Source organism: Tenrec ecaudatus, chromosome 9 (assembly GCF_050624435.1).
Source record: "Tenrec ecaudatus isolate mTenEca1 chromosome 9, mTenEca1.hap1, whole genome shotgun sequence".
In the NCBI taxonomy this organism is placed as follows: Eukaryota; Metazoa; Chordata; class Mammalia; order Afrosoricida; family Tenrecidae; genus Tenrec; species Tenrec ecaudatus.
The window spans coordinates 80,800,656-81,083,009 of record NC_134538.1 but is presented as its reverse complement, the minus strand read 5'-3'; the positions used below and the strand labels follow the sequence as shown (position 1 = coordinate 81,083,009).

At 49.3% G+C, this 282,354-nt stretch overlaps 12 protein-coding genes and 2 long non-coding RNA genes across 17 annotated transcripts; 3 read left to right on the top strand and 11 right to left on the bottom strand.

Annotated features, from left to right (window-relative positions):
* Positions 1 to 118,295: 118,295 nt before the first annotated feature.
* Positions 118,296 to 120,493, bottom strand: HOXA1 (homeobox A1). The gene is made up of 2 exons (XM_075558252.1): positions 119,462 to 120,493; positions 118,296 to 118,992 (listed from the first exon to the last, which is right to left on the bottom strand). Exons 1-2 carry the CDS (start codon positions 120,114 to 120,116, stop codon positions 118,634 to 118,636), a joined length of 1,014 nt encoding a protein of 337 aa, XP_075414367.1. The 5' UTR covers positions 120,117 to 120,493; the 3' UTR covers positions 118,296 to 118,633.
* Positions 120,494 to 123,718: 3,225 nt separating this feature from the next.
* HOXA2 (homeobox A2) lies at positions 123,719 to 127,643 on the bottom strand. The gene is made up of 2 exons (XM_075558258.1): positions 126,279 to 127,643; positions 123,719 to 125,649 (listed from the first exon to the last, which is right to left on the bottom strand). The coding sequence occupies exons 1-2, from the start codon at positions 126,664 to 126,666 to the stop codon at positions 124,910 to 124,912; spliced, it is 1,128 nt and encodes a 375-aa protein (XP_075414373.1). The 5' UTR covers positions 126,667 to 127,643; the 3' UTR covers positions 123,719 to 124,909.
* Positions 126,499 to 131,188, top strand: LOC142456914 (uncharacterized). Its single transcript, XR_012786114.1, has 3 exons — positions 126,499 to 128,321; positions 129,643 to 130,566; positions 130,715 to 131,188. It is a non-coding gene; the product is annotated as an uncharacterized LOC142456914 (long non-coding RNA).
* On the bottom strand, positions 131,184 to 175,980 carry HOXA3 (homeobox A3). 3 transcript variants are annotated; one of them, XM_075558249.1, is made up of 6 exons: positions 175,850 to 175,980; positions 163,524 to 163,627; positions 150,342 to 150,521; positions 146,020 to 146,113; positions 134,321 to 134,966; positions 131,184 to 132,926 (listed from the first exon to the last, which is right to left on the bottom strand). In XM_075558249.1, exons 5-6 carry the CDS (start codon positions 134,844 to 134,846, stop codon positions 132,127 to 132,129), a joined length of 1,326 nt encoding a protein of 441 aa, XP_075414364.1. In that variant the 5' UTR covers positions 134,847 to 134,966; positions 146,020 to 146,113; positions 150,342 to 150,521; positions 163,524 to 163,627; positions 175,850 to 175,980; the 3' UTR covers positions 131,184 to 132,126. The 3 variants fall into 3 exon arrangements, with proteins under 3 accessions (XP_075414364.1, XP_075414365.1, XP_075414366.1); XM_075558250.1 differs by lacking the exons at positions 150,342 to 150,521; positions 163,524 to 163,627; positions 175,850 to 175,980 and having other exon boundaries at positions 146,020 to 147,113; XM_075558251.1 differs by lacking the exons at positions 146,020 to 146,113; positions 150,342 to 150,521; positions 163,524 to 163,627; positions 175,850 to 175,980 and having other exon boundaries at positions 134,321 to 138,038.
* Positions 151,981 to 154,182, bottom strand: HOXA4 (homeobox A4). Its single transcript, XM_075557569.1, has 2 exons — positions 153,521 to 154,182; positions 151,981 to 152,985 (listed from the first exon to the last, which is right to left on the bottom strand). Exons 1-2 carry the CDS (start codon positions 154,140 to 154,142, stop codon positions 152,642 to 152,644), a joined length of 966 nt encoding a protein of 321 aa, XP_075413684.1. The 5' UTR covers positions 154,143 to 154,182; the 3' UTR covers positions 151,981 to 152,641.
* Positions 164,540 to 167,130, bottom strand: HOXA5 (homeobox A5). The gene is made up of 2 exons (XM_075558253.1): positions 166,568 to 167,130; positions 164,540 to 165,564 (listed from the first exon to the last, which is right to left on the bottom strand). Exons 1-2 carry the CDS (start codon positions 167,127 to 167,129, stop codon positions 165,314 to 165,316), a joined length of 813 nt encoding a protein of 270 aa, XP_075414368.1. The 5' UTR covers position 167,130; the 3' UTR covers positions 164,540 to 165,313.
* Positions 169,236 to 176,088, bottom strand: HOXA6 (homeobox A6). Of its 2 annotated transcripts, XM_075558257.1 has the most exons (3): positions 175,850 to 176,088; positions 170,980 to 171,241; positions 169,236 to 169,498 (listed from the first exon to the last, which is right to left on the bottom strand). In XM_075558257.1, exons 1-3 carry the CDS (start codon positions 175,964 to 175,966, stop codon positions 169,239 to 169,241), a joined length of 639 nt encoding a protein of 212 aa, XP_075414372.1. In that variant the 5' UTR covers positions 175,967 to 176,088; the 3' UTR covers positions 169,236 to 169,238. The 2 variants fall into 2 exon arrangements, with proteins under 2 accessions (XP_075414372.1, XP_075414371.1); XM_075558256.1 differs by lacking the exon at positions 175,850 to 176,088 and having other exon boundaries at positions 170,980 to 171,618.
* A 1,378-nt stretch (positions 176,089 to 177,466) lies between these two features.
* HOXA7 (homeobox A7) lies at positions 177,467 to 183,583 on the bottom strand. Its single transcript, XM_075558255.1, has 3 exons — positions 183,434 to 183,583; positions 179,938 to 180,524; positions 177,467 to 179,008 (listed from the first exon to the last, which is right to left on the bottom strand). Exons 2-3 carry the CDS (start codon positions 180,314 to 180,316, stop codon positions 178,680 to 178,682), a joined length of 708 nt encoding a protein of 235 aa, XP_075414370.1. The 5' UTR covers positions 180,317 to 180,524; positions 183,434 to 183,583; the 3' UTR covers positions 177,467 to 178,679.
* A 2,525-nt stretch (positions 183,584 to 186,108) lies between these two features.
* Positions 186,109 to 192,880, bottom strand: HOXA9 (homeobox A9). The gene is made up of 2 exons (XM_075558248.1): positions 188,606 to 192,880; positions 186,109 to 187,541 (listed from the first exon to the last, which is right to left on the bottom strand). The coding sequence occupies exons 1-2, from the start codon at positions 189,174 to 189,176 to the stop codon at positions 187,303 to 187,305; spliced, it is 810 nt and encodes a 269-aa protein (XP_075414363.1). The 5' UTR covers positions 189,177 to 192,880; the 3' UTR covers positions 186,109 to 187,302.
* A 1,553-nt stretch (positions 192,881 to 194,433) lies between these two features.
* On the bottom strand, positions 194,434 to 198,449 carry HOXA10 (homeobox A10). The gene is made up of 2 exons (XM_075558247.1): positions 197,034 to 198,449; positions 194,434 to 195,882 (listed from the first exon to the last, which is right to left on the bottom strand). Exons 1-2 carry the CDS (start codon positions 197,986 to 197,988, stop codon positions 195,608 to 195,610), a joined length of 1,230 nt encoding a protein of 409 aa, XP_075414362.1. The 5' UTR covers positions 197,989 to 198,449; the 3' UTR covers positions 194,434 to 195,607.
* A 6,568-nt stretch (positions 198,450 to 205,017) lies between these two features.
* On the bottom strand, positions 205,018 to 208,774 carry HOXA11 (homeobox A11). The gene is made up of 2 exons (XM_075558245.1): positions 207,902 to 208,774; positions 205,018 to 206,513 (listed from the first exon to the last, which is right to left on the bottom strand). Exons 1-2 carry the CDS (start codon positions 208,614 to 208,616, stop codon positions 206,281 to 206,283), a joined length of 948 nt encoding a protein of 315 aa, XP_075414360.1. The 5' UTR covers positions 208,617 to 208,774; the 3' UTR covers positions 205,018 to 206,280.
* Positions 207,892 to 212,808, top strand: LOC142456905 (uncharacterized). The gene is made up of 3 exons (XR_012786111.1): positions 207,892 to 209,704; positions 211,012 to 211,502; positions 212,074 to 212,808. It is a non-coding gene; the product is annotated as an uncharacterized LOC142456905 (long non-coding RNA).
* A 6,451-nt stretch (positions 212,809 to 219,259) lies between these two features.
* Positions 219,260 to 223,381, bottom strand: HOXA13 (homeobox A13). The gene is made up of 2 exons (XM_075558244.1): positions 222,368 to 223,381; positions 219,260 to 221,736 (listed from the first exon to the last, which is right to left on the bottom strand). The coding sequence occupies exons 1-2, from the start codon at positions 223,281 to 223,283 to the stop codon at positions 221,492 to 221,494; spliced, it is 1,161 nt and encodes a 386-aa protein (XP_075414359.1). The 5' UTR covers positions 223,284 to 223,381; the 3' UTR covers positions 219,260 to 221,491.
* A 47,091-nt stretch (positions 223,382 to 270,472) lies between these two features.
* On the top strand, positions 270,473 to 273,900 carry EVX1 (even-skipped homeobox 1). The gene is made up of 3 exons (XM_075557568.1): positions 270,473 to 270,899; positions 272,472 to 272,731; positions 273,358 to 273,900. The coding sequence occupies exons 1-3, from the start codon at positions 270,473 to 270,475 to the stop codon at positions 273,898 to 273,900; spliced, it is 1,230 nt and encodes a 409-aa protein (XP_075413683.1).
* The last annotated feature ends 8,454 nt before the right edge of the window (positions 273,901 to 282,354 follow it).

Below are 282,354 nucleotides of genomic sequence, written 5' to 3'. Positions count from 1 at the left end.
TGGACTGCTTCTTCCTTCTTCCTAGTCTGTGTTAGTCTGGAAGCTCCACTGAAACCTGTCCAACATGAGTGACCCTGCTGGCATTTGAAATACTGAGGACATAGCTTCCAGCATCAGAGAACACGCAAGCCACCCAGCACCACAAACTGACAGTGGTAGCAATGGGCTACGAGTATGTTGAAAATAAAAGAAATAAAACCCATGAGAATTACTGAAATAAATTATTAGTAAAAGGGAGGAAAGGGAGGGAAAATCTGATACTTCATAATACTGAATATTAAAATTACTAAAATTACAACATAGTTGTATTGGGAAAAGTAGGCAAGAATGAGAATTCTGGTGACAATAAGAGTTTTTAAAACATAAATTCTTATTCCTTATTCTATGTTGAGAAACATCAAAAGATAAGGCCTAAAAATTTTTTTAAGAAGGAGTTGCCTTAGACTGTCTAGTGGCGGTAAATGCCAAGTATGAAAAGTCATTTCCTCCAGGGACTGGGTAATGGGACAGGAGCAAAGGGAAGGGAAGAGTCTATTGGTTGTTAAAATGTATGGAACAACTGGATTTTCTAAACTCTGTGTATGTATAATCTTGATAGAAATAAAAACGAAATCTGGTTTGGTTTGGTTTTTTTAATTCTCACCTGGATCTCTCATCTTTGGTCATATTTTTCAAATCATGTTTATTTATAAACACACTGAAACCAACTGGATGGCGCCTAACAACCTAACAACAAGAAATAAAGACCCTTTTTCCAAGGCTGCCGCTTAGGTTCTGAACGCCCCTTCGAAAGCGGAAGCTGTCCTACCCCATGTCTCGCCATTACTGATCAATAGAGACTCCGAGCCACACACACTAAAAAGATATAAAGACCTTGTCTATTTACCAGCACCTGGGGGAGAAGTAAGAGAGAAGGGATTTTTTTTAAATGATTCTTTTTGTTTTTTTTAAACTGATTCTTTTTAAAGTGCCCAAAATTCCTTTATTTTGTTCTACTATGTTTACTGAGAACTTATCTAAATACTAACCACTTCACCTAATCACATAAAACTACTCCAAAGATTTAATAGAAGAGTGTTTACATTTGATAAGATAACATGGTAAGATAGTCAGTATGAGAGCAAGCTACCTTATTACCTTGTTCATTCAAAGGATATGCAGCTAACAAATATAAATAAACAAATGTAACATGAACACACAAATGTTACAATTTTAAATAAATGTAATTACTGAAATATTGCTGGCAGTGGGCCACTGAGTAGTGTATTGGAGCTCATCTTCTGAGGTTTGCAGAAGACGACAGATGACAGGGGGAGCCCTAAACCTATTCTGAGGTCCCACTAGTGTCAACCTCCATTAAGTTCTTTCTCATCATTAACTAGAAAGGAAAAAAAAAAGCCTTGCCTTCAGGTAGCGTGAGTTTGCTGGGACACCCCTGGCCAGCACAGGAAGGGGCAATCTCACCCACAGGAGCTTGCTTGGGCATGCCCTTGATGGCAATCGGGTTCTAGAGCCCAAAGGTCATGAGTCATACCCTGACCCACGTGGTCAAAGGGCCCTGAACCAATCATCTAAGCTTTTCAAATCCGCAATAGGGCACATCTCCCAAACCTGGCTTCCTTTCCCTCTTCTGTAGTCTTGCCTTCCATGGTGATGAAGAGGTCTGCTGCCAGCCCTGAGTTGGTCACCGTATCCAGTGTTCTCCATGCCCTACTCCACTGGCTGTGGGGCTGGGACACCATGGGACACCATCGTGGCCTCGTCATCATCTCCTGCATGGTGATTTGCCTTCATCTTTTTCTTGTCTTTGTCCTGTTTAAAATGTAATAGATGGGTTTCTCTAAATTAAATTTGAACGTGGGGTCTCTTCTTGCCCTAGAATAGTACATCTCCAAATTTGTTGTATTCTATTTAAGTCCCTCAAAATGGTACACATTTTTAAAGTGGTCTAGACTTTGTATGAAACATACGATTGTTATGGTTAGCTTGGAATATCCTGTTTTCTAGTTTTAACATTCAGATGTTAAATGTTTAAGTGATAATCAGTTTGTGACAACTCGCATCTTCGCTGGGCTTGCAAACGCCTCACTCGTCCATTTACTTGCTAAGGAGCAGGAAAGTGTGCTGCCCCCTTTCCTACTTGCTGCATTTTGAAGTAGTACATTGGATTCATTAGAAAATTGTAAGCATCAGACTGCGTGTTTACCTCCATCTCTAATTAGGCTATAATGGCTTCTTTGTAAGAAGACTGCAGGCACTCTCCCTCCCCCACCCCCATTTTCATGAAATGTAACTATTGCTTCTCAGATCACCACCAAGAGAGCATGGTGCAATTTCATCTGCCTGTTTCCTTCCACTGCTTCTGTGCGCTTATATTGGAGCTATGCAGAAGTGTGTTTTCTATCAAGGATCAGATAAAATAGTTTTAACTACTATATCAGATTGGGTAATTATACTCATACATATAAATTGTTTACTGTCTATAGAGTATGTTTTAAAAGATAAAAGCATTTTTCTTCCTTTTAAAGGAAACACCTTCTTCGCCTCACAGATAAATGATCTTTAAAGGCACCAGGTGCATTGGGCAGAGTTGGCTGACTTCCCAAGCCAGCTTTGAGTTTTGATTTCTAAATGTACTTGTCGAGTTAGGAATCACAGAAATGTGCCGTTTAGAGTTTAAAGATGCCAAGCCAAGAACTGTTTTCCTGCATTCTGTGCCTTAGGGGAAAGAATGCGGGTGGGGATGCTATGGGGTAGTCATCTTCACTGAAGTGAACTTAATTGCTTTTCCTGTGGATCTCCCTGCCTGGACAGGCGAGAGTCCCCTTTGTCCCCACCCATCCATGTCAATCCAAATATAAGAACCAAACCCAAAATCCACTGCCGTCAAGTCAATTCTGACCCACATTGACCAAATAGGACAGAAGTGAACTGCCCCTTTTAGATTTCCAAGGATGTAAATCTTACAGAAGCAGAAAGCCTCATCTTACTCCGGAGGAGGCTGGTGTGTTCGAACAGCTGACTTTATGGTTAGCAGTCCAAGCGTAATCCACCATAGGCCTCGCTGCCATGGAGTCTGTTCTGACTCATCGCAGCCCTATGGGGCAGAATACAATTGTCCTCGTAGGTGTCTAGGGCTGAACATTTTCACAGGGACGGAAAGCCTCATCTTGCTCCCCCAGAGCAACTGGGAGGTGCAAACAACTGGTGTTGCAGGGAGAAGCCCAACATGGACCCACTGTGCCACGAGCTTGGACGTCACGTTAGATAGCCAGACAATTTTCCAGTTGCGGTCCAGATGCCGGATAAGCACAATTCAATTGGAAGCATTTGGGTGACAGTGTCAGGTAATTCACAACCAGCAGAACATCCGAGCAACAGTGGCCCTCTCTTCTCAGACCTGGTCAAGAACAACCCCTAAAAGGACACATTAGAATGGAACCTTTAGGTAGAGTTGACATTCCATAGCTGTTTCTTCTTTGATGTGATCTGGGGTTCTAGAGAAGCCTACCCAGGTACTCTAGGGGGGTCCGAAATGCCTAACTAACTGGAAGGGAGACAGTCTCAGTATAACCAGACAAATCATAAAACCACTCTTCGTGCAGATGTGTGCGTTGACCCCACTCTCCCCTCTACCTCAGACTTCCATCATGACATCACTGCATGGGATGATGCCTTCTGGCTTCTGCTGACAGAAGGAAGGCAGTGCAGACCGCCCATTGCTGACGGACTGAGCTCAGGTCTAACACCTGGCATGATCTACAGCAGCAGCTTTCAGAATACTCTTTTTTTTTTCCTTTTTTTTTTTTTTCAGAATACTCTTATTGGTATCTTTTCACGCTGGTCACGTTGGAATTGGCAGACTCAGAGTCTTTGCATTTGCTGTTCCCTGGCCTGGAATCGTCTTTCTTTGGCCAGCTTCTCATTCTTATCTTTGTTTAAAGCTAGATCTTCTCGATGATCAATCATACTACCCTTGATAAAGCAGACTTCCCCAGCCCTATCTCTAATCATTGTCCATCACCTGATTATCCTCTGTCTGGATTATCATATGCCATGATTTTCATCGTAAGCTGCTGCTGTTGGTTATTGTTTGTCTCTCTCTTCAAGTAGAATGAAAGCTTCATGTTGTATTTGATTTCCAGCACCTCGAAAGTGTGCGTAACTGTGTTATAGGTACTGCACCACCTCCCCCCTCACTCAGGGCGACTACCATCACATCAGAATGAAACGCTGTCTTGTCCTGTGTCAGTCCCATCATGGCTGTGAGCTATAGGCCTTTCATTGCTTGACGGTAGGAAGTAGCCAGGCAGGCCTATCTTCCTAGTCCATCTTAGTCTGGAAGCTCTGTGGAACCCTGTTCAATAACTTCACAACACCCCCACCTCCATCAATGATTGGTGATGGTACTTTGGCTGGAAATGAAGCCCAGGTCTCCTGCACAGAGGTGAGAAATCTACCAATGGAGTACCCGCCATCACACAGGAAGCACTCCCTCAGTGTTGCTGACGGACTGAGCACTGAAGATTACTGAAACTTTATGTTAAGCATTTAAAAACGGGTTAACTGTGGTAAGTATACATTTCAGAGTTTATTCGACAATAACCAACAACTCCACACATCTCAGGACCTTTACTTCCTTCCTGCCCACTTTTTATGTGAGCTGCAACTTGACTGCGAATTTGCACCACTGACCATCATTCCAAGGCACAGGGTGAGGGGCTGGCCTCTGTTTGGGACAGACCCTGGGTCAGGCCATTGTTATGGCCAAGAGGGAGAATCAAGAGCTCTCGGAAACAGACTGTCTTAAGCTAGCACTCTACTCTCGTCTGAACAAAGCACCGCACACTGCCAAGATCGATAATGAAACGAAAGATGTTTTCTTACAAAATAAAAAGTCTCTGAGGTGAATATGTGTGTGTGTGAATGTATGTATCTATATACACATTATACGTGCTTGTGTGAATATAGATGTATGAAACCACAACAGGACATTACTCACACATTGCAGCGTACTAATCATTTGTAGCCTGGACTTATTGACATTGGAATTCGTTCACTCTTTCGTCAATGGACAGCTTCCATTACAAAGAGTCAGAGATTCCTCATAGGTTACAAATTAAGACTTAGAAATGCACGATAACTGCTCCTTTACCTAGCTCTGCCTTTGCAATCCCTGGGATTTTCCCCGAGTGTTTATGTAGGTCCTTGAGTGTCTGCAAATGACCAAGAGCAGCCAAAGACACTCAAACTTCTGAATTTGTTCCGTTCTTCAAGTACCAAAGGAAGCTGACATAGGACGCACCTGATCCCCAAAACGTTCTCAAAGCATTTAACAGGAATGAAGAGAGGTTATATCTCACCTAATCTTTAGGCTACATTTAAGAATCAAACCTCTTTTATAATGTTGTTCTTGTTAAAAAAAAAAAAAAAACTCACTGCTGTTGAGTCAATGGTGACCCGCTGTGACTGTCCGAGACTGTGGCTATTTATAGAAGTAAAAAGCCCAGCGTTTCTCCCTCGGAGTGGCTAGTAGTTTTGAACTGCCCACCATGTGAATTGCAGCCCTGTAGGTAGGTGTCAAGTCGGTTTCAACTCATAGTCACTCTATGCACGAGAGAAAGAAATAGCACGCGGTCTTGACCATCCTCACAATTGTTATGTTTGAGTCCATTGTTGCAGCCATTGTGTCCGTCTATCTCCTTGGGGGGGCTTCCTCGTTTTTGACATCCTGCCACTTTACCAAGCATGATGTCCTTCTCCAAAGAAGGTCTCTCCTGATCATGTGCCCAAAATAATGAGACAGTCTCACCATCCTCACTTCCAAGGAGCATTCTGCCTGTACTTCTTCCAAGATAGATTTGTTTGATCTTCTGGCCATCCATGGTTCCTTCAATCGTCTTTGCCATCCCATCACTCAAATGCATCCGTTCTTCTTGGGTCATCCTTATTCAATAGCCCCTTCCACATGTGAAAAACAAGGTCCCAGGAATTGACAGGATACCGTTTGAGAAATTTCAACTATATGATGAAGCACTGGAAGCACTCGGTAGCTTATGCTAAAAAATCTGGAAGATTTCTGGCCACCTGACTGAAAGAAACCCAGTTGGGTATGCATTTCAAAGTAGGGTGACCCAATAGACTGAAGAAACGATAAACCAGTATCATTAATCTCACATGCAAGTAAAGTTTGCTGAAGACCCTTCAACAATGGTTACAGTACTACATTGACGGGAGTTTGGGCCAGAAATCCAAGCTAGATTCACAAGGTGTCATTGAACAAAGTATGCCATTGCTGACATCAGATGGAATTTGGCTCAAAGCAGAAAATATTAGAAAGATACTTACTTGTATTTTATTGGCTATGCAAAGGCACTCAACTGTGTGAATCAGGTTAAGATTTACAGAGCAAATAGTATGTTTTACATCCAACAATTTACACACGTTTTTATTCAACTCCATTCCAGTCCCCTCAATGTACCAGTGCTTGTCTCACATCCTCCCTGTGCTTCCTATTTTTATTCCTCCTTCTTTCTTAACCCTCCATCGGTGGGTAAATGATGTTCTTTTGATAGTTGATGGTTGACCATTCTAACATGGGTAGCAGTTCAAATCCAGACCTCAAGGGTGGTTAAGGGTCATAGTCTTGGAGTCCCACCTGTTTCTAGCCCATCAGTAAGCCTGGTCTCTTTCATGATTTTGAGTTTTGTTCCACATTTTTCTCCCACTCTATCCAGGACCTTCTAATGGGATTCTTTTTCAGAGCAGTTGCTAGTGGTTGGCAAACACCCTCTAGTTCTCTAGAGGCTGGTGGAGACGGATGTTTGCCTGGTCAGCTTTTCAGTTGGATTTGTTGTTGCCATGTGTCCTTTGAATTTCCTCCAGGCAGGGAGAGACCAATGAATAGACCTTAGATGGCTCCTTGGGAGCTTCTGGGACCCCAGTCACTACTCACCGTAATAGGTTGTAGAACAATGTCACAGGTTATGCCCAGAGTTCTTGGTGTCCTCAGGTCCGGTGACTCATTCCCTCAAGGTGTTTAGTTATCTCTAAGAAGTAGTCATAATTTTTTTCAGTATTCATACTTTGGTTTCCTGTGTAGTCCACCTCATTTGTGCCCATTCCAAATAAAGGCGACCCAACAGAGCGCTCAAACTACAGAACAATATCAATGATATCGTGCGCAAGTAAAATTTTCCTTAAAATCACCAACAACAGTTGCAGCAGGACACTGACAGATCAATGCCAGAGGCTCGGGCTGGATTTAGAAGAGGACATGGAACACGGGCTATCATTCTGATGTCGGATGGAGAGTACAAGAAAGATGTCCATTTGTCTAAGGCATTCGGTGTGTGGATCATGGTAAGCTATGCATTGCCTGGAGAACAACAGGAATGCCAGAACATTTCATTGTGTTCCTGGGGGATTTGTACATGGACCCAGAGGTGGTTGTCGAACAGACAAGGGAATACTTTCCTGGTTTAAAATCAGGAAAGGTGTGTGTCAGAGTTGTATTACCTCATCACCCTTATTCAATCTATATGTTGAGCAAATACTCAGGGAAGCTGGACTATACGAAGAAGCATGTGGCGTCAGGATGGGGAAAAGGCTTGTGAACAACCTGCAGTGTGTAGATGACACAATCTTGGTTGCTGAAAGTGAGGGTCTTTAATAAGGATCAAGGATTGCAGCCTTCAGTTTGGATTATTACTCCATGTAAAGAAAGCCCAAATCCTCGCAACAGGTCACATCAAGATGACCAGAGAAAAGGTTGACGTCAAGGATTTTGTCCTACGTGGATCCACAATCATTGCTCATGGAAACAACAGTCAAGAGATCAAAAGATGTGTTGCATCGGGTAAATCTGCTGCACAGAACCTCTTTAGAGCACTGAAAAGCAAGGATGTTACTTTGAGGACTCAAGTGCACCTGACTCAGGCCATGGGACTTTCCATTGCCTCAGAGGCATGTGAAAACTGGACACTGACTAAGGAAGACCAGAGAAGAATCGATGCATTTGAACGGTAATGGGGAAGAAGAATAGTGAAAGTGCCGTGGACTACTAAAAGGACAAAGTGATCTAACTCGGAAGAAGTACAGCCAGAGTGCTCCTTAGAAGCAAGATTTTACCTTAGATGTTTTGGATATATTGTCAGGAGAGCCCAGTTCTTGGAGAAGGACTTAATGCTTGGTACAGTGAGCGGGGAGCAAAAGAGAGGAAGGCCCTCAATGAGGTGGATTGACACCGTGGCTGCAACAGTGGACACGGGAACAGCTGTGAGTGTGGCACAGGACAGCTGTGCCTGGGGTCTGTTCTGTTGTGCACAGAGTCACCACAGGGCAAAACTGGATGACACCTAACAACGACAATAACGGGATTCCATTGTATGGATATGCCAAACGTTATTTATCTGTTCTTCCACAAATGGGCATGGTGAGAGTTGGGTTTTGTGTTAACTTGGCTAGCCCAGTGCTTTGGTAATTGGGGCCTAACATTCCCCCATGATGAGACTAACCCAGTATAATCAACTCCATGGTGGGCCTGCTATGAGCAGTCAGGGGCTGTAGGATTAGGGTGGCATGAAACTCCCTTTCTCAGATCACAGCCCTGTTGAGGTTAAAAGGAGGTTTCTTGGAGGAGTGTGTGTCGGGGGATGGGGGGGTGAGGGGCATGAAACGACTCTACTTCCTGTATATAAGTAGATGCTGTGGGAAAGCTTGCTTGCTTTTTGTTGGGTCTGGATCCTGCATCTGGCTCATCAACCTCCAGTTCTTTGCCTTCCATTTCTAGGAGCCATTCGCAGCCTACCATGGTGCTGTCAATCCAGGCATCATCAGCCCCCCCCCCCCCTTCTACACAGGTCAGGAGAAGTCTCCAACTGAACACATCTGAGCTATGGGTTTGAAATTGAACTGGACTAACTTCCACAGCTGTGTGAGTCATTTTCCTGATATAAATTGCTTTCTACAGACACACATGCATAAACATTATTGGTTTTGCTTCTCTGGAGAAGCCAGTAAACCCAGGTGCTAAGTTGTTTTCATCTGTTCACTGTTGTGAATAGTGCTCTAATGAGCATAGGTGTGGGCATGTATCTGTTAGTACTATGGTCCTCAGGCCTTTAAGCTAGTTATACCAATCAAAGGGATTACAGGTCTGAGGGACCAATTTTGGCTCTGTTCCCAATTTTTTTTAGGAAGCACACCCTGCTTTCCAGAGAAAGTACCAGCAGCAACCGACGAGGGGGCTTGTTTCTCCACACCTGCACCAGAATTTGTTGTTTTCTGGGATTTTTTTTTAACTTTACTATGAATGCTGGGATTGAGATGGTATCTTAGTGTTATTTGATTTGCCTCTCTCCAATGGCTAATGATAGCGAGCATTTCTTCACCTGCACGTTGGCCACCTGACTTTCTTCGTGGGTGAACTACCTGTTCGTATCCTCTGCCAATTTTTAATGGGATAGTTTGTGGTTTTCTTGTTGAAAGTTTAAGTTGTCTGTTCATTTGTTTGATTGATCTTGTGTCCAATATGTCATTGCCAATTTTTTTCTAAGTCCATGAGTTTTCTTTTTATCTTTTGGTGAAATCTTTTGATACATATTAGATATTTAATTTTTAGGAGGTCCCAGCCATTTAGTTTATCTTCTGATATTTGTATGTTTTTCATTATATTTGACAGTGTTTGTTTTGCCTGTGCTAAGCCCTAAGTTTGTTTCAATTTTTTTATTGATGATCTTTTACATTTAGACCATCTGGAGTTTGTTTTTGTATATACTGTGAAATATGAGGCCTGGTTCATTCTTCAACAAATGAAAATAAAGTTTTGCCATTATCATCTGATTAAAAGACCATTTCTTCTCCATGTCATGTGTTTTGGCCTTCTGTCATGACCTTCAGTGCCCAGGACTGCCTTCTCCTGATTCCATAGTCAAAGCATAAAGAATATTTATAATAGATGCCTCAAATGTTTTCAGCATTATCTTGGTGGAAATGTCCATTTGAGAGTAAAGGGTTGTTTTTGTTTTTAAGTTAACCTAAAAACATTTCTCAAATGAGAAATATGTTGAAAGCTTTTTTTCTCTTATATCCTTTCTCCCATTTAGTGCCATGTGGATTAGGGTAGATGGTCTTTTTATGATTGACAAGAAATTTATTTTAGAAAATATTTGCAGTATAAATCAGCAGTGTTTCAAATTGAGGATCAATATATGGGTGGGCAAATTTTTGAAATGTTAGAATGTTATCCTTCACATCATATCCAGAAGATTAGATACAAATCGTAAGATAAAAGTCTCTCAAATTTCAAAGACATCTTCTATGGGCCCAAGCAAAGAGTATGATTACATCTCCTTCAGAGTTTCCTTCTGTGCCCTTGAAGAAAGTTCTATAGCTCCCTAACCTCCACCCAGCAGTCATAAATTCTCAGCAGACTAACATTGTCTTGTAAATTTCATCTTCCAAATCTTCAGGTGCACATACCACTGAGAGCAGGCAAGACTAAATTTCAATTTAGACATTACAGCCTACAGAAGTCAACAAAAGTATGTTTCCAGTGTATAAACAAAAAATATACTAGATGTCACAAGGTTTTACATGGAAATTAAAGAAATTTATCAAATTTCACATATATGGGCTATATAAATTTCATGGGGAGCACAAAAGAGGGACTATCACATCACTAAATTTAATCATTCTCAATATTTAAAACATGCAAGGAAGGGAGCAAAAATTTAACCCCCCTAGATGAAAGCAATAAAAAACTCAGACTAGATAGGAATGGATAAATAAACTCCGGTACATTCATACAGTGGAATATTCTGCATCATTAAAAACCAGTGATGAGTCTGTTATACACCTTAAGTCCTGGCCAAAATTAGAGAACATTTCACTGAGCAAAGTCAGTCCATCTTTAAAGTTAAGGATTCTATGACATCATTATTATAAAGAAAAAGAAAATTGTGTTTTACACTCCAAATGAAGACTTTACGGACTAGGAGGAGGCCAGGGGAGGGGTTGGGGGTGGGGAGAGCAAAGGGACAAGAAACTCCACAGGGAGGGAGGGAAGGTGGAAGAAACAAAAAGGCCACATCTGCATGTTGGGTAGATGTGTTGGGTATTGCCATGATTTAAGGAGATGCGGGGTGCCTCTACACAGTATGTGCTTTTCTTCTCACTGTCATATTCCACACAAAAGAGGACATGCCCATGTGTGGAAAGAAAAACCAAAATGAATACAGTTAATTTTTTTAAGAGAGAAAAGGGCCACAGCCTAAAACCCACTCCAGGTTCCTTGCCCATCCGATCTGAACCTCAATCTGAGGGGCTCCAAGGAGGACAAGTAAAACTGAAGCAGACTTGGGCTTCTGGTGACACACAAATTCATTTCTAACCAAAACAAAAGACAAAAGAAAAACACCCTTAACCCTCTTGTAGAAAAGAAAAAAAGGAGCTCTGTTGGTGCACTGCGTTAAGCACCACACTGCTAACCTCAAGACGTGTGGTTCAAAACCACCATCAGCTCAATGGAAGAAAGATGAGGCAAAGATAGTCTCAGAAACCCACGAAAGCAGTTCTACTCTGCCTTGTAGGGTTGTTCTGAGTTGAAATCAACTTGACAGCAGTGGGTTTGGTTGTACTTTTTAGAAACAGCATTTGGTTCATTTTCTGTTTCTTTTCTTTAAACTCAACTGCATCCATTCTTGATCCTTTTATTCCCTGCTATGGGTCAGTGAATTTATTTAATAGTTGTGAAATGTGAAATGTCTACCTAAGATGGTGGTAGATCCGTTCGTTTGTTTTGTTGTTGTTTTTTTCTTTCTTTCTGCTTTGAATCACTCCCAGATGCAAACACGGTGCCCTGTCTCTGCGCGCTACTCCTGCTGCACAGGGAGTAAAGTGAAAGAACAGAATGGCTGGCGCCTGTTGAGTGAAATGTCAAGTAGATTCACGTCTTGCCTTGTCCATCATCAGCCAATCAGTGACACTTGAACCTGGGATGACCAGGTCAACTTGCCACCGCTGCTACCCAGCGGAAAGGGGAATGCATAGATCACCTATCAGAATGACAATGGCTACGTGGTGCTATGGAGATTCCGCAAGTGCTGGTCTTTGTCCTGCTTAGTCAGAGGCTCCCGACGCCCCCACTGCTAAAGGGCAGCTCCCTCAGATCTTCACACATGGAAACAAAAAAGGCCTTTGGAATATCAACTCCCTGGTGATCCAGGTCTGATCAGAATTGAATTTCATTCCGCCTAAAACAAGGTTTTGGAGGACGGTTTGTTTGTGCTTTTTAAGGATTAAAGTCAATGAAGCCCTGACTGAGCAGTGTTCTTTGTTTTGCATATAAATGAATCTGAATACAGTCAATGGACAGACTTCTATACCGGCTTCCTCAACCCCCGCTGATCTCAGTGACGTGTTTTGTTTTTTTTAGAACTCAGACTAGGATGTCGTCATAAGAACTAAATCCATCATATTCCTGTTTGAGATCAAACTGCACACTTCCTGCTCATCTGTCACGCTTTTGTAGGGGAACTCGTTGTCACCTGTAATCCTTAAATTTGCTCTGGAGATTTTTAAATTTCCCCAAATCCCTTTGATTAAAAGCCTTACATTTTCTGTTTGTATTTACATGCAAAGCTTACAAGGTTCTCCTGGGGAAATGGTCAGATGAGCCTTCTTCTAACCCTTGTTAACTGCTAACTAACTGTCAGAGCCTGGGGGTGAAACTTGGGGGTTTGTTTTATCAGGTGGGGAAAAAACACATAACCTTAATGTTAAGTTTTCTTAAAATTCAAGAGTAAGCATGGATAATATTTTTTTCTCATCAGCTCACTTAAAATGTAAATGTAATTTTCAGTCAAATCTAAAAGGGGATATGAAAAAAGCACTTGTTTTCTCTCTCTGAAAGACAGATGTGGATTCTGTCTGACAGGCTAGTGGGAAACTGGCTTGGATTTTAGGCACCTGATTTAAAATCATTCAAATCCTCAAAGAAACTTTCATTAGCAGCTGCTGTGTTGCTCATCGCAACACCATTGAAAAATGATATCTTTGTTCCCCAAGTGAGCTGAAATTCAATGAAGAGATCTAGTATTTCAGTATTCAAAATCATAAGTTTAAGTAGTACATCATTTTATACATACCGCATGCTGATAAAATTAATGTAATTATTTACAAAATAACTACCAATAATAAAAGAATTGGAATGCATTTTAACTGGCTGATTTGCAAGGTAATTAATTTTGTAAAAAGCTATCTTCATGATAAAAGATGAAAATTATCACAGCGCATGGTTCCGTGAACGCTTCTTAAAAGCACTCGGATTTTGCAATGAACCCAGTGTTAACTTTCACACGAGGAGGTTGGACACTTTAATCTTTTTCTCTCTTTTCTGATCCGACACTCTCCTAGAGTCTTCATCCTCACTCGTGATCCTAAACTTCCATGCAATTTGCCACTCACACACCTCAGAATTGGTAGGATTTTCACAGAAACGATCTTCTGCCTTAAAATAACCTATCGGGAATGACAGCTGGACCTTTTTTTTAAAAAACAGCAACAAAACCTCCAGATCGAGCTGTTTCAAAAATTCACTGATACGAGAGCGTAAAAGCATAAAGATGGCAAACATGCGCACAAGTCCTTTCATTTTGTAAGTAGTAGTATACCCAGAAAGTGTCCTGGTGCCACGGTGGGTAAATCACTGGGCTGCTGACCCAAAGTCCCTAAATTCTAACACCCACCCCACCCCATGTTTCTGTAGGATGAAGACAGCCCCAGGCTTCGCACAGACTGCAGCCTGATAACTGGGCAGTTCTACTCTGTCCTCTGGGGTCGATTTCAGTGGGAATGGACCCCCGACACAGGTTGCTTTTGTTGTCTTGTTCTGTTATACCTGGAAATATGTACTCCCCGCCAGGAGGTAATAAAACATGACAGAAGATAGACTTTACCTGGATAGTTTACTTTCTGTCATTTCCCGTGTATTACACGGGCCGCGTATGCTCAGAGTCCCCACCTCGCAATTTCTGAACAGATTGAATCAGTGCAATTTCATGCCTCCAGGTTTTCAGCTTCTAACCTCAATGACTAAATGAGCAGGGACTGAATGAGTCTAAATTGGGCTTTTAGGAGGAATAATTGTCCAAACGGCACCCATCTAGCCGCTCACGTTCTGTGTGAACATTTGTCATTTCCTCTCTCTTATGTTTCCCTTAAATGTTTATTGCAAATAGTAGAAATACTTTTACCATTTCCGCTTGTTTTTCTCTGATTGGCCAGAGCTGTTAACATTATTCTTGGAAATGCCAGTCGAGGGAATGAGAGCGCTTCCAGGAATATGAGCACAATGAAGTGATTTGGCCTAAGCACAACCGTTTTAATTGAGCATGTGTAGGCACAGAACATTTCTTAAGAGCTGTGTTAATATCATTCTTCTCAAACTGCAATTTCAAATTAAGATGCTATTGAAAAAAAAAAAAAAAAAAAAAAAAAAAAAGATGCTATTGAAAATTTTACAAGCCTATTTCCTTAGCTCAATTTTTACTAATTTAATCCTCTAAAAGGGGATGGGAAGGAGTTATACACAGACTCAGAAAAGACTAATAATTTTATTCTAATTGCTCTTTTCTTTTGGAATTTCCTAAAGCCCCCATAGCTCGTCTCTGCAGGAAGACATTTGCACAGATTTAACTTTATCGCACAAATGACAGGGAAATACTTCGGTGCCATTTGGATTCTTTGGGGTCAATAAAGCATTAAAAAGAAAAGACCTGCATCTCTAGAGTTCAATGGAATTTTAAGTGCATGACACAATCCTCAATAGAACCTGAATCACCACCAAAGTTCAAATACATTATGGGCACCTTGATTTCAGCATCACCTGGATTGTAATGTGTTATATTCCTTAGAAATGAATGATTGATAGAGAACTACTCTGAACCATGGAAAACCACTTGTTGCCACTGGTTCTATTTTGACACGTGATGCCCCCACACGTCAGAATCAAACTGTGCTCCCCAAGGATCCCAGGAAGGTTGAAGGTCAAGGCCACCTGGAATGCCTCCAAAGCAAGGTTTGATGACATATTTCCCCAAAGCCAGCCGCTGCAAACCCTGTAGGGCAGTATAGTCTGACCACCTGCGCTGGCCATGAGTTGGAATCCACTCAGTGGCAACTGATGGGACCGTGATCCCTAAGACTCTGCTCTGACTCGCCTGGAGAATGGACCACAATCCTCTAGGCAGTGCCTAATTGCTGAGGCCACAGGATGTATTAAGTAGCAAGCACTCCAATTTGGCTCATTAAAAAAAGGCTTCAAAAGGCAAACAAAGTAATCGCTTTTGCTATCCTGGGTTTGATCAGTTAAAGAAAAGAAATTAGAGGGGAAAGAATTTTTAGGTAATTAAGCATTGGGTCAAAATTGTCTGCTATAAAGACGTTACTATCCAAATCCTGGGCATATGAACCAGTTACAATATGCCTGCCTGTAACATACACTATACCTGTCAACTGCATCACAGGTTACAAAGCAGATTCACTTTCCTTATTTCACCTTGTCCTCATCCCAAACCAGTGAGAAAGGCAGGTTGTATCACGAAAAAAAATTCCAATGCGGCTCTGAAGGATAAAGCTCATCAGAGAGAATTCCAGAGCCAGTCATCTATTTCCAAAGGCCTAACCATTTCCATGGTATTGTTGTTGTCAGGTGTCACTGAGTCGGTTCCAACCCATAGCGACCCCTGCACCACAGAACAAAACACTGCCGGGTCCTGCGCCCTCCTCACAATTGTCCCTGTGCTGGAGCCCATTATGCAGCCACTGGGGCCATCCGTCTTGTTGAGGGCCTTCCTCTTTCCTCCTTTTCCACAGCCCCTCTACCAAGCAGGACGTCCTTCTCCAGGCACTGGTCTCTCCTGATATGGGCAAAGTATGGAAGACCAAGTCTCGCCATTCTTGCCTGTAAGGAGCACTCTGGCCATACTTCTCCCAAGACCGATTGGCTTTCCCTTTTAGCAGTCCATGGTACTTTCCGTTTTATCATGTGCCTTCCTTCGCTTGAAGTACATGGCTGGAACATGGCATGACTTTCAGAATCAGCAGACTGAAAAGAGGGATTCTGGGTATAAAGTGGGCACCTGAGCACCTGGGGGAAGCTCTCACCCACTGCCATCGCGAGTCGATGCTGACTCATAGAGACCCCCTGTGGGTTTCTGAGACTGTAACTCTTTGTGGGAATAGAAGTTCCAGCCTTTCTCCTGTGGAGCTGCAGGTGGTCTCAAACTGTGGACCACAAGGATGGCAGCTCAACTCATAAGCACTACACCACCAGGGACCCTCCACCTGAGGGAAGAGAGGGACCAAAATGGGAGCCTACCCGATAACTTTGAAAATATTCTACTTTTCTTCCCCACTTACAGGAACTTTCTGTTTTATAAAGAACTCTCTCGCCCACTGCCATTGAGTTAATTTCAACTCATAATAACCCTATAAGATGGGTTGGACTGCCCTTGGGCATTTCTGAGATGTTAAGAGATGGTGGTTAACTCTACACAAGGAGAAAGCTTCATCTTTCTCTCAAACTGCTGCCCGTGGGGTTAGCAGCCCACTACGCCAAAAGGGCTCCTAGATATAAAGAACCAGGCTTATCTTTATCTTGACTGTCTCTAGTACCAAAATTACCCTTATCTGACAGCCGCTGGAATCTCCAGTCTGCTAATGTTTTGTAGTCCCTGTTGCTCTTCAAGAATTACTCTATTCAGAGGTCAGGCCAGGGAACTCCCTGTACCATTCTTATCCCCAAATACTTTTACTGGTCAAGTATTAAGGTGGCGGAAGGACCTTGGACCTCTACTCAAACACTCCCTCAATGCATGAATACCTTCTTTTATTAAATTGGAACTCTATGATGCTCACTCTCCCGACACAACGGCTGGAGCCAAAGTGGGTGAACAAGTAAATGTGGTGAAGAAAGCTGATGGTGCCCGGCTATCAAAAGAGATAGTGACTGGGGTCTTAAAGGCTTGAAGATAAACAAGCGGCCATCTAGCTCAGAAGCAACAAAGTCCACATGGAAGAACACACCAGCCTGTGTGATCGAGTGGTCCCAAAGGGATCAGTTACCAGGCATCGAAGAACAAAAAATCATATCATTGACTGCACACCTCCATGATAGGATCGCTGAAGACAAATGGGTGCATAAGCAAATGTGGTGAAGAAAGCTGATGGTGCCTGGCTATCAAAAGAGATAGTGTCTGGGGTCTTAAAGGCTTGAAGGTGAACAAGCGGCCATCTAGCTCAGAAGCAAAAAGCCCACATGGAAGAAGCACACCGGCCAGTGTGATCACGAGGTGCCAAGGGATCAGGTATAAGGCATCATGCAAAAAAAAAAAGATATAAGTGTGTGTATGTATGTGTATATGTATATGTATATATGTATATATATATACCATATTAAATGAAGGGGGAAGTGCAGAGTGGAGACCCAAGGCCCAAGTGTCGGCCAATGGAGATCCCCTCATAGAGGGGTTTAGGAGAGGAGATGGGCTAATTAGGGTGCGAGGTAGTACCGATAAAGAACACAGCTTTCCCCCAGATCCTGGATGCTTCCTCCCCCCAACTACCATGATCCAAATTCTACCTTGCAGGGCTGGATAGGACAGAGGCTGTACACTGGTACATATGAGGGCTGGAGGTACAGGGAATCCAGGGTAGATGATACCTTCAGGACCAAGGGTGTGAGGGATGATGCTGGGAGAGTGGAGGGTGAGTGGGTTGGAAAGGGGGAACTGATTACAAGGATCCACATGTGACCTCTTCCCTGGGAGAGGGACGGCAGAGAAGGGGGGAAGGGAGACTCCGGATAGGGCAAGATATGACAAAATAACGATGTATAAATTACCAAGGGCACATGAGGGAAGGGGGAAAGGGGAGGGAGGGGAAAAAAAAAAGAGGACCTGATGCAAGGGGCTTAAGTGGAGAGCAAATGCCTTGAGAATGATTGGGGCAGGGAATGTATGGATGTGCTTTATACAATTGATGTATGTATATGTATGGATTGTGATAAGAGTTGTATGAGTCCCTAATAAAATGTAAAAAAAGAAAAGAGGAGAAAAAATGATTAGGGCAAAGACTGTACAGATGTGCTTTATACAATTGATGTATGTATATGTATGAACTGTGATAAGAATTGTATGAGCCCCAATAAATTGTTAAAAAAAAAAAGACACAATGCATCTATTAAATCTGCCGCATAAGATCTTTTTAGAATATTGAAAAGTAAAGATGGTACTTTGAGGACTTAAAAAAAAAAACTTTTACTGGGGGCTCTTACATCTCTCATCACAATCCATACATTCATCCAGTGTGTCAAGCACATTTGCCGCCATCATCATTTTCAGAGCATTCTCTTCCCACTTGAGCCCCTGATATAAGCTCCCCATTTCCTCACCCTCCCTCACGAATCCTTAATAGATTATTATTTCCATATCTTACATAATCTTCCATCACTCCTCATCCTCTTTTCTGTTATTCGTCCCCCTGTGAGGGGGTTCTAATCCTTGCAATCAATTACCCTTTCTCCCTCTCTACCCTCCCTTAATCCTCCTGGTATCTCTACTCTCATTGTTGACCCTGAGGGGTTTATCTATTCTGGATTCCCTGTGTTTCGGGCTCTTATCTGTAGCAGTGTGCATGCTTTGGTCTGATCAATTTGTAAGTAGAATTGAGGTCATGATAGTGGGGGGAAGGAAGCACCAAAGAGCTAGAGGAAAGTTGTATGTTTCATCCGGGCTGTACTGCACCCTGATGGGCTCATCTCTTCCCTGTGAGCCCTCTGTGAGGGGATGTCCAATTGTCTACAGATGGGCATTGGGTCTCCACTCCATGCCCTCCACCCCCCTTCACATTGGGTATGGTTTTGTTCTGGGTCTTAGATGCCTGATACCTGATCCTACTGACACCTCACGATCACACAGGCTGGTATGCTTCTTCCATGTGGGCTTTGTAGCTTCTTGGCTAGATGGCCACTTGTTTATCTTTAAGCCTTTAAGATGCTCTATCTTCTGATAGCCGGATACTATCAGCTTTCTTCCCCCATTTGCTTATGCACCCATTTTGACTTCAGCGATCGTGTTGGGAAGGTGAGTATCATAGAATACCAGATTGTTAGAACAAAGTGTTCTTGTTGAGTACTTGAGTCAAGACCCAATGTCCATCTGCAACCTTAATTCTTTTTTTTTATATTGTGAAAAATTTATTTCTAATGACAAATCAACGAAATTTTGTCTTGAAGCATGGTGTAGCGTGGGTAACAGTCTTAATATCACAACAGTAAACTACATTGCTACATTTTGCGACAGTGCATAAAAAGCCAACATCAGTGCAATGGTTGAGAGATAGCTTCTTTCTCAGCAGATCAGAAATTCTCGGGCAGTCTTTGCAAGAGCACAGTGAAGGTCGTCTTCCACAACAAGTGTACTTCTGTATTTAGACTTGATAACCAACTAGCTGGAAAACCCTGTTTCACAAAGATACCTTGTTGGAAGAAGGCACAGCACAGTCTCAGACAGAACAGGATATAACTGCAAACACTTGATCCAGGATTTTGTAACTGGCCTTGTAGAGAAATCAGCTCTCGCTGCATCGCTGCTAATAAGTTCAATGAACTCCTCGTGTGCTGTCTCAGGAGCAACCTTAATTCTTAACATATAGATATGAGTACATAGTTCTATTCCCCTCTCATTTTATATATTTTTTTACATATGTACATGCCTGTATTTAGGCCTCTATAAATGTCCTTTACCTCCTGATTCTTTCCTCTATTTCCTTTTACTTTCCTCTTGTCCCACCATCATGTTCAGCCTTCATTCAGGTTTAGTAATTCCTGGCTGCTACATTGCCCTTGATTAAGCCCCACTAGGCATCCTATGACCTTCACTAGTTGTTCCCTTGTCCCTGGGTTGGTTCCCCACCCACTTCCTTTCTCCCACCTCCCCTTCTCCTGTGTCCTCCCGGAACCATCAGTCCCATTCTTTTCATCTCTGAATTATTTATCCTGCCTATCTTGTCTAGATAGACATGCAGCTACATTAATAAGTGCAAAAACCAGGCAAAGCCAAATAAAACAACAAAGGAAGTCAAAACCAACAAAACAATAACAAAAAGAAAGCCACTGACAAAAAAGGAAAAGCCTGTAAATAGTTCAAGGTCTGTTTGTTGGCCTTTAAGAGTGTTTTCCAGTCAAATCTGATGGGGTGCCAAAGTCTATTTTTGGCATTTCCCGGGGGTTTCATCACTCTGCTCCCCCTGCTGCTCTTCTGCATGCCCTCAGTGGCTCGCCCCAGCGTGACGGGGCCAGACCGTGCACTATTCCCGCACTGTGTCTGCAGTGCTGCCTGTCCCATTTTTATATGTCGTTCACAAGTAAAGTCAAAAGACTTGCACCCAAGGGGTCTAAAGTTCAATCAGAAAAATCAGAGGAAACAAAGAGCGAGTTTTTTGGAAACATTTCATTGTAGTCGTGGTGGAATGTTGCAGAGCACACTAGGTTCCCACTCAATATTTATACACATTTTGTTTAATTAGTTGTAATTCCCTCAGTGGAACAGCACGTTTCCCACTTCCTCCCCTGGGCTCTCCAATGCACGGCTCCGTCTTTCCTGGCCTGGCTCCCTTCTGCTGTGGGTTGGAGCAAATACTGACATTGTGGAGCTAGATTACCCTTTCTGTTCAACCGTGGAATTCTCTTTGGTGAATGACAATTGCTCAATACATCACAAGTGTGAATATTACAGGCAGAAATTATGAGCGAAGAACTGTTCAGATTAAATCAAAGAGCTTTTCTCTCTTAAAAACTATGTAAACAAACAATACGAAATATTCTTGTTCTGGGAATGATGATTAATCACCCATAGAAATGCTTTTAAAAAAAACATTGGCATATAATTCACATATCATACTATTCAATTATTCAATCATATTAAGAAGAGTTGTACAATCATCACAACTAATTTTAGAACATTTTGTTTCTTATAGTTGTTAGTAGACTTCCCCCTCCTTCCCCCTCAAGCTTCCCTGTCGTATCCCTAGTTAGATTAATCCAGTTATTGTCTCTAGATTTACCTATCCTGAATTGCACATACAGAAAAACATACAAAACAAAATCAGGAAATAACAACAAATGAACTAGAGAAAACCCTCACGTGAAAAGAAAGCATAAGATGTTAAAAACTGGAACCAATTTAAATGGGTCAAAAGGCAGATCAGATGGTTGGGTGTTACATCTAACTGCATCTGTCATAGTTGACTAAAATGATTCCTGTCTAATAAAAAGGCTGTTTGCATCCTTGCACTATGGTCATAGGGATCCATCAGAGATTGATTCATGTATGTGGGGACCCTGTACATTTTAAACAAAATCCAAGTGGATATCTTCTTAACTAATGTAAGTCTTGTTTACGCAAGTTTACAGGAATGGCGCACCACATACAATAATAATTTTTAGAAGGAGCTAGCACACTAAGGAAGGCCCAGAAAACATCAAAAATGAGCCAAGAAAGGGAAGATAGTCAATCTACATGAAGGAAGAAGCTCGATGCCTGAAGTCCAGAAAGTGGACGCAGCAGCCTGTGGAATTAGCGCGGAAGCAGTAGCTACTGCAGCTGGGCTCTCACGCGGGTGGCGTTGCCCATGGCTTTCAGCTTGCTGAGCGCCGAAAGCCTTGGTCAAAGATCCGCTCACTCAAAGAGCTCACCTCTCCATCAGTCTTTTTGTGAGCTTGAAGCTAATGAAGACAACTTGATGGAACAAATTATCACTGGGGACGAGTCTCTGATTTGCCAATACGACACAAGAGCAAGATCCAATCAAAACGGGGATTCCCAAGGGGAGTTGCTAGGCCAGTTAAAGTTCAAGAGAGAGAAGACAGTTCAGAAGGTTATGGTGGCTGCTTTGGGGATTCCGACAGGGTTGTCTTGATAAGTTTTATTAAAGGACACAGAACAATCATGGAGACTTATTAAGAAAATACTTCAGAAAACTGCTCTGGTAGGAAAAAGCCAGGACAAGAGTGCTGAGGAATTTTTCCATCACGACACTCTAGCTCCTCATTCGTCCAGGTAACAAGGGCTGTTCTAGGTGAGTTTCCTTGGGGAACCTTATTCCGTCCACCCTCCAGATCCACCTTGAGCTTGCCCTTCACACTTCTTCCTGTTTCCCAAACGCAAAGTCCATGTCAAAGGGATATGATGTGGCTCCCTCCAAGATGCCAAAACGATCATTTTGACGTGGTATAAATTGAAGAGCACGGAACTCATTGGGTAAGGGTTATAAAGTTCAGCTCACTGCCATCGAGTCGGTGCCAACTCATAGCAACTCTCCAGAAAAAAGTAGAACTGCCCCAGAAAGCCTCAGCACTCTCCCATGGAGGAGCTGCTGGGTCGAAACTGCTGGCCTTGTGGCCAGCAGCCCAATGCAGCCTGGCGCATTATGCCAGCTGGAAACACCACTTTCAGAAACGCAGAGACCTGGATGGGATCTATACTGGAAAGCAGAGGCTTCACATATTTTTATTTAATCATTTTTCCCCACGATTTTTAGCAATGCTTTTTTTTTAACATACTCTTATACATTGCCGTGACTGCAGAAGGAGCAGATCCTAGAACGAGATTTCTATCTTCATAATTCGTGGTTAAAAAAAAAAAAAAAAAGAAAGAAAATGGGCTAAGAAGAGCCATACTTGAGTCTACATAAAGCTTGGGCCAGAGATGGAAGATGTTATAATGAACACAAGTGTAATTAGTAGAGGACAGAGACATGATGTGATTTTAAGTCACTAGTGTTTTGATCGCAACGTCTAATAGAGGAAGAAGCTAATTTGAAGAAAGAAATGAGCTGTGCTTCTGATGCAGAGTAATGTCTTGAGAATAAAAAGAGACTATTTGCATAAGACACTTAGCATCATGCCTAACATTTAGGAAGTGCTCAAAAATGATCATTATTTTGATCTATGCTAAAAACTCTGTGCTAAAAACCATTTTCTCTTCCCTTGCTTGCAATGACAAATCCGTACATCGGCCACTCTCTATCAGATAAGAACTTGCATCTCCACCTCAAACCTACTCAAAAAGGATGCAGACCCGAAGGTGGAGGGACCTCGGAAGACGACCTTCCCCAGCAAGTCACCAGCACGGCCTTCCCATGAGGACCCTGGCTCCGGGTTAAAGCTGAGGAGCTGGGCCGTAGTTGCTACTTGGAAAAGCGCCGAGCAGCTGCTGTGTGCTGTCAGCGGTGTCCGCAGCCAGCCAGGGCCCCTTCCGCTCCACTCGCAGTTGGCAAACGTACAGCGTGATGCTTTGAGAGGTGGGAAGGATGAAAGTGCAGAGTTCTTCCCAGCCATCTTATACACCATCAAAAGACCATCGTCCCCATCATCGCGGAACTAGTGACAACAATAGTTAAAGTGAGTATGGGCTGAAAAGAAGCGATCCGCAGCAGGGAAAGCTAGTTCTTACAACCGACCTTAAGCAACAAACACTTTGTTGCCTCTTCTCCTACCAAGTGGCCAGGTACTCAGCTAACTGGCATTTTCCCCATCTATAAGAAAGAGGGTGATAATACTTATTAAATGTGAAATGTATCCAACGTGCATCTCCATCAATAGGGTAAATCATAGGTGATTTACCTTTGGCAATCCCATCTCTGCCCTGCCCTCGCATGGTTTCCGTTGTTTGTCATTGGACTTGATTTTTCTGCTTTTTCCTCACTGTTGTGAATAAGGGGTCCAAACATCAAAGCAACATATGTTTGCTATCAGAAATATCTGTTGCTCTTTCTTCCAAAATTACATTTCTTCTCTCCGTAATCATCGCTGCTTCTTTATGACCCTGATCGGCATGCCCTTCTTTGGTATCTAGCTGCCTCCAGAGAAATAACCTCTTTCCCTTGGCTTTAATCCGATTTTCTATTTTATGTGAGATATGATACAGACAGAATAAGGTTTGTTTGTTTGTTTGCTTGCTTCCTTGTTTGTTTATAAAGCCCACTGTGAAATCTTCCTAACATATTTGATACATGAGACCATCCTTGTTATAATAATTATCCTATAAGTGATATTGAGTGAAATATCTAAGTTTCCACAATTCAGCAAGCCGCAATAACAGAGTGAAGCAAAAAACTAAGATTTTGTCCTCTCGGTGAAAGGAATGAATCTGTTTTTATGATCCGATGCTCAACACAAATGTTTAGATGTAAGGGTTAGTTGAAGATCATTAACCACAAAGCTAAGGAAAATCTGGTCATAAAACTACTCACGAATTAGACAATTGAAAATAAGAATTACTTCTTCAAGGTTATCATCTCTTCTAAAGTCAAATCAATTCAATGGAGGTTTGGGGCAAGGTATGCTGTCTCTGTATGAATTATTATTATCCTTTCCAAGGGTGATCACTCATTAACCGTTGAACCCAAACCCAGATGCAGAGGATATGAGAAACCAAGGAAAGGGCATATGCAGGCGTGCATATTTGTGTGTGTCAAAGCTCACAGTACAAGGGGACAGGAATTAATAACTAATGCCAACTCCAAAGCAGGATATTTATTATACCAGCTTAAAGACTAAGACCTGGTAATAGTTTCTGCCCAGGGCTTCCAAACGACTCTCGCTTCCCTGCAATCGTCCAGCCTCAGACAGTGAGATTATATGTACACACGCAATCGTCGAGGGAGACAATTGGGTTATGTATACCATTTTTCTACTTCCTCTAGGGCTTCCAAGCATTGCTTGAAGTCTAATCGGAACAGAATGTTATGAAGGAAGACAAGTTTGTACAGTCCACTGCAGACTTAATTTCGGACAGTGTATTTAAAATGTGCCTATAATTTCCTTGAATAGCTGTGTCCACTAGGTGATAAAGAGCAGGAGCTGAGTGCGACAACTGGGAAGCAAAGGGGGACTGGCCGCCAAGTCCTGAGCCTGGAGGAGCCAGCAAGCGGTGTGGCCAATCATTCACATTTCCCTGCTCCTGCACGGCCACCCGCCAAACGGAATCACCTTTTTAAACTGAGTATTAGAAACATTGAAAATGCAAGCCTGCTTTCTAAAATAAAATGTCCCCTATTACCTGTCGAACGGAATCCCAAACTTCTTTTCTTTTAAATAATTAAGTCATTTTATTGGGGGCTTGTACAACTCTTATCACAACCCACACATCCATCCATTGTGTGAAGCACGTTTGTACATGTTTCCCTCATCATTCTCAAAACAGTTGCTTTCTACTTGAGCCCTTGGTATCAGCTCCTCCCAAACTTCTTTTCCAACCACATCTCCTGGCAATTTGCTTACAAAGACTCTCCACTCTAGCTAGACTAGGGCGGTCACTATTCCCATGCAAATCTCCCTTTCTCTTACCTCAGGCCACCTGGGAAAGAAATGGAATGCCATTCTGCATCCAGCTCTGAGAATAAAATAGGTAACTGTGGTACTATGTGCCACCTCAGAGACCATTTCCCTACTGTCTTAATCTGTACTGGTCCCAAAGGTAATCAACTTACCTAGGCCTGAACACCCATCTCTGCTGCTTTTTCATGGAAATTCTCCCGAGGGGTAAAAAAAGCAAAAGGAACTTAGAGCCTCGTGGTGAAGAATTATTTGTTAACACTGATAATAAATGGAATTAAAGAGGAATGGGAGTCACCCAGTTGTAAGGAGCATACCTGGAACCCAGATCTTGGTTTCTAATACCATTTTCCAATACAAAGCAGCAAGGTTTCTTAGAGAACGGATTGACTTACAATTTGACTTAGAAAAATTTGACCTTCAAAGGATTGCATAAACTCCAGATGGTACAAGTTTATATTTAATATCAGACTTACGTGAAGAATAATATATCAATACTATACACTCTAAATAATTGAGTTGCAATGATATAAATTTTGGGGCTCAAACTATATTCTAAAAATCACCTTTTTCTCCATGAAGTAAAGATATATAGAAACTAAAAGTAGCTATTTCCAACATGTTAAGCATATTTAAATGCTCCTGGGCTTGTCTGAGATATTCAAGAAGCATTGTCTCTTCACCCCTATTATCATCCTTGCTTTAAAAAATATTGTGAATTCCTTTAGTCTTGGCTTCATGTTATAAACTGAGTTTCAGTCACAAAACGTGGAACACTCTTTCTAAGTAAAAGATAAAAATAATTGCTAGCTCGAAGGGCTTTAAATTTGGAACATTCAGGATACATCAGTGCAGCTTCCTCTCAGCCAGGCTGGCAGGCACAACCCTCAGTAGCCCGGGGCCCACAGCCTGACTCTTGGCCTGCTTGGGAAAATGCTACAAGTCTCTCTTGGCTCTGGGCCTCTCCGCCCGGCAGCTAGCTTGGCCTGATCGCTGTCCTGCTCCAGCAAGTGTTACGAAACTCTTTTCGTTTTGCTGATGATGTGCTCAAAGGCATTCTCCTCCCCCAGGGAGCCACGGCCTAAAGGCACTCGGATCCAACTCTGTGGGCCCAAACTCCTAGCTCCCCAGAGTAAGTGCCTGAGAGGCCCCCCACGCCACCAGCAAGCCTGCTGCCCCAACTCAACTCCAGGAGAAGCCGATTGCTCTGTCTGCCAGGCTCTGATTCTGTTGCCTTGGCTGCCACTGCCTCCAGCAGTATCTCGCCATCTCTGGTGCTACAGCTCTTTGTCTCATGGATGGAGGGTGTTCAGTGTGCGGATTTCAGGCCCAAAGGACATGCTGCATGCTTAGCTCTTTCTTGATGATAGTAAGATTGTCCTCCTTCTCCAACCCTCATCCCCCTCTCTCTAGCAGGATGGCAACATTCTGCTAAGAAGCCTCTCATCAGAGTTCGCTAGACCTTATTTGCATGGCCTCACCCCACAAGACTATGCCCCTTATTTACACTATTAGTGAGCTGACCGGTTCTCTGGGTGGGCCATAAGCACCTCGCATTTGCATAGTCGTGTACAGCCATTGATTTCACATCCAAGCAAAATGTTACTGGCGATCATTTCTTTTAAATGGTTGCTCAGGAAATCATCAGGGAACTTCCAGAGATTCAAACCAGATTCAGATTTGTAACCCCTTCTTTCCCCAGGAAAGCCCATCTCGCTGAGTGTGCTCTGTGAGTCCCGTGTGGTCACTTTATTAACAAATGATCAAACCCAGCAGAGAAGCAGAGAGGTCAGTGGGAGGGTCAGCCGGTGTCAGAATTGTCAAAAGGGTGGAGGCATGTCTGACCTCCACCAAACAGGAATCAGCCCAGAGCGGATACTGCTGGGAATTCTGGCCCCATCCCCTGTACAGTTAAGAGACCGAATACCACCTTCATATCAGCGTGGCAGTCTTTCCCAGCCAGGATTTGATGTGAGCAAAGCTCTAGGTTCACATGTTCCAACAAAGAAACCCAACCCAATTACAAACAGAGGAACCAAGCTATTCCGGTTTGTGCTTGTGTTCAGTCACTTCTTCAGGCAGCCAAGACCCAAGGGGAAACGTGTCAGAAGTAAGCGCGTAGGAGAAAAAAAACAAGATTTAGCAACTTTTGAGACACTGTGGTATGTTCTGGAGACATGTAGCACCTGAACGAGTATTTCATACTACCCCAGAAAGTAGTAGATCGCAGGTAAGCAGCTCAGCTTCACGTGCTACGTCACTGCGTTCAGTTGACTCGGCTTGTCTCCCAGCCACTCGGGGTCCAGACCAGTTTAGGAGATCGCTTGGGGCGGGGCGGAACAGCAGGTCTCGGACAGCACGTCTTGTCAGCAGCCATCCGCGTGAGTGTACAGGAGCTACTCCTCTGCTGATCCTGGGACTCGGGGCAGGGGGACAACAAGTGTCTTTGGCTGCTCTCAGGACGCTGTGCATTAGGGTTCACCATTACACAGCTAGTAGCTTCCAGGAGAGCTCCACAAGGCAACAGGGACGACCGAAGACAGCCTCTGGGAAGGCAGAGAGCACTTCCTAAATGCTCTCTCCTGATGAAAACATAGCCCTTCCGAAAGCAACTGAACGAAACGACCGCCACGGAGGCCGTCCCGATCCACAAGAAGAAAGCTCCGCTATTGGAAATTCAGCCTTCTCAAAACACTGATCTCAACAGATATAGTTAAGAAAAAAATACTGATGAAAACACAGACGTGTGAATACACTTTATGCCTCTTAAAACATCCTTTTCCGATTTAACTTCCAAAGCACTTTGCCCAACAAAGTACTGAAAGACTTCATTTCCATCGAGGCAAGTAATGACTCTGATAAGGGCCAGCCTCCATGCAAATGATACAGATTTTCCACTTACTGTGCACAGAGAAGGATTCATTTTCACCCAGCCAAGGGAAATTTATTTATGCTTATCGGCGCTATCATTATTATATTTAGAAAATGCACCCAATTGTCCATCAATCACTAACAAGCAGTTAAATTACTTTCTGAATTAAACGTATGCCAAAAGTCACACTGCCTCTGAACTTGAAATAAAAGCTCTATTAATAGAAGCTTTGAGGGAATGCTTATAAAACATCAGCTCAACCTCACTGTCCCCACACCACTCTCAGTGTCCTGAAATGAATAACAACCTCATTTGCATTTTCAAAAGGAAAGTGTGCAAGCTACACCCAGAGTGAAGCTTAGTTATTAGGTCAGTTGCTTAAAAGTATTTTAGAGCAGGCATTACTTCAGCATTTCAGTATCGGCTAAAAGAGCTTTAATATGCAAGACAGGATGTAAGATGCTTAGCGGATCCAAATGCCAGTCTATGGATTTGAAAGACTAAAGATCACATCACTAGAAGGTTGACAGAACTGACACTTTGCAAAGTGCCAATGATTTATGCCAATGTCTTTCCTGATGATACTGTTATAGACAGCACTGTCATTAAAAAGTCCCTGCTGACTTCCTTCCACATTTATGGTGCACAAATTATAGGTGAGCCCAAAGATCGAACCTCCCTGCCTTTTAGAGTGCAATGACCATGTATTTCTCATTTAGGTTAGTTATCGCGTGTCCCCGCCTTCTTTCCACCTGCTTCTTTATTTGTTCTATAGACACAGTACCGAGAGGGCAAGGAATGAAATTTATCCTGCTAAGAGACGCAAAAGTTACAAACACATTCCCTGGAAGCTCCCCCAACCATCAACTGGAAGAGATATTTTTTTAACAATTTATTGGGGCTCATACAATTCTTTTCACAGTTCATACATATACATACATCAATTGTATAAAGCACATCTGTACAGTCTTTGCCCTAATCATTTTTTTCTCTTTTCTTCTTTTACATTTTATTAGGGACTCATACAACTCTTACCACAATCCATACATATACATACATCAATTGTATAAAGCACATCCATACATTCCCTGCCCCAATCATTCTCAAGGCATTTGCTCTCCACTTAAGCCCCTTGCATCAGGTCTTCTTTTTTTTTTTCCCCCCTCCCTCCCCAGGAAGAGATATTTTTCCAATCATAATTGCCTCTCTTAATCTGCTCTTGCTATGAAAAAAGATATCAAAGAGTTTCTAAAGAGCATATTTGGAAGCAAAGCTGGGGATCTCCTGGGAAGATGACTGTGGATTACCCTTCAGCTGTGTGCACAAAATCCCTTCACTGTGCAGCAATGTGAGCATTTCCAGAGCAACTCAAAATAGTGAGCAGGTGATGAGATTATTCCCTTAAATATTTAATTGTAAAATCAGTCTGCTAGATCTGTCTCCAACGTGCAAACAGATACTGTGTCAAACAGAACTGAGTTTTTAGTAGTCTGAGAGTGTCTTTTAAATGACATTATTCTAAATTTCCATTTAGAGCTAGCAATTATTTTATCCTGTCCTTGGAAAGCACACTCCACATATTGTGAACTAACTTCAATTTATAAAACGAAGCCAAGACTCAAGAAATTCACTATTTTCTCCTTAAACAAGGATGATAAGAGGTGTGAAGATATATTTTTTCTTGAAAAGTCACAGACAAGTCCAGAAGCACTTCAATGTGTCTAACATGTTGGCAATAACTACTTTTAGTTTCTATCCATCTTTACCTAAAAGAAAAATAAGTGACTTTTAAAATACAGAAAAGAGATGGGCTCAAAAGATTTACTTCATTGCAACTCAATTATTTAGAATTTATAGTACTGATATGGTATTCTTCATGTAAGTCTGATATTAAATATTAAACTTATAATGACTAGAGTTTATGCAGTACTTTAAAGGCCAATTTTTCTAAGTGAAAAAGATCAAAGACAAAATTCATATTGAAGATTGAAATCTTCAAACAAGAATTACCTTTAAATGAAAAAAAATTTTAAGAATATAAAATAGCTTCATCTAAAATAACCACATGATAGATTACACTAAGATTTGCTGTTGAGAAGGCTGGCCACATTGAGAAGTAACAGATACAGAATCTTCTGTTCACAGGAAGCAACAGAGGCTGACAGCACCGAAGAAGAGAAACGAAGCTTGGGTCAAACAAGCTGGGACTGAGGGTCCGCTCAGTCCCTCAGTGGAAGTCAGAGCCCTGTGAAAAGCTGAGCCGGTTGTCTGTAATGGTTGCTGGGCTCCGCATAGCCCACATAAGGGCAGGTAGACCAGCATGCTGTATCGCCATGCGCTATAGCAGCCCTAAGATAACACTCTTAAAAGGTTTGTTTTAATTACACATATGCAAAAATAAAACCAAGTTGCCAACCAAAATTGCCACCAAGTCGGTTTCTATGCACAGCAACCCCAGAGAATAGAGTTGCGCAATTCCATCGGGTTCCCAGCGCTGTGAACGTTTCCGGAGGCAGAGCGCCACCTCCCTCACCCCTGGGAGTGCAAAGCCCCGTCTTCCTGTTAGCAGCTGTGCACGGAGCCATGGTGCCTCCAGGGATCCCTAACTACACAGATTGGGCGGTAACATCTCCTCTTTATTTAAAAAAAGAAGCAGGTAAGCAGAGCAGAGAAAGCTAAACCTCATCTTTGGATGCTCGAGAACTTCCAACCATCTCAATGTTGGCAAGAGTGTGCCCAGGCAGACCGTGGTATACGCCTGCCACGGAACGCTGTGTCACTGTTAGGACGACGTGGGGCTTCTAACGCGGACCGGTCTCTAAGACCTCTTGCTGCGGGGAAACACACACGCACAGGATGGCCTGTATGTTATGGTGCCATTCATGCAAAGGATTTCTTTAGGGTGACATACTGACACGCTCCCTGGGGAGTTGGGGGGCATTAATACCCACCGTAGGAATCTTCTGATGGACCCCAGCACCTCCTTGTGTTCCATATCCCTGGCACATCCTCTCCAATGACCTGATGGCCTCTTTGCTCATGCTTACACGATGACGTGGTTGGGTTTTTTTGGGGTGTGCTTTGCACAACCACCCGTGGCACACTGATACTTTTCTGCCTGAGAGGACTGGTGATAAAGGATTCTGTAATGATTCTTTCAAGGTGATTATCGGTGCTGGGCTCACGGTAATGTGCGACTCCGTGGGACTGCTGTCTCACCTGCTTCTAATATGAGAAAAGCCAGATCATTTTTGCCTTACAATGAGGTGGGCTCTCAGGCACGTAGAAGAGACTGCTGGCCCATTTCCTACCAGCTGACCATTATTCACCTTGGACAATACTTAGTAAAAATGATTTTTATGTGTCTATTTTAAAAATCATTTTATTGGGGCTCTTATAGCTCTCATAACAATCCACACATCAATTGTATCAAGCACGTTTATGCATATGCTGCCATCGTTATTTTCTAAACATTTTCTTTCTACTTGAGACCTGGGATCAGCTCCTCTTTTTACCCTCCCTCCCCATTCTCATGACCCCTTGAAAATTATAATTTTCATATCTTATACCATCTGCTTTCTCCCTTCATCCATGTTTCTGTTGCCCGTCCCCCTGGAGGGGGATAAAAATGATTTTTTTGTTGGTTTGTTTCTTGAATTCTCTATGTTGTTCTCAGATGGGAAATATGCACTCCCTCTATATATTTTTGAATAGGAAGGTTTAAAAGAAATCAAACACTTCACTCTGTTCAAGCCAAGGTATGATTCCACTATTTATCAATCAGTACATGCCCCTGATTAATTTAGAATTAGAATTAAGCCACACCAGGAGGTTTTACCTTTAAAAAAATCTGGCTGCCTTTTCAAAACACTCCAGCTTGCTCCTTGTTACTGTAATTACCTATATTTGTAATATTCTTACCTAATGGAAGATAAGATAAATGTTTTCTCTCTAAAGTCTACAAGGACTGAAGTTACTGTTTCACACTCTAATGATCGTAGATGATCTAAAGAGCATGCAATATAATTATTGCTTTTAACTGACAACTTCCTAAAAGGTATTAACTAAATCTTTATAGGATTAATACATTTCTCTTTGCATTTTGTTTTTGTTCTTGTGTTTCTACCCTCCGAACAGAGCGCCACAGAGCTGTTCCAGGCTTCCTGTGTCTGAATAGGAGGCAGAGGCCACTTTACAGGCAGTAGAATAATCCTTCCAGTCAACGGGACCTAAATTGTCCACTACAGGGAGGTCTGTCCTGACCAGTGAGCAGGAAGTGGAGGAAAATAATTTGTTTCTTTCAAAATGCAACATTTCTCTTTAGCACAAAGGGTCTCTGTCGGTTGCTATTCTGGAAGAAAGATGTCCTTTATTCCACATTACATAAACGGCGTGGAAGGAAAATGACCTTGGAATCTCATTCTAAAAACTGTAAGTTTTCCTTTGATTAGAAAGAAAATAATGGAGCAAACTAAACCAAGGAAAGGAGCCAAAAACAAGAATTCCAAGTAATCTTGGAATGAAACCATCTATTTCAACCGCTCAGACCGCCTAAGAAAAGCAAAAGGCAGGGGACTAGGAGATCAGACCCAGCTCCTCTCTCCAACAGCCCCCTCTTCATTAGGAAGACCGTAAGTCAGTCACCTTCCACACTGGTTCAAATCAAACCCCCACACAAAAGAGCGTGAGGACCAACGGGCGAGGAGGGGGCTGCCCGCTTCCATCCTCACAAAAGCCCAGGCTCCGATGCTGCGCCCACAGAGCGCTCTAGGATGGTCAGAACGCTCAGTGTTTAGCGAGCATGTCTGGATAAAGCACTTTACACGTTTATAGAGAGGAGGCCATAGAGAGAAGTGACGTTTGAGCTTCATGGCCCATCTCTTGCACAGGCCCTCCGAGGGGGCCTGGCCATGTGGCCACGTGGTTGTTTGTTTTTGTAAACCTTCTGAAAGTAAGATCTGAAGAGAAAAACAACAAACTCCCTGTCGTTGAGGGAATTCCAACTTATAGCAACCCTACCGGACAAGGTAGGCCTGCCACGGGGGGTTCTGCTTCTGTCACTCAACGGGAGCAGAAATTCCCATCTTTATCCTCGTGGTTTCCAACGGCTAACCTCACCGCTAGCAGCCCAATTCGTTGGTACACCAAGAGAGAGTGGATGGGAACTTAATTTTCTGAAATGGTCTTGTCTTTTGTTAATGGGGGGCATTTATTTTCTTTGTCTCCTGTTTCTACTGCTAGAACTGAGCTCCCTCAGAAAGATATATATATATATATATATATATATATATATATATATATATATATATATATATATATATATATATAGAGAGAGAGAGAGAGAGAGAGAGAGAGAGAGAGAGAGAGAGAGACAGAGAGAGAGAGAGAGACAGAGAGACAGAGAGAGAGACAGAGAGAGAGACAGAGAGAACCAAAAACCAAACTCACTGTCATTGAGTCAATGCCAACTGATAGGGACCCTAGAGAACAGGGTAGAACTGCCACTGATGAGTTGCAATAGTGTAACTCTTCACGGGAATAGAAAGCCCTGTCTTTCTCCCATGAAGCCATTTTCAACTGCTGACCTTGCGGTCACAGCACAGCACAGAGCCACTGTGCTACTGGGGCTACTCCCGAATAGAGACACACAGAGATGTATTCTGGCTGAGTGCCCTGGAGTTGATTTTCAACCCATATGACAGAACAAAATTTCACGTAGAGTTTTCTGAACTGCAACCTTTCCTGAAGCAGGTTGCCTGGTCTTTCTCCCGCACAGCCGCTGGGAGGGTTCAAACCACCAGGCCTTCAATTAGCAGCCAAGGCTATACTTACTGCTGCGTCACCAGGGATACATTTATATGTTATACATATATCACCGATAGATACACAGTTTAAAATCTAGGCATTTCAATCCTACTGGCTTCATAAAATGAAGTTCTAGGTAGTAAATTAATCTTTGCAAGACTAAAGGCTTAAAAGAAGACAGAAAAGACCATTGAAGGTCACAATTTACATATTGATCTAACTGCATGCTCATTCTCTTACAAACACGTAATTAACTTTGCTTTTATTGAATTTTTGTTCCAAACCAATTTTATTAGTCATAGTTCCACTGGTAATTTCAATGAAGTATGAGAGACAGATGTTAGTTAAGAAGAGAGCATGTATACCAATCTATCTGGATAACAGATTTAATACATACTGAATGTATTGCTTTGTAGGCATTGGATTGGATCGATAGCTCTGTTTCCCTTCGTACGGTTTTCCTTGGGACATGAACTACTTCCCAGCTAAGACTACATTTAGTCTGAAAGTTATCATACAGAGAAGCTACACAAATAAGCTGTGATTAGAAGTATCATCAAGTCCTTATCTGGTGCGAAGAGAGGAAGATTAACTACAGTAGCAGACTCTTCTTTCCCGAATAACTGGATTTAGAAAAAGTCTCCATGGTCGAATACTGGCTTGAGAGTTAGAAGACCTCAGACTTGGTCCTACTTATGTCATTTATGAGGTTTATGACTCAGAATAAGATGGTTTAATTCAATATGTTTCTGTCTTCTCAACTGTGAAATGCCAATAATGATTCCTAATATTAACCTTTGTTCTACCTACCTTACCGGCTGTTCTGAGAATTCACCAAGAATGTGTGTAATACAATATCTACTAGGTCCTAAACCAAACTGTAGATGTTATGGAGAATTCAAAGCCATATAAAAATATAAGGGAGTATTTAATTCATGAAAACATTTGACGTAATGCTAGAGCTAAGAAACATAAATGTGGAACTCGGTGTACTACATAGAAAAAAGACTATTGTTCTATTGGAAAAAAAACTTTTTGTTCATGACTTAGGCAAAAATATGTATTTCAGTATCTTCTCTTCAACTTTCAACATATATGTGTGTTATTACATAATACATTTTGTGCACATATGTGAGCATGTGCATTAAATATGTACACATACACACCACTACAAGGAGGAATCAAAAGTATTGTTGCTAAGGTTCCAGCTCATACACGTATGGGTTCGTTCCAAGGACAAAAACGGGTTCAAGCATGTCCCTGAGATCAGTGATGACTGCAGACAAGTCCTCCCAGTAATTTACTTGTCTCCTCCTTAGAGTGCTTGTAAAACACAAGGTTTTCCAAAAGACAATGGTTTCCAAGGCTGGGCTGGATAAATTCAAGGCAGAGAGGTCAGCGCAGAAGCTTATGGCAACTGTCTGGATGGACTTCGGAGAGTTCATCTTGATAGCTGTCCTCAAAGGGCACAGGATGATCACTAAGGTTTAGGAGGAAGGAAGAACTTTTCACAAAACTGAAAACCGCCTTGGTAAGAAAAAGGCCCGGAAAGTACAGCACAGAAATTTCCCCATCACAACAATGCGCCTCCTGATTCACCCGTGTTACCAAGGGCTGCCCTACAAGTATTTCCTTGGGAACCTTACCCCACCCACCCTACAACCTTAACCTTCCCCTTCCAACTTACCTTGGTTCCCTCAACTCAAAAGAACACTGAAGGAACGCAATTTGAGCCCCTGGAGACTGCCCACGCTGCCATTGTGACACGGTAGAAACAGAAGAGAGCAGAAGTCTTTGGGGGAAGACTAGAGGGAAAGAATACAACCTTCAGGAGTGGATAGAACTAGATGGTCAGAAATCATCATTTCCCATTTTATTATTTTTTCCTTCCCTCCTTTCTCTTTTTAAAATTTTTGTTTAATAAAGGTTTCTGTGATTGTGTAACAATGTTTTCACACACATATATATACATATACATTGTGTGTGTGTGTGAGTGTGTGCAACTGCCACGCTCCAGGCCTTAGACAAAGTTAAGTTCTAAGGAAGCTGCCAGGCGATTAAGTCTGAACCAGAAAGACTGGGGAGAGAGCAAAGGTCAGCGTCCCATCCAGGGCCTTTCTGGGGTGTCAACCAGTCAAAGGGATCTATGGCTCACCCTTTACATAGTCGGTCCTAACTGCTATAGAGAAGGAGAAGGGAAAATAGTCCCTGACCTTGAATTGTTCAAGGTCAGGTGAAAATCGGAAACTAATCAGGAAAGGCTCTCCAGAGAACTGTGCAAGGGGAGCCCAAGAGCAAACGAGCATCATGGCGAGCTGCTTCTGTTATCCTTCGCGTCTCACTTCGATCCCGACAGAATAGACCAGAAAAAAAACCATTTTCCCCAAAGGGTTCATGTGTGCATATTTTTACAGCGTGCCAGTCACTAGAGGCAATGCTTTACTTGAAGAACTAGGAACTCGGTGAGTTTAAATTAAGTTCTCCAAAGAAGGCCCGCCACCTAGTAAGGAACATAAGCAGGTGTGAAATCAAAATGGGTCTGATGCCAATGCTCATAAGGATTACAACATATGGTAACTTTTAAGGACATTGAATATTGTGATAATATTGGACGTAATTGGGTGGGAGGGGGAATCTTTAGTCATTATGGGAGCACTGGTGGCATGGTGGGTTATGTGTTGGGCTGCTAACTGCAAGGTCAACAGTTTGAGACCACCAACTGCTCCTCTGGAGGAAGACGAGGCTTTCTACTCCCATAAAGAGTTAAACTCTCGGAAACCCACAGGGGCAGTTCCCCTCTGTCCTATGGAGTGGCTATGAGTTGGAACCAACTTGGTGGCAGTGATAGGGTTTGGGGAGTTTTGTTTTTTCTTTTGTAATTATTAAGTAAACTCTATTTTTCCTGGGTGCTGCAAATATTTAACATACTCAGCTGCTTGCCAAACGTGTGTAGCTTTACTCCGTGACATCTCAGCAGAAAGACACGGTGATCTATTTCTAACCTGTCAACCACGGGACACCTGGGGGAGCATAGTTCTACTCTGGCAATACACAAACAGCGCCCCCAGGAGTCCAACTTAACTCAACAGCAATTGGGTTTTTTAGCTCCTCCCCTAATGGTGCTGGAGAATGCTGACAGCACCACAAACTGCTAAAAGGACAGACACAGCTATCTTGGAAGAAGCCCAGCTTCTTCAGAGGCAAGGATGGGAGACTTCCTCTTCCATACTCTGGACATGCTGTCAGGAGAGAAAAGTCCCAGGCAAAGGACATCATGCTTGGAAAACTGAAGGGGCGGCAAAAAAAAAAAAAGGAAAGCCTTCATCGAGATGGATTGACACCATGCCTGTGACGTTGGCTCGGGTGTGGGACCCACTGTGCGGACGGCGTGGGACTGTGCAGTGCTTCGTCTGTCACGCAGAGGAAGGGACTCAATGTCACTGAATGACACCAGAGCTGCAGATTTGGTGCAAACGCTAGACAAGGAAGAAAGATCTGAATAGAATCTAGCTGGCCTTGAATAAACACCAAGAGCTTACGTTAGTAAAGAGTTGCCCAGGAGGGATGCTGAACAAAAAAAGGATACAGCAAGGAGGAGGAGTCTTGGTGACAGCCACACCCTGGAACAGACCCCACTTCAGGAGGGACCCAAACCGACTGAGGTGCTGAGGGTCAAAGAATTCTCTCCTTTCTAAACAAAACATGTCTCCATGTCTTTGCACGTATTATTTTCTCTCCCTGGAATATGCTTCCGAGCCTGTCCCTAGCAAAATATTTAAGACTCAGCACAAATACCCCCTCCTATGCAAGAAGGTGACTTCTCTGTCTCCCTCAGGCAGTGAGGTAGTTCATTATGCCAACCTGGCCAATGAACACATATGGGGTTAATTCAAGAGCGGGGGAATAAATGTCTCGGTGAGCCTCGCCTTTCTAGTTCTCAGGTCTCTTGCTTTCTGATGGTTGGACCAGGGTGCAGCTGCCTTAGCCAGTTCCGATTCAGCTTGCAAGGCTCGCTTCCTGCAAGACATCCCTGAGGAGAAGCCGCATGGACCTACCCCGAAGCAGCCCTGGGTGCTGGAGCAGCCATGTGGAGACCCCTGCCCACGCTGAGATGCTTACACGTTCACTGATTCAGCTTTCCTCCTGCTGTTGGCGTCTTTGCGTGTGTTTTGTGAGATGGACGAGGACTTTGTGGGTTGGTGTCAGACATATGGGTTAATGTTGGGCAGCGCTAGGTTGGGATGTTTTCTTGATGCACACTTACCCTTTACATAAAACTCTCTTTTATGCATGAGTTTCTGTGGATGGTGTTTCTCTAAAGTTCCCAGACTAACACAGACAGAATCACTGGCCGTCAACCCCTGCTCTTTCTCCCATGACTATTTAGATCATAGCTATAATGTTGCCTATTCATTCATTATTCAGGAAAGATTTATTAAAATCCTACTCCTCTCCAGGCATTAGTCTAATGCTGAGATACAGCCTTCAAACACAAACAGTACTGCCCTCATGAACCCTAGCTCCTAGGCAGTGTCTGTTCACACCTGTATCTACCCTAGGCCCCACCTCCACTGCTCACCTGTGCTTACAGAGTACTGGGTTGGTGTCTAGGACAATGGTCTGGCACACAGTAAGCTAAGCAGATATTTGTTGAAGCCGTGCTTTGTGTCCCTTGTCGACCTGTGGGCCAACAATGACTATTGTCAGGGCACAGGCTGCAGAGGAAGCTGTTGGGCAGGTTTTAAGGATGCAAGTCATTGAAGTGACTATCCTCCTCCATGCAAATGGTCTCCTCTCTGCTAATCCAAGTGGCTGTCAAAATAAAAGCACTTAAAGTGCTCTGCCTTCCTTGGTGGTTCACTCTCCTGCTCATGAAGGGGAATGGGTCTAATCTTTTCTTTCTTTTTTAACTACAAACTTTGTTCCATGAAATGTGGGTCCCTTTAAAGGGCCACATCAGCTACTAATGATGCGTAGCTCACTTTGGATAGCTGATATGTGTGTGTGTCCCGTCATGCTGATTAGCTGAATCCACTCATGAATCGCCTGGCCCATGCAACAATCAGTGGTGCAAAAGAGTGAAGGCTGTGTATGTCACTGGCAGGGAAGCCAAGTATCCATCCTTACAACAAGGCTGGTTCCCTTCCATTCTCATGATAATGGATTTGTATCAACCAATCGTAAAGACATTACTAGTGCAAGTGAACGTTTGCTTGAAATAATGGCATGACCTGCGGCTCAAACAGACAAAGAAAGCCTTCACTTTACTTACCCTGGGGTGATCTTCTCAAAGAACACCTTTATGTACTCAGAGCCTAGGGCATTCTTTCCTAACCAGCAGACTGAGCCATCTTGGTACATAAAGCAACCTCATAGACAGAGGCTACCAGGTGACTGGTGGCCTAAAAGACCACTTTAGCAATCCAGGAAATCTGAGCTATATTCCTAAAGCCTCAGGACTTGAAACATTTCCTGACAAAGACCAAAGTCTCCATGATGGATTACACTTCAACTTAAAGAAAACAATTTTTTTTTACAATTGGACCAATAAGCCACACCATGAGAAGCAGAGAAAATACTGAAGTTATCAAGGATTTCATTTTACTTGGACCCACAAGCAACGCTCCTCGAATCAGCAGTCAAGCAATCAAAAGAGATACAGAATTAGGCAAATCTGCCGCAAAAGACCTCTTTAAAGTGTTTTTTTTTTAAGATGTTATTCTTAGGAGTCAAGTGCACCTGACTCAAGCCGTGACACTTTCAATTACCTCCCATGCATGCAATCGCTGGGAACAAATAATTAAGGAAGTCCTGGGAAGAATGGGTACATTTGAATTACCGTGTTGAGGCCTAATATTGTCTATGCCGCGTGGATTGGCAGAAGAGTGAGCAAATCCATCTTTGAAGAAGTACAGCCAAAACGTTCCTCCGAAGTGCAGATGGCAAGACTTCCCCTTGGGTGCTTTGGACAGGTGATCCGTCAGGAGGGGCCAGGCCCCGGGGAAGGACACCATGCTCAGTAAAGGAAAGGTCAGTGAAAAGGGCGACGGATTGACACCATGGCTGCAACAATGGGCTCAAACCTACTGACCATTGTGTGACAACTGGCAAACGCCTTCTTCTGACTGACAGACTCAGCGGCACCGGCAACAGCAAACCCTGATGCTTTTGGACTTTCTACCTGACTTCACGGTGGAATACTTTGTTACATGAATCCCGGTCCATGATAAAGTACTACCGCTTGATTTAAATCTTTTAAATGTGATACCCTATCTCTGGTCAAATGTATTTTAGAGATCCCAACTTCAAAATCTTACAAACACACCTCAAATACATACTGAAGTTTTTACATGTAAAATATCGTCAGGTGTGAGATTTGCCTTAAAACGTTCCAACACCACTTCTCTCTAAAAGTAAAAAAAGACAGATGGAATGAGATAGGCAAAAGTGTTACAAACTGCTGACATTGAACGGTGAGCACTCAGGGGTCCATTGTGCCACTGTGGATGTTTGGATTTTTTCACAGTAAAAGGCTTCTTTAAGTAAAAATTTAATGCTTCTACACAGTGTTTGGCATTCACAGAAAATGCATGTGAATGGCATATACAAATATGCCGAATAAGGTATACTAAGAAGTAGTCATGCTTGCAAATTTGCATCTAGATTACTGAGACAGTGGGAAGACTATTATCTTCATGACTCACACTAGTGTTCACATTATATATTTGTTCAGGTGTAGTATGAGTACGTAAGACAATAGTCTACTGTTATCTATTGAGAAGCATCTTTGAGAAAACAAAACCAAAAACCAGACTCCCTGCCATTGAATTGAATCCAACTCACAGCTACCCTGGAGAACAGACTGGCGCTGCCCCTGTGGGTTTCTGAGACGGTAACTGTTTATGGGGGTGGAAAGCCTCGTCTCTCGCCCACAGAGCAGCTGGTGGTTTAGAACTGCTGCCCTTGTGTTTAGCAGCCTAACAAGTGTCCCTGGAGCTCCTATGAGGCCACAGGGAAGTGGGAAAAATAAAAGTCATTCCCATGGATTGAAAATGGATGTAACGGTATTTTGTGTTTATTACTACATTTTCATTTGCCTGATCTTGTTGCCAATTGCTTACTGCACTCATCAGATGAGCCTGCAATCCTCTACATGCCAACTTTTAGAACTGAGAGTTACTTTTGAGATGGTCAGCCATTCACAGTGATGCTGCTTCCTCATATTTGCCATGTATCCCATGTTCCGGTGTGACCATTCGACTTTCTTTGACCACTTGAATTGAAAATCTGACCACGGAACACGTAAATGTCCGTGCCGTGTAAACGGCTGTGTAAGGAAAACTTTCAAAGTTGTACTTCTTGTTACCGCGCGCAGATTGAAGAGCTTTGTAAAACAAGAAAGAACGCTGTCTTCTGAAAGGAGCAGCTGGAAAGCCCTCCTCCAGCATTTAAAATGGTGAGACTGTGTCAACTGGACTCCAAACTGCTTAGATTTTAAAGGAGGGGGGAGGGCGTTTGAGCGGAACACGTCATCTGTTTTCCCTGTCATATAGGCGCCTGAGCTCACATACGGTGCGCTTCACTCTGGCCAAACGTGTTGAAAATTAAAATGGAGTTTTTTTAAATTAGGAGATGTAGCAATCAGTTGCACGTTATGAACCTTGCACGGACCCTGCTCTGAAAAGAGAAAGAAAAAATGCCACCATAGACATTTGGGGACAAGTGGAGGACTTTGAAGATAATTAGATGATATTTGAAAATCATTGTTAATTTTCTCAGGTATAATAATGATATTATAGGTAAATAGGAACAGGCCTGTATTTTCAGGAATGGTTCGCTGACGAGCTTTGGCGTGACTGTTATCTGCAAGTCTATTTGAAATCGTTCAGATAGATAGAAAAAGATAACAAAGCAAAATGGTCACAATTGTTAAAATTAGGTGGTAGGTAGAACTTCCTCGCTGTTTGAAAGTTTTCATGACAGAGAAGTCAAAAGCAGCTCTCTTTTGTGCCTGATTCGCCCGAGTTAAATGCATGACCTACGAGAATAATACTGATGAACCCTTTTGACCTCGAAGTGCACTTTTGAAACCAGGTTACCCCCTGCCCAAGGGTTCCGTAGCTGGGCAAGACACAATGAGGAATCCAGCCCATCACAAAGGTATCCGTGATGCTTATCGCCACCTCTGCAAACTGCCCGACCGTCAGTCCACAGTGCCCTCACCCCATCTCCACATCAGTCCGGCTATCAGTGACAGATGAGCAAGGAATCTCTCTCCACTCGGGTCAGCCCCAGTTCACACAGTCCGACAGGATTTCGGAGTCTTAGGCCATGAGACCATCTTTAGAAAACAACTAGTCATTCATTAAGGGCTGAAACAAAGCAATGTTGCATGTCAGGAGCTCACCGCTGCCTGCTCAAGTACGCTCAGAAAGCTGGACACGTGTTGACTTTCTGTGCGCTGCCATTACAGTTTGACGAGCTTGATGCACCAGTAAAACGTAAATGCGCGCTGAAAAGGCGCCCTGTAAAAAGACTTCCTGCCACAGACCATTTCTAAACACACTGTAGTCAGGCAGGAAAAGCAATATTGTCAGCTCTGATTTGATCGAAGTGTAGTTCCTGTGGCAAGGAGAAGCGACTCTTGGTCCAAATATAACTTTTAACATGGTTTCTACATCCCAGAATCTGATTTGAGGTCCGTTTCACTGGGCGACAGTCAGCACATGGCCAGGACCTTGTCAGTCCTCTGACAGGGGCACAGAGTCCAACCGCCTTATCGGATTCCCACGGCTGTGAGTCTTACGGAAACAGACGGCCACCTCTCCCTCCCGCGGAGTGGCTGGGGAGCTCAACCCGGTGGCCTTTGGGTCCACAGTGAAGTGCTTCAAACACGGCGCCACCAGGGCTCCTCGAGAACGTCTGCTCTATAGTGTTTAGGACCAAGATGAACAACAGTCCCGTGACGAGTCTCCACATTGGCTATGGGTGGACGCGAAGCCCACTGAAGGCATCTGCAGCAAGGCCGTGCAGTCCATTCACTCGGTATGTCTACGGCACACAAACACGAGATGAATGTTGTTGTGAAGCACAGTCCTCCTTGCACACACACTCCTGGCTTCAATCTGGGGCTTGGACTGGGAGCCCTAGTTATTGCTTGCCTCCCAGGATTTTCCTTCAGGGCAGGATTTCCCAGAAAGGGTTCTTCAAGTGGAAGGAGTCAGGGTCCTTGCAGGAGATGCAGGAGATGGGAGGGGGCGCCGAGGACGGCTCAGCGTTGGTGAGGGCATACATGACCCAGTAGGAAAGTGCCCCAGTCAGCAGCAGAACTTAAAATATTTTTTCAGAAGGGGGTAACGAATGTCTTTGGGGAGAAACCTCTGAAATAAATGGCAACGTGTAGAGAGGAGTGGCTATGATGCCTCCTCGCCAACAGGAGCGCGTTCACAAAGAAAAGGATGTGGGCCTCTGGAAAAAGCGGTGAGAACCCTCTGACCTCCGTTTCATTTCTTCCAGCGAGACCAGGAAAAGTTCTCGAAAACCACGTGTCTTTCGCACCTCCCTTCTCAACCAGGCAGGGCACTAGACACAGCTGTGCAAACAGCAGGACTGGGGGTCCCGTGGTCAGACACACGGCCTGCCCTCTCAGGGGGATGTTCTTTCAGACGTTCACAGCCTGAGTCAGCAGGCTCAAGGGGAGCTGAGGAGAAAGGAGCTTGGGCAAAGGGAACTTCCAACATGGATTAGTCAGAGAAGACCCAAGGCGGTATGTGGGGGATCCCTGGGCAAGGCAGAGGGGAAGTCATGACAGCTGCCGGGGACAGCAGAGGCTTAGAGCCAGGCAACCTGAGCAGCTGGAACAGGAGAAGGAGAAGGGGCCTGATACTGCGCTCTCCCTCTTGGCTGTTTGTTAGTTTATTCTTGTTTGCATCCTCCACTCTCTCCCTTTTTTTGCTGGTGTGGAAATGGGCTTTGGAGCCGGATTGTGACTCTTGGTCTAGCTAGGATTGGTTGCATGAGCTTGGTACTTTATCGAGTGCCTCTGAACCTCAGCTTCCTCGTCTATAAAATGATATTTAGCCCTAGGAATTGTTTTAAGAATGGAATCGTGGTGGGTGTTTTAAGACGTGTTAGCACCTGGCACCCTCTTCCTGTCATCCTTTGAGGCGACTTCTTAACTTTCTTTCACATCTGCTAGAACTTTGGGCCCCTTTCCCATTACTCATTGTCTACGGTTCATTGACTTGGATAGAAAGAATTCCCAATCCCTGGAGTAAGGAGGGTGTTCAATCACGGGGGCTTCATGGTTGTATGGATCCCAAAAGATGGAGTTTCCTGCTGATCTGATGAAGAAGGAAAAAATCATAACAGGAAGTTTCAGAAACCCTGGGAATTAAAGAAAGATGAATTCCTGGTTCCTCTGAACCAGTGAGTGTCGCACCTGGACTCTCTCAGACACTGACGCAGCGCTGAGGCAGACACTGTAAGACCCAGGACAGACCTGGGTTGAGCTGAATCCCAGTCCTCCAAAGCAATGGAGCCTGGCGACCGGCTTAGGAAAACAGCAGGTTTTGAGAGCAAAGATTCACAGAGAAGAATAAATTCTGTGTTCAGAGTGAAGTGAATCATAACCCAAATTCCAGGACTCGTCGATTTTTGAACTATGAATGGAAGTGAAATGTGAGACGTTGTTTCTTTATTGGTTTAAAGAAGGTGTGGAAGGAACCCAGCATCCTTCTGAGGAAAGCACTGTGGGTGTATGAAAATACATGCTGGAAGAGAGGAGTGGGGAAGGGGTCCTGGTGGTGCTGAGAGTTCAGTGCTGGGGTGCTGACCACAAGGCTGGCGGTTCAAGCCCCCAGCACTCTGGGAGGAAGAGAAAACCGGCTGCACCCGGGAGGCATTACAGCCTCAGACACACTACATGGCTCACGATGACTTGGGAGCAACTGAGTGGCAGCAGCTCTGAGGTGGGGCCCGGGGTGGGGATGGGGTGGGGGTGGGGGGTGGGGTGGGGGTGGGGTGGGGGTGGTTAAAGGGCGGGTAAGAAACAGGAGAAGGGAGAAAGAACGAGAAGGAAGCATTTTCCCAACTCCGCAGTGGGCAGCCCGAAGGAAAAGCGCTTCCAGAGTGTTTGACCTCAGAGGACACCTCCCTCCTTCTCAGGACGTCGCAGGGGCTTGGCTTCTAGGCCTCCACCGCCTGCCCTGTTGGGATGGATTATGATCTCAGAAGAATACTCCTCTTCATTCTACGAGGTGCTCCCTGGGAGCTCTCACTTCTACACCAGAAGCTCTACCGGAATAGTTGTTACTTCGACAGGTTCCCTCCCTCCTTAAATAGTGAGACTCCAGTTATACATCCTCAAATCCGCCCTATTTCCTACGTAGGAAACAGGCCCTCACCACCCCACGGATGCCCCGTCTGACATCAAAGTGATCATCTCCATTCCTCCTGGCCACGGCTCCCCAACTCAGGCCCTGCCTCCAAATCCCCACAAGGACAAATAGTGCGGAAGCCACTCCGGATTCGGTCACCTTCTTCAACTTCCAAATCCATTCTGCCACCAAGTGCTATTGATTCTCCTTCCTGGATCCTTTCCCCATCCACATCATACTCCCTCCGAGACTGCCACGCTCTTCGAGAATGCTCTCCTTACCTCCCTCCCTGGACTTGTCGTTCGGGATGGACCGGGTGGCAGTGAGTGAGAGTGAGAACATCTGACTCGCTCTTCTGACTCGCTCCTCCATTTCTGGTCTCTCCGCCGGGTGGGTCTTGCTATCCACCTGATCTTTCTAAAGCACAACTCGACTGTCTTCTCTTGCCTGCTTAACAGGTGACCGCTGATGACCCCCCTCTGCTAGCCACGGAAGATCTAAACCCAACAAGGTCCTTAATAACCTCACTCCCGTTTTACTTAACATGCCTATCTTTGGAAAACCCTCCCTCAGCACCCTCCCACACCCCTGATTTCAAGCCCTGCAAGTTTGGCCACACCAAGCTGCTTGTCACTCCCCCAACACACATGGTCTTGGATGATACTTTGGGCAGGTTCTGAATCCTCTCTACGATAGCTCCTTCCCAGGCTGGTGAGCCCCTCCACACTCTTTATGATGAAGTCCAAATGTCACTCCTCTGTCAGCAGGTCCTCCGATGCCCAATGCATTACTCGTGGCTTCCTGCAGCATCCTCGGACTTTATTTCTACTGGGACGCAGAAGGGCTGCGTTGCCTATTTGTCTTCCTGAGCAAATGAGAATGTGAGCTTCTCAAAGGCAGCCATTAGGGCTTATTCTTTTTGGGTGTCCCCAGCTGTTCACTAAACACTCAATAAATGCTAATGCTTAGGAAGAGAATCAGCTCTTCACACAAAGGAATCGCTAAAGGAACCCGGCATGCTCCAAAGGGTGCCCTTTTTCCCAGACTGAAAGTGGCTAGCTGCAGAGGCAGGAGCCGGGAGGAAGGGAGGCACGTTGCTAGATTACTCTTCTCTGATAAGTCAGTATAAGTAGCCTTTTCCCCTATAGAGAAAAGGCTTGATCTTTAACCTTCCCACAATGCTCTGTGTGTAGTATGTACTTTTAAAACACTTGAATAAATTAATCTAGATGCAAACACTATAGAGTTGGTAAGAAATTTGCACTGAAAGAAAAAGCTCAGCATCTCTTCAATCTGGCTCCCCCCCCCCCCCCCGCCCCAGTGCTTCTTTCTCTCGCTGTCTCAGCCCCTGGGCCCCTCTCTCTCTTTTTTTCTTGCTTAACTGAGTTCATTTCCAATAAACAGAAGAAAAGTGAAAGTCACCACCAGGAAATTTTTCCAGCCCCTATGTATCCAAATACTCGGGGGCGGGGGGGGGGGGGAGGGGACCCACTTGATTTACAACCACACCATATGTAGCTGGGTATCTTAATTGTAAATCTAATGTAACAATTGTTCCTTTAGATATTTCCTTAATTTTATGTGAGTAATAAATACACCCTTTAACGACTCTGGGTTCTAATCATTTCCAAATGACTGATTTTCACTGCATCGCTACTGCGCATTTCTTTTATGTAAATAACTAAATATTCCTAAATTGCTTCCATTAGCGTGTAGAAAAGCATTTTCTTATTTGTCTTTAAATGACTGGGGCTGGGAGGGGGTATCATATGTGTATTGCCCCAAAACAACCTTTATAACATAGCTTTAAATATACGGTGCTTGAAAATGTGGGATTTATTCAGGAGAAGCTATAATACGAAAAACCAATGTGTTTCTATAAATTTGCCTTTTTAAAATTGCAGCCAGTGGAGTATTTAAGATACACAAGGAGCCATTTCCTCATGCCAATTCCATATCAAAGTTGCAGGGATTTTACATTTACACAGAGCAGAGTTCATGAACTCCTGCTAACCATGTTAACAATCTACCAGGTTTCTAAAGACTCAGCAGGGGTTCGAATTAGAAGGCTCTGCCATGGAGATCAATAACAGGAGCAGCGATACCAGAGGAGCTGTCTCTGGGCTCCCCGAGGAGGGCTCAGCACACTGGGAGGGCTGTCAGTAATGGGAAGAGTTCTGTAGGCAGTCATTCTGAATCTAATCTAGAGGGGCCATCATTTCAGATTTTGCTTTTTAAACAAGAAGAACTTAAAAAAAATGTTTTACGTGTGTGTGTGCATGCATGTGTATGCATCGTGTGTGTGTGTGTGTGTAATTGCAGTAGGCATGCCTCTGCTTGTAAAAAGCCTTCCCACTCAAAAGAAATTTTGAGTTTAGGTTTGATCCATGGAGAAAAATGTGAAGAAAATTATCAATGGTTCTGTGGGAGGCAGAAAAAAGCGACTTGACTCCTAATGCAAAATTGAAACCAGTTGGACAAAGAATGACCCAAGTGCTTTGGTGGGCCCAGCGCCCACGGGAGGCAGCGGGTCAGCCCACGACACGGAAAAGCACAGGGAATACAGCTGAGCTGATTTTGACGCTGTGAAAAAAATAGAAAATAGACTTATGCAGTTCATGACAGTACTGTCATAGACAGGAAAATATTTTTTTTAAGTCTCGTCCAACCCTTTTCTCCTTGTCCTATTCCATAAAAGTCTAATTTTTAAAACTGGATTATTGGAGTTGGATAGAAAAAAATGTCTCAGAGTGGGGAAATATTCAAATCCTAAGGAGGCCCAGATGACCATTCATCCTTTGGTATTTTTTTCTGTTTTCATTTTGGAGGTTCAAGTAATACAAAACATGTGTATTCCCTGTTGCTTCCTGTGGCCCGGAGACAGTGTATGGCATTCCACCCAACTGCTGTAAACTGAAAGAAACACGAGCGTGCTCCTTCAAGTGGTGTTGGACTCTTGCACGGAGTCAGCATTCAGACCATCTCTCCATACGCTTTGCATTCCCATCTTCTGGTCTTTGATTTTCAGAGACCGGCAGCAGTCTACCCGTCTCCACATTTCATAATGCCCAGTGTTGTTTCCTTTAAGCTCATCGCCATCGCACCATTTATTGCACACCAAATAAGACTTGGGGGAGATGTCATGGGGTCCTGGTTAACTATCTCCAATTAGGCTAATAAACCCAATTTGGGGTCCTTTCAGAGAAAGCTAATTCAAAGAGACCTTCGCTAGTGAATTCATAATCATCTCAGTCTTTATCTGCCCTCAGCTCTGGGAAGCAGAACCATAACGGGGGCAATTGACACGAGGAGCTAAATTGTCTCTTTTCTAAATCACCATATGCACAAATTCTGCCTTTGGGGAAATTGCTGTGTTCTTTGAGATCCATGGACAAGCTATTTATATCTCAAGGCATTCGAATTGACACAAAAGGAAGTAACACTGAGAGGGGGTCGTTACTGGGAAGAGAGAGAAAGGTCCCCAGCGTCAGTCCCCCCCCCCCCCCCCCCCCGCATCAGTTGCTTGACAAGTCTATTTCTGCTGCACCGTCTTCCTCCTAGAGAAAACATTGTATTTTCTCCTTTAATTCGCTTTAAAACTTGGGAGGTTTTCTCCCTTCTAAGGCAAAGCAGTTAACTTTTCTCAATTGTGAATGTTTGAGTCAACTGTGAGGGACTCACATGGACCCTGGGGGCACAGCTGGATCTGCCTCCCTCTGGTTTCTGAGACTGGATAGCCTTACGGGAACAGAAAGCTTTGTCTTCCTCCTGAGGAGCCACTGGTGGAGTTGAACTGCTGACCTTGTGGTTAGCAGCTCCACATAGAACCCACTGTCACAGAGGTTCCTTTAACTGTAAAAAAAAATTCAAATTTTTGCAAATGATTCGAATAAGTGGTATTTCTCCAGATAAACTTCAGCCCAGAGCTTTTTAAATACTAAAATCTGTGTCAGAAGTCAACATGCTCAAGTGAAATGTCCTCTTCCCTGTTTCTTTGCATCTCCCGTTACTGCATTCAGTGCTGGATCATGAATCTTCCACCAGCTCTGAGACTGCTGGCAGTTGATACACATTAATCCCACTTGCTGCTGTATTACTGGTGATTCAATCTTGCTGTACCTTGATGTTCCCATCTGGGGGAAAGCGGGTGGGGGAACATTAACAGTACCAACATTCTAGGGTTGTAGTAGGAATTTGATGAAAATGTATGCAAGGTATTTAGAACATTATCTGACACATGAAAAGCACTAGATACTCATTCACAGATTCTTATTCAATATTCAAACCTAGGTTTGGGTCTTAGAACCTTCACCCCTCTCTCCCCAAGCGATCCAACAAAGCTCAACAAGACGCTGTCCTGCCCCAAGCCAGTACTTAACCTGGAAAGTGTGGCTACAATAAGACAATTATGCTCACCAACATTCCTGAGCTTTGCCAGGAGCGCCATGAGCCTTCAAAGGACTCTCAGACGCCTGTGCATAGCACACGCCAACAAGCAAAATGAAAATTAGAGGCATCGTAGCCAATGATGTATTTCCCAGCTGAATGTGGACCACCGAAGGCACGGTAGAGTTGCTGTCGGCATTCAGGGCCCCTCGTTTCTCCATGGGAGATCACAGCATCCAGGGCCTGCCGGCTGTTTGCTACCACCAGTTCTAAAAGCTTTACTTGAATTTACTTTCATCTTTACCACCACCAAGTATGAGCCGAGTACTATTGTTACCCTCACGTGGGGAACAAGTATGCAAGGTCACACAATAAAATCCTGGGAGGAAATAGCAGGGATAAGTTTCAAATCTCTCTCCAGATCCTACTATGCCTTTATCACCGCACTAGCTGAAGGCCCTACCGCTTGCGGGTTTCTCAGACGTCATCTCGCCCAAAATACCCCAAATGGAACCGTTTTAAATTCTTGTGTGCGTTTCATTTTACTCTTCAAATACAAAGAAGCTGATGCCACTGCTGTTTCCCAGGATACAGGGAGACCGTGAGTAGCACAAAGGAGTAAGAGCTCAGCTACGAGCCCAAAGGTGGGCCATCAGAACTCACTCACTGGGTGCCCGCTGATCTGCGCCCAAAGGTCACGACCTTGAAAACCCGATGGAGCAGGTCTGCTCCACGCGCATCAGCTGAACAAAGAGATATCATTGGAGACTCATAAAAATGTCCTGGAACCTCAAGATGATTTTGACCTTAGAATCCCAACCTTAAAATCATACTGCAGAATGGTCATTTCAGTACTTCAGTCACAAAACCTGATTATATGAGGAGGCTTCAAAAAGCTCATGAAAAAGTGGAATGAAAAAAGCAAGGCCTTTTCCTACGAACTTTTTAAAGGCCCCCGCATCTGGGGCATCTGGGGATGGAAAGCTGTCTATCTTCCACTGAAGAACATGCTGTGTATAATTCAGAAGCAATGTCTTAGAATTACTTGGAGATGTCAATAACAAAAAAGAAAGAAACATGGGCAGAGATTAGTTTAGACAACACAAAAACCATTATATAAAATTACATTGTCATTAGATGATGAGATTATCACACTGCTGGCATGAATGTAAAGGAATTTCATTGCACGTCACAGCATTGTGACAATATGTAGTAAATTGACAATCTGAAAACCTTAAAAGCGAGTAATTCTATTAAATATACACCCTTAAAAAATGTGCATACATTGGTGTACAAAGAGACATGTTAAGTAATGGTCATGCAGTATTTGGAGGGTGAGGCAAAGGGAGGGGGGTGGTTCTCAGTAGCATTTTGCTTAATAGAAAAATTTTGTAAACAGCCTAAATATTCAACAGGATGAGAGGGTTAAGTAAATGTGATAGAGTCATAAGACAGAATAACAAGTCAATAAATCAGAGCCATATTATCAGTACGGATCTAATTTAAAAACAATGCCCAATAAACAAAGCAAGTGACTCTAGGCTACATAGACTGTGCTATCATTTAGAGAATTTGAGGAATCTACAAAATGCCCTATCGAGAGATAAGAATATGTACTGATTAAAAGGATCCACATGTGACCTCCTTCCTGGGAGATGGACAGCAGAGAAGGGGAGGAAGGGAGAATACGGATAGGGCAAGATATGACAAAATAGCAATCTATAAATTATCAAGGGCTCATGAGGAAGGGGGGAGTGGGGAGGGAGGGGGAAAAATAAAAAGAGGACCTGATGCAGAGGGCTTAAGTAGAAAGCAAATACTTTGACAGTGATTAGGGCAAAGAATGTACGGATGTGCTTTATACAATTGATGTATGTATATGTGTGGATTGTGATAAGAGTTGTATGAGCCCCTAATAAAATGTAAAAACAGAAAAAAAAAGACTATGTACCATATATATTCAAGTATAAGCCAACCCAAATATCAGCCGAGGCACCTAATTTTACCACAAAAACTACATTAAAAAATGTGCTGAAAAAACTCGGCCTATACATGAGTATAAATGGTAATGTATGGTGTATATATGTGGTATAATATATGGTATAAAATAGTACATATATAAATATTATATAATCACATAAACATATGCAGGTGGGTACCCTCCCAAAAAAGCAGAGAAGATCTCTGCTGGGCAGAGCTTTCCTAGTACTCACTTTTCCCACAAGACAAGCATCAAACAACCTGCACTGAGTTAGTGCACCCAGTGGCATCGCCTGGCAAAGTTCTTTCTGGTCACAGTGAATTTTTTTGTAAAAGCAGTTCACTCAAACCTCATGTGGCTGTGAAATTTTGTTTCCTGCTCTGGAAAGATGCGGCAGAAACTGCTATGATATTGAGCACAGTTTACAAGAATAGCACTATGGGAAAATTCAAGTGTAGCAGAGCTTTTCTTATTTCAAAAAAGGTGAAATGCCCATTGATGACAAATCTCATTCTGGACGTCCATCAACTTCCCATTCAGATGAAAATATGGACTCCTGGTGCATTCAGAGTTCGTTCCACCAAGTCAAACTATTAATCAAGATTTCTATTTAGTGGGTACATAAGCAAATGTGGGGAAGAAAGCTGATGGTGCCCGGCTATCAAAAGATATAGCATCTGGGGTCTTAAAGCTTGAAGGGAAACAAATGGCCATCTAGCTCAGAAGCAACAAAGCCCACATGGAAGAAGCATACCAGCCTGTGCGATCACAAGGTGTCAAAGGGATCAGGTATCAGGCATCATCAGAACAAAAAAACATATCATAGTGAATGAGGGGGAGCGTGCCAAGTGGAGACCCAAAGCCCATTTGTAGGACACTGGACATCCCCTTACAGAAGGGTCTTGGGGAGAAGACGAGCCAATCAGGGTGCGATGTAGCAACGATGAAACATACAACTTTCCTCTAGTTCCTAAATGCTTCCTCCTCCCCACTATCATGATCCCAATTCTACCTTGCAAGTCTGGCTAGACCAGAGGATGTACACTGGTACAGATAGGAACTAGAAATACAGGGAATCCAGGACGGATGTTCCCTTCAGGACCAGTGGTGTGAGTAACGATACTGGAAGGGTGGAGGAAGGGTGGGTTGAAAAGGGGGAGCCGATTACAAGGATCTACATGTGACCTCCTCCCTGGGGGATGGACACAGAAAAGTTGGTGACGGGAGACGTCAGACAGGGCAAGATATGACAAAATAATAATTTATAAATTATCAAGGGTTCATGAGGGAGGGGGGAGGGGGGAGCGGGGAGGGAAGGGAAAAATGAGGAGCTGATGCCAGGGGCTTAGATATGGAGCAGATGTTTTGAGAATGATGAGGGCAATGAATGTGCAAATGTGCTTTATATAATTGATGCATGTATGGATTGCGATAAGAGTTATATGAGCCCCTAATAAAATTATTAAAACATAAATAAAAGTCAACAAATTAAAAAAAAAGATTTCTATTTAGAGGTTCTGAAAAGACAGTGTAACAGTGTGCAACCAAGAGACCTGATTGTGGTGGATGGGGTCTGGTTTTGCCACCAGAAAATTTACCTGTGCACGCAACCATCTCAGTTTGCCATTTTTTGGCAAAGAAAAGCATGCCTCTCTTTCCCCACACACCTTACTCACCTGTCCTTGCTCCATGAGACTTCTTTTTGTTTCCTCGAATGCAGAGGGACATGAAAGGACAGCTATTTTAGGATATAAGGGGAAAAAACGAGGGAGGTGCTTTCAGCCGTCCAAACAGATGAGTTTGAAAAATGTTCCTGAGACAGGAATCGCAGATTTGACAAGTATATTAAGTGTAATGGAGAATGCTTTGAAGGTGATAAGGTTGTTTTGTAAAATAAATTTAAATACATAGCTTTGGGGGGGGAAATTCAGGTGTGGGGAGTACCCCCTTGTGCATATAGTAAAAATATGAAAATATGGACTTCATACAAACCAAATTTAATATTCAGAGTGGCAGTCTCTGGAGGAAGGAAGGAGAATAATAAACCTGTTGAAGAGGACTTTTGAGACTTCAATTTTATATTTAAAATGTATTTATTAATATTAAAAATTCTGAACATGGACCTGGCACTATTAAGATTCAGAAAAGCTGGATGGCAAGAATGTAGGTTTATATTTTAATATACTTTATCTTTTTCTATGTGCTTAAATATGTAATAACAAAATATAATTGACATTAATGTATCTCTTTTGGTGACAAATATATTTTTGCTCTTTAAATTTTTAAAGATTATTTGCAACTTGGAAAAAATGCTTTTGATTTGCTATTAGGGAGAAAGCAAACTATACATGTAGCATAATTAAGACTCAAAAATATGAATAATAGAAAAATTCTTGAAAGAATATGACAGGTGATAAAGGCTTTAAATGACTGGGTTTGATGTATTCTTTCCTAAAATTTAAGGTTTATGTATTTTTAAATTTTTTTCTTAAAATTTATTGTAATAGTAAAGTTAATTTCAATGTAGTTTAAATTCACTGCAAAATTCAAAATCATAAAGACTTGAAAATATTTTGCTTCCCACAAATTGATCATTTCTTTCTCTTTATTTATAATAGAATGTTTATGTTGTTTTGTTAGGTGCCCTGGAGTTAGTTCCAAATCACAGCAACCAAATATACAATAGAATTAAACACTGCCCAGTCCTATGCCATCCTGACACCTCTTGTTATCTTTGCGCCCATTGTTGCAGCCACTGTATCAGTCCAGCTCCGTGAGGATCTTCCTCTTTTCTGCTACCCCTCCGCTTTACCAAGCATGATGTCCTTCTCCAGGGAGTGGTCTTTCCTGATAACATGGCCAAAGTCGGTGAGACAAGGTCTCACTATCCCCTCTTCTAAGGAACATTCTGATTGTACATCTTCCAAGACAGATTTGTTTGTTCTTTTGGCCATCCATGATACTTTCAATAATTTTCATCAGTACCATAACTCAAATACATTAATTTTTCTTCAGTCTTCCTTATTCAATGTCCAATTTTGACATGCATATGAGGCAAATGAAAATGCCATGGCTTGCCTCAGGTGCGCCCCAGTCCTCAGAGTAATCATGTAGTTCTTAGAAAGAGAAGACATCATCCTGTCTAGATTTAAGTTTCCTTGTTGTTTGTATTATGTGCCAGGGCGTCAGCGCCACCTCCGAATGACTATACTTACAACTGGACAAAATGCCGTCTGGACTTGTGACAGTCTCACAATTGTTGTTAGGTTCCAGCCTATTGTTGCAGCCATGATGTCAGTCCATCTCATCGAGTTTCTATTTTCTTCTTCACTGACTTCTATTGACTAAGCGTGATATCCTCGTCTCCCCCAGAGAATATGTCCAAAACATGTGCTATCCCTGCTGCTAAGGAGCATTCTGGCTGTACTTCTTCCAAGACAGATGTGTTTGTACTTTCGGTATTTGTCATCCACATCCTAATTCCAGTGCGTCAGTTCTTCCTTCAATACCATCATCTCCTATAATTATATTATACCTCTTGACACATCTGGATGCCAACTCTGCATTCTTTCCATCCTGTGTTGGTTTTCTGCATCACTCAATAATTTGCTCAAAGAATCCTTCAATATTGAAATTGAAGGTTTGAACTTCTTTTCTTCGGTTCTTTCAGCTTGAGAGAGGTGAGCATGTCCTTCTGACCCCACATTTTCCAACTCCAGGTCATTGCACATTTCATTACAAAAGCTTTGCTCTGTTTCCTTGAGGGCATTTTGAAATGTTCTGTTCGGCCCTTTTACTTCATCATTTCCTCAATTAGCTTCAGTGACTGCATGTTCAAGAGCAAGCTTTAGAGCAGGGGTTCTCCACCTTCCTCACGCCGCGAACCTTTCATACAGTTCCTTATGTTGTGCGACCCCCCAACCAAAAAAATCGCTTTGTTGCTTCTTCATAATTTTGCTACTGTTATGAATCAGGCGATCCTTGTGAAAGGGTCATTCGACCCCAAGGGGGTCGCGCCCCCCAGGTTGAGAACCACTGTTTAGAGTCTCCTGCCATCAGCTTTAGTCTTTTCTCTTGTAGCTGTCTTCTTAGTGACTTTTTGATTGCTTCATGTGCTTTACGCAGCCCACGATTGGTCTGGTCTTGGCCATCCATGTTCGAGGCATCAAATCTCTCCCTGAGATGGTCTCAAAATTCAGGTGGGATAGACTCAAGCTTGCATTTTGGTTTTTGTGGGCTTGTTTTCATTTTCCTTAGCTTTAGTCTGAACCTACGTAAGAGTAATTGATGGTCTATTCCATGGTTTGGCAAACTGTGACTCTCATGTAAAACTGTCCTTCCTTAAAGGCTATTAATTCAGATCATGGTGATTTCATTTGTTTGTAAAAATATATTGATGTCTCTCGCTTAATTTTTAAATTGCGGGGAGGGGCAAAATTGACTCTTCCATCCCCAAAGTTTGGGAGCCCCTGGTCCTTTCATAGTCAATCGCCGGTCTTATTTTGGCTGCAAATTCTGAGCTCCTCCCCATTTCTTCACATAGATTTGGTCAGTTTGATTCCTGTACATTTCTTCTGTGAGGTTCACATGGAAACCCACAGAGTATGTTGCTGATAAAAGCTATTTGCAATGAATAGGCTGTTGCTCTTGAAAAATTCTATCTTGCAATGCCCAGCTCCACTTCCATCATCCTGGCCATATTTTCCAACTACTGATCCTTCATGTTTGCTTCTAACTTTCCAATTCCAACAGCCAGGAATTATCAATGCATCCTGTTTGCATGCTTGATCAATTTCAGTGGTGGGTGTATAAATATGAATAATAGCTGTATTAATTGCTCTTCCCTGTAGATATGATTCTATTACATACAGTATTGCACTTCAAGACAGACCTTAGGTGATGATTGTCCAACTCTTCTTAATATTATTGATTAAACTCTTGAATTGTAGATGTGTGAATTATATGCCAATAAAACTACTAAAATAATTTTTAAAAGATAAAGCTTCAAAATTAGATCTTGCAATATTCTTTTTGATAAGTAGTGTCACCCCATTCCTCCTGAATTTTTTCATTTTTAGCATAGTGAACCATTTGAATGTCCAACTCAAAAGGGCTATTCCCAGCCCCATTTCAGTTCAGTAATGCGAATGTGTCCCATTTAATTTTTTAGGACTTCCAATTTTCCTAGTTATATATGAGAATTGGTAGCAGCCTGTTGAAAGCACATTACTTGTGGATAAGAGCCCTAGCTCACCTCAATCTATCATATATTTCGGATGTGCTCAGCTGTTTCATTTTGAGTCACCTCCCACCGGCAAATAGAAATCCTGAAAGCTTTGCTTCCTCCACATCATTGACGTCTGCTCTGCTCTGAGGAGGCAGCTCTTCCCCAGTTGTTCTTGAGTGTCTCCCAAACTGAGGCTCATCTTCCAGTCCTAGACCTGACAGTGTTCTGTTGCTCTTCAGAAGGCTTCAACCCAGTGGTTCTCAATCTGTGGGTCGCGACCACTTTTGGGGTCAAAGGACCCTTTCACAGGGGTTGCCTAAGACCATCGGAAACACATAAATATATAATTACATATTGTTTTGGGATTAATCACTATGCTTCAATTATGTTCAATGTGTAACAATGAAAATGCATCATGCATATAAGTTATTTACATTATGGTTCGTAACAGTAGCAAAATGACAGTGATGAAGTAGCAATGAAAATAATGTTATGGTTGGGGTCAGCACAACATGAGGAACTGCATGAAAGGGTGGCGGCATTAGGAAGGTTGAGAACCCCTGCCCTAAACCCTCCTAACTGGACTGCCTAGTCCTTCTTCCTAGTCTACAAACGCCAATGCGAACTAGTCACAGTGGGTGACCCTGCTAGAATGTGAAAGACCAGCAGCACAGCTTCCAGCGTCGTAGCCGCATGCTGGACAGATCCATGCCACTACGTGCTGCGTACAAGCCGCGACAGTGCGACAGGCTGACAGCCAAATGGAATACATTTCCTTAGAAGAGGTAAAATACCTTGCACATGGTGAAGATAAGTCAGCGGGTCATGCTAGACAACTGCCACTCCTGAACTAAGGAATCCACAAAGAGACTGCATCTCATTGACCCAAATAAGGTTGGGATTGGTATAGGAGACGCAGTCTGTGTGACATGAGGTAAGTGAAAGAATTCCCTGACGTCAAGGAGCGCAGCTAGGCTTGGACTGACGTGGAAGAAAATGGAGGTAGGAGTGTGGAAGGGCACCTGCTTCCTTCCCTCACTAGTGTCCTGCCGGCCCTCTGGAGCGGAAATGAAAGGGTCCACTGCTACAAGCTGCTGTGGCCCCAGCCCCCAAGGCAGAAAGGAACAGGAGTGATCAGGTGGGATTGTGTACTCGGGGTCCGATGCCATCAACCACTCCTGTGGATGAAAGCCCTAAATTCTCGAATTTCCCTTTCAGACTTCTCTTTGCTGCTGAATGCTGTGCGGTGACTGTGCGTCCTGCCGCTCTGCCAGATTCCTCCTCCAGCTGTTCTGCAGATGCTTGGAGATTTCCTAGAAGCAGGATTACATCATCCATAATGCGACTTCTTATTTCTTTTCTTCCTTGTCTTATTTCCCTGGCTAGACCTTCTGACATAATATTGAATAGAAGTGGGGAGAGCAAGCTCCCCTGTCTCGGTCCTGGTTTCAAAAGGCAAGCTCAGTCTTTCCCCAGGAAGTGCACTGTTGGCTGTTGGCTTTTCCTACAGAGTCTGAATCATATTGGGAACATTTCCTTCTAGCATCGCTGGCTTATTTGAAACACAATCCCAGCTATCTTACCATGTCACCATTAATACTTTGAACATGGATCTCTAAAAGAAAAGAACCCTTTTTCTAATATGACTACAATACAATTATTGCACCTAAATACCCCAAATCATTCTAATGTAACTGGTCCATATTTCCAGAAAAGCAACTGTTAGTCTATGGGATATGGGGTATTTCTGAGGACTGTATGGGAAAAGTTAACTTTCTTTCATTCATTATGAACTCAAACATTTTTGGTTAAAAATTAATATTTGGTTAAAATATTCAGTGATACTTCTGAATTTACTTAGCACCTAAAATCCTCAAAGAATTATTACCCAATAGCACAAAATTTTCAAACTGAAGTGTGGTTGTTTTAATCATTTTATTAGGGGCTCATACAACTTATCATAATCCATACATACATCCATTGTGTGTCAAGCACCTTTGTACATTTGTTGCCCTGAAGTGTTTTTTAATGCATTGGGAGTTATTGCTGTAAAATTGAAATGTTTAAAGTTACTTTCACTAGAGAAAAGTACACTCTCACGATTCCCAGGGAAACATGGTGTTCAATTTGCTTTCTGATTCTGTTTGTTGGACTTAGCTATTTTTAGAATTTTAAGATCTTTTCTCAACCTCAGAAAATCACCCCAAAGCAACAAAGTATATAAAATGGGCCTCAGATAACTGCCTTATTATTTCACTAACCCCAAACACTAAACTTTATGATTTCTAAGAATTCTAACCACAGACTATACCATAGAAAAAGACCGAAAGTCTAGGTTAGAGAAAGCAGATTGTGTTTTGGCCACCCCTCTGCCTCTTTCTTTCATTTTTAAAAATCATTTTATTTATTTGTTTTTAATCATTTTATTAGGGGCTCATACAACTCTTATCACAATCCATACATACATCAATTGTGTAAAGCACATCTGTGCATTCATTGCCCTCATCATTCTCCAAACATTTGCTCTCCACTTAAGCCCCTGGCATCAGCTCCTCATTTTTCCCCTCCCTCCCTGCTCCCTGCTCCCTCATGAACCCTTGATAATTTATAAATTATTATTTTGTCATATCTTGCCCTGGCTGACGTCTCCCTTCACCCACTTTTCTGTTGTCTGTCCCCCAGGGAGGAGGTCACATGTAGATCCTTGTAGTCGGTTCTCCCTTTCCAAACCCCTCTCCCTCTACCCTCCCAGTATCGCCACTCACACCCTAGGTCCTGAAGGAATCATCCGCCCTAGATTCCCTGTGTTTCCAGTTCCTATCTGCACCAATGCACATCCTCTGGTCTAGCCAGATTTGTAAGGTAGCATTGGGATCATGATAGTGGGCATGGAGGAAGCATTTAAGAACTAGAGGAAAGTTGTATGTTTCATTGTTGATACCTGCACTCTGACTGGCTTATCTCTTCCCCACAACCCTTCAGTAAGGGGGTGTCCGGTTGCCTACAGATGGGCTTTGGGTCTCCACTCTGCACCCACTCTCATTTACAATGATATGAATTTTTGTTCTTTGATGCCTGATTCCTTTGACATCTCATGTTCACACAGGCTGGTATGCTTCTTCCATGTGGGCTTTGTTGCTTCTGAGCTAGATGGCTGCTTGTTTACCTTCAAGCCTTTAAGACCCCAGACACTCTATCTTTTGATAGCTGGGCACCATCTGCTTTCTTCACCACATTTGCTTATGCACCCATTTGTCCTCAGCGATCGCGTCGGGAAGATGAGCGTCATGGCATGCCAGTTTATTAAAACAAAATGTTCTTGCATTGAGGGAGTACTTGAGTTAGAGGCCTAATATCCATCTGCTACCTTAATACTAAACCTACAAATATATGCACATAGATCTATTTCCCCATCATCATATATAAATTATTTACATATGTACAGGCCTGTATTTAGACCTCTATAAATGCTCTTTACCTCTTAATTATTTCCTCTAATTCCTTTTACTTTCCTCTTGTCCCACGATCATGCTCAGCCTTCATCTGGGTTTCAGTAATTCCTCTCAGTTACATTGCCCTTGGTCAAGCACTACCATCTGCCTCTTTCTTTTATCTGCCTTATCATTTTCATTCAAGACCAATTTTTTTATTCAAGGCAGTATAACCTTCACATTTTAAATCTCTTTTCATTTAGTTCTTTATGAACAAAATTGAACAAAAACAAATTTTTCTTTTCTTTAACCATGCATATCAGGAAATTCCTGCAATGACAGTAAGTTAGGAACATCTTTCATTTCCCTGTCAAACCATAAAATAGGGTTTGAGTAACACTGATGCAAATTATACCTTTGTATTACTCAGGCATATTCCATTTTTGTAAGTACAGTGATATTCTGTGCTATCAGCTTACATGTTACGGCTTATTTATGAATGACAGAAAACCACAGATCAGACCAAAACTGTGTCACAAAATCCTACAAATACAATTATTAACCTTAGAGACCCTCAAATTACTTCTTTGAAACTGTCATCAAAATAAGTATTTAATAAACCGTCAGATGTTATGGGTTTGAGATACGCCATTTCTATTTTAAATACTTCACCCTTTGGGGCGGAGGGGCATCCTATTTGACATATGTCTAAGGTACAAAGGCAAATCTTCCGTGCCCTTTCATAAGGTGTCAGAGATTACTTAAAAGTTTAAGACTAGAGCTGCTGGACTATTTTTTTTCCTATTGCAAGTTATATATGAGGATTGGTAGCAGCCTGTTGAAAGAGCTTTACCTGTGGATAAGAGCCCTTATCTCAGCTCTATCTACCACGCTATTAATTTCTTTATTACAAGCATTTACCTTTGGGCAGCTCATAGACCAGCTGTCAATCTGTTCTCACTATGAGACTTTGTAGCAAACCAAGCTCAGGTGTGTTACAGCTTCCCCAGAAGAAATTGTTTTCCTTCCTTCGCTAGCTAGCACAGGTGGAGTCAGTTGCAAGCCTCTGGCACTCCAGATGTGCTCCATCACAGGCGAGTGCCAGAACTTTTTCAGGTTACTGGGTCATCCCTGGAGCGTTTCTAGATTTTGCTCCTTGTCCTACTTTTTCATTAGTCTCCTCCACTCCTCCCTGAAACATCCACAATGCACCTCACTTAGGACGCCAGCTCAGCCAAGAATGAATCCCTTACAAGTCCAGTAATAGTAACCTCAAGGGCAGATTCCCCAGAAAGGAAAGTAAGCATGGGTTCACTGGTGCTTAGTGGGCAGTGTCACGGGGGCGATGCTGTGAAAAACATGTGGAACTGCGCAGATCAGCAAGGCACTAGTGAAGCGATGCTTCACCCGTTTCGTGGGCAGCCTGACTGTGAGGGAAGTGATTAAAGAAAGCACAACAACTCCATAAAATGAGCTCCGAAGCCTGTAGAGAGGGCGGGGTGGGGGTGGAGGAGGCTATGGAGATGCAATCTAAATGCTGATACGGCAAGGTTTCCAGCAGGCTGTGTGAAGTAAAGAAAAGAAAGATGCATACCAGTATTGCCTTTTGTGCTAAAAAAAAAAAAAGATTAAAAACATTCATTCATAATTGCTTCTCTATTCGTGATGAAAGACTGGACAGATGCATTAGAAACGAATAAAAGCGGGCTGGGGATGGCTGCCAGGAGCTCTGGTGGTGCAATGGTTACCTGATGGACTGCTAAACATGAGATCAGCAGCTCAAAACCACCTGGGGGAAGAAAGATGAGGCTTTCTGCCCCTGAGAAAAGTACAGTATTGGAAACGCAGAGGCAATTCTACCCTGTCCTGTAGGGTCACTGAATGGCAATCGATTGGATGGCAGACAGAATTAGGGGGGACAATGTTTGTAATGTAACTTTTCATACTTCTTTGTTTCTTTTTAAACGGTAGGAATCTATTGCCCATTCAAGATTCATCTTAAAAAAAAATAGCCACTTGACTCAATTCAAGGAAATGCAACTAAGTACATCCTAACCCCCTACTGAGACTACGGGCACTATAATTTGGTGAAGAGAATAAAGTATCCGGATTTAACATAGCAATTTCAGTAAAAGCATCAATGAAGGAAGCTAGAAGTGATTTCTCGTGAGGAGGCAGGCTAACTGGCCTCTAAAATTATTCCCTGGCAATCCTGGGGTTTTTGATGTTTTGCATGCAGGTTTTTAAAATGAGCAAAAGGAACGTGGCAGAAAAATCATCGATGGCAGGATCAAATGCTCTCTCCTGAAGCATCTCCGTAAACTGTCGAAATGGCATCCTCTGGGCTGCCTCTCCCACCTCTGATCCCAAAGGCAGCCTAGGGACTGGGGAAGTCCCTGAGAACAAATCCCAGCAGCCTCAGGCCAGTCTAGTGCTTGAGGGCAGCACGGACCGGGAAGAGGTGCTGCCTCCGGAAGCCCCTCATTCTTTCAGCATTGCACTCTAGGCTGGAAGTGTCTCTTCTGTCCTTTCCATTTTAAGATATGCTGAGCAAGTTCTTCGCTAACTCTAGACGTCTGCACATTTCATGAAAATATTGTACTTTGTCTTCTCTAGCTGTCCCTTGAAGTGTTCTTTTTAGCTCCTGACGTGATCATTGCTGCCATTCGCCCTGGCTGTTGTATGATTCAGAGCAAGGTTCCGGGTCTCTTCAGACATCCACGCTGACCTTTCTTTCCTATGACCTTTCTCTTTCTTCACGAATGACGTTCTGGACGTCATCCCACAGCTCGCCCGGTCTCCTGTCACTAGTGCTTAATGCATCCAATGTGGTCCTGAGATGTTCTCAAAATTCAAGTGGGAAATCCTGTTAGTTTGGTTTAATATTTTTTTAACTTGAATTGCCTTTAGAGTGTTCAAAAGGAAGGATGATGCTTTGAAGGCGAAGGTACACACCTGACTCTAGCCTCGGTATTTTCAATTGCCTCATTTGCATGTAAAAGAAGGACATGGATGAAGGAAGACCAAAGGAAAATCCATGGATTTGAACGATGGTGTCAGTGAGGAATCTTGAACGTACGAAGGGCCGCCGAAAGAACAAATAAGTGTGTCTTGATAAAGGAAGTACAGCCAGAAGGCTCTTTAGGGGCAAGGATGGCGAGACTTCATCTCACCTAGCTTGGACACCTGGAGAAGGGCACCGTGCTTGGCAGAGGCAGAGAGGAAGACCCACAGGGAGATGGGTGGACACAGTGGCTGCAGCAATGGGCTCCAACCTGCAAAGTGTTTGAGGATGGCGCGGGCCCACCTGTGTTTTGCATTGTGGTACCCCGAGTCCCCATGAGCTGGCACCAACTCCAAGGCACTTAACAACAGCAAAGGCCGCGCTGAGCATTCGATCCGTTCACGCACACAAAGCACTTAGCACGGGGCCTGGCTCACAGTAAGAACTTCGTCAATCTTGGCGATTTTACTTGCTTTTCAACTGTTTCTGTTTGATTTCTCCCCAGTCCAACTTACCCTTCCCATTAAGCCTCGTTAAATTTTCCCCTCCTTTGCACCTTCTTTAATAATATAATACAATTTTAGGCACCAAATTAGAGTCTAAAACACTCCTACAGAGTTTCTGAGAAAGCTCATCCCAAACAACGATATTAATAAAGGCAGTAGGTGTGTGAGCATGAGGTGTCAAAGGGGTGAGTTACCAGGCATCAAAGAACAAAAAATCATATCATTGTGTGCTCACCTCCCTGATACGATCGTTGAAGACAAATGGGTGCATAAGCAAATGTGGCAAAGAAAGCTGATGGTGCCCAGCTATCAAAAGATAACGTCTGGGGTCTTAAAGGCTTGAAGGTAAATAAGCGGCCATCTAGCCCACATGGAAGAAGCACACCAGCCTGTGCAATCATGGGTGTTGAAGGGATCAGGTATCAGGCATCATCAGAACAAAAAATCATATCATTGTGAATGAGGAGGGGAGTGCAGAGCGGAGACCCAAAGCCCATTTGTAAGTCACTGGACAGTCCCTTACAGAAGGGTCTCTCAGGGAGGAGACGAGCCAACTAGGGTATGATGTACCAATGATGAGACATACAACTTTCCTCTAGTTCCTAAATGCTTCCTCTTCTCCCCCCCACCCCCCACTATCATGATCCCAATTCTACCTTACAAATCTGGCTAGACCAGAGGATGGACACTGGTACAGATAGGAACTGGAAACGCAGGGAATCCAGGGTGGATGATCCCTTCAGGACCAGTGGTGTGAGTGACGGTACTGGGAGGGTAGAGGGAGGGTGGGTTGGAAAAGGGGAACTGATTACTAGGATCTACATGTGACCTCCTCCCTGTGGGGCGGACAACAGAAAAGTTGGTGAAGGGAGATGTCAGACAGAGCAAGATATGACAAAATAATAATTTATAAATTATCAAGGGTTCATGAGGGAGGGGGCAACAGGGAGGGAGGGGAAAAAAATGAGGAGCTGATGCCAGGGGCTTAGGTGGAGAGCAAATGTTTTGAGAATGATGAGGGCAATGAATGTACAAATGTGCTTTACACAATTGATGTATGTATGGATTGTGATAAGAGTTGTATGAGCCCCTAATAAAATTATTATTATTATTATTTTTAATCTTTTTATTGGGGCTCATAAGGCTCTTATCACAATCTGTGCATACATCAAATGAGCAAAGCACCCTTATACATTCGTTGCACTCGTCACTCTCATAATTCACCTTCCACTTGGGTTCCCGGAATCAGCTCGGTTTCCCTTTTTTTCCCCCATCCCCCTCCCTCCCCGATCCCACCCCTAAAATTATTTTTTTAAAATAAATTAATTTTTTTAAAAAATAATTAATTAATTAATAAAGGCAGTAGAAAGTGTGGGGTCTATAAAGGACATTCACGTTAAATACAGTGCAAAAAAGGTCACGTCATCTCATTTGATTCTTACAAAAGCCCTCTGACACCACCAGGGCAGATCTTATATTACAGATTAAGAATATAAGGCAGGTGAGGTTAAATGGGTTCCCTGAGGCTAAAATGGGCATTGCCTGTTAGGGACAATGTCCGCCTCCCTCTCCCTCCTATCAAATCGATGCTGACTCACAGCGACCCTATAGGACAGAGGAGAACAGCCCCTGTGGGTCTCCAAGACCGTAACACTTTATGGAAGTAGAAAGCTTTTGCTTTCTCCCTCGGAGCAGCTAGTGATTTCGAACTGCTGACGTTGTAGCCATCAGTCCAACACCTCACCACTAGACCACCAGACCTCCTGGTCGACCTTACAACAACTTTTTGAACACTGAACCGCCACTGTCCAAAACACTTCCTGCTGTAATCGTGCGAAGGATTTCTATGGTATCAAACACCATCCACTGTCCCTCCCCATGAAGAGCATGCTGCTTAAATGTCCTAACATCATCAAGTCAAATGACCAGTTTCCCTGGCAAGAGGTCTCAGACTTGCAATCTCAGCAAACAACTTAACCTCTAAGTCTAGAGTCTAAGAGCAAGTTTTCACCGATGTGTCTGAGTCCGACTACTTATCACCTGTGGTTGAGAGGGTTAAGTGAGAGGATGAATATAAAAGTTGTTTGTAAATCTTGTAAATGGAAAAGCCCTATCACAAGCAGGAGTCACGTTGTTATCTGATCTACCAGGGGTATGCTAGGTTTAAAAAAAAAAAAACCTGATAGAGTAGCATCCCTATGTCCCCAGCCCTTAAAAGACCTCCCGGGGATTGCAAACCACTCCTGCCATCTCCCCTGTGGGGAGCACCCACTGAGCCCACAGGCTGCCTGGGTCAGTCCCATTCTAGCAAATGTACTCTTCTCCATTTGCTCCAGTTGGCAGGGGGAGGGGAAAGGGGCAACTCAGACAGCAGGCAAGACATGCACAGAAAGATCTGTGTTTTACCTTCAGCAATAACAATACACACACACACACACACACACACACACACACACACTCCTGTGGGAAGAACAAGAAGAAGCCAGCAAGTGCTTGGGGCATTTCAGCTGGTGAGAGAACAGAGCAACCCCAAGACAGATGCACTCCACACCCTCCACGGGTAAGCAGGTTCAGATGTCAGGAAAAAGTTAGGCCTCCCTGGGGGGATCTTGAAGGCTGTCAATGTTCTGCCGTGAGAAAACAAGAAGTCTGTACAGAACAGCCAACATGTGGAGGCCTGAGAGAGCTCCGAGCCGGGTGCCATGGGAGGCCGATTCTTCGCCTTTTCCCTCGTGGACTGGGACAAACTTCAGGGCGGTGGGGGGTGGGGTGGGGGGGCGGCAGGGAGAGTGGTGTCTGGACCTGCTCAGAAACAGCCCTGCTGGTGATTCTGATGTCAGAAAGCAGTTGAACAAGGAGGTGAAGTCAGCCAACTCAGTCATATAGGTTCAGACCCCAAGTCCACTGTTTCTGAACTCAACGTAGGCAGTTTGGGGCAAGTGGCTTCTACCTTGGTTAAGTGTCTGATCTACAAAATGGGAGTCAGCAATAGGACCGAAGGATGTAGCAATGATTGGATGAGATGATATTGATAAAGCAATTAGAAAATGCCGAGCATATCATAAGCACTTACAATAATACATATTGCCTGTCCCACATTGCTTGTGTTGTTTCAAAAGCCATGGTAACCAGCTTCCCGCGGTTCCTAAGGCCTAAACAATATGAAGTCGGAGGGGAAGAAACAAAACACTTTCCTATAGCAACCAACCTAAGAATCGGCCTTGTCGCGTTCACTGGTAACTGGGGAAGATCTCAAGCACTTCTGCTTCATGAACAATTTTTTACAGCAATTTGAATATACGGATAGGGAAGCAGCAGCGCTGGAGACTGACTAAATTCCTATATCAGACGGAACTGGGTTTTGAGCCGGGCTCGGTGTCTTTCTACCTCGGTGATCCCAGATAAGTCACTTGGTAGTTGGTTTCTGTTTCCATGTTTGCCAAATCAGAATGGGAACAATAGCATCTATTCAGAATGTTGCTGGGCTGATGAAGCGATGCACTCACGGAAGCCCTTAGCACACAATCCCTCACACACAGAACGTGCTCAATATTTATTAGATAGTACTGTTTCCTGCACTGCAAAATAAATAATCACAGAATGGTTTGTAGTTCAATGGAAAGCCCATCTTGTTGAATAAGGAAAGCAAAATATATTATCATCATTTGGGAATCAGTTCTTGCTCTCAATAGAAGTAACTATTACTCTTTGGAAACAATGAATCATCCTTCCCTAGCGAGGAGTTCTTTGTCCAGCTGTCCTTTCTGCCACGGCCACTTTAGATTGGTCCGCCACGGGATCTGGTTCTCACTACTACATTTGACAAAAACTAAGCTGGAGAATATCTATCTGGAATCGTTGAAAACTGTGAATGTCCCTGAGACCTTTGAGGGATGCCCTGCTTATATCTATGTACCTTATTATATAATTAATTCATAAAAGCAACAAGGCAAACATCTCAACTAGAGCAAAAATCAAACAAAGCCTCTTTGCCTAGACGTTATCAGCATTGGGATAATTCATTCATCCTGTATATTTTTAAAAGCTGGCCAGTTCCAAGAATTTCAGCAGTAGCAAAATAAGATGCCTCTTTTTAAGCACATTCGAAAATACATGGGGGCTTCAAAAAGTTTATGGAGACACTCCATTATCTTTTTTAAAAATCATTTTATTGGGGGCTCATACAACTCTTATCGCAATCCATCCATCTATCCATTGTGTCGAGCACATTTGTACATTCGTTGCCCTCATCATTCTCCAAGCATTTGCTCTCCACTTAAGCCCTTGGTTTTCCTCTCCCTCCCCACTCCGCTTCCCTCATGAACCCTTGATAATTTATAAATTATTTTCTCATGTCTTACACTGTCCAATGTCTCCCTCCCTTTACCCACTTTTCTGTTGTCCATCCCCCAGGGAGAAGGTTATATGTAGATCCCTGTAATCGGTTACCCCTATCTACCGCACCTTCCCTCCGGTATTGCCACTCTCACCACTGGTCCTGTTGGGATCATCTGTCCTGGATTTCCTGTGTTTCCAGTTCCTGTCTGTACCAGTGTATATCCTCTGGTCTAGACAGATTTGTAAGGTAGAATTGGGATCATAATAGTGCGGGGAAGGAAGCATTTAAGAATTAGAGGAAAATTGTATGTTTCATTGTTGCTACACTGCACCCTGATTGGCTCGTCTCCTCCCCACAACCCTTCTGTAAGGGGATGTCCCGTTACCTACAGATGGGCTTTGGGTCCCCAATCTTCACTCACCCTCATTTACAATAGGATGATTTTTTGTTCTTTGATGCTTGATACCTGATCCCTTCGACACTTCATGGTCACACAGGCTGGTGTGCTTCTTCCATGTGGGCTTTGTTGCTTCTGAGCTAGATGGCTGCTTGTTTACTATCAAGTCTTTAAGACCCCAGATGCTATGTCTTTTGATAGCTGAGCACCATCAGCTTTCTTCACCACATTTGTCCATTATCTTCTAATTCTGCTTTTTTTCCCACAAACCTTTCAGAGCCCCCTCCTATATGCACACTCATTCATACATTCAATAAGCATTTTCTGAACGCCTGCTGCAGGCGTGGCATGTCCTCTGTTTTAAATCAAATATATGTGTTCATGCTTACAGAGTTCCTTTGTTTATCCATTTATCATATGTCATTCAAATTTCAACATGACCCTCTAATATTGGAACCTGATGAAACCAGTTCAGTAAAAAAAAAAATCCTGTCACTTTAAGAATTTGTGACGTCTCCCCATTAACATCCCTCTCTGGTTTTCTGTGCTTCCTCTGTGCCGCGCAGGACGCAGCATAAATTATCTGCCTGCTGCAAAATGAGCCGCTGAAATGCAGGGCTGCCTGACTGCTTGTCAGGCCATTAGCTGGTGTAGCACACACTTTACGAGCGATTGTCTGCCTTGTACTTGACTTGTGCCACGGTGCAAAACGTGAATGTGGGAATCCAGCACCTGAAACAGTAGCTGTAATAAGCACCCCGCGTGGCGATAAATAACGGATGTGATGAGAGCACACCTGAAAGGCGCAAATCACCACAAGCGGCTGGTGTGGGCTGCGCATGGGCTCACGCCTCCCTGCGATGGTGAGGCTGGCTCAGGCTGGAGGGCAGTCTGTCCAGTTGGACACAGGGTCGTTGTGCGTGGGAGCACTCAACCACCGCACAGAGTAAAAGCAAAAGGGAAGCTGGAGCATAAGCAAGCTCCTTTCTTTTCTCTCTGAGCTTCGGTGGGTACTATAAAGGACCGATTTCATTATGGAATAGGGGGAGGAACATTATCGATTCGCCAGAGACAGAATGTGTGTTCTGTTGTACATACGACTGCTACCATCGGAACCTTTGCTATGAGACACGGCAGCTCCCAGCTACCAGAACAGCCACGCCTCCCTAAGGGAATGCTTGGTGTTTCACCAACAGGTGATGGCAGGCTAGAAATATTTTCACAAAATCTGTGTAAGGTGCCTACGAAAGAATGACTGCTTTTGTAAGACAGAAGAATGTCTGGTTTACTTAGCTGCCCTTTATTCTGGTGATGACACTCTTCATTGGCTTGCTCTGTCTGGACTACCCCCTTGCTGCCGGCTCCCCATAGCCTTGCTCGTCTGTTCCAGCCACCACCACCACTCCCCAGCACCTCAGGGTGTTGTCAGTTGGCCCTCTCAACAAACAACACCAAACCATCATGTCGAATCCCGTTCTCAGCGACCCTACAGGACAGTGTAGAACTGCCCCCGAGGGTTTCCAAGATTTTAACTCTTTATGGGAGCAGAAAGCCTCATCTGTCTCCTTCAACATGGCTGGTGGTTTCAAACTGCTGACCTTGAAGTTAGGAGACCCAGGGCTCCTGTTCAGCTGGCCCTAGCGGGAAGTTATGTGCGCACACTCGGGGGGGTGGGGGCATCCCTTCCATTGCCCTCCTAACCTCTTTTGCGGCTTTCCGCAGCTGGATTTGTTTTAGAGTTCTATGTCTGATCAATCTCTCCCACTAGCCCTGTGAGTTCATCCTTTGTATTTCCCATGACGCCTAGTCCAAATCCTGTTAATGCTCAGGAGGAGAGTAAGTTTGGGTAAAACATTCACACTTTCAAATATTCTTTGGGAAAGAGTATAACCCTCTCTGGCCTGTCTCAAACGCACAAATGTTCACGTGCTTTGGAAAATGTTGCACATCCTCTGGAAAGCAATTTGATATTATTTATCAAGAGTCTTAATTTTTTTAATTTCTTTCTTATTCACTAGCTGTACATTCAGTTATCAATCCTCAGGGGAAACTGCAACCATGGAAAATTTTTAGAAACTATCAACTATGGAATAATTGAGCAAGGTTCCCAGAGCGAGTGGTCAGCTTCACATTCAGTGATTCCTACACATCGTTTCATCGTATTCTTTGCCACATCCAAATGTTGCAGAACTGCAGTTAGACCCATGACTGTGGTGGAGCGCACAGGGCACAGAGCTATGAACCCCACATGCAAGCAAGCGCCTTGAGGGAGGGGTCGGTGGGCCGGGGAGGTCAGGAGCATAGTCTCAGGACCACCAAGGTCAATGGGCATCACATAAACCCTGAAGTCTACATGCTGCCTTGGTGAACAGTGACAGAGTGAAGTCATCAGAGGTGCAACTGTCAGTCTCTCTCCCTGTCTGGAGGAAATGGTGACAAAATTCTAAGACACATGGAGACAACGAGTCCAGGGCATTAATGGAGTGATCGAACACCGGTCTCCATGACCCCAAGACCAGAAAACTAGACATACCCAGAAAGCACCCCCAATTGTTCTGAAAGGGATTGAATTCAAAGGTCCTAGATGGAGTGGAAGAAATAGGTGGGGCAAAACAGAAAGAAGACCAGTAGAGACAGGAGAGCCCCAGAGACCAGTGGGCCCTTGGTCACCCTCTGGGTGTGAAACTGAACTGTGGCTTAAGCTCTGTGACTTCTTATTCAGCCAAACAATAAGCAAGTCTATAAGTCAAACAATAAACAAGTCTATAAGTCAAACAATAAACAAGTCTATAAGTCAAACAATAAACAAGTCTATAAGTGTCCACCTGAGGATAATTCGGGATCCAGTTGGCAACAGGTGCCTCCAGACAACTTGTGTTCCGAAGGGTATGGTCAGAGAGGGGACGGGAGATGGAGAACACTGGGAGCAAGTGCCGGGACTTTGATGAGATGGCAGTTTTAAAAATTTTTTTAATGTAAAATAATATAAACAACCCAGTAAAGGAAAATAGTTAAGCAAACTAATGCATGTTGCCTTGATACAGCATTATACAACCATTGTTAATCATAAGACAATTTTGGAAGATCATACAATAAAAAGTATCATGATTCATGTTTAAGATGTCACTTTAAAAGAGAAATATAGTATCAAAGTTATACAGCTAAGTTGGCAATGTACCCAAAAAAGAAACACCTATTATTTAATAGCATTGATAGAAAGAAAATATGTTGAGATGCTAATAAAAGTTGGAGGCAGGAAGATACTGATCATTTTTTTCTTCTATTAATTTTGTATTTTCCAAATATTATATATGGTAATAAGTACTTATTACTTTGAAAATAAATATTAAAACAATCTTTTTAAAGTGGTGTTAAAACTATGTGAATACAGCCAAAGTCTAAGGCTCTTAGGTGCCTTTCAAGTTTAGAATTGAATCGACCCTAGGGTCATGTTCCAACCAACAATAGAGCTATAAGGTGAATTATCATGCCTAGGAGAAGCATGCTTCAGAGGAATCAACCAGACCAGACCCCAAGGGCATCATTTGCCAAAAGCAAATTTCAGAAGGCAGGGGGAGCAGGAAAGATGAGAGATTAAAAATGGGTGACCCCAAGGAAGAGATGAGCCAGCCAGGGCACAGTATAGCACTGATGAAACATAACTTTCCTCTAGTTCTGTAGTGCTTGATCTCCCCCCCTATCAAACTTTCCTCTTCTTTAATACTTCCTTTACCCACTGTCAGGAGCTCAATTCCACCTTACAAATCTGACTAGACCAGAGCATGTACACAGGTACAGATAAGAGGCAGCAACACAGGGAATCCAGGACAGATAAACCCCTCAGGACTAATAATGAGAATAGAGATACCAGGAGGGGAAGGGGCAAGTGAGGGGAGAAAGGGGGAACCGATCACAATGATCTATTTATAGCTCCCTCCCAGAGGGATGGACAGCAGAAAATGTAAGATATGAAAATAATAGTGTATATACTTTATCAAGAGTTCATGAAGGAGGAAGGGAGGGTGGAAGAGAGAGCAGGGAAACGAGGAGCTGTTATCAAAGACTCAAAGAAAATACTTTGAAAGTGATGATGGAAACATGTACAAATGTGCTCGACACAATGGATGGATGGATGGATGGATGGATTGTGATAAGAACTGTAAGAGCCCCCCAAAAAAATTATTTAATAAAAAAAAGAAAGAAAAGCAGTGACCAAGGAGGAAGGGAAGGAGTCCTGGTGGTGCTGTGTCTTGAGTGGGCTGTGATTGTTAAGCAGTTCAAAACCCCCAGCCGCCCCAGGGAGAAAGACCAGACTTTCTACTCTCGTTAAACAGAGGCTCAGAACCGCACAGGGGCAGTTCTACACTATCGTGTAGGGTCCCTGTGAGTCTGCTTCAAGCCAGCAGCATTGAGTTTGGTTGTTTGAGGGAGGAAGTGAGTGAAAAGGGTGCTTCCAAATTGATGGAATTGAAACCATTGTATGAAATAAAAGGTGCCAATTGGTGAATGGAAAACTAATGCGCTCTGTAAACCTGCACCTAAAGCACTATACGTTCAAAACAACAACAAAACTAAGTAACTGCAAGCGATTCCTAGCCTGTTCTAGGTTACTTCGTTATCGGATGCAGACTCTGGCTCTCGCTCATTTTCTTAAACAAAATAAGCTAATTCAATTAGACACTGTCTTTCAAGCGGCACTTGTTAGACAGCCAAAGGGAAATGTCCATGAGATTTCTTTTATCTGCACTCAGAAGAAATCGCAATAATATTATTCAGTTTTATTTTTTTATAAATCATTCTATTGGAGGCTCTTACAACTCTTATAACAATCCACACATCCATTGTATCAAGCACATTTGTACATTTGTTGCCGTCATTATTTTCTAAACATTTCCCTTCTACTCGAGCCCTTGGTACCAGCTCCTCCTTATTCCCTCCCCCCCCACCCTCCCTCAATCATTTTAGCTAGTGAAGGTAAAAAGTCCCTCTCTCCTTTGCATTATTCCAATACGTTGTCACCTGATGTGAGGCCCTGTCTTCTAGCTCTAAACGTGAGTCACCAATGCTAATGTTATCTTTAAGGTGATGTAGAACTGACAGCGACTTTTCTCTTTCACTCCTGAACTTGAAATCTTTCTCTCTTTTCCCATTCATTAAGCAAACGAAAGCATTTTTTCTAGTTCATCATCAAGCACTAAGGTGACCACATTTTTCAGATGTTCCAGATACTAAAAAGCTCGGCATATTAAATGAAAAAGGACGATGAAACGGTGGAGGAGCATGAGAGAAAGAGGAACCAAAGCTATGTCTCTACCATTGATGAGAAATATTAGCACATACAATCACCTTTAGAATGTAAGGGATTTTATGTGACCTTAAGTATACGATATTCGCTTCTCGTTTCCAGGTGCTTCCTTTGTAAGCACATCTCTTGTGAGAGGTTTCAGTCCGATTCTCCTTCTAGTGATTGCTGTATGAAATGAACTGACAGAGAGATTAGGTCTTATTGGGGTGAAAAGAAATCTTAATATTGAATCCATTCCAAGCCTAGAAAAATACATTTCATTGGTCTTGCACAAGATAATTTTACTAATTTGCTTTATCACTGAATTTTGCCCACACACCGCTAAGTGGCCCAAATGCCTTTATCAGGTGCCCAAATCAGGTCAAGGACAAGCAGAAACTCCTAGGGATGCTATTTTAGGAGGCAACAAAATGCACTGAAGCGAAAGCAGCTCCTATTCTGTCAAAATGCATCTTTTCTTTGGCTCACACATGCTACGGCCCACCAACAGGAGAAATACTGACAAGATGACAAGTTCACTCATTCCTAGGAATGGCTTGGCTATTTTGTCTGTGGATAGGCAACGAAACCTTCATAAACAAAAACATGATTAATTCATATGTTTTGACCCACTAGGAGGAAAACTTAGTAATGATATGCTAGCTACAGTTAAGTTCTCATGCTGGAAATTTTCTTAAAAGGACAAAGAGTATTTCTCTTTACCTCCATAGCCCTGGTATCTAGCACTTTGCCCACACCTATCTGTGCTCAATGAACGTTAGTTAAGCTACTACACCAGCGATGCTTACAGGAGATTGCAAGTTGTATCACGCTGCCCTGGGCCCCGTGGTTAAGTCACTCCGTTTGTGAAAGCAAGGTGCTGAGGTTGAGGACTCACCCCCATGAGTCCAGTCCCAAATACACATCACCTTCCAACAAACCATCCTTCCCATGTGTGCAAAGAAAATCAAACAGAAAGAGAAGTCATCTGATACAATTCATCACCATTCTGAAACAAATAATTTAGAAATGAGACTAGAACTGGGCGTTATTCGGGTGGGGAAAATTCCAGGATTTTACTATGTGAGACGTGGTTATCAGAGTAAATGGCAGTATTAAGCCCTGGTGCCTTGTCTGTTTTACTGTCACCAGAGCATGTTGTCACCGAGAAGAGCCACTTCGGAAGATCCTAAATCTTGTGCTTGCTATGACAGGTCACTTATCAAAACATGTGGCAAATAAGTGGATATTTTTATTATTCTATGTTTTATTTTTATAAAGGGGTTTCAAAAAATGCTTTGCAAAATTAAAAAATGAAGAGATTTAAAATGTATAACCTAAAAGTATACTTCTTCTAAGGACTCCCAAAGACTCTTCTAGCAGGAGTGGACGCTTTTTCAGTAGTTTGAACACAGGAAATTTTAAATTTATAGTCAAGATCACAGTAGCTCTGATCTCTAGTCAACGAGCTGTTTTTGGTCTGTTTTCTCACTGTGAACATTGTGATAACGCTACTTACTGCTTCCCAGGGGTGCGGTGGGAATTAACTGGTGAATGTGCTTAGAGTACTGCGTGCGTGCTAAATGCTATCATTCCTGCGCCTTGCAGATCTCTTTGCAATGATCTGCCACCTTCAATTGCCTTGGCTGGTGAGGGTGCCTCACTTCTGCAATACTTACAGAGGTTAAAGAAAGTTCAAGAAGTGAAAAAGCCTCCGAGTCTAAATTGGGGTTGAAATTTTGAATTTGGTGCACTTTATTAAGTTATATGCTACTTAAAAGTGTGGATCATTATGTTGGAAACAAAATTTTATCGGCACACATCTTGAACTCAAAATATGCCATGTATGTACGTAGGTACATATATTTATCAGTTTATAATATAGCAAAGCAATTAAATTATTCATCAGCATAAAGGCATAATTCAATTTTATAATCATTATCTATTCAATCCGACTGATTGGTGTCTCTCTGACACCCATGAGAACAGACATACTAATGCTTATCGATGCTGGAAAATTCTATTGGAGCTAAATTCTTAAATGCACAGAGTAACATTTCAATTGAATTAATAATAATCATACCTGAAGTTTATCTACTGATATTTTAATTGTACTAGGTCAGAAGAAAGGGGTCCCGGTAGTTTTGTGGGTTGCACACATTGGGCTAACCACATTGGGCAGTTCAAAAACCACCAGGTGTTCATTGGGCGAAAGACAAGACTTTCTACTCCAGTACAAAGTTACAGTGTCAGAACACTACAGCAGCAGTTCTACCTGTGCCACCGGGTCGCTCTGAGTTGGCGTTGGCCCGATGACAGTGAGAGGCAGGAAGAACTCGATTTAGGCTTTAGACTTCACCTAACTTGAAAGCGAACCAGTTCGTCTGCACATTTCCCGAATGCTGGCAGAAGACACCAGCCTCCCAGGTCAAAGACAAAGGACCGTGGATCCTTCGTTGCAATAGGAGTTCTCGTGCCAGCTCTCTGAGCCCAGGTCCCTCCGAGTGATGCGCTGAGGGACAGGAGGTGCTTGGACACAAAGTCAAAGGAGAGGAACCGCCAACATAGAAAACATAAATCCTGTCCCTCTGCTCCAGAGGGAGGTGGTCTCTCGTTTAAAGTCGCTCGGTGAACCGTTTCTTTGTTCGTCCAGAAGAAAAGGCTGTCAGTGCCTCTCCTCAGGACACGCAGAGACCCTAGACCCCTACTGAAGACTTGTGCCCCACACGAGGGCGTCCTTATCTCCTGGTTTGCTTGAGATAGTTTGCTTAGAAAATTGTCATACTTGATTTATGAATAATTCTCACATATTGGGCAAGAAATTATACTAGGTGGCTGCAAAATGTCCACAGAAGTTCTCTTTTCGTTCCATTTTACCGTGAACTGGTATGACCTCCTAGTATAGCCATCATACAGATAACTTAAGAAATGTCTCACTGCTCAGAGAGCCACGACTGATCTCGGCAGTTAGGGGTCACTCCCTCACGGCCATCAGATTCATTCCAAGGCCCGATGCCCCTTATGGGGCAGAGCAGACCCCAGTGGGTTTATAAAGCTGCAAAGATTTATGGGAGCAGAAAGCCTCATCTTTCTTCCATGGATTTGGGTTTGAACTCCCGACCAACCTTTCTGTTAGCAATCCAACGAGGAACGCACCAGGCTGCCAGGGCTCTACAGAGTTGGTATCACACCACATTTTGCATAAAATCTTGTCCACCCTTACCAAAAAAACTCAAGAAATTTTTCCCCTCAAGGACCCCTGAAGCTACAGTATCATTTTTGACTTTCCCCTTTGAAATGGAAAGAACATTTTAAATATCCATCGCATCTAAGGCAGCAGCAGACCATCAGTGTCTTCCACGTTCTCCATCCTCTCTTCCTCCCCACAGAGTTCAAGGGTTAGACTTCAAAGCCCATCCGCACCCCCTTCTCCTTGTCCTCTACTCGGGGGCTGAACTTTAACTCAGTCTTTTACAATCAATTCTCACCTTAGACAAACATGATCAGTAAGCTTTAACGCAATACTACGAAACCACGCTCAATTGACCAACTGCTCTTAACCTTCTTGCCCAGTGTGGCCAGTGCTCTGTGGTCCAATCCTCCATTGTGAAGTAAGAGCACCCTGCCTTCATCCTCGCCTTCCTCCAACCTGCATGGATAGGTCCCTGGGATGTGAGGTCCTCTTGTGCTCTTCTCTGCTCTCTCCTAGGAAATCGATCCTGCAATAGATCCTAAGTTTTAAGGCAAGGATTTTGTGATGCCAACGTGACCATGTTGATTTCCAAATACCACTTGATCTTAGATCCAGCGTAACAACGCTTTGCCTGCTTGTTTGGAAGCACCGTTATCTTCACATAGGACTTTCAATATGCATACCATTGCCCTAGCATGCCTTTTACTTTCTATACCATGGGCATTCATCAGCCTCAAGTTGCTGTCTAGAGTCTAGACCTATGTGTCCGCGTGTCCTGTAATGACCCTTCTACTGGCTTCGTTCTTAGTCCCTCCCATCCCGCCAGCTCTACTCCAGCTGCCCTGCTCATGTCTCGAACTGAGAATTTCTGCTTTAATTGCATGAATTAATTACATGATTCTAGCAGGCTCTCAGTAGGAAGGCAAGGAAGCTTAATCATGTTGTAAAAGTCTCAGAATGAGACGGATAATTAGAATACCTGGACTTTATGAGTTTTCTATATGTACAGGACCTCGGGGCATTACTTGAACCTCAATACAAAGTAAGGTTTTATAATCCATTGTAAAAATTGCATGTGGATTACAATTACAATTATGCAAAAATAAGAGTGTAAGCAAAGTCTGAAGAGTAATTCACAAATAGCAACGAGCTTCGTATAAGTGGTAAATGAATTAAGGGTGATGGAGTTATAAAGTTCTTATTTTTAACATCATTTTTTATATTTTGTAAAGGAAAATAGAATATTTATCAGGAGATCATATTTTGCAGGCTGGATGAGATAATAACAAATCTTGTAGTTATCAATGCTTCATTTTTAATGAGCTCTTCCTTACTCAAATCTTGGTTTAGCTGTGTATTGATTTTAGCACATGCCCCTTTCATTTGCACATGTGTGTTTTCCAGAGACTCCAAAAGGTTAACAACTGTTATATATCATTACATACTAACAGGATGGTCTAATGGATAAGGACTGAATCAGCAATCTTGATATCTTCCGATTAGCCCGGTGACCCTGACAAGCCACTTAACATCCATCACCTCTGCTTCTCTTTCACACACATATGTAATAATAATTGTTGAAACAGGAAAATACCCAGGAAGTATATGAAGAGTCTTCAATTAAAAAAATGGAAATTTAATGTAAACTAAAGTAGTACAAAGGTCCAGGTGAGCTATTTTAATATGGTACAGGACATTTTTATTCAAGAAAATATGTTCTTGGATTATAACAACAATTATGAACTAACCATGGCATGTGAATTAAACTATCAATATAAAAATACTTTTCTAACTATCAGAATAATTTTTGTACCAGGATTTTCTTTGAGAACCCTAGTAGAGCACTTACAATCTCTCATTATTTTTCATGACCAAAAGTTTGGATTTGCATAGTAAAGAAAAGCAAGCGTTAATTGGCAAATAAGACTGCAAATTTGAAAATGATCATCTCTCATCATTTAAAATGCCTCTAAGGTGTGTGGTGGTCACTTTACAGATTCACCAGCTGGAATCGTCTACGTGTTAAAATCCTGCCTTCTCACAAGTCATTTGAAATATAACGGCCGAGATTAATTAGCATTCTGCTGCTGGAAAAGTACACCTTCAAGCTGTTAAATGGGTGAATCAAGAGCTCTTCTGACTTTAACAAGAACGCTATTCTCCATGGGGATTGCTGCTATTAACAGTAGGAAATGCATCATTTTAAGACATTAAAATTGAATGGAAATGTTTTCACATGTTTAAATAAAAGCCCTCATTCTTTACAGTAGAACTTGTCTTCCCTGTAAGAATTTTTGTTAGATGCTCCTGGTTGTGCTGTCTGAGGTGGATTTTGTTTTCAAATCTCTATGTTCCAACTTCTGTTCCATAGAGATAGTGCTGGAGAGTTCTTAAGTTAGTAACGGTGGATAATGTTTGCCATCTGACATTTGAAGGCGATTGTAATTGTGAACACTTATGCCTAATACAGTAATAATAGCTACTTATTTCTATTTTTAAAAATTATTAAAATTCAGGTGCTGAATTTGTTGATTTTTTTCCCTGTGAATGTACTAGAGTTCATATAGACAACTTGATAAAATATAAACTTAGCAGGCCTTTGAAATATGAAAATGTGGAAGAAGAGAAGAATTTCTATATTGGAAAATATTTTTAAATAATACAATGCAATTTCCAACATTCAAATTGGTAAAGCTCTAGACTTATTTTCACTTCCAATGCTGTGAAAGAGACAGTAAAATGTGTACCTTGGAAAGTAGATTGGTCCATTCTGGAAAACAATGTGATTATCTGAATCAAGAGCCTTTTACAAAATGTCATCCTTTAACCCAGAAACACCCTGCTGAAAGTCCATCCTTAGGAAGTAATGCAAAATATCACTGGCTGCCCCAAGATATGCCATCATCTTTTATAACAGCAAAGCTACTGCGATAGACACTTAGTTTTCTAAAGAAGGCCTTGGGGTATCTAACACATTCATGGCGAGGTACTCACAATCACAAACCATTAGCGAGGGGCTGAGGAAAACTACATTGAGATACCACCTCACCCTGGCATTAACGGCATTGATTCTAAAAAACAGAAAATAACATCTATTGGCAAGGATATGGGCAGATTGGAATTCATTTTTTAATGTGAATTAGGTGTAGGTTTACATTTCAGATCATCATTTTTGTGTTCAACAACTTATCCATCCTCCCAATAGCCTGCCCATGCTGGTGAGACTGTCAAATGGCACTGCCACTGTGGAAATAGAGGAAATAGCAGTATGGCATTTCCTTAAAGAGCTAGAAGTGGAAATACGCAATTCAGAAGTATCATTCACAGGTACATATCCTGGAGAATTAAGAGCTGTGACATGAATAAACATAGCACGTCCGTGTTCATTGCAGCATTTTCACAAGAGCAAAAAAATGGAAACAACCTAGGTGCCCATCGATGGCTGAGTGGATAAATGAACTGTAGTGAAGCACACATTCAATGGCATACAATTCAGCGATAAAGAATGACAACTCCATGAAACATCTCACAACATGGATGAATCGGAGTGAAACCAGTCCATCACAAAGGGCCAAATATTGTATGAGATCACTATTATAAAAAGTCAAGAATCAGTTATCACCCACAAAGAAACCATTTTGATGGTTACCAGGGATAGGAAGAAGAGGGAGGGGTGGGGAAGAGATTCACTAACTATATAGTAGACACAATATGGGCAGTACACAATATGGAAAAGTCAGTACAGCCCAACCAAGGCCAAGACATAAAGAGTTCCACAGACCAAAGGACAAATACAAAAAATTCTACAATACAAAGAATCTTGCAAGAACCATAGAAAGCTGCCCAAACAGCTGCTTGTTGCACAAGACAGGGTTTTCAAGAGCAGGGTGTCAAACTGGCAATTCCCTCGTTACAATAAAACATAATGAGGGAAATGTGCATACAGTATTGCCTCGATCTCCCTTAAGCGCTATTTTCTTCATAACAATGTTTTTCTATTTTCATTTTATTTCAGAGCATCGAGGACCACAAAAAATTACCTTGGGGGCTGCATGCAGCCCGCAGGCTGCCAGTTTGACACCCCAGCTCTAGGGAAACAAATCCAGGGAGACTCATATGTGCATAAGAAAGAGGTTTATATACAAGAGCAATTAAATATTGAGAAAACATCCTAACCCAGTCCAGATCAAGTCCATAAGTCCACAAGTCCGATATTAGCCCATATGTCCGATACCAATCTATAAAGTCCTCTTCAGACTCATGAAACATATACAATGACACCAAATACAGGAGGATCACAGGCCAGTGGGTGGGAAGTCTTGTAGATCCAGTGGTGTTGCAAGCATCTCAGAGCTGGCAGGGGTCTCCATGTTGCTTCTCTGGCTCCAGAGGCGTGCTTGCATCAGGGTAGATCCATGTGACTTCTCCAGTTCCCAGGGTGTAACACCATGTGTCTTGTCAGTAGAGCATCTCCCAAGGAGTGAGCAAAGTGAGATAAGTATCTCCTGCCTCCAAGGAGGGAAAAACAGGAATTTCCAAAACCTCAGGAGAAGATCATGCCCACACAGAGACCTCATTGGCTACACAAGATTGACAGACTAGACTCCACCCCTTCACTCTTAATCCTCTCAAGTCCCAAATTGACACCAGATTATGCAAATACCACACTTGTAAATGGAGACAAAGGCAGGTATGCATGCTAAAAAGGTGTGGGACACTTACCTGAAAATGGGAGCACATATGTATACATAGAGAGGTACCTTTATGGGTATTTCTACATAATTATCTATAAGTGCTGCATATATGTGTGTGTGTGTGTGTGTGTGTCCTCAAAAAGTTGGTGGAAAGTGGAATTAGAAGATAATGGAATTACCCCCACAAACTTTTTGAAGTCTCCTTTATAATAAAGCATACTGGTTGTACAAGTTATAGAAGTTTCTCAGACATCAGCACCTCACGAGATTGCATGACTGGGTTTGAAAGTGAAGGATGTCAGCCCCAGGGAACATGTAGGCAACCGGGGTAACCTACTTCATGAGATAACGCTCTACATACATCCTCGTGTGATGAGGAGGATCTGGGGCCTTCCAAGCTGGAGAGCAACCAGGAAAGACACAACTCTTGGTCTGTACTCATCGGAAGCAAAGGAAAATGAAGGAAACAAAGACTTCAGGAAGCAATTGATCCAAAGGACTAAGAACCCACATGAACCACAGCCTCCTCTACCCTGGTCAGGGAACAGAGAACCTAGACAGCACTCTGCCACCACTGCCAAGCACTCTGACCAGGGAAACAATAGAAGGCCCTGACTAAAATGGAGAGCAAAACTCAAATTCATTTAAAAGACCAGACCACTGGTCTAAATGGGATTAGAGGAACCCCCCAGGACCACTGGCCTAAGACAGACAAGCTTCTAACTTGGAACTGAAGACACTCTCAGGGGTCACCTTGGAGCCAACTCATAGACGGGCCTATAAAATAAACAAAAATACTTCGGTTCATGTGCTTCCTAGAACATGAGGTGCAAAGGGCAACACTGGGCCCAAAACAAAGATGAGAAAGTAGCGAGAGTGAAGAAAACAGGAGGAACGGAAATAGGGCGCCCAGGTGGAAATGGGGACAGTGCTCACACAGTGATGACTAATTGTAACCAATGCTGAACCAAACAAGCAAACAAGAAACAATCTGAAAGTCCAAGTGAGGGAATGGCTAAAGGTAAATTGTGATGATGAAAGGATGGGAAACTTTTTCATCCCTATAGTTTTTCAATTATTTAAGATTTTTTTATTTAAATCATTTTATTGGAAGCTCATACAACTCTTATCACAATCCATGCATTCATACATTGTGTCAAACACATTTGTATATTTGTTGCCATCATCATTCTCAAAACATTTGATTTCCACTTGAACTCTTGGTATCAGGTCCTCATTTTCCCCTCCCTCCCCACCCGCCTCCCTCACGGACTCTTGATAATTTATAAATTATTATTTGGTCCTATCTGGCCCTATCTGAGGTCTCCCTTCACCCACTTTACTGTTGTCCATCCCCCAGGGAGGAGGTGATATGTAGATTCCTGTAATCAGTTCCCCCTTTACCCCACCCTCCCTCCATAATGTTGAGTGAAAAGACAGGGCTCAAACCTGTATGTGCTCTATGATGTAAACAGAGGTAGGGTCAGAGGAGGTGAGGAAAGCAAGATAAAAGGAAGACGATGTACCAAAATAGCAATGGTTGTAGCTTCTCAGTAGAAGAGATTGTGAATGATTTTTTTTCTGGTTCTTAAGAACACATTGGAGTACCTTCTACGCATTATAGAATGAGAAGGTGGTATTCTCAGAGTCATTAAACATTGATGGAGTGGAAACTGAATGTGAGTAAATTGATCTTCTTTGAAAAGTAAGGAAAACCCACTGCCAGTGAGTGGATGCCAGCCCTGTCACCTCAGAGGGTGGAGTAGAACTGCCCCATCTTTCTTGAGTGAAGCAGTTGGTTGATCGAATCCGCGGGGACTTAATGTACTGTGTGCATGCCATCAAAAGCAGGAATGTGCAAAAAACACCAGGATAAAAGGTACCACCGCTAGATGAGAACACTTTCACTTGTCAAGGGACATTTTTTACATTCTTTTAAAAAACAACCAAAAAAGAATTTTTATATAATTTAAATCTTTTAAATGTGCCAGTATTTTAAATTTTGAAGTGAAACCTGATTTCATTTGTTGCTTCCTGGCTCTAATTGGTATAACTTTCAACGAAAGAGAAATGAGCAAAGGCACTTGTACCCAGTTTAGGAATCAATAGGCGCATGCAGTCTACAGGGCAAAGCAGCATGGGGAAACACTTAAATACAAGTATCAGTTCCCTAAGAAGTTACCCTGCCTTTTTTAATCAACTTTTCAATGTCAAAGTGTTGGGTAGAGAAAAGATGATCGTGTTTAAGGGATAGAAGGGATGAAAGACAATGAAATCTGCTTCCAAAATGATTATTGATCACTTTGATCACTCAAACCGAATAAAAATTAAGTTGGAAAATGTCTAAGTACTTGTTCAAAATTGCCTACATAAAAGGACCTATCAATATCAGAGGAACAACCATTTGTAGTCAACATGTGTATTTCCACCAACTGCAGGCATCTCGTTTCCAGCAACGCAATGACCAGCTTAGAGAAGAATCCGGGCATCAGACTCTGGTGACCATCAAACTCTCTGTTCCCAGAGCTCGCGATTCTCACAAATACCATTCACTCACTTATTCATTGACTCATCTAATCAGGCTTTTTTGAGCAGCAGCTGCTACGTGTCAGATATCATGCAAGCCTGAAATTACAGCTACTTGAAGGAACCCTGGAGGTACAGCCATTCAAGCACTTGGCTTTGAACCTCTAGGTCAGTGATCCAACCCCACAGCTGCTTCCTCCTCAGGGGGAAGACGTAGCCTCAGCAGATTTACCACCTCGGGAACCCTCTGGGCCAGTTCTACTCTGTCCTGTTGGGTCACTAGGAGTTAGAAGCACTGGCTTTGGGGTTTGGCAAGCTCAGGAAGTTTCTCTTTCAGTCTTCAGTCAGTCATTGAGCAATAATTTACTGCACACCTGCTACACTGCACTAGAATTCCAAGTTGCGCATCTTGAGGACTTTTGTCACTGTGGGCTGGATGGTTCTTTGCTGTGAGATGCTGTTCTGGGAGATGCAGGATGTTTAGAAGTGCGGATGAGCACTGCTCAGTAGATGCTGTAGCACACTCCTGCCCCACGGGACTGCTGGCAAGCATGCATTACACACAGACCGGGTGCTCTCCGTGTCTGCTGTATACACAACAAATGAGGTCATTAAGCACAGAATTTTCTCAACGTGATTTTCTTTTTCATTTAATGTCCTGTGGACATATTTCTGGACACAGGGCTCTGCTGTAAATGAATAAATTACTGAGTTGCTGGGAATATAGAATTCCCAAAGTCTATATCAAAATATTTACTATCAAGTAACAGCATTTGTTTGTGTGGCTGTTTTGTTTTTCACATTGGAAGTGCTCTTGGAACTATGGTCATTAAATTTGCATCTTCAAATAAAAAAAAACAGAATATCAATTTGCAAATATTTTCTTGGCACTACTGTGTACTTGGCACCGTGCTAAGTAAGTGGTCATTACTGTAGAGGAATGTGGAGAGGCAGGTATCACTTCTAGTATTTAAATAGAACTTTAGAATTAGAAGGAATAATAAGTCAATGGGTCTTTTACTTTTTTGTTTTGTTTTGCTTTCTGCTCCTTACTTTTTGGATTTGATGTTCGTTTTCATGAACTACCGATTCTGGTAGATGACGTTTGTTTCTGTCCATGACTGTAACACTTGGGAAAGTTAAACATTTGCAGTCATATGAGAGTTCCCCAAATTTATCTTAAAATTTTACAAGTACATTAAATCCAAATGTTTAAAACTCATGGTCCTGGAAGTTACCTAGAGAAGAATGTATATTTAATCCTATAGGCAATCAGAATCATCTCTGAGTAGTATAATAAGATTGCAGTACCATAATGGTAATCGATCAGACAGTCATTATTTGCTGACCTGTCCTTTAATAGATTTTGAGCCTAGGTGTTTAGCAAAATGTAAAGAGTATTTAAAATTCATAAAAAGAAGAATTTATCACAGAATGGCCTACTATAGAAATCATAAAATACAAATATAATAAAATCAAACTTGCTGCCTCCCAGGTAATTCCAATTTACAGTGATCTGAAAGGACAGAGTAGAACAGCTCCCTAGGATTTTGAAGACTTTTAAATCTCTTTTAAGTATTTAAGACTGCTAGAGATTTTTCATTTTTCCAAGTCACTAAAATGCATTGCTACTCATTTAACATTGTTGTCAATGGACTCAGTAGTATTCTGATTTGATTTGGGAGCATCCATATCACTGCCTGGATGTTTTTCAGAGGGTATAATAAGAGAAAAAATAAAGACTAATCAGCCTTGCATTTAGTTCATTGAATACACCAAGAACAGTCTTACAAATTATAGGGTGAATCACAAGATTGCAGAAGATATAACTTGCCAGAGTTTCATTTTAAAATACAAAAAAAAAAAAACACCAGTATTCTGGCTTTGTTCCTCCCTTGCTGTAGGGCAAATATCACACACTCTTTAGATAGAACATCAAATAGTAGCTAATCATCAGGGCTCAAGAACTTTACTGTCAAGTTGATTGTTTCACTTTGAGTTCTCTGCTAAAATAATGTCTGCTAACTTGGATTTTCTACTTGTGCCTTTTAAAAAACTATTATTTTCATATTATTTTCTTTATACACGAGTCATCAAACCACCTGCTCTGGGCTTTGTGGTTATATTCTGAAAACATTTCTATATGAACATGAACTTGCGGGCATTAGACACGCGATTAGATTCCAGCTCTGATCTCCGGGGAAACTTACCAGGGTCTTTTGCTTCTGGTTCCATGAATGGAGCTGCCTGGAAACAGCCAGCATCCGCCCAGGGCCATCAAGCCTTTGTCTGCAGCGTAATCCACAGCCTCAGAGGCATTAACACTGCTTGTGGGGCTTCTACAACCACAGAGGCCAGACCCCAGCCCAGTTCAGTTAAAATCAGAAACTGGGGGGATGGCACCCAAACATTCTATTTCTTACTTTTCTCTGCTTACAACCTCTGACCAAAAGCAAACAAACAAGTTTACTGGAGTCGATGCTCACTCACAGTGACCCTGTAGGACGGGGTAGAGCTGCCCGGATGGGTTTCTGAGATGGCCCCTCTTTACAGGAGTAGAAAGCCTCATCTTTCTCCAGAGAACACCAGACAGGTGGTGGAAATGAAACATCCCCAAATGTATCGTGCTGACTGGCTAGTAGGTCTTTATAGGTTTGTTTCCTCAACTAGACTGTGAACTCCTTGAAATGGTGTTTGGCATAGTAGGTGTTCAGTAATTGCACTTAAAATAAGAATCCAGATGCCTATGTGACTTACGTGGCCCAATGTGATCTTGTCTCTCCCTTCTGGTCCCCTCATATCTCCTCCTTGCCCTCAAATATCTTACAAATGTGCCAAAGTTATTCTGCATTTGCAGTAACTATTCCCTCAACCAGAAACACTCTTGCCCCAGTGGCCACTGCAGGCTGGCACTTTCTCAGCATAGTGGTCTCTGTCCTGCCCTGAGAAAGTCCTTTCCTGAGCCCCTTAGGTAAAACACGCAGGCGCCTGGTGGTGACTCTCACCTGCTGGTCTCTTCATGGCACTGATGTCTATCTGAAATTGACTTCTTTGCTACCTGTCACTAACCCCCACCCACCCGCCCCCACACCCTAGACCCTCAATGCTGAACGTGTCAGAGCCACAGCTGGTCCACCATTTCATTCCTAGGGCTCAGAGCTATGCCTGGCATGGAAATGCTCCTCAATGAATAATTTTGAATGAATATGAGAAATAATTAATTCATAAAAATATTACCTTAGCAAGCTGTTCAAAAGGTTCAAGACATCTTGGCCTACGTTCTAGTGACACCATTCTCATGACTCTTCTTTTGAAGCATTCACCAATAAATGTGCTATCCCATTAGAAAAAGTCACTTTTTAAATTCTAAATCGCTACGCTAGCTTTTGTCCATTTGTTTGTTTGTTTTCTGTACCCCACTCCCGCTTCTGCCCAGTTCAAGCTGCTTTTCCTAAAGTCAGCGCCACGAAACAGATTTTTGAGACTCTCATGTTGCCTTGATTCCATACTTTGATGGACATGTATTACATTATATGAACACTAGAAAGAATCCTAAGTTTTCAGATTTAGATACTAAGATTTATCTTTTGGGTTAAATTAATATATTTTCACTTTTTGCAATGCATGGTATTTACAACTTGACTTTTACTTTTACCTTCATCCTAACAGAGGAAAGCGCTGGTGAAAAAGCTCTGCTTCCATTACAACTACAGCCGAGAACGCACCAAGGAGTCGTTTCACTCTCACACGTGGGTCGCCCTGAGTCCGATGGGGATTAAATTTAGATACTCTGGCATGACACAAATCGACTGGAATAACATGGTTCTTAAAATCAAATAATGGAATTCAAATTTTATCTTAAGAGTAATGCCTTTTGCTTGAAGGTGAACAAGCAGCCATCTAGCTCAGAAGCAATAAAGCTGACATGGAAGAAGCACACCAGCCTGTGCGATCACGAGGTGCCAAAGGGACCAGGTATAAGGCATAATGCAAAAAATATATGTATATGTGTGTATGTATGTAAGTATATAGATATAGATATACCACAGTAAATGAAGGGGGAAGTGCAGAGTGGAGACCCAAGGCCCATTTGTCGGCCACTGGAGATCCCCTCATAGAGGGGTTTAGGAGAGGAGATGGGTCAGTCAGGGTGTGATGTAGTACCGATGCAGAACACAGCTTTCCCCCAGATCCTGGATGCTTCCTCCCCCAACTACCATGATCCGAATTCTACCTTGCAGGACTGGATAGGGCAGAGGTTGTACACTGGTGCATATGGGAGCTGGAAGCACAGGGAATCCAGGGTGGAGGATACCTTCAGGACCAGGGGTGTGAGGGGCGATGCTGGGAGAGTAGAGGGTGAGTGGGTTGGAAAGGGGGAACTGATTACAAGGATCCACATGTGACCTCCTCCCTGGGAGAGGGACAGCAGAGAAGGGGGGAAAGGGAGACTCCGGATAGGGCAAGATATGACAAAATAACAATCTATAAATTATCAAGGGCTCATGAGGGAGGAGGGAGCGGGAAGGGAGGGGGAAAAAAAGAGGACCTGATGCAAAGGGCTTAAGTGGAGAGCAAATGCTTTGAAAATGATTAGGGACAAGAATGTATGGATGTGCTTTACACAATTGATGTATGTACATGTGTGGATTGTGATAAGAGTTGCATGAGCCCCTAATAAAATGTAAAAACAAAAAGAGTAATGCCTTTTGGTGTGCTGGGGGTGTTAAGTAAGGACCACTCTATCAGGCTGGTGCTTTAGAAATTTCACTCTGCAGGGTGGAAACAGAATGGAAAGAGAGAGAGACTGGGTAAACTCCAAGCCAAACTCCCTGTCAGAGTCGACTCTGACTCCGGCAGACCTGCGTGAGAAGTGCCGCGTGGACTGGCTAGTGGCAGTGAGCAGGAAGACACACAAAGTCATGGGAAACTTACGGCAGGAACCAGACAGAACTGAATCACTGGTGTTCACTATAGTCTGTCTCCTTTTCGTTATGTTGTATGCCTTTTACAAATGTAAAAGGGGCTTAAAGGCTATGAATTAAATCTATTTCATATTAAAGACTGCTGGGGGAACAAAATCTTGTTCCCTATGGATCCCAGAATCTTGGAAGAAAAGCTCCAATAGATTCACAGACAACTAATAGGAGATTCAGAGCATTGGCCTTCCCATGTCTTCTGCCTTGTGGAGAATTAGTCAGAGAAGGATACATCGGCAAAGCGAACATCAATCCCACTTGCTTGACAGGCCTGAAGCACAGTGGCAGCAGCTTCCCAGTAGCTGTTTCCTAAAAGATTACAAAGCCTTGTGGTGACCTAACAGGCCCCCCTATGTTTTCCATCTCCACGTGTCTGAATTCAATATGCCAAGGGCCTCCAAAAAGTTCCCGGAGAAAGATCATTATCTTTTCATTTCATTTTCCCACAAAATTTCTGCAACTCCAGTTTATTTCACCTGCCATATCTCCATGCAGCCTTCTCTAATCCCAGAATCTGGAAGCTGCAAACCATGCCCTCTTCAGAAATGCCCACTGCCATCCTTGTTTGACTTTCTATAAAATAGAGCGTAAGCTCCTGGAAGCCAGGATCTTTGTCCTTCCTTCTCTGAATCCCCCACAGCCCTTACCACAGTTTTCTGGAACAAAGAGGAAGCTCCATAAATATTTTCAAATGAACAAATCAATAGCTATTTCCAACTGCTCATCCTCCCTCTCCTGCCTTGTTTCAGCTCGATCAATGTCAGCAGCGATGCTGTCAGAGAGCAAAGCCTCCTGGGAGCTGTCAAATTATAGGTCCAGGGAACAAGGTTCACTGGCAACGTTGTAGAAACTATACCAGATATGTTACTTGACAAGATACTGCTAAACTTGGGCTTATAATCTCTCTGACCACAGTTTCAATTGAATATTTTAGCATGGACAGTCAAACCTTTGGAAGCTGTATATCAAACTACGTGCACACACACACACACAAAACTGGTTCTAACTAACCAAACAGGGGTTCCTCTGCTGAAACCCAAAACAGTATTAAAACCACTCAGATAAGCTTGGAGGTTCACACTCATTTTATAGATCATTTCCTAAAGAGATCAAGTTCCAGAAAAGGAAATGATCTAGTTGAAAGCCCAGAGGAAGAAGTCTCAATTCACTGATTAAAACAAACAAACAAACAACAACCAAAAAAAACTGTTAAAGATGATCAGATTCACGAAGCTAAGAATTGAAGCACCTTTCAGATTTCCAAAAACTATTTCAACAAGAAACCAAATTCCTGATCATGGAAGCGTACAGCATGCCTGTCCTTTGACTAACTCAACCCCAGTATGCCAGTAGCAAAACAAGGTGATTCAAAAGGAGGATTTGACACTGAGGCAGGGAGGAATAACGTGGTAGGGGATCTGGGAGTTGGTCAACATGCTTCTGCAGAGGAGGACAAGGAGGCAGATGAAGAAAAAGGATAAAGTCAGGGTAGCGATTTAATTTGGGCAATGAGTAGATGGAGATTTACTTCACTATCTTCCTATGGGTGTATATTTGAAATTGTTTATAATAAGAAATCTTAAGGACGTTTCAGTAACCTTCCTGGGACTGGCCCAGTTCCTCCAGATGACTGGGGTCCAGGTGGTATGCCCAAGCTGGAGCTCCAAGGACAAGGATGGGCATCTGAGTCATGCTTTCCAGCTGCTGCGCCCGGCTTCAAAGCAGAGACTCCAGAAAGCAAGTTGAGCCCAAGCAACCCCGTCCCCAAAGCAGTGATGTGAGTGAGGCTTTGTGCAGAGTGACATAGACCCAGGCGGCGGCCGATGGGGCAATCGGGGCTGAAACAGATCGTGGAAGGGGATGGAATCTCTTCATGGGGAAGGGTTATACAGATGCCAAGCTTTTTCAAATCAATGGCAGCAAAGTACCTGAGACTATCTGTCCTGTTGCCACTTTGGTGAAGAAAAAAAAATTTTTTTTTTACAAAGTCCACATGGAAGAAGCCCACCAGCCTGTGATCATGAGGTGTCAATGGGATCAGGTATCAGGCATCAAAGACCCAGAACAAAAAATCCTACCATTGTAAATGAGTAGGAGTGATGAGTGGAGACCCAAAGCCCATCTGTAGGCAACTGGACATCCCCTTACAGAAGGGTCACAAGGAAGAGACGAGCCAGTCAGGGTGCAGTATAGCACTGATGAAACACACAACTTTCCTCTAGTTCTTTAATGCTTCCTCCTCTCATACCCACCACACACACACACACACACACACACACACACACACACACTCATGACTCCAATTCTACCTTACAAAAAAGGCTAGACTAGAGCATGTACATGGGTACAGATAAGAGCTGGAAACACAGGGAACCCAGGACAGATAAACCCCTCAGGACTGATATTGAGAGTAGCAATACCAGGAGGGGAAGGAGAAGGGGAAGGTAGGGAGAGAAAGGAGAAACTGATCCCAATGATCTACATACAACCCCCTTCCAGGGAGATGGGTGAAAGGAGACATCCATCAATGTAAGTCATGAAAAAATAATTTATAAATTATCAAGGGTTCGTGAGAGAGGGAGGCTGGCAGAGGGAGGGGAAAACATGAGCTGATACCAAGGGTTCACGTAGAAAGAAAATGTTTTGAAAATGATGATGGCAACAAATGTACAAACGTGCTTGACACCATGGGTGTATATATGGATTGTGATAAGAGTTGTATGAGCCCCCAATAAAATGACTTTTTTTACTTATATAAATAAAAGAAAGAGCCTCCATAAGAAAACAAGGCCCGGGCTGCCCTGTCCTATTACTTACTTTTGCATCAGTAGGCCTGTGAGACGGCTAATCTACAGCCTTCCAGCTTCCGTCACGGGTGCCTTCCAGTGCGGCAGATTGTCCCTCCACGCCCCACAGCGCAGAGTGCTGGCAGTGGGTGCAGTCATGGGAGACCTAGAAGGTGGACGACAGGGACTCTGACCCTGCTGGCAGGTGGCTCTGGGAGGCCCTGGGGTGCTCTGTAGAGCAGGTCCGGTGTGGGCGCTGGTGTTTTGCAGAGCCGTCCACATCTCCTGGGTGCCCACCTTCTGATGAAAGAGGCCTTCGACTCTCAGGCTAGTTCAGCAGGGCTGTTCTGGCCCCACTTTGAGCTCAGGACAACCGTTTCGAAGGCCCCGATTCTCTACCTTTAGCTCTCGCTCATCTTGAAAGGAAGGGAGACAAACTCACCACTGAGGCATTTCCAGCTCACAGTGACCCCCCCAGGACAGAGGCAGGGGCTGCCCCTGTGCGTTTTGTTACCGGAGGAGGCCTCCTCTCAGAGGAGTGACTGCTTGACAACGGCCCAACTGGGAACCCCTGTGCCACCAGGCGCCCAATCAAACAGAAAGAAGAAGCTAAAATGGTTTCTGCTTCCTGATACTACAACCCGTGACGGACAATAAATACATCTCAAATGAATTTCAAACTCTTTGTTTAAAAGTGCAACGTCCCTTGGACACTGACTTCCTACAGCCCTCTCTGTGATGGTGAAATAGTCAAGCCCAAGAGGAGTCCCGTTGACCGGAAGGTGTCCTTTGGGTACAGAGCACAGTATCTGCCAAGAACGAGCACTGGGTCGTATGCAAGTGAGCACAGCAACAGCATTTATAAATTTCTGTAGCAGTCGATGGCAAGATGGCGTTAATGTCCGCAGGTAACATGACAGACGGGTGTCCCCAGGCAGGCCCCACCATGGCAGGCCATCCGTTGAGCAGTGTTAGCCAAGTGAATGAGGTCGCTTGTACTCACTTGTTGTCATTTGCCTGTTGTAGGCACTTAGGCCCAACGTGAACCATTAATAAATTGAATGGGTCACCAAATCCAGGGGCCTGGTCAAGCTGAAGCTGTTTGTAAAAGGTTATGAATCAGATTAAAACCCTCATTTGTCAGAGCGAGGAAGGCGGTACTTTCCCTTATACACAGATCGCTCCAAACATTTCAGAGAAGAAATATTGTTAGGAAGGATTACCCAGTAGAGGCCCAGCAAGGAAGGAGAAGCATGCCACGCTACCCTGGGAGAAGCCGGAGCTTAAGGAATAATAGAGGAACTGACCTTGGTATCTAGAGCAGGCCTGGAGGGCAGGCATCCAGCTCGACCTTACTGTTTGTGAGGATCTGATTCAAGGTGGTACCTTTCTCAGCACTGCCGCGGTGAGCCAGGAGATTAGCTCTGCCTCAGAGTTACTATGTGTTGGTTCCTCCTCATAGCAATCCGCCAGGATGGAGACCAACTGCCAATGTTGTAAGCTCTACTGAAACAGACTGCCGCGTCCTTCTCCCAAGGAGAAACTTCAGTGAGCAGCTTGTGCTTAATAACCAGGGCTCCTGGAAGGTCACAGACGCCCCCCAAAAACTGAGGAGTTCACTTCCCAAGGCAGAACCATGGAGCGTCCAGAGCAGCTCTGGATCTCCCTGAAAGCTGCAAATCTTCAAACGTCTAAATATCAGAGACACTTGGGAAATGGGAATATCATAACTATTTCTTATTTGTGCATCATTTTTAAATCCATTTTACATTTGTAGGAGATTATAGGGGGAAAATCCTGTTGGTGTTTTCATTAATTTATAGGCAAGCATTTTAAGCAGAGAAAGATCAACTGATAGCATAAATAAATTTGTATGCTTTTTTAAAAGATTAGTGCTCCACTCTTTTTCATTTATGAAAAATTCTAGGAAACACGTTACAAGAGAGAAAACAATCCAAAAATATTTCACTTTAGTCACTGAAAGTTAATAAGTGGAAGCCCAAAATCCATTTACAGGGTCTGCATGTGGTTAAGTCTCCAATGAATCCGCTGACTACAAGGGGATTGAGTGATGTAAACAGCCTCATTATGAGAGAGAGAGTTGAGTGTGGCAGACATAGTTAGGTTAAAATGTAATGCCTTATCATTTGATCTCCCCTTTGACCTATTTTAAATTCATTCTACTTTTTAATATTTTCTGCTTTTTTTGGGGGGGAGAGACTGACGCTTTTCTGTTTTTCTTTGTTGTTGTTGTTGTTGTTGTTGCTGCTATATGTATAGTTTTCTGTATATGAAATTCATGATAGGTAAATCTGTAGAATCAGTAACTGGATTAATGGTTTCTTAATTAATCCAGGGGAGGTTGGGGGAAAATGGGGTGCAAATAACAATAAGTACATAAAAGAGGAAAACGTTCTAAAATTGCCTACGGTGATGATTGTACAACTCTCAATATGATTGATCTACTGAATTCTATGCTACGTGAATTATAAACCAATGAAACGGTTTGTGTGTTTGTTTGCTTAATGGCAGTTAATGAGGTCGCTGTACTCCTATAGCTCAACTCCTACAACTGTCTATCTCCTTGTAACAAGTCTGCTTTATTAAAATAACTGCTTCACAGACACGTTACCAGGAAACGACATTTAAGTGGCCCAGAGCACATGGCAAGGTGTTCAATGCCATCACTCACTAAAGAGGTGCCACTGCACGCCCCACTGAGACCCTCCTTCCCTTCCAAAAAGTTCATTCAAATAAAGTGTAAAAACAGAAGAGAGCAAATGCTGGTGAGAACCACCCTGAGAAAGCGGAACCCTTCCACGTTACTGGGGAGACTGCAACAATGCACAGCTGCTGTAGGAAACAGCTTGGCAATTCCTCACAAAGTGAAACACCGTGCTGCCGTAAACACAAGAAAAGGCACTGCTGCGGATACTCCGGAGGGGCTTGGAAGCAGCACATGCAGACAGACTCATGCATACGAATGTGCACTGCGGCACCACTTACAACAGCCTGAAGGTGGGAGCAACTTAATGTCCACCAACAGAGTAATGGATATACCCAAGGTGGTCCATGCACGTGAAGAGATACTACTCTGCCATAAAAAGAAAGTAGGCCTGCCCCAGGCCTGTTTATGCATAAACCCTGAAATATGACCGTGAGTATAAAATGTCAATCAGGAAAGGCCAAATATTGAACAATCACAAATGGATGACATCGCAGGAGTAGACAGATGGATAGAGGCCAAAGTTTATTAGTGATGATTGGAGACTAGGTGGGCAGGGAAAGGACATCATTGTTTAGGAAGCTGTCAGTGCCTGTTCATGTGGTGGAACCTTGGCAGCTACTGTGGGTGATGACAATACAATGTGATGAATGTATGCGGTTTCACTAGGTTGTCTATCTGGAAAAAAGTTGAATTGTCAAAAAATTGTGTTATAAGTATTTTTACAACAATTGAAAAAAATAACTTCTTACAGAGCATGTCTACCACAAGTTAGCATGGCAACCAGCAATTCTAAATTCACACTGGGCAGCTCTGCATGTGCGTCTCCCCTCGGCTACATTACAACCCACTGCCATTGAGTTGATGCCAGCTCACAGCGACCCTCCAGGACAGGATAGAACTCCCCATAGGTTTCTGAGATTATAACTCTTTGTGAGAATAGAGCGCCTCATCTTTCTCCCAGTTACAAAAAAAAAAAAGAGCTAAGAACAACAAAATGAAGGGTAATTTTTATCATAAAACACCTCAGGTGACTTGAAGCATTTTATAATATGATCTTGATGTGTGCAACATGTATTTACACACAGTACCAATATTTGAAGAATTTCCAAGTCATACTTTGTTGTTGAGAATATACACAGCAGAACATTACACCGATTCAGTGATTTCCACACATACAATTCAGTGACACTGTTTACACCCTTTGACTTATGCAATCAGTCTTACACACCTTTTCTAAATTGTCCTTCTGCCATTAACGTAAACTCACTACCTCCCTTAAGGTTCCTATCAAATCTTTTGAGTTGCTGTCGTGACTTTGATCCTCCAGAGACCGTTTTTAAAGAGCACAATGCTTAGCAAAGACATTCTTTGCTTAGCCCCTTGCCATCAAGGTGACATCAACTCACTGTAACCCTTTAGGACATCTACAACAGCTCCTTCGAGTTTCCGAGGTGGTCACTTATTACAGAAGCAGGCAGCCTCGTCATTCTCCTAGGAGCCACTAGTAGATTAGAACCACTGACTTTTTTTTAAGCAGCTCAATGCTTAACCCACTGCACCACCAGGACCTCTTATCTTCTTTACTAGTTAAGCTAGCATTTGGGTTGGGTTGCCATTGCTTTTTTAAATAATACTTTATTATGTTTGGGGGGGATGCTTATACAACAAATGACTCATTAGTGATATTGTTGACCAACTTGATGATTTAACCTGTAATTTAGCTGAGTGGTGACCTACAAGAGCAGTTTCAGTTCCAAGCTTAAAGGGTACCTCAGGACAATAATCTCAAGGGTTCCTCCTGCCTCTACTTCCAGTGAGTCTGACCCATTTTTAAGACTAAGTTTTATCCTGCATTCTTCTATTCTATTCGGGGCTATCTAATATGTCCCTGGGGTGCTCTGGTGATGCTGTGGAATCATTATTGGGCTGTTAATCTCAAGGTCAGTATTTCAAAACCACTAGCTGCTCCTTGGAAGAAAGATGAGGCTATATGATCCTATAAAGATTGACAGCCTCTGAAACCTTATATAGGGTCCCTCTGAGGAAAAATCAGTTCAATGGCAACAAGTTTGGGGGGTATTATGTCTCTGGTCAGAAAGATTGGTCCCATAATTTCTTCCTTGGGTTTCTGATTTCCTTGTTTTAATTTTTGTTAAAGATGAGTAGAGAACAACAGGTACACCTTAGATGGTTTGTTATAGATGAATAGAGAACAACAGGTGCGCCTTAGATGCCGAATGCAGGAAGATTGCAGACCAGTGGGTGAAAAGTCTTGTGGATCCAGTGGCGATAGCAGTATCTCAGTGCTGGCATGGGTCTCCACATGGCTTCTCCAGCTCCAGGGCTCTGACTCCATCAGGATAGCTCCATGTGGCTTATCAACAGGAATCTCTCAAAGGAAAAGTGTGTGTCCTTCCTCCGGGGAGGAAAACAAGGGTCCCCAGAATCCTCAGGAGAAAGCCATGCCCACACAGAGACACCATTGGCTATAACCTGACTGACAGGCTAGACTGCACCCCTTCATTCAAGTTGATAGATTATGTAACTGCCACAGATGGTCACTCACAAGCTTTATAGACCCCAGACACTATTGGACAAACTAGGCTCTGGAGAACATAATCTTTATAAATTGTGTTGTACTGTTTGGTTTTAAGATGCCTTTAAGGAGTATTTTTTGGTTAAAGGCTTAAAGGGTGTCCCTGGGCAATAGCCAACAGTCATTCAATCCCCCTTGCTCTACAAAGTCTGTGAGAATTTAAAATTCTGCTCTGCACTTTACCCCCCCCCCTTGATCAGGATTTGTCTATGGACACCTTGGTCTAAATATTCAGGTAATGGTAGACGGGCAACAACCCATTCATCCGGCCTCGTGTTAAGGAGGCACTTGCTCATAAAGTCAATTAGACGCACATTCCCATTTTCTCTACCTATTCCTGAGTCTTCTTCCTCCTCTCTTGCTCCAGGCAAATAGAGACCTGATCCTGTCTCCTGAATGGCTGCTTCCTAGCTTTGAAGCCCCAGGGCACTGTATCAGGCCAGTAAAACGAGGCTGAGCCAGGAAACCATAACCCTAAACCTGCAAACCAGAGAAGTACCTCTAACGCTTGTTTGTACACAAACAGCCTCAGAAGTAACTCTTTTCTTTTTGGGTCTCACTCTTGTAAATGTATCTGTCAGACATCTTTTGCCAACTCAACTTGTTACAGATGTACAGCTTATTGACAGCAGTTACAGTAATCGTCTCTGCACCACTGCCCTCAATCAATGAGCGTTTTCCATCCCCATTAGCTCTCTTGCCCCCCCCCCCCCCCCCCCCCGCCTAACCCACCCTACCTCCGGCCATCCCTCCTCTCCCAAAGGAACCACTAATCAGCTTTGGTCTCTATACACTTGCCTTGTCTTGTGTTCTTATATGTGAGGTCATATACAATGTTGGGCAGATTGTAATGGACTTAGGATGTTTAGCATCATGTCTCCAAAGTCCATCTGTGTGTGCAGCACAAGACTTCCTCTCTCTGTCTGGCTAAGTCGTCTTGCACCGTATGAAGGAAGACGCCACACCCCATTTACCCACCTCATCTGTGGGTGGGTGTGCCTATGTTCCTACTGAGCCTGGGTGTCGGAAAGCCTGTCCACGCCATTGCTCTCTTGGGCCTGTTCCCAGCGGTGGAGTGCGGGGCATTTGGGAGTTCTGGTTTTAGTGCTTTCAGACGCCATCACGCTGGCTGCCACCAGCCGAGCTGCCACCGTGCATTCCTACCAGAAAGGACACTGAAAGCTTCACAGGGGCTTTGACAAAGCAAAAGCAAACATTAAACGTAGCTCTATTTATTTCTAAATACATAATAAAGAACTCTGCCCCTCCCCGTTTGCCTCGTCTTTGTCACCTAGGTGTCTGTCAGACCTTCTAAGTGACTCTGCCCTCTCGGCCCAGTGGGAGCCTCAGGCCTGTTAGGTATCTGATTCCTGTGCTTGGCGACAGATCTGACTTCTGCAGCCAGCAGAGCTCAGGGTCATCCTTAGGTCATGGCGGTTAAAGATGGCTGTCAGTTCACTGCTTGGGCTAGGTTTCAAGTCATCTTTCTGCCTGTTATATTGATGATGTCTAGTGATGGCTTTGGAAATTAATCGCTCTGTTCCTATGCATCTTAATCGGGTGCATTGGAGCACCGGAGTGGCTGTCTTTAAAACCGCAGTGCATTTGAAACAGTCTAAAGCTAAGAACTGGAACGATTACACTGTTATCTGAATAAGTAAACAGGATCCAATGCTGCCTTGCAAATTTCTAAAAGGTACAGAGGGGGAGGATGGGGTAATAAAACAGATTGAAACTAGCTGCTCCTGCCTTTTCTCCGGGCACAGGTAATTATTATCCCATCCAAAATATGCAGCAAAAAAAAGAGTAATTGCATAAGAAGGCATTATAATCCTGAGCGTATCCACCTGGTATTTTTATTTGGGTGAATATATCCTTTTGGATCCCCATGCCAGTGCAGCTTAATGTTTGTCACAATACTCTATGGCACAGAAGAAAGACAAGCCTTCATTGTAAATTTGCACATGCTTTATTGCCAATGCGATGGCATGAACACGCTTAACGGGATTGTCATCCCATTTAATTACTCTGATTTTGACATGGACCTATCACAGATAAAATTGATGGCATGAGTTACGAGCGCCATAAAAAATCACTGCTCTCGCTACATGCGGTACGTCCTACGGTGATCCTCGGTATGCCTTTTGGCTATCTGCACTGGTTGACGAAATAAATTAATTCATTAAGCATGATAGCCATCCTCAAATTACTTCTTTCCAAACTGCGTTATGCTGGTGACATGAAAATGATACATGGTCATGTTCTTAGCTTACCTGCATAGGAACTGTGATGTTCCCAGCAAAACAAACAAACACACAATGTCACAGGAGGGTGGACAAAAATACAGAAAAGGCATCTCCAAAACGCATCCTATGTCTATGAGGCAGAGGTGACTGGCTGGTCATAAATTTGGTTTGGGGTGGGTGTGCGTTCCCATTTCTGTGCCGTCTGTTCTTTCCCTGCGTCTTCTTCTCAGAGACACTAGAATCTCCTCTTGAGACTCTTGCTTGAGGCAGACGACAGGTTCAGGATCTGGACACTGGACGAAAGGTTGGTGCCTTCGAGCAGGAGGTCTCAGGCAGAGAGCTGTGGCCGTGACCCCTGCCAGAAATTGGAAACTGGCACCTGGAGCATGTCAATAGCTCTATTCGAATGAGAGAGCAGTGGTTTTTGAAATGATGATGGCAACAGATGTACAAATGTGCTTAACACACTGGATGGATGGCTGCATTGTGATAAGAGCCGCATGAGCCTCCAATAAAATGATGGGGTTTTTTTGTTTTTTTTTAATGATGTTTTTTAAAAGAGAAAGAACAGTGGTGTGGTGTCTTGCATGTGGGCATGTGTGGCCAAATGGAAAAGTCCTAGTTGTGCCTGCTGACTCTCTCCTCCACAAGGGGAGGAAAGGATTGAGCTACACAGAATCAATGTTTTATGGAGTCACATTAAACTGTCTGCCACTGGAGTTCATTTCCCCCTCTCTATTTTATGACTCCCTAAAAAAGGAAAAAGAAGGAGAAGCTAGTGTCTTCTTAAAATGCCTCCATAAAACTCTTCACCCTTCCTATTGGGAACAAACAAAAAATCCAAATTTCTAAATGCATCTATAAATCAAATACCCAAATCCAGCAGATGAACAAAGGTTATCTTCTTTTTGGTCTTTTAAATGTGAAACTGATGTTGAAAATAAACTCAGACTGATCTGGCTGCGGATCAAGTGGAAATCTTAAATAAAAACATCTTACCATGCGGTTTCACCAGACGCTTCCTTTGTCTTTCAATTACGAGAGGGTTTTATGCTGCATCAATAGGGTGAGATATTCAAAGGATTCAATCAATAGACTATAAATTATATGTAAAAGAAAACATCAGGTCACTGCTCTGACACAACAGATTTATTGTTAAAGTAGGTACCTTCTCAGCAATTTGCTACATTAGTTTTTATAAAGTACAAGCCAGGGAGAGATCAATGATAACTTTGGCTTACTGTTGCTTTTAATGTTTCATTTATAATAGCTACTTATCTCCTATTATTTTAACTTGCTATTATAATGTCAAGCCCAGGGGGGGGGAAAAGCTAATCACTATTATGGGAATAGATATTTAATTCAAGTCTGACTGACTATTCTTTAATCTGATTCATGCATTAGCAGAGTGGCCAGAAATAGTCTAAAATGCATGGTGAGTCTTATCAAAACCCCACAGTAGAGTCCACAGGCGGGACAGAGGACCAAACAATCTAGCTGCATCTTCACAGGAGTGGTACCAAGAGCACAACCACGTGGACAACCCACCCACTGCTCACCAGCTCACCCTGACTGGTGCTATCCACCTCATGGATAATGGCTGGATCTTCTACTACAGCCTCTTTCCTTTCACTACGTTTTCGGGTGAATACCATCTTAGCCAATAAAAAACACATTTTGAGTCCACACATCCACATGGACCCCAACTGCATCCCGTGGATTCTCTGTGGCCATTTTGTCATTCTTCGATCATTATTATCCGACAGCTACTGAAGGATTAAGACAGATTTCCAAAAGCCCTTTCAAGTGAAAGAGGAACAAACTTGCCAATTTTTGACAAGACTAAGAACAGAGTGCACAAGACCTCTTTAGAGTATTGAGAAGCGAGGATGGGACTTGGAGGAGGAAGCTGCACCTGACCCAAGCTGTGGCGCTTTTCAGTGCTTCCATGGGCATTTGAAAGCTGGGCCTTGAATGAGGAAGACTGAAGAAGAACCCATGCATGTTCTTTGTGGTGCCGGAGAGAATAGTGAAAGTGCCATGCAGAGCCAGAAGATTTTAAAAGTCTGGCTTGGAAGAAGGATGGCCGAAGTGCTCTCCAGAAGCAAGGATGGCGAGGGTTGGTCTTTCATGCTTTGGACACGTCAGGAGAGGCCCTGGAGAGGGCTGTGTGTTTGGTAAAGTGGGAGGGGGCGGCTAAGGAGAGGGAGGCCCAGGAGATGGGTTGACACTGGAGCTGCAACACTGGGCTAAGACCCAGGAACCATTATGAGGATGACGCAGGCCCTGGCAGTGTTTGGTTCTGGTGCGCAGAGGGTCACTATGGGTTGGAACCAACTCAATGGCACCTAGAAACAATAACAAGGAGAGATTTTTACCAACCCGACTGGGATTAGATAAATACTGAGAGAAGGAATGATGAGGGGTGGGGGATAGGCTCCCCCATACCACCCCTATTTCTTACTGGTTCAGGGATAGTAAATAAAAATAAAAATCATGTCTTTCTAATGCTTTGCCCCTGTTAGTTGCCCCCATTGAGTCTCTGCCCAGACACTGGGAATTTGGCTGGTCACACAGATTCCCCACAGCTCTAAATTGTAATATTTTGACCCGTGTCGAAAGACGAGTTTCACTTTTATTAATAAATCATTTTATTGGGGGCTCATACAACTCTTATCACAATCCATACATACATCAATTGAGTAAAGCACCCTTATACATTCGTTGCCCTCATCATTCTCAAAATTCGCCTTCCACTTGGGTTCCTGGAATCAGCTTGGTTTCCTTTTTTCCCCTCCCCGTCCCTCCCTGCTCCCCCCACTTACTTTTTTTAAAAAGTTGTAGTTACCATGTACTCTCCAGAATTACTAAAATTGATAAAACTGACAATGCCAAGTTTGGCAAGGCTGTGGATGGAGTACCTGGAACTCTCTCTCCCACGTGGAAGGTAAGAGCCCAGATTTGTTACAGCCGCTTTGCAAAACTGTCTGGCAACATCTATTAAAGCCTCACTATGAGGATATATTCTCATTCAACGACACCAACAAGAATGTTCATAACGGTTTTCCTCAAAAGAGCCAAATTGGAAACAACCCAAATGCTCTCACTGTAGAATGGATCAATGAAATGTGGTAGAGTCATACAATGGGATTCTGCAGAATGATTTTTAAAACAAACAAATACTATCAACTGGACCATAATAAATCTTAGATACCAGATTAAGCTATAAAAAAGCCATACAGTACTGACTCTATGGTTCATTTATGTGAAATACAAAATCGGGCACAACTAATCCTGTTGTAAAAGTCAGAATAGTGGTTGGAGGTAAAGTGCTATTGACAGGTAGAGGACATGAGAAAAAACCTCTCCGTAGTAGAAAAGTTTCATATCTTGATGAAGCTGATTTTTAGACAGGTATATGATGAATTTTAAAAGCATTATAGAAAAAATCAGACACAAAGGCTACAAACAGCCGGATTTCCTTCACACAACATTCTGAGAAAGGCAAAAACTAGAGGGCTAGGAAACAGACCGTTGGTTGCCAGGATCTAGGGATAGACTGCAAAGGGCCATGGGGAAACTTTTGAATTGGTCAATGTCTTGAATTAGACATCTTTGAATGTTGACTTTTATGATCTCTAAATTGTAATTCAATAAGCCTGACTTCAAAAATTGTCAACGAGACTTTTTTTTTAAAGAATTATTTCTTGTGCTTTAGATGAAGGCTTACAGATCAGAGGTTCGCCTTCAACAATTCATACATATTGTGATTCAACTCATCCATGGCGATCCTCACTGCTTAGCCCACATCCCCCGTTTCCCGTTTCCATTCTTCCTCCTTTTCTAACTTCTGAAGTCGGTCTTTGGATAAATGCTACCCTTTGGTCTTGAATATTTCATTATTCCTTTTTTAAAAAAAAATTGATTATTCTAATGTGGAGGTGAGTTCAATGCCAGACCTGAAAGGAAAAGACATGGTCCGTCCACCATTCACTCTGCAGTCAGGAAGCCTGATCTCTTCTAGGATTTCGAGGGCTGTTCCCCATTTTTCTCCTGGTCGACCCAAGACTTTCTATTTCGATCCTTTTCAGAGCAGTGGTTAGGGATGACAGGCATCCTCTAGTTCGTCTGGTCTCGGGAATAAGGCGACAGATGTTTTCATGGTCCTCTATCTGGTCCATTGGACTAACTGTATCTGGATGTTTTTCCATTGTCATCACTCGTCCTTCCTCTGGACAAGGAGGAACAAAGAATTGCACCTTTGGTGACTGCTCATGAGCTTTTAAGACCCCAGTCGGCTCTCACCCAAGATGGATGTGGAACACTGTCTTGGTGACCTATGCGATGTCACTAGAGCTTGGTGTCCTCCTGGTGCCCCAGGCCCAGCAACGCGTCCCCGCGAAGCTTTTCATTACGTCTAAGAAGTTTCATAACGTACACCCATACTCTTCACCACAGCCCTGGACGTGTCGCAACCAAAGTACTCAGATACAAACGACCTGCCCCAATGTCTGACTACCCATGGGTATATGCTGACTCTTTTAAAAAATTATTTAACCATGCTTTCTGTAACTTTTCTTAATAATTAGAATTTGCTATAATTGAGGTAGATTAGAATCATGTTTACTGAAATATGGATCTACTTTTTTTTAATCGTTTTATTAGGGGCTCATACAACTCTTTTTACAATCCGTACATACATCCTTTGTGTCCAGCACATTCGTACATATGTTGCCATCATCATTCTCAAAACACCTGCTTTCTGCTTGAGCCCTTGGTATCAGCTCCTCATTTTCCCCTCCCTCCCTGCTCCCACCTCCTCCCTATGCTGACTCTTTTTTTCCCACCCGATGGGTTTGGGATCAGGCTGCTGTGACTCAGAAGGTTTCCACTGCTTGTTTTCAGAAGCAGGTCTGCAAGCCTCCTTCCTGTCCTGTAATGAATGAAGTCAGACAGGCACAGACACCCCAGGTCCCACAAATCCTATCAAAGCAGGGCTCCTCACTTGAAATGATGTTCTCAAAAAAGACTGCCTATGTGAGCAGTAGCCCCGAACTTCGCTCTTTCTTTGAATGAAGACACTCAGAGGAAGTTCTTGTTCAGTGACCTCTAGTTGTCCTTTCTGTGCCCTTTACTACCTGGGTGACCCTTTGACCTCCCATCCCCCCATCCTCCAATGGCCCAAGCACTCCCTTTTCTCTAACCGCCTCCCCCACTGTCAAAATAGAAAAGACTGTCCTGTCGTATCAGTTCTTCACATTTTTTGATTGACGGATTGTGACACTTTTGTTTCAATAAGCTTCTGTCAGTCAGTGTGTTCATGCAAGCAACATTTACATTTCCAGTCTTTGTATAATAAAATCCTATAAATCTATTAAGGAATTTTTAACTTCAGGAAAGCCCTGACGTTAAAACGATTTTAGAAACAGGGAAGAACCTGAAGTCACACCTTGTGTCCTGTGAATCCAAGCGCGTGGCTGAGCGACTCCAGAAGGAATGCCAACAACTGTCGTGCTCACTCACCCGCTCGTTGACGCAGTCAGCAACCTCTTACCGAAGTGGCGAGGAGGAGCGAATCCATGAGTGCCACCAGACAGCCTCTGTCCTGAGTGGTTTACCGCCAAGGGTCCCAAACAGGTTGAAATCATTGACAGCTCGATGAGGAAATGCCCGGCAAGGTCAGTTGCTGTGCTAGTGTGGTGGTTGGGGTTGTTAGTGGCCAGTCGGCTTGGATTCATAGCGACCCCATACATCACAGAAGGAAACACCCCATCCTCACCATTGTGGCTGCGATTGGACCCTCGAAAAGACAGCCAGGCAGATTGGTCTTCCTAGGGAGGGTGCCCGGGTTTCACACAGGACCCACTTCCTGGGCTCATTTTGACAAAAACAAAAAACAGAGTCTGAAAGGAATAGAAAGGGTCTCCTGTAAACGAGATTTTAAAAATGGGTTCCCCAACCTTCCAGGTGAAAACCAGAACGGGAGGAAAGCTGGGAAAGAGGCCGGTTCTTTTTTGCGGCGGAGCTATTTAAAGCGGAGATGCTAATGGCAGGCCCAGAGTCGTTGGCTGGGGAGGGGCTGGGCTGTCCTCTCCCGGCAGTCACTCATAAAAGCCAGGTGATGACAGTCTCTGCCCAGATGCCCTTGGCCACTTATCAGGCTTCCAGAAGGGGCATGCCAGGTGCAGGTCCTGTTGCACAGAACTCCACAGACAGGCAACCTTCACTCGCTCAACTGCTGCTTGGTATCGGGATAGGGCAGTGGAACGTCATTCTTATCCATGCCTCCTAAAATACGATAGCTTTCATCTGTCGTCTCCCTGCTTGTGGCCTTAAAACGTCAAAGCCTTTGTTACTGTTGAATTTAGAATAGCAAAAAGAGAAGTTTGGTGGGGGGGATGTAATATATATTTTAGACTCACTGCCACTGAGTCAGTGCTGACTGATAGCAACCCCTGCAAGATTGTAACTCTTCACAGGCATAGAAAACCCAGTCTCTGTCTCTCTCTCTCTCTCTCTCTCTCTCTCTCTCTCTCTCTCTCTCTCTCTCTCTCTCTCTCTCTCTCTCTGAGTTGGTAGTGGTTTCGAACTGCTGACCATGCAGATCGTTGCCAAACATGTAACCACTCCACCCCCAGGGCTCCTAAATCATAGATAAGTACTTCTATTTGTTTATATACATATAAACAAATGAATCGTTAAGGTTAAAATTGTAAAGAGAGAGCGAGGAGGGTCACAATCTTCATCCCCCACCGGATTCCCTACCCAGCAGATCTAGCACTGGTCTGAGCAGCCATAAAAGGTGGAAAAGTAAAACTGAAATGGACTTGGATTCTTTTGTGACAAGTTGATTTCAAACAAAAGGGGGGGTGTTATTTAGTCAAATAATGTCCTTGCATCAAAATAATTCCCTCTGGTCTCTGAAGGATAGAGGGAGATTTAACCGAACTGGAGCAGCTAGTGACTTATTACTGGAAGATTGCCGAAGGCAAACAAGCTCCCATTTTATTGTTCCTGAATTGTAATAAAATCAGGTGTGTTCCCAATACCCAGCTGTAGAGTCTCCTGTAACCCCTTTCCCAATTTCTTAACCTAAATAGCTTACTTAGATCTTTAATTGTCTCTGCCCCCAAATTTGCAGGTGAATAGGTTTTGTCAGTAAGTATGTTTGTTAATTCAGCCATCACACCCATATATCCTGGATCTCTAAAACAGCCTACACAGTCCTGTTATTATTCCACCCTCTGATGATATATGCATTTATTCATTCTTTGAACAAACATTTATCCAACATTGAAGCAGGTGGTTACTCACCCCTCAGTGCCAAGTCTCTCCTGTTTCCACTTTAGTTGGGCTTGTGACGGGCCAGCTGTGACTGCCTCGCCTCCTTTGCAGCCAGACAGCCTTGGAAGTAGGTTTATCATACCAGAAGGTGAACTAGGGTTCTCATACCAGAAGGTGAGTGATGTGCGGTGTTCCACGTAGAAGCCAACTGCTTGATAGGAAGTGACTTGTCCTCCTCTTCACTCTATCCCTTGTCCTGAAAGCTAGAGTGGAGATATGAAGGGGAGGCAACTTCAGCCACGTAGGTAACACTGGCCAAGTCATGGGAACAGCCAGACTTCTTGGTACTAAGACACATCACCAGCTTGGACTCTTCCGTCGCCATGAAAGAAAATTAAGGTCCATCTACGTGAAAGGCACTCTAGTTCTAAAATTGATTGTGGTGATTGCGGTTCAACTCTTCTTGAGATGAGTGAACTATTGACTTGTATGGTGTTTGGATTGTGTCCCAATAAAACTGTTTCTAAAAATAACATTTAAAAGCTACTGTATATGTAAGATTCTTTGCTACAGCAGTCTAGCTGGATTCTAGCTAACATAAACATGCATTTAGTGCCTAAGAAGCATTTATCATGAACCTGGAACTATAGAGGGAGCTGGGGATACATACAAAGGGTAACAGAGAGAAACGCTCCCTAGACACAGGTTGCTTAGAGTCCAGAAAAGAAGACTGAAAACAATTTTAAAAATTAAGCTGCATCCGCAAGGTGTGATTGATGTTGTACACAAGAGACAAAAGAGAACGCTTCCACAGACACAGAGGCACCCTCTCTGAGCAGCAGCGTCAAGCAAGGTCTCTCTGAGTACATCCTACAGAAGTCACACCCATGTTTAGTTCAGCCTACTGGATATAAGCCGAGGTACCTAATTATTACTTGGGAAACCAGAATAACTGATTCACTCAAGGAAAAGCCTAGGGTGGAAAATGCAGAAGCAATTGGTGAGTTTCAATAATCAAAACAAATGAAAATAAAATTACTAAAAATTGAGACATCAGTGGGGTAATGTATTTAAATATTTATTTTAAATAAAAAACATAAATAAAAGGACAACAAGTCATTTAACATTAGTAAACCAGCACAGTAAGTGGAAAATAGGTTCAAAATAGTAAGAGTACTCTTCCCTGAGCTCAATCAGCAACCAAGCTAAAATGTAAAGAGTTAAATCCTTCAAAACTGGATTCCTCATCATCATCCGTATCCCAATGCAGAGCTTCAGCTGGTGTGAGGTCATCATAGACGCTGTCCTCACTGAGATGGCCGTCATCACCATCACTGCTGTCATTTTCATACAAAGCGCAGTCTTCACTGTCATCCATAGCATTACTAGTACTACGTTTCTGGAAGGCACGTGACACCATGTCTTCTGGAATGTCTTCCCATGCATCTCGAACCCACTTTGCTATGAACTCTATGTCAGGCTTCATGAGGTTTCCTCCTTTCTACCCACTGACTGTGATCTTCCTGCATTCAGCATCATTGCATGGCTGCATGAGTCTAAGAGGAACTTATGGAATAGTATCGACATAGGGGGTAATGTCTAACTTATGGACTTGATCTGGACTGGGCTGGGATGATTTCTTAATGTACAATTGCTCTTTGATATCAAATTCTCTCTTACACACATATGAAGTTCTATGAATTGGTTTCTCTAGTCAACCTGAACTAAGGCATCTACCCTGAGACCAGAAGAATGACATGGTACCTGGCTCCCACTCCCAGTGATACTGATTAGGTCACAATGGATGGACCCTGATAGAAAGGGAGAAAAACCAAGTGGGAAGAGAATGCTTTGAAAATGATGATGGCAAAAATAAATAAATAAATAGATTTTTAAAAAGAAAATGATGATGGCAGCAAATGTGCTTGACACACTGGAAGAATGTATGGATTGTGATAAAAGAAGTAAGATCCCCCAATAAAATTACTTAATAAAAATTTTTAAAAGGAAGGGAGAAAAATATGAAACAGGACTCAAATTCTTAAAAAGGACAGACTTATTGGGCCATTGAGACCAAATGACTCTCTGACAGTATCACCTGGCGATAGTTTTTAAACCTTGAACCTGAACTCTCCCCTGAGATGAAACAACAGGTTGGCAGATAAAATAAACATATTAACTGAGTATGATGCTTCCTTTAAAAACCATCTATATGAGACTCTAGTCAAAAGCAAAGCTGTGAAGATATGGGTTGAGGAAAGTAGAGTACTGGAAACGGTGCAACTCGCATACATTTAGAGAGGACATTAATGCATTGTGGACAACATAACCAGTGTCACTGAGCAATTTGGGTAGGAATTATCCAAGAAGAACCTACTTTGCTGTGCAAACTTTCACAGAAAACACGAGAGTATTAATTTTTAAACAAGGTCTTGCTACATAAGTGCCCTCTATGCTGTATGAAGATACATATCATTCCGGTGATCCTGTAATGGACATTCTGCTTACGTTGCTTCTGCCTGTTCCTACTAGGGCGCATCGCAGAGGTGCATCACCAATGGGGCCGCCCTCTTGAAGCTGTGTTGTTCGTTTCTCCGTTTTTCAGTAAATGAACCCAGGGACGTTGAGTTTGCAGGGAAAGCAAATCAAACAAGGGTTTCCAGTGGAGGGTGGGGGAGGTAAGAGAGGGGTGGAAAAATAAGAGGGAGATGATTTCAAGGAGTCCAGGAAGGAAAAGTATGTTTGAAAACTGATCATGGAAGCAATTGTACAATTATGTCTGATGTGATTAAACTATGGAATGATATGACATGTATTAAGTGCCAAGGTACAGCAAATTAATTTTTTTAAAAAAGCATAGATCCAGGAATGGATTTGGACTCACATGAAATCCTAGCTCCAACTTAAGAACATTTAGTTCTTACATCATGGCCCTGCTCAATACTCACCCTCAGGAAGGGAACACAAAAGATTTTGACACTATAGCAAAATGTGACCAAAATTTAGATGATGTCAGGCTATCATATAAAATAGTACCTGGGGTCTTAAAAGCTTGTCTCCAAACAAGAAGTCAACTAAGTCCACACGGAAGAAGCATTCCATCATCATTCACCGAAGGATTGAAATCAATATAATCCAAAGTCAAAGTCAGTATAAGAGCCTAAAATTCTGAGAATCCGGTGTGCCAAGGGTGATGACCAAGAGTCATTGGTGGAGCTACCCAGGAAATAAGCCTCCGGAGAACTCCTCCTATGTAAAATGGAGAGATGGGAGGAAAGTGGTCACTAAACAGCGTGCTTGGGAGAGAAGAGTATAGAAGGTCAAAGGCATAAATCTGACCTGAGCAGTTATAACCTTGTCAGTAGATCTCCCCTGATGCGACTGGACCTGATCTGGTTTCCAAATTTTTCTGTATTTTTGGTTTGTATTGTTTTGTTCAGTTTTTGTTTGTTCATATTAGAGGGTATCTCAGAGGTAATATGTCAATGGAGGTCACCCTCCTGAAGCTGGGTTATATGTTTTTCCATTTTTCAGTACATAAAGCCCAGGATTGATGAACCTATAGAGATAGCAAGTAAAGTAAGGGGTCTGAGGGGAGGGAGAAGGGAAGAAATAATGTCAAGGAGTTCATGGAGGAAAAAATGGTTTGGAAACAGATTGTGGTAGCAATTCCACTGGACATGATTCAAATATGGAATGATATGATATATGGATTAAATCCCAACTAATAAAAATATTTTAAGCAGATTATTGAATTCCATAATTGTCTCTTTTTTTTTCAAATTAAGAAAGATTAAGTATCCTCCCCCTGCCACTCTGGAAGAGAACACAAAAAAAGATATGGGAGCTATTGCAAAGTGTGGTGAAGGAATTAGATGGTGCCAACTTCTCAGATCAAGTAGCGTCTGGGGTCTTAAAGGATTGTTTCCAAACAAGAAGCCATCTAAGTGAGATGTCAACTAACTCCACATGGTAGAAGCACTCCATCATCAGTCACCAACGGATTGTCATATACTCTGAAATGGAAGGAGGGAATAGCATCAGAGCTTAAATTGTGAGAGTCTGGCTTGCAGAAGGCCATGGGTGGCAGTGGGAGCCCCAGATGCATTTGTGGGATCCATAATAGAGGGGTGGGCAGAAAGTGGTCACCAAGTAGAGTGGATTGGCGAGATGGCTATAGCAGATTAAAATGACAAATCTGACTTAAGTGGTTAAAACCTTGTTAGTTGATCCTCCCTCTGATGTACATTAGACATGATGTGCTTTTTCAATATTTTATGTATTTTTATTTGTTTATATTGGGATTTATCTCAGATGTGTTTTGTCCTTGGGGGCCACCCTCTTGCAGTTTTGTTATATGTTTTTTCTATTTTTCAGTATATGAAACCTATGATTAATGAACCTTTGGGGGGTGTATGTATGTGTGTAAAAGGGAGCTGATGTCAAGGAGTTCAAGGAAAAGAATGTGTGAAACTGATTGTAGCAGCAGTTGTACCATGCTGCTTGATGTGATCGGACTATGGAATGATATGACATCTGTATTAACTCCCAGTAAAAGGGTTTTGAGAAAAAAAAAAAAGATGAACTAACCCACTAAAGCTCACACAGTGAATGAGATTCAACACATGGCTCCTGAATCCCAGGCGTGGGCTCTTGTCCAGGCTCTCCCTTCAAGTTATTGGAAGTCAGGGACCTTGCCATGGGGCAGCTGGAGTCGGTGGATAGTTCACAAGGCCAGTACAGAGGGTGCGACTCCAGGAGACAGCACAGCAAAGAGAGTGCGAAATGTTCAAGGACTAAGTGAGACTTGAGGCAAGACCTCAGGGCAGGAGTTGACTTTGCCACTTGAGAAGGACAAGGGAGAAGTCAGGTGAGGATGGCTGGGGACTGGAGAAGTGTGGGAGTCTCCACACCCACGATTTGGAAACCGCATACCTGGAAGCCTCACTCCTGCTATTTAAAAATAGCTATGCTGAACTAGACAAGGGATGACTACGCTACTCCCATAGGTACATTTTGAAGGGACCTGGGAGAAGGGAGCAGGAGGAAAATGAATTAGAAGGTCACACCTGCCACCTGGGCTGCGGCTGAGAGAAAAAATGTTGGGTGCTAGCCAGGGTGGGAGGGTAACCTGGAGGCTCTCACCAGAAGACCGAGCCTGGGCCAGCTAGGAAACCTAGCAGTCCTTTGAGACAAAGTGGGGCGAATGGGGCCCTACTCTCCCTCGGGGGCGGGGGTTGGGGACGTGCCCATACACAGTTCCCAGGCACCCCACCACCACCCCTGACCCAACCCACGTAAGCATCCAGTGCTGTGAGGCCCGGATGTTGCTCCTTTCGTGCGCTGTGCAATCCCCAGGCCGACCCTGGAGCTGCCACGCTTGCGCACCCGGGGTGGAACAGAGGGCTCCCTGCCCGCCCGGCGCGGGCGCCCAGGGTGAGCGCCCCAGAGAGCGGGAGGGGGCGTTGGGTCAAGAGAGAAGGCAAGGCGGGCAGCCGAGGAGGAAAGCTGTCTTCACCTTGACGTCGGCGTTAGCCGGGGCGCGCGCTCCCCTCCGGCAGCTGCACCGGCGCGGCGGCCCGAGTTCCCCAGCCCCGCGCTCCCCCGGCCGCTGCAGCTGCCCGCAGGCGGGCCCTTCCATGCCGTCTCAAGCGGGGGCTGGAGGTGGTGGTGGGGGGACATCATCTTAAATAATTGTTTTTGGCATTTACATTATGCTTCCCTACGGCCTTTTTTCTTTTCAAAACTAAAACAGGTCCTAATTTATAAATGGGCCGTACAGCTGAAAAATATCCCAATTTTCTTAAGTCATTCCTTTTTTAAAAAAAATGTTTTTGGTGCAAGCAGTTTTGCATCCCCCCCCCCAAAAAAAAAACACAAAAAACTAATGAACCGCGCAGGCTTAAAGTGAAAACGCAAACCAATCTGGTTTCTCTAGATGAGCCTTGTGAGTCGAGTTTTACAAAACCAAACCCCATAGGAGCCAGCAGACTTGACCCATCATGTTTCCCAGGCTGTAAATCGTTTCGCGATCCCTCCCATCGGTTCCACTCGCCAAGCTTTCTGCTAACAGCTCAGGGCTCCTTGGAGTTTTACACACACGTGGTTAATAAGGGAAAATATTAATGAGCTGCTTTTAAAATGGAGACATGTAGTTTATTTGTGTCTGGGAATGTTGGGAAAGAAACCTTAGTCATTTCATTTATTTTCCGTAAACTCAAAATGCAATCTTTCCAGAATACAGGAGGTAATTGCACTTTAGCATTGCACACGCACACAAACAAGGCGTTTATAGGCTGGCGCCTACTGGATAGGATTGCTTGCTTGATATTTGGCTTGCCTTTCTGTGATGGAAGGTCAGCTAAATTAGATGGCTGGTGGTATTGAAAATAAGGCTGCAAAACTCTGGGGATTCCAGCTTAGCTCTTCAAACACTGACAGCCACAGACAAAGATGTCCCTTTTGGACAGCCAGTTCCACTGAGATTGGGGGCTAGAGAGCAGGGGAGGGACAGAGAGGAAGTTGCCTTACAACTTTCCATGAAAGGTTTGAGCTTGCTTTGTGAGTATGTGTGTATGCGTCTGCCTAGGTACATTCTTGAGCCCTGGACACAAATAACAAATATGAACCCAAACAAGTAAGGCGACTATGCCGTGCTACAAACCAGACAGAAAAAGATTCAGGATGGGGACCCCTCCTGGAATGTTCCTTGCACCTCTAAGGCCTTCCAAGTTGACATCTTTGACAATTTAATGGAGGTTGAACTTGGGTGCTGGCATTTCTCTTTCATTCAGTCTTCCTTACTCTAGGTTTAAAGTACAAAATATGTGTATTGGATTTTAAGAACAAACGTCTTTAAAGAAAAGGAGCCCCACATGTGTTTTTTTTACTATACACAAAAGAAATCTTCAACTGGGGGAAGGGGTGTTGTTTCAAGGACTCTCTAATCCTGATGGCCTTAAAATCAAGAACTGGACTGAGCAGGTGGCTGGTTGGTCAGTCAACCAGAGTGCAAAAAACTCAACACTATCCGAACCGTGTCGGACACAAAGAGAGCAGAAAGTCCACTCCGGTTTTAGAATTGGGAACTGCATTCGACTGAGCCACCCAGGCTTTATTTTTAAAATAACCACCCTGGTGCCAGCTATGTCCTCGGTGGCAAACCAGTCCAGCTTGAGCGCCTGTCTCCCTGAGCCACAGAATCAGAGGATGGGGACCCGGGTTCCTTCTAGTTCTACGCATCCAGGTATTGGGCGTCCCAGGGTGAAACTTCCGTGCACCCTCAGAAATACAGGCACAGAGTAGGCTCTACAACAGGGACAGGGACAGTCACCCAGTGAGTCATCCAGTGAGTGTTGAAAAAGCGCTAACATTTCTAAGAATGGGAACTCTTTTTTTTTTACAGTCTCATCCTTTGTGAAGAAAGATGCAATGCATGCGCCCATGTTGAAAGAAAGGTGTTGCTTGTTTTCCGTAAGCCTATAATGCAGACTCAAATGCTTCTAGTTCAAGAATGATTCTTCTTAAGGAAGAAACACAAACAATAGAGACCGTATCTGGGGGGGACTCCCCCCCACAGACGTGCTCAGTCATCAGAAAAGCTTAATAAATCCCTATTTAGTATGCATTTATGCAGTGATTACATGAACTTTGACCTCTGGAGAGCTGTAGCAATTAGCTTCAGCGTCCAGCATCTTCTCCTGTCCACTCCCCACTGGCTTCCTTGGGTCTTCCTTTTCATCTTTCAGAACCTCAGGCCCTAGCAGGATGTACATGTTTGAAGTTGGCTTTCCATCGGAGGTATTTGCTTCTGCAGCTGCTAACCCCACCCCTTCCCTCCCCTCCATTCCTGCCTGAACAGCCCTCGCAGATGGCTATTGGGGCTCTCATTGTCGATATTACTCAAACGCAAATGGATTGCAATTCAATCTTGCCCTGTACTTTCAAAAAGAAGATAAACTCTAATGGCCCAACGAGCTTCATTTCATAGCTCATGGTATCTGAAATAAATCGGATCTCTTCTGTCAGATTAATGTAACACTTTTTAAAATAGTCAACGTAATTTCTTTTAAGTCAAATGAAACCTCAGGGGTTGGCAGAAAGCTAAGGGGGCAGGGGAAGAGCAGCTGGAAGCTTGGGGGGGTGGGGGGGGAAGAAGAAGAAAAAGCCAGGAGGGGAGAGGAAAGTGTTTTAAGTTTCTAGTAAACACTGTTTAGCAAAAGAATAATAGGAAAGTTGCCCCTTCCCCAAAGAAGAATGGAACTGTAATTGTTGCCTTCAGCAGCGAGCTCAGATAAACCGCTGGGACTCATTCCAAAGTGACCCATCACTGCATTCATCTCTTCTTGAACTTTCGGTGAACCTGAGATTAAACAGGGGTGAGCAGCTAAGCAGTTTGTTGTTAGCAGCCTTTTCAACAACCCTTTCAGACTGAGTAAATATTGATTGGTTTGAATCTGATTGCCCCAGAGGAAACCACCGAGGCATCTGAACAGCCTGCAAAAGTAAACTTTCAAAAGTGAAGCCCGAGCCGTCCTAACTTCAGGACCACAGCGAGCCCTCAGCTCAGTTTGGGGGCCCTTGAATTTCAGGAATACTTCGGATGGATGCAAATGAAGTGAGGGAAAAGACTGGAATTTTCTATTGCACTTATCCTAGGTCCCTAATTGAGATCTTTGTTACCTTTATTCAAATTATCAAGGAAATCATATTTGCTGGGGTCCCTCTCTGTCCTTTCAGTTACTATTGTCATGTTTTTGTTTTTGTGTTTGCCAAGGATGTCTCTGTGCCCCTCAGAGATAAAACCAGCAGGGAGAGAGACCTTGAAAGAGGATGTGTTAAGCGCCTTTGATTTAATCGCTTGGGACAGCTAAAAAGATACAAATGTTTTCCTTGTTGAAAAGTGTATTAATGTTTCCTAAATGCATTGCTTGTTAGCTGATTTATTCCACGAGCCAGAGAAGGCTCCGGATGTTTCGCCATAATTTATTGTTCTCCTCTCTCAGCTACATTAAAACCAGCACCTAAGAGATTGGAATCTCTGGGATTCCTGCTGTCCGGGCCCTGCTTTTAGATATTGAAATCACGACAGTGACTTGCAAATGACACTTTAGCACATTAAAGTATTTGGAGACTGGCCATCTGTTTTGCTTTGTGATCTTACACTAATAAACAAAAGATACAGTATAAGGCCAAGCAGGGGAAAGGGGGGGGGGGGAGAAAGGAAGAGGTGGCTGTCTTTGAAGTTCTCATATCCACTGGAGTGGTTTAGAGGCAGCCCCCACCCACCCCCAGCCCAGAACCCAAGGGGAGGACACCCTGTGCCCTTGATATGGCCGCGGTAACTGTGCCTACAGACTCCAGGCCAACCTCTTTGACTGGGAAATACAGGAAATCTCATGCCTGTTCTAGAAGACCTGCAAACCCCGGTTTTTATGGGCTTTCCGTCCTAGCCTGCCATTCATAAAACACCATCCTATGCCTGCATTTGCTTGTGATGCTTTGAATTTTGAGGTTTCTGCTCCTGGGACTAAATTAAAACTTCAAAAAAATGTGTGAAAGTGAAAGTGGCCAGAGGTCTAGGAAGACAGCTCTTTAGCTCTTTGAAATGCTGGCTTCTTCCGATACAGACAGATGCATTGGTTGGAAGCACATTGGATATGGAACTGCTGGGGGGACAGGCGGAAATTCCTCTTCCAAAAAGAAATTTAATTTTTCCCCTGGGTTAAGTGGCATGGTGGCAATGAAATCAAATTTGAATCTGAAGGGACTGAGATGTATCACCCGGCCATGGGGGGAGGGGCGGGGCGTGGGAAGGGGTGGATGTTGACAGGATGGACTGCAGGGAGGGGTACAAGGGTTTACTGAAAACAGACCCCAGTGGATCTAAAGGGTGGCATGTATTGGAGCAGCCAGCCTAACAATCCAGAAAGAAGGAAGAGGGGCTGGGGCTGGGGGAGGGGGAGGGGGGCTGTATCCTCACAACTGCTTTATACTGGAGCTAATTAAATGTGCATCTCTTAACTCTTGGTTCACTGATGTGAGGAAAGACTGGCTGATGACCATTTCAGCTTTTGAAGGGAGTTCTGTTTATATATACACGTCAACATTCAGCTAGGGGTGAAAAGGTTAGCACTTGACCCAGGAAGTACCCCTGTTTGTTTCAAAAATAGATCTGCTTTGTAAATGTCTTCACCATTCTTTTTTTCCCCATTATAAACTTTGATTCCAATAAGGAAGCTGCTGTTCAAGGATATCAACCTCTGAAGTAGACTTCGCTTAACTGCAGTCCAAGGCTCCTGGGGAGTCACTTTTAGTCCAGAAATGGACCACCTCTTTGGAAACGCAAACCACCCTTCCCTCTCTCCCCCCATGAAATGAATCACCTCTGTGGGAATCAACAAATGCACAGCCCAGTCAAATGCACTGACACAGAAGCATACCTGAAACTTGAATAGATTTATTACAGACATCTTCAGACCCGTAACTCTGCTCTGAGCATATCACTCCAGGGGCTCAGAGCTGCTCGTGATTGTACAGAAGATGAGGAATACCATAGACTCACAAAGAATAACTGATAGAACTCAGTGTGGTACTTCAGGGAAACCAAAACATTGTGCGACATGCAAAAGACTATTCACGAATCACACAAAATATACATTTGTTGCGCCAGCCATCACATTAACAACTGAACTGAAAATACATCCGGCCCAGCTGAGATAACTTCAAGAAGAAGAAGCTGCTTTGAATAACACCTTGAGGTTCAGAAGACTCCAGCACACATTTTAAATGGAGATGAATGGCCAGAGAATGCAGGAGGAAGGGTCAGGATTTGGAGAGACTTCGCCCGGGAAGCCAGGCTTCTGAACCTAGTGCTCTATCACAGGCCTTCCTCACTCAGGGCCACCCTCTGAAGCATCTGAGTGCAAAGGAGAGCGGGTCCTTTCACCTTATGTCACATATAAAATTGTACCAGCTCTGAGAGTTTGCCCACCCTGTTTTAGTCACTTCATCCAAACGCTTCATCTAGAAAATCTGTATAAAGATATATCTCTCGGGACAAAGTATTTACAACTAGCAAACTCACACACATGAACTCGATTTAAATTAAAGGATGGATTGTGTAAACACCCTCATAGTGCAGCTCTTCTTCATGAGCTCCTCTCTCTCTCTCTCTCTCTCTCCATATATATATATATATATATATATATATATATATATATATATATATAAACTTTTAAGGTTGAGGAGGGACTGTAAATACACAGCAGGTAGGTCCGAGCTGACCTCTGTCTGATGTGTTTCTGCTAGCAAAGTGAGTTCCAAAGAATAGTAGGTTCTGTGGAAATATTTCAATGGGAGGGCCCTTGGGGTACCTCAAATTTGGTACTAAATTCAGGAGTTACCACACACACACACATACTCCCCTACCCACAAAGCCTCTTGTCCAGAGAGCTCTGGAAATCCATGAACCTAGCCAGGAGCTCCTGGGGTAGGAGCAGAAAAGAAGAGAGAGACAACACGTAAAGGACGCTAAGCTAAGAATGTGCTTGGTTGGCAACGCAGCCCGAGGAGCAGGCTGGCGGGGCGGCCTCAGTGGGAGGTAGGCAGAGTGTCTGAGGTAGAAGAAGACCCTGGGGAGGGAACACAGGGCGAGGAGCCGGACTTCTCCGAGGATTCCTCAGCCTTCTCCTCGCTTCCCGGCGGGGTGGCGGGCGAGATGGGCAAGAGGCCCTCCTTCTCGCGTTTCTTCTGCTTCATTCGACGGTTCTGGAACCAGATCTTCACTTGGGTCTCGTTGAGCTGCAAGGACGCGGCGATCTCCACTCTCCGGGCGCGCGTCAGGTACTTGTTGAAGTGGAATTCCTTCTCGAGCTCCGTGAGCTGCTTCGTGGTGAAATTGGTGCGCACCGCATTGGGTTGGCCCACGTAGCCGTACTCGCCAACTTTCCCTGGAGGAGGAGGGAGGAACGCGAGCAGAGAAAACAGGTTAAAAATCATTAAATTGACATTTATCCCCTAAACGCTGCGGGCAACCTTCAGGGAAAGGGGCCATGGGGAATTGCTCAGCAGGAGAGGCTGAGGGATGAGGTGTAAGGCGGTAACCTGAAGTCCACCATTAGCTGGGTGGGACCCGTGATGAGTAGAGAGCCTGGAGGGACCCACAGAACACCCACGCATTCACTTGCTCCCTTTGGAATCTCAAACTCAGCCCCTTTGGGAAAAAAACCAAAACCATGGGGCCCAGGGCCAACTTGGTCCCTGCACACCTACCGGGGCCATCTCCAGGACAGCCAGCACTCGTTTATGGTTATCATTTGAAAGATCATGGTTAAAACAAACTCCTCGTGCGAAGCACACCCAGCTCTTCGCAGGATCATCACGGAGCCCCCTCTGGGTTGGCAGTAGATGGAGACTGACCTGTTTTGGGAGGGTTTCTTTTGACTTTCATCCAGTCAAAGGTCTGCGCAGGAGAGGATGTCTCCGACGCAGGGGAGCGACCGGCTTCTTGGTGGCTGGCGTGGAGAGGGGACAGGGAGTTATTATAGGTGGCCAAGGCCAGGCTCTGGTGCTCTTGTCCGTATGAGTGGTGAATGTACTGAGGCGAGCCCACCGCGCCCCCAGCATAACCCTGGTGGTGGTGGTGATGCTGGACCATGGGAGATGAGAGGTTTCCAGAGTAAACAGCGGGCGCGCACGGGGGGTACCCACCACTTACATCTGCTTCCTGGTTTAGCGCATAGGGGCTGTAGGGTGCGCCGAAGTTTGGCGCGCCATAGCTCGTGCCACAACTCGAATGGGAGTAGGACACTCCCAGGTTCCCAGGACTCTGGTAGCTGGCCGCCTGGGGGTGGTGGTGGTGGTGGTGGTGGTGGTGGTGGGGGGGTGGACTGATCTGCACCCCCCTGCCCACTAGGAAGCGGTCGTCGCCGCCGCAGCTGTTGGCACTGACCGCGCACGACTGGAAAGTTGTAATCCCATGGTCCGGGGGGTAGGTTCGCGCGGAGCAGGTCCCCGAGTCGCCTCCGCTGAGGATGGGGTATTCCAGGAAGGAGCTCATTCTTGCATTGTCCATCTGTCACTGAGTGACCGGGTCCTGCGACTCCCTGGGTGACCGTGCCAACTTTCTCACTTCCTCCATGGGACCGGAGAAGAAAAATGATATGAATGTACAGTGAGCAGGGGCGGATGGGGGGGGGGCGGTGAGGAGGGCGGAGGGCGCCAAGGGAGGGCCACGTGACTGTGGCAGCCAATGGCTGAGCCTCCTGCGAAAGTTTGCCGGCTCCGGCGGTGATGGATCGCCGTTTCAGTGGCATTTAAATCCCCGGCGCTCCTCCATCTAGGTGTCGCGCAATCGCCCCCCCAGGCAGCCCAGGCGGCGGCAGCCCCGGCGGCCGCCGCGGACGGCAGATTCGCAGCGCTGAGCGAAGGGGCGCGGGCGGCCCGCGCGCACGCAGGACTCCGCCGACCTCCCCCGCCCCCGGCCGGAGGTGGGGGCTGGGAGACATGCCCCCCCGCCCCGTCGCGCCCACGAAGGTGAACAGGCCGGAGGTGAGGAGGGGAGCGGGCGCGCGCGCTCGGGCCGGGCGCTGGTGGGCGGCCGCCGGGACCAGGCCGAGCGGGCAGCGCGGATTGGCGGGGGTAGGCCCGGCTCCCCCGGAGTTTCACTGTCTGGTCCCTTGCTGGGGGACCAGGATCCCGGGGGCGGTGGGCCGAGGAGGAGGGAGGGAGGGCGCGCGACTACTCTGGCGGAGGCGCAGCTGGAGCCCCCGGCTCTCCTAGCCCAGAGCGGAGGGCGAAGGAACCCGCGCGGCGCAGAGAGGATGGGGCTGGAAAAGAAGCCCTGGGCTCTGAAGAGGGTCGCCTACAGCGGCTCGCGGCCCCCCGCACCCGCGCTATTAGCATGGCAATGAGGAGCCTCTGTAATATGATGCGGGGGGAGGGGACGGGCGGGGGGCGGGGGTGTCCGTGCGTTCGAGGTGGCCGGAAAAGGCCCGCCGCGGCCGGCCTGCTCTCCGCCCTCTCTCCGCTCTGGCTCTCCGCCCCTTGCTCCTCCCCACTCGGCTCGGCTCCGGGCGCCCTCCGGGAGCCCGAGCCCGCGACTCCGCCGCTGGATTTTGAGGGGTAGGAGGCGGGGGAGAGCGATGACGCCAGCGGACGTGGCCAGCGTGGGGGCCAGGCCGCGCTGCAGGCCATCTGCCGGCTCCCCGGGACCCGGGAGCCTGCGGGTCCCGGCAGAGCCCTGGAAGGGTCGGACCACCACCCGCACTGAGGACGCTGAGCTCCCCTCCCCCACCACTTTCTGCTTGGGGCGGGGAGTGTTAGGAGTGTGGGTGGGAGCGCCTCCTTCCCCCACCCACCCACCCCCACATTCTGCACGTCCGGAGTGGGGGCTGGCAGGTGGGAGGGGCAGTGGACAGATGGCTGGTGGTGACCACCGGGACACTCACCTCTTCCCCAGCAACACCCCCTCCCCTTTCCAACGGACTGTGTGGCCGCTGGCATTAGCCTTCGGGTCTTTCCCTGGAGACGCGGGCAGAGCTGTGCGCCATCCCAGGCCAGGGGTCCTGTGCTCGGTCGCCCTCATCCCGCTCTGAGGCTGATGGGGTCGTTAATTGCTGTTTACTATTAGGTTTGGCGTCACCCCTGGACTTGGAGAGAGAAAAGGCCACAGGGAGGCTGAGAACTGGCGCAGCATTTTTAGGTAGAAACAGCCCAGAGACCATCCCTGCTGCGCTATCCATTTACTCGGGGTTGTCAGCAGCAAATCTAACAAATGAGAAGTTTCGTGTGGATTGCATGTAGGCTTGGGGTTCTCACCTCCACCTCTTGCTTCCCCGCCCCTCGTGGTTGAAAAAAAAAACCTCAGTTTTATTGAGGCGAGTACATTTCACTAGTGTTCCTCGCCTTTTGGATCTTCTGTGTTGTTCTTTTAGAGATTCACTCTGAAGTCGCTCCTGCTCCCCCTCCCCCAATCAGGGAACCCCCTTGGAGACCTTTGGCTCCGAACTCCCTTGGTAAAGAGGAGTCTTCCCCCAACCCCAGTCACTTCCTTTTGAAATGGTATTGCTGTGACCTTTGGCCCCTCCCCACGCACAGTTGTGGGGAGGGGGCTTAGGCATGAAAGGTAAGATTCCGGTAGAAGGGAGAAGGTATGGCGGCCCTCCTGGAAGTGGCTTCCCTGGCAGGACAGACCTGCAGCAGAGTGGGGAGAGGGCAGGGGCTGCTATGGACGGGTGGGGGGAACCCGAGCTGGCAACGCGGGCTGTCTGCTTTCCAGGCCTAAACTCGGGGTGGGTACAGTAGGTCCTCGTCTCTGGCCTCATTCTACACCCTTGTTGGCCTCCTCGAAGGAATCTGCTAGACCCCAAGCTGCCCCAGGGCACCCGTCCCGTCCCGAAGCCGGTCCGGGCCACAGCCGCGCGCCCACCTCGGCTAGCAACCGGGCCTTCCTTCCCGCTGCCTTCGCTCCACCCCTCTTTCTCTCCCCTGGCCTTTTTACACCCCCACCCCGTATCCACCTCCCCCACTTCTGCTTAGGGTCACAGGCGTGCCCTTGCACACAGGCCTGCAGACACAGGGCCCAGAGCGACCCTTCCCGCGCCCCGCTCCGGTGGGCCGGTCTCTCTCTCCCCGCCCAGCCGGCTCCTCCTCGGCCGGCCGCCCGGAGCGCGTTTCTCCGCTGGTGGCTCACAAAGGCAGCCTCCCCTGGCCTCGAGCCGGCTGGCTGCCCTAACTCAGACCCTCCCCCACCTCCCCACCCCCTCCAAGAAATCCTGGGACCCATTCCACGCGCCTGAAAACGCTTGGCCTTCTGGCCACCCAGGCCAGCGGGCGCCCCAGACTCGAGCTAAGGTCTTTTGAAAGGCCGGGAAGGAGTGGGTGAAAGGAAAGCTGGATCATGATTACAGTAATCGCCCCCCAGCGCTTCCCTGGGCTCAGGTTCCTCCACCAGAAAGGGCAAGCCGCGAGGAGGCCAAACGCCGCCGCGAGGCTCGACGCTGTGCCAGGCATCCGCGGCTCAGCTAAGCTGTTGTTTTAAAAGAGCAATAAAAATGAATTATGACTAAACGCCTTCTAACTTAATGCTTTCGGACGGGGATCCCCGGCAAATACGTAAGAGGATTTTTATTTGTGCATGTGTTCCTGCAATTGATCTCTTTGATGACATTCTCATTCATAGAAAGCGTTTGATTTATGAGCGGAGGACGAATCGCATCCAGCAGCCGCGCAGCAGCGCGAGCGGGGCTGGGCCGCCTGGCTCCGCGCGGCTCCCGGGGCCAGAAACCGGCCTCCGCCCCCACTCAGCTCCGCGACTGCCACTACTTGGGGGATGACGGGGCGGGCGGGGGAAAGTGGGGCGCAAACGCATGAAGGAAGACCGGGATTTCATTGTCGTTTCCCAGCCTTTGCAGTTAAAAGCTGGGTTCCTAGATCAACCCGCCCCCACACATGTTGCTTAGCCTTGCATTTTCTCACGGTAAGTATAGCCTTCAGGTCAGGGCTGGCTCTGCAAGAGGGAAATCAGCTTGGGGGCACGTAAGAAATGTGGAAAAAGACACAGCACAGCCCAAGAACACCCTCGATCATATTTTATTGATATTCCATTTAAAGTGCTTTTCCCCCCTTTCTCTAGAAATTGGGTTATTTATAACCTAGGGTGCAGAAACACGCTCTATTTTAAATCTCAACTTGCTAACCTGACCAGAGCTTTAATGATCCATTATTTTCCATGTAAACAAGTTTAAGAATGAAATATTGATTTTTCTGACCCTTAAAGGAGGGGGGATCCTAGAATGACTGAAGGAGAGGCATGAAGAAAAGCCATTCTGCAGTGCACTTTCTAGCTAGTAACCATTGTTTTGTTTTATTTTTGTTTCTCTCTCTCTCTTTTTTAGGTCTGTTTGCCTGGACCCATCAACAGTTGAGAGACTAATCAACCAGTCTGAAACTGTGCAGGAGGTGGGGTGGGGGAGGGGTTGGAATGTAGATGTTTGAAACAAACGTGTATAAATAAATGGATTGCTGAGAACTTAGCTATTGACCTGGAGACTAGTGGTTTGCTAAAGAAACCCCACATCCCTGGTTCCTGGAGTGGGCAGTTTCTATAGGCACTTTTTCCCCTCCACTTTCAAAAGCGTCAGTTTGGCCCTGCTCCCTGTCCCATCCTGTATCGGTACCATCCATCTACACCTATGGCTTGACCCTCCACACTAAGACCCAACAAAGCTATTCCCGTCCAAACCAAAGCAAAACAAAACAAACAAAAAACATTTCTCGGAAGCCCCAGCCATTTTCTGGCTTTCTTTTTTTGTTGTTGTTTCTGTCTAAAGAAGACTTTAAACATGCCCCTTAATAAATATATTAGAATTGAAAAGAAGATAAACCGTGAGCAGAATTTTATTTACCAAGTTAAGTTAGACTAAAAGAAGAAAAACCATTATGAGCCATGAGCAAGAAGGGGGAGAAAAAAAATAAGGAAGCTACTTGTAGCAAAGGAGAATTTATTCTACCAAAAATACGCATGACAATGCATCCTACTGTAATACAAAAATAAGAAGAAAGTGAAGTTACAATTATGTGATCACTTTCTTGCAGGCTTCATATAGTGCTTCCAGGAAATCACATGGAGGGTGGCTGGGTTGGGTTTAAAATCAGGACAACTCCAAACTAATCTGGAAAAGATGGCTCTGAAACTGAGCCAAGGGGAAATCACTCAACAGAAAATGCTCAACATTTCAAGGAAGGAGGCAATGGGTCAAGGAGGAAAGAAAGAAAGAAATCAACTCCCAGAATGAAAGAAGGCCAAACCACCTGGCCAAAAGGGGGTTTTGTTTTTTTGTGATGCTTTGTTTTGCTTTCATGTTTTTAGTAATTCAGATGTTGCAGGTCTATTGTGGTGAGTGTGTCGGTGAAAAAGTCAAAGCTGTCAGCTGAAATATCTACGGGGCTGTCGAGGGAACCTGGCAAACTGGGCGAGACAGCATCTGAAAGCTGCAGGCAGGAATCTGTGGAGAAAACGTTAAAGTCCTGCAAAGAGGGGACCCCCAGGGCCTCGGGGCTGTCATTGTTTAGGCCAGCGCCACAGTTCTGGGCCATTGTTGACAAGCAGTTAGGAACAGTGGGTGACTGGTGCTGAAAATGTTTCAGATTTTTCTCATTGCTGGTTAAAGGCGAAACTGGGAAACTTTGGGAGTCGCCATTGTGTCCATTGGGAGCCTGCTGCTGAGAGAGGGCATTTTGCTGAAAAGTGTAACCGTCCCTCTCCAGAAGGGCCCCGGAGACGCCGAGGGCTTGCTCAAAGAGCGACTTCTCCTCCTCGTCCTCGTCGACTTTCTCCGAGTCCTCTAGGCTTTTGAATTTGCCCTCGCTGTTTTGGTTCTCCTTGCACTGGGTCTGCCTCTTGTGCTTCATCCTCCGGTTCTGAAACCACACTTTCACTTGTCTCTCAGTCAAATCCAGCAGGGCTGCGATCTCCACCCTGCGGGGTCTGCAGAGGTACTTGTTGAAATGAAATTCTTTCTCCAGCTCCAGGAGCTGCGTGTTGGTGTAAGCAGTTCTCAGGCGCCTGGAGCCCCCGCCGCTGCCATCGGCGATTTCCAGGGATTCTGCGGAAAGGGAAACCAACCAGAGACACGCGCACAGTTGGAGGTGGAAGGGTTCGAGCAGGGTTATTCCACTGGAGAATAAATATAGCAGAAAAAAATCAACTGCAACAAAATGGCCGCCCCTGGATGCAGCAGAGCTATTGTGTTGGGAGCCCAGCCCGGGGAGACCCCAGCTCCTCCACCTCCATCAAATCGCTGCCTGCAGCCCTCCCCCCACCCCCAAACTCTCCACCCGGGAGCAAACTTTATATTAGCCACACCACAATTTATAATTAATGCATCAGCTGCTTAGCTGAGCAAGAGCGATCTATCACTCTTCATTACTGTCAAAAAGGCAAACTCCAGGACAAGGAGACAAGAGGAGGTCAGTCCCAACTCAAATAAATCATCCCACGTTACACAACTTCGAGAAAGTTTTTTCCCCCCTCTCCGTCAAAAAATATCCGTGTCTCATGGTGGAGTGCTGAAGTCCTGCTCTGGCCAGCAGACCCACAGGGGAAGGGACAAGGCAGCGCAGCATCTCTCTCCCTTCGCTCCCAGCCCACGCTCCCCTCCCCCAGGGCCGCTCCCGGGCCAGGCCGAGGTTGAAGGGGGTCCCGGGGACTTGGGGGCCAAGTCTCTGCACTGACCTTTGTGGTTGAGGCAGGCAGGGCCGGTGGCGGCGGCGGCGGCGGCGGCCGAGGCGGGCGGCAGCACTGTCTTCTTGGCCGCCTTCTTCTCCTTCATCCAGGGGTACTCGGGCGGCTGCAGGGCGCCAGCGGGCACCGGGCTGCCGCGGCTGCCCGCGGGGCTCGGCTTGGGGCGGCCGCCAGCGCCGTGGCGAGGGTGACTGCCCGGGTTCAGGCTGGGAATGGTGTGCTCAAAAGGAGGAGGAATCAGTGTCGAGTGTGAAAGCGTCGAGGTCTTGATTGATGAACTTTGAAATGTATCAGCGACAGGGGGAAAAGATGTCAGGCACTCCGCGAGCGACGGCTGGCTATTGATAAAACCAATCTCTCGCTCAAATTCGTAATTCATGGCCTTCTCCTTGGAGCCCCCTCGGAGAAAAAGTTCCCTCTTCTGGAGGGGCTTTGGGGGGGCGAGGCCCAGGAAAAAGGCAAGCGCGGAGGGAAAAAAAATCTATCATAGAAGATCGCTGCTGGGGTGTTTTTTTTCTAATTCACTGATTACAGCCGTATGGGGACCGCGCTACTATTAAACTATTGAATTCACGGAGACAAGGTTGAAATTGGACCGAATTGGCTGTCACATGATTGCTTCTGCCCAATGACAATTTGGGCTTTAATCAAAAGAAGCCACTGTCTGTTTGATTGATCCAAAAAAGTCAGGAAGGAACGCCTCATTGGGGGCCAGCGAGGCTTTATTTACACTTTTTCAGGGCAAAAATACATATATGTGGGTGTGGGTGGGGATGCCCCAGAGTGCGTGGGGGCCAGGGGGCCTGCCCGCCCTCGGATGGGGCGAGGATCCGCTGCGAGCGCCCGTGCGTGCGTGTGTGTGTGTGTGTGTGTGTGTGTGTGTGAGCGGCGGAGTGGGAGCGAGTGGGCGCCCTGCGGCTGGTCCCGCCGCCGCCGGCTGCCCTCTGCCTCCCCCGCACACTCCGCGCATTGTTTGGGACTGTCGGGAAGACGCCTCGCACCTCACAAATCATTTAAGCACCTCCGCCTGACGCCTGCAGTCATTAACAAAGTAATCCATTAATCTTCAAAGTTTTGACACCTGAGGGCCCGCATCCCAGTCACATAAGTTCTGCTAAAGCAAGAGTCAGGAGCAGAGGGACGAGAGGGGAGAAGAAAGGGAGGTGGGAGAGAGAGATGGAGACAGAAGAAGAAGGAAGAAAGGGGACCAAAGACAGAGAAGAAAGGTTTTCTTCCAGGTTGTTTCTTTTTCCTCCCTGTTCTCCTTTCTTCCCTTTTCCTCTCCCACCCTTTCTCCACCAGTTCCTGGATAGCTCAGAACTGGTCTCTCTCTCTCTCTCTCTCTCTCTCTCTCTCTCTCTCTCTCTCTCTCTCTCTCTCTCTCTCTCTCTCTCTCTCTCCACCTTCTCTCCTCCTTCTCTCTTTCTCAGCCCCCTCCTTCCCCGCAGCCCCTCGCCCCCTCCCTGTGCCCAGCGCGGAGTCCGCGCCCCCGGCCCCGGCCCGGGCCTATTGTTAGTTTCCCAGGCTGCTCCGCATCTGGCTCCAGCGGGAAGCGGAAGACGGGAAGCGATTCTCCTCCTAGCTTCCCGACCTTCCTGCGCCATCAACTTCTCAGGAGTGGCTCGAGAAAGATAGATGCTTGTGCCAAGAGAGACAACAGCCCTAGGTCCATGTGTCCAAATCCCCGTAGCCAGGGCGGCGGCCAGCCAAAGAAATGCCAACTCGAGCAGGCGCGTGCGGCTCCTGGCATTCTGGGTTTCATACCCCTAGGGCTCGGGCTTGGTAAGTAGTTCCGATTTCCAGGAAGTCTGGTGGAAGTTAACAGCAGGGAGGGAGAAGGCGCTGGTTCCTCTTTCTTCTCCCTTTCTGGTCCTTGTCGCTTTGGTTGGGGGCTGGTCGGCTGAGATGCAGCGAATGCACCCTGGCTGGCGGACTGCCTGCGCACCTTGCTGCTCCTTGGACACCGGGAGATGTTTGCAACCTGCGAGACGCATCTCGGCCGCGAAAGAAGCAATCCGTGGAGGAATTAAGAAGGTTCTCTTGCTTCTTCACTCTCTTTTCCATTTCCGAGACTTGAGGCAGCGCATTCTTGGACTGGAGGGTTCAAGAGATAACACCTTTAGGTACCATACAACATTGTGGGTTTTTTTAATCCACCAAGGTAGAAAGAAGGGGAGGAGGCTGAGAGAAAGACACACAGAAAGAGATGGAAGGTTCACCAGAAACCTTGAGGATGGCGATTCGATTCGGGTTTTTTTTTTTTTTTTTTTTTTTGCTTCCTTTGAAATGGACCAAGTGATCAGACTCCCCCAGGCCAGGAGGCAGGCATTCTGGCAGGAAAATAAATCATTCTGATGACCAGAGAGAGGGGTTGGTGGTGGAGGAAAATCTACGTAGAAAACAAGAAAAGCTGACCAAGGAGTGAAGGCAAAACTCCATCCAGGAAGCATCAAAGGGGGTTGGGGTTGTAAATTAGAGATAACGGAGCCTCTACTGGTTACTAGCCCAGAGCATGCCTTACAGATAGAGATGCTATTTTGGAAAATGTGAGGGATTTTTCCCCCCCCAGTTTTCTTGCTTTTATTCCAAACAAAGCTCTGAAGGAAGTCTGGGCGCGATCAATCTTGCTCACGAAAAGCCTTGACAGCTTCTGGCCCTTAAGAACACATTTCAGCTTCGAGCTCTTTCCAAGATCAAATGTGGCCGAGCAGAGGCAAGCAGGAAACGCAAGTAAACAAGGAAAACTGGTCCTTTTAACGATATTTTTTTGCCAGTGGAGAGGGTTTGCGGGGTACTTTTAGGAAAGGGGCTTTTCCAGGCTCTGTGGTGGTGACTTTTGGTGTTTGCTTATACCAAAAATTACCCACGGGTTAAAAAGAAAGTAGGCTGTGGAGAGGGAGCGGCTGCCCCCGCATCCCCAGGCTTTGTCAGGAGCTGCGTGGGCGAGAGCTTTCTGCCCCATCCAGCAGCCTTAATTCAAATCCCATCTGGAGGAAAATCTTTTTCTAGTCCACTCTACACTGAAATCTCTCCTCCCCAAACCTATTACTTTAACTTAGAAGATATTTTCATAAGGATTTTTTTTTAATATTGGGGATGCTGGAAGTGAGATCAATATTTTTTCTTTGATAGCCAAAATGAATTTCTTGATTGGCAAGAGACAGAAAAATCATGATTAGAATTTAATTTTCAAATCTTACCCTGAGGGAAGGAGGAAGCCCCCAAACCATGTCTTTCTATAATGTTTAAACATGGGTTCAAAGAGTGGTGTCCCTGAAAGATTTCTTCCCGATGATGATGTCTCTCTCTCTCTTTCTCTCTCTCTCTCTCCCTCTCACTGTCCATGTTTTCCCAGGTAATTTTATACACGATTCTAAAATGATTACTGAAAAGATTCTGTGTCTGCTCAGTGTGAACAACCAAAGAGGTGGAAGCTCCGATTCTCATAGAGACTGGTTACCAGCCTCTGCATCTCTGAGGTGCGCCAGATTTCAGGAGGACGGTGGAGGGTGGGGAGGAATCATCTATTACACAGCCCAAGCTCTACTCTTTGTACACACATGAAGCAGAAGCATATGTATGAGGATGTGAGGACGCTCTCTGCAGCTGCCTGGTTTTGCATCTTCCAAGTCTTCTTCTTTCTCCTAAAACTCCAGGAGGGCCCCTAAAGCAGCTCAGCAGGCCCAGCAGGTACCTAGAAGCGGCTCCGGTGCCTCTTAGAAGCAGCAGCATCTAAGGGAGCTTCTGGGGGAAGATAGAGGCCATGGTGATGGATATTTTGGATTGCAAACAAAATGGCGACATTTTTCACCTCTGTCTCTGAAAGATACAATCCAGGGAGAAAGGGAGGGGGTGTTTGATGCTCCTGATTCCCAGATGCAAGAAGCCCTTCCCTTCCAGTTCTGAGGGGGCTGCTGATGGGGGTGGGGGTGGCAGATCTGAGGTTTGCATTTCCTGCATTTGGCGGCTTTGCTGAGCAATTCCTCAATCTGAAGGTGAAAATATCTCCCTCTATTCTGTCTGCCTTTGCCTCTGCCAGCCTGCTGTCTGCAGGCAACCCTATCTTAAATCCAGGAGTGCAAATGTAATGTTTAGCTCCTGTAGCATCAAATGAAAGAAGTACTTATAAAATCGCGTTTTTATTAGAAAGATACCAATCTCCTTTCTCTTTCCTCCTCCCTCTGGGGCCATAAAAGGGAAGCAGAGAGGGAAGGAGAAGGTATAAATCCACTAGATGCCAAATACTGAATTGTGAGAGGAAGCCCATGCTGGAGTTCTGGTAGGCCGGGATGCTACCGAGCTTAGCGGGGAGTCCCCCCCACCCCACCCCCGCCCCTCGCCCTTTTTGTTAGTGACCTGGGTGAGCCCGTCCCTTCCCAACTGCTTTGCTTCCGGTGATGATTTTTTGACCGATTCCTTCATCCTAGGACGATCGTGGACTTCAAGAAGTCTTCTTTGATTGCTCGCAGAAAATGCTCAGCACCCCTTGGCTCACTCTCTCGCCTGGATATTTCCCAGATGAAGGCGTGGACAGGTTGTCTCTGAGCCGAGAAAGAACGTAGAGAAGATGGACCTTTCTTGTCGCCGGCGGGCACCTGTGCGTCCCCCCCCCCCCCGCCGCGCCTGAGGCCTGCCGCCTTTTGTCTCTCCCCAACCAGCTTTCACTCTGCATGCCCTACGCCTTTGGCGGCAGCTGCGAACCAGACAGCCCAGCAGGGCCGGGCGCACGCCACTGGCTTGTGCCGCCTTTCCGAGACTGCGTGGCTCTCTGGACCAGCTTGCCGGCTGCCTGGCCAGGCCCCACGGCAGACCCACTCGGAACCGGCCTGCTCGCATCTGCCTGAATTCCACGCAGACCCCCATCTTAGGCCAAAGAACCCTTTCGGAACACGGATATTATTCAGAATAAAAACTTTATTTCTTTTTTTTCCCGTCTTGTTTTGTGTCTCAGAATGTGAGCAGCAAGGAATGTAGAACTCTTAAAACAAATCTTTTTTTTTTCACTTTTACTGATTTTTTTTTTCAGTTTCGCCAGATGTTACAAACCTAAAATCACTGTTTTCCAAAAGCTGGGTCCTCTCGGGTTTTTATTGCATCATTACCGTTTTTATAAAGGAACTATATTTCCCTTTCAAATAGATTTTTTTCTATTTATGCCAATACACCATTGAACAAAAGGCCCAAGAAACCTTCTGAACAATCAGGGTACAGAATTTCTTTAATATAAATACGAACGGATAGGGATAAATAATATTTAAAACTTAGATTATTCAATGCTTGCAAAAAAAATATAAATAAATCTGTTTACCAGCATACACACATGGAAAGACGTACACTTAGTCACCCTTGCACAGGGAGCCCCTGTTTCAAAGCGCCTTTGATTTTTTTCTCGCTCTTTAGAAGAAGTGCAATTTTTAAAATCTAAAACTTAAAAAGAAAATAAAACGCAATCGCTTCCCCCTCGGGAGCCATAATGTACGAACAAATTCACATTGAAGAGTTCGGCTAGAAAATTTGTTCATATACCCTGTTTCTGATCAAAGAGTGGAGAAGGTGGAGGGTGCAGGGCCCCGCGGCCTAGCGAGGGGCAGGAGGAGATAAATATCGCTACTGATACTGACAGCCATTCCAGCAACCAAGATTGCTACGTCACATAAACTATAAAAAACGCGTTACCAAAGAAAACAAAACAAGGAGTGAGGTGGGGGTGGGGGGGAGTAGAAGGAAGGGCGGGAGGAGAGGGAAAGGGGAGGGACAGGAAGAAGTTACCAAAAAAAAAAAAAAGCAACCGAAGAGGTAAGGTGGGGGACTCTCCTGGCGCACAGCCCCTAGCCCACCATCACAGGTGGGTGAGCTTGGGCGCTTCCTGAATTCTTCCCTGAGAAGGATGGTGGGCGGTAAGGTCCGTGTAAGTGGGGTGTGGCTCCCCTGGCCCAGGCCCGTGGTGGTGTCCGCTGCCCAGCGGCCCAGCGCCCCCGTAGTCCATGGCAGCCGAGGCAGCGTGGGGGAGGTGAGTTAGGCCAAAGAGGGCAGGCCCGGAGTTGCTCATGGGTTCCACATAGCTGCCCCCCACGAAGACGGGGCTTCCCTGTAAGTGTGGGGTCCCATAGCTGCCGTTGCCCTGCAGGCTATGCGCGTGAGGGTCATAGTCAGGGGTACCGCCTGCCCCTGCTGCTGTGTAGCGCTTCTGAGGGGGCGGCGGCGGGGCGCAGCTAGGCAGAGGTGCGGGGTAGGTGGCAGGGGGCAGCCCATAGGCGCCCTGGGGAGGCTTGGAGAAGGACGGGGGCGACTGGGGCTCATATGGAACACTGTTCACCAGAGAATGCATTGAGTTCAGATAGCCACCGGCTCCGGGAGGCACGGGGCTGCGACTAGGGGATTGGCCCCCAGATGACGTCAGCATGCCCTTGCCCTTCTGGTCCTTCTTGTACTTCATGCGCCGGTTCTGGAACCAGATCTTGATCTGGCGCTCGGTCAGGTTCAGCAGGTTGGCCATCTCCACGCGCCGAGGCCGGCACAGGTAGCGGTTGAAGTGGAACTCCTTCTCCAGCTCCACCAGCTGCGCGCTCGTGTAGGCCGTGCGCGCCCGCTTTGAGGATGCCTGGCCTGGAGGGCTCTTGTCGCCCGCGCAGCTCTCGCCTGGATGACGTGAGAGAGAGGAAAGGAGGGACAGGGGGGAGGGGATCAAGGGCCGCTCATGGCCCTGCCCAGCCCCAGCCCCTGATCCCGCCCAGCCACTCCCTTCTTCTTTGAGGTCCCCTGGAACACTCCTTCTGTCCCATAGTAAGGGGTTGAAGTCAGGCCCTGTCTCCTGGGGGAGTGCGGGGCTTTGAGGGGGGGGGCTGGGGGGAGGAGCTCTCACTCAAAGAGCAAAGCCTAGTCTTCTCCATGGTTGGGGTAGTTGGAAAACACAGATCCACAAGTTACCCTCCTGCTATATTCCCTTTCTGGAGTCAGCATTTGGGGGCGGGCCTACCTGACTACAAGCTCCCTGTGGATAAGTCTCTTCATCTACATATTCCTCCCAGGAAAGGGAAGGTGGAGCACCTGGTGCACAGTCAGCCTTCCTCCATCACGGTCCCACTATCTGATTAGACAGTTTCCTCACAACTAGCTAGCTACACACTGACATTTACACCACACGGAGAAGATAGGCAAACCTCAACCTGGAAGGCCTTCTCTGCCCAAAGGGAAGAATTCATCTCTGACACTGGGCCTTGTTAGGGTCCCCATGTCATCAAGCAGCCTGGCTCAGGGTGACATCTATCCATGTATCTTTTTCTGTCCTCTTGGCTGCCCCAAATCCTGGCTCTGGCAGGTCCAGTTGTTGAGGCTCAGAGAAGAGAGCCCTGGTAGCGGGACAAAGCCAGGGCAAAGGTAAGCAAGATGCTGGGACACCAAGACAGAGCTTTTCCTCCAGCTAGACTGGCTCCAGGAGGCACATGTGGTTCCCATTAGAGCACAAGCCTGCATCCCCTCCCCCATGAGGGCTCAGGCTGCCTGCCTGAGCAGGGCCTAGACAGAGGTAAGGCAGCCACTCCATCTGCTGGAGCAAAAATAAGCTCGACGTAGAGGCTAAACACCAATTCTGAGAGTGATTAGCCCGTCTTTAATTCTGCCCCACTTCAGTACGGAGAGGGAGTTGAGGTCTTACAAATCCAGGAGCTATGTTTAAAATCAACTTTAAAAGGCAGTAAAACTCAAGCTGGCTCTCCTGAGGTCTAACTCAAAAGTCCAAGGAGAGGGAGTCCCAAGCTTACTAGGCCTCACTTGCCCTTGGAGAGGTCCAGAGAGACGACCCCCCCCCCAATCAGGCCCCTTTCTGGATTTCCTGGCACACCGTTCTATCACCTCCCTAATTGCAAAGATTCTGGAAAACTTGGGGAGCAGGGTAGGAAGGCCCAATGGGGCAGGGGGTGAGGGGCAGTGCCTTCCCAGAAACACTCCAGCTTGCCCAGACCATGCTGTGGCTGGGTGGCCCTGAGAGGAGAGGTCCAGGCCAAGGGACCCTCCTCCAGAAGGCACCCCTTTACCTGAGCTGGAGCCGCTGGTTTTCTGCTTTGTATTTTGCCGGGACTCTTTCATCCAGGGGAAGATTTGTTTGGCCACAGTGGGCGAGTTGAGCAGGGGACTCTTGGCCGCGCTGGCGGGGGCAGGGTTACTGCTGCCATTCTGAGGTGGGGAGACCGAAGAGGGGGGTGGAGGGGCAGCGGGGACTGGCGCAGGGGGCTGTGGAGGGGGCTGCGGCGGCTGGGGGGCAGGGGGCGCGGCCTGTGCCGGCGGAGGGGGTAGGGGCGGCTCGCCCAGGCCTGGGGGCTGGCTGGGCGGGCCACTCAGGGTGCGCAGACACGCTTCGCTCAGCTCATGCGCCTTGGGGTGGCCCCCAGCGCTGGAAGGCGACTGGAGCGAGCAGGCGGGTCGGTGGTACTCGCCGTCGGCGCCCAGAGCCGCAGACGCAGGGTACGGCTGCTGGCTGGCATTATAAGCGAACCCATTGGCGGCCTGGTAGGGGTAGCCACCGTAGATCGCCGAGCTGTCGTAGTAGGTCGCTTTTTGCATCGCGCTGTTTCACGATCTCGATCGCACACTCTGACAGGGGCTTGACACCCGTGAGGGCGCACATTGGCACGCCCCCGCGGTCACGTGACGCTCCGCCGCCAATGGCCGCCCCGCGCAGACCTAGGGGCGAGAAGCGCAGCGCGGTAAGGGCTCGGCGCAAATCCATCTTACTCTCAATAGCTAAGTGACATGAAAGCCATAAAAGAAAAAGTGGTCAGCAATATTTAGCAGCACGACTTGGCCCCGGGCGCAGGGAGCCGCGCTATAAAAAGCCGCTGGAATTTACTGGCAGCTACAAATATTTGCTTAACTTGCGTCTGGAGTTGGGGGGTTTTCCGGGCAAAGAGGAGAATGAGTGAGGGATGGAAACGGGGCCTCAGGGGCCTCGGGGTCCGAGGTCCTACAGACTGGGGTGGGACTGGGCTGGGGTCCTTCTTTTCAGGGAGAATGCACAAGGGGTGTCTGTACCATCCCTCCTGGGGATCTGGGGGAGGGCCCTCAAGGAAGCTAAGGGGAGACTTGGGATGACACAAAATTTTCTCCAATCCCTTCTTCAGGTCTTTGATTTGCCAAGAGAGTCCTGAGGTGGGGCGTCTTCTCACACAGACTCTTCTGGGACCTTTCTGCCCTCAAGCGAAGTTTGCACAAAACCTTGCTCTCTAGTTTCCCTCCCTGACCCTGCTGGGTTTCAGAAGCCCAGTTTTGCCAGGGGGATATAGCCCACCTCCTCTAAAGGAGCCCCTGTGGCCAAGGAAGGGGGGAGAGAACTTTGGATTGGGTATGTGTAGGAGCATCTGTGACAATATCCCCTCCAGCAAATCCCAGCTCAAAGTGGGAGCCAGTGGGTCTTCACACCTCTCACTGAAGCCAGTCCCAGGAAGCGACCATCACCTCTCTCCCCCAGTTACAGAGTCTGTCTTGGATTTTCTGAGGTGCTGTTATTCAGGGCAACTATCAAATTCTACCTGTTAAAACATGATGGATTAGAGAGAAAAAACAACCCACCAGGAACCTGAAAAACCAGCGTTCATCTCCATGACCACGGCTTGAACTCTCCTCCCAACTTCATGATAATAGGTTCTGTCTTAGAAAGTGCTGTGTAATTTGATGTATGGGGGTCATTTGGCCCCGGACGAGGGATGGACGCACCAGCCATAAAATCCTGTCAGAGTTCCCTGATCTTTGTCTGTGTTGTTATTGTTATTTGTTAACTTGGCCTATTTTCCCAATTCAGAAATGGCAAGTAAAGGGTAGCCCTAATAATTCAAAAAAGCAATTGGAAGCTGTCTCAACCTGCTTTTATTTAGATCTCAAGTTTGCAGGAGTGAAATCTGTTTTCTTTATTCTTTCTCAACCTTTGTGTGATCAACATCTAGTTCTCAACTCTGAAAAGTTCCTTGTGGGTTCTATATAGTCTCTCTCTCTCTCTCTCTCTCTCTCTCTCTCTCTCTCTCTCTCTCACACACACACACACACACACACACACTCCCTGTTTCAGAATGTTTGTCCCTGTGGCCATCCAAAACAATTATAATGGCAAGTTGCAGAAGAAAACAGTTTAACAGTTTACACTTCATGTCCCCAACTCTATGTATTTGAATTGCAGTTATTTGGGTTTTCCAGGGAACAGCAGATACTTTGTTAACTAAGAAAACAGCAATGTGATAAACATCTACCAAGAGATTATTATAATCTTGTTTAAAATAATGGATTCCTTTGGATTTCATTATTAAACCAACAATCTGACCTACATGTGAGACATAAGCACCATTAATTTTCCAGAACCTCAATTACAGCACCCAAGTAAGCATGCATTTTCCTGATTCCTGGGATATTGTTTCTCTTTTGGAATTAGAGAGTTATAGGTACCATGAGTGAAGGAAATAAAGGACAAAACAAAAAATTTCAACTGAATATCAAGGTAATGTCTCATTTTCTTCCTCTCTCACCTGCAAACCATTCTTCTTACATATGGTTATATGGTTACTGCCTGCCAGTGTATACATTTCCTAAGTACCATGCTTGTGTAAAATAAAACATCAGGTTAAGAAAATTACTCCAGATACTTGAACAGCAAGATATTAGATAAAACAAAATTAAGTTGATTTTGAATGTGCAATATTTCAAGTGACTTGCTAATCCACTATCAGTAGCTCCACTGGCCTGCTGTTTACTTAACTGAAGACTTTTCATCAAGTAAGTTATGCATTGTTTTGTGAAATAAGAAATCTATGTTTAAAAACCCAAGTGTATAATGGCTCCCATAAACTTAAAACATGACTTCACCTCTGAGCTCCCATCAAAGTCCTCCCTATTGTTTGAGGTCAGCAAACAGCCACTTTGGACACATACACACACACAAAACCTCCCTCAACCCACCCCCAAAGTTTGTAACCTAGTAAAGAAGTTGGAGATTTGCCAGCCAGGGAACTTTGCTTTGGACCCCCACCCCCCTCAGGCCAGGTCTTGGGGTGGGGGGAGTATTTCTCCACAAAGATCAGTTTCTGGACAATACGCCCCAGAAACAAGAGTCAACAGAGGGTTGATGAGGCTAAATTGAGTGCAGGAAGCAAGTCCTATTGTCTCTCTCTAAAATCTACTCAAATGCAACCTCCTTCCTTCAGATAAACGCTCCCTCTTTCCATCCCCTCCCTTCCCTCAACCTGCCCTCACCCGGGGAGTCGGAGGAGTCACGCTGGGTAAAGAGCCCCCGGGACCCCTGGCCCACCCTTCTCTGCCTCCCCACCCAGAAAAGTTGAGGCTGGGCTAGGGGAGAGGGCAGAGGTGGGGGCGGGGATGGGAAAGCGGCCTGAACTCGAAGTGTAAGGGTATCAGTCACTGCCGGGAAGGAAGCTCCGGCTTGTGAACTCTTCTTGAACCGAGATTTAAGTCTGCAGCCATAAATCACCAAGACATAAACTCCGCCATTCAGCGCCCAGAGCGGCCGGTTGTGGCCCTGCTTACCTTAACTTCTGAGGAGCGCCGCGAGCGCAGATTCCGGCTCCGGCCCCAGCCCCGGCCCGGCTCAGAGGCCCAGCCGGGTCCCCTCGGTGCGGGATGGTCACCGACCCTCAGCATCAGCCGAGACTGCAGTCGGGAGGGAGACCCCGAGGCCCAGACGTCGCCGCGCAGAGCGTGGCCGCCTAGCTGCTCCGGCACGGCTTGCCCAGGGCGGACTGGGGCGGCTTGGAGCCCCCCCTTCCCACCCACCCACCCTTCCCCCACACCCCCGCCCCTGCCCTTCCCGAGGGCAGCAGCCGTGGCCCAGAGATAAGCGCTAGCACAGCGCGGGGCTCTGCCGGCGCTAGTGGCACCGACTTGGGTATGTTTCTTATGAATATTACGCGCGGGGCCGCGTCTGGTCTGGGGATGCAGTGGGGGGTGCTAGGGGCGGGCGGGGAGGCCTCGGCAGCCGGGGAAGCGCGGGCCGTTGTGGGGGATGGGGGCTGAGGCAAGGGGAGGAACAGGAGCGAGGGGGGAGCGCAGCGGCAGCAGGAGGAGGGCAGCTTCCCCCCCCCCCCAGCGCCCTCCCTTTCCTCGCTCCTAGGCGTCACTAAAGTCCAGGAAAATTATGCTAATGAGGACAAACGGCTCTCACAAAGGGGCTCTCTTGCAGGGCTCGATTTCTTAGGGATCTGTTTGAAAACCGAAGAACCCGCTTCACTGGGCATCTTGGGTTGTGGGCCTAAAGTGCCACGAGAAAGGAGGAAGTTCTCCAGACTTGGGGCTTTTAACTTAGGGGCAGCCCTCCCCCTCCAGGTACCCCAAAGCCAAAGGGGAGGGGGGGAAGAGGGTAGCGCCTTCTTTCTCCATAGACCTCCCCCAGGAGCCAGCCTGGGCTATACCTTTGGTTATATTTTCACAATAAATCATTGAAACTGTAGCAGCCAGTAAAGAGATGGTTCCGGGAAATGCACCCAGGCTGGGCAATAGGATGGGATGCTCCAGGCACAGGTGGACCCCAGGGTGCCTAAGACTTGGGTCTTTAGCCCACCACATACCCATTTCACAGCACACACAAGCAGCTTACACACAGTGTTCTGACCCCATGATGCTTTCTTGCCTAATTACTGGGGTAAAGTGGCCCTGAGCTCAGTAGAGGAAAGGCCTCAGTATACTCAGTAACATCTCCAGAACGTTAAGGAATATGGTGTTTCTCCTTCCCAAACCCCTCTCACCTCTGGCCCCAAGTAGGCTCACAAGAGAACCCTGCAAGGAGTGGTGGTGTGTGTATGTGGCAGAGAGAGAAATGGAGCTTTCTTGCAATTCCAAGGCGTCAACTGGCGGCCCTTCTCAAAGGAAGGTGTTAAAAATATAAGTAGTATGTTTAAACTGTCAGGGAGCCAAAGTGTCACCTTAAAGCAAAAACAAAGCCAGGGGAAAAGGGAGAAATCAAAAAGCACTCCGGGCCAGGGTGGCCTCATGCATACCAATGGTTTTTGTCATTTATGGCTGGGCAAGATTTATGACTCGAAGCCCCAAAGCTGTAAACAGAGCACAAAACAGCAAACACTTGCTCCTTATGGCATATTGCGGAGCGCAACATGAAAGAGGAACCGGCAGCGCGTAGGAGGCTAGAATCGCTCGTCGGCATTTTCTCTTCAAACCCGGCGCCCGGTAGGATGTGGCATTTGAAGAAAGAAGGCGTGGGTCAATAATCAACCCTCACTTTCTCCTTAAACTGCTGACGCGACTGTCGCCGCCTTCTCTCCTAAACCAGCTGCAGGGAAGGCCAGCTCGCCCCCATGAGAACCTGCCCAGGAAGGGACCCCAGGGCTCCGGAGCTAGGGCTGGGGAGCCCGCTTTTCCTTCAGCGCCCTTTGAGACCAGATCGGCAAAATGCGGGAACTAGACCGGCAGCCAGGAGCTGGAAGCCAGAGCTGGGCCTTGGGGCCTAAGCTGCACAGCAGTGCGCGCTTGCTCGGTGGCTTCTGCGCCGCGCCACCGCGAACGGAGGGACAGGCATCTTCGCACCCAGACACCTGGCGGCCCGGCCTCCGACCTCTCTGCTACCGGTCAAGAGGCTCGCTTTGGAGGAAGCTCAGGCCAGGTGATATTTTTTAGATTTTGAAATGGCTGGAGGCGTTCTGTTGTTTTGTTTTGCTCTGGTTGTTGTTTTGTAAGAGAAAATACCGCTTGTTGATTTTCGCCGCTTAGAAACTACCCGCCGCTGCCGCCGATCCATTTCTGAGCACATCCCGCAGCCGCCCTCCCAGCTCCACCAACAACGCATCTGTACTGAGCAGATGGATCTTTTGGCGTTCTAACCCCTCAGATCGCTGCCCTCCCCGATTTCTCGCGATTTAGGGATTGGAAGAAAATACTGTCCGCTCTAGAAGGCAGTGCCTGTGCGGAGATGCCGCCTCTCTAGTCTTCATGGGGTCTCCCTTGAGCATGTCTGAAGAGGGCCTGGGGGCTCCACCACTATGTGTAGGCCACGAGGAAGGTGAGGAATCCTCGCTCTTGCCAAGAGCCACCAAACTCCCAGGACGGGAGGACATTTTTGTGGAACCCTTGCTGGCTTGTGAGGGCGAGGCTGGCGTTTTGCGGGTAGAAACTAGCCAGCCCGGCTCTTCTCTGAGAGAAAACACCACCTCCATTCTGTGCTTTTTAGAGAACAACAACCAAAAGAGAAGCGGGCCCAAAAAAGCGTTTGATTTCTCCTGGTGCAAGCTTTGCTACAGAACCAGCTACAGAGTTCAGCGCTAGATATTTATTCTGCTTGCCGGCACTAAAGCGACAATAAAAAGATACCTCTAACAATCCTCTATTCCCTCTCTCATTCTTTCTAGCGAAACTATATTATTTATGAGTCTTTAACTGGGTCAAAAATGCGCCCGAACTGGGTCATAAATCATATGAAATGCTGACAAGTAATTGAACAGCAATTAAAGCTTACATTTTATTTCCAAGGGGTGTTTTAGAGCACTTGAAACTGCCTCACTTAAATAGGGTTGCCTGAGCAGAGGCTGACATGCGGGAGGGTGTAACTGGCCCCTTCGTTCTCCTGAAGCAAATCCCACTCCAGAAGGGGAAGCCCAATTTGATCCCCTCCTCCCAATACATACAGTTGAAAATAAGATTTAAAAGAAAAGAACAAACCAGGTTGCTGACTCCTTAAAGGCACCCATTCGCCCCTCCCCCTGATCCAAGGTACGAAGGAAAGCAGAGCTTTCCCTATCATCTCTGGGACATCCAGTGGTACGGGGGTCCCCAAAGCCCAATTATCTCGGCTTTCTGAGTCACTTGGAGGCAGGCGATTTCATTCCTATCTGCCTCCAACCTGGCTGCAGTGCCATTTCAGAAGCTTTGAATCCAGAGAAGTGTGGTCCCTCTCCTATGAACCTGCCTCTGGACTTCAGCCCAGGATCACCCAAGGGTCCTGACCTCTCCCGGGCGATTGGAAGGGGCTGCAGGACGGGCGTCCATAAGCCGGAGAGCCTCCCAGCCAGGCTGCTTGCTCTGGGTCCTCCAGTCTCCTTAGGGTTAGGGTTAGAATAATCACCACCACCACCACCACCACCGAGTATGGCCCTTCTCAGGCCTTCCCTGGGCAGACCATGCTTTGGCGCACAGAAACAATGGGCCGCCCTCGGCATGGCATGCACTCCCTGGGTTCTGCCGACCGATGGGCAAGTGAACCCTGCAAAGTAGCCCCAAGCATCATCAATAATATGGCAGCGCATCTACACACACATCGATTTCCTTCTCCCAGTTTCTCGGACTATCCGGGTCAACTGTTCCCCCCACCTCTCTCCCCCAGTTAGCAAACAGCACCAATGGGGAGAGCTTCCCCTTGTCACCCATCCTGCGCCTGTGGCTCAGTTCCTGGAACTCCAGCCTTTCCCAGCTGCAGGGGCCAAAGCCACCCCCCACGCCGGAGGGGCCCACCTAGTCACCCCAAGTGCCTCTCCTTTATGCCTCCCAACACTTTTTAGGGAATTTATCGGGGCATCTGAGGCGCTGCCAGGGATCTCTCAAAGGTTTCAAATGAGAAACAAAGGAAGAGCGAGGTGGAGGGTCCTGTCCGCAAGCCTGGGTCTCCTCGCCTGACCTTTGTCGCTCACAGCCATAACTCATTCTAGATATGAACAATCAGCGGAAATACCTGAAAATAAATCCCATCCTCCTGGAGTAGCCTCTCGTCCCGTCAGCTAGCTCGCCCAGTACCGCTCCATGAGCACCGAAAACTGGCAGCCACGCGAAAGCCGAAAGCTGCGCTCTGTGAGAAGGGGACGGCAGAGGGGTGGGGTGGGGGAGGCGCTCACTCCGTACGGAGTCTAGAAAAACGTAATCACCAGTGAAGCCCGCCCGGGTGGGTCTCCGCTCCAAATGCCACAATAATGCGCTGTATTATGTGCTCACGTGGTCATACGTCAACTTAAATCCTTTTATTTGAAATGGGGAGTCACTGAAGGAACTACATTTCCAAGCACAACATTTAGCTTTGGGGGAGGGGTGATAGGGGACCTTGACTAGCAACCGGGAAGAGTTTTGTCTTAGGCAGTGAGAAGCTGGGGGGCCTCTCCTGCTCCCCTCCTCCACTTCCCCAGGCCTTGTATCTCCCCTGATATTTCTTTACACAAGGGAGCAGCAATGCTGTCTGTAGGCTCAGAGTCCACAGAACTTTCCTTAGGGACGCCCACCCCACCGGGGAAGCAGCTGAATCCCACACAGGCCAGCGCCCTACTTGCCTCAGGACGGCTGACCCCAGCATCAGAAAGGCAGGCCCAGGGACTGGTTGAAAAGCCATCCAGTAAGGACTGGCCAGGCCTGGGGCCTCCCGCACAGGCTGCCATTGTCTGGAGTTTGCTAACACCCCCGCTAGACACTCCAGCCGCTGGAGAAACCAAAAAGGCCAATAATTACCTGACAAAAGGTTAAAGAACCTCCTTCAAGTCCAGTTGCTTTGGGTGGATGGGAGCCCACTGGGCAGGATGTGCTTGGCTCCAGAGTGGTGGGTCAGGATTCTGCAAAGTCTAGAGGGACACCGAGGCCCCTGGCTAAACCTGTGCTTACGCATTTCCTCAATGCATAGCTGAGTGATACATGAAATTATAGGTTTCTAATGATGAAAAATGTAAGGGGAAATGATCTAATTGTCTCTGTGAGAGAGAGAAAATCAGCCTTCCCTGGCGTCCCTTGAGTTAACCTAGGACCTTCTTTGCAGGTGGTCTGTCCCCTTCCCCAGAGGCTCCCACCCACCCACCCCCTTCCACCATCAGAAAGGGAACTGGACCAGCCCTGGGCCAGAGGGACCTGGCTGAAACCAATAAGCATACCTGCCACCCCTCGCCCACAGGTTCCTCCCCTATGCCTGTCTTCTGTTTGGTACCTTTGCCCTCAGATTTCAATACTTTGCCCTCTCACAAGCCACCTAAAAAGTTCCTCTTTTCAGGCTTTCCTTTCTCAATGTTGGGAGTACTCTGAGGCTTGGGAGATCCCCCAGTCATATTCTTTTGTTTCTCTAGAGTGGGTCTTTAGCTGGCTCTGTGTCTCTAAGTGTGAAGAGTCACTTGTAGCAGCTGCAGGAGGTTGTGCATGAATCCTTCCCTCCTCTCCTCCCCTGCCGGGGAACAGAAGGGGCCTGGTGAGAGTGTAAGCCCCTCAGGAAGGGGGCCTGGTCTGGAGGGTGTCCAAATCAGAAGAGCAATACAAGAGGAGACCTTCCCACTTGGAAATGAGGCCTGGCCTAAACTGGTGGCAGTATTCCATTAAGGTTCTGTCTGTGGTATAGCTGGGAGAGGATCTCTTCATGAACTTTCCCATCTTTGACCTGAAGTCACAGCTACCACCACCACCACCATCACCACCAACCCCCTCCAGCCAGCGTCCAGCTAGAAAGTGAGAACACAGTGAAAACCTATCTGCCTTTCCCCAGTTTGAAGGGTAGGGAACAGGCTCAAAGGCTGATCTGTGACAACGCTCTCCTGTTCTCCTGTCCGCTGGTCTACTCTGCACGCCCCTCCCAAGTCCTTCATAGTGGCCTCCAAATACATCAGAAAAAGGCCTGAAAATATTGCTGAGTTGCTAGCAAACTGTACCCACCCTTGGTTTCTACAAAGATTTCAACCCAAAGATGAGAAAGAGCTGCCTTTAGAACTCTCAGAACAGTCTGGAGCAAACCAAAACTCCGGAGGTCATAAATCAACGGAAGTCATTGGTACTGCTTCAGAGAAATGCCTTAACGCCAGAAAACTCCAGTTGCATCCCTGCTCCAGCCTGCAGCCTCCTAGCCTCTCCTTACAGCCCAGTTAATGTTCCAGCTACTGCTTAACAATTAACGACCTGAGGTAAGATGGGGTGATTTGGTGGGATGAGAAGGGGAGAAATCAGAGGAAGTCAAAGGAAATTCCAGTGCTTCCCTAAGAGCGAGCTTGGACAGGGCCAAGCTGGTCTCTGGCCTGCCTGGCCCAGTAGCAGCTCAGCATCCTCCGCCTTCAGCCTCTCTGAAATCCACTTTCCTGGAACAAGCCTGTGGGTCTCAGGCTGTGGGTCTCTTTCAGTCCAGTTCCGGAGACTAAGACTAGAGCAGCTGTAGTCTCTGGTCCAGCAGGCTAGGAAACTCAGCTGCCAGCCCCCCTTCTTTTTCTACTCACTCCCCAATCCCAGCTTGAATTACAGCCTCCTCCAGATGAGGCCACCAGAGCCATAATGAGGGAAAGTTGGCCAGCCTGGGAGGGAGCAGGCCACTAAGGATACAGACCTTTGGTCAATATTTGCAAAGTTGTCGGCAGATTAGATATACCAGTATTCAAACATCACAATCTGATTTCCCAATCAAAAATACACTTAATGTTTTCTTCCCTTTGGGAACTCTAGTGATATTTTTTCCCTACTCAGCATCAGGTAAGGCTCTCTTTTCCCACTTTTTTTCTTTTGGTAGAGGTGATAGATCACTATTTAATATGAGATATTTCCTGTGGGTGCAACTGTATTACAAATGCTCCAAGTTCTCCAGACACAGTGGATGGGTATATCATTTTATACACATGGCCCCACTCTTACAGGCATGTAAACAAGCAACAGTTCTGTTGTTGGCAGAGGTGCACATCAAGCATGCACACTGCTTTTCAGGTTCCTGAAATGCTCCATCTGTACTTGATCCAGACAAACAGAAAGTAGCAGAGAAAGGAACTCAACTTTACCATGACTCATTTTACTTCACATCAGCTTCAGAACACAATTAAATAGCATCTTGCAATTAATTATCCATCTGATAGCTATTGGGAGAACTAAATTTAAGAAAGACTGAGGCCTAGGGAATAGAAAACAATATCCTTTCATTTTTTAATTAAAACTTTTTAAAAAAGCAGTAATTCCTGAAAGAACCAAGCAAAACCCTTCCTTCATATGCTCTTCAAGCTTTTGAAAGCTCCTCCAGCAGCCCCCTCCCCTAAAGAGGCACGTAATTTATGGATCTTTTACAAGGTAATAAACCACAGTAATTACCTCCCTACATCCCAAACTAAGAGAACAAATTAAGTCAGAATTTGAAAAGAATTGTAAAGCGTTTTCCCTTCTTCCAAACAGGAAAAAGGAAGCGTCCTGTTTTCGCGGAGGAAGAACGGCGCATCGGCGCATCAATCGCAATCCGTGAACCACCGAGAGCCGCTGCCTGCGAGGGCCTGGCCAAAGCGTGCCCAGGAAAAAGCAAAAGAATCTGAGAGACTGCAAGGGAGCAGGACAATTTTCTTCAACTAAGAACTGAGCCGGCGACCATTTCCAAACACCAGCCTCCGCACCGCTGCTGTCAACAAGGGCAGCGGCCCACGCGGCGGCGGCCGCCGCCGTGGCCTCTCCTTGCCTTTGCCTTTGCCGGGCTGCCGGGTGGAGTGGTTTGTCCAGGGCTTGCAGGAAGAAACAAACACACCTCTGCGGCTGCTCACCAGCCAACCCACCCTACCTTTGGCCGCCGCAAACGTTCCTCCTGCATCCCGCCACCGCCGGCTTGGGGACCTTTCCTTTGTCTGCAGCGGAAGCCCCACATTCTCGGAGCGGCCCCCCACCCCCGCAGCTGAGGACGGAGCGGGACAACTCCTCCAAAGTTAAACATTGACCCGGACCTCTTTCAATTCGTTGCAGTTACCGGAGCCCGGGAGGTAAAACGCATCCCAGGAAGCCCGGTGCAAAGCTCACTCCGCGCGGCTAAGAGTTTTGACACACAGCTTACCTCCAAGGCCGTTTAAATCAGAACCAGGAATTGCCTCCCAACTCCGGGGGGCGGGGGGCGGTCAGTGGCTCGCCTTTTCCGGTGTCCAGGCACTCTGCGGACAGATAAACAGCAGAGGGTGAACAGTAGCTGCAGAGGAAGGGAGTCGGAGGGCCGGAGTTGGATGCGCGTTTGGCGCGGGCGCCAGGGTGGCCCCCGGGGTGACGCGGACACGGAGGAGTCGCCAGGGCGCTCGTCCATGCGGCACACTCATTGCTCGAAAGGTTCCAGTCTACAAATGGCCTGAAGATGGTGATTTATTTTTGTAAAATAAATACATACTCCATCTCCGCACCCACACTCTCTCCTATGTTCTTTCTTTTTTGAGGGGTGGGTCAGTGAGAGAGGGAAGGTGGAGGGAAAGGAGACCAAGGGTGATGAGAAGGTGGCAGCAGCGTTGCTGCACCACCAGCTCCACTGAGTGAGCTCCCCAGCACCCCAACTTGGGGGATGTGAATGCATGCACCGCTTTATTTTCTTTTGCTAACAAAGGGAAGCCCTGTCTGGGAGCTTTCAATCACCGACTCTCCTGAAACCTCACTAATAGTCTTCATTTCTGTTGGCGCGAAATCAGACGGAGCCTGAGCTGTTCCCCCAACACACACACACACACACACACACACACACACACACACACACACTTAGATGGTTTTGTCTTCTGGTTAATTAAGCCCTGAACATGCCATTTCTTGGTCCCAGTGGCCTGACAGGCTTGCTGAAGTGCCCAAGCCCACGGAGCAGGCCAACTCTGACTGCTGGACACGAGGACGGACCTGGTGGCCAAACAATAGCTGTTCTGGGATCCCCAAGCAGCCCAGTCTTTCCCAGCTCCAGGTCCTGGCTGCTGCCCTCAGTCTGTGGCAATTTCGCCCCCTGAGGACATTTGCAACCTTCCTGCCCTCTACGCAGTGAATGGCCATCCCCTAAGTAGTCAGCCTACTTTCTGGGGACAGACACATTGAGGAAGGTGCCAAGAACCTTCCCCTTTCCCAAACTCAGCCCTGGAGAACTTTTCCCTGGCTGGGATTCTCTGAGCTGTTTGCTCCCAAAGCTCTACCCCTGCTCACCCCCAACCCCCACCAAGCTACCTCTTCACCCAGGCCTGGGCAACATCTCCCCACCCCAACCTTCCCAAAGCCAGCCCTCTCTGTCCCCATGGCTATGCAGTCCATTTGGCTGGCAGCACCAAGTAGGGCCACCAAAGAACTGGCAAGTCTCTTGACCCCTACTTCAAACCCCTCCCCTCACTACCCAGTGTGATAAGCCAGCCACTACCCTCCCACCACACCTTGACCTGCAACCTCCTCTGGGAATCCCATACCAGGTCCATTCTCTTGTTCAGACCTGTTGTGCTCCCACAGGGGAGCCCTGAGCCAGGAGGGGCTGCCATCCTGCACTCTGCTACTCAACTTGGCTCCCAGAAAGGGGTGCTTTGCCACTGCACACCTCCCTCCAGGGATGCTTAGGAATACTGTAATTATGATGGGCATTATTGTTGTTGCTATTTCCTTATCCTGGAGTTGGATATCTAGGGCTGCTGTTTCCCATAAATTGTTCAGACTAATGCTTCAGAGAGAGAGATGTTGCCCAGGTCTCTCCCTCTGCCAATAATGCCACCACCACCACTGTGGCCTCTGTCGGTGCTCGGGGCGCTTGCCTTGCTCCCTCACACGCATGGCACAGGTGATTTATGGACGCCAGGAAAATTGAACAAAGCCGAGTACCCATCCTGTGGTATGGCCACAGCCTTTCCCAGTGTAAATCAGAACATTACCAACTGTCTGCGCATCCTTCCCACTTCATCACCAATGCCGGGATGTGACCGCAGAAGATCCAAGCCAGAACTCACGGTGGTTTTCCTCTGCGGCAGCTGCAAGCTCCCTAGCCCGTGTAGAGACCCCCGTGATGGACAGAGCCCCAAGAACCAAGGAAGTCCCGCCAGCACCGTCCTCCAAGGCAGAGGGCTGACTCCTGCCTTCCTGCCAGAGTTAAAAGCCTTTGGAGAGAAACCTGAGAGTATATGTTTTTTGAAAATCAAATAAGAAGTTGGGGGTCTCACTTCTGAGAGATTCATTCCTTGTGAGGCCCTGATGACTCTAATCCATTCCTGCCGATCCGCATTAATTATTTACTGAGTCACGTGACCCCCGAAGATTACCGTTTCAATGTCTCCCTGGAGCAGGGGCACACCTTTATCTGCAGTTATCAGGGCTCCTTTTTGGCACCTGTGTCTTTACTCACTCCCCAGGGTCCCTTGCAAGCAGCCTGGGCAAAGTACTGGCACCCTGGGTGAGAGTGGCTCAAGTTTGGAGGAATCATTCCAGCCTGTGCGCACTCTGGGCAGTGAGAAGAAAGACCACCTTTCTCCCAGGCAAGTGGTCAAATCTGTCTGAGCATCCTAATCTCTCAGGCCACTTTGGTGGCAAATCAGCCTTCTGTGCCAGCCACCACTCACCTGTGGTGGGCCATGCCAAGTGCAAGCCTAGACACACACCTCCGTTGTGGATAGAATAGGTTTCTGAAAAGGAAAGATGGCCTGTGCATCTACCTGGGCCCAGTGTGAGACCCAAACTTTTCTGCAACCACACACTCCTCGGATCAAGAACACGGGGGTGCAATCATTCTTCTGCTTTAGATCCCTAATTGGTAAATGGAGAAGGCTGAACCCAAAAGGGCCACCATCTCTTTTTTCTGGGACAGTCTTCAATCCCAGGGGCTCTTTAGGCTCCAAGAATCAACCCCAGAATCAGCGATACTGGCTTCAGAGGTGGAGAGGGCCTTTGGGGCCTCGAGAAGAAGAGACACTTAAGTTCCAAGCCAGAGGTTTCAGGCTCCAAGGCCTCACAGCAGCCTAGCAGCCCTCCTGAGCAGAATCCCTCCTAGGAGATAGATCACAGGTCTCTTCCTCTTGCCAGATTCTTTGAGATAGGAGACCCAATGATGAGTTCTTCTTGGGCCAGGGTGTTGTCCAGAGAAGGCCCAACAGAAGCAGTGGTTGGGAAGGGTAAAGGCTGTGTCCTTCAAAGTAAGATCCCAGCCAGGGAGCCAGGGAAGCAGGGTTCCTGGGGGAGGGGTTCAGTACAGGGACCACTGCCTGCACAGACTCCACAATTCAGACAGGAAGCTGCAGATATCTGTTGGTTACATTAATTTGGTGGGGGGCATGGAGGTGGTGCTTCTATAATTCCATTGGAAAGGTTTGCTGATCTGTTTTATGTTCAAACTGCTGGAGGGAAGGTCATGATGAGAGAAGCAGGAGAGTCTGGACACAGAAGCAACGAGTAGGGTAACGGAGAGATAGTGGTATCCATCCTCAATTGGGGGGCAGGTAGCTGGGAAGGCTGAGAGGTGGAGAGAATGAGAACACCTTGAGACAACTATGTATAAAGTCAGAACCATTGTGAGAGAGCTCAGCCCTCTTATCCCCTATATATCTAGGTAATCTTCCCATGAGCTCCATCCTGGGTATTAAGTACTCTACTCTGCCGGTCACAGTTGAATTCCCACTGTAATAAAACATCGGGTATATCGTAGATTTCAGCAAAACTAGGGAAGAGCGCCTGTAAAGTGCCATTTTTCTTCAAGGGGGAGAGTGTTAAGTGCTTAATTCAAACTGTGACCATTAAAGTGTCTCCTATCCGATTTAGGTTGATTTCAGACATTGACAAAACTTTCATCTCCAGTCTGCAGAACTGGGATCAGCGACCAAAGCTGAGGAGTGTGTGTTGGAGGAAGAGAGAAGGGGAAAGAAGAGGAGAGCACTACAAGGGTCAGTTTAGTTGGAGAATTATAGAGCTCCCACAAAATACTGTCTTTAAAGGTCAAGGGTTTGAGGGGGCCGTAGGGCTTGCTAAAAAAAATTAATGAGATAGAAAATTTGTCCTCTTTGTGAACTCTCATGGTTGCCTTAGCAAAGGGCAGACATGCACGATTTTGAAGTATTAAGAAGTGGGGTTTTGTAAGCTCCTTTAACAAGTTCCCCTAAAGGCCAAGCCTGAAACAGGCACAACACTGGAAAATGCCATAATCATTTGTATTATTTTGGGTAACTTTGATTTTTGCAAAATTCACCCATACATTAATAATCAAGACAGTCTAAGCCAAAAAATGCAATTTTTAAAAAACCCTAGAATATTAGAGAAATTATCTCAACCTTTTCTTGTTCCCGAGCAAGGGAAAGGAACTTGTTCCCAGCAGGCATGATATTCTCTTTACCCCCAATCAACTGTCCCCAGCATGAAGGAACACCCTCCTCCCCGCAAAGGAGAAATGAAAGTCTTTACCTGAAATGATGATCACCTGCCATTTGAGGGTTTGCAGCGCGACACTCAATTTCCATCGAGAATCTAGGCCTGGTTTGAGCAGCCGGCCAAGATGCTGCCTCTTTGCCTGAGACCACATTATTTGCAAGAAGATCCCTCGCGCCTCCACAGACTTTTCCCAGAGAATGCCTTTCAGAATTGCTGTTGAATTACAAAGAAGTATTTATTGTATGAGGTGATTAATGATTCCTGGGAAAATTGCTATTTTCAGCGTGATTTAATTTCGTTTTACAAGTGCCTATAGTAGGGGGGAGGGTTAATAAGTTTCAGCAGCAGTTGCAATGCCTCCAGAAATCCCTGGCACCCGTTCACACCTTATAAAATGCACTTGATGCCAGGCTGGGCCTGCCTGGGGAAGGCCTGTGTGCATTTGTTTATCCCTGAGTTTTCTTAGGGAGAGATGGAGGGCCCTGAGAGATGGATGCCCCTGTCTGTTGAGATCAAGAGCTGACCACCCTTGCCTGTTGTTACAGGGGTGGGAAGGGTACCAGCCCTGATCACTGGTTGAGTGTTGTGCCCTTGATGTATGTTTTAAAATCCCTCTGATATCTGAGCGCTAGGTGAGCATTCGCCTCCATCTCTGCTAAATTGCAGGAATCAAAACTGCACTCTGTTTAAATATCAGAACCAGGGATGCTTCTGATATTCTGAGGTTAGTATGTTTGGGTTTTTCGTGTCTCTTTGTAAGGAATTCCCTTCCCTGAACAGCAAGTAAAAGTTAGCCAATAAATGTTAAAGCCATAGAGATTTGAGACGTGGGTTCTGATTTTCAGCCTTTGGACTCTAGAGCTCTAGGACTAAATGGACACATTCTGGGGCATTTGAGGAAAGAGACCCTTGATCAAAGTTTGGCTTTCTTCCAGCAGAAAGCTCTTCCAGGCCTATTGGGGTGCACTTCATGGCATCATTGTGTATTTTCTCCCTTGAAGGAAACATTCGAGGGTGTGCTGGGAATATACACTTTATTTTATAAGCTTTCCCTTTGAAAAGAGTGTGTGAGAGAGGGAGGGAAACAAGCAAACAAACAAAAATCCCCAAGCTGTAGTTAGTAAAGAGGACCTTTCAAACAGCCAAGCAATCTCAACCCTTTGCACAAACTACTTTTTATCTCCAGGGAAACCAGCAGATTAAGTATGAAGGTGCAATCAATACCAAAGGGACCACTTCTTTCCAAGTGTGCTCAGAGTTCAGTATGCAGAACAGCTGCAGGACCGCCTGGGCCCGCAGCACTACGCGGTTTCATCTTTCATTGCTTTGCGGGGAAGGACACATTGCCATGCCTTACAGAAACGCCCAGCCTAAAAGCCTGGCCAAGTTTGGGAAGAAGAGGAGCCCTCTCAACTGCTCAAGAGCCTTTGGAACTTTTCCCATAGTGGGTCAAGCTTGACAAGAGTTCAGCTCAAGTTGAAGACACACACACACACACATACACAGCAGTCAGAATCCAATATGACTCAAGGCATCTACAAAACCTTTACATGTAAGGTCAACCTTCTCAATCCAGAGAACATTTTTGTTTTATTTTTAATAAGAAGCTTAGGAAACACACAAACCTGTGTTTTACATTTTTAATGTTTTTAAAAATCCGTTTATTCGTAGCACATGGCAACCTATACAGCCACATCACAATTTGTACAGTTGCACATAGGTCTAAATATATCCCCCTGCCGCCCCCCCCCCATCTAAGAGATTGCTGCCCCAGGAGAAGACAACTATATGTCTATAACAGTATTTTAAATAAATGTGAGGAAAGGAAACTAATGTGTCACACCTACCAAGAAGGTCTATACATTTTGAGTTAAATAATCTTGTGAGGTCCACCATGTCTGCTCATTTATTCAGTTCAATACAAGCTTGTATGAGCTGCCTGAATGGGGAAGAGGGTCGTGGGTGCAGTGGGGAAAGGATCTGTTTTCTTTTGCTTGCAACAAATATACACGCTGTTGCACTACCTTCAGTCATCTCCGGAGTTATTTCATGCCCAGTGGTCCTTCTTGGGTACCCAAAGCTGGCAGCTTGTTCAAGCCAGCAGATTGTTCCACCAGCCAGCATCCTGGCCAATTGTCTTCTTTTGGATGGCAACCAAAACACATTCTTACCAGGATAACATCTTCTATTTTTGTGTTGCTTCCCCCCAAATTGGGTTTTGGTTTTGGTGTCTTGTCTGTTATAGTCCAGACAGGGCAGAGTGGGAGGGGAAAGGGACAGAAGACAGGAGAGAAGCAGTTGAGAGGAAGACAGTGGTTTAGCTCCTCAGAGGACTAGATGGAGGAGGAAGAAATGGGTGTGGAGACGCCTGGGTGGGAATGGGCATGGGGGCTCTGAGTCTGTGCTTTCCCTGGGGGTCCAGCTGGGGCCGAAGCCGAGTTGGAGGAGCGCATCTTGGTGTTGGGCAGTTTGTGATCTTTCTTCCATTTCATTCTGCGATTCTGAAACCAGATCTTGACCTGGCGTTCGGACAAGCAGAGCGTGTGGGCGATCTCGATGCGGCGCCGCCGGGTCAGGTAGCGGTTAAAGTGGAACTCCTTCTCCAGCTCCAGGACCTGCTGCCGGGTGTAGGCGGTTCGAGAGCGCTTGGGTTCCCCTCCGTTATAACTGGGGTTGACTGGACGCCCAGAAGCCAGCGGGGAGGAGGAGGCCCAGGAGGAGGGAGTGGAAGAGAAGAGAGGGAGAAGAGGAGGAGAGAGAAGGTGGGTTGGGGAAGAGCAATTGGACATCATCATTATATAATAACCTGACACCAAGTTCAGCAAGATACATAAAAAAGGCAAAGAAAATGTTTCACAGGCTATTGACAACGGGAAACACCCGAGAGCTATAAAGAATGGTGCTGGGCATTGGGGCTGAAGAAAAGCTTCAAAGACACATGGCCCGAAGCCTCTGCCAGGGCAATTAAATTTATGGGGGCTATAATTACTGCCCTAACAGTTTGGCGTCTCGTAAATCTCCGGATAAAGGGACCCTGGGTACAAAAGGGTTCTCACGTTGGGATCAGGCGGCTGGAGTGCACACACTCACACTCCACTGTGGCCGGGGCCAGATGGGGGCTCCCCTCCCCTCCACCTCTCCCTTCTGACCCCCGCCACGACCCCCGAACCCGGCCTGGCCCACCCTCCCCGGCCTCCGGCGGTGCCACGTACCCGCGCTCACGTGGATCTTCTTCATCCAGGGGTACACCACGGGCTCCTTGCCCTTCAGGCCTGGCGCGCTCTTGTCCGCCAGGAGCAGCGGGCACGCGGGGGCGCTGCCCCCCGCCGGGGCGCCCGGGGCGGCCTCGCAGCGGCGCGGGGGCCCCGGGGGCGCCGTGCGGGCGTGCGGGGGCGGCGGCGGCGCGGGCTGGCGCCCCGGCCCGTGGCCGTGGCCGGCGTGGAGGCTGTGCCCCGGGCCCTTGCCGTGCGCCGGGGGCTGCTCGGGCTGCGCCGGCCGCCCGGGGCTGGCCCCGCCGCGGTAGCCGTAGGGGTAGGCGGTGTCGGCCGGCCCGGGCGCGGGGTAGAGCGCGGCCGCGGAGTAGGCGGGTTCGCGGGCGGCCCGCGGCGCGTAGTAGGAGGCGGGGGGCTCGCGGCCGCCGCCCGCGTGGGGGAGCTGGGGCTGCAGCGGCGGCGGCAGGTGCTGGGCCGCGGGCGCCGAGGGCTGCTGGTAGTCGGGGCCCCCGCCCGGGCCGCCGTCTCCGCCGCCCGGGCCGCCGGGCTGCGGGTACTCCTCGAAGGGAGGGAACTTGGGCTCGATGTAGTTGGAGTTTATCAAAAACGAGCTCATGGTCATTAATTTGTGAAGTGCAAAAATACTAATTTTTCTCGCGTTGTCGTTTTTCTGGGCTCGCAGAGGCCCCTCCCCCTCCTGCCTCGCTCCCCATCCCCCCCTTTCCTCTGAGCCCTTCCCCTCCCCCTCCCCCTCCCCACACGCTGTCAAGCGCCCGCCCCTCCCCCTCAGGCCGCCGGCAAAGTTCGCGCCGCTGTTCCCCGCCCGCGCGCGGGCGCGCGCGTCTCTTCACGGGCCCCCGCGCGCGCCCAGAGCCGCGCCCACGTGCCCCGCCTCAGCCAATGGGCGCGCCGCGCGCGCGGACCCGGATCAGGAAGCGCGCGGGCGGGTGATAGATGCTGCTGATCGCCCCGGGGGCAGTGGGAGGGAGAAGCATTTGGGTGCCCCAGCCCCTCAACTTTGAGTATCGCTAGGAATTCGAAGTGGCCCCCAGACTGGAGGTCTTCTTGGACGGCCTGGCCGGACGGTCCCTCCGCTCACCCGGACCCTGGCCTAGGCCAGAGGTGGGGCGGTGGGGCAGTCTTTCGACTGGCCGTGGCCCAACACTGACCTCGGACCCCAGCCCTTTTTTGTTTGGCGCCCTCCAGGTTCGAGGCCAGCTCCAGGAAAGGTACCCACACCAAGGAACCATCCTGAATTGATCCTGGGCCAGGAATAAAACGAAAAAGGTTGACAGATCGTTTGTTGTGTTTTTTTACCCTCACATCGCTTCCCAACACCCTGCGCCCTGCGTCAGGGGGCTCCTGTGTTAGGATCTCCCCCTGCACCCTCCCGCTGGAGCCCCAAACCGGTGGGTGGGTGCCCAGCCCAGAGAAATTGGCACTGTCATTAAACGAGAGGCCTTTTCAATATGATCGGCTGGGCACGTTTTCTTCTTTTAAAAATAGAACCTGTCATTTGTTTTAGTTTTCCCGTTTAAAAATGTTGAGCCGTACTAAACAGCATCCCATTTGATGGAGGTGTTGGTAGGAAAGCTAACACACCCTCGTGTGCCATTGTGATAGCGAAGGTGGCCCAACGGTGGGCGGCCCTGGACGGATTTCCAAACCTCTTCAAAACCAAGCTTGGACATCAACAACTTCCTATTTCAGAACCATCCCACCCACCCACCTCCCAAGGCGCCAAGGACAGATTTCACCCAGCGCGCAGCCTGGTCGCTGGCAGGACTTAACAGATGAAGATTTTTGTTTTCTCTTTTAGCTGCTGCATTCTCAGGCTCCAGGTTTACTTGCAGGACAGTCGATAATTTTTGAATTAGCATATTAACGATAGCAGGAGTGCCCGAAAGGGGAGAGAGGGAACTGTTGCCTGCCATTCAGTAATTGAAATTTGATGGGTAAACTAATTACGTCATTATTAACAAATAAATTACTTATTAATTCCGCCTAATGTTGATCTCTGAAGTAAATACTGATGCCTTATTTGTGCTGTGATATTTTCCTTTTCTGCGTCACAAGTACACCTATATCCTTTACAGCCCAGATTTAAGCAGTGCAAACTAGCATCATCATCATACTAAAAATACTTTCATATGGGCATGCAAAGCACGAATTTTTCAGCTGGTGCACCTTGGTTGATTTTTTTAAAGAGCAGTATAAAACTGCCTTCTCACAACTGAATCTGGACTGCAGACAAGGAAAGTTATAGCCTAAGCCTGGAGACACTTCAAAAGGAGTGTCAAGCCTATCTTCATTTATATCAGTTACTCATACGAGTTACTAAATGCTAGGATATATCCATTTGATGGATAGTCATTTAATGCTTAGGCATATAAAGCCTATTATATGCGACTAATCTTTAAACTAATTTAAGAAAAGAGGTTAAAAAAGGGATCATGTTAGCTTTCTAACTGGAATCACCCTGAAGTGCTACAAAGAGGTTTTGCACTGTGTGTGTGTGTGTGTGTGTGTGTATGCGCGCGCGCACGCGTGCCTGTAGACTGCTGTCCATTGATGTGGTGCACCCGGAAAAAGAATATTTTTAATGAAATCTGAGCCGCAGAGAAATCAACGCTGAGTATAATCTTTAGATTCCCTCTCTAGATTTGGGGGATGGGGGGAAGCTAACCTGCAGCTACTGCCTACACCAGTTTCTCTCCACAGCAAGAAAAATAATAATACATATATAAATTATGTGAACATATACACGGTTTTATGATATATTACAAATCTAGGCTATAACTTTAAGCATCAGAGGGAGAAAAATCACAACAAGGAAATCTTGCCTTCCTGGTGTCATCGGCCTTGAGAAGTAAGGCTGAACTATGTCTGCTTAGTGTTATTTACAGACACTAAAATACAAAATTCATTGTCATTTGTCCTCAGAACCTCCTGCTGAGTTTCTATTTTTAACTGTTAACAAGCCTATGACCCTGTTTTGTATATGGCTAACCTAAAGGGGTTAAACTGCGCCTGCGTTTCATGTGGTTCTATTACTTTAGGAAGATGGGCTTATACGGAATCCCCCAAGGCCTGTAACTTGTCTTTGTGGTTCCTATCATAAACACAAACGGAGCCAGGACCACCAAGTGTTATCTTACACACCGACATTTTGACATTTTACTGCAAGATTTATGGCTGTAATAAACAATCTCGCTACCTTTTCTCATCCTTCTACAGTCTCCCTTTGCAAGCCACAGCATCATTCCATCGAATCAAATAACCTTTTGAAAAACATTAAGAAACACCTCTTGCCTTAACATAAGGCCCCAGACACCAAAGTAATGCCAGACAGAAACTAACCCAATTAAAAAAGGAACTGAAGTTTACCAGCAGCATCTCATGGAGCAAAGACGGGATGCTCAGAAATGGAGCAGAGAGGTAGCGTGCTAATCTTCGCACACCAACTGGCTCCAGTCCCAAGCGGGGTGAAAGCGTTATCCTTTGCTGGGGAAACTAGTAAGCACATTTGCTCATTTCCACATGCAGGAATAACATATCTCCCCAACAAAAGCTTTCTTAAAATCCCATTAAGTGAAATAACTTTTCATCATGTCCTCGCATCCCAGATGGAGAAGGAGAGCGGAGGGAGTCGGAGGGAGAGGGAGGGCAAGAGGAGGCAGCGTTTGCAGCCTGGTTTGAATCTGATTTGAATCATTTTGAATATATTTGGAACAGCCTTCCCTCTTGAATGCAACCCTGTCCCAAGTTTCAAAGTGACCGAACAGTGACACCGTGTGCATTTTGTTTCTTATTAATCTTACACATTGACAGTCTTTGTTAAATCACAAGGCGCGCCCTTCACCAGCCGACATTTTCATATTTGTTAGACGCGCTGACCTGAAGTTCACCTCGGCCTTGGACTTTGCGCTTCTAAAAGGTCTATACAGTGTCTTTAGAGAGCAGGGTGCTTTGCCCAGGTCACTACTTCTCAGGAAAACCGAGAGGGAAAAGCAAAGGAAATGTAGACGTTATGGAATGTATTGACTGTATTTGTCCTTTGTTCTTTAGAGCTCCAGTCCCCCAGACTGTTTATCTCAAGAGCGGCTCTCTGGAACAAACGGGAATGGCTGAATTTTCAAAATGCCTGGTGATGGCATTGGAGGGCATTCCACTGCCCACCCCCTGCTCACCCCACCTACACTATAGGCAAAGGATTTTATAAGGCCAACACTTATCAGTCATCTAACCAATTAATTGTTTGGAGGCAATTTCCTTGTAGTAGTTTAAAATAACAAACACAAGCCAGGCCCAGGATTGAAATTTACATTACAATATTATACATGTGTTTAGACCAGGATTGTCTGAGAGGCCTAAAGCTAGGAAATCTCCAAATAAAAAGGTACACATTCTAAAGCAATAACTTCCACAGGTACCGTTTTCTGTTTTCCTTTCATTTAAAGATGTTCCAGGCTGCCTCTGTGATTATTGAAGCTGTATTTCCAAGGTATGGCATGCGTTTTTGTTTAACTTACACATACAGGAACACAGCAATCACCCTGAATTGTCGTGGGGAGTAAGAGGGAGGGTCTCTCTTGCTCCAGTTCCCTAGCTCGGCCATGGTGAACAGTTTTCACTGCTAAACCAGCCACCACTACAGTTGTCTCCTTTCTTCTATTCGCATCTGGCAAACCCCCATTTGGCTTCAAGCTCTTGGCCAGAGTGAAAACTTTATACATTGCACATTGGAAGCACCCTGATTGCTACCATGAAGGCAGTGTTTGGGAAATGTTTACTTTGCCATTGAACAGGCTTGGCACTGTTCAATCCAGCCAACCAGAAGACACTGAGATGATCTTAAACATCCTACATTTTGAGCAGTAGCATGATCTCATTTCCAGTGTTTGGAAAACATATATGTATATATTTATATACATATATGTATATATATATATATTTCTCCTCTCTCTTTTCCTAGATGGATCACTTTAGAGGTCAATGCATAGAAAAAGAAATGCTGCATGCCCCAGAAAAATAAATTTTAATGTCCTCAACACTTACAGCTATTCTATCTGTATGAAAAATAAAGCATTGTTTAGCTCTCCAAGTGCAACTTGCACAACACAAGGTGTGGTTCTAGTGGGCTTCCTTAATCCACTGTTCTTTCTTCCCCCACGCTGCCAGCCTTCACGCTTAGTGGTGTCCCTCCTGTCCCCTTAGCTCTTATTCCAAAGGTATTTTTTAAAGGATTTTCTGGAGAATGGCACTGAGCCATGGCCACTTTACAGGGTGCCAGGGAATTTGTGGACTTCACCTTGCTGATCAAGTGGCATAGTCTCTGTGATTCAGTTATTCACTTACAGATTGCAGCACTTCTCATGCATTCAGATAATAGGGGGAAAAAACTCAAGTAAAGGGGGCACTTTGAAGGCACTGAGCAACATTTTTCCCTTGGAAGAGGGGAGCAAGAATGCTGTCCCCTTTGAGAGGGTTTCTCCTTCCTCTCCTCCCTGCCTCAACTCTGAGAACCCGGGCCTCCAGTAGGATCCAGGGAAAGCATTCTCTAATTTTTAATATTGGGAAGAATACATTTTGAAAGAAGTACCTGTGTTTGACCAAGTTCTCACACACCTTCTAAAGCATGTATTTTCCAAAGGAAGAAGAGGAAAGGGGCAGGGGGGGAGCTGTCCTGGCTAACCAAAACCTTAACTAACTAAAAAAATCCCTTGCCTTGGAAGGGATCAGGGAACATTGGGAACTTGCTACATCATTTTCTAAGGGTTCATTCTTCTGTTTTGAGCAATTTTTGTTTGTTTTGAGACAAACCCTGGTTCTGCAACATGGAAAGGTGTTGGTGTTTCCGCAATCTATGCCTATTTACCTGCTGCTCTTCCCTCCGAATGGAAGCGATAATTCAAGATGAAATACAGCAGACAGCGTGTATTACTCTTGAAAAGAGGAATTTTCTATCCTTTCCTCCGTAATTGAGGTCATTCAACCACTAGAGTTCACCTGGAGTCCATACCGTGGTACACGCGTCACTCCGAGCCATTTTATCTTTTGTGCTGATAGTCAAGATCCCAGCGCTAGCTAACATTGACATCAAACTCTGTCTGGGCAGATGACTAAGAGTGCTGCATAACGTAAACTTTTGACCCTCAACTTTTTGACCTGCAGTTGTAACACACTAACCACAAAGATACACAAAGCTGCGCTTCTTCTTTCAGGGGGAAGGGGCCCCCTAGGAGCTCGGGACGCTACTGCCCTTTGGAATGAGCGAGTGAATGGGATTCCCCCCCCCCCTTATTTTTCTGAGTTTGGAACTGTATTTCCTGTCAAAGCAGTCTCTCATCTCTTTTTGCCAGGGCTCAGAGAGGAACAAGGATGACTTGAAATCACTGGGTGATTGCAGGGATCTGGAGAATTCTTGGGGTGGTCTGGGGGACCTGGCAAAAGTGAAAGGCAAGGAGAGATGGGGAGAAAGTGGGCAGTGGGCATTGAAGCCACTTTTCCTTTTATTTAAAAATTCGCAGCCTTAATTGTTGGGCGAGCGGGCCCAGTCAGACGGGTTGACTGTGAACTTGTACTAAAGCGTGCTCTGCTGGCGATTCATAGGGTGTGCAGATTTATCTTCTCTGCATTTACTTAACCCGGCAGTGAACTGCGTGGGCGTCATTTGTTAGGCGATGACAGACTTCACCTCAAGCAAAGGCTGCTTCACAAAATCGCAATAATTACCCAATAACCTTCGTAACAAATATTATTATTATTGAAAAGCCTGGTTTGTGGGAAGGGGACCTGCCAGGCAAAGGGCAGGTTTCTTTGTCAAGAACACCACACAAAACAAACCTGGCTCCCGGGTCCTCCCATTCTAGGCTGCTTAGAAGGGTAAGGTCTGTGGATTCCCTCTTCTTGGTGGGAGGAAGCCTGGACTGACCCCCTCAACCTGGCCTGGGAGTCCCATGTATAGATTTGCCATTGGCTTGAAGGAAAGTCCCCCTTCTTAAGCCACCAGAGGGACGGAGCCCCAGTGCTCTTTGCTCGATGCACTCTCCTAAGTGGGCAAGCCAAGCCAGACCCTTGGAGCCTGAAACACATACACACAGAGAAATTAATCCTTTCCCTCTGTCCTAGCTCACTTTTCATGATAGGATGAACTATTTTTGCTAGAAAGATTCAGCTCCTGTTCACAGATGAATACGACTCCATTCTGGGAGGAAATTCTGTCTTGCTGTCCCAGAATCTCCAACAATGAAGCAGGAGAATGGGCAGTAGAAAAGGACTCTGGCAAAACATTGTGCAATTAGACCATGGAAACCCTACTAAACCCCTAAGTAAGTGTGAGCAGAAGCTTCCTATTATATTTATAGTTTGAGCAATAGTCTCTTCGGTTTGTGGAAACAGACAGGGCCCACCACATCTATGGGCGCTGTCTTCTTTCTTAGGACCAGGAGCACAGACACACGTCCGCTGCCCACTCAGGCTGGATGTCTTCATGAAGCCATTGGTCCCCCCACCCCGTAAGTAAGTTCTTCAGCAAACAGCAAAACCAAACCAAAAAAGAAAGACCGCACAAGGAGAATAACTTCTCCACAGATTTAACACATAACCAGTCATCCTGTGGAGTGAGCTTCCTATAAAAATAGGAAGAAAGGTGGGAGGGGCGGGAATAGCTTCCAACGACAATCACAGGAGTCTGACTGGGCACTGAATTTTTTTTTAAGTAATTCAACTTCATGTGGGTTGACTTGCTCTTTGAAACTCTCCTAAAGTCGTGCAAGGATGAGAACCCAGGAACATAAATATGCCTACAATACTTGTGACTTCTTTTGACTCATGAGAGAGATCCCCTAAGTTGTGTGATGTCAGGGAGTCTTTTTGCCCAATCCTAACCCCCAGAGTTGAATGTGGCCACGGGATGGTAGAGGTTGCTTCCCTTCCTAAGGTACTCAGACTAACCTGCCTGTGTCCTCCTCAGTCTTTTCTCTGCTTCTAATTTCCGTCAGAACTCAAGCAAGATCACCAATGAGTAACTAAAACAGAACCTGGAGCTAAGGTTTTTCCAATAGGAACCCAAAGCTCAGTGCAACACAACAAAGACTGAGGATGAAAGAGAACCCGCACTCAAGTAGACATTCAACTTCTAGTGTCCACTGAGATGTGGGGGCACACCTTCCCAGATGCTGAAAATGCAGTGGTCACCCTAGCAGGTGATGCACAACATGGTCTGCCTTCGCCACTGTTCATCCAAACTACAAGTTGTGAGAGGGCTCGGGTTTTCAGAAAAACTTCCCAGTTTTTGCTTTGCAAACCTGTGATTTCTGGAACATCTGTTGGACCTATGTTGAATGTGTGTATGTGTGGGCAGGAGGGGTTCCTCACAATAAAAGAGTTGGTGCATATCTATAGGTTTTATCAATTTCACTTTAATTAGTTGATACATATCTTCACCAATGAGAACTTGCAAAAAATTAAAGCAAAAAGTATGTGGAGACAGAGGGATCTGGATTTTTTGTTTACTTGTTTCACAACTGAGTCTACTGGAAATTTGGACTTCATTGCTCAGAAAGGTGGGGAGAGATTTGGTGGATTTCTGGGGGTACCTATCCAGAGCGAGAACGTCCCCAGGCCCCAGGACCACTGAAGAGCTTGGAAGGCAGAGGCAGGAAAAGATGGCTGGGGTCAGGCCCCAATGCTACCCAGGAAAAAAATTTTATTTCACTTTCCTTCACCCCTTGGTGCAATTTGGGAGCCTGTTTTGGAAATCATAGATTATGTAAATTTCCTGGGTTCAAACGGAAGGAGCAACTAACAAAAGAAAGGCGGAAATCTCCTACTGACAAACGACCGGCTTCTTCCCTAAACTACCCTTTATGACGTGCCAGGAAAAACAAGCTAATAGCTCTGGGGACTTTTAAGTTGGGGCATCGCAGGCACCTCGATTTCCCCTCATCCTTCAGAGCGCTAGAGGGAAGAGAGGGAATTTGTTTAAATGTTGAGGGAGAGAGTCCATTTCCCTCCTCTTCAATGCTATCTGGGAGGAGTCCTAAAGTGCCTTTTGGGGATGTGTGCTTAGAAGTTTAAATTCTACAGAGGAGGAGAGGAAAAGGAAGGGTGGGAGGGAAGAAAAGCCAGGCGGAAGAAAAGAAAGCGCTTTAAACTCCTTTCATTTAGCCTGGGGATTCAAAGCCTAAAGCTAAATCCGGCCATAAAGTTTATTGCTTCAGACTCACGGGCGGGTGAGAACAGTCCCACCGAGGTAGAAAGAGCGTGTAGGCAACCAAGGTTCAGGGGCCTAGGCCCGGTTGCGGGGGAGAGGCTTCTGAGATGCCCCCCTTACTCCCCAGGTGGGGGTCCCCTGGTCAATCGAAGTGGCCTGGACACTCGGCTCGGCCTCTTCACCCTGGGACCCAACCTGCGCCTGGCTGGCCTCTGCCACCCTCCATCGCTCGCGAGCCAGTCGGAAACCCGGCCCCGAAGGCCGCCGCCTCAGTCCAGCCCTGCCAAAGGACCCCAGCCCCGGAGACATATTGCCGCAGCCCCGCCAGGCATCCCCCCGCCGGAGTCCGCCTGGGCCCTGCCCGGTCTTTCTTTCCAACGCCCCAGCGCAGCGCGGCCCTCGGCGCCCGCAGCCCGCGCTCCCAGTGTCCCACGACCCCCCAAAGACCCCAGACCTGGCCAGGCCACCGTGGGGGCCGGGGGGCGGCCCGGGGCGCGGCCCGGGGCGCGACGAGCCCGCCAAGCCTCACCGCACAGACCCATCCACGCGCAGAACGCATCCCCGGCTGCCAGCGCGAGCAGCGGAAGTCTGGCGTCCGCGGCGGCGGCGCTGCACTTAGTTAGGCCTGCGGATGCGGGGCGGCCACCGCGCCGTCGCCCCGCGGGAAAGTTTGCTGGAGTGGCCAGATCGCCTCCAGGGGTCGGAAGCAGAGCGAGAAAGACAGCAGCGGGGCGAAAGTTTCCAGAGTCCCCACAAACTGGAAAGCGCGCAGGAAAGCGAGCTTACCTTAACTCGGAGGGAGGCAATTTTTCAGAGTTTTGAGAACTTGTGGTTTTGGACACTTCTGGACCTAAAATTGACCATTTGAATGACCAGGAGGCACACGTAGCCTGCAAAAGAGTCAAATGGAGTCCAGCGTCAGTGAGATTATATGTTATGTGGTATATAATGTTGGATGTCAACTCCCCAAAACCATAAAACTTACTTTAATGGCCCCACGTGACGTTTTATAGCCAGTGAGCCGATCTGTCTGCGCTATGGATGATTTTACGATCTAATTCATAGACAAAACCCTATTCATTTGGCACCCAAATGTCATATAGCCGGAACTGGGGCTTATAAAGTTTACTGTTTTATAACTTTTAAAAGGAAAGACAGCATCAGTGTAAGCAGTCCGTAAATGTGCAAATCTCTAGTTGCGCTTTAGCAGCGGTGAGGAGTTTCCCAATCGAGCTAGGATGGGGTAAGTAACTTCCATTCGTGGCCCATTCATTGGAGTAAAAAAAGCCAACTGGCTTCAGGGCGAGGTGCTGGGAAGGGAAGGGTGGCCGGGTGGGCTAGGGGTAGGGGGCTTGGGGGCCACCACCTTGCCCAGCAGCCTTCACAGCAAGTGGAGGAGGCCCAGAGCTGGCCCTAGGAGAGAGGCCGGGCCTGTGTGGGCCCTGAGGGCTGTGAACAAAGCCTGAGGTGCCCTCTCCTTCTTTCTCCTCCTCCTCCTCCTCCTCCTCCTCTTCTTTTTGCCTCCAGAAAGTTAACTTGGTTTCCTCAGAGATGGGCCAGGTGGACCCGGGCTTTGGACTGGCCTACAGCCTTTTTTCCTTTTTCTGCCCTGAACTTTCTGAGGGGTCAGAGGGAAGGAGGCGAGGCGGCAGGCCAGAGTGTTGGGCTGAGGCCTCCTGGCCCTGGCAGCCTGCTCAGGTAGCCCCCCTTGCCCGGCTTGGCTTCCAGGACTGGACAGAGACAGGCAAGCAGAAAAGCAGAAAGAGCGAGCGGCCCACTAGTTGGCACAAACCAGACCAAGAGAACTTACAATAGAAAGTTTATTATTTTTTGTTTGTTTCCAGTCAGTATTTTTCCTTAAAAACAAATACAAAAAAAAAGCTGATCACAGTTTGCTTTAACAGCCAGACTTGGACAATATTTGTAACTTTGTTCACAAAAACATACATCACTGAAGCGGCGCTTATAAGAGCCACTTCCAGAGTTCGTGCAAAGGGTCCTACAAAGGCACGCAGGGACACACCGCTTGGAGTCACAGTTTTCGCCACAGAGTCACTAGTCACTACACGTCGAACAAGTTAAGTTGTGTCTCATCAAGTCACCTCTACAATAGCATTAATTACACAGGGGATATAGGTAGTTTGAATAAAAATATCTTTAACAGCTTGGAGCTATTGAGACAGAACACTTCCACGCACATGCACAGTTAAACAACTCTAGTGCAACACACAACATTGGCACTAAACGAGGTCCAGGGGGGGGCTTTTTATGTGTTTTTTTCCTCTTTTCTTTTTTGTTATAGTTACTTCAAGTAACAGCTTGCTTCATATAAATAAGTTAAAACATCTATTTTTTTCAAGACAAAGCCATTCAGGACAAAGAGATGAACAGAAAGCAGATCTACTTATACAGGCGCTATAATGGCAATAAACAGGCTCATGATTAAAAGATGAATTAGGGCAACGAGAACAGGGCTTCTTCACAGAAGGAACACAAGGGAGTTTCAGAAAGTCACCTTAGTACTGACACTATGCGGGGTCCGCTAATACTGCTCAGTACTTTGAACCCTCAGAGACTTAGGGGCGGAAGGCCCCTCCTGCCGCCGCCATGCTCATGCTTTTCAGCTTATTATCTTTTTTCCACTTCATTCTCCGGTTTTGGAACCAGATTTTAATTTGTCTCTCGGAGAGGCAAAGAGCATGTGCTATTTCAATCCTCCTTCGGCGGGTCAGGTAGCGGTTGAAGTGGAATTCTTTCTCCAGCTCCAGGGTCTGGTAGCGCGTGTAGGCCGTCCGGGCCCTTTTGCCTTCCGGGCCGCCTATGTTGTCTGCAACAGAAAAGTCAGCGGTTTAGCCACCAACTCCTCAGCCCCTGTCTTCTGAAGTCCGCCAGATGGGCGAGCCAGGGTCCTGAGGAGTGAACGGGGTGTAGGGGGCGCGCGGGCGGGCGAAAGGCTCAACAAGTCCTCCCTCCACGCCTGCCCACCCCTCCCGAATTTCCTTCCCTCTTCCTTTCTGGAGCGAAAACAATACGATTTGGACTCTGGGAACAATTGGCCCAGCGGAGGCCCCAGCCGGTCCCGGGAGGACCGCCCTGGCTTGCCCTCGCCCTTCTCCTGCCCTCTCTGGCCCTGCCCTGGACGCCTTGAGTCAGGGGACACATCCCTCCCAGGCCGCCGGCCGCTCAGAAACCACCGAAACGGAACTCTGGTCCTGAGCGCCCCAGTGGCCTCCAGGTCACCCTGCCTCGAAGTTCCAGCCCCCGAGCCGAGCCGCCTCCCGTTCCAGCCTGCTCTTCTCTTTCTTCCCTTCTCTCTCACTCTCTCTCTCTCCCTCCTGCCCCCGAACTTCAGAATCCCGCCGGCTCTCGCCTCCATTACACACACCCCCAAGCCCCTTTTCGGGGACTCTAATTAGTAACGCTGTTTCCCCAGCCGTAGCCCTCCTCATAAATTATCCGCCCTGACAAGCCCGATTCACGGCCCCTACTGCTGCCCTCTACCTCTCCGCGCCCTGCTCGGCTGCTCGGGCCGGGGTGCGCGCCCCGAGGCTCTGGGGTTCCAGAGAAGGGGCTCGCCTTTCCCGCTCCAACGTCTAAACTTGCCTGGGCAGCGGCCGCTGCCGCCCCCCTCCCCCCATTGAGCAGGGCGCTGCGGAGAAGAGGAGGAAAGGGGAGGCCGGGAGGGAGGCCGGCCCGCCCGCCGGGAGAGGCTGGCCGGGCCCGGGCAGGCGAGAGCGGGGAGAGGCAGGCAGACAGGGCAGCGGAGGAGAGAGGGGGGACCGAGCGCCGCGCCCCGCGGCCGCGTGGGTCGCGAGAAAGACTGGCGTTACCATGACTTATGTGCAGCTTGCGCATCCAGGGGTAGATCTGGGGTTGGGCAGGCGGCGCCGGGCTCGGCTCGCTCTGCGCGCTCGCCTGCTCGCTGCCGGCGGGGGTGTCCTCCTCGGCTCCGGACGCCGTGCCAACCCCCTCTCTGCTGCTGATGTGGGCGCTGCCCGCGGTGGCCGAGGCGCCGCTGGAGTTGCCCAGGGAGTTTTTTCCGCCGTGGTGGCTGTCGCTGCCGGGCGAGGGGGCCACGGCGGAGCAGGGCAGCGGGTCGGGCGGAGGCGAGTGCGTGGACGTGGCCGGCTGGCTGTACCTGGGCTCGGCGGGCGCCGCGCTGGCGCCGGCCGCATAGCTGCGGGCGCGCTCCCCGGAGCCAAAGTGGCCGGAGCCCGAGCGGCCGACGCTGAGATCCATGCCATTGTAGCCGTAGCCGTACCTGCCGGAGTGCATGCTCGCCGACTCCCTGAATTGCTCGCTCACGGAACTATGATCTCCATAATTATGCAACTGGTAGTCCGGGCCATTTGGATAGCGACCGCAAAATGAGTTTACAAAATAAGAGCTCATTTGTTTTTTGATATGTGTGCTTGATTTGTGGCTCGCGGTCGTTTGTGCGTCTATAGCACCCTTGCACAATTTATGATGAATTATGGAAATGACTGGGACATGTACTTGGTTCCCTCCTACGTAGGCACCCAAATATGGGGTACGACTTCGAATCACGTGCTTTTGTTGTCCAGTCGTAAATCCTGCCTGATGACCTCTAGAGGTAAACTCGTGCACTAATGGGGGAGTTGGGTGGAGGCGAGAGGGGTGGCGCGCGCGCCCCGGGCTCGTGCCCGCCGTCGGCCGCCGCCGTTCAGTCGGACTCGAGCGCCACCCGCTGGAGGCAAGGCGCAACGCCCCGCTTCCGACCCCGGACTGCAAGGGCCGGGGTCGAATTGAGGTTACAGCCCATTATGGCAAAATTATTGCATTTCCCTCGCAGTTCCATTAGGATGTACCAATTGTGAGGCCGTCAGCTGCCGATCGTGCGCCCGGCGAGGATGCAGAGGAGTGGGGGGAGACGGTGACCGGAATTTTGTTATTTACACCAACTTTATTTCCCCAGCTTTGCAGCCCCTCGGATTTCCTGTCGAGGTGGGGCTCGGGCTTGCCAGTCCTGCGGGGCAGCTCTGAATTTTGAAATTACAGAAATCACCTTCCGGGTAGGGAGGAGGCCATTGAGCCAATCGGAGAAATAAATCCTGCCCGCCGCAGCCGCAGCTACAATTACGGCTCTGTTTTTGTGTACGCATGAAGGACAGTGCCCCTGCCGCTCTGCAGTGACAGGCGTCTAGCAAAGATAGCTTTTGTGTAGTGTTTTGTTTTGCTTTTCCGAGGCGAGGTCAAATCCCATACACTTGTATGACCGGAGCCGATTTTTCTTTCGTGAAAATATGGTTTTTCGTGTCATTAGCTCGCTATTTGATTTGCCGAAGTATCCAGCCTGGAGACTCGTCACCAGCCGGTCCCCTGCCTCCAGCCAGCCAGGCCCCAGGTCGGCGGGTTCTCGGTGAACCCAGCGAGTGGGCCCGGGCTCCCCGCGGCCGCAGAGGCTGTTTGGGATCTGCGGGTCCGTGGACCGAGTTACTGGGGTCTTGCGGAGACCTCCCGGAGTCAAGTGAAGGCGCCGGGAGAAGCATGTCGGCGCAGTGCCTAGTAGCTCCGAGCTTATTTTTCTGGGCTGTGGAGGACGAATGTAAATCACACATATAGCCCAGAGGCAAGGGGGCCCTCCCCGCTGGCAGCCGGGCGTCGCAGGCGCCCCTGGCAGGTTTGGAAACCTGGACTCTAGCCTCTCCCATGGCCCAGGGCCCCCTCTCCAGGTCCTTCAAACCGCGGCGGTGGCGGCGGCGGCGCCCGCGCTGTGTCGGAGCCGGAGAGCGGGAATCCAGAGCTGCGCTGCGAGCCGAGTCTGCGGGTGCCGGTCGCTCCGCCAGCTGCAAGGTTCCACCCGGCGGGCCCACGTTGGCTCCACTGGGCTGAAGCTGCCTCTCTTCCACTGGCGGTTGCTTGCGGGTCCGAGAGGCTCAGCTCTCTTGCGGGGGACCCCTTTTGTTCCTCGGGATTTTCCCGCCCGGGGGCCGCGTGGGAAGCCACAGCAGGGCGAGGGCCCCCCGTCCGTAGGCCGCTTCCTCCCAGAAGCAACGGACTTGGCGGTGCCCTCCAGGATTTAGTGACCCGGGAATGAGGCCGAGACGCCGAGACCCCAGACGGGACTCGGCCTGAGCGCTTTCCTACCGAGACCCCGCGCTCGCAGTTTGCCCACACACAGAGGTTCACATAAGAGCCTGGCTGAATTCAGGGGCGGCCTGGGGCTCCCCAAAGTCGCTTTGGGCAGCCTTGAAGGGCGGAGCGGGGCTGTGTGTCCGCAGTGGGAGCGCCGGCCCGCTCCCGCGCTCTGATCCGATCGGGTGTTTGTGGGTTTTGTTTGTGTTTGTGGTTTGTGTTTTTGTTGTTTTTGTTTTCCTAAGAAATGCTCAGACGTTTGCAAAGTTCCGGTTTCCCCTGAAGCTGCAGCCCCCAGAAGGGAGCAGGCCTGGAGAGACTTTGGGGAGCAGCGAGGGCAAGGGGGCAGAGTTGAGGAAGGTTTTGGCGCTGGCCTGGTCCTGGTCCTGGTCCTGGCCCAGGCTTCTACTCGCCCGCCTTTGCCTCTCCATCCTCCCCGCTGGGCTGCGTGGAATTAAGGAGTTTATTCTCCTTCTTCCACTTCATGCGTCGGTTCTGGAACCAGATCTTGATCTGGCGCTCGGTGAGGCAGAGCGCGTTGGCGATCTCGATGCGGCGGCGCCGCGTCAGGTAGCGGTTGAAGTGGAACTCCTTCTCCAGCTCCAGCGTCTGGTAGCGCGTGTAGGTCTGGCGGCCTCGGCGCCCGTGGCTTCCATACACAGCACCTGCAGGCAGAAAGGGACACGGGCGCTGGTGAGCCAGGTCTCAGCCACCCAACCAGCCTGCCCTGAGCCCTGCTTCTCGCTGGAAGCTGCCTGATCTCCACTTTCACCTTATCTTTGGCCAACAAGTCCACTGGAAGGGACCTGCTTATTTCATACCAAGCGAGATCCCCCCCCCTTGCCTACAACGACTTAAGGTGGGCAGTGGATGCATTTGAAAAATCTGTTGATTAAGAAAAGCATTCATTACCAGCGAAAGAATAGGATAAGCATTCTTCATTCAGGGCACTGGAGTAGTGGATGTGTGTGTGTGTGTGTGTGTGTGTGTGTGTGTGTGGAGTGGGTGCATGTGCAACCCTGTGGGTAGCATGGATGCTGGAAACACACACTCCTCCGGCCTCTGGAAAGGCCTTTCCATGGCCTGCAAGTCAGGACTCAGTGTGCTCCTGGGAAAGTTTAAAATGCTCAGCCCTGTCAGAGGCTTGCAATCTCTCCCAAAGTCATATGGCCCCTCAGAGTAAACCCACCGAGCTCTCTCATAAGAGAGAGAGACAGACAGACAGAGAAAATTTTAAACAAAACAGAAAGTTATAAAAAAAATCTGCATTGAATTCTGCCTTACTCCAAGGGAAAAGATTCCCTGTGGAATTATTGGAAACCAGAGGCAAAGAGACAGAGCTGTGGACGGTTCTGGAAATGTAGGACTGGGTGGTGGTGTAGGTTCTGATACCAAAAGGGGGCCATGCCCCCCACCCACCCCCAGGCTAGGAGTGTGTGTGTGAGGGGGGGGTGAGGCTCACAAGTGGGCTCTGCTGGAGGACAGAGTTTGCTCAGGGTGTGCAGTTGAGTGGAAGAGGGAGATGGGGAGGGGGCAGAGAGAAGGTGCATAAAAACCGAACCTAAGGCTGGGGATGTGGCTTTCCAAGGCTGTGGGAGATGGGGAGAGGCCAGATGGGGACCTATACTTATTGGGGGTTGAGAGGGGCAGAAAGGAGAGAGGGGTAGGGAGTAAAGTGAAGTTCTTGGTGCTGGATGCAGAAGGCCTGCTCAGCCTGGGAACCAAGCAGGGGGCTACCAGAATGCAGCTTGGCCAGCTACTTCCTCCCATCCAGTCTCCCTCATTCTTGTCCCCTCTCGCTTCAGGTTGTCCTTGTGATGGGTGGAACATAAAGTGACACCCTCCCCACCCTTCTCTAAGGAGTCACATTACGTGGACATTGGCACCCTGCCTTTTCTCTGCCCCAGCCTGATTGCCCCATTGGGAATGGTGGAATTTTTTTTGGTTTTGTTTTGTTTTGATCTTTGGAAAGTCCAAGAAACTTGCTCCTTCATTTCTTTCTTCCTCTCCATTTCACTGTCTAGATCCTCTCACTCTCTCTATTGCTTTCTCCTTCCTTCCTCTGTCTCAAATCCTTTCCCCCCCTCTTTCCTCTGCCTTGGGGTGGGGATGGGGTCTGGGAGGGGGCTACAGGGAGAAGCCTTACCCGCACAGGAGTTCATCCGCTGCATCCAAGGATAAACGGGGCTGGTGTACTTCCGGTCGGTGCCTTCGTCATGGAGGGCTTTGCCCTGCACACTGCTGCTGTCGGGTTTGTACTGCTGCTCTGGAGGAAAGTGCAGGTAGTCCCCGGGGCCCCTCTGCTTGCCACTGCCCGAGGGCGAGGCGCCACTGAGGTCCTTATCAGGGTAGAAACACGAGGCCCCGTACTCGTAGGATGGCCGGTTGCAGGCCAGGACCGAATTGGACTGTTGGTAGAAACAAGGTGAGGTGTACGTCTTGTCCGGGAGGCTCGACGCCCCGTACGAGGCCGGGAAGGGCCTCAGCGCGTCATAGCCGGCCGGGTAGAGGGGCAGCTGGCCCAGGAAGGAGTCCTGGCCGCTGGGCAGGCTCCCGGGGAAAGTGGGATTCACAAAATAGGAATTCATTTGCGCACCCCTCTGCAGGACTGTGATTTGTTGTGTATTAGTACATCTGGCTATAACTATTAGTAGTCATCGAACTGGTTTGTTTCTGGATGGCCGAACGCCAAAAGCGACAGCAGCAAATCACACCAGCTGACGCGGCGGCGGCCAATGGGAGCGAGCGCCGGAGCCCGCTCCCCGGGGACCGCGGCGACCGAGGCAGCAAAGTTACAAACAGCCCCCAGCCCGCCCGCCCGCCCGCCCGCCCGCCCGGCAGATTAATGGGCGCACCACAGCCCGCCCGCCCGCCCGGCTCTCGCCCGAACGCCAGCCGCGGGCACGGGAGGGAAGGGGCACCTAGAGCAGGCCTGCGAGGGAACCCAGTGCCCGGGCTGTCCGCCGCCTAGGCCTCGCCAGGCCCGCTCCTTCCTCCTCCCCTTTTTGCCTGGTTGGATTTTGCTGGGATTTTCTTCCAAACAGGAAACCTGACAGCCCCGCGCGCGGGGAGGGGCAGTGACTAGGATGCAGGACTCCCTCAGGAGGCCTTGCCTCCGACCTGGCCCTGAGTTGCTCCTCCCCTCGCGTCCCTCCTTCGAGGGTGCGGGTGCTGTCATAGGGGCTCTAAGAAACCAGGCCTTTACTCCGACCTCTTGGGGATCTGTACAACCCCTGTGATTGGGCACCTTTGCACCCCCACGAGTGTGGGGGGGCAGGGACACCTCATGCTGTCCAGGACGCCACCAAATGTAGGTCTTGACGGCTGTCCCCGCCTCCCCAGCACAGGTCTTCTTTGGGTTCCTAGGGGCTGCTTCTCCGCCCCTCTGGACTCAAAGCACCTCACCAGCCTTGTGCCCCAATTCTGCCTTTGAACCCAGACAACCGTGAGTTCAGAAACCAGTGTTTTCAACCAGAAAGGAACCCTGCAAAGAGCGGCAGGGAGTGCAGCTCCGAAGTCAGTCGTGGGACCAGCTTCCCTTACCCGAAGCCCTGAGACTAGCCCTCTTTGGCTAGCACCGCTCAGCTCGGAGCCCAGATGTGGAATTTCTGTCTCCATTCCAGGGGCACAGGCTCAGGGCCCCTGGCCGAGTCAGGGCACAGAGGGCAGCTCTTCTGGGCCCATGGTAGAGAGATAATTGATGAGCTTGGTGTCCCAGGCACCCGCCAACCAGGGCCTTGTGGGCGCCTCTCCCTCCCAGTTCTTCCTGGGACTGCTGCATGGCTTCCCGGCCTGGATTGCTCCAGGACCAGGAACAGTTGTCTCACTAGCTCCAGAAATCCTCTGAACTGATTCCGCCGGCATCCCAGGGTCTGGCTGTCCCTGTCTGGGGCTGCTCACTCCTGCCTGCGAGGTGTGCCTTGGAGATAGCTGACTTGGACAGCGCATGGAACCATCTAGTTTTGTAAAATGTGATATCGTTCCGGTGGCATTTTTATGGCTCTCTTTGTTGGGCTTGTAAAACCCCTTGAATTACCTTTAAAATCCTCAATTCTGTAGTGACTGAGGAAAGCTCTAATGATTTGGCTGAATTTCTGTAGGGTGTTTATAAGACTGTAAAACCTTGGCCACTGGAAGTTAATAGAGTTCAGGACCTGGAGGGGGGCTGTCAGTGGTCCTAGGAATCTGGCAACTACTGACTTCCTTCATCTTTGATTTCTGATTTCACCCTTTATCTTTCTTGCTTCCAAAGGGAAAAAATAATTTGAAGAGAATGACCTCCAGTCGGCCTCCATGGAGGCCTGTTTAGAGATGTGCTTGTGAGGAGGGCTGTACCCCAATCAATCCAGCCCTAGAAAGTTTCTCCTTTGCCTATATAAAGAGGGACTTCCTAGTAAGGGATATAATTGGAAATTTCTCTTGTATTTCTTCATGGGAAGGATCTGCTAGGTGAAAATGAAAAATCAGAGTCAAATATTAAAGGGGGAATTATTTCTATCTCTGCCCAAAGAAAATCATGTTTCCAGTTATTGTTTCGCAAACACGTCCATTTGGTGACAGCGCTTTCAAGCCAATCATTGTTTCAGATGGAAATAACAACCGAAATGTTGATACATGCTTACGCTTGTAATTTCTCTTTCATCCTTCCACGTCCTACACATCGATGGGGCCGGTGACAGTTTATTACTATTATTATTATTTGTTAGCTTTGACCTAATGTCTCAATCTAATCATTGTTCCAGCCAAGGAGAGAATTTGATTTCTCAGATAAGAGCCAAAAATATTGTATGTCTATTTTTTGTCGACACTAAGATGGGGGAAATAGTTATTAGATTGAAATCCATAGGTTTTAGCCAAGGCTCGTGTATAGCACGGTATCATATTGGCAGCAGACCAATTTATTTCTCCAACCAACTTTAGGGATACACACACACACACACACACATATGCCGAGAGCCTTTCAGGCAAGAACTGGCGCCCACACACCCACAGGAGCCCCCCTCTGGGATGGTGAGAACATCCACCCAGAACTCCCTTGCCTCCGTCAAAGCCACAGAGAATGTCCACTTACCTTTCAGCTGCTCTGCAGGGGGGCCGGATGCGAGCAAGGCCTCACCGCCCCAGCTCTCTCAGGGTTGACCACTGAGCTCCTGGACCTCCGCTGCCCAGGAGGGTGGCCTGGCAGGTGTGTGTGGCAGGCTTCAAAGGCCCCGAGGTTCCGGCCCCAGATCTCTATCCCAGACCCGAGCCGGTCTCGCACACAGGTGCGGCCTCTGCCCGTCGCGCAGGCCCTCCCTTGGAGTCACAGCCCGCCTTCCTGGCCACAGCCAGTCTTCCTAAGGCCCAGGCGGGCCGGCAGGCGTCAGGACTACAAGTCATCTCTCCGATTTCCGAATCCCAAAATAGGTGCATCCCCTGAGTCAATGTGCACCTCCCCCCTCCCCCCCAGGGCGCCTGGGGACGCGCAGTTTGGACAGAGCAGCCATGACGTGCCAGGCGGCCTGTGCAACCAGTCCCCATGGGGGAGGGGGCCGAGTCTAGTCCGCCATCCAGCTCGCGGCCCGGGCGGCTGAGGCGAGGGAGGGTCCTCGGCCAGTCTCCAGGAGGCCGCCCCGACACCTCCACCTCACCCCTCTCTCCCCCGCCTGCTGGGGATGCTCTGTGCCCCCCCCCCCCGCCCCCCGCACAGCAGTCGCGCCAGGCTGCGCGACGCTGGGAAGCGGCTGGCGTCCGTCCCGGCGACGGCCACAGCGTGGCAGCAGCGAGCGGCCGGCGCGTCCGCAATAAATTACGGGCCCGCGGCAGCTGCAGTCGGCGACCCGGCCTGCGAGGCAAATCCGCCGCTTTCTCCTCCCCGAGCGAGCGCACCCGCTGCGCGGCCGGCGTCCCAACACCCGCCGGTCCTTCGTCATTATAGAACGCACACCAAGCTAGTGTCTCAAGATGGAAAAAGAGCCGTCACCCCAAACGAAAGTACAAACCAGCCCAAGAAAAAGAATTCGAGCCCAGCGCCTCGGGCCCCCTTCCCGGAGCCGTCTCAGGAGCTCCCGGGACAAATCTGGCCCCGCGCGCACCCAGTCCGAGCCGCGCCTGGTGCCCCGCATCACACAGTCCACGCCCGCGGCGCCCTCCACGCCTCCTCCGGGTGGTCGCACCACCCTCTCCCGCCTCGCTGGGGGTGGGTGGGACGCGCCATCTCTGGCCCCGCTGCGCGCGGATGGGTGGGTGGCCGTCCCCCTCTCGCCCAGACCCGGTTGGCGCCCTCCCGCCAGCCTCAGCTGCAGGCCTTGCCATCCGCACTAACCCCGAGAACGTCCTCAGCGCAGAAACTTCCCGCCAAGCTACACGCAGCCAATTAACCCCATCCTCGCCTCCCACACCTAAGACCATCCACCCACGCATCTCTCCCTCTCTGCTGTTTCAGACACCTCTCAGCCACCGCAAACGGCGCCAAGGGGCGACAGCCATGCGGGAGGACTCCGGAGGAATCCGTAAGTTCCCCTCTACCGCGACCCGTCGGCCTTTCGCTCCAGAAATCCACAGTCCCGCGATCCAAGAGACTGGCTGTGCCCGAGCTCAGAAAACGCCCCCTCCCCCTTTCCCACCTTCCCAGGTCGACCACCGTCTCCTGCTGTGCGAGAGCGCTCCGAGAACGAAACGGGTAGTGAGTGAATGAGAGAGAGAGAGATCTAAACTCCAAGAAGTCCGCGGGGGAGACAGGAAGCCCGGCCACTTCCCTTTGGGCTTTGCAGGGTCGCTGGGCAGCGAGGGTGTAGATCCCAGTGCTGCCGCCCTGTGCCCGGGCGCTGTGCCACGAAGGGAGGGAGGGCATTTACTGCCATGGTGAGCGGGGAGGGGGGGCTGGAGGGTAGTGGGGGGAGGCTGAATGGGAGCGGCTGAGGGTGCGCCCCCCCCACCCACAAAGCCATCCCCAGTGCCCTCTCCAGCCCCTGCCGCCTCCGCCGCCGGCTCCGGTCTCACTACCTTTGCCCCTGTCTCCTCCCCACATGTCTCACCTTCAGATGGCGCCTGCCCCAAGCACCGAAGCACCGGCCCCGGTGACAGCTGTCTTTCGGGCAGCTCGAGAAAAGAACGGTCTTCTTCGCTGGTGCCAGAGGACTCCGGACGGACATTAGCCAGGTGGCGAGTTGCGAAGCGGCCGCCCAGGCGTCCGGAGCTGGACGTGCCCCACCTCGGGCGGGAGCGGCCGGGCTGGGCCGGGTTGGGGCCTCCCCGCGCTCGCCATCGCTGGACAAAGCGCAGCCAAGCCCCGCTGGAAGGCTGAGCTCCTCCGAAGCAGGCAGGACGGAGCCGAGCAAAAGAATGCGGCTCTATTCTCGCAAGGGAAATTATAAAAAAGTTCATGTTCACGGTTCCCATCCACATGACCGACAGCGGCCAATGGAAGGGCCGAACAACTCATAAAGTTGTATTGCAAAGTTGTAAATTTTCATAAACAACAACGGATTTATGACCCTTTCCCCATCACTAAGAGGAGGCAGCTCTTCCACCGGCGCCATCTTACCAAGCAGGCCGCCTGGACTGGGGGCCTCGGGTTTTACAGATCCGGTTGGGCCAGGTTTTCTAAAAAAGAGCCCTAAGAAGCGGGTCCTGCCCAGGCAAGGATGCTGGAGGACGGGTCTTGGGTGACCCAGCTCAGGCGGCTTCAGTCGTCCCTTCCCAGCCCTTGGTCCTTCCGGAACCCTGACACACCAGGCAGCCCTGGGGGTCTGCGCCCCTGCCCCTCCCGCGCACCCCTCTGCCGCAGTGCGGGGCTCCTGGGGTGTGCCTCCTTTGCCTGTGTAGAGGGTGGAAGGGCTGCGCAGACGCCCGAATCCCACCTTTTAGACTAAGCACCGGGTTCAGGGCGCAGGGGGCTCACAGGATGAATCAATCGCAGGGTAGGACCCCCTACCCCCTTTCAAGCCCACCCTGCACAGACTTAGAGGACAGGGAGGCTTTGGGATGGACTGGGGTGGGGGGAGTTTTGAGAGGCTATTAGGGAGGTTTATAGACTAGGAGGTCTCCATCCAAGATTTCGTTTTCAAAGGCTCTGGAGAATGTTTGTGCTCCCATACAAAAACCAGACACACATTTCCACACGAAGAAAAGCACACACTCAATTACGGACACATGGAAACATGTACACTCATGGACGGACACAAAAGTACACACCATTTTGATCACAGAAATACATACAATCGTGAACACACAGAAACTCATTCACTTAATTGCAAACAAAGAAGCTGAAACAATTAGAGGCACAGAAACATACTCTCAATAATGGACACAGAAATACGCTAAATTATGCACATATAAACAAACACAGTTAAGCACGCAGAAATACATGCCATTATAGACACACACTCAATTATGGACACAATTACAGATGCATGCAAAAATATATACAAACACATATCAAAATATGTAGTAACAAAATGCAGGGCTTGCATACCCATACAAAATCATACATAAAAACACACATAAAAAGGACATGACACCCAACCTTTGGACTCCAGGACAGTCTCTCTATTTTGCTTCCTCAATCACCTGGCCTTTTGGAAGACATGATCCGGGCTTGTTCCCCAACCATGCTTCCACCCTCCCTCAGATCCCCCGTGAATCACACAGTCTTGTTTCTTTGTCACCAAGCATCTTTATTTTTTGGATACATGACACACTGGTAGCTGGGTAAGATGGGAAAGTGCCTTCCCTGGACCTTCCGCTGGAGCCGACGAGGTGGAGGTCCCAGGACAAGTAGGAGATGAAAAAACGGATGTCCTTGGCAGGGCTTTGGCCACCCTGACCGCTACTGCTACGGTTAGATCAAGACAACACACCATGCTACAAAGTCACCCCATTAACACATCCTTCCCAAGTCAAGACATTGCCTTACACATGAGTTTCAAGACTATACAAATGACAACAACAACAAAAATCCCATTGAAATATACAGTATTTGCTACTGTCGGAAAATTTTAGGTGTCCATATTTGACATGGCTGGACAGTAGAACACAGGGGCTGGGGGTGGGGGGGTGTAGAGGCAGGCAGCCGCAGCATGGCTGACAGCTTCTCTGAAGTTGTCCTCTCTGAAGCTGACCCAAGAGAGGTGCGGCCACCTTGGAAATGCCCCCTTCAAGAAGCAGTGAGAAGGGCCTGAATGTTGCGTACCCAGGCCAGAGAAGGAGGGGCTCTAGGTTGCAGCACTTAGAATGCTTTGGAATAAATATATTATTTTTCAATTTAAATAGAAGCCAATGCCCTGTTCCCTGGATCCCAGCACAGCCTTTGGGGCACTACTGGCCAGAAGCAGCAGTAGCCTGGCCAGGGAGGGCCGGCACTAGGTAGCAGACGATCCAGCAAGCACAAAATAGGTAGTTTTGGGGGAATAGGTAGTACTGAGTCAAGTCCTTGGGGCTGTGGCGTGGTGCTGAGTATCTGCCAGTGTTGGGACATGGTCTGGGCTTCCTGGAAGTGAAGGCCCACTGGGGCTGGGCCATAGGTAGTTTGGGGGTGCCTCATGGTGAGGCCTGTGCTAGGTAGTATTTTGGCTGCTCCAGTGAGGCTGGCAGGCCTTAGGTTAAGGGGGTATCAGTTAGGGGTCCTTGGAGGCAGAGGAGGAGGTCCCCAAAAGGACCTAGTCTCTGTGGCTGCTCAGTCCAGGAAATTGGGGAGTTTAAGTGGGTAATGGGAGGTGGAGTGGGAAACAAGGGGCTGGGTATTGTTGTTTTTAAGCATTTTTCCCCTTTCATGTTTGTAAATAAAATCAGCTGAGTCTCTAAAAGACACTTTCCAGACTGTCCAGTGCAGCCAGGCGCCCCCCCCCCACTCCCGCCTCGGGCCTCTCATTCTTCCTCCTCCTCTTCGTCTTCCTCCTCCTCGTCCTCCTCGTCGTCGGCCTTGGCGGCGGCGGCAGCAGCCTCGGCGGTGGCAGCCGAGGCAGGCGCGGCGTCCTCGGGGGCAGCGGCGGCGGGGCCCTCCTCTTTATGCTCTTTCTTCCACTTCATGCGTCGGTTCTGGAACCAGATCTTGATCTGGCGCTCGGTGAGGCAGAGCGCGTGGGCGATCTCGATGCGGCGGCGCCGCGTCAGGTAGCGGTTGAAGTGGAACTCCTTCTCCAGCTCCAGCGTCTGGTAGCGCGTGTAGGTCTGGCGGCCCCGCTTCCTGTCTGGCCCTGCAAGCAGACGTGGGGACAACGGACAGGCACACGGAGAGGACAGTGCGTTAGCCAGTCTGCCGACCACAGCCCTGCGCCTTCCTTCAAGCCCTGGCCCAGGCCCTGCTCCCCCTGGTCCCTGCACCCCAGGAGGGAGCCCAGGGAAGAAGGGGAGGGGGGCGATGCACTTCAGCAGACCCCAAGGCGGTGCCAGCCACGCAGGCGGAGGAGGGGGAAAGCCCAGAGTCTAATTTTACAGCCACCCTTTCCAGCCGGCTACGCTTCCACAATGTCCCCTTCCCGCTGACAAAGGGAAATTGTAAATATTGAGTGTGGGCAAGTGGAAGACACTCCGCTTTTGCCATTCAAAGGCCAGCCTGGTCGCTTCTCCGCCTTGCTAGACATGTGGGCGACCTGCACTCCTGGGGCGCCCTCCCTTGCCGGCACCTCCAGCACCCCAGCTCTGGACCTTCCTCAGGCGCTCAGGCCTTGTGTCCCCCACTTCCTCCAGCCCCCCGGGACTGGAACTGACCCCTGGCACTAGGGCGAGTGAGGGCCCCCAGAGGCTCTCCTAGCTTTTGAGAAAGAAAAGCCTGGCTGAAAGGGAGCGGAGGAGGGTGGACTGCGAGGGAGGACAGGAGGGAGGGCGGCAAGAGAGAGGGAGAGGCAGAATAGCGAACAACAAACTTAATGTTAAAATTCCAAGGCAAATGGAGTTCAATAAATTTACGAGGATCGAACCCATTAATTGGGTCATAAAAAGTTTTACGAGGCTCATTTACATACAATGCTACGGGCTCGCCACGCAATGGCGCCTCGGCTCTAATTAAAACCAGAAAGGCTGTGCCGCCCGGGGTCCGGGTCGGCCGCTCCCCACGCCCGGCTCGCTCTCTCGGGCCCGCGCCCCGCGCCCCGCGCCCCCCGCGCCCGGCGGCGGCTGCGCCTACCTGAGGACCGCATCCAGGGATAGATTCGGAAACTGGCCTCGGCCGGGCCGTGCAGCGCGCCCTCGTCCGCCTTGTCGCAGGCACCTTTGGCGAGGTCACTGCAGAGCCCGGGGATGTTTTGGTCGTAGGAGGCGCAGGGCAGGTTGCCGTAGGCGTCGGCGCCCAGGCCGTAGCCGGCCGCGAAGGGACTCTGATAGAGGGGGCTGTTGACATTGTACAAGCCCGGCACCGACGAGGCGAAGGCGCCCGCGCCCGCCCCGTAGCCGCTGCGCTGCGAGTTGGGCGCAAAGGAGCAAGAAGTCGGCTCGGCATTTTGGAAGAGAGAAGCCCCCGCCGTATATTTGCTAAAAAGCGCGTTCACATAATACGAAGAACTCATAATTTTGACCTGTGATTTGTTGTCCGGCAGCTTTCAGTGTCGGTTTTACGAGGTAGCGTGATATATGATAACATTACACCCCCAGATTTACACCAAACCCCATTTTCTTTTGGACGGAGCTCGCCGCAGCACGTGACCGCCCACATGACCGCCTCCGCCAATCTCGGCCGCCCTCACAGGTGGTCTCGCTCGGCGGGGCCCGGGCTGCCTAGAATGGAAGGGGAAGAGGCTCAAATGTGTGGCCCGCGCCTGGGTCCCCCGCACCCGGCCAGCCAGGCGGCGGCCTGCGGCGACGGGGCTCGGAGGTCCCGCGGGAGCGCCACCCCCCGCAGGCCACCCAGCCGGACCCTGGGGCCTGCGGGCGCAAGGTCGCCTGCCGCAGCCCCCTCCAGCCTGCTCCCGGGTGCCTGGGGCCCCGGAGGGGCTCGAACTCGCACTCAGCGGGCGGCCTCCGCTTGCTGCTCTCCTGCCTGCCGGCCTGGTCCCCGGCGCGTCTGTGCACCTCCCGCCGGCCCCACCGTGGCCCTGTGGGCAGGCCTCGCCTCTGAGCCCGTGCCCTCCCCGTGCCCCGACACGCGCCCCCCCAGGTCCAGTGGGCGACAGGCCGGACTTGGACGAGAAGGCAAGACGTCCCTGGGAGATCACCGCCTCCAATGAGATCCATGTGGCTGGAATAAAGTCCCGGGCTCCCAGCTTCCTGTCTTTAATCGGCGGCGGACTGTTTTCCGCCCTAAAGGAAGCAGTGAAATATTTATCTATTAATGAGCCTCATTTGCCAGCAGATTTATTAACCTGGCGGCCCCCTCCTGTCCGCCGGACCCAGCGGCCGGGCCGGCGCAGTACGGTGGCTTCTGGGCATCGGTGGCCTGGCAGCTCTGGACTGCTCCATTCGGCTGCACACTCCTTTGTCCTCCCGCAACCTCGGGCTCCCCCTGGCTCGCTGGGAGCGGGGTCTCCTCTTTACCTCGCTTGAAAGAACCTCAGGGCCCTGCACCTTCCTGGGCGCCTTCAGAGCTCTGAGGTTACCGGCAGTCTTCAAGCCAAGCCACCCGCCCCTCAGCCTGAGCCAAATCCCTCTCTTGGGTCTGGGTGCCTTCAAACAATGTCCTGTATGAAGCCCGACTTGAAGATGAGAAGAAGCTGAGGGTTACACCGTCATTTAAACTGGAGACGCCAGAAATAGAAAGGAAAAAAATTGGGGGGGGGGGTCCAGAAAAGTCACCGAATTCTGCTCCACCTCACAGCTCCTTCGGCACTCCCTCCCAAGGAGCCCCCGACTCCTGGCATTTACCTTCCCAGGCCTCAGACCATTTCAGGGCTGAGCCTGCTGAGCCACTGCTGCCCACAGATCCTGGAGGGTGGTAGGGTGAACCCCTCCCTTAAACACCTCATAAACTGCCCAGGCCACGCTGGGAGCCTGGCTGCCGGTTCAGAACGCCTTTTACTGCCCAGCTCGATTGCACACCATAAACCCTACCTCACAATGGGACTGCTCCGGAAACTCTCCCCTAAATTATGGAGTTTGGTTCCTTGTGTACAAAGCGCTTCCCATCATTTGCAGAGGGTCCCCCAGCTGCCCCAGTTCACTGCACCCTCTCAGGGGGTCTCAGGAGCACAAAAGGCGATGGAAATGTGTGTGTGTGTGTTGGGGGGTGGTGGGGGGGGTTGACCAGGATGCACAGGGATCCCAGCTCCTGTGGAGTGGAGTGAGGACTGGGGGGTGGTGGTGTATGGTGCGGCGTGTTCTTGGGACAGGTGGACGCCATGGGGTTATCAGGACCCTGGAGCAATATCCACTATCCGGGTATGTCCCCTTATGGTGATTCAAGAAGATAACTTGTCTTGGATGGGAAATGGAGGGGATAGGAAGAGAGAAAAAAAGCCCACCCAAATATCCCAAATAGCTCAGTTTTCTGGGAAGAAATAAAATCCCTTAAAAAAGTTAAAGGGAGACAAGGAAACCAGAAGAAAGCTGGGAGATCAAAGAGACGGAATTGGACGGCTTTAGATCAATAAATTGTTCCTTGGGTGACACAGAGCTAGCAAAGAGGAAGACCACGGCCCCCGCCGGCCGCCGCCACTGCCGCCGCCGCCGCCGTCTGTCTAGATGCTGGCGGCCAAGCTGCCCTTCGAGAAGGTGTTTGAAGTAGAACCTGCCTGGAGCCAGCATACCAGGCAGCGTCGTCGAGCGATTCTGGGGAACGGGAAGAAGGGGATGAACACTGCCGCCAAGGGTAGGCTGGCCGCCCGCGCGCCACACGGCTGGTCTTGCCCAGGTTCTGCCCGGCGGCTGCTGCGAGGAGCGCATCCAGGCGGCGCTGGCAGCTCGCACTACCAAGGCAGATCTGGATCCTGCCCGCAAGACCTCCGCCCTCCTGGGCCCAGTCAGGCCTCCGGGCCGCGTTGCACGGCAGCGAAGCTTCCCTTTCGTTTCTGGGCGCCTCCCCTCCCGCCTTCGGTGGCCAGGTTTGAAAACGAAAAGGCAAGACCAAGTCAGGCTTTCCAGAAAGCTCTTGGATCGCATGTCCTGGCACCATTGGTTTTCTGTTTAGCTGGCTGAAAGGACACAAATGCACTTGGTTAGCTGTGATCCTGTTCACGGCTACACCCGTTGACGCTGCAACCCAGCTCAGGCACACAAGTAGGCGGGTTTCCAATCCACCGAATTGTCTCTAAATAAAGACACTTCCCTGCTCAGCTGGATTTCTACCTAGCTGGAGAAGGGTTTCCTCTTTGCTTCTTGCTAAGTAAACAGTCCTGGATATTTGACGCTGGGTCGGAAGGTAACCCACCCCCGGTGGGCCACACGAACAGCTCCTGCCCGGCTGCGCTCCCCGGCTCCGCGCTGGGCAGCTCTGGCCGCGTCCCCTTGCGTCCCTTGCCCGGCTGCGCGTCTGTTCTGTGCCCCGGGCGCCGTGACCTGCCCTTCGCGACGCGTGGAGAGAAGCGCGGGTCGCCCAGGGGTCTGGTCTGGGTGAAAGGCCGCCACCAGGGAAGCTGCTCCCGGCGGAGCAGCGAACAGGGAGGGCCGCCTAGTAGCCTCCTGCCGGCCAAGGGCAAGGGAGGCCGCGCCACACGGTCTCTGCGGCCTCCAAGCCACCGCCGGCCTGCACCTACCTGGAGCCTCCGGAAGACTCGGCGGCCCCAGCTCTGCTCCTTCGCCTTTTATTCAGATTACAGAAATGGAGCTTTAGAACGCCTGCTGCTTGGATATCCCCCCACGGATGGCTTTTAAGGAAGTTATCCAGCCCCCCTTAACACTCAGAGATTGCGAAACAGGGTGTATTCTATTAAAATAGAGATGCGCGTGGCTGTATTATCTACACGTGTACACAGAGGGGCAAAGGGAGAGCCAGGCCCCTCACCCACCTACCAACCCACCAGGAGAGGTGTCAGTCCAAACCCGGCTTTGCAGCCAGCGCGTACTGGGCCAAGCTGTGGGTCGGTCGTGAAGGTTCGGTGTGCTTGGGAGTGACGATGAGGACCCACATTAATGGGTTGGCGCGGCGCAGACTCAGGCTCGGCGGCCGCGGCTTTAGCGGGAGAGCCAGTCACTCGGAGGCTGTCTGTGGCCCTAGGACTGCGCTGCCGGGAAACTCCGAGCGTCTTTCCCTCCTGGGGTCCAGAAGCTGCGGACCTGCACCCGGGGTCCCGTCCATTTTGGTGACCAGAGCGGGGGACGCAGGAGCGGCCTCCATACCTGCGCTGCCCAAGCAATGAGGCGGCGAGAGAACGTGCTGGCGGCTTGGACGACGTGAGGGGGGTGATTATTCTTATGGATGTGATTTTGAACATCACATTTATTTGAGAATAACCACAACGGTTCTCTGCCTGGCTGCCCGGGGGCTCCCTATCCCCATCAACAACGGGCCATCGACCGCTGGACACACACGGGACAGTCACCAACAGTATTCCCAGCCCAGTTTTCGACCGCCCAATTATACTGGCACGTATACAAGCCGAGTCCCAGCTGCTGGCTCTCCCGCGGCCTCCTGCTTCGCCCTGGTCCCTGAGACGCGTGCAGTGGAGACGCGTGCAGTCGCCTCGGTGCGCACCCTCCGCACGCCCTTGGGAGGGCAGGTCACCGGTCCCACGGCCACACGCATTCATTTCTGTGTCTGTAGGCTGATCAGCTGGGGTCCCTCCGTGCTCTGCTGCCCCAGGCCCGTCTCAGGCTGTGACGGTGACCCCGCAGTTGTCCCCGACCAGGAACTGCAGCCTGGAGAGGATAGCGGCGGCAGCCTCGCAGCTTGGCCCCCCGGAAACATGGTGGAGGAGGGCGACGTGTGGCAGGTGAGCTTCCTCAGCTTGCTAGCGATGCTTCTGGCCCGGCGTGAACAACACGGAAAATATATGATTGCTGTTGACTCAAATCTGGGCCTCCCATTCCAGAAAGCTCGTGTCAAGTCGACATTTTAGGAACTTCCACGGCTCCAAGCGGCTGGAGATGGCGGCGCGGGCGCCTCTTGCGTGGAGCCACACTGCCATCTGCTGACCAAACTGTGGCACTGCAGCGCCGTGCCTCCTGAACTTCGGCGGCCGGCTGACGCCCTGGCCGCGGGGTCTTTCACCCCAATCCCAAAGGGTGGCGGGGGACCCAGGCCCTCAGGACCCTCGCGGAGCCCGGAATCTAAGTTGCTGAGGGGGGGGGACCGTGTCCATAAAAGAGAGCTGTTTCCGCAGTCGCTTTATCGGCAGCAGACAGAGCAAACAAATGAAAGGGCTTTGGTGGAAAATCTGAATTGGGCCTGGACAGTTGTAAATTCATTAAGGGCCGAATTCCAGACAGTTCGCAGACCCGGCCTTTATGGCGTACCCTTACTGCCCATTCTTTGAAGTTCCTTCTGTCTACTACTACAGAGGGTGTCCCAATCCTGTGGTAGGGGTGGGGGTGGGTAGGCGGCGAGGGGACCCCTCTTCCCCAGCACCCTGGTTCCCCTTTTATGTGTTTTCCGAACACCACCGACTTTGGAGTGTGGGGGACAGACACTGGGGGGGGGGGGGTATCGGGGGCAAGGGGCAGAAAAAGAGGGGGAGGCCACAGTGAACCCTGAGGTGGTGGCCTGCTGCATCTGGGAGCCACTCGGGCTTCCTGAGTGGTGGCCGTTCTCTCCCCATAAACTTACACCCCATAAATGCTAACAGCCCTCATTTTCTTTTATGGCTTCATCCATCGGGTTGGGGTTCCTTTCCTCAGTTGTGTCGGTCCTGTCTCCGCCAAGACTTGTCTCTCAGGAAGGGCGTGCACTGCAAGCTCAGTATCCCCCAGGCCAGGCTTCGAGGATGTGGGGTCACGGGATGCCGCGCCTGGGCAGGAACACGGGCCTATGGTCCCCTGTGTGGCCCCAAACTTCTGTTCTTCCTAAGCATTTCCCTCCTCCTAGCCCCCTTAGGAGGCCGACCCTCAGCTCTTGCCCCATCGGTTGCCCACCTTCGGTCCCCCAGGCCTAGAAAGTCCCCCAGGAGTTTCCAACCCCGGTTTGGAGAAATTCTTAGGGCACCAATATGAAAGAGAGGCCTTCCCGGCACTACTGACTTGGATCCTCAACTCAGCTCCTGTGACACCTCCCCACCGCAAACGGGCTACTGCCTGGGATCCCAGGCTCACCTCTCCGCCTGAACTCCCTGCCTTCTGACAGCGCCTGCCTGGCGTGTGTAGGCCCGCCTGGACTGGCTTCTGCGGCTCCCCATAGCCACCAGAGGCAAAATCAGGGCTCTGTGCCTCCCACACCACTCAGCCCCCACCTGCCCTGGAGAAGAAGGTCCAAAGAGCCAACCCACAATGAAACGAATAGGAAAGAATCAAAATATTTTATTTGGCAAAAAGTTAAATATCATTTCAACACAATTTGGTCAGTAGGCTTCGAGGTAACTATTGCAAAATAGACAGTGTATATTCAACCCGATGGAACCCCAGATTCATCAACAGTAGCCCAGTGGTGTTTTCATAGTGTATAATTTATTATCAATAAAATTAACTCCGTTACAAGAAGTGTCATTTCCCTCCTGATTAAAATTAAATGTAAACCATAGGTAGTAACCTTCTGCACACATGTATAGCTCCGAATTTCGTTGGCCTGATGGGAAAACAATATTCAAGTTTGTCTGATTGTGTACTTTTCCTTTAACATACATATTACATATATACAACAGATAAGACAGAGCAATAGCGTATAAAGATCCCACCCCCTAAAAACAGCCTGTATTTCCACAGTGGAGAGAGCTATGAATTAATGCATCCCGGAGGAGAACACTTCATCTGCTTTAACATTTTTATTTCATAGGGAAATCCTTACAGCTAGTTTACAATCAACGGGTAACTGCCTAGTTACACAGAAGACGTTTTCCACGACAGAGCTATACTCTATGCGACTGGGTTTTTTTTCTGTTTATTTTTTGTCCCCCCCCCTCCACCTTCCCCTCATAAACAACCTGAGTTCAAATTGAATTCTAGCTTCCACAATCACAATGGGTACATCACCCAGCACAGAAGTTTGAGTCACAAAACATAATTGCCACAATAAAACACAGTGTTCAAGTATCTCTGCGGATCACGCAGCCCACACAAAGGGCAAATTAAATTAACTAATTAACTACGCAGCCTAAAAACTACACAGCCCGCCGTCAACAGTTGTGCATCATTAAAAGGTAGTTCTTTTTGTCTTTTGTTTTAGCAGGAACAGGTAGATTTATTTGAAGAGATATATACAAGCTTGCACAGTCAGCCACCAGTACCAGTGCGTCCCCACACGCCCCTTTGTCACCTTATAGAAAATGGAAAGCTTACAATACCTCCTACGTGAAAGCAACAGGCCTAGGGACCAGCCTGAGCAGGGTTTTGCCTGGGGGAGCTGAGACCTGGGGTTTAGTGGTGCTTTGTGCAGGGTGGTGGAGGCTGGGGTGGGGGCAGGGACAAGGGCAGGGGGCCCCAGTAGTCCTTCCTCCTTCTCTCTAGCTGTCTTCTAAAGGAACCCCAACTGCTTCCTTCATTCGTCTTTCGCTCGGTCCTTGTTGATTTTCTTCATTTTCATCCTGCGATTCTGGAACCAGATCTTGACCTGCCTCTCCGTGAGGTTGAGCAGCCGGGCCACCTCGTACCTGCGGTCCCTGGTGAGGTACATGTTGAACAGAAATTCCTTCTCCAGCTCCAGCGTCTGGTGCTTGGTGTAGGGGCAGCGCTTCTTCCGCGTGGAGCGAGCGTGCAGCCAGTTGGCTGCGGGGTTATCTGCAGAGGAAGAGAGAGCGAGAGAGAAAGAGAGACTGGTTTAGGCCTAGGAGCAGAGTCCTCAGGCTGACGCCCCCGCGAGCCTCCAGGAGACTCCAGCCAAGGAGCAGGACTTAGCTGAGTGCATGAGAGAAGGCGGATCAGCCTAGGACACAATGGAAGCCTGCCAGACGCACGCAGGGAGTCACAATTGTCCTCCATAAAATTTTGCCTCCGCCACCACCCTCAGCTCGCTGGCCTGTCCTACCATTCGCCTATTCTCCGGCCGGTTCCCTCCTCTCTCCGCCACTTTGAGAAAAGGCTGGGATTTGGAACCATGTCTTCTGGCCGCTGAGAGGGAAACCAACCACACAGCTCTCGGCGTTGCTGTAGCAAGATCTCTCTCTCTCTCTCTCTGGCTTCCCTTCCCCATCTTTCATCTCCTCTTCCCACTCCTCCGTGAACCCCGTGGGAGCCCAGGAGAGGTGGGGAGGCCGGCTGGGGTGCCCCTTGGCTCCTCCAGGCCACAGATCACTTCCCCAACTGATTTGCATAATCTGGAACGGGAACCCTCGTTGGCCGCCCGTCGCCGGCAGCCTCCTTGGAGGCAGGATTTACGTCGCCGCCGACTGAAGGCGAGGAGCGGAGGGGAGCGTCGGCTGTCGCCCCCCAGCGTCCTGGGCCAGGCTGCCCCGTCCCTGCCGCTGCGCCAGGCCAAGCCAGCCTCCCAAACGACGCTCGGCGCTGCGTTCCAAGAACGGTCCCAAGTCTCTCGGTGGCAGGCCGCGGTCGAGAAGAGGGGCCGGGGTCTCCGCGGGCCCGCAGCGCCCTGGCCCGCCCCCTCTCTCGCGGCGGCCGCCGCAGTAGCAGCCTCCCCTCCCCCAACCGGCGTCCACTGTCTTGGCTCTCCGGATTGGGGGGCATGCCGTCCGAGGCGTCCAAAACAGCAACTTCTGGCTCCGAGGCCCCGCTCCGGAGGCGCCCGGCGCGGGCGAAGGCAAGCTCCAGAAAAGCTGGCGGGCCGGCCCGCAGATCCGGGTGGCCGGCGTGGAGGCGGCGGCCGGCGGGCCCGAGGAGACACTTACTGGGATCGATGGGGGGCTTGTCTCCGCTGCTCTCATTCTCAGCATTGTTTTCGGAGAAGGCGCCTTCGCCGGGCTGTTTGTCTCTATCAACTGGAGGAGAACCACAAGCATAGTCAGTCAGGGACAGAGTGTGCGTGTCAAGCGTGGGACAGTCACCCCTTCTGGCCGACAGCGGTTCAGGTTTAATGCCGTAAGGCCGGCTGGAGGGCAAGCCCGCGAAGGAGAGCGCGCCGGGCGCGGGCTCCAGCCAGGAGCGCATGTACCTGCCGTCCGGCGCCGCCGCCGCCACCGGCGCCTGGGGGTGGACGTAGGGGTGGTGGTGGTGGTACACGGCGGGCACGGCGTTGGCGGCCGCCGCGTGCACCGAGTTCCAGGAGGCGCCGAACACGGCCGCCTTAGACTGGAAGCTGCACGGGCTGAAGTCGGGGTGCTCGGCCAGCGCGGTCGCCTGCCGCGGGGGCTGGCCCAGGGCCCCCGGCGCGTAGCGGCCAGGTCCCAGCTCGTCGGCGGCGTCGGCGCCCAGCAAGAAGGAGTCCACGTAGTAGTTGCCCAGGGCCCCGGTGGTGGCCATGGCCGTGCCCTGTGCCCGGCCGGCCCGGCCCGACCCGCGGAAATTATGAAACTGCAGATTTCATGTAACAACTTGATGGCACCAGGGGGGAAGTACAGTCACCTAATAAGTTGCCTGCGCCCGCGCCCCCATTGGCCGCGCGCGTCACGTGCTCGCCAAGCAGAACAATAACGCGTAAATCACTCCGCACGCTATTAATGGCCCGGTGTTTTGCAGTCATAATTTTTATAGCAAAAGCCATATGTTTTTATGCAAAGGAATCGCGCCGCTCTACAATCGGGTTTGTTTTAATTGCGGCCAGCGAAGATTAAAAGATCAAATCGGGCCTTGCCTCTGTACACCCAACCACTAACACCAGCAGACAAGCTCGTCCACACGCACACACAGACTGCACACACACACACACACACACACACACACACATCTTAAGAGGACTATTTTATATCACAATTAATCACGCCATCAGGAAGGCGCGGGTCCCCAGTGCAAATGCGGCCAGCGGAGCCCTCACATAAAATTAGACAATAATTGAAACCATAAAAAAGGCAGCCACATCGCTTTCTCGCTCTACTGTATTTAAATCTATATTTATGATATTTCATACGGCGTTATTGTTTCAGAAGCCACGCAGACTGGTGGGAAGTCGGGAACGACCAACAGATTCGTTTGCCTCGCTGTGGCTCCCAACTGTAAAAATTTATGCGGACTTGGAAATGTTAAATTAGATTTGTGTTTGGTTGGTGGGCGCCCTGTAAATAATTCCTGCAGGGCCCCAGGAGGTGCCAGTTTACCACCGGCCGGGCCGTGAAAAGTCAAATTCAACCCAGTCACCCTCCCAAAACAGCTGCCTGCCTGCCTGTCTGTCCCGGCCAAGCACGCCAGGCAGGGACAGGACTTGGAGGAGGACCCCGCCTGCGGCAGCCCCCAAACCTGGCCGCCTGGGGCTCGACGCGAGGCATTCTGGCAGTCCCTAATTCAAGGCGGCGCCTCCAGACCACGTAGCCCTGGGAGCAAGCTGGCCTGGGCGGGAGCGGCCACACCGGGGAGGAGGATTTCCGGGCCTGCGAGTGCACTTCTGGCCTGGAGCGGGGTCCGGTGCACAAGCGCACCAGGAGAGCCCCGCTCCTGGACAGCGTGCAATCTACAGTCGCCCAGCCTTGGTCCCTGACTTCCTTGAGGGCCCTAACTTTGAGCTTTGCCAGCCCGGGGGCGCTCCCCAACCACCGGCACAGGGAGACACCCCCGCGGCGACAAAGCAGTTCCACCTAAGAGACCCGCGGTTCCATTGACCCGGGAGTGGCGGGACCCTAGACCCAGAAGAAGGCCTTCATAAGCTTGTCCTGCTGCCAGTCGCCGCCCTGCGCCCGTTACCGCAAGACGGAGAGCATTTCAAAGCCCAACGCCGAGGCGCTGCCGCTCAAGTCCAGGGCAAGAAATTTAAGCAGGAGGGGCACGGGGCATTGACTTTAATCTCTTGGCCTGGCCACCTCGGAAGCCATGGAAGAGGGTTCCTCAGCCCTTAGAGCCTTTGGGGGCAAATACAAAGGCCACAGCCTCTCTGTTAATTGGAAAGGAAAACCAAACAAAACACCAACCGTCCCAATTTCAAACAGCAAGCCGGACTCCTAGAAATGGGGTAATTAAATTCATGTGCGTGCCAATCCTGGGCCTGCGAGAGTGTGTTTCTCATTAGCCCCCTTCTCTATTTGCAAGGGCTTGGCAGCAAGCGTGGCCTCCCAGACCCTTTCTTCTTTCCCCTTTTCTATTTTGCCCTCTCTCCAATAGCCCCTGTAATCCCGAGAAAGACACCGCCTGAAGCCTTATTGCTGAGGGGTAAGCTTTCCCCAGAGCCTGTGCCTGGCTAGGGAAGGGGGAAGTGGCCGACACAATGAACTCCGACGTGGCCAGTCCAGGCCGCCTCAGCCCCCTTCCTGGCCATTTTCCTTTCTGGAGAAATTCCTCTGCATCTATTCCCACCCACGCTGCAGCCTGAGGTGTCCCCCAAAGCAGCAGTCCTCCTGGCCTCTGAGATTTTTATGAAGAAAAAGGGGTCCTTGGGAAAACGATTTCCCTCTGAATTTGACTGTCTGGGAACAGATTCCTGCCTCTGCCACATTTTGTAACCAGGGAAGGCATTGAATGGTTGTTAATTTTGTTTTGTTTTCATAAAAATGGGATGCTCCTTTAAATGACCCTAGCCCTAAAATAGTTACTGAATAATCAGCAGGCTTTGCATATTAAACTGCTATTATTTATGCCCAGAAGGAACAAGAAAAGGTAAAAACCCCAAAGGAAACTTGCTGTTCCTCAGCCAAGAGGTTTGGAATACAAACATTCAGGCTTTGGGGTCTGTTTTTATTTGGGAAGTTAAGATTATTTGCGCATTTAAAAAAAAGAAGTAGTTGTAATTGAGAGCCTCCCTATTCTCACTGGAGAGTCTTCCCAAAACCTTGGCCTAGGAAATCAACTCACTGTCAAAGTCTGGCAGAGGGCAGAGGGGAGCCCGTGTGTGCCATTCAGAGACCAGCATCCCCACCTGATGGCACCATGCACACAGCACCTGGGTCCCCAGGTGGATTTGGGAAGGGAAGCATGTTTGGATGTGTGCCCCAAGGAAAGGTTGTTTTCAGTTTCCGATAGCGAAAATGGCCCTTCCGGACGTATACTACGACTTGGAACAAGGATTCAAGTTTATATTCCAAGGTCCTGGCATTTGGAATTCCTCTTCTCTATTATTTAAAATATAGCCTAGTCAAACGAGGGTACACCATCTAACACTTTCTGATCCTAATAGAACCTACTGGAAAGCAAGCCACCAATCCTTTGCCCTAGTGGGGTTCATTCATCCGTGCTGAACCCCAGGGCTGTCTTTCAGGCCTGGAAGGGCTAAGAGGGCTTCCCAATCTGACGCTCCAAGTGGAGCAGTACCGGCTCGGCAGGCTGAGCTTGGCGAGGGGCCAGTGAGGCAGGCGCAGGCCTCCTTGCCCTGCATGTGGGCTCACAAAGGCGCCTAGGCATGTGAGAGCAGCCACCCAATCGGGTCTTCCAGGTTGCCGTGGGCGACCGCAGAGAAGGAAGGCAAGGCTGCCGCCACCCGGTCGTGATCATAACCGAGGCCTTGTCTGTTCCAGGCCTTTCAGGCCAGGCCCACGGCCCTCTGCCCTCGACAGCTCCCCACGAGAGTTCAACCGTCCGCATCGTACCCCACCCACCACTGCGCGAGCAGAGATGACACCCCCTCCTCCCTTCCAGCTTCTCCCAAGCCAGCTTGGGCCTTCCAGAGGGCTGGTCTGGGAAGAGGGAAGATGGCCAGAGGCCCAGAAAGAGAAGATAATGGATCACGGAGAGACTGAAGATGAAAGAAAAACAAGGAAAATGGAAGATGGGAAGAAAAGAAGTAAAAAGTAAAATAAAAGAGGGGGAGGAAGGAGGAGGGAGAGAGGAAGGAAAGAAGCTAGCCAACGGCTACTCCGTGGGAGTCTAGCAGAGCACTGGCAAGCCCAGCAGCTCAGCCCGCTCCTTCCAGCGGGCTTCGGCGGGCCAGGCCTGGCTTTCCACTAGCAAACAGAACTTCCTAGTGCTCCGCCTTGGGCTGGAGGGTCGCAGCCTCACCGGAAGGCATCCAGGGGTTCCAGGAGCCAAGCCCAGGTCCAGAGCTGCAAGGCCCTGGATGGAAGCGTGCACCGCCCCTGACCTTGAATGGCCTGGGGGCCCAGAATTCCTACCACGCCCACGGCGTCGGCGAAGTCGCCGCTAACCTGACCGTACCTGCTCCGGGCTAGGTGAGGGTGGGGTGGTGGGCTGCCGGACGGCTGGAACGGCGCAGGGAGGGAGGCAGTGCCGAGGCTCCTGCGCCTGCCTGGAAAGCCGCCGAGGTTGCCACCGCAGCTGGCACTGCCTGGGCCTGAATGCCTGGCCCGTGCCCCGCGCGCACAGATACCTGGAGACGATTTCAACTGAAGTGATAAAGGCAGTGTCGTGCTGTCGAGAGAAAGGGGGATCCCAACAACAGGAAACTACCTAAATCACCGACCAGTTCTGGTGCTCCCTGTGCAGAGCTGCCTTGCTCGCGGCCGGCCGCCGCCGCCGCCGTTGCCGCCTCCGCCACCGCCGTCGCCACCGCCACCGCCACCGCCACCGCCAAGGAGATAAGACCCGCAATCGCGCCAGACTAGGCCCCTCGCCAACCTGCGCCGCTGCCGCCACCGCAAGTGCCGGGCTGCCACCTAAGCCCCCGGAGAGAGAAGCCCGGGGTCCCGGGAGGGTAAGCCTGGGGGAGGGAGGAAGGGAGGGAGGAAGGGAGGAAGGAAAGGCCAGGAGAAGAGAGAGGGGGAGAAGGAAGGCAGGGAAGAGGCCAGAAGCGGTCCTGGTTTCCCACGTCCTGCAGCTCAGAAAGCCGGCGCCGAGCGGGGGTAGACGAGGGCGCCTCAGCCGCGCCCGCCCGGGCCAGCACCTAGCCGGACTCCCAGTCTGGCCACGGCCTCCCGCGCTCGCTCCCCGTCCCCTCTTGCCTGCCCGCTTGCGCGCTCCCGCGCCACCCCTACCCACCCCCCGCCGCCGAATGGGGGGGGGGCTTGGCAGGCAGGAAACGCGTGTCCCAGAGGAGAGTCTCCAGGTGGGGGGGAGGCCGAGCTGGGGGAGGGGGCGGCCCCAGAGGTCCGGCCTGGGTCCACCTTCTGGCTGCAGAGGATGTTAGTGCCGCGTTGGAGACTCGGCCCGGATCCCTAGGCGTGGGGTCATCCTGGACTCGAAACCCGCAAAAGAACTGGCCTCTGCAAGCCTCCTCTAGGCCCCCAAAAGCAATGTTATTAGGCTTCCTCTATCCATGCAGTTCTTCTCTGAACTGAAACCACTGGTCCAAGACAGCCACAATCCAGATAGACTAGCAAGTCATAAAACTGAACAAAAGCCGACAAACCTTACGGGCACCAGGGCTCTAGGGCCCAGACAAATTACGACCGTCTAGGTAATATTTAAATAGATGCCTAAAGTAATTGCAGGGGGCGCAGGCTAGCCCTGTTGTAAAAGTGGTGGTGGGGTGGGGGGTAGAGTGGAAGATGAAGATAAAAAGTCAAAAAAGAGGTAAAATTTAAAAGCTTCATTCCACAGCTTTTATTCTTCTATAAGAACATAAACATCGTCTTTTTTCACGCACAGCAGCATTACAATATTAATTTATTCTGATTTTAGATTAGAATAGAGCTAAAACTAACATTTATAATAACCATAGAATGCATTTGCTTCAAACAAGATTGGCAATTTTTCATAATAATAGACATTTATACAGATTTGTATTTATAGTTCTTTTTCTGCACCTACAGGTTTGACCCTTTTATGCATGTAACTTCACAGTATAAAGGAAATTCCAACAACTTCTCCCTTTCTCTGGTCTATTCCACTGGCCCCCCGCCCTCCTGGCATTCCGTGAATATCAGAAATTTAAAAATAAAAGTGAATGAAACAACCCAAAAAAAAGCTCTACAGGAAAGGAGTACCGCAGTGTGCTTCTCGAGTGTTACCAGTGGTAACAAGTATTTCATGACAAAAAGTACCAAAACCAATGAATCCACATGTATAAAGAAAACTACATTAAATTGTTTATCTACATCCAGAAAGATATGGCAGGCAATTCAGAGTTCAGCGAAATCATTCGGTTTAGCAACGTAAGACCATACAAAAATTGGAAGAGAAGTTTCCTTCTCCTGGTCTTTTTCTTTTTGTTGTTGTTGTTCATTTGTTTGTTTCTTTTAAAACTTGGATATCTTACAGAGGATGGAAAAATGAACCTTTCTTTCTCCATCTTCCCATTAGCCAAAGTCAAAGCCTTTTGCCAACCTGCATGCCCATGCTTTTAAGCCCTTCTCTTTGCGAGGGAGGAAAGGTAGAAAGAAAAACCAACTGGGGGCTTGTAGCCCCTGACTATCCACAACCCAGTACCGCGGCAGGCCATCCCCGTGGCAACTCCTGCACCATTGACCTCAGGCCAGACACCTCCATGCCGACAATGGGACCTCGGCCTTCCAGCGAGGTTTGCCTGGGACTGGCCCGGAACAAGCCATTTCCAGCGGCTGGGCGGGGGTGGGAGGCAGGGGGGGGGGGACAGGACCCCAAGGCAGCAAACCGGGACCAGTCAGCACTTGACATTTAGGACGCTACTTATCTCTACAGAATTTTAGCACGATATGGCTTTTTCCCCCGGAAAACAACAAAAATCCAACACCAAGCAAACAAAGAGAACAAAACAAAAAAATCACAACAAACCAGCCCCAGGCGTGCACAGATGGGTGGGCAGCGAGATGGCGCGCGAGTGGGAGGAAGGAGTGAGGTTCTGGCACAGGTGCGAGTTGAGGCCGAAGACAGAGGGAGGGGACCCTGGAGGCGGAAACAACAACAACAACCAAAAATAAAAACTGGCGTCCCCTGCAGCTTCATCAGGAAAAATTAAAGTTGGCTGTGAGCTCCCGAATCCGATTTTCTCTGTTCATTTTCTTCAGTTTCATCCTGCGGTTCTGAAACCAGATTTTGACTTGTCTGTCCGTGAGGTGGACGCTGCGGCTGATCTCTAGGCGCCGCTCTCGAGTAAGGTACATGTTGAAGAGAAATTCCTTCTCCAGCTCCAGCGTCTGGTGCTTGGTGTAAGGGCAGCGCTTCTTCCTGCCGCTCTTCGCGGTCAGCCAGTTGGCTGCGTTTTCCCCTTTAGAACCGCCTGGAGTTAAAGAGCAGGAAGAGGAGAAGGTTAAGTCGAGCCTCCACAGGGAATGCCTTGAGGATGTCGCTCTCCTAAGAGAGATGCCCTAAGTCGCCGAGAGAGTTCTGTCCACCCCCACCCCTTTTGGCTGGCAGAAGACAAGCAAAAGGTTTGTTCCAAATCTAGTGGGCCTTCAGCTCACTCCGACCTTTCCAATGGACATTTTCCTCTGCTGTCACACCCACCGCAAAAACCAAACACCTGCTTTAGCATAAAGCTTCTAGCCTTTGCCGAGCCAATGCCTGGGAAGGCAGCCTGAATAGCTTGAAAGTAAAGCCTTGCTGGGCTTCCCCTCCCAGAGCCACCAGACAAGCATTTCCTGCTTCTCTTGGGCTGGGGGCTCGGGTGTTTACTTAGTTGAAAGGGGTGGGGGGAAGATGAACAGCATGTCTGTATCTCACTGCCACCCCCCTGGCAGCTCAAACCCGTGGAAGAGGGCAAGATGGACAATAGGGGAGCCTTGGGGATAGCCACCCAAACACCATTCTGGGATCTATGAACCGCCTTCTCGCTCCAGGAGCCTGAAGCATGGTGCATTCAGGGCGACTCCAGAACTTCAGGGGAAGCGAAATGGCCTCTCGCTGGCCCTCAACTAGGGTGGGTGGCGGCCGGACCGGATTTGCCTTTTCTTCTCTCCCGCCCTGAGCATTCCCGCCCCTCCAGCAACTCTGAAAAAAGCTTGGGGGATCGTAAACTCGAACTTCGCCGGTTAATGGGCTTATTTATTGGCGCTGGCGGCTGCTTATTTTGGATGCCTTACAAACATCCGCGCTATCTGCGGGTGAGCCACTTTCCCTCCCCCTCCCCCCGCGTGGGCCGCGCCGCGCAGGCTGGGACGCCATCGCCGCTTGGGGTGCTCCGGGTCACGGAGAAGGGCATGGACCAGAGGGGGCTGCTCACAGGCGTCCGCCTCGCCCCCCAGCCTGGGCGAACTCTTGGTGTGGGGCGCTAAGCCGGACATGAGTTTTTACTGCGTCCCCACGCCCAAATATGAAAAAAGCAAGTTCACAAGGTCAGGCTGCCTGCAGCTCGGGCCAAGGCCGCCCGGCTGCTGCGCGCGGGCTCCGGCCTCCGGCGGCTGCCTGCCCCGCGCGGGGCGCCCCGCTTACCCAAGGAGTCCTTCTCAGGCGAGGCTTTGCTGCTCTCCGAGGGGGCCGGGGAGAGCTCCTCTGCGGCCGAGGACGACGCGTGCGCCTCCTCGTCTCCCTGCGAGCCTCCGCCGCCGCACGCCAGCGCCGGGGGCGGCGGCGACTCGAGGGCTCGCTCCTTCCGGGCCGCGTCGGCCGAGCCGGCGGCTAGGGCGGGCGGCGGGTCGAAGGCGCGCCCCGGGGGCTGCGCGGGGAAGGGGCTGGCGCCGAGCTGCTGCGCGCCGCCGCCCCCGCCGCCGTAGCCCTTGGCGGTGCCATAGGCCTGCGAGAGGCGGAAGTAGCCGGGCACCGGCACCCCGCTGGAGGCGCCCAGGGCGCAGCCGTCGGGCGGCGGGGCCCGCGGGAAGGGGGCCAGGTCGGCGGCGGCGGGCGCGCCTTTGGGGCATTTGTCCGCCGAGTCGTAGAGGCAGTAGGAGCTCTCCTCTTTGATGTTCTGCGCGAAGGAGCACGCGGTGGCCGGCGGCGGGGGCTGCGAGGGCGGCGGCGGCGGCGGCGGGCCCTCGGGCAGCTCCATGCGGCACGAGCGCGGCGCGTCCAGCCACAGGTCGATGGGCGCCGGCGCGTAGCCGTGCGCCCCGGGACCCAGGCCGCCGCCGCCGCCGCCGCTGCCACCGCCCCCGCCGCTGCCGCCACCTGGCGACGCGGCCTCATTGCGCTTGCCGCCCAGCGCCGGGAAGAGCCCGCAGCTCTGCAGCCCGTAGGGCAGGTCGGCGGCCGGCGGCAGGTAGACCCCACCGTGCCCATAGTAGCTGCCGCCGCCGCCGCCCCCCGCGCCGCCGCCGCCGCCGCCCGCCTCGCCTCTGCCGGAGCTGATGAGCGAGTCGACCAAAAAAGAGTTCGCGGCGGGGCTCTCGGAGCATGACATTGTTGTGGGATAATTTGGCGAAGGGAGCAGATAGCCCTTTCTGGCTGACATTTCTTGTGCAAAACATGCTGAATACGATTAGCAATCCCCCCGCACCGCGGCGGGCGCCCGCAGCCAATCCCCAGCCAGGGTTTCCGCGCGACCACTCCCAGTTTGGTTTCGTAGGCGCGGGGCCGCTCTCTGAGGGCGCCCTCCGAGCCCGCGATTGATATAAATATGTAATCTGTATTGATGGGCCCGGAGATGCACGGCCGACAGCTCCCTCCGAGGGCCGCGAGCGATGGGGGCTGCCCCGCCGCGGATGGTGGGGGGCCTGGCTCCTGGACTCGCCCCGCCCCTCCCCGACCAGGAGCCCCCAGACTAGGGTCCGTTGCAAGCGCCCTTGGGCCGCGCAGTTAACAAGTGGCGTGTTTATGGTGCAAGCCCTGTCCGATTTGGGGTAGAGACAGCTATTCCCCCGGCGACCACTGAGAGGGGCTTCACGCTCTTACCCTTCACCCCCTGGAGCTGAATTTTAGCTCCCAATATGACAAACCTGATTCCAAGGCCACCAGGACCCTCCGCGTGTCGGGGATCCAGAGCTACTGCGGGTTGGCTCAAGCCATGTCTGATCCCGCCGCCGCCGCGCACCAGGACGGTGTCCCCAAGCACAATGACAGGACCCGGCTCCTCAGCCCCTGGCAGCAAGTGTGCTCTGTCCCCAGATTTATCAGTGGGAGTCTTCCCCCGCTGCTGCTCACCTGGGTCCCCTTCCCTGCAAAGGTGCTGACCAGGTAGCCTTAGTGAGAAAGACACCCCCAGGCCCAGGCACACCAAGGTCCAGAGCCAGCATCAGGCACCCGCTAGCAGTGTCCCTGGGTGCGTCCTTTAACTCCCAGTCCATTTCAGGGGGTGAAGCTATGGCCTGAGGTCTTCCATTTGTCCCGACTAGGAAATAGGAAGAGACACTGGTAAGGAGGCACTTGGCTGCCACCTCTGTCACACGGACTGTTCTCTGCCTATAGCCTTGGCATTTGCACTCTCCCGGAGGCTATGACCAGAACCAGTGTCACCACACTCCTGCTTCGCCCTCCCCTCCCCTCTTTCCCTCCTCCCCTACAAACTGGCGGCTGCCCTAGCCGGAGCGCCCGCTGTGTGCGCACTTTAACGAGACCTGAAGTGAGGAAATCTGTTCCCCATGAGGCCGGGCAGGCGCAGGGCCCAGAGAGAGGAGAGCTCAGCTCCAGCTCAGCTCCAGCTCCGTGGCCAGGCGCTTAGCTCAGCGGACACCCAGGCCTCCAATCCCGCGGTCCCTGACAGGGATTGCCTTCTTAGTCAACTGCAAATGGTTGGCCAGACCCAACCAGCCCCCAAGCTTGGGCCTCATCCTGGGCTCAGGAAATTCTACCTTTTCCGGGCCGGATCCAGTGGAGCCCAGGAGGTCGCCCTCCTGCCCCTGGCCTGTGCTCTATGTCTCTCCCGAGTGCCCCAAGGCCTGCTGGACCGCCAGTTCCAGCTCCTGCCCACACCCTGGTTGAAGCTGCTGACTGCAGGGACCCCAGGGAAGCAGGCGGCTCAGGCCTCTCTCTGCTGGAGAAGACCCTCTAGGTCAGTCCCGGAGACCTGCCCGCCCCTAACTTGGCTTTCTCCCTCGCAGATGAGACTGATCTGAGGGGGGAAAAGCAGCCTGAGAGAACCCCAGAACGCACTGAGCTGTCGACAGAGCCCGGACTTTGGTTCCTAAGATCAAGCAGCTGGCACCAGTGAAGGGCAAGCTGCTCTGTGCTCCTTGCTCCGGCGGAGGCCGTGCCACCGCTGGGCACCACTGCGTTCTGGCCACCTCCACCTCTGCGCCCACGACCCACCAGCTGGGCCAACTGAGCTTGGGGTGACAGGGTGCAGGGACAGAAAAAGGAGAGCACGACAGAGGAAGCGAGAAGAGACAGGAAGAGAGAAGCAGGGAGAGGGCGCGAGAGTCCATTCTCTCCAAGCGGACTGGGTCTCTAGGCTCACAGCAGCGGAGCAGTCCAAGAGGTCAAGTCAGAGCTTCTCTGCGGAGAGCCGCCAGGCTCCGGCACACAAGGCCAAGGCAAATTCTCTCCCTCCAGGCTCCAGCTACAAGCTAAGCAGCCAACGTTCCAAGGGTTTCCAAGCGCCCTCCTCCCTTCCCTAGTTCACCAAGCGGGAGGCACAGAGTAAGAATGCTGCATTTAGCAGCTCTGTGGAGAAAGGCAGAAAACCACCGCCGAGAAGGAGCCTTTGCCCTAGAGCGCTGCCATTTCTGTTTGGAAAACTCAGCTGCTTTACCCAGCTCCCAAGCCCCACGCATTTCCCAACAGTGGTGAGGGTTCCCTGAGACAAAGGAGACCAGGACTGGGACTTGGGTCCTAATCAAAGCTAATGAGAGCTAATCCTCACAGCTAATCCAAGAAAGCAGCTTCCCACACTGAAAAAGCTTCTTCAGAAAAGACAGGGGCCTTGAAGGAATAAGTTTGAAGTGACAGGGGTTACAAAATTTAAACGAAGGACAATGATCTGAACCTGGTTTCCATGGGCTGTGTGTGTGTGTGTGTGTGTGTGTGTGTGTGTAGGGGAATAGTTAGAACCCTTTTTTTAAAAAAAAGCCTCATGTAAATTATTACTCCTACTCTGTGAGATACTCATCTTGGCACATTCACATCATTTGGCCCATCGTTTTCAAGGGGCTGGAAGACCCCTCAAAGCCTTCCCCTTGGGTTCACCAGATGCCTTGTGATTCTAAGATCTATACCGGCTTTCCTGAAAATTAGTTGCCTTGCAGCCACCCTGATAAGACTAGCTTGGTGCCCTGCTAGTGGCGGGCTTAAGCCCGGTCCCTGTAAGGCAGCCAAATGGGCTTCCAGGTTAGGTAGGACATAGGGACAGAAGCACACACTTGCCAAGCAAGCTTACAAATGTCAGCGCAGCGCAGTACAGGCTGCATATGCCACGAGGAGGCTGCAGAGCGGAAGAAGGCAGGCCTGCTCCGGCCTGGCAGCCTGATGGTGGCATGGGCCCTTGGGTCTTCCCCGGGCTTCTTTAGAACAGTCGGATATTTTTCACCAGCAGGACTCTTTCTCAAACAAGAATGTAAGTTTTGAACTATTTCTTTTATTAACTTTAAAAAAAAGTCTGGTGTGTGTGTGTGTGTGTGTCTGTTGATGGTGGCATATCAGCCCCAACTGCCTCCCCACCCCCACCTTCCTGGCAGCAGGAAATTGCCCCGCAACCCTGGCGGTCTGGCCTGCAGCCCCGGCTTCAGCCTAGAGGTCTGGGAAGCAGCCGAAGCTCAAGTTAAATGCTGCTGAGCTCCAGGGCGGTCTCAGAGGCCCCAGTATCTCAGGCTGGTCCCCAGGCTCCAAGCTCTCTAGCCTAGGTGTGAGCTTCCATTTATAGATCGCCCTGCTTTTCCCAGCTTCCCGGCCCCACACACCTCCCAAAGAGATTAAGCAAAGTGATTCCATTGTGGCCCTGGTTGGCTTCTGGTCACTCTCTCTGTCTTACCCTTTCTATTTCTTTCCCTCTCTCCCTTTCACCCTCCTTCTCAACGGCGGCAGCGGGCTTTCTCCCTAGCCCTCCAATGCCTTTGACCTGACACCTTCCATGCCTGCTTGTTGCCACCAGACCTGGGCAGCATAAATGCCTCCTATTTTTTATTTGGGCGGTTAGGTGTCACCCCTTTCTTTAGCTGGGGGACAGCTCTCTCCACTCCTCAACCCCTAGGGCTGTGGGAGCCCAAAGAAAACCCAGGCCCTTGGAGGAAAACAAACGCCTTCTACTGAAGACTATATTATACTTCCCCGATAACTCCTGTTTCTGAACAGGTCTTTGCAACTGATGAGAAATAATAAACTGTTATTGAAGGAAACTAATTTAGTGGGGTGTTTTTTTTTTTGTTTTGGTTTTCGTTGGTTGGGTGGGTTGGGTTTGGCTTGGAAAGTACTAGACCCTGACGTCCAGCTAGCCAGTAAACAATTTGTGTCTGAAGGCTACTCTCAATGTATTTGAGACTCACAATTGTTCCAGCGACTGGCGTTGTGTTGTGAGCCATCGAGGAAAAAGAATCATCTTCCCCGCCCAGCCAGCTCTAACAAAAATCCAGGGCTTCTGACATTCACATAGCAGCAGTGTTCACATCTAGTTAGAACAAGGTGTTCTTTCCCTGGTTATCTCTGAGGACACGGACATTTCCAGGGCCATGCAATGTGATTTGTCTGTCTGCTTTGACTTCATCAGGTGTAATCTGTCCCTCCGAAATCCACGGAACAAAAATTGATCCCCCCCACCAAATCAAAGTACCATAGGGTTGGCCCTTTTCTTTGGGTGTTTTGTCATCCGCACCCTGAATCGCAGTCCCCTGTAGCCTGTCTACAATAAGCTGCTGCTGGCCTTAAAAGAGAGGCATCTCCCTGGATTTTAGGGAAGGCTCAGGCTACAGAGAACAGCTTGCCCTGTGGGCACCCACTGGATCCTGTGCTGCCTTATCCTGGCACTGTTCTGGGCAACTCACTTGAAACAAAGACAGCGTGGCTTTTGATAGGCAAATTTGGCTTAGACACACACAGAGGCCGCATCTACTTTCTCTCTGGCCCATACATTGTGTAACTGGAGAAAAGGAACTCCACACAGGGATGAGGAAAGGATGGGGATAACAAATTTTCACTGGGAGATGGAGAATCCACCCAGCCCCCATATAAATAAATGATGGTATAGTTGAAAACGTGGTGAGTGAAAACCGCCCGCGGCTTCTCCTAGAAATCGGACTTCTGGAAATGGGCCTGTTCCTGGACAAAGCAGCCGAACGAAGGGGTCTACCCAAGGAATAAGCGCCCTTGAGCCATTGTTTCCAGTAGAAACTTTGTGTTGCCCCAACCCTGCTCTCTCTTTTTCCCTTACAAATTCTTTCCGCAGCCAGCCCAACCAGGACACTCTACCTCCGCGTGCCCGCGCACTCCATGCGGACTCTTTCGGCAAAATCCAAAGATCACTTTGGAGGTTAGTGGTTGGCACACAAGGACCATCGGAAGTCGCCAACTTTTCCACAGAAGGCCTCCCTCTGCTTTCCAGCCTAAGTGGAAGTGGGCCACTAAAGCTGATGCACCCCCCTCCTCCTCCACCCCCGCCACCAAGGGCTCAAACTCAGCGGCTCAGACGGGACTCGGCCACCTCTGCACCCTGGTCCCCGCCAGCCTGAAATGACTAAACTTGTGGCCTCTTACCTTGACACATTTCCGAAATCACTGCCAAGCGACAGCTGGCTCCTCGGCGCCACGACGCCTGCAAGGCCTGGGGAGGGCGCGTTGCTTTAAAAGACCACGCCGCTGCTGCTTGAGAGTGAGCTCCCTCTTTTTTTGGAGACGAAGGGGATCAGGCAACTGAAATAACGTAACGTGCTGCTCTTAGGATCAGAAGCGAACAAAGGCCAAGAATCGCGCTGGGGTTCCTGGCTCCCCGGCGGCTTTGACATTGATCGGAAGTGCGCCATCTCGTGGAAGCTGCGCGCCTAGGCGCCACCGAGCTCCAGCCCGAGCCTGCGAGCCGAGCCGGCTCCAGCGAGAGGGAGCGGCAGCGAGCGTCGGAGAAAATGTGCCCAGTCCGCTGCTATTGAGATCGCATTTTTACATCTAAGAAATTGCTGCAAAACCCCAGCCGGGTTTATAGCGGCGCATTCCAAATATGCAAATTGGCCGGCCCCGGACGGGTTTACGACCACATTGTCACAGCCATCGGAGGATGGGCTTTTATTGGGCTCAGAAATCAAACTGGCGCCCTCTTACTGCCCGCCCGCGAGCAGTCCTCCTGGCTAGACGCTCTCTAGCAACTTACAAGACTTTGGTTAATCTTTAACCATCCCAAAGGAAGTCTTTCCCTAAATCAGGGTCTTCCCTGCCCCCCTCGCCGCTCCCCACAGGAGGACTCTTGTTTGGTCTCTGTGTGTCTATCAACCTAGCCATCCATCTGGGGTGGGTGGGGGGCGGTCTGTCCCACTCCCCTTTCAGCTTAATTTCCTCTGTCTCGCCAGTTAGACAAACACACAAACAAACAGAGAAGGGCCTGGGGCCTGGGGCCTCTCTCCAGACGCATCCCTTTGCTGTGTGTGCCTGGGTGGCTGTCCAAGGGTGGGGTAGGGTGGGCAACAAAAGGCTCTGGCCTTTCTGCCCTGCCCCTCAAGGTTATGGGTGATGTCCAAATTTAAGGCAGAAGTTCAAAGGCAGCAAACAAAGAGGAGCCGGCATCTTTTTTTCCCCCAAAGGGAAAAAGCCTGCTGAGCTGGGAGCTGGGCGGAAAGCAGTGCTCAGCGCGTTGGGCCCGCTCTGTCTGGTACCTAGGCTGGCCTCCTCTTGTTGAAGGGGACCCAAGGGCACTCCCAGTGTGATTCTGCTCCACTCCAGACCTCCCAGTCCTAAGGTGAGCAAGCGCAGCTTGGGGACAGACCCAGAAACCCACCTGAAGATCTAAGTCCTTCTCCCAGGACAGGGTCTGAGGACAGGGTGAGATCCCACATTCCAGGCTCCGAGGCACCCTGTCCCTGGGACACCGGCCCCCACTTTGCACAAAAACATGATCAGCCACCTAGTCCTCCTGAGTTTGGCTCTCACTGGAGCTAAATCCCTCCTCAGTCACCTCCCAACCTTCAGAGGCCTGGTAACTTGCCCCTTTGCTCGTGTGGGGTGCTGAAGGGGGGGTGAGGGGGGGGGCGGAGACATTTGGCAGTAAAAGGTGAGCAGGGAGAGGAATGTCACACCAGAGCCCAATGCTCAAGTTTCCATGTCTTTATTTTCCTTGTGCCCCCTCATCTCTATACATGCAAGGATGACATACACAGTGGAGTGGGTGAGAGCAGAGGACAAGACAACCCTCCTGCTTCAAACAGAGCCAGTCACAGACTCTTCTGAACACAGGGAGACAGAGGAGAGTCAACAAGAGGGTCTCCAGGTCCAAGCGGTTCACCTCCCTCCCTAGGCATCCCCCTAGCACTTTTCCAAACGTAGTCGGAGATGAAAGAGACTCTTGCCCACCCACTTCCAGCACACTCCACCAGCCTGCAGGAAATTAACGATGAAAAAATAGTATTCGAGCAAAATAGGTCATGGTTCCTTTATTTACAAGTCTTTGAACACCATCCCTGTATGAAGCATACATTCAAATATTCTTAGCAGTGAGTGAGTTTAACCGTGGAACACTGTAAACAAATACAGCCTTTAAATATTTTCTTCATCATTTTTCTTCTTCTACATTGCATCTTTTTAAATTCGCTTTGGTTCTTGCAGGGAAATAGATATATAATATAATATTTATCTTTTAAAATAATTATCCAAACCACACTCAGCTCAGCTTGGCGGGGGTCATCGGAACCTTTCCAGCACAGTTCTGGGCTCCTGGGGAGCAGAGCGAGGACACTGGGCCAGGGTGTTTTGGGGGGAGGCCGCGAGTCCCTCAGAGCTAGGTACTGCTGGCCAGGCCCTTGGCCCTGCTGCCCCACTGCTGGACACTGAGCAAATCCGAGTTTCAATTAAGTGAGGCGGCAGACTTGCCAAACTGCTGCTCTCAGCAGGCATTTCCTGCAGAAAGCTCTCTTGGTCTGGCCACTGCCCATTGACTTTTCAGCTTTTCAGTGATGTCTTCTAGCTCAGGCCACTCTGTTCTGCGATCCTGGGGCGGGGGGCGAGGGGGGGGGGCTCGGGGACTGAGTGGCAGGCCAGGACAAGATCTTGGTTTGTTAGGAAGAAAAAAACGAGGTGGGCTATAAAGAAAGGTGGCTGCTAGGAGCTCTGGCTTGTGATAGTGGGTGGCTCAGAGGGGTGGCGACCCACTGCTACCACCTGGAATAGTAGACACCCCCCTACCTCCCCTTTGAGGCTCTGCAACCCTCTTCCACCCCACATCCATCCACCTCTTAGTGCAGGGGTCTCTCACATGGACTTTGGGGAGCAGTCTAGGTTGCGTCCCCTGTCGGAGCTGATCTGGGTTGGGGGGAGTGCAAAGCTTCCTGATACAGGGGTCCTGGGACTGGAAAGGCTCCATGAGGAGGGCCTTGGGCAGGGGTCAGCTTCTGGGGGGCCTGGCAGGGGCCCAAGCCCTGGTGGATGGAGACCACACCCAAAGGCTCTCCAAAGGCTCTTAACAGTGAATCACCAGGGGCCAAAACCATTCATTCAAGTCGCTGCACACCTCTTCCACTCCAATTATGATTAGGAATTCGTAATGGAGGATGTCCAAGCAAGTTCCTCGCTGGCCACCCCATCTCCTCAAAAGTCACCACAAGACTTGACCTTGTCAAGGGCAAAGTCCTGGAATAATCTCAGGGAATGAAGCCCCCCCACTGCTTTCCAGGCCTCTGGGGCCTTAGAGGAGAGGGTTGGCTGAGTAGTACTGTAAACGGTCTCTGTTAATTTTTTTTTCCTTCATCCTTCTGTTCTGAAACCAGATTTTGACTTGCCGATCGGTGAGGTTGAGCATGCGGGACAGCTGTAGGCGCTTCTCTTTGTTGATGTAAACGCTGAAGAAGAACTCCCGCTCCAGCTCCCGGATCTGGTATTTGGTGTAAGGGCAGCGCTTTTTGCGGGTGCGTTGGCCACCTGTGGAGAGAGAAAGGGGCGACAGGGTGAGCCAGGCTTTGGGGCTGCAGTCCTAGAGCCCAAGTAGGGACGAGGCTCCCTTCTGGCCTCAGCGGCTTCACGACCTGCCCAAGCCCCCAGCCCGGCTCCCCAGGCCCCTGCACTGAGGCTCCTACTGCCGCCTGGGGACTGACTGTAGGAGGCGGCTCAGTTCCAGATAAAAGGCGGCTCCTTAGATTGGCCCCCGGGGAAGCTGCTCCCGCTGCCCCCAGCAGAAAGGAGGGCTCCTCACAGCCACAGGCCTGCTCCCACCGCCGAAGAGGCTCTCAAAAGCAGCCCGGTGGGGGTTGTCGGCTGCCTCCCGCCCCCACCAGACTAAACAAACAGCCGCACGCAGAAATGTCACCTTCCAGCACCTGGGCGGCTCAGTGCTGCACACCGCGGGGGCGATGCGGGCGGGGCCGAGCCGGCGCTCCTTCACGTCTGGCCCGGCTGCTGGGTCTTTGTCAGCTGCAGCCTGAGTCCTGGAGCCCGGCTCCTGCCTCCGCCGGCCAGCGCCCGGGCTCCGGGCTCCGGGGACGTGGCGGCAGAGCCCAGGGCCTTCCCGAGAGAGACGTAGCCCTCGCCCCCAAGCCACCCTGCCCTAGAGACGGGGCTAATGTTAGGTTTGGTGGAGGGGAAAGGGGCTTTCCGAAGCTGCAGGCAGGTTCAGTTTGGGCCTCTTTTACTACAGTCCCCCAAGACATTACCACCACTCCCCCAAGCCCAAACCTGCTTTTGACAGAATGAAGAACAATCGTGAGTAGCGTGCCGTTAGACCGACCGAGGGCGACACTAATTGTCACCACCCGGGTGGAAAATGGCTTCCTTTAGACAAAAACGGGCAACTTCGGGTTTCTTGTAATACATTGCTGGAGCTAAGAGGGCTGCTTTATCTGTTCGCCCCGCTCCTAGCGCCCTCGTTAAAACCGCGAGCCCTTTGAATCTCGGCCGCCGCTGGGGGCCCAGCGCAACACATGGCTTTTATAAAAATCTCGGGATTGCCTTGCTATCAAAGGTTCCCGGAGCCCTTTGCCGGGAATTTACGGGCGCCCACCTCCGGCTCCCCAGCCCCGGAGCTGGCCCCGAGCGGGGTCGCGCTGCCGGCCTTGGGAGCTGAGAAGGGGGAAAAGGCGAAAAAAGGAGTTGTTGTTTTTGCAGGCATGCTTTGGCCGGTGGGTATTTCACGGCCAATTTCAGCACTCGCCACGTGATCCCGCCTTTTATAACAAAGTTTTGTTGGGGGAAACCTAAAGGCCCTTCATAAACCTTATATGCTTATAAAACAGCATATAAAAATTTAACAGCGGTGCTGCGCTAGATTTCCAACTCCCCTTTCATAAAGCGCGGGGCGCTGCTTTTATACGTACTGGAGCCGCCGGCCTTGTCCTCAGTGTGCCCGGAAGACGACTCGGGGCTGCTGCTGCTCTCCGGGCGCCGCCGCCGCTCCTTCTCCTCCGCCGCCGCCGCCGCCGCCTCCCGGCAGCCGCCGCCGCCGTCCGAACTTGAAGTTGTCGGCACGCCGGGGGCCACCGCCGCCGCCGCCGCCGCCGCGGAGGTCGCTGCAGCTGCCGGGGGCCCCTTCTCGGCGCTCTTGTCCCCGGGGTAGTCGGAGGAGGCGAGGTTTTCCGGGGTGCCGTAGGCCGTCTCGAAAAACTGGTCGAAAGCCTGCGGCAGGACGCCGTTCCTGCCCACGGTGCTATAGAAATTGGAGGAGACGGCGGGGGTGGGGTGGTGGTAGACGTTGGCCGAGCTCTTGGCCAGCACGTCGCCAGGCACGCCGGCCGCGCTGGGCGCCTGCAGGCAGTCTCTGTGCACGAGCTCCTCCGCGGAGTAGCAGTGGGCCAGATTGCCACGGGGGTGCCATTTAGTGGCGGGCTCAATGGCGTACTCTCTGAAGGTCACTTCGCGCACGGGTTGGACCTGGGGCAGGTTGGAGGAGTAGGAGTATGTCATTGGGCGCGAAGACGGGGTCTGGGGCAGAAAAGAAGGGAGGCTGGAGAAATCTGGACCCGAGACGTAGTAAGTACAGCTTGGCAAATACATGTTAGAGGAGCAGGGACCACGCTCATCAAAATCCATCATTGGGCTACCCTGGGCTCTCCGCAGTAGCCGAGCTTAACATGATTCTCCCCTGCAGCTGCCTCTTTGAAGCGGATCCGTGAAGTAGAAATTTGGAGACGTAAGCTGACGTGGAAATCTATCCCCATCCTTAGCAGGGAGGTGCTGGTCACGTGACCCGATGTTGAAATTGACAAGCTGCGAGCTAGTCGGGGCCTTTTTTTTTTCCCTTTCCTTCCCCCCACCCCCCACCCCTCTACCCCCCACCCTCCCTCCCGGCTTCCTTTCTTTGTAGCCACCTCAGGGGAAGCAACAGATCGTCACTCGGTGTTCTCGCCGAAAGCACGTAATCGCCGGTGTAACTCATGTTGGCTGGGGGCCCCTCGGCGCGCGACCAGGCTGGGGTGTGCCCCTACCCCGCTCGCCTGCGCTCGGCAGCCGGCTCTGGCCCTCGAGGGGCGCCCAGGGCGGTGAGCGAGCTCAACCCCCGCGCGCGCCCCCCCCCCGCCCCTCGGGTGAGGGTGAGGGTGCCCCGGGCTGGGGTGGTCGGGTGGGAGTCAGTGGAGGCCGCGGATCTCCGAGCCTTATTCTCCTAGTGTCTCCGCGCGTGCCCCCTTCCTCGCCTCCACTGGCTTGCTCTGGGAACCACTTTGGCCTCGAGCCTGGCTGGCTGGACCCCCTTCGGGGCCAGGGTGCGCAGCTAAGATGTGCCGGCCCCGTGGCTTGCCTGATTTGCACGGTGGCTTGATTACACGCTCGCATTCACGGTCACTTCCGAAGCGCTTTAGTACCTTCCGTCCCCAAACCGCCAACTGCCCGCGAGGCTTCCCCCCGCGCTTGGTCGTGTTCCGCAGGGCCCGGAAGGGCATTCGTCTCACCCGGGATCCCCACTCGGTCTTCATTCTCGCTGCCGGCCGTCTCCCTCCTCCCTCCCTCTCTCTCTCCCTCCCGCCCTTTCGCTGCCCACCGGGGTTCAGTGGCGTTGGGCTGTGCCGCAGCGCAGGTCCGCTGCCTGCGTAGTCTGCTGGCGCCGAGAACTCGAGAGACCACGCAGTCGAAGCGAGCATGGGGCTGCTCTAGGGACGCTGGTATCCGAGGGAACCTTCTCCCGGGTATGCTGCACCTTCCGGGATGGGGGTGGCGCACCAGGCTGTTTTCAGGGGAGGGTGGGGGAGTCAAAGAGGTGGGTAAGGGCTGAGAAGTGGGTAGCCAGACTCCAATCCTTCCTCACAAAGCTCTGGAGAGTGAAAGCTGAGGTAGGGCAGGGCACAAACTCAGATGGCTCGGCGCCCTTCAGCCCTTAGTGTCACTCATCCCAGAGATGGAATACACTGTGATATGAGAGAGAAGGGATCCCCGACTCTCACCTCTGGCGGCAAAGACCCCCTCAAAAAGTCTAGTCTCCAGCAAAAGACAGAGAGAGAAAGAGAGAGAGAGAGAGAGAGAGAGAGAGACGCTAGAGCTCCTAATGTGAGTGTAGTTTTGGGGGGAACGAGAAAAGACAGACAAAAAAGGGGAAAAATAAATAGAAAGATGCCCATGGTCCTTCAAGAGTGGGTGAGCGAGGGGGTTGGGGGGAAGTGAAAGGGCACAGAGTAGCGAGGCCGAGCCTGGAGCTGGGAGGGGACCCAGCCCGGGGACCCAGCCCCCTTACAACAGTTTCTTAGACGGAGCTGGGTTATTGCTGAAGGAAAGCTGAGAAATGAAAAAGGATAACCTTTTTCCCTTTCCCTCCCGTGCAGGAAATAGCAGAAGGTATTTACATATCTCGGGGAGAATTAGAGTATAATCTCTAAGATCTTTGGTATTTAAGTGTCAACATCGATTTGTTTATTTATTGCTGAGCTGGCTGTAACTGACTCAATAGCAAATCTAATCGTGTATTGCACTGGAAAGGAATATTCTTATTATGTATCCCCCCCCCAAATGATGGCTTACCACTGCGTTTGGATGGCTGCAGTAAATATCAATAATATCAGCTAATTATGCTACAGTGGGGTAAACTAATTTATTAGCATTCATGTTTATGTGGCTCCCTCCCTTTCCTCCCCCCTTTATAAGGGTTGCTTATCGCAAATCGAGTTCCTTGGAGACACATCGGTTTAATGAACTCTTTATTCAAGATGTGCTGCAAGAACTTTCATGCCCTTGAATCCTTGGAAGATGAACTTAAAATTATTTGTGCATCTTCAGCTTAACTTGACATATTTCTCCACTTGCTTGTGCAGTGGGTGGTAGTGGTGTGAATGAGAAGGGTCAGTGAGAAGGAAGGGGAGAAGGTAGCTGGAGAAAGGGGCGCTGAGACCCCCTAAACCTGGGAATCACAGGATTGTCCTGCAGTGGGAAGGGGGGAGAGAGAGAGAGAGACACTCTGATTTCTAAAAACAACCAACAGGGCAAAATATTTGTTTCTCTACAGTATCTCTTTCTTGAAGACAAAACATAAGAGAGAAGGAGAGGCTTGCAAACAGAATGCGCACTGTGCCTTGGCTTGATTTTTCCGCCATCCCCAACTGTCTTCCAGCAGCCCACCCAGTCCCCGCCACCCGGACCCAGGAACAAAAGGAATGTAGGAGGTTTCAGTGACTTTGTCATAACAAAGGCGCCACCATTGCGGGGGCTCGCCCCGCCCCTGGGTGAAGGCAAACTAATTCTTGCACTTGTATTAGGGCTTTTAAGACCATAATTGAACTCTGGGGCATCTAGGGGGAACCGAAAACAGTTCTAGACAGACCTGTGGTTTTATAGCAGTTTTGGCAGTCAACTTCAGCTTGTGCCTAAACAGACGGCCACGGTGGCCCGGCCGCCTGCGGGGGACGCCCAGCCCCATTCCCCTCCCCAGGCTGCTGCAGCCCCTCCTAATTAGGCCATTTCCCCCTCGGTGCTGGCATAGCGGGTGCCCGCAGAAAGGTATGTAATGGGGGCGTGCGACGCTGCTCCACTTCACCTATGCCTCTCCTGTTCTCCTTGAGGGCCAAGCCAAAAGGGTTCCCGGCAAGTCTGGATCCCATGGGTGGCTGCGGAAGACAAAGGAGAATTTCTCGGGAAAGACTGGGCCAAGGAAGGTGCTCTGTGAGCGGTTGGCGGGGCAATTCAGGATGCTGAGCCGAAGCTGCATACCCGAGGGACTTGCAGCTTGGAAGGGGGGCGGGTGGGGGCGCTGCCGTGAAGGTGAACGAGGAAAAAGGGTTTCCGTGCTAGGAGAAAAGAAAATGCCTGGGGCGGCCGAATGCCTTTAGTCCCCAACAGGCGCAGGAGGGGCCGCTCAGATCGCCCAGGCTGCGCGGCGTTCCCAGTTTGGCCGGCCTGGTCCCGAGTAGGCGGCCCGGCGGAGTCGGTTTGACCAAACCGACCGGCTAGGGGGCAGGGAGGGGCTCCACTCGGAGGAGCAGACCAAATCTTGGGGAAGAAAGGGGAGGCAGAGCTGCGGGTCCTTGGATTTGACTCTGCTCTTAGCCTGATTGACTCTTCCGCTTCGCAGGAGGCCCAGCACTTGAGTTCAGCTCCGTGGAGCTCCCGCGAAGACCCGCCTGGAGCAAGGCTGCCCCAAAGGCCAAGTCCCACTGGCATTTCTTGAAGAGGCTGCGGCTGGCAGGGCTGTGACATTGGCCCCAGCGACCGGATTCCCACGAGCAGTCCTTTCTCAGGAGCGCCCAGAGCGCGGGCCATCTCCCGAAAACAGTCCTCTGCGCCTATTTCCGTGTATCGTCCACCCGGAGCCCGAGGGCGGCTCATGCAAGAGGCCAGAACTGTTTTGGAGGATGAAAAACAAAGGCAGGAAGTGGCGGCGGCCTGACGGTGCGTGTGTGTCTGCGGAGAAGGGAGGGAGCGCTTGCAATCTCTGGTTGTTTTGTGTCAAACTTCAAGGTCTAGGCGGTCCGAGCCTGGCCGGGCCGCGCCGCTCCAGTGCGGCGTTGGGAGCTGGTCACCCGGCCAGCAGGCCCGCTTCAGCCTTGGCAGGCGGAAAAGGCCAACAAGGCCCATCTTCTCAGCCAAACAGACCTAACCTGTCTGGGGCTTAGTTTGATTTGGCCCCAAAGGTGAGCGGGGGTCGGGGTGAGTGGGGGGATGGAAGGAAGATGTCCTGTTCTTCTGGGACCCTCCCTGGCGGGCAGAGTGCGTCGGGGGCGGATCCCTGCGCCCTGAGAGCCACTCGCGTTCCAAGGCAGGACAAGAAATAAAGTGGGAAGGGGCTCCTCTGCCCAACACTGCTGTCTCTGCTTCTTCTTGCAGTCCCCTGGGCAGGGTGGGGGGCCGCGGCTGGAGAGCGCCAGAGGCCAGGGCCGAGCAGGGGCGGTCTCCCACCGTCGGTGGGCACCCCAGGTTTTTCACTATGGCTGTAGGGAAGGGGGCAAGCACTATTGCTCCACAGACGAGTTTAAGGGCCGCTTATGCCAAGGGAGGATAGAACTGGGGACAGGGAGGGTAGCCCCTCCATCCTCAAAGCTCCAAAGTCCAACTCAGGGCCACTCCTGGGTGGTTCTCTAGTCTCCTTGGGATGGCCATGGCCAAGGCCAAGGCGACTGCCTGCTGCCCCTGGGAGTCTGCCAATTCAAAGACACTTTCCCTGAATGTTCAAGATGTCATCAGAGCATGGATGCCAGCGCTGGACTGCCCACTTGCCTAGTTCCTTACCTTAGTTGCTCCGGGCCTCTCTCCACTTCTCTCCTGCCTCCCTTGAGACCACTGGCCTCCTCTCTTTCCTGAGCCACAAGAGCTGAGGTGTCACCCAAGGACACTCAGCACAGAGAGATAGGGCGCTGTTTGCTGGGTTCCTGCCTGTCCCTAAATGCGTGCCTCTACCAGAAGCCTGTGCTGGGTCTCCTCCTCCCTTGAACTATTTCTCTAGCCCAAGGCCCTCCTTTACCAGCACCGGGCTTTCTCTCTTCTTGGAATCTAGGCCCTACTTCTTTAGCGTGGCCAATATGGACTGGTATGGGCCCAATGATCAGAGGAAGGAGAATCTGGCTTCCAAAGCATACCCTGTTTCCTAGTGGATTTGGCTGATCAATTAGAGCACCATTTAAAAAACGAAAGACAAAAAAACAAACAAAAACCCGCCTCTAGCTATCTTCCCTCCTATTTTCCTTTGCCCACAAATGCAGGCCTGTTTCTAGACAACTACCCAGAAGACCATTCTAACTCTGGTTGGCCAGACTGTACAGGCACAGGTGCCACAGCTGGCTGGCAGGCTGGAGTGGTAGCGCTGACCACAAAGGCGAAGGCCCTCCCTGGGGTAGGTTGGAGGCCACCCATTCACTTGAGAGACCTCTCTTTCAAGTGAGGAAATGGCCTGCGGGCTGGGTTGCTCCTTCTTCCATAGCACCTAAAAAGGTGAGTTATATGGGGAGGCTGTAGAAATAGCCCAACATTTTTTTTTTCTCAGGAAACAGTCTTCTGGCAAATTATGCTCCATCACATTTCCAAGAACTGTCTGGAGGCGGTGTGTGTGTGTGTGTGTGTGTGTGTGTGTGTGTGTGTGTGTGTGTGTGTGTTGGCTGCCAGGAGATATCAGGAGACTCCATCACTACCAGGTGCAGATAGGGGCTAATGCGTCCCATTGGTGAGCCACGTAGTTGTCCCCCAAGTTCTCTCACCCTTCATCTAAAACTCGGGAACATGTAACAACTTGAACTTGACCTAGGTGGTGTGGTAGTATGGGTTGCAGGTTCAATCTCATTCTGAAATGCCCCCGCCCCCCCAAACATCTGACAAAGTCTACATTCCTCCCCTGGCCACTGGGGGGTGACCCCAGGTCTCTCAGCTCAGGCTCTCCACCAATCTGGTTATTATTTAGTTTAGTGGGCTCCAAACTGACCAGAAGAGAATCGCACCTTCCTTTGAGGAAAAGGGGTTTGATTTTTATTGTTGCGGATGACTACAGAGGGTGTTCCTCATATAGAATGGTGACAAAGGGGGGCTGTGGGCTTTGAAAGGTGAAGCCCTGGCCCTGTGCGATGTTATGACTCCCATTCTCCCTTCAGCTTCGGCCCAAACGGGTTTCCTCAGCAGAGTGGGCCTGTCCTAAGGGAGACAAAAGAAGGCGCTGGGCCAGAAGACTGGCCAGTTGTCTGGGTCTGGGCTCCAAAGCTGTGACTCTCTGGAGGCCCCTGTGCCCTTAAGGCTTCCTTAGGGCAGTGCCTTGCAATGCTCAGTTTCCATTCAACACCCCTGGCTTCTCACACTCCAGGACTCTGCAGAGCTAGGCTCCAGAGCCCCCTCCCACCTGCCCTGCTGGCCACCCAGTGATGGGTCAGGACACAGAATCTACTCCCAATACATCTTCCCTGGGGGGCAGCGGTGAAGCCCTGGAACTAAAGCCCCGTGTTTCTGCCTTTGGGAAAGAAATCATTTCTAGAGTCCCTCTCATTCACCAGGAGCCATGGGGTGAGTGGCAAGGGGACTTAGATGACTTAGAGGACTGGGCCTGATGCTTGCCAGGGGAGGCCAGCTATGGGAAGAATAGAGGCTCTAGACTTCATGGAGTTTTGGGGTCCACAGTCAAGGATCTTTGCTTGGGTCAGAGGTCTCCTCCCCGCTTTAGACCGGAGGAGAGTATTAAGGGCTTTAGCAAAGGTCTGGTGGGCATTGAGTGAACAGGCCTAAACTCAGGGGTCCCAGGAGTGGCTCCTGGGTAGGGCTCTGGCTTCCGGCCTGACCAGGCCTCTTGTTCCTACCAGGGCCCAGAATGCCGAAGCAGCGAAGCAGCAGCGGCGTCTGCTCCCCTGGGCTTGTGGTCTGCATCACTTTCTCTCCCTCTGGCGCCAGGCAGCCCGGGGCCGGCAGATTCCACTTGTCCCGCAGGCACCGACTGCACAGGGTCTTGGCCACCCTGGCAGTAGGGACGCCCTGTCCTCACCAACAGGATTTGGGGCAGGAGAGTTGGAAACCAGAAACAATCTCTGCCTCCAATCGGCGAGCCCAGACTAACAGAACCCTCTTGCAGCAGGGATGATGGCACAGCCGATTGGAGGTACAGTGCCCTGACCATGGCGGTGGCCCAGGCGCCCAGGACTTGACCTTTAGGATGGCGGATAGGGGTGGAGGGCGCTCTCTGAGCCGCGGGAAGTAGAGCGCTACGGTCCCAGGCTTCTCCCACCCAATCGCAACTCACGCAGGCTGCGCCACTCGCCTCACCCACCCCCACGCTCCCCGCCCCTCCCATTTTGTGCGGTGGCCTCTGCCGGGAACAAAGCACCCAGCGCTGTTCTCACCATCTTCTCTAAGAGCTTCAGCGCCCTCCCGAGCCCTCACAGACCACGATTAGAGCAGACATTCTCAGGCCATCCCTGGTGCCAGTCGGACTGCGAGGGTGTACAGGCTCTGGCCTCGGGTGGTGGGGCCTACGGCCGGCTGAGTGGGGCGACGGAGAGGCGCGGGGCCCAGGGCGGCCGGGCCACGGGCTCAGGCTGCTAGGACCCGCGACGTGGCCTTGAGGGCCCAGCTCTGCCTCTGCTCCCGTCCATCCCATCGCTCAGTCTTGGGCTCAGAAAGCGGAAGGATTCGGTAGAGGAAAAAACACTTTCTTTTCAGCCCTTCTCAGAACCCCTTTTTAGAGAAAATGTCCCTGTCAAGTTTTATTTCCCCGTTGCAAACCACCTTCCATGCTGCCAAGAATTAAGAGCAGGGGAGATTAAATACCCGATTATTCTCTTGGGGAGGGAAGGGCGGGGCGGAGAAAGGGGCACCCGCACAAAGCATTCATTGGAATTGGCTGGTTCTCTTCGAAGAACGCCCCGAGGGTCCCATGGAAGGCCCGTGTTGGGCCAAGGTGACGTCAGCTTGCCGCCGCGGGGGGCGACTGGGCGCGGGCAGGTCCGCAGTCTTCCAGGGTTCCTGATCCTCTTGGGTGCCAAGCCCTCCTGGGTGCCCGACGCGGGCGTCCGGCCTACAGCCCTGGCCGCACACCCCAGGCGGCCACTGCAAGTCCAGACGGGGCCTCCTCGCCGACGGGTCCAGCCTCCATTTTGAATAGGAGTTTTGAGTTCCGCCTCTGTCCCCTAAGGGTGCGACATCAGATGGGTCCCTACGCAGTCCAGCACAGCTTCTTCTTCCCTGCACCCCGCTCCTGGGAGGGCGCGAGCCGCCCCCCAGCCGCCTGGGAGGACGAGGCTCTTCCCTTCGAGGTGCCACTTAATTAATTACGGCGGCCTGGTGTGTTTCACTTCTCAATGGCGATGCAGAGCCGGACCGAGGTGAGAGCAACTGTGTGGGGGGCCTGGGCTGCTTGGGAACCTTTGCTGCGCCAGCGTCTCGGTCTCCTTCCCCGAACTTCTTTAAGAGCAAATGAAACAGCCAACACCTCGCACAGACAAGCCGGGCAGAACTCGGCCATTTTTATAAAGAACGAAATGGGCAGTTATTTACCCGGCGACTGAAAACTCAATTAGCGCGCCTGTCCTGAAACCCAGACCATCAATCTCCCCAGGCCGCTTGGATAAAGCTCCATCTTTGCTTAGGAAAAATGGGATGTGATCCACTCTCCGTACATTTTCTCTTGATTCTCTGACACACATTCGATCAACTTTAAAGGAATGCTCATAAATCAGCCCGGCCCTGGCGTCTCCTCCATCGCGGCCGGCGAGTCCGGAAGGGCGCCTGGGTTCCCCCGAGTCTGGGGATTAGCAGTCCCCAGCAACCTCGGTCTGCGCTCCTGGGCAGCCTGGGGCGGAGCTCCTGGACTTCGCTGCGAGCGAGCGAGCGAGCGAGCGAGATGCCCGCCTGGGGCCGCCCCGCCGCCCGCGCCGCATCTTCCCGAACTCTCTCAGCGCGGCACGCAGTAGCGGGTACTCTGCGCCCAGATTACAAGGCGCGGCGAGGGAGATCTGGGTCGTCAACTCCCCTTGAACAACTGTATCCCTGGAATCCTCGTGAATATTTAAGAAAGCATTCCAATCAGGTTGGATTTGTAAAAAATATATAATAATAATAATAAAAAAAATTAAAATAACACATTTTCCTTTTCCTCTTTTTCCCCCCTTGGAAAATTCCTTACCTTTCTCTACCCCTCTCTCCTTTTAAGAACAATGTAAACGAATAGCTTCAACTCTGCGTCAGGCATAAACAGCAGTGGAATGCACCAGTGATATTTTACAGTCATCTACTTAAAATACTATAATAAATTCGACAGTGTTGCAGCCCCTACTGTCTCCCCTGTTTCCGTGTTCATAGTTCCTTTATTATTCAGGAAGCTTCCTTTTTTGAGAAAGGACACTTGACACTACATGTAGGCCAGAGTCCGATATTATTTTTGCCATTTCTCAAGGGGCACTGGAGGCCTTCCTTGAAGTCTTTTCTCCAAAGGTTTAGATGGGTTGCTATCAGTTTAAGCCATCCAGCACATCCGTGAGAATTTTACGTATGAGAGGAGTTAAGTCGAGATCAACATGATCAACCACCTTATTAAAACAGAAAGAAAGAGACACCCTGAAATATCTTCTTGTACGATCATTTCAGAAACTGGAGAGAAGAAAGAAGGTCACTACTTTACCCAGGGTTCCAGTGGTGGCGATGGCTTGTGACTGACAGGGGTGGGATTCCAGCAGTGGAACAGCTCTTGGCCTCTTCCTTCCTAGGCCGGAGGCTCTGAATATTTCTCACATCTAAAGAAAAATATCCTCCATCCGCAGAAGAGTCCCTTCCAGAGCTGTTCACAGACACACACAGTTTGATCCATCTCTGAGGGGGAGTTCCTAAGCACTTTTCCAGAGTTAGGAGCCAATTGTTCCTTGGGCCGGCTAGTGGCTCATTGGGAAAAGCTGAGCTGTGGAATGAGATGTGCCTAGATGGGGCTGAAGCCCTTTTTAATTTTTTTTTCCACAAGTGGAGTGAACATCCCCAGGGTAGCAAAACAGGATTGCATGTCACCAGGCCACATATGTGACAAACCTCCTTGTCTGGAGACCTTTTTTGTGAGTCTTTCCATCTATAAAAGAGGCTGTAAGTCTTTAGGGCAGATTCTGTCAACCAGGTCTGTAACCCAGTCAATACTACTTTTCCTAAAATAAAAAAAACGATGACTTGGGCTCTTTAATTCACTATCACTTTCTTCTTGCCTCAATCATGCACAGAAGATTAACCCGAAATTCAGAATTTTGCAACCTCAGGCCCCTGGCTTCACTAAAGTCTGTATACTTACAAGTATGCAGATAACATAAATAAGGCCCTCTCCAAAATTACCCTGTCTGTACATTAAGTACATATTAAATATATATATATTATTTAGGACTCTGAATACAGCACCTGATGTGTCCTTACAGGTCAATAAGCAGTAGTTGCTATAATCATTATTATAAATTTTTGGTGGTTGCTCGTATCAGATTTCTGCATTTCTCCCACAAATCAAATGGGAGGTTTGTAAATATGGACATACGATTGCACAGTGCCCTGGGAGCAGCCCCGCTCTGAGCTATCCAGGCTAACTCAACGTCTGCATTCAGATGATGGCCCTTTTGTAGACGTGAGAGCTTTAAGCTGTCCATACCAGCTTCTCAAGAGGTGGATTTATTTGAATTTCTGAAATGTAACTCTAGAACTCTAGCAGTTACCCAGGCAGCCGGAACTTTTTATTTGCCGTTAAGACTCCCCAAGAACTCTAATTAGGATGGTAGACCACCTGGGGAGGTGAGAGCCAGAAAAGTGGTTATTTAAGAACACCTTTCAGACTGTTATAAAAAACTGTAAAGCTTTAAAATAGGTCCTCAGGCAGTGGAGGCAGAGCAAGCCATGGTGCAGACAAATCAAACGTGGCCATGAAAGACAAGGAGCGAGGTTTCATCATGAACAGCACATTTTGTACCCCAACTTGAGAAGTCACCTTAAATTACAATATCTTGGGTCATCAGCAATTACCGATACTATAACTGTACACAGCGCCTGCGTACACAGATACAAGCACACACAAGCATGGATATGCAAATGCATACATGTATACACATATATGATATAGTCACATATACACAGGCACATGTATAATTTACATATATTCAAATTTCCTCCACTGGGAGCGAAAGAAACCAGTACTAAGTCCCTAAAACAGTAAGTCAAGGATTCCCTGGAAGCTGACGAATTATAGGGAAAGTTATCAACACGAGGTGGCGCCCTTGATCTACTAATCCAATAGAGGCCAATTCATGAGCTGTCAAAAGTCAAGGTCACAAATTGTCTTTTTTTCCCCGTCAAGGTCAAGGTTTAAGGCCCTTCTTAGTCCTGTCATTTCAACAAATATCAAAACCTGCCCGATCAGACAAATGCAGGCCCAACAGCAGATTTTTTAAAAAGGCAGCCACTGCAGTGCTGATACTAAACAACTGGTTTTCATTTTCCACAGAGAGCCTGGGAATTTATATTATCTCTTCCTTATTTCTTTTTACCCCTTTCAGAATACCTGACAACACTTTTACCTTCTTGAAGCACTTCTCATTTTTTAGGATTTTAGTTATGAGGACTTGTCCCTTAGCTTAAAAAAAGTCAGAGGGTCGGGGAGGAAGAAAAGTCCAATAATATTAAGAAAAGAATGGTGCTTGGTTTGTGTAAGGCAAACTTGCTCCTTTCTTTATGTGCAGTGCATGGGCAGTGTAGGACAGTAATGAGCATTTTCTTCAGATGATAATGGCAGTGACTATTTTATTAACGGAACAAAACTACTGTATCACACTATCTACAGGTCCAAGGTTGGTTCACCCCACCCCTCCATTTCTACTAGAACTATTTTAAAAAGCAGGTGCACAAATACATTTTCACATTGTGCTGAATGTCTTTTATTTACAGGATAGCATTTTATAGTGACTAGGAACAAAATGAATGTGCCGGTTGAAATAACTGCTTAATTAAAAATGTGCTCTGAAGATGAATCCCTAAACTTTCTAATGTGGTCTCATAACATAATAAACAAGAAAAAATACTAACCTCTTAATTGACCAAAATATAGAGTGTAGGGCATCTAAATGTTTTAGGGAATAAATTCCCCTTCTGAGTTTTCTTAATTTAAAAAAAAAGGAGGTATGGTCTTTCCCCACCTCCTTCTAGCAAAATGTTTCACAAATATTGGGAAATGCTAAATTGAAGATAGAAATGAACTAGGTTCCAACCAAAATCCATAATATTGGCGCTACCTGACATAAAGTGGATCCGCTGGCTCATCCAATGTGATATGATATTTTCAACATTAAAAACAACAACATCTTTTAAAAACAAAAGATACCGGGGCAGTAAATATGGTCCAAATGTCACAAATTATGCTTGCTATATATAATAAAAATAACTCTCAGGAGGGTATCGCCAAGAGGGGATCCCCTCGTAACCTCAAAAGGTTCAGCTGGTACTATATAGGACCAAGACCAATGAGTCTACGAACTTTCTCTATACATGAGAGGTTAGGGAGAACATAGGACAGCGGCAGCGATTTCACTAAGGTTTACCTGAGCACTCACGGAGTATGCAACAGGAATGGTGACCCAAGGACAAGCAGATGTTGACAGCAGCCTCTTGCTTTTGTAACCAATGTTCGGATGACTACCATCTAACACAGTGCCCTAAGATAGAACGGTCACATAAATACTTACAAGATTTCAGTACATTGGAAACTTATCTGAAACGGTCTATTTGGGGGTTGGTGTTTGACTCTAGAGTTTGTCATTTAATGGTCCGGTCCGGTGGAGTTGGCTGGAGCTCTGTCGGTCTTTGCCATTTCTGAACGTTTGCTTTGTACAAAAAAAGAACAAAGTTGTAGATTCCACCATAGAGAAAGAGGACCCCCCCCCTTAAGAAAGCGACTTGTCAGTGTCTTTCTCTTTCTCCTTCAGGCTCTTCCATTATTATTAAGCATTATTATTATGATCTGGGCAAAGCAATTAGTTCCCAAGAGTTTCTTCAAGTTGTCCTCTGGCATTTTTAATCCATTAGCTAGTGGTCTTCAGTTTGTTGATGACTTTTTTCTCTTTAACTCTTCTGTTCTGGAACCAGATTGTGACCTGCCGCTCAGAAAGATTCGTTGTGGCTGATATCCGCCTCCGTTTGTCCTTGGTAATGAATTTGTTTGTCGCATATTCCCGTTCAAGTTCTTTTAATTGCACCTTGGTGTAAGGTACGCGCTTCTTTCTCCCCCGCCTGTAGGAGCTGGCATCTGAGGGATGTGAGACCACGTCTGGAAGACAGGGGAGAAGAGTTATGCAGGGATTAGATACAGGGGAGCGCCCAGTCCAAGCGACAGCGCTATCTGTGCCAGGCTCCCCTTTGCCACTCTCGCTGTAAGATCCAGCTTTCCTCCAAAGCCTGGAGGGTGAGTGGCAAGGTTTTGAAATGGCCCAGGGCTTCACTGGCCCAGGGCTTCACTGACCATCCCAGTAGGGCCAGTTCGCTCTCGTTTTTCAGTCCAATTGCCTGGCCCAATAGCCCCAGCTTCAGGGGACAATATTTCCCTGCCTCAGGACCTCTGTCCTATAGCCCCCAAGCCCCAAGTACTAAATACTTCTACAAGGAAACCATGGTGGAGAGAATAAGTAGGAGCGGTCTGGCGACCCGGTTTTCCATCCTTTAACTGGTATCAAGAGCTGGGGAGGGCGGGGCACAGAAAGCCAGCCTCGGGGTCCCCACAAGTCCCCTCCCAGCTATCCCCTCACCCAAGAAAGGTCAGGGGCCAGTATGGGCAGCGCCAGCTACCCTGGGGTTGGACAGCCCAGGGAGAGAGGCAGCAGGGGTGGGGGTGGGGGCACCAGAGGTGAAGCTGGAGCAGCTCAGAAGGATCCCGGGGCTGGGGAGAAGGGGGTGCCATTTACCGGGCAGAGTGGACTTCCAGAGATGGGGAGGCTGCGCCTGCTCTTTGGGGCAGTACATTTGGCCGTTCCAGCCGTTGGGCAGCGCCCAGGGCTGGTAGCTTTCCATAGGCAGACCCAGGGCCTCGTGCCTCGACTCGCCAGGCCCCCCGAGGCCAGGCACCACCGGCATATCCAGGTAGCCGGGCACCGGCTGGTGGTGGTGGTAAGGCCCGGCCGCGTAGCCCTGGTGGTAGAAGGCGAACTCTTTGGCGCGGGAGCTGAACTCCTCGGCGGCGGGGCCCGCGGTGTCCATGTACTTGTCGGCGAAGGCGGCGGCGGCCGAGGCGGGCTGCGCGCACGACTTGATGGCGTTGGGGTGCGGGCCCATGCGGGCGCACGGGTAGTAGCCGCTGCCGAAGTAGCCGTAGGGCAGCGCCGCCGGCCCCGACGAACTCTGCGCCGCAGCCGAGCAGGGACTGCACTGCTTGGCCGCCTCGGCGCCCGCGGGCCCGGCCGGGCCCGGGCCTCCCGAGGACGACGCGGCGGCGGCGGCGGCAGCGGCGGCGGCGGCGGCGGCGGCGGCGGCGGCGGCGGACGGGGGCGCCTCCCCGGGCGCGCTGCTGTAGGCGGCGGCGGCGCCCGGCGCCAGGGGCGCGGGGTGCGCCATCAGGTTGCGGCACTGGTTCGCCGCGGCCGCGGCCGCCGCCGCTGCTGCTGCCGCCACCGAAAAGTTGCCCCCCGCGGCTGCCGCCGCCGGGTGGGGGAAGCCCCCGCCCCCGGCCCCGGCCGCCGCCGCCGCGGCCGCCGCCGCCGCCGCCGCCGCCGCCCCTTCCATGTTCTTGTTGAGCTCATCGGCCACCAGGCCGCCGCCGTTGTCGTAGAGGAACATGACGGTGGGCTCGATCCAGCGGGGGTGGAGGAGCACGGAGGCTGTCATAGCCCGAGCCGCATGGAGAAGACCCCAGTGGCGCTGTTTTAAAAAGCCCCCAAGAAGTGAAGAGCGCGCGGCGCGGGGCCGGGGCCCGAGCGAGGGGGGCGGATCGCGCCCCGCGGGGTCGCGCCAGGCGGCCGCCCATTGGCCCGGCCACCCCCCGCTCCGCCCACGGCGTATGCAAAGCGGGCGGCTCCAGTCCCGGCTCCGCGCCCTGCACCCGGCGTCCCCGTCGCCGCCCGCGCGGTCCCCAGCGCCGCGCCAGCTCGGGCCGCGCGGTCGCGCACCGTTCACCCCGGAGAAAGGCGGGGGACGAGGGCGGGTCGGGCAGGGAAGGAAGGGATGCCGCCTCCCAGCACCTGGACATCTTCCCCCTCCCCATTCCAGTGGGGCCCAGAGCTGCGCAGCCCGGCGGGAGGGGGATGTGGGCGCGCGGGGAGGTTGAGACCCGAGGCGGTGGGCACAGGACAGGTAAATCTGCGGGCATCAGGGTTTGGAAGCATGGGGCTGGAGGACGAGGCCTAGCGCGGCTGGGGGTTTCTTAGGGCCTCTGAGGCCGCTTTCTTTGCAGGTATGCGCCAATCTGCAGCCAGACGCCAGCGCGGACCATTGACTTCGACAGCGTCTCTTTCCAGGCGAACAGTGGTGCTGGTCGGGTCTTGCGAAAGCGCCCCAGGACATTGCTTAGCAAAGCTTGGGCTGTATTTGGCGCCGCCTCTCCTTCCTGGTCTCCAGTGTTGGAGGACAATTTCATGCACTCGCACTTGGGACCTTAGGCTCAGAAGGACTCATCGGAGAAACACTGACACGCGCGTACACACACGTACGCACACAGCACACGCGCACATACACAAACACATAACCCTGTTATTCTTCACTTCGGACCCAGTAACAACCCTTCCTTTCCTCCTCCTCCTTCAGATATTTTTTGACAAGGAGCGATTCCTTCGCAAAATTGCCCCCACCCCTCGGCGCCAGCATCTCCAGTCCGGCTGGCCCGTCCTAGAGGGGTTTAAGAAGAACAGGCCCTGCAGCGAGGCTCTAGCTCCCTTCGGGGCCTTCACGCGGCTTTCCAGAGCCTGCGCCGGAGCTGGGAGCTGACTCTCCCCCCACCTGGGCACCCACTGCCTCTCTTCGCTTAGGGACAGGGCACAGGGACTCTTTGGCGCCACATCACCACCTTCCGTCCAAGCCGGGAGAGGATGAGCTGTCTCCGGCTGGCTTCTTCCCAAGAATCAGCCCGCGGCCCCTTTCTCCTTTCTCCCGCCTGGAAAAGGCGACCTTTCCCTGAGCGTGCGTGTGCGTGTGCGAGTGCGTGTGTGTGTGTGTGTGTGTGTTGGGAGCCCGTGCTGGTGCTGGAAGAGCCAAGCAGGACTCCTTCCTGAAACTGCCACCTTTTCAATGGGGGACCCTGCGCCTTTGAGGCCCACTTAGTCGCATTCCGATTTCAGCAGCTCTGAACTGGTCAGATGGCCAGAACGGGAAGAAGATGCATTCAAAGCGAAAGTGGGTGCATTCCGCAGGACTGTCCAGGTTGGGGAAGAGGCACTGGGCAGCTTCTTGGACTTGGACTGAGCCACTAGGCTTGGACTTGACCTCTCCTCTCTGTTTGCAGCCTCCTCGACTTTAAGTTCAGGACAGCAGCGTACACCTCTGCCGGAGCTTCTCACTCAGTCCCCGGGGCCTCCTGCAGGTTCCACTCACTTCTGAGGCTGTGCTCTGGCGTGGCCGGATCTGATCCAGGGGCTTGTGTGTGTGTGTGTGTGTGTGTGTGTCCTGTCCTTTAAGTCCCCCACTCTACCCATCTTCACAGTGTCCATGTCCTCCTGTCTTTTTAGCAGCTCGAGGTAAATATTGATTTGCCACAATTTACCAGCTCCTTAACCTGACCATTTGCAGACTAAGCAACTCTGTAGGGACCAGATTTTCATTTGACTTTTCGCTTCCCAGCCCCGCCAGTCTCCCTTCCTCCCTCCAAGTGGCATTGTAAAACTCAGAGTGACAAAGAGACCAAGTAGGGTCCGAGGCCCCAGTTCCTGGGGCCTTGAGGGCTATTTTACATACAGGGTCAGACAGGGCTGGAGGCCAAGGTCAAGTTGAAAGTTGCAATCTAGCCTTCCTGAGAACTGCCCGGCAAACCCAGAGACCATGGCGGCCGCTGCTGGAGAGACTTACTGGCCACCTCCCCTATGGCCCAGGCAGTCTCCTTTTGTGCTCCGTTTGGCTGCCCAGTGTTTTTGCTGTCTCCGTGGACATTTGGGGCGGTGTTAACTGACTCTTCTTCTCTTTCTGCCCCCGCCCTACTCTCCGCAGGGCTTCAAGCCTTCTTCTGTTTTTCAGTCAGAGCCTTGGGGTGGGGGAGGAAAACAGGCCAAGAAGCCCCCACAGGCCGGCGCCTATGCCAGCTCCCTCTGGCCAGGGCACAGCTGCTGCGCAATCCCCCGCGCGCGGGGCCACGGCAACCAGCAGAACCCTCCCTCCATCTCTCACTCCACCAGCCTAAGCCCCACGCTGCGCACTGGAAGGGGCCCAGGTTCACAGCTCGCTGAAGGCGCCTGGTCCCTCTTCACCAAAAATGGTGAGACAAGATTGCGTCTTTTCTGCTGAGGAATCACAAACAGGTTTGTATGTGAGGGATGGCGCTGCGGGCAGGCTTTCTTCTGCATCTCGATTTGGGATTTGCTCCCTAGTTTGGGTGCCACCTTCCCAGGGTCATTGATTAAGCTTTGTGGTAGCTCTTTTGGTGACCCAGTAGTCGGAATATTTTCTTACTTCTCCACATGTACTCCTCATTGCTTCTTGAATGCTCAAGATGCAGCTACTTAAAGGCAGACATCCTCACTTTAGCCTTCTTGAATTTTGATGGATCCCAAGCGAGTTTTCTCCCAGCCACGGCTACAGTACCCAGGCTACTTTCTCTGATTTGAACTATCTGCGGGCCCTGTTAACTACTGAGTGGAAGCTACTCATCAGTAGGGATGGTTTGGAGAATTGAAATGAGCTTGAAGAATTATGATCTGAGTTTCTAGAATTCCTGCCTGTTTTGTAGCAAGAAGAACTTCTTTCTTTCTCTCATCCTTGGCAGACGGAGATAAGAGATTCATTTGTGGTTCTCAGTGCAAGTTTCTTAGACTCCTTGTTGGCCAGGCAGAGCCACCAACACACTCACTGTGAGGGAAAAGAGGTCGGAGGGCAATGAAGGGTGAACATGCTCTACTCAGCAAGCACAGACCCTCCCAGGGCTCTGGCTCTTTCCAGTGGCAAGATAAAAGTTTCCCCTGCTTAGCTCATGGAGGCCTGAACCTCAGAACCAAGCCATCTCTCTACTTTTGTTGTGGACCAGGTTCGGGAGTTCTTCAGGGAATTCAGGGAGGTGTCTATCAACTTGAATCTCAACGATGACCATTTTTATCCTTAGAACTCCTTATGGACCAGAATAGGGGAGTCTGGGCATTGACCTGGATGGGATCTGCTGGTGGCAGCAGCAGCCTCTGGAGCAAGTGATCCAAACAGTGGGCACAGCATGGCAGGGTGGCTACAGTCCAGATTCTGCCCGAAGCTCCTGCTCAAGTCCGTTCCCACCCCCCCCTCCCAGTCCCAGGAGCATGCATCTTTGTTCTGGGAGTTGTTGGCTCCTTTTCCTCACTCCAAAATCCCTTGCAGATGAGGCTCTTAATTCCTGGGGTGAGCTGGGGTGCCCTCAAGCTTCCTCATCTAGAAAGAGACCCTGGCTGGGCTTTTCTTTGCTGGAGAACTCTGCAGCCTGCTTGGGCCCTGGGACCCTGGGTTCCTGGGGATTGGAGGGGAAGAGGACAAAGGGAAACCAGGGTTTAATCAAGTTTGATGTTCATTAGCAAATGAAATTTACCTGCTCTCACTTTCACCGAGGGGGCTGTCAGCACTGCTCCCTGGCAATTTCGCCCCATCCTTCCAGCATCAGGATAAACATTCCTTGCTTGGTTTTAAAGACACTTTGTATTTCAGGATATTCATGTGTTTCTAATGTATCCAAGCTGCTTTACAAGCTGCATTCGCAGAACATCTTAACCCTCTCCTTCCCATCGCTGGTGGCAGAGAGAGATCCAGAGGTGAGGAAACGCTGGGAGAGGGACTGAGGATGGCCAGGGAAGAGAGCGAGCGCCAGAAGCAGGACAGCACCCTCCACAACCACAACCTGGCATCTCCTCACCCAAAGTCACTAGACTGGGAAAGACGCAGTTCAGTTCAGCAAGTCCAGAGAGGGCGACTGACTGCCACTGGTCAGGTGGCACTATAGGTTTGCCCCCAACTCTCCTGGGGGACTGAAGCACCCTTTCTTTCTGGAAAAGGAGAACTCAGGTCAGCCAATAGGTGGGGCCATGGAAATTTGGAGTCACTTTCTCAAGCTGTGTTCTAGGCTTTGTTACATCTGAAGTAGTAAGACCCTAGGGCAGCCAAAGGCCCTAGGCTGGAGGGAGGGTTTCAGAAGGTGGGTAACCCCTTGGCACTGGGGTGTCCCAATACTAATTGCAGGAGATGACCTACCATGGACACACCTTTAAGATCATCTCCTTGTGGAGTTTCAGGAGCCTGTGGAGAAGTAGCTCTCCCAAGATCTGTCTGCCTGGCCACTCACTCGCCCTCCGGCCTCCTGGTTCCTATTGGCACCAGACTCTCAAGGCTACCACCACACAGAGAGGACCTGGAACATCCAGGGAAGACTGTTTCGCTACATTTACCATACAGAGTGCATGGGCAGGGAGAAAAGACACCTTGCTGGTTTTGAACTTCTGGTCAGAGGTCCCCAGGTTACTTTGCATAGCCACTCTCCCCCTGTGTGTATCCTGTGGCCAGTCCCTAGCAGGACTCACCCTGGTCCAGTCGGTCTGAGGCACACACCAACTTGGGCTCTGAGAATGTGGAATGATTCTAAAGCTTGGGCAAGGTGGTGAGGTGGCTCCTACCTTGATGGTGGAAGGTGCTCTGGTCTGCCCTTGGTGGGATCTGGATGTTAATTCTTCCTTCTTTGCCTGAAATACCAGTGGGAGTGTTAGAAGCAGAGGGAATTCAGAGGAGGGCTCAGCCCCTGGACAGGAAGCATCATCTCTTGGTCTGTGGATGGTTGGGGGAGTGGTGGGGTACACTCGCCTGCAAGATTACCTTGCCCCCCCACCCCCATCCCCACCCTGAGCCCTGAGAGAGACCTCCCCAGAATGCTGGGGAGTTCCAATCAGCCGAGAAAGGAAAAAGGGGACTAGGGAGGGACTTCTCCATCTGACACTGCCACTGCCTGTCACTGCCACTGACCACCTCCACCCTAGCTTGGTGCTCATGCCCTCAGCAAAACAGGAAACCAGTGCTGAGCTGGGGATTCATTTATGTCAACAATGTCCTGAGGACATGGGAGCATTGGAAGGAAATGGGAGTTGGCAAGTCAACCTGGTCTCGGCTTTACTTCTCACCAGAAACCAGAGCCCCCGGTGGTCAGGCAGCCAGCACCCCCACCCCACCCCCTCTGTCCACCTCTTCCGGGAACCTTGGAGGCTCCTGCAGCGCTAAACTAGCTGCAAGTTTAAAATGCACAAAACGGACCGCTGAAATGCACCAGCAAAGCCAGCCATGAGGAAGGGAACCCCTTCAAGTACACACTGAGGTGTCATCAGGACGTTTATGGGCATGTTCTATGCTGCAACCCTAATTAACCCTGGGCCTTGATAGACACACATGTTCAGACACCAGATACACACACGTACATAAGGTGGACATTGAGCTGGAACTGGTTGACATAGAGCCATCATAGAAAGTGTTGAGGAGAAACAAACAAGAAAATGTTAGCCTAGTTGGACCAGCCTGGTAACATACTTGGAGGTGGTTGCTGTCTGCCCACCAAGCCTCTCTGTGTTTTCTTACCACCCACCTTTTCCTCCCACATGGCTTGGTAAATAAATACACCTGTGCTCAGTGGAGACCACCCCCCTACCTCCCCCCCCCCACCCTGGCATTTACCTGGTTTGGGTTCCTCTCCAGAGCCAGCCAGAGCCTCTGGAGCCCCCAGCGGAGGGAGCCTTCCTTTGGAAGCACGAAACACCCGGCACAGCTCACCCAGGCAGCCGAGATGGCTTTGTGCCTCCTCGGCTCCCGCCCCTCGGCCCAAGGCTCAGGGAAACAAAGTGGCTCAATAAAAACTTTTGATATTAGTTTTTATGGGTATTTGCACTCTGGTCAGGAGAGCTGAGTACGGAAGCTCCATTAATCAGCCACCAAACTCAGGTTTGGATGCTCAGTTTATGGGTCGGGAAATGCAGTTTGTTGGATAGGATGGCTGATCAGGAGAAATGAAAAGTGATCGTGATTTTTTGGTGTTGCTGGAAATGGCTTGATTAAATGGATAATCTCAGTGCTATGTAAGGGAAGGTGGTTTGATAGAGCCCCCTAGCAGGCATGATTTCTTTCTTTCTTTTTTTTGTAACCTTTGCCTAACACAAGGGTTTAAAAAATGTATCTTCATTATGGAAGTTGCCAAATGAACTCATATATACCTAACGTCTCAATTCAATTGTTATAATTTGTGCATTTCAGGTTTTGTTATTCTCTTCCATTCCTCACCCCGCCCACCTTAGAATATTTAAAAATAAATTCTAGACCCCCTATCATTCCAACCTAAGATTTCGAAGGTAAATCTGCCGAGGATTGTTTTGGCCTCTGAGGGCAGAAGAGCTGCTGCGTTTAGAGCGGGGAGTTATTTGCTCCAGACTCAATCTGAAAAGAGAGTTAGCATTTATCCGGGGAACCAGAATTTTAATAAAAGAGTTTGAGATATGGCTGTATCTTGCTTGCCTCAAAATTTGAATGTCTCTTCTTTATAAACAACACTTCTGTGTAGGGGATATGTTTTACTTCATTCCGTGAGTGAGCCATCTTTTACTGGGCAGTTTTCACTGCCGCATTGTGCTGGGGATTCGGGAAGAGGAAGCCTTGCCTGGCCCTTTCTGTGTCCTGAGTGAGCCAAGGAAGACTTGTCATTGTCATTCGGGCACACATTCTCCCCTAGGACAAATCCCCAAATAGCTTTCAAAGGACTTAAACTCTTAAAGGAAAATTTGTGCTAGATTTTCCTCGATAATCTCATTACAGTTTAAAAAAAAAACAACCAGAACTCTGAATACTTTTCTTTAAAAACCTTCCAGTGGTTGGATATTAAAAAAAAGAGCGAGAAAGAAAAAGAAGACTAACTACAAGCACTTGCTGGTTCATTTTGTTTTCACTGGGGCCCCTAACAGACGGTGAGCACTATCCTCCCCAGCAAACTCTGAGGAGCGATTTAACGAAAATCGAAAAGCGCCCTTAGCGTCCTTAAAATGGCAAACTACCCCGTGGGATTTTGCCATGTCCTGCCCTGCTCCTTACTGACCACGTTCTAGTTCTAGCCCCACTTCTCTGAGCGGATGCAGCGCGCCTGTCTGAAGTCTACAGAGAGCACTGGGTTATTTTGTATTTGGGCTGTTTACGGTTTCTTAATTGCCCGTTTTGAGGAGTTGTGAAGTATCTGCGACGATTTTTACGTTAAATATAACCACCCGGGACATTAGAAAAGAACGATTCGGTGAAGCTCAAGAGGGCTGTGTAAATTACACAAGACGAGAAATTCTGTGCACAAACTTCATGTACATTTCTGTAACCGGGCAGAAGCTCCTGCCCGTCCCGGCCCTGTGTTTCCTTCAGCCTGCAGGACGCTAGCCAAAGCGACCGTGCCCCAGGCGGAGCGCCCAGAGACTGGGTTGGGGTCCAGACTCCCTTGTCTCCTCTCGGGGTCGCAGGTTGGAGTTCACCGCGGGGTTAAGGTCGGCACAATCCAGAAAATTGGAGAGGGGGAAGAGAAGCAGAAAGAGCCGCTACCGACAAGGTAGGAGGCAAAGAGGAGGGGAGCGATGGAAGGAGAAAAATAAGAAGCCACGAACTCATTATTCCCCGTGAAAACACAAGCCACGGTCACCCAAAAAAGGCCTACGTTTTACTGGCGCAGAAGTCAAGTCTCCGTGCAGCTGCGGAAAGCCTGCCCCCCCACCCCCCAACCCCGGAGAGCGAGTTGGGGACGCTTAAACTGCAAGTCTCCTGGTGATATCTTTAGCAACATAAAACGAATCTGCTCTTGGAGAAACCCGAATCTGCTCTTGGAGAAACCCACTGAAGTCGAGCGTTAAATGCGGGCGCGAACTTCTGCCCACCGGCAGCTCAGCAAGCGCACTCGGGTTGCGCCCGCATTGGTCCCGCGCGGAGTTAGAATAGTCAGGGAGCCTGCTAGTAATTACCTGCTCTCAACCACTTTTTAAAAGGTCATATTTCTTTATATTTCTAGGACCTGATGTGGGGTTACGTCGGGTCATGGGAGCCTCGGCTGGTGCAAAGTAATTTGATGTAACCGAGAGCGAGTGGACTCCTTTGTCCCCCAGGAAGAGCCGTCCCCGCGGCGGCCTGTGCTTGCACCAACTGTGGGGTCCAGGTCCAATGAGGGTCTGTCTAGGTGGGTTGAGCGGTGGGGCGGGGTTTACCAGACGTGCATTTGGGTGGGGCATGGTTGGGGGCGTTCACTGCTGCTCCAAGAACACCGACCAACCCCGGATGGCTCAGAGCCACAGGGGGTGGGGGTGGGGGTGGGGTGAGGTGGCTTCTCCAGGTCCCTTTTTTGCAGTATTCAGGTTTTTATTCCCTAAGGTGAACGATGCTTACTCTGACTGCTTGTCCCGGACCGACCCTTCCCTGCTGTTCGAGTTCTGTAGCCCATTCAATAAACCTAAGGGAGTTTCCTTGCCTTCAGGACAAGGTTCATCTCTGTAGGTGAAGGGGGTGGGGGGAGGGAGGGTCAGAAGGAGCCATAACCCCTCCAGTTCTTTGGGGATGCCCTTTGGTGTGTGTGTAACAAGGACTGGCTAATGTCTCCAAGAACAACGTCAAGGCATTTGTCTAGAATGTCTTTGTCCACCCATTTCACTTAGTTTCCACGGTGGAGTGTAGACACACAATCAAAGAACAGGGCTCCCGGAGAACTAGTGAGCCTTTAAGTCTTGGAGGCATGTGGATAGGGAATGAGAGTGGTGTCCTGGGTGGAATGAGGAGGCCAGGCAGGCAGGAGGCCACTCCTCAGAGCCCTGGCCAGAAATAGAGCCATGCCAGAGGCCATTCTGTCCCCTGCAGTCCCCAAGCCCAGCAGGCTTGGAAAGACTATCAGCGGAGCCCCAGGGCCTCTGCTGGGATCCCAGTTGGGGCTCCAAGAAATCTTAGGATCCACCAAGCTCATCTAATGTGTGGGCTGTGCACCTGAGCCTGAGCCTGCTGTGCCCTTTGGAAAAGGCTCTTTGGATGCCTGGTGTTCTTCCCATCCAATTCTAGGATGATAGACTGAAACAACAAATGGAGAGGGATAGCTTAGAATCGCTCCCCCATCCCCTTTAAGCAACTGACAAGGACCTATAGAGAAGCTGCCACGTGGGACTTCCCGAAAGGAGCCCTGGTGGCGCAGGGGTTTAAGAACTGATTGGGATGCAAAGGGCTTAAGTGGAGAGCAAATGCTTTGAGAATGATTGGGGCAGGGAATGTGCGGATGTGCTTTATGCAATTGATGTATGTATATGTATGGATTGTGATAAGAGTTGTATGAGCCCCTAATAAAATGTTTAAAAAAAAGAATTGATTGGGCGGCTAGCTGCAGGGTCGGCAATTGGAGACCACCAGCTGCTCCGTGGAGGAGAGATGAGGTTTTCTACCTCCGTAGTGTCTCAGAAGCCCACAGGGGGAGTTCTACTCCACCCTGTCCCTTCAGGTCACTGTGAGTCAGTATCATCGGCATGGCAGTGAGTGGAAAAGCAGGCGCTAAGTCTGGTAAGGTAACAGACTGCACCCCACACCAGGAGCCTCATTTCCCCCCTGGAGCTAGGCAATCTCTGTGGTGACTCCAGCCAGCAACCTGACAAGGTCTGGCCCTGCAGGTGGCCCTGGGGGAAGAGGTGCTTGGAAAATGCGGAGGGCGGATGGGAGGCCGGCTCCAGCAGTTCCTGAAGAGCCTGAAGGATTCTAACCCTTTGCTTGGGAGTGGAAAAGGCTGGCGGCGCAGAGGGGTGGTTTCAGGGCTTCTGTCTCACCTGACTTTTGTACGGGGTCTGTCTGGGGACCTATTGATCCTCAGAGTCACTCAGGGTCCATGGGCGGACCCTCCAGGATCCTGACCGTTCTGGACTTGGGTATCCTAGGACTGGTTTGACGGGGTGCGGGGACCTGGGGCCCCAAGTGCTTGGGTGGGTTGACCTGGACCCAGACTGGAGAGAGGACCCAGACATGAGAGCTGAGTTTTTCTATCTCCAACGTGGAGATGGGGTCTCGGCCCTGGGCTAAGCCGGAATTTGGGGGACAGTCGGGCCTTTGGGCCCCAACCTGGGCCGCCCCACCTCACCGCAGCCCCAGCGGCTGGGAGCGACCGGCAGAGGGAGAGGATGTTCGCCTACGCCATGCAGTTTCTACCTCTTCCCACTAGATGTCTTCCCAGCTAATGGGAATGGAAAGGCGCTATCTGTTCCCCGCCTGAGACTTTGTTTCCCCTTCCTTGTTTTTAAAGTCTGGCATTCCGGTGCGAAAACAAACCTTCCTCTCCACCCCCCACCCCTCGCCCCCTTTTCTTAGGTTCCCTCCCTGTCCCACGCTCCAAATCCTGGCTCTGAAAACCCACCAGACTAACACGCTGGCTCCCTGCAGGCTGAGTCGGATGGGATCACCCATTGGAATCTTTTTTATGACCTTTGATGTGTTTAAAGAACATGGCGAGGCTGAGCACACACCTCGGATTAAACTTTAATCTGCTGCAGTCAAGGTCGCCCAGGTGGTAAACGCGTTTCCTCTGCCGTCTTCTGGGGGACACTGCTGAGTCCAAGGTCTGGGAGAGCAGCGGGTGGGGGGATGAGGGGGGGAGGAGCCAGCGACTCCCTCCCACCTCTGCCCAGGTCTGCTGTCTGAGGACAGACTGGGGCCACCACATGGAGCTCCAAAGAGGACTGAGGAAATGGGATCGGAGGCAGACACCCAGGGTGGGCTAATGACCCAAGCCCAGCTTTTACAGCCTGGAGACAGAATAGTTAAAAATTCTAAGAGGCACTTGCAATTTCCCCTGGCTCCAGAGAGGGCTTGGAGGCCCAAAGTCTTGGTCAGTGTCTGTATCATTTCCCCCCAAGCACTGCTGCCTCATCCAGAGAACCAGACTGTGGGCTGGTGGCTGTGGTCATGGTAATCTCCTTGCACAGGCAAGACAGCCAATTCCTGGGCAGGTTCTTGGAAATCTAGAACCCAGGCCTCAGTGGACCTGTGCCGAGGTGCACAAGGTCATCTTGAATTTCCACTGGGTGGGATCACCAGGAACTGAGCAGAATGTTCTGAAAGAATACAGAGAATTGTCACAGAGAATTGTCCTGGGCTGTCTTTTTTGGGGTGGGGTGGGTAGTGATCCAAATCCAGAGTGACATGTTACCATGAGGGTAAGCACTGTGTGCACTCGGGGCTGGAGAGAGTTTTTCCAGCGAGAATAGAAGGGAGAGGGAGGAGGTGAAGATTCCCTCCCCCCACCCCATGCATTCTCCTGGAGTCTATGCAATGTCCACCCATGGCAAGGGTTAGCCATGGGGTTACCCTCTTCAGAAAATATGGGCTCATTTATCTCATGGCCCACCCCGCTGTCCTTCTGGGATATTCTTGGGCATATCAAAGCAGACTTTGCGTTATAGGCATCAATTCAGATTTATATTGTCTGGGAGAGGTTCTTGGACCCCTGTTCATGGACATATTCCAGCCTGGGAATAAATGTGCCACCATGCTTTGTCCAGTCATCCACGGTGACAGGAGAATGCCCCTGCTTCACAAACACACCGAAGCCTCATCCTCATTTTCCTGTCAACCGCTGAATGACTGAGGGTGTGTGCGTAAACCCCCCCCCCCAGCTGCCCTGCCCTTCCACACCAGCGGTCCCCCTAGCCCCTCGTAGCTTCTCCCTAGGTCTTTGGTCTGTCCATTCTTGTTCCCAGGGTCAGGAGAGTCCAAACACTTGACAGGGGTGCTGACCTCGATCTTGTGAAGATACACCATCTTGGCCTGAAGTTACAGTGTCTTTTTATGGCATATCCTAGGGGCTGGTACTGCTGCCCACCCTGTCTGAGTGGTGGGTCATGAGTGTAGAAATACATAAAAATCCAGGGAGCTGTTCATGGAAGGTTCGTCTGCTTTACTGTATGGAAGTTATATTGCAATAAAAACAATTGAAAAGCGTTCCTTCCTAACAACCTGCCAAGTAGGTCTCAAGGTTGCTATGATCATCTCCATTTACAGACCAGGCAGTTAAGACTCCAGGGAAGTGGAAGAGCCCCTGGCGTCCGCAGGAGTAAATAATCATATCGAGTTTCTTTTTTCTAGTTTTCCATACTTCAAATAGCCAGCTCTCTTTTCCAGCAGATTTCTCAAGGTAGCACACGGTTGCCTCTCAAGACGCTTCATTCTGTGAGCCAGAAGGAGATGGGGCCTTATTCACATTCTTTAGTCCTTGTGTAGGGAGAGGGTCGCCCACCGGGCTCAGTGGCTGAGGACTTGAGCCTTGAGGACTCCATCTGCGCTCCTATAATGAGGAAGGTGGCCCCTGAGGCTTGGAACATTTCCCCCTCCTTATTCCAGCTCCCTGTGTTCAGGTACAGGGGCGGCTCCAGGGCCCCAGGCCTTGGCGACCCTCGCGGACTGCCTCGTGCCCCGTTCTGTTCTCTCCCGTGGGTTCCCCCCACGCCAGCCATTTCCCCAAAGTTCAGGACTGGAAGTGGCCGCACGTGCGGGGGTGGGGGGTAGGGGTGGATGTGGGTGTTATAAATAAAGGCTGAAGTCCTAGAAAGTGGTTCACCCCCCCCACACACACACCAGTCGCAAAAGATTTCCAAAAATATCGAGCCTAGATATTTTATTGTCCAGCCGTCTGCAGCCAGTAATTATATGTTCAAGATGTTTAATGTGTGCAAATGCATTAGCCGCTTTCCAGGGTGAAAAACTTTAGTTGGAGCGGGGGAGGTGCGGTGAATCTGGAGAGAATTATGTCGTACAGTCGCGAACATGATTCTGCTCTTACTGTAAACGGCCCGGGCACCTTTACGAGAAGCCGGAAGACGTTGGACAGTGATTGGGAACATTTATGGCGGCAAGCGGTGTTCTTTTTTTTTTTTTTTTTCCCTTCCCGGATTGTTCGAAGTTATCTGCCAAGCGGTTTCTGTGTCAGGTTCAAGGGCCAGTTGGAGACAGAGAGCCCTAGCGCCCTAGCGGGGCTGGGGGCCCTCGGAGACAGCTCGGCGCCAGGACCAGTGGTGTGGGCAGAATCCCAGCTCTGGACCTGTTCGGGACACTTCTGCGTCCCGTCCCCTACTCCCAAATCCCGACTGCTAGGGCCCTCCAAACGGAAATGCCACCGCTGGACCCGGCCCTGGGCCCCGCGTGCAATTTTTGCCAGGCTCAGACCCAGCCTTAGCTGGAGTTGGGTGCGGGGTCGAAATCGCAAGCTGACCCAGGGTGAACTGGCTATTTTGGGTCCCTAGTGCTACGGGTCCAGGAGGACAGCTGGGATGGGGCGGGGGAGGGGGGCTCCCGCCTCCAACCCCGGGCAGGCATGTCTGCTCCGCGGGCCAAGCCCAGGCCTTGCCCCTGCGCTTCCAGACTCGCGCCAGGGCACCCGGGGAGCCTTGTAAGGTCTTGAGCTGGTACCTCCCGCCTGGACCCTGAGTTCCTGCAGCGGGTATAGGTCCTGCACCCCAAGAGACTGGGGAGTCTTGAGGACTAGTGGCGAGACTCAGAGCGCCAATGGCATTTGCTTGCAAGCCAAGAGGGCCTCCAGCTTCCCCCGATTTCCATTTCAACTCTTGCTTTTTTGCGGGCGGGGGGCGGGGGGCGGGAGGGGGCGGAGGGAGACAATAAGAGCAAGGAGAGGCCAGGGCCACGCTCAGCCCTGGTGCTTGGCAGGGTGAGCCTTTGGCTTAGCGACCCCAAGGCCTCCAGAGTTGAGTCGGGAGCTGGGGGCAGGGGTGCCCTCCCTAGGGATCTTTTGCCGGCGGCGAAACAAGTTCCCAGCTTAACCCTTGAGACAACGTTCTGCCTCAGGCCTTGTCCTCTTTCGTTTCTCCCTTGGAAACCAGCGGATGTTGAAACTCGCTTTAGGAGACTCTGACTTGAACCAGAAACACTGTGTGCTGGCTGTGTGCTGTGGGGCAGTAAGGAGATCTGTGTGGGATCCAGGGCGCATTTTTGGGGGGCCCTGGCAAGGCTGTTGCAGTCCCAGACTGGTAAGGTTGACGAAATCCCAGGGACGGAAATACTCGTGCTGAGAAGAGGGAAAACAAAAACCACCAGATACGATTTGTTTCCTGCTCCAAAATGCATCATCCAAGAAGAATCCCTCTGGTTACAGCCCATTCCGTTGGTCTTGGGGTCCTGGGTTCTCAGATTCACCAGTGGTGGGGTGAGCCCCTGAAATGTGTATCTCCAAACTCCGCCTTGAGGGTGCAGGCTCCCGACTATAAAAAGAGATTGAAAAGGGAAACAAAGGGCCTAGGACCTATTGAGGTCTCTGGGTGGCAGTAACCCCAAAGTTACAAACCCCTGTAATTCAGGAGTGCATAACGAGGTTGCCCAGGGTTCCCCAAACCTTGAGGAAGAGAGAGGGTTAGTTATGTAGCCCTTAGGAAGTGGGGGGTGCAAGGTCCTGGCGGGAGATCCATCCAGAGGAAAGCTTTCAGAGTCTGCCTTTATTGTTCTTTCTCACCTGCTGGGTCTTCTTTGTTCTCGTCCACCTTCCCCTCACCCAAGGGGGTCGGGCTTCCAGAGTCAGGTGACTTGGCTCCCAGACAATATTGGGAGGGTCTCCGTAGTGGTTTTCAGAGACCCACAGGTGAGCCAAGAAAGAAATGGTGACCAGAGTCAGTAATCCACACGCATATAACTTGGAGGTTCCTGGTTGCCCGAACAGCTGAGCAGAATTTCAGCAGCAGAGGGGTTGGGGGACAAAATCATGGAGTCCTACTGTGGATTTCTTTGTTCGGTTCAACATCTGTGCTCTGGGACACGGAGGAGGGCCTGTGTCCTGTTGCTCTTCTCTTGCTCCTGATGGGAACTTGTTGGGCACTGGCTCTCCTACAACGACCAGTTTCTAAATGCCCGTCACAGCCTTCCAACATTTGATCCTCCCCATGGAAAGTGTAGCTGCTCAGGGCCTTCCTGGATCCCTCCTTTTCTACTCTCAGCCAGATCCAAAGAGCCCACAGAAACCCAGACACGCTCAGGAATTGTTTCTTGCTGCTTGAGACCCAGACTGCAGACATAGTGGGTGGTTTCTCTTCTGAGACTGTCTGGATCCTGGGGCTCAGGGAAGGCTGGACTAGGCTGTTGGAACAACTAGTGTGTGTTGAGGGGGTTGGGTGGGAATCTTCCTTGCATCTGTACCCCTTGAGTCTTGGAGGGCTCTTTCAAAAAGGGGTGACCAGGTCAATCAGGGAGACCTAGACTTCTTAGCCCCCTTCCTTCCCTGGAGAAGGGATTCTCTGGCGGGGAATGACCATGGCCAACTGTAGTTTCCAGATCTGGTATTCTTGTGGAGGTGGGGGGGGGGCGGGCACAGGGTGGGGGGTGAAGGCCTTGTTTAAATATTTTCCTACAAGGATATATGCTCATTCTTCTGCTTTCTGTTTTCTATTAGCCCAAACAGAGCCTTCACATAAGATAATCTGGGTTTCTCCCTCCCTCCTCTGGAACATGTAATTTGGGGGAGATACTGTATTTAACATGCCAATCGCAGTAATGAGCCCTGACCAGCAGTGTGAGTTCCCACCCTCCCCTTAATGAACAGAGCTGTGGAGAAATCATTTCACTTTGATCTCGTTTGTGACCTGAGGTTTGGGTTTAGAGAAGACTGGCCAGCTAATTGGATTCTTCACTGCCTTTAATCTCCACCTTGACTCTTGGAACCTGACCAAGCTGAATTAAACCAAGTCTGATAAACAAGATGTAGCTGGCTTCCAGGTTAACAGCCACGAGAAAATCCCTGCCCACCCCCACCTCCAAGGTGGGGTTTAATGATCACAGCGTGGCTGACACCTCGCAAAAACCATGAGTCTGTCGGCCCCCAGAACCTGCAGCACGGAAGTCTTTGGAATCCTTTCCCCCCTCCCTCCTCACACCCGGGCTGCAGCTTAATTAGAGAAGGAGGTTGTGGCAGGAGGTGGGGGAGAAAAACTTACAGTTGGTGAAGGAGGCAAGGTTGGGGGGTCATCTCAAAGGGAGGCAGGACGCTCAGGAGACTTTGTCCCTGGGAGAGGAAGCAGGCCGAGCCTTTGAGGACTGGACAGTAAAGATTGCAAATCAAATTTCCAACTGTGCTGCAAGAGTGTGGAGGGAAATCGGAGCTGAGGGGCAGGGTTAGGCAGCCCAGGGGCTGGGAATCCGGGGCTTTATTTCATCTTTTCAGATGCCAGGGTGTTGTGTTCTGAAGACAAAGCCAAATGAGGAGGGACCTCCCCATTTAGTTCGGGGCCTGAGAAGGGGTTCTCTTGGACTCCCTCTGGATGCTCCAATTTGCTTGCCGTTGAAGGACTTCTGAGGGAATGGTCCCTGTGCAGCACAGGGAGCTTCTCACCCACCCATGAGGGGCTGATCTTTGTTTGCTGTGGGGCTGCGCTGTGCAGCTGCCCGCCCCCCCCCCCACCCCGGCAGTTAGCAGCATCTCTTGCGCCTGCCTGCTAGGCGCAATTAGCCCCGACTCCAGTTGTGACAGACAAAAGTGGCTCCACACATTGTCCAATGTGATATGTGTGTGTGACACACACACACACACACACACACACACAGAGAGAGAGAGAGAGAGAGAGAGAAAGAGAGAGAGAGAGAGAGAGAGAGAGAGAGAGAGAGAGAGAGAGAGAGAGAGAGAGAGAGAGAGAAATATCACTTACTGGCTCAAATCTCTGCAAGCCACACGTTTCTGGGGGAAAGTGGAATACTAGGCTGGAAATGATCTGTGTAGGACTGTAGAGAGCTGTTGGGTGCAGGATAGCTGATCTCTCTTTCTTTGGGCCTCTCCTGTTCAGCTGGACTGTGGGTACCTTCAGGGGCTGTCTCGATGCGCCAAAACAACACCTCCCTGAACCCGGGGAGCCACCATGTGTCTTCTAGGACACCTACTCCAGAATTTCCAACACACTCTCTAGGACAAATGTGTAAATGTGTGTGTAAGATAGCTGTTGGGGTTAGCTTACTCACTGCTGCCCAGTTGATGCCAACTCATAGCAGAACTGCCTCCATGAGCTCTGGACACCGTCACTTTCTACAGGTGCAGAAAACCCTGTCTTTCTCCCTTGGAGTGACTGGGGTTTTGAACTTCTGACCTTTCGGATTGTACCCCAATGCGTAACCATGACTCCACCAGGGGAGTTAAATGGGAATGACTGGGCTTTCCTGTGCAACCTGTACTGCTGAGGTTAGTTATCAACAGGGAAGAACTGACTGGAAATGTGTGTGTGTGTGTGAGAGTGTGTGTGTAACTGTGTGTGTGTGTTTTTGTGTGAATGTGTGTGTGAGTGTGTGTGTGAGTGTGTGTGAGTGTGTGTGTCTGTGTGTTGAGTCCCTAGGTTGCTGCTAGACAGATTATTATCCATTAAGTGACCCAGTGGGGGCCCTGGTGGCACAGTGGTTACATTACCTGTTGAGCTGCCACCCTTAAAGTCAGCTGTTTGAAACCATCAGCTGTAGCGTTACAGTCTTGGAAGCTTACCCCAAGGGCCGTTCTACCCTGTCCTAGAGCAGTGGTTCTCAGCCTTCCTAACGCCCCACCCTTTCTTACAGTTCCTCAAGTTGTGGGGACCCCCCGAACCATCAAATTAATTTTGTTGCTACTTTATAACTGTAATTTTGAAATGGTTATGAATTGTCACGTAAATATCTGATATGCAGGATGTATTTTCACTGTTACAAATCGAACATAATTACACATAATTAAAACATAGTGATTAATCACAAAACAATATGTAATTATATATTGTGAAATATTTATGTTTTCTGAAGGTCTTAGGTGATCCCCACAGGTTGAGGACTGCTGTCCTGTAGGGATGATATAAGTCAGCATCAATTTGATGTCAGTGGCTTGCTTGTGTGAAGTGACCCAGGAAGCCTGCACCCATCTTTTTCCTTACAGCCCTGGGGCCCGGCCAGCCTGGCCTGGCATGACCTCCTCTCCCCAGGTCTTCTGGGCAACTGGAACGTATGCGCTTGGCGTAGTTTAAGGGACACTTCGCATGCTATTCTTTTTGTTTGTTTGTTCAAAAGGAGCTTGTTTGTCACTAAAGACTCCAAGTTCATCTTAGTTTTGCTTTTCCTTTATCTCTCTTTCCCTTTGCCCCTTAGGCCACTTGATAGGCTTGAAGGATAAGGAATGTGGAGGGTTTTTTAAAGAAACACACTGTGTATATTTACACAGCCCATCTCAAGAAATGAAAGCAACAATATCCTGATGGCATTATTATCTTACTGGTTAGGATAAATAACAAAAAGATGAATAATTTCACTACCATTTAGCCATCTCAGTCAGTTGTCCATTTTTTAAAAAAAATTTTACTTCTAGAATGGATCAACATATACAAATGAAGGAAAGTAAAGACAGAGAAACGGGTTAAATTGCGAGGTCACAAGGCCAATTTTTTTCAGGAGTAACTATCAAGCAAAGTGGAGCCGTGGTGGCCTAGTGATTATGCGTTGGGCTGCGATCAGAAAGGTCAGCAGTTCGCAACCACCAGCCACTCCGAGAGAGAAATACAGTTCTCCAAAACTTCGAGGGGCAGTTCTCACCTGCCGTACAGGGTTGCTATGGGTCAAACTCAATGACTGTGAGTTTGGTTTTAGGATGCATAGAATAAACGGGGCGACACATACATGCACATTTTCTTTTTTTTTTACTGTTGTCAAATTTTATTGCATATTTTCACCATACACGTCTATAATCTTTGAGTTATCATGATTAGGGGTCCCCAGGTACACTAAAGAACCCTGGTGGTATAGTGTTTATGCATTGGCCTGTGATCCTCATAGTCAGCAGTTCAAAACTACTAGCAACTCTATGGGAGAAAGACTAGATTTTCTACTTCCATAAATATTTACAATCTCGAAAACCCATGGGGTGTCCCTATGAGTCAGCATTGTCTTGATGGTAGTGAGTGAGTTCAAATAGTAACTCGTTTCATCTGCCTAACTCGGTCAGGTAGGAACTATTGTTATCAGCATCCCCATTTCACAGATGTGGAAACCGAGGCACAGGCTGGTTAACTTGACCAAAGAAGTCACGCAACTAATAAGGGGTAACCCGAACCCAGGCTTCCAGTCCAGGGTGCATATTCTTGGTCTCTAAGCCCCGCAGTCTCCTGTTGCCATGCTGGGGAAAGATGTTATAGCCTGGAGGAAGGCAGGTGGGGAGGTGGACCTCCCTGGAGACTGTGCTAAGCATACAGTCACTTCGCAGGAAGTCTTGTTTTGAGACTAGAGAGCAGATTTCCTGTCAACAGTGGGCTTATTAGGAGGACATTTTCTGATCACTGGAAGTCCATGATGGGAAATGGACCGCTGCAGTATCTTCGGCATTTACTACCTCAGGAACACAGGAGACGTAATGAAGCAGGGAAGCCTGTAATTGTAGAAAAACATCCATTCTAGTAACAGAAATCAGTGGCAGCCAGAGACGTTCTCCTCAGGTTTCCGGCCCTGCTGGTGGCCCTTCCAGCAGGCTCCATACGGGCAGGAACCCCCAGAAGAGGAAAGGGGCCTGTTAGAGGAGTCATCAACCTGTCACCACGCCTCGGGTGAATATGGCCCCTGAGCTTGAGTCGCAGGAGGCCCAGTCGTTAGTCCCACCAGCTGCTGGGGGTTGGGGGTTGGGGGAGGAACCAGCTTGCTCTATCTGCAGCCACAGCCTGAGACAGACATTTATTGAGGCAGCAAGGCCCGGTGCTAGGCACTGCTTGACATTTACCATGAGCAAGGCGGTCTTTATCTTCTGGTAGTGTGTCGCTGTAGCCCTCACAGCCTACACGTGTGCGCATGTGTGGGTTTGCGTGCGCAAGAGACGTGGGCGCGCCAATGCAGACACGATGGCAGTGAGGCGCGGATAGAAACAGGGAGGAACTACATAAAGTGGGTATTAAAGGGTAGGGCTAGGGTGCCCTGGGGAACCATGGTCACGGGTTGAGCTGGTAACTGCAAGGTCAGCAGTTTGAAACCCCTAGCCCCTCTGAGGGAGCTATAGTCAAGAGTTACAGTCTCAGGAACCCACAGGGACAATTCTTCCCTGTCCTACAGGGACACTGGGAGTGGGCGTCAACTCGATGGCAGTGAAAGAAGATGCCCTAGTCGCATGTTGGGCTGCTAACTGCACGGTTCAAACCCACCAGCCACTCCTTGGTAGTAAGATGAGGCTGTCCACTCCTATCACGATCCGCAGTCTCGGAAGTTCTATAGAGGGTCACTATGAGGTGGAATGGACATGGTGGCCTTGGGTTTCAGAAGGGGTAGGGTTATGTAGCAGTTCGACACTGTCATATGTAGGGCTGCCACCAGTTGGAATGAGATTGATAGATGGCGAGAGATTTGGGGGTCTGAAGAGGAGGAAGTGGGGATGGTGTGTGGGGCACTAGCAAGGAGGCTGGGGTACTTGTTAGCCTCGCAGTTTCCCTGACTTGGGCAGGCAAAAGGGGGTGGGGGTGGGGTGGTGTGTGTGGAGGGGTGGTGTGGTGTGTGTGGGGGTGCGGGGGGTGTTTGGATGCAGTTGCAAGAGGAATGTTGAGAACAGGCACCAGCTCAGTTCTAGCTCCTGTGGCGTCGCAGGTGCGGCGGATCGCATCTAGCCCTCCCCACATCCCTGCGAGCTGCATCCTTGTGGTATCCCCGATTTACAGATGAGGAAAGGGAGCAGCAGCGAGGTGACTCCTAGGTGTCAGAGCCCTGGGCCTGTGTGACTTGGGAGAGTTCTCTCTCGGCCACACGGCCCTGGGCTTTAGGTGAAGGCCGAGGTCAGGGCCATCTACAGTTCAGTCCGGGTGGAGGGAAAGCAAGGCAGGCAGCTTGTGCTTGTGGTTTTGCTCATTTAGAAGAAGTGCACGGGGGAAGAGGAGCCCTCGTGGCAGAGTGGGCATGTGTGGGCTAACCTTGAGGCTGGCAGTTCAATACCACCAGCCACCATGGAGCTCCTCCACTCCCGTCAAGAGTGACGGTCTCAGGACCCCCCAGGGCCGGTTCTTCCTATCCTCTAGGGTCTCCATGAGTCAGAATGGACTCAACAGCAGTGAATTGGACGTTTGGGTTCCTTTTTGGCACGAGGAAAAACTGTATGGTTCTAATATTTCTGTATTTCTTCGCTGGGACAATCCCAGGGTAGCTAAAGCATCTGATAGGGGTGATCCATGGATCTTCTGATAGGGCTGCTATGGGCCAGCCTGCACTTGATGGCAGTGAGGTTTTTCGGTTTCTTCCAGGGTGGGTCAGATGTCATCACTTGGAGAAGATGATCCTGAGGTCCAGGGAGGAGGTCCCATTGGGGCACCTAGTGGCCCAACAGCCCGGCAGGGCAGAGGGATCCAGCAAGTAGCTGCAAGGAACTAGGGAGGGTCAAGGCCTTAGGGGGTGGGAGGTGGTTTGTATCCAAGGGACTTCTCCCTAACTCGGCCTCTTCCCTGCAACTCGGGGATACTGCACATGCAGAGCAGCCTTGGGCCGGCCAAGAGGTGGTAGCAAATCTGGGAGAAGTTGTGCTGTACCTTCGGAGGGCTTCATGGTGGTGGTTGGTTGGGGGGCTTGCTGCTGCCTCTGCATGTGCACCAGCTGGGTGACCCTGAGAAAATTCACAGAACTGGTCATCTCTTCGGTGAAGAAAGGGCACCAGTAATAGTACCAGTGACGTCTGTGCTTTGTGCGGCCACCCCTGGGACGAGGAGGAGCTAATGAGACCGCTGGCCCTGGCAGCTGCAGGGTTGCTGTCCCCATTGACAGGCACTGGCTAAGCACTTTTGCTTTCATTCCCAAATGTGTAGTTTCCATTTTGTCTTCAGGCATGCATTTTATTGAAATGATCAATTAAACATGCACACACCTCTTAGGCGTGTGGGTCAATAAAATGTCACAAGGAGACAGACTTGCATAACCGGCAATGGAGCAAGAAACGCAACATGACCTGCAGCCTTGATACTACCCAAGGGGAGCCGCTACCTGGAGAGTGAACGCCAGCAAAGAAGGGTCATCTTCTTCACACACATGTTCACAGTCGCTTGATTCTTTGTTAAATGATTGAATGATTTGTTTTCAAATGATTTGTTTTTAATTTTGCCTCCACTTCCCTCCAAAGGTATTCTGATAGCCAACGAATAAACCAAAGCCTGGTATTTGTAGTAGGTAAGGGTCGGGCTGCTAGGTGCAAAGTTAGAAGTTAGAAATCACCAGCCATGCACTCCTCTCAAGAAGGATGAGGCTTTCTGTCCCCATAAAGAGTTTCAGTCTCATGAAAAAATAATAATAATTTATAAATCATCAAGGGTTCATGAGGGAGGGAGGGGGAAAAATGAGGAGCTGCTACCAAGGGCACAAGTAGAAAGAAAATGTTTTGAGCATGACAATGGCAACCGATGTACAAATGTGCTTGACACAATGGATGTATGGATTGTGATAAGAGTTGTATGAGCCCTCAATAAAATGATTAAAATGAAAAAGTTCCAGTCTCAGAACTCCCCAGGGACAGTTTACTCTATACCAAGATCACTACGAGTCAGAATCCACAGGATGGCAGTGAGCTTTTTATTCTTATTAACACAGGTATGAACATTAATTATAATGGTAACAACAGCACATGGTTGAAGGTGGAGGTCCTTACCAGTTCTGCTGGAAGAAATGTGACTTGAGATTCATCATAAAGCCTCCAAGAGCTCTTGCGACTTTCAACAGCATGGATACTTTCCTAGAGCCTGGCCTCAGAGAAGCCTGTGCTTTTGCTTATGCAAGCACAAGCCTCCTACCTAATAGCCCCCTAAAGCACCACTTGGGGGTAAGTTAGAAAGGCCTGGTCTGTCCTCATTGTTACAATGCTCTGTCATGAATTCCAAGCTAAAATTTGCTAGCAGTAGGAGACACAGACCCCTCCAGACTTTCTCCACACCCCTTCCTGGCCCAAGTTAGATACAGATACCTCAGGGCTGCCAAACCCGCTGACGCATCATTGTAGCCCAGAGGGTTACTTCCTGGGGCTCAGAGATCCTAATCCAGCAGAACAGAGTCCCTTCAGGCCACCATCTCTTTCCTCGAGGGGCTAGGTGTCCCAGGAGCAGGGCTGGAGAAAGTGTGGAGTCACAATTTCGTACAGACATGGAGGACAGACTGACTGTGACGAAGCCCTGGCTTTTCTCCCATCTGCGTTGTGGGGTCTCTCTGGACACTTCCTGGGAGGTGGTCTCATTGGTTTTTGTAAGGATGGAAGGGTAAGGAATGGGAAAACCCTTTGTAAACTTTAATGTACAAGGTGCCTCTGGCTGGCTTTGGCCGCGGACTCCCACAGACCTAGTTTGAGTCCCCACTCTGACACCTCCTTGCTCTGTGTCCTTGGGTGAGTCTGTCCCCATTTGAAAAATTCAGTTTCCTCAACTCAAAAACCGGATGTAATAATATCCCTTAGTTAAATACATGAAACCATTTTGAGGTTTAAATTCTATGACGCAGATCAAGTACTTAATTAATCTCAGGGCCTCCCTCGCTCATTCCCTCCCTGCCATCCAGTCGATGCTGACTCACAGTGACCCTATAAAGACAGGGTAGAAATGGCCCTGTGGGGTTCTGAGACTGTTACTCTTTATGGGAGTAGAAAGCTGGGTCTTTTTTCCCTAGGAGGGCCTGGTGGTTTTGAACTGCTAATTTCTCGGTCAGTACCCCAATGACTAACTCACTAGGCCACCTTGGCTCATTGCCTAGTGCCCAGATTATATACTCTATATAGTATATAGTATTATATACTGTGTCAGTGCATTGACTATACTTTAGTCCTAGTGCCATGACAGCACATGACAATGCCTGTAGCACAGTCAAACCAATGATATTACTGGGATCCCTAGTGGCATAGTGGTTACATGTTGTACTAACTTTATGGTTAGCAGTTTGAAACCATCAGCCTCTCTGTGGGAGAATGATAAGGCTTTCTACTCCCATAAAGTGTTGCAGTCTCAGAAACTCACAGGAGCAGTTCTACCCTATTCTATATGATCACTATGAATCAGAATTGATTCACAGGCAGTGAGTTTGGTTTTGAGAGAGTATTAATATTATTATATGATGTGAGCCTCAGACAATGCTGGGAAAAATCTTCCCAATTTTACAGGTGAGCAAACAGAAAGCATCACACTATTAACACATGATACCTCATGGCTGAGCCTCAAAAGCAGGCTAACCGAGAGTCAGTCACAAGAGATCCCTTATTGTACAATTCTACTTATTAGAAAAGATGGATTTAAGAGGTAAAAAATTAGTTAGTGGCTACCTGGGAATTGGAACAAAGATGAACTATACATGGGGCACAAGATATCTTAGTGTGGGGATAAGAATGTTCTACAACCGCTTTATCACCATGTCTGGACCACATCACATCGTTATCAAAAATCATTGCGCTGTACATTGGAAATGGGTGGATTTTATGAAATGCAAAGCATACCTTAATAAAGTTGTTCCAAACCAAGGTATCACAAGAGGGGGAGAAGGGATCCAAGCTCCTCCATCAAGCTTCTGGTCATGGGACAGCCCTCGCTTCCTGGGCGGCAACAGGAAGGAGAAGGCCAAGAGAAGGAGTAAATGGTACCAGAACCTCTGATAAATTGGGGGTGGAACACAATTTGGAGAATGTGGAAGCAGCGGTGTCTTTAGAAGGGACGTGTGGGGGAAGAGTCCACTTTTGGGGGATGTAAAAGAGTACGTCATCATTGAGACTAACTTGCCGGTCATTGTTCAGAAAGCTTTATTCTTGCTGACTCATTTAAACTGCATGCCATGCTACAAGAGGCATCCTGCTATCCGTCCATTCTGGGGACGAGGAGCTTGAGGACCAGGGTCATCAGAGGATCCACGGCGGAGTCGGGTTTGAACGTAAGCACCTGGTCCCAGAGCATTTTACCTCGTTGATATCACTGCGTATGAGGAGAGGAGGGATGTCGCCTTTTCTTTTCTGGGCCAAACGCTGAATTGATGTGTGGGAGTACGTGAGTCTGGAATATTCTGGGGTTTTGCTAGAAGAAATAAGATGTTTTATTAAGAATCATACCAGACAAGTTTGTGGAGGGCAGCTTTTCTCTTTTTTATTGCAACTGGATGTGATTTTTTCCCCCTATAAATATTTTAAAATGTCAGACAGCCCCTTCATTTCTGCACGCTTGAAGTGGGGCCATGCCTGTTTCCCAGAGGATGAACCCAGCTCAGGGATCTGGCTGATTTAAACAATGTCAGAATCTCAGCTCATGCTCCAGGTCACACTCAGCTCCCCCAGACTCATTCACAGCAAGAGTACCCTTCCCACCCCCATTCCCCTCCGGGAAGTAGAGGGGTTTTTGGATTAGGGAGGAATAAATAACAACTGTGCTCTAAAAGGCCACACTTTGGACGTGCTGTGTTGAAAGCAAGCTGGCGTTAGGGGACAAAGCAGGCTATGTTGTACACAGAACTTGAGACTGGATTAAAAAGGACAATGTGTTCGAGGGCTCCACCCCACTGTCCCTAATCTTTTCATTTCAGGAGTCCTGCGATGGTCGAGTGGATAACTTGCTGGGCTCCAAATGGCAAAGTCAGCAGTTCGAAACCACCAGGCCCTCAGAAGGAGAAGCAGGAGGCTTTCTCCACTTGTAAATAATAGAAACCGAGGGCTGGTAGGTGTGTGTGTGTGTGTGTGTGTGTGTGTGTGTGTGTGTGTGTGTGTGTGTGTTCTATCCCACAGGGGTCACTAAGAGTTAGAATCTATGGCAGTGAGAATGTTTTCATTTAAATGGTGTCAATGGATTAGGTGAAAGTGCTATCCTCACTTCATTCTTTTGGCCCAAAGGCCTTTTAAGTTATTTGAAAGTAGAGCATGCCATTTGTAGGTTGAAATTAACAACAGAATGTGGGGTTTCTTGGGTGTAACACCAGGGGGAGAAGTGAGACTAACATAATAATGACCGGATTAGCGAGACCAGTGGCAACAATGAGGTACCCTTAGAGTGGCGGGAGTGCATTTAAAAGCTGGAAAAGGTTGTTTGGGGTGGGAGGAAAATATAAAATGAAGATATATTCATTTAAAAGAAATCAAACTTTGAAAAATGGTATGGAAAGTGAATGCCCTCCTCCCTCCTCAACTCTGTAAGAGCTGGGCATTTCTCTGTCTGTCCACATGTTCACATATTTCCATAAGATCGCTAACATTTACATCCATTTCTTTTTTTTAAAAATTTTTTTTTATACATCCATTTCTATAAAAAGATCCACAAATAAAAAGTTACTAACCACATCCAATTGAATTGCACCTTACAATTTCCTTCTGCATTTTAACAAACGTGGAATCATATACTGTTTTTTGGGTAATTTATTTTTTTTAATTAAAAAATAATTTTATTGGAGGCTCGTACAATTCTTATCACTATCCATACATACATCTATTGTGTCAAGTGCATATGTACAAGTCCATACGGACAAGTCCATATGTACACTTATTTATCATTTAACATAATCTCAGACCTGTTTACCTGTGAACACAGATCTCTATGCATAGAATATTTCATAATATGAATCCTCATTGTTTATTTAACTACCATTCTATTCTTTTATTTCATAAAGACTCTATGGGACAGAGTAGAGTTGCCCCAAGTGGGTTTCTTAGATTGTAAATTTTTGCGGAAATAGAAAGCCTCATCTTTCTCCAGCAGAGTAGTTGGTGGCCTCGAACTGCTGACTTTGAAATTAGCCCCACCCCCAGGTGTAATCCATTATGCCACGCCACCAGAAGGTCGCTGAGTCGCAACGAATTCCATGGCAGTGAGGTGTTTTTTGTTTTCTATTTTATTTAAATAGTGATCTGCTATTGAATAATTTCCAAGATTTCACTGTTACACTGTTACTAAAACAAATGCAGTAAATATTCTTAAGTATGCCGCAGAGGAAAACGAAGTCTACAGCTGAGATGGCCATAACAAATGGAATAATAATGGTAACAAACTGAATCAGCAGCATCATAATAATGCAAATTCAGAAGCGTCAAAACTGCCTCCAAAGAGGCTTGATTCATATTGTAACCTTTCGACAAACATTTCAGCATTTCAACGTTTTACAAACATCAACCAGTCGTTTGGGAGGACCGCAGTGTCCACGCTGAAACCCTGGACAAACTCTCTGTCCGTCCCGCAGGGCCGCTCTGAGTCCAAGGCACTGGGCTTGGTTCGATCGGGAGCTACTGAAAACAGGTTTCTGTACGTGAACTTGACACAACGTCCCTCCGTGGAGGTCGGCCTGGTAAAGTGCGGGGTCACCGAGGTTCACCCACCCCGGGAGTATGTCGGGGCGGGGGACGAGGGGTCGGTCCGCGTGAGGCCCCTGCCCCGGGTCCCGGGGGTTCCTGCCGCCCGGAGGCCCGCGTCCGGTCTGTCTCCGGGGCGGCAGAGAATCCATTTTGGAGGCCGGGCAGGGATGGGCTGAGACCAGCCCACTGCGCCTCCAGAGCCGAATTGCCCTCCCTCCAGATACGCCTCCTTTCGTGTGGCGTCGGGCCTGCCGCCGGGAGCCGCGCAGGGTGGCTTCCAGGGTGGACGCAGCGCGGCGCGCTCTGGCTCTGAGCCGCCGGGCCCGCGGGCCCCTTGTCCCCCGCACCAGCTGGCAAGTTGGCGACACGTCGCCGGAGGGCGTGCTCCAGCCCTCACCTCCTCCCGCTGGATCCCGCTCCCGGTTAGCGTCCCAGCGTCTCTGGGGACTGGCGCGCCGGCACCTACCTCGGGTTGGGCAGGACCCAGCCGCTCTCTGGCAGTGATGAGCGAGCGCCCCGGGCGCAGGTGGGATCTTGCAGGTGACAAACCACACTCTCTTTTTTATTTTCTTTGCCCGGGACAGCTTGATTCCAGACTAGGCCATGAACTCATAGGGGATGGGCTCCAGCAGCTCGGACTCCTTCCCATTGGACCGCGATGGAGGGGCAGGCTGGCGCTTCAGCTGCACCCAGGTGGCCTGCTCCTAGGCCTCCTCCTCCTCCTGCTCGGTCTCCTTCACGCGCTTCAGGAAGCTGTCCCGGCTCTTGGAGCACACTCTCTTTTCGCCCGACTGGCGGGCCGTGCAGTGGTTGGAAAATAAACCGGACGTCGGCCCGCTCAGATGAACAGTGGAGACCGAGGCCAGGGCGGGAGCAGTCCTCTGGACACCTGGCCATGCCTCCAGTGGGAGAAGTGGTGCCCCCCTCCTCTGCCCAGACCTAGTAGAAAGGCAGAAACTGCATAGGAGGCTTCTGTGGCCTAGACCTGGGTCCATGCCGTATTTTATAACAATTCAAATGAGTTGCAAAACATGTAAAAATGCTTAAAACGGAGGCATCTGGCAATGCTGTCAGCTGAAGCAGAGACTACTACCTCAGCTGTCTCAAACAAGGCCATTTACCGTCTCATTTCTACGAGAAATCTGTTTTTAAAGGCCTTAGTGTGTGTCCCTGGCTGGAGTCACAGATGCCAGGCTGGGGTGGGGGTCCCCCCTGAAAGCAACCCCTTTAGTCTTTCCCTGATCAGGGCTGCCCAGTGTGGGGGGGAGTTGGGGCTGGCATTCTCTTTATTGATGAGTGTCCAGAGATGTGAAGTCATTTGCCAAGGTCATCCAACCAAGCAGTACCTCAGGCAGGACTAGAGTCCACTTTCATGGACTAGAACCCATTCTGCTGGCTGCCCAGAGGGCTAAAAAAAAACACAAATATCAGCCATCTCCCAATGAGTGGGTTAGTCACTGGGCTGTTATCCTCATGGTTTGGAGTTCAAACTCACCATAGGAGAACAATAAGGTTTTCTGCTCCCTTTAAAAAAAGGGGGGGGGCACTGATCCCAAGGGCTCAATGGAAAGTAAATGTCTAGAAGAGAATGATGGAATATCTGTACTAATACGTTGGATACAATTGATGTATGGATTGTAACAAGAGTTGTAAGAGCCCCCAGTAAAATGATCTGGGAAAAAATTCACAGCCTCAAGAATCCAAAGGGCCCTTTCATTCTGTCCTATAGCATTGCTGTGAATGGGAGTCAGCTAAGTTTGGTGTCTGATGTATTGCTCTAAGTTGTAGCCCCAGGACTCTGCCTGGGGCTCTTGACCCAACATCTAATCACTGGTCAGACCCAGAATGCTTCTGTTGCCTCCACCCGCATCTGTAGAACGAAGAGACTCCAGGAGGCCTGGCACGTGTCTTTCTTTCAGCTCTTTAGCACCGAGTTCTTAGACAATGCATCAATGTATGGGCAGCTTCTCCTAATGCTCACGTGCAGTCTGCAAATAGCCCTGGTCACCACTTCTATTGGAAAGCCTAATCAGATGCCATTGGAAATCAATCAGTGTCATCAGGGGAAACTTCTGAACCAAGCTTCAACCCACAGGGTGGATAGAGACCGGAGAAGTTAACAGTCACATAGACAGCCTTGTCATCGTTCTGAGCTCTGACCCCCCCCCCCTCCCTCCCCCGGATTTAAAAGAAAACAACCAAATTTAGGAGCCAGAGGGAATTGGCTAGACAATCCTAGGGCCCAAGGAGACTCCCTGTCATAAAACCAGTACAGGGTAAGACGATGAATGGAAAATGAATCGGATGAATTGGTGGCGATAATAGCTGGTGTAGGAAAGGAGAAATACTTCTGAAATTGGTTCTTATTTTACTTATGACATTTCCTATCCACGACTGAAGCATATAAAATAGGCCAGAAACATAGAAGTTTCTCCATCAAGGAAATAAGAGTATGAAGCATTTAGGTTAAGTTAGCATATGGAATATCTATCTATAACAGCATCAGCTCTTCAGACAGGCCCCCTAGCCCTCCCATCACACCCTTGAGTGAATAGCTGAAAGCTACTTTTTCTGAGGGAGAGGCTGTTTGGATTTGAAATCAAGCAGGCTTAACAATACCCACTTTATATGAAATTACCACCCCATTTTAATAAGGTCCAAGATGTTTATGGCTCACTTAAGGTCCCAGTGCAAATTGAGAGCAGAAAGAAAGAAAAAAATAAAACAGAGTTGGCTGTCTGGTCTTTTGAGAAAGGCTTATTCATTTTTGTTTTTCTTTTCAGGGAAACATTATTTTATACTATTCACAGCCCCGCCCCCTCCAATAAGGTGTTATCACTGTACAGGTAAAAATAGTAATTAAAAAAATTAAACATGACGTCTCCTTCATGTGAACATGATGTTGATACTCCAGCAATTGTTTGCTGGACAAAAAGGTTTCCAATTGTCTGGAGCGCCATGAAGATGTTGTAGAATGTGCCAGTGGAAAATATCACACACACACACACACACACACACACACACACCTTGACCACTCAGAGCAGCTCGGGACTTCCTCATTTCATTTTATGGAGTGTGTGTCTCACTCTCTCAATTTAGAAAACACGCTCCTTCATTTCTCATTCTCTTGTGGGCCTTTGGTCCTCTTGGCTCTGTTTTGTTCCTCTCTGCTGTTGTGGTTAAGCCATGACCCACATGCTTGGCAGCTCAGAACCACCAGCACCTCTTCAGGAGAAAGTCTGGGTTTTCTACTCGGGCAAACAGTTACAGTCTTGGAAATCCACAAGGGGTCGCTATGAGTTAGCATTGATTCGATGACAGTGAATTTGGTTTTGTTCATAAAGCAAGCACAGCACACATACGCACGGGAACACACACACCACACACACACAGACAACCAACCCCCAAACACTCCTCCTCCATAAGATCCTATTTGAGACCATCAAGTCAATTCCGATGGATAACGGTGGTATTGATTAGGATTCAGCTACCCTATAGTACAGGATAGAACTGCCCCTGGGGTTTCCAAGACTGTACCTCATTATGGAAGCAGAAAGTCTCATCTTTCTTCCGTAGAGTGGCTGGTGGTTTTGAACTGCTGACCTTGTGATTAGCAGCCCCTGCATAACCACTATACCACCAAGGAACAGGAGAATACTTTTGAAGGTTTAGCTTCCAAAGGTCATAAACTTTGGTTGGGACATTGTGCCACTGAGGAATAGCTCTGACTTCTCATTTCAGAGAATCTAAAGTAACTATGACGCTGGCGGCACAGAGGATAAGCTCTTAGTTGCTAATGGAAAAGTCAAAACCTCGAGGAGAAGGATATGGCAGCCGGCTTTGGTAAAGATTTATAGTGTTGGAAATCTGCCGGGCAGTTCTACTCTGTCCCCGAGGGTTGCCATGAGTTCAGGCAATGGGAACTGCTTTAAACAAGACTGATGGCTCTCTCATCTAAAAGTCTGGGTAGTTGCTCCGTAGATTGTCCATAAGGTTAACAAAAAAAACCAAACCAACCCCCAAAGCCTAAACCAAACTCACTGCTGATGAGTCAACACTGACAGGACAGGCTCTATCTGCCCCTGTGAGTTTCCCAGACTAACTGTTCCCAGGACTAGAGAGTCCATCTTTCTCCTGGAGACCCGCTGGGGGCTTCTAACGACTGATCTTGGGAATCGCAGTCCAGTGAGTAATCTCCATGCCACCAGAGCTCCTTGATGCCTTTTAAGAAAGGTGGCTGAACAGAAAGGTCTCGGGAGGAGATGAGCCAGTCAGGGTGAAGTGTAGCAACGATGAAACATACAACTTTCCTCTAGTTCCTAAATGCCCCCCCCCCCCACCACCACCGCTATCATGATGGCAATTCTACCTTACACATGTGGCTAGACCAGAGGATGTACACTGATACAGATAGGAACTGGAAACACAGGGAATCCAGGACAGATGAATCCCTCAGGACCAGTGCTGAGAGTGGTGGGTTTACTGGGAGGGTGGGGTGGAAAGGGGAAACTGATTACAAGGAACTACATATAACCTCCTCCCTGGGGGATGGACAACAGAAAAGTGGGTGAAGGGAGTGGGTATGATATGACCAAATAATAATAATTTATAAATTATCAAGGGATCATGAGGGAGGGGGCAGCAGGGAGGGAGGGTAAAAAATGAGGAGCTGATACCAAGGGCTCAAGCAGAAAGCAAATGTTTTGAGAATTATGTTAGCAACAAATGTGCAAATGTGCTTGACACAATGGATGGATGGATGGATGGTGATAAGAGTTGCACGAGCCCCCGATAAAATGATTTAAGAAAAAGAGATAGGTGCCTGAAAATTACCACCTTAGATTCCTGCCTACTTTCCACTGGGCTAGTACAGGGATTGAGAATCTTTTTTTCTAATAAGGCTCTCTCTATATATATATATATCACTCTCGGGCCATACAAAATGATCAACTTAAAATTTCGCTAGCTATATCGTTGGTCAGACATTTACTTAACTCACCACTCATGTGCTAGCCAGAACTACTGCTCTTTGGTGAGGCATGTGGTGGTAGCTGGTAGTGATGATTTCGCTGGCCTTCTACAGCCCAGGGGTCAGAACTTTGCCACTCGTGGGCTCAAATGTAGTCAAACACAGTTTCAAGGGAGGCAGAAGGATATAGACTTTAGAGTTTGAAACCTGGAGTGCAGATGAGAATGCCGGGAAGTTCTTTACCATGAAAATAACTCCCCAATCCAAACTCATTGCCATTGAGTCCATTCTGACTCATAGCTACCCTACAGGGCAGGGAAGAAGTGCCCCTGTGGGCTTCTGAGATGTAACTCTTTAAGAGAGTACAAAGTCTTGTCTTTCTCCTGCGGACTCATTGGTGGTTTCGAACATCTGAGCTTGGGGATAGCAGTCTTACTCGTAAGTACTACACCATGAAAGAAAGGGAGGGGAGGGGGGAAATGAGGAGCTGATATTAACGGCTCAAGTTGAAAGCAAAAGTTTTGATAATGAGGATGGCAACAAATGTACATATATGCTTGACACAATGGATGGATGTATGGATTGTGATAAGAATTGTACGAGCCCCCAATAAAATGATTTAAATAAAAAAAGAAAGGGAGGACAAATACTAAAGGACAATTAAAGGTCTTTGCCAGAGTTGACTCTGTAACCAAGTGACTAGTAGTGTGTCAGGTACAGAGCAAGAGCTCAGTGAACAAAATCTAGATTGTATTAGCTTAAAGTGGTTATGTGTTAGCCTGCGATCCCTAAGGACAGCAGTTCAAAACCACCAGTCATCCTGCGGAAAAAAGATGGGGCTGTATACTCCCATAAAGAGTTAGTTTCAGAAATCCACAGGGACACTTCTACCCTGTCCTATTGGGTTGCTATGAGAGTCAGCATTGAGTTGATGGCAGTTAGAAAGGAAAACATAAAGTTTCTGAGGGCTTTTGAGTTCTTCACCTGAAAGACGAACCAGGCTTAGCCATCAGAAGCGGGAGAAAGGAGAGTGAGTAGTTTTGCTTACCTTAGAGCCGCTTCCTTGAGTAGGAATTTCCGGTCTTGGGAATGTATTACCTTCATTTCCCGGCATTCCATTGAAAACAATGTCCAACGTAGCCTCCTCCTTTTATTTCTTATACATTCACTGCCCCCAGGTACCAGAGAATGGTCTTCCTCACCCAGACATTGTCTCTTCCATCAAAATAGAAGAGACAGGAATAATTCTCCCTTGGCAATTTGTATGCCTGTGGCACTACATTAGTGATGTCGTAGGCACTGGGCCAGGGTGGTCTTCTTACAAAATTGGGAGGGAAGTGAGCCGTCTTGGAAGCGGTCTCATCTCGTGTTCTCCTCATTGCCTCCATCCTCCCTTCACACTTCCACCCCAGCCTTCCTCCCCCCATTCTCCCAACACTGGTAAAGCGCACACAGATCACCAAAACCTGAGCAGGCGGTGGCTCAAAAGATTGTCCCACGCCAAAACACACAGAAGAAAACCTTGGTGAAAATCCAAGCAGTATGCATTCATAACTATTGGCTCTGTTTGGAATAATAATTATGTGAAGCAGGCAGGCACCCTACGATTGGCCCAAGTCCACTAGTGACTGAGCCTGTATTGAAACCCAGGCCTATTTGGCTCTGAATGTAAGTTGCTTCCTACTAATACATGTTCTCCACACGTACAGTCCTTTACTTAGCTTCCCCTCATTGCAGAAAGGCATGCAGCTCCCTTGGGCTCACGTTCCGAGAAGGAACACGCCACCACAGTAATAGCTAACGCGTATTGAGGCTTACTCCGTGCTGTCTAGCGAGGAGGCCCTGGGTGTGCAGATGTTGCACATGCTTGATAACTGAGAAGCTGATGGTTTGAACCAACCCAGAAACACTGGGAAGAAATGCCTGGTGACCTACTTCTGAAACATCAGGTACTGGAAACCAAATTTTCTATAAGAGATCCAAAGAACAACAGTTATTTTGAGGTATAGTTGAAAAGACAGGTGGAGGGCAGGGAGTCGGTCGAGAGGAGCGAGACAACTTGGACAGAAATATCGAGCATGTGGACACACTCGGAGCTGTGGAACCAATGTCACTGATCATTATGTCGAGTCACTGCGAAGTGCAGACTGGGTGTGCTGTGTGTGTTTTCAGCACCAGGGAGTCTGCCGGGTCAGATCAATTCAGGGCAGAGAAGTCAGCTCAGGGGGTTTTAGAGACAGTTTGGGGGTATCACAAAGGGGTAATCTTGATAGATGCCCTTGAAGGACACAGACCCTGGGGCCTTACTATTATGAAATTTTAAGGACATGGAAAAATGGCATCGGTGAGAAAGTCCAGAAAGCTGCATGGAACACACACACACACACATTTTTTTTTGCAATCACAAAATTCCCAACAATGAGGTGTGCCATCACCTCATCCTCTGGGGTTGGCAACAAGGGATGTCCTAGGAGACTTTCACTGGAAAAAACCCCCAGCCGTACAGCCCTGCTCTTCCTCCCCCAGACTTCATTTTGCTCCCCAAACTCCAAGGAGAATGAAGTGGGACCTGATCTGAGCCCCTCAGGGACACTAGGGCCGCTCTTTGGATGTGGTGTGTATCAAGGAGCATCGAATCCTGTGGGAGAAGGTTTAGGGACATGAAATCCGCCACTTCAGGAGTGTGCAGATCTAGATGGAGATATTGTTACGAGATCATAAAAACTTTTGTTAGACACAAATATCAAAATAAGCGATTCGTTCTCAGCATATGTTTTGACTGAATAATGTAAAGCTGGTATCAGAACCCATGTATCCTGAGTCTCTGCATTATTAAGCCATTATTATTTCCAGGACAGGTAAGAGGGCAATGACTGTACATTAGTCTTATTTATGGATTATTTGCCTACACTGGTAGTCTACCATAGAGGAGACATTTCATCTTCACAGTCGACTTGGTCTTGATTTTTTGGTCTCGTTATCCCTGTGAATGAAGGGTGTTGCAGAATGCTACCTATGACTGGCCTGCATACATGCTGGCAGATCAGTCTTGATTCCAGGTTTGCATCTATCATCTCCATGTTTGTGGAAGTCCAACAAATACTTGAGTGCACCCTGGTTTTGCTCCACGGTTACTTATTTCTGGGCATGTAGAGAAAAGAGGCAGAAATACACTGCCCCGTGGGTACCCCTCTCCCTCACTTCAATACTGCTGGTTCTCAGTCACCAAGAGACTAATGTTGAGGAGAGACAATCATAGACATAGTGTGGGGAAGCTGGGGCACTACGAAGGTGGTGGAGTGGGACAGGAGGGGACTCACTTTTATTGAGCATCCTCTGTAGTTTAGATACTTTCCTAGGTCTTTCCACTAGGTATCTCACTTAATCTTCAGAACTGATCAGCGAGGTAATCTTTATGCTGTTTCCCTAACAGCTGTAGGTCCAGCTTCTTTGCTTTGTCCAAGGTCATTCACTCTGGTAAGTGTCAAAGCTGGGGCTCAAGCTCAGGTCTGTCTGTCTTCCTAATGCATCCTCTTGCTGTATTGCCAACTGTCTGGGAAGCTACCAGAGCTCTTGACTTGGAGTTTGAGAACTCTTCTCAATTGTTGCACCTGTTCTTGTTATCACCTATAGACCATTTCCCATCTTTTCAATGGTCCATGGGACCAGTGCATCCCTCCTGGACTCAAAACCCAAGGCCTGTTGCCCTTCAGACCAACGCTGGATGCTCCTCTCCTGCTGGACCAGAAGACCTCAGAATCCACATCCATAAGGCAAGGGAATTTGTGGCTGGTGCAAGTTAAATTTGGTATGTACGATCATGGACTTTTCAGTCAGGTAGCGCTGACTCCCCTATGTGACCTGTGTGATGCCAAGGAAGCTTCTTTTTCTTTTTTTTGTTAGGGAAGTTTCTTAACCTCTTTACATCTGTTTTCTTATGTGCAGGAGAAAGACAGGGTGTTCTACTCCCATAAAGAGTTATAATCTTAAAAACCCACCAGGGAAGTTCTACCCTGTCCTATATGGTCACTAAGTGTCAGCATCATCTTGACAGTGAATTTGTTTTTTTTAATTCTTACTTATGTGAGGAGCTCTGGTGGCATAGTGGTAACGAATTGGGCTGCAATCCTCAAGGTCTCCAGTTCAAAACCACCAGCTCCCTCAAGGGAGAAAGACTGAACCTTCTACTCCTGTAAACAGATATGTCTTGGAAACTCACAGGAACTAGTTCTACCCTGCCCTCCAGGGTCCATATGAGTCAGCATCGACTCAATGGCAGTCAGTGTGTTTTCTGTATTTTTCTTTATTTGTGCATTGCGGAGACCCACATCTCCTGGTGAGTAGCATTGTGAAGCTTAAATGAGAACTTGCACATCATGAACTTAGCTCAGAGGCGGAACATATGAGCCTTTTCTCTCTCTCTCTCTCTCTCTCTCTCTCTCTCTCTCTCTCTCTCTCTTTCTCTCTCTCTCTCTTTTGTCTACACTGGGAAATGAGAGTGTTGGGATGAAAGGAAGCTTCCAATAAAGGGAAATGGGTCCATTTTCCCTAGTTCATCTGGCTCTTCAGTTGCTGTGTTTCATATTCAACTCTTGACCTGATTTGCCACTTGTGCAATGCTCCGTCCTTTTCTCAGGATAGAAGACCAGGGCAGACTTAGGCTCGTTTGGCGCTTCCATGTGTATTTTAAAATCGGTGACCTCTCTTTCCTCTACTGATTCTTTCCAAAAGTAAGGTTGACTCCCAAATAATTAGGGAAACATCCCAAACTTGAAATATTTCCAGTGATAGAAATCATAAAACAATGTATACATCCATTAGAGTGGACGCTTTCGGTTATGTAGATTTATAAATTACTGGTGACATTTCACCAGATGTGTGTTCTTTGCATGTTTGCCGATGTGTAGACGGGCTCTTTGATCCTTGTTATGACTCTGTGGCTCTGGTCAAGTCCTCCGACCTTTCCCAACTTTCGATCCCTCAACTGGAAAAGGGAAAGAGGCACTCCTGCCCATCTTACCTTTTGAGATCTGGGAAGAGCAGGTGGTATACAGGAAAGGAAATGTTTTCAAGTAGCTGGAAACCCCAAGGTGCTTGTTGAGTATGAATATGATGACTCATGAATATGTGTCTGCAGTGAGAATAAAAGAAAACACAAAACAAAGAGGGGGAAAAAGAGCGACAATGATTAGAGTGATCTTGGGGAGGCACTCACTCTCTCTGGGCCTTAGTTTCTTCATCTGTAAAATGGAGACAATAATAATAGATGTCCTTTTAATTTCATATAATTTTCGTATCAAATAGGGCAGTGCCTGTGGGAATGTTACTTAAGTGAGAAAAGACCATCCAACTGTGAATTATTATTTCTGTGAGTAATAATACCTGTAGAAGTTGCGCGTCATGGGCTTAGACCCCTTTGGAAATGAAATCCATCCTTGCGGATGACAGGCAGCACGTACTAACGTCCACAGGCACATGTTTCAGCTGTAACAAATAGGAGCAGGACCTCTGGGAATCAGCAGGCTGCAGACATTGAAATCTTAGCTCTGTCACTGACTGGCTGTGTGAACTTGAGCAAGCATCTAGCCCCTCTCTGGCTGATTTTCTCCACCTGTAGAATGGGGGTGACGATTTCACTTACCTCATGGGATTATGAGGATTGCATACCATAATATATGTAAAGCACTTAGATGATTAGCCAGCACAGAGAAGATCCTTATCACTGTCTTGATGCTGGGGTATTAGGTGGATCCTTGACCCCACAATGCCTTACCACAATGTACCTTTCCCTGAAACTCTAAGGTATTCAATAGCATCTCAGAATATGGGATACGAGGACAATCTGATTGCATGAAAAAGCATCTAACCTGATGGCTACATTCCCAGGTCTTTTAGGTGCCTGGAAAACTTTTGCTTCTAATCAGTCCCAAAAGATGCCTCCAGCACCATCTTGAAATATCCTAAAGAAATCCTTTCTCTCAAGCTTAAAGCCCTGCAGGTAGGGCATGCATACAAGACCCTTTGCGGTCCTTATCTATACAGCTCCAGCATCCCATAGAACATGTATTTCTATGTCTCAGGCCAATCCACCTTTCCTTGCTCCCAGTGACTTCTAAGATCCCTCTTCTCTTGTCCATTCTCGCTGTTGCCCGCAGGTGGAGAGGTGGAGGAACAAGTACGTAGGTGTAGGCTATCTCTTCTTTTCCATTGTAAAACCAGCACGTCACTCCCTTTCCAGGTCTCCGACCCCTTCGTGTGAGAGCAGTTTCTGAAGAGGGCAAGCTTTCCACTCTGCCCTGACTGCTGCAGGGCCAGAGTAATTGCTAATCTGCCAAGGAGTGAGACAGGTTTTCCAGGGCCGGGGCTGAATGGAGGGATGAGTGTGAAGTGAAGTCAGGCACTGATACGATGAGGTAATAAGGGCACAAAGAGGTGATGTCCTGGAAAGGGCAGGGATGAATAATCCTGAGTAACAGACGCAGGAAGCTGTGCACCACAGGTTAAAACAAAACAACCAAAACCTCAACATCCCCAAAACTCAATGTCCCCCAAACCAACTTTCCAGGTGGAGTGGAGAATAGTGGGAACTTAGAAGCCAGGATGATGGAATTCACAGGACAGTAGCTCTCCAAGTGAACTGTGCACCAGAATCTCAAGGAGAGCGCCTTAAAACACGGAGTGCAGGGGCCACATTCCAAGAGTATCAGCTGCCATAAGCCCAGGATGATTTGCATCTCTAACAGGTTCACAAATGCAGGGCCCACACTCCAGGAAGCACCATTTTAGGGAATTTGAGAATTGCCCATATAAATGGGCCTCAGAATAACACTCCAGGGGGCAAAAATCCCCGGAGGGCCATGGAGACAGGGTTGTTCAGGGGCTCCCCTGAACCTTGGTTTCAGGCTCTACAATAGAGTCTGTAGGTGTGTTGAGGGCATGATTGAGCATCTCAGGTGACCCTGAGATATGTATAAGGTACTCTCACTTATGTGACAGCCCCCCACTCCAAGCGTTGACAAGGATTGAGGTTTGGAGCCTCTTATCCAAGGGTTGGAGACTAGCTGCTTCCAGCCCACGCAGAAGTTAGTTACTTTCCCTGAGAAACCGAGGCTGACTTTGTGGCCCACTGTCCATTCCCCTCTGAGGGTTGGCGCAAGAGGAAGAGTGGGGTGCTCTTGCGAGGAGCCACGATCTGCTGTCCTAGGGGTGGGGGCTAGGGGCCTTCGCCATAGGCTAAGAATCACTGAAGCTGAGCTGGCAAGTCGGCTGGGTCGCTCGGCGGCTTCCGACTCCGGCGGTCGGCAGTGGGGGGCGCACCAAGACAGCAGTTCAGGAGCAGTGCTTTGTTGCTGCGGCCGCGAGAGGCGGAGAGGGCTGGGGCAGAGGAGAGGAGGCGCAGCCAGCGGCCGCGGGAAAAGGACAGGGCCGTCAGCTGACTCCCTAGCCGGAAAGCGACGCTCAGGGGGCTCCTGGCTGTGCCTGGCACGACCCCCGGGTTGATTGGAAGGGACCGGGACAGCTGGCCCAGGCCCAACGATAGCCGGTAGCCCTACGGCGCTCCCTCCCACTGCCACAAGCCACTGCTAGCTCGTACTCCACCTCCCCAAATCGCCGCTGCGGGTCTACGCCCATCCACCCGCACCCACGGTGAGGTTTCACGACCGCCAGTGCACAGCCCCACTAAGTCACGGCACCCGGTGGCCCTTCGGGCTAGGCACCCCTTTCCCATTGTGCCCGGCTCCTCGGAGACTTACGGTAACCGCGGGAACAGACTCCAGTTGGTGGCACGCCCTACCCCCCAGAGCCTCAGCCCGACTCCACCCCCCCAGCGCCCGGGGCAGGGATTTTCTCTCACCCAAGTTGTCTAAGCAGTTAGAGAACGTGTTCTCACGTCCTGGGGGCGCAACGCTACCGTCCGAAGGAGAACTGGTTTTTGGAGACCTGATATCCTGGGGCTAAATCTGGGTTCGCTCCCTGACCAGCTGGGTGGCCCTGGGCAAGATTTTCAAATCCTTGGCGTCAGTTTGCACGCTGCACCCAGAACGACTGCACCTCACTGGGGCGCTGTGAGGCTCCAAGAGAGGAAAGGGCGCGCGGTGCTCCATCTAAGGCAAGCCCTAGCACAGCTCCGGACTGGGTTTCACGCTTTCGCTGGAGAGCTGGGCGGAGCTCACCCAACCTGGGGACCTTCTACTCCTGTTCCAGGGTCAAAGCCGTCTCCGCATCTCCCGGTCAGGGGAGGCCGGCAGAGAAAAGGAGCGGTGCTGTGGCCTCTGTCGGGGCCTGGGAACCGAGAGACAGAGAGGTCGCGACCCAGGAGGGATTAATTACCGCACACACAAAAAGTCCTCAATTAACCAACACAACACACTGGCATTGAGTGGAGGCCGACTCGTAGTGACCCTATAGGGCAAGGTAGAACTGTGTCTGAGAGTTTCTAAGACCCGAGCTATTTGTGGGACTAGAAAGCCCCATAGTTCTTCCCGGGAGCTATGGGTGGTTTCAAACTGCTGACCTATGGGTAGCAGCTGAATGTGTAACCACTAGGCCACCAGTGCTCCTTAGATACTGTTGAAGTCCCAAAGGAAAGACTCTGCCTGGATTGGGACCCCAGATACCTTGGTTGGGCCACTTTGATGGGTGTCCAGAGTGGGCCAATTCCCCAAAGAAAGGTGAGGCCATTGAGGAGGAGCAGGCCCAGCTTGTCTGGCCCTGCCAAGCTCTTGAGAAGCGTTTGCCCTATGACAAAATGAAACCAGAAAACCGACTTTCTAGCACATGGGGCATGAACCCATGATTTTTGTGACCCCAGTTCCCTGCACCGGGGAGCCTTTTATGCTCAGAGAAAATGCAAAAACCAAACTCACTGCCAACTCATAACAAATCTTTAGAACAGGATTGAAATGCCCCTGTGCATTTCAGAGACTGGAACTTTTTATAGGAGAAGAAAAGCGCATCGTTCTCCCAAGGAGCAGCTGGTAATTTTGAACCGCTAACCTTGGAGTTCATAGCCCAACACATAACCACTAAGACCTGTCTTCTAAGACGTTACCCTAAGCCAGATGCCCCACAAGGACCTTGATGTTTTGGATGGAGGCGGATGCAACTCTGGGCCTGGGGGCAGATGTGGGCTGCTGGTGGGCACATCAGGCCTGACCTCCCCGTTTTGTTCCATTGGAGCAATCAATCCTGGAGGACAGTTTGAGGGAGGCAATTGTCATATGAGGGAACACACCTAGGTAAGGCCTCACCCCTTTTCAATTTGATCAGGCAGTTGTGCTCAAAGTATGGTGGTTCTTAGGACATAGGGGAATCCTTAGAAATGGAAGGCCAATTTCAGTGCTTCCTTGCATTTTTTGGAGAAAAGGCTGACAAATAAGTGAAGAGCCTGTGACTCACAAGAGGATAAAACAGCAGCATAACCCTCTTATGAGGCCTGCCCTTTCCAGAAAGGTGCTCAGGGCCCCAGGAGACCCAATGACTAGTCTTTATCTCCAAGTGCCTGCTGAAGTGGCATATTCCTGCTCAGCAGAGCCCTTAAGATGCTTTCTACCTGCTTGGGCAGACCTGCTCGTCTTTCTGGCCCTACACCCTTAAGGGTGACTCCGAGGCCTTCTCCAGGGCTCACGGTTTCCAAGTGGTTGGAGGGCTGGTTTTGCTCAACTGTTTCTTCACATTCTAAGTGATTGGTCAGGGTTCAGTTGTCTCCTCCAGAACCAGCCTTAACAGCTCAGTGGTGACTGTGAAGTTAGCCTCGGAGGGAGGAGTTTGAATCCAGACACCGCAGCTTCCTCTCTGTGATTCAGGTTTCTTAGCTCTAAACAGGGTGCTTCATAATAGAATCTGTTGTGGGGCTCATAGAATCTGTTGTGGGGTTTAAAAGAGCCAATCTGTGTGAAATGCTCTTATCTGTAAGCTTCCTGGCCTTCCAGCTGGATTAGTCTTTAGGGTCGGGGAAAGCATGGCAGAGTGGACAGCCTAGGTGTGTGGGGCCTGAGTTTTCTAGTTAAGCAGATGCTTCAGGCCCCAAAGCACAGGTGGGAGACCTCTCTATGAAGCTCTTTGGCTCCTCCAGAGATCGCAGCATGCACAGAAGCTTGGTAAAGGGTTACCTTATAGGGAGCGAGTGCATGGGCTGGGAGTTCAGGCCCTGATAAAGAGCATGGAGGGGCAGGGACTTAGGAGGACTGAACCAGAGTCCATTGCTCAGCCATGCCCTGTCGATTTAAGACCACCTTGCCCTGTGTATTGTGGGAGAAAAGGCACTGCAGCCCAGAGAGGACTTTTCAAGACTGCTATGCAGATTCAAGGAGAACCGGTGTTAATGAGCACTGTAATTAAGACAAATTTCAAGACAGTACTGGCTAAGCACGGTAACAGCAAGAGCGGGCGAGGAAGTATCCCAGACCTTGCCTGTGGGGTCCAGGTTTGGCTAATTGTTTGTGGACCTGAACAGACCTGCGTTATGCTCAGACCTCAAACTTGAGAGAGGTCCTGGGGCGCCAGTGCTGTCCTGGGGTCTCAAGGGCCAGGATAGGCCAGTGGTGGCCTGGGATGTGCACACTTGGCAGACCCGGGCCTTTGGGAGGCTAGACCGGCAGGTAAGGCAGGTGAGTGGGGCTTTGGGCCTCGGGAAAGCATGGAGGGCTTGTCCAAGCTCAGAATTCCAGAAGCCGCAGCTTCTGCCCATCTGAGGGAGAGTTTAGTCTGTGGTGGCCGCTGCGGACAGAACAAGCGCTGTTAGTCTCCTCCGCTGCCAGCCCGAGGGTGAGCAAGGGGCAGGGGAGAGGGGTGGCCACGAGTTCACGCAGGGGAAAGCGTGGCTTCTAGAGTCTGGAACCCAGCAGAGAAAAACCCCCACCCCACTACAGGTGCGAACTTCGCGGTTTCTCTGGGTGCCTGGGTTCACAGAGAGGCGTCAGCGGCTGCCTAGAGTGGACCAAAGGTTGCCAGAACTGGGGGGTCGCCGCCCCTTCGACAGCTCCGCACCGACAATGTCGTTGGCCTTCTTCTCTGCCTGGAAGGTGACCGATGGTCCAAGATCAATATCCGTGATCGGCGGGCGAGGCTTATTGTTTAATAGGGAGCCCCCCTTTGTCCCTCCGTTTTACTAAAACGTACGCTCTCTCAAACACACACACACACACACACACACACACACACACACACACACACACACACACACACACACACACACACAGTTCCCCTTGGTCTATCAGCTCCCCCCAGCCCCAGCCATCTGTCCCAAGTCTCCTTGCCCGGTTCTTTGGGCCCGACCACAAGCGTGGTGTTGGGTGGCCTGGCTCCTGGCCCAGCAGGGGCTCGCGGCCACCCCCAGGCAGGGTCCCGCAGCCCCACCCCGGCGCCGACGCTCTCCAGAGCAGGTTTTCTGGGGAAGCGGATCGGCTCCAGCAGGTCAGAGCGTCTGGTGGCCTAGCCTTGGCTTCCGATTCCATTGAAAACGACCCGCTCACCTTATCGCGCGTCACCTCCCCCGGGTTCCCACCCACCCCCAGCCCAGCCTAACCCCGGCGGAAGCGGAGCCTTGTGGGCTTTTGAAGTCCCTAGAATCTCAATCTGAGAGGAGCCGGCGGGACTGCAGGCCGCCGCCCCCCGCAGGGAGGGTCCGAAGGGCCATCGAGGGAGGGGTGGGTTCGGAGGTGTAGGTGACAATCAGCAGGGGCAAAGGCTGGACCCCACTTTGGCTGCGGTCAACCCCTTTTCCCATTTATGGGGCTTTCCGTGCCTGGGCAGCCGGCACGCTTTGGATTTTTCATTTTGTCTGCGAATTTGTCTTCCGTTTCCTCCCGGGTGGGGAATAATCTCCAGGTTTTAGTGACAATGATGCGGTGAGACACCCCGCCCCCCGCCCCACACAGAAACTGGCCATTATCTAGTCCCTTGTCCTTCCTCCCATTAAAACCCCGACCTTTATCTCGCTCCTATTCATCCGATGTTGAAGCAAAGATGCTTTAGGAAGAAATGACATTTGACAAAATTTTCCCCTGCAGGCACTAGCTGGTGGAGTAGGCCTTTAAAAGGGGTGAGAAACTGAGGCTGCCTCGAAAGAGGGGTACACAATGGATGAAGGGTAGGGCTGGGAGAAGGGACCGGGAGAGAGGAAACCGCTCTGTCTTGGGCAGAGGCTGTGTCCTTTCTTGGGACCTAGAGGAAGCCCCCTCCATTGGACCAGACCTTAGAAGAAGACCCAAATGGCCCCCCCTTGATCTCTAATCCTACTTTGCTTTCATCTCCCAGGAAGACCCAAAGGAAACGAGGATCAAACGCGGGGGCACTCCCACTGAGTGCAAAACTGGGGGCGGGCCGCGGAGCCCGAGTCCTTCTGAAGACTCAGTAGAAAGGAAGTGGTCGCAGCCCCCCTCCCCCATGGGAAGGCGGAGCGGAATAGACTGGGTGGCAGCTCTTAGGCCAGGCTTGCTGGGCTCTGCATACTTTGGGGGTTCGAGGGGAAGGAGGACAAGCCAGAGTTCTGCACAGCAGCGCTATTGTTACTAAAGATTTGGGGGCTATCTGCTCCAGCCCCCTCTGCCACCCCCCCCCATCGCTCGCAGGGCTCAGTGGAAGGCTGCTTAGGGTGTGGCAACGTTTAGGCAGGCGTAGATACCACTCAGCCCTCCCTGCAGCCTCCCCCTGCCTTCCACCCCGCCTCCCATCTACTTCCAACAGGAAGCAGCAGCTTCTTATTGAAGTCTTGAGCTTCTGGAGTCCCCTGAACCTCTAGCTTCCTCTTTGCCTGAGATTCCCAACGGAGGAAGACTGAGGACCAGTTTCGGAGGGGGTTAGGGGGATGGATAGATAAAAGAGGAGGAAAAAGGAGGAAGGAGACAAAAAAGATAAGGGTAGAGGGATTCTTCTTGGAATCTCGGCAGCTGGTGATTTTCCTTCAGACTGAAAGAAGAGGGGGTGGGGGCGCAGAGGATACCTTTTCGGCCTGGCGTGTGGGGGTGCAAGTTCTGGAGAGGGGCATGGAAAGGGGAGTCGTATGAATTTCCAAGTGGAAAAGGCACTGGCCTCCCAGTCCACCTGCCCTCTGCGATACACCCACACCAAAAGAGCAAGCAAGGTGACAGCTCCCTAACTGGTCCTAGCCTACCTTTCCTGGAAGGTCATTGGGGAGGGAGTTCGTGATCGCTCTCGGCGACTTCAGGCTCTGTAAACGCCCCCCAGAACTGGCCCTTCTGTTCCTAAAGCCCTGGGTAAGCCACTTGCTCCTGTGCATTTCCAGTGACTTCTCTGTCTTCTAACCCCAGTGCCAGTCACCACTTCTGAAGCGGAGAATGCAACCTTTGGGCAGGGCCTGCGGACTTGAAGTGCTGTGCGCTGTCACTTCGCTCCTCCCCAGCCCAAAATCTCTCCCTGCCAGTGAGGGGTCTCGGGCACCACCGCTGTGTATGGGCAGTGGTGGTCAGCCCACGGACACTTGGGAAACCTCTCTGCGGGATCATTCGTTGACACGGATAAAGAGCTTAAAATTCAACCAGGGGCAAGAGGAGGGGGCAATCAGACAGCCTCCCCACCCCACATACCTGTAATATGGGCGAGGTCCGTGCAAACGCCAAAGCGATTTCTTCCAACCGTTATCTCGAGGTCAATCAAGCTGGGCTGTGGACAGCTTAAGGTCACCTAGTTGGGGGTGGGGAGAACTCGGGGAGGCAGGAAAAGATAAGTGAACACATGGCCTCAGCAACCAGGGCGCAGTCATTACAGAAAATAATATCAAGGCATGTCGCTGAAGCACCCTGAGAGAGGACAACCGCAAGTTCCCATTTGGTTCCGGAGAGAAGGAAACAGCTGGGGGTGTAAGGAGAGATGAGGGGGAGAGGAAAGAATATTCCAAACTCAAGCTCCCCAGGAACGGGGGTGGGGGTGGTGCGGTGAGGGAAACACCGTTTTTCTCTCCCCCAGTAGCTTGTAAAAAGACTTTGGAACCCATGTGAGATTAGCTTATGAAGCGCAGCTATAGTAATGGCCAGAACTGCGAGGTTTTGTGACTCGGCCTTCACAGGTCTAAAATGCAGTTAAGGAACCTCTTATCAGTGTCACATCAAGGCACCAAGTTAAGAAAACAAAAGTCAAAACAACAATAAAAGGGGGAAAAAAATCAAAAGCGTATTCAATTACCGAGTCCCGCTGCCCCTGCGGAACTGGCCGAGCGCTAAGCTCTCTCTGTTCTTTCTGCGGAATTCCATTTGCATCCCCTCTGCCCGAGTGTGCCTCTGTCGGTTTTCACACTCTCCTCCCCATTCGAGAGAGGCCCGCACCTGGCGCATCACTGCCGAGCCATTAGCCGCGGGTCTCCTTTCATCTTCGTTGCGGCAGACGTTTCTATTTATCCACTTGCGCCTGCCGAGTGGCGTCACCAGCGGTACTGTAATGACGATTGCAGCGAGAGGATGACAGCTTAGAAAGAAGAGGGCAATGGGGCTTCCTCCCAGAGGCGGTGCGGCACTGAGGAGCGCTCGCATCACAAGGTGACCCCAGCTCCCCACCGCCGCCGTCACTGCGCTCCCGTCGCTCCCCGCCCGCCCAGCCGCCTGGCCACTCTTTCTCCTTCCAGCAGCCAAGACAGTCCGGCCGCTGGGGACCCCAGGAGCCGGGGGTTAGGCGCCCACTGCCCCCCCTCCAAAGAACGCGGGAATGGAGAGCCGAAAGGACATGGTTATGTTTTTGGATGGGGGTCAGCTTGGCACCCTGGTTGGCAAGAGGGTCTCCAATTTGTCCGAAGCCGTGGGCAGCCCGTTGTCGGAGCCGCCCGAGAAAATGGTGCCCCGTGGTTGCCTGAGCCCGCGGGCCGGCCCTCCAGCGGCCCGGGAGCGCGGCGGGGGAGGCCCGGAGGAGGAGTCCGTGGACGGAGTAGCAGGCAGCGCTGCGGGCCCGGGCGCCGAACCGCGAGCAGCCGGGGCGACGGTCCTCGGCCCAGGGCCCCCGGCCCCCTCCACAGACAGCCTCGCCGGCCAGGGGCAACCCAGCAGCTCGGACACTGAGTCGGATTTCTATGAAGAAATCGAGGTGAGCTGCACCCCGGACTGCGCCACCGGGAACGCCGAGTACCAGCACAGCAAAGGTAGCCACCGCGCCCCCACACTCCCCGGTCCGCCCACAGCGCTGAGCTCAGCTCAGGTCGCGAGGGAGGCATCCCTTTTTCTCTGGGGCAGGGTGGTTGAGGGGTGGGGGCTCTCCCCTGCTACCTGCGCCCTGGCAGAGGTCTCCTGAGCTTTGGTAGTTGCAGGACGGATGGTGACAGTTGTGCCCTGGGAGAGGAGGGAGACTCAAGCCTTGGACTCGAGGGGGGATTCATAGAGTACCCCCAGTGTTTCTGCGAGAATGCTTCAACTGAACCGGGAAGACAGCCTCCCCGGGCGTGGGTACATCAAACGCGCGTCCGGGCAGTTGGTGGCTGCCAGGGTGTAAGGCACACATCAGCGCGGAAGCCTGCGGTCCATAAAGGACCGTAAAATTCGAGGCCGGCTGGGGCGGCCGCGAGAGCTGTGGCCCTCCGACTAGTTTGCACGTCGGTCGGAGGTCCAAATTACCTCGTCACTTCCCGGGCTCGGCGGCGCCAGGTCGGAAATGACCCCAATGGTCTAATTGCCTTTGGTCTCCGGTTGCATTTGAAAAGGTTGAGCTGGGGCCCTCCCCTCTCTACCACCCCCAAGCCCTTCTTCTCCACCCAAAGGAAAAGGAGCTGCAGGGGGCTGGAGCCCCACCCTTCCCTGGGGTACGCCCAATGGAGGGGTGCTGTCACACTGATTCAACTGGAAAACCCCTCCCCACCATGGACTAGTGGGAGTGGGTGAATGGCCCCAAAGAATGGGTGAATAGCCCGGAAGAGAGCTTTCCTCTGCCTAGCCAACAATCCCCCCCTTAGGGGGCTGGAAAAGGGGGAGTCAACCAGCTCAGCCCGTCAAAGCCTTTCAGCCCACCAGCAGGCACCCCCCACAAGGGTGTAGGGGGGGGTGGGAAGGTAAAAACAACCACCCCCTTGGCCTTGGCGGCCAACACCTTGTGCGCCCACATCCACCTTATTCTCACAAACCAAAGATGTCCTCAAAACAACCTGAATACCACCCAATGTACTCCTAGTAATAGGGTCCTCAAACATGCATTCCTGTAGCACCCCTGCGCAACTTGCAAGCCAGTCTCCACTCCCAATCCCACGTTCAGAGCCTGGCACACCCGAGTGCAAAGCCTTAACCCAGAGCACATAATACCCCCTCACACAGGTTCACCTGAACTTCCAGCTGTGTCAGACACAAACACCCTTGTCCACTCTGCCCACCTAGTAAGGGTGAACCTCCCTGTGCCCCAGGGAAGGGGGGTGGTGCAGGAGGAGAGCGGGGGTGGGGGTGGGGGTGGGGGGTGGGGGGTGGGGGGGTTGTGTGCCCAGGAGGCCTTAGACCAGGGCCTCCCAGTCAGCTTCCTGAAGGGCAAGGCTTCCTGAACCGGTGCTCTTTCCATGCCAACCCTATCCTCCCTTCCTCACCCCTGGAGTCTGCAGTGCCCATCAGGGACAGTCACTGAGGCCAGCAAGGGCAGGGGGAGCCTCATTTTCCCCTTAAGGCCACCCAGCCTCCAGCCCCAAGTCAGCAGCTTTGTGTGTGTGCACACACGCATGTGTTTTGGGCTCCCCGCGCAGGACCCGACTCCGAGGCACTGACCAGCAGTCCCAACAGCGGCAGCGAGGCCCCCAAGAGCAATGGCGGTGGTGGCGGAGGTGGTGGCTCACAGGGCACCCTGTCCTGTAGCGCCAGTGATCAGATGCGCCGTTACCGCACGGCCTTTACTCGGGAGCAGATTGCGAGACTGGAGAAGGAATTCTACCGGGAGAATTACGTATCAAGGCCCAGGAGATGCGAGCTGGCAGCCGCCCTAAACCTTCCGGAAACCACCATTAAGGTATGTATGGGTGAGGGGGCTGCAGACTCAGAACAAAATAAATACCAACTGCCCATTCCATTCTCTCAGCCGAGCCAGGCATATGGACCTGGGATCATCCTGCCATGTGGCCGCAAGGAGTGGGGCCAGGCAAGTCACAGGGCTGATTGATCTATTTTCCTAGGCAGCTACTGCTCCATGCTGTCATGCAGATTGACCCCTCCCCCCTTCCCCCCTACCCCATTCTGAGCCAGATAGGATAGGGTCAACTTGGCATTCTGGTTGGCAAGAGTCTTCAGTTTGTTGAAGTCAAGAACCTTCAGCTATGGGGGGCGACAAGGAAGCGCCTCAAAGGAGAGTGGCTGAAGGGGATGATTCCTTTCTGGGATCCACTGCCTGACCCCTGGACGGGCCAGTTTCCTGGTGCTCCCCACTACTTATTGCCTACTGGTTCAGGCACCCCAGAGGGTCAGAAGGAATGGGAGAGTGGAAGTCACCCTGAACCTCTCGGGAGGGATTTGGCCTCCAGATGGTGTCGGGGAAACCTGCGCTCTCCCCTGTGTTCTGGGCATCTGGGCAGGACTTCTGAGCTCTGGCGGCTGGGCCGGTCCGGCCGCCGCTCACGCAACGCTCCGCTCCTCCCGCAGGTGTGGTTCCAGAACCGGCGCATGAAAGACAAGCGGCAGCGGCTGGCCATGACGTGGCCGCACCCGGCTGACCCTGCCTTCTACACCTACATGATGAGTCACGCGGCGGCCGCGGGCGGCCTGCCCTACCCCTTCCCGTCCCACCTGCCGCTGCCCTACTACTCGCCCGTGGGCCTGGGCGCCGCGTCCGCCTCGGCCGCTGCCTCGCCCTTCAGCGGCCCGCTGCGCCCGCTCGACACGTTCCGCGTGCTGTCGCAGCCCTACCCGCGGCCAGAACTGCTGTGCGCCTTCCGTCACCCGCCGCTCTACCCGGGCCCTGCGCATGGACTGGGCGCCTCGGCCAGCGGCCCCTGCTCCTGCCTCGCCTGCCACAGCGGCCCAGCCAACGGGCTGGCGCCCCGGGCCACGGCCGCTGCCGCCTCGGACTTCACCTGTGCCTCCACCTCCCGTTCGGACTCCTTTCTCACCTTCGCGCCCTCTGTGCTCAGCAAGGCCTCCTCCGTGGCACTGGACCAGAGGGAAGAGGTGCCCCTCACCAGATAAGGGGCCGCCCGCGGGTTACCAGCTCCAGGACGCCCGTGGGGGCTCCCCGGGGGACTCAGCCAGCGCTCCTCCCCGACCCAGGACACCGAGGGATAGGAGAGAGCCTCAAGGACCAGAGAGTCATGGTCACCAGGATGGGCGCCCCCCTTTCTCCCCAAGCGGCTGTGTTTGGGGAGTAGGAGTGGGGATAGGGGAAGCAGAGACCAAGAACTTCCTTGACGCAACCCATTGGACCCCTCCCCTCTTTGCCCATCGAACTGGGGTTGAGGCCATAGATCCAAAACGAACTAAAACTTAGCCACAACTATCTATCGACATGACATGACAACCAGTTCCTTAGCCTTTGCCACCATGCCCCTTCATTACCGGGGACCCCTCCTTCCTGCCAATGCCAAGCTCAAGCACTGGAGAGGGAAATTGCTGTCTCCTAACAAAATGCTGTGTATGCAGAGCAGGTAGAGATTAATCTTTGCCAGCTTCCCCAAGGCGTGGCAAGGGGTTCGTGGATGGCAGCCCAGCCATCTACTGGAAATGATTTACTACCACGGAGAATCCTGCCACTCAGCACGAACTGGGGGTCTCTTCAGCCTTCCCCCAGCCAGTCTCAGTTGCACAGCGGCTTCTGGTTGACCAGCACCTGATCTGTCTCTCCTTCCTCCCAGTTTCAGGACCCCAGCTCATCTTGCAGCTCCACCCCATCCTCACACACTTTTTGTTTGATGTTGGCAGGGAAGCTGCTGTCAGGGCGCCTGGGCAGCTTGTGGGAGGCCTGGCCGTTTCTCCCAGAGCCCAATGGTACACCTTGATTAGCAAGTGATGTGTGTGAGCAAGGTTTTTGAATGTTGAATGTATAATAATCATCACCATGCGCCTGGCCACTAAGCGAGCTAGGGCTGAGCTGTTAACAAGGCGCCCAGGGAAGAGCTTAGGGAGTGGGGACCTCACTTCCCTCCCTCAGTATCAGGCAGCAAATTAGACTGTCTCCATCCTTTGCCCAGTCACTTTCCTGTCTGTCGCCAGAAGCTTTGGGGCTCTTCTCTTTGCATTTGGCATTTTACATCCTTCCTCGCCTTTTTCCCCTTCTCCCCTCTTTCTGAAGATAGCTCTGGGCTTGGCTGTCATGTCCCTCCACTGGGAGCCTTCTGTCCCTTTGGGGGGAACCCTTGAGGGCCATTCCCAATCCTTCCCTCCCACACTCCTTGCAGCTGTTTTGTTTTTGCAGGAGAATTTTAACCCCTCCTCCCTCCACAGTGCCAGCTCCCCCACATGGGGTGGAAGTGCTGCTTCCTTCTTACATAGGGAATGAATTTGGTTTGTTTGATTATCCTCAGAAGCCCAAAGAATTTGCTGTTACAATTTGTTAACTATATTGCAATAAAAGCTGGACATGATTCTCACCTCAGTACTTTCACTATTTTTTTGTGTGCCAATAAGCAGCGCATTGGCTCTTTTAAAAATTGTTCCATCAGTCACCATGGCCTTGGGTATGGAAGGATAAAGAAGTTGACCCCATGGGAGTGTTCTAGACCCTCTTGCTGGGCACTGGCCCTCTCCAAATAGATAGAGGGCAGAGGTGGAGAAGGCTGGAGAGTGGGTGCCAAGTTGCTTTGGGAGGGGGATGTTTCTTTATGGAGATGGCTGGTCTAGCCCTCCAGGGTAGAACTGTCCAGGGCTAGCCCAGTTGCTCCAGTTCTTGAAAGGTGTGGGCCTTCTGGTAGCCTAATTCCACTCCAACCCATCGTGGAGGCTAGTGGGGAGGCGGTGGCGGTGGTGGTGGTGATGGTGGTGGTGGTGGTGGTGTGTTGATTCCTGCTATGTCTTTGGCTGGCAGGTGGAGGAGGAGAGGGAAGAACTCTTGAACTGGGATGAGAGCATCTGAATTCAGGCTGAGGCTTCCTCCCCAGGACAGTCCCACTGCAGCCAGGCAGCCAGCTTCGTGCCCTTGGCTAGGCTGGGAGGCCCTGGTTTGTTGAATGCTAAGGGTTCTCCACTCCACTCCGGCCTCTTTCTGCACTCAGTGGCCCTAGCCCTCTAGAGCAAATTCTGGCGCCCAGTTTTCCTGAGGCTCATCCCAGCCCCACCAACCCTGCATAGCTCCCTCCACCTCTGTGAGATTCCTGGGTGCCAAACCTGGGCAAATTTCTTGGTGGTTCGGTGTCAGGTCGAGATTGCTTTCGACAGGTAAATGGGCTGTGGTTGCCGTAATGCCAGGCGTATTTTCAGTTAATAGGGAGGGAAAATGAGGTGTCTGCAGCGATATTGGAAAGTACAAGATCGATGATCCGGCCTCGTGTCCAATCAGCAGCCTTTAATTGACTGTATTTTCTGGGTAATTGAGCCTCTCTTCCTCCAAATTGAAGTGGAAGATATAACAATACATCTTGCCAGGAGGAATTACTCATTACTTCATAATGAAATTTCCCTTTTGCCAAGGTTTGCGATTTGGCGCTAGGCACCACCTCCACTCGTCCCCTGCAAGAAAACACGCTCTGGTCAAGCCTCTCTGGTCAGACACACGCCACTTTAGTGGCTTGCGTGAGTGCAAGGGTGTGTGTGCATGAGAGATGACCACTGTGCTCCTCTTCCAAACCTTTCATTGGGAAACTACCCGGCTAGACCCGCCAACAGGGCTTGATCTGGTAATGCTTTCATTTTTTCAACGGGATTCACCTTGACCCCATATCATACCATTTAGCAGGCACCTAAGTGGAGGCTTCTGTCTGAGCAGCTATAAACCATAGATGAGCTCTGGGACCCTGCTTCCCTTTCCTCTTTCACTCTTGGTCAGAAAGTGGTCACCCTTCCGAGTTTGACACCTCACTCCCCACTCACTTTTCCCCACAGTTCCTTAGCTTACCGTTTCTGGGGCGACCATAGGTGCTGTCCAGCGCCTGTCCCCCTAGCTGCCTGTCCCAGCTCTGCAGGACCCATGGCCCTGCAGCCCAAGAGCGCGCCTGGCGCGGGTCATCGCCAGCTTGTTAGCGTGTGATTGATTGCCTTATTAAAGCGTGTTCTTGTAAGTGTGACCAAACTGATTGCATTGCATATGTTCGGGATAATGCTCATTTTAAACAACAGGAGAAAGAGGATGAGCTCGGCAGAGCATCCGAAGACGAAATGATTCTGGCCAGCAGCTCCCTAACTCTGGCATTAAATTGCCCAGTTATATAGCAAATCATTCGGTTCCTCCACCCTGGCCCTGTCATTTTTTTTTCTTGGCCTGCAGTTTGATCATGTGCCTCAATGTCATCTGTCCCACAAATGTTTTCTCTAGGACTACCCAGGCTTCCCTTTCTGGGCCTGAATAGCCCATCACTGAGCCCCTACCCTTTAGCCAATCCCAAGCCAAAGATGTAGTTCTGAATGCACCTTCTCATGTGAGGTCTCCTGGGTGACATAGCTCTAGACTGGAACCCCAACAGGAGCTTCCTCTTGTCCCCAGAAGAGGCAATTTGCTGTGAGCCCCTTCAACCCCCTTTTGGAAAGTTGAGAAGATTCTTTTGTCCCCAGACTTCTCCCGCTCGGCTGCTTCCATTATTCCTTGACTGAGGAGACACCCGCCACCATATGCCAGTGGGGGAAAGTGTGGGTGTCACGGGGGACAGTTGCCAAGAGAGATGGCCAGACGGATGGGATGGCATTCTCAGAGTGCGATGAGTTTGCTTTCTCAGCATCCTCTCTGTGCACTGTCACTCCTAGCGGGAGATGGAGGAGGAGGAGGAGCCAGGAATCACCAGGCGGGGGAAGGGAGAGGAGAAGTTTGGAAGGGCAAAAATTGGAATTTGCTTTGAATTATTCTCACCTCCACCCAGAGCCAGTCTTCCTTTGGGAACAGACAAATCCTCGGCCAACTCCATCCACTTCGGCACAGGAGGCAAAACTGATGGCAGATTGAACTTCCTTTGGGATCAACTGGAATTCAGATTTGTTCCAAATAAGGATGGCTATCAGAACAAATCAGAAATGATGCCCCTCTTAGGAGTGTCATTTGAAAATGCTGCCAAGCAGGTTCATTTGCAAGACAGAGCTGAAATGTGTCTAAATAAGTGACTTGGTCTAAATGCCACATTTCTTCCTTCCCTGAGCTTCTCCCAGGTTTTTCAGGGACAGGCACACCAGACTACCCCAGAATGAAAACCAAGGTCCAGTGTACCGTTTGTGCCAGCTTGGGACCTCAGCAATGGTGACCCTAAGTGGGGGGGGGGGAGCAAAAAACACCAACTCAAGCACAAAATGCATATTACAGTATACAAAGCAAACAGAAATATAAAGTTATTTCCAAAATTGCCTTCTCAGCAAATAAGTATGTGTGATATTCTGAGCAGGGGCAGGAGGGAGAGAAAGATGGCCACTTAAAAAGTAACATGAAAGCATTAAGTAATTATTTAAAACAAGGCTGTTTAGAAAAATATTTGTATTTATTGCAGCTGCTCAATTGGCCTCGTTAAAGTCGGCAAGCATTTAAATCGTGTTACAATCTCATTTAAATCCCTCTCCGTTCCAGCAGGCTGAAGAGCTTGAATAGACCAATCACTTCATAATGATGATGAATGAGAAATTAATTCAGATACAAGCAAGACAATTTAGGCCTTCATCTGTTTAAATAGCCTTCCAATATTATTCGCGATCGCGGGTCACAGATTGAATCAATTGTCCAATCTTGTGAAAGTCATATCCTTGCGTCTTCATCGAGATTATTTATAGCGCAGCGAGGGCTGCTGAAAGGTATACGCTGTTAACAGGGACAATTACTTAAAGGGAAGCGTTTATAAAATGGAAAACAAATGCCCGGCTTGGTAACAAATGGGATCAAAAGCAGCCATTCCAATCTGGCTCCTCCAGGGAACGGAGTGGCGGGATGAGGCTGAGCTCCTGGGACTGGCCTCGGGGGGCGCCCGGCAGGGTCAGCTTCTCCCACCCGGCATCGCGGCAGGGCCTCCGCCCTTTGGCCTGGGCTCCAGGGTGACGCGCAGCCGCTGTGGCCCTGTACGCCCCAGTGGGTCCTCAGGTCTCAGCCCTGCTGCCCAGCCAGCCTGGGCACCAGCACACCTTGGGCTGCCCGGGAGAGGCGGCGCGCTCGGCCTTAACTGTTCAGGTCCCGAGGCCAGGTGGGGCGCACCGGGGTTGGTGGCTCCTGACTCTTCCTTCTAAGCCCTCCACGGGAGGGGTGGGGGGAGGGAAGGTCCACAAATCCACAGGGCCCCTTGACCCCCGCCAACTTGAGAGACTAGGTTGAAGCCACAGTCCTCCAAATGACACCAAGCGAATGGTTCCCCTGGGAAGAGAGCAGGGGGGATAAGGAGACTCCCGTCAGCCGCTTTTGGGGGGCGCGGGGCGCCCAACTCTTCCGGACACTCCCCCAGTTCTTCATGGGCACTCTGCCCTAACCCACCCCCCATCCCGCCACGTGTCCCTTCCCGCCTCCTAAAGTTATCCCTCCCACCGGGGAGTCCTGAAGCAGCAGCCCTGATTTCCAGGCGATAGTGTCTCCTTGAGCTGACCACCCCCAGTCCACTTGGGGCACAGATTCAGAGCTATGCGCTGGGGAGGGGTACAAGGTGCGTTTGGGGATAACTGTGCGTGCCGCGTCTACACTGGCTGTTTGTGTGCCGAGTTCCAGGGAGAGGTACGCTTTCGGGGTATAAGTGAGGGGGTCTAGGAACAGAGACGCAAGAGAAATCGTTCAGTGGGCTGAGCCTTAAGAAGAGAGCGGAGAGCGCGAGGCTCACAGCGACGCCGAGCTGCAAGGGTTCCTGGCGGTGCGGACAGCGGCGTCCAGGGGTTTCTTCTTCCTCTAGTTCTGTGTTTGAAACAAAAGCTCAGCCGAAGGAGTCCTGGCGCTCGGAGGACCCACTCCCGGGAGCGACTTTGATGTATCGCTGTCCAATTAGTGCCTTTAATTGGTGTCCTTGGGGATGGCCAGACCCGAAGCTGGGACACAGCCTTCTCTCCTCTCTTCTGCACACTGGAAAGGTAAAATTTATAAGGCACTGCCGCAAGCCCCTGGGAGAGCAAGGGAGGAAGGCAGGCAGGGAAGGAAGGGAGAGATGAAACTCCTGTTCTGCTTGTAGAAGGCGGACCCTCCAGCCACAGGGGTCCGAGGGAAGGGCCCGGACCACCCGGCTGCTACTCAGTTTCCTTGCTCTCCATCCTGGCAGGAGAGTTCAGGGCAGCAGAGTGGAGGAGGAATACGAATTTGCTCGCCCAAAGGCCAAGGGAGCATGCATTGTCTGCAGAAGCCCACCCCATGTGGTCGCCTCTTTCGTTAATAATGGCTGTTTGTTAACAAGGATGCGGAGGTTAAATAATCCGGGTGGAAGATTAAACATGCCTCATCAAGGCCCTGGGAGCGGGAGTGCGCAGCGCGCAGATCTGCTCCGGAGCCTCCCCGGCTACGGCTGCACTTGCTCCAGAGAGCTTGGAGGAAGGTGGGCAGAAACAGCCTGCGGGGGAGTCCTGCGTTAGAGGAGGAGGGGAGGTCCAAGTCATCTTCAGGGCCTTCAACCACCGGCCATAAAGTCTGCACAGGTCTGCCCACTGGTGTGTTCAATAGAAAATCAATAGGGAGTCACCCCCAGTCTACAAGGTCCAGAATCCAGTTTCTCTTGGGGAGAAGGGCCTGTCAAAGTCAGACCTCTTGCAAGTATGGGGCCTTTGTACCCACGTGTGAATAGCATTGGCCCAGAAGACAGAAGATTTGGCTTCTAGCCTGGCCTTGGCGCCTAAATAGCTGTGTATTCCCCACCACTGTATTCGCTGAGCTACATTTCCCCACTGGGTAAGGTAAAGAAGAGGCTGGGCTTAGTGTCCATGGTGAGATTCCTTCTCTCCTTCCCTCCAGAGGGAGGCGAGGGAGGAGGGCCTTAGGTAGCACAGGTTTGAGGACGCACTATGCACCCACCATTGTGCTGGGTGTATCTTTGAAGCTTGAGGGCAGTGTTATTTCCCCCGGCGAGTCATCCCCAAATATAATGGCTTGTAAAGGCAGACAAGGGAGAAAGGACTTGAGGGAGAGACTAGAATAGGATGGGTGTGTGTCTGGTAGAAATACAGATACTTCTTTTATCTGAAGAAACTGATCAAAGAAGTATAAAACGTGATATGGCAAAGAAGCTAGGGTTACTAAATACCCGTGATTGATTGACAGCAGTTGATTGACAAAATTTTTGCAGGGAAACAGAAGATATTCTCTCTCTTCGAGTCCTGCTGACACGAACACAAAATAAAGGATCCCAGAATTTGACTAATAGACTCGCAAAGTATGCATCACCTATGGCCAATTTTCTACTGAGACTTGTTTCAGTACTCAAATTCCCAGCACATGGTCCTTTCAGAACCCATCAAACACGGAATTCAGACCTTAGGCTGGGCCACTTCCCACTTGTGGGGGATGATGGACATCTGCGCTCAAGGAAGTCAGGGAGCGAGTGTGCTGTTAAATCCACCGCGAATGGGGCTCTGCTATTTCTCTGTGCTCCCCTGGAAAGCCCAGAATCTGGTTTTGTGGTGCTGGCCAGTAAGGTTGAACAGCTCACAGTTAGTCAGCATATGTTTTGCACTGAACACGCATTAGCTCATGTAATTCTCACAACAACCCCATGAAGCGAGTTCTAGCAGAATTCCATTTTACAGATGGGGACACTGAAGCCCAGAAGGCTGGTAACCTGCCTCCCAGCTAGTAGATCAATCTGAGTCCAAGACTCTCACGTATAACCACTCCATGAAAGCTGCCTTTTCAAGTGTGATATGGTGGCTAACAGAGACTAAGAAGTGTATTTCTTTATTGGGCTCTAAATAAGGGCAAGTATCTATTTTTAGAGAACACCACTCTACCTTCTAATGTGGCCTTTTGGTTTCTTTGGTGGACAGCCAATAAGCAGTTTAGTCCCATGAACGAATCAACAAACATTTGTAGGGCATCTACTACATCTACTGACACAGTGGCTGCAACAATGGTTTCAAATGTAGCAATGATCATGAGGCTGGCACAAGACTGGGCAGTGCTTCATTCCACTGTACAGTGTTGCTAAGAGTTAGAACCAAGCCCATCGCAACGGCAACATATATGACCAACATCATACTAGAGTTTGCATAATCTATACATATGTTCTTCTCCAAGTTCCAATTGGTGCTGATGTGGCTTTGCTAGTTTTGCTTGAAGATAACCCACTACTGAAGAGAGTTTTCCACCCCTCGAATCCTTCTCTGGAGAATTCTATACTCTTTGATATACATCGTGTCAAAATGGCAGCTTGGGCATCCTCAGGGGACTCGAATCATTTTTCTTTTAAATGTTCTCTGATTTTAGCAACAGTAAGAAGTCTGAAGGGGCCAGGGCTGTGGGGTGGATGTGGTAAGGTTTCCGTAAGCTTTGCCTTGTTGCTTTGAGGAATAGGGCATTTGTTCCAGCCCACACTCAAGGGGCAGGGACTACTTAGGACAGACATTCAAACT

Coding starts and splice junctions, on each gene's coding strand:
- HOXA3 (XM_075558249.1), bottom strand. CDS start 134,846: ATGCAAAAAGCGACCTACTACGACAGCTCGGCGATCTACGGTGGCTAC. Junction 132,927..134,320: donor AACCAGCGGCTCCAGCTCAG/GTAAAGGGGTGC, acceptor CACGTCATCCAG/GCGAGAGCTGCGCGGGCGAC.
- HOXA11 (XM_075558245.1), bottom strand. CDS start 208,616: ATGATGGATTTTGATGAGCGTGGTCCCTGCTCCTCTAACATGTATTTG. Junction 206,514..207,901: donor GGACAAGGCCGGCGGCTCCA/GTACGTATAAAA, acceptor CTCTCTCCACAG/GTGGCCAACGCACCCGCAAA.
- HOXA2 (XM_075558258.1), bottom strand. CDS start 126,666: ATGAATTACGAATTTGAGCGAGAGATTGGTTTTATCAATAGCCAGCCG. Junction 125,650..126,278: donor TGCCTGCCTCAACCACAAAG/GTCAGTGCAGAG, acceptor CCCTTTCCGCAG/AATCCCTGGAAATCGCCGAT.
- EVX1 (XM_075557568.1), top strand. CDS start 270,473: ATGGAGAGCCGAAAGGACATGGTTATGTTTTTGGATGGGGGTCAGCTT. Junction 270,900..272,471: donor CGAGTACCAGCACAGCAAAG/GTAGCCACCGCG, acceptor CTCCCCGCGCAG/GACCCGACTCCGAGGCACTG. Junction 272,732..273,357: donor TTCCGGAAACCACCATTAAG/GTATGTATGGGT, acceptor CTCCTCCCGCAG/GTGTGGTTCCAGAACCGGCG.
- HOXA4 (XM_075557569.1), bottom strand. CDS start 154,142: ATGACCATGAGCTCGTTTTTGATAAACTCCAACTACATCGAGCCCAAG. Junction 152,986..153,520: donor GAAGATCCACGTGAGCGCGG/GTACGTGGCACC, acceptor CTGGGCGTCCAG/TCAACCCCAGTTATAACGGA.
- HOXA13 (XM_075558244.1), bottom strand. CDS start 223,283: ATGACAGCCTCCGTGCTCCTCCACCCCCGCTGGATCGAGCCCACCGTC. Junction 221,737..222,367: donor CTGGAAGTCCACTCTGCCCG/GTAAATGGCACC, acceptor CCTGTCTTCCAG/ACGTGGTCTCACATCCCTCA.
- HOXA7 (XM_075558255.1), bottom strand. CDS start 180,316: ATGAGTTCTTCGTATTATGTGAACGCGCTTTTTAGCAAATATACGGCG. Junction 179,009..179,937: donor TCCCTGGATGCGGTCCTCAG/GTAGGCGCAGCC, acceptor GTCTGCTTGCAG/GGCCAGACAGGAAGCGGGGC.
- HOXA5 (XM_075558253.1), bottom strand. CDS start 167,129: ATGAGCTCTTATTTTGTAAACTCATTTTGCGGTCGCTATCCAAATGGC. Junction 165,565..166,567: donor CAAGCTGCACATAAGTCATG/GTAACGCCAGTC, acceptor TTTCTGTTGCAG/ACAACATAGGCGGCCCGGAA.
- HOXA9 (XM_075558248.1), bottom strand. CDS start 189,176: ATGGCCACCACCGGGGCCCTGGGCAACTACTACGTGGACTCCTTCTTG. Junction 187,542..188,605: donor CAAGCCCCCCATCGATCCCA/GTAAGTGTCTCC, acceptor CTTCCTCTGCAG/ATAACCCCGCAGCCAACTGG.
- HOXA10 (XM_075558247.1), bottom strand. CDS start 197,988: ATGTCAGCCAGAAAGGGCTATCTGCTCCCTTCGCCAAATTATCCCACA. Junction 195,883..197,033: donor GCCTGAGAAGGACTCCTTGG/GTAAGCGGGGCG, acceptor CTTTAACTCCAG/GCGGTTCTAAAGGGGAAAAC.
- HOXA6 (XM_075558256.1), bottom strand. CDS start 171,421: ATGAATTCCTATTTTGTGAATCCCACTTTCCCCGGGAGCCTGCCCAGC. Junction 169,499..170,979: donor GCGGATGAACTCCTGTGCGG/GTAAGGCTTCTC, acceptor TTCTGCCTGCAG/GTGCTGTGTATGGAAGCCAC.
- HOXA1 (XM_075558252.1), bottom strand. CDS start 120,116: ATGGACAATGCAAGAATGAGCTCCTTCCTGGAATACCCCATCCTCAGC. Junction 118,993..119,461: donor AAGAAACCCTCCCAAAACAG/GTCAGTCTCCAT, acceptor CTCCTCCTCCAG/GGAAAGTTGGCGAGTACGGC.